At 36.0% G+C, this 277,560-nt stretch overlaps 37 protein-coding genes, 7 long non-coding RNA genes, 4 other non-coding genes and 7 pseudogenes across 67 annotated transcripts; 33 read left to right on the forward strand and 22 right to left on the reverse strand.

Moving 5' to 3' along the window:
- Nucleotides 1–10,209: 10,209 nt before the first annotated feature.
- On the reverse strand, nucleotides 10,210–10,921 carry LOC104780524 (uncharacterized). The gene has a single exon (XM_010505027.2). The coding sequence runs from the start codon at nucleotides 10,898–10,900 to the stop codon at nucleotides 10,259–10,261; it is 642 nt and encodes a 213-aa protein (XP_010503329.1). The 5' UTR covers nucleotides 10,901–10,921; the 3' UTR covers nucleotides 10,210–10,258.
- Nucleotides 10,922–11,377: 456 nt separating this feature from the next.
- Nucleotides 11,378–13,764, reverse strand: LOC147945946 (uncharacterized). Its single transcript, XM_087509423.1, has 3 exons — nucleotides 13,385–13,764; nucleotides 11,740–13,278; nucleotides 11,378–11,636 (listed from the first exon to the last, which is right to left on the reverse strand). The coding sequence occupies exons 1-3, from the start codon at nucleotides 13,762–13,764 to the stop codon at nucleotides 11,378–11,380; spliced, it is 2,178 nt and encodes a 725-aa protein (XP_087365549.1).
- A 342-nt stretch (nucleotides 13,765–14,106) lies between these two features.
- LOC104783871 (spermidine coumaroyl-CoA acyltransferase pseudogene) lies at nucleotides 14,107–19,921 on the reverse strand (annotated as a pseudogene).
- Nucleotides 17,374–19,053, forward strand: LOC147945947 (uncharacterized). Its single transcript, XM_087511327.1, has 5 exons — nucleotides 17,374–17,720; nucleotides 17,808–17,934; nucleotides 18,037–18,342; nucleotides 18,428–18,649; nucleotides 18,727–19,053. The coding sequence occupies exons 1-5, from the start codon at nucleotides 17,374–17,376 to the stop codon at nucleotides 19,051–19,053; spliced, it is 1,329 nt and encodes a 442-aa protein (XP_087367453.1).
- Nucleotides 19,922–24,688: 4,767 nt separating the features above from the next.
- LOC104780525 (UPF0481 protein At3g47200 pseudogene) lies at nucleotides 24,689–26,451 on the reverse strand (annotated as a pseudogene). The gene has a single exon (XR_015596829.1). The product of XR_015596829.1 is annotated as a UPF0481 protein At3g47200 pseudogene (transcript).
- Nucleotides 26,452–28,896: 2,445 nt separating this feature from the next.
- Nucleotides 28,897–30,753, forward strand: LOC104780526 (UPF0481 protein At3g47200 pseudogene; annotated as a pseudogene). The gene is made up of 2 exons (XR_015596830.1): nucleotides 28,897–29,016; nucleotides 29,093–30,753. The product of XR_015596830.1 is annotated as a UPF0481 protein At3g47200 pseudogene (transcript).
- Nucleotides 30,754–33,706: 2,953 nt separating this feature from the next.
- On the reverse strand, nucleotides 33,707–34,501 carry LOC147945948 (uncharacterized). The gene has a single exon (XM_087509424.1). It carries the CDS (start codon nucleotides 34,499–34,501, stop codon nucleotides 33,707–33,709), a length of 795 nt encoding a protein of 264 aa, XP_087365550.1.
- Nucleotides 34,502–43,666: 9,165 nt separating this feature from the next.
- On the forward strand, nucleotides 43,667–46,830 carry LOC104780527 (phosphoinositide phospholipase C 9-like). The gene is made up of 8 exons (XM_010505030.3): nucleotides 43,667–44,142; nucleotides 44,508–44,698; nucleotides 44,810–44,948; nucleotides 45,055–45,344; nucleotides 45,477–45,594; nucleotides 45,833–45,982; nucleotides 46,073–46,156; nucleotides 46,243–46,830. Exons 1-8 carry the CDS (start codon nucleotides 43,840–43,842, stop codon nucleotides 46,534–46,536), a joined length of 1,569 nt encoding a protein of 522 aa, XP_010503332.1. The 5' UTR covers nucleotides 43,667–43,839; the 3' UTR covers nucleotides 46,537–46,830.
- Nucleotides 46,831–47,235: 405 nt separating this feature from the next.
- On the forward strand, nucleotides 47,236–47,865 carry LOC104780529 (protein PSY2). Its single transcript, XM_019244652.2, has 2 exons — nucleotides 47,236–47,495; nucleotides 47,602–47,865. Exons 1-2 carry the CDS (start codon nucleotides 47,408–47,410, stop codon nucleotides 47,727–47,729), a joined length of 216 nt encoding a protein of 71 aa, XP_019100197.1. The 5' UTR covers nucleotides 47,236–47,407; the 3' UTR covers nucleotides 47,730–47,865.
- On the reverse strand, nucleotides 47,858–49,382 carry LOC104780530 (selT-like protein; annotated as a pseudogene). Its single transcript, XR_015596831.1, has 4 exons — nucleotides 49,122–49,382; nucleotides 48,971–49,029; nucleotides 48,530–48,827; nucleotides 47,858–48,123 (listed from the first exon to the last, which is right to left on the reverse strand). The product of XR_015596831.1 is annotated as a selT-like protein (transcript).
- A 304-nt stretch (nucleotides 49,383–49,686) lies between these two features.
- On the reverse strand, nucleotides 49,687–53,262 carry LOC104780531 (asparagine synthetase [glutamine-hydrolyzing] 1). Its single transcript, XM_010505031.3, has 10 exons — nucleotides 52,750–53,262; nucleotides 52,177–52,315; nucleotides 51,976–52,071; nucleotides 51,552–51,884; nucleotides 51,294–51,455; nucleotides 50,875–51,177; nucleotides 50,654–50,788; nucleotides 50,403–50,570; nucleotides 50,200–50,307; nucleotides 49,687–50,119 (listed from the first exon to the last, which is right to left on the reverse strand). The coding sequence occupies exons 1-10, from the start codon at nucleotides 52,827–52,829 to the stop codon at nucleotides 49,886–49,888; spliced, it is 1,758 nt and encodes a 585-aa protein (XP_010503333.1). The 5' UTR covers nucleotides 52,830–53,262; the 3' UTR covers nucleotides 49,687–49,885.
- A 7,403-nt stretch (nucleotides 53,263–60,665) lies between these two features.
- Nucleotides 60,666–64,216, forward strand: LOC104780532 (11-beta-hydroxysteroid dehydrogenase-like 2). Its single transcript, XM_010505033.2, has 6 exons — nucleotides 60,666–62,468; nucleotides 62,592–62,784; nucleotides 62,886–62,971; nucleotides 63,324–63,455; nucleotides 63,549–63,677; nucleotides 63,779–64,216. Exons 1-6 carry the CDS (start codon nucleotides 62,208–62,210, stop codon nucleotides 63,983–63,985), a joined length of 1,008 nt encoding a protein of 335 aa, XP_010503335.2. The 5' UTR covers nucleotides 60,666–62,207; the 3' UTR covers nucleotides 63,986–64,216.
- On the forward strand, nucleotides 61,014–61,098 carry LOC147945949 (small nucleolar RNA SNORD25). Its single transcript, XR_015597941.1, has one exon. It is a non-coding gene; the product is annotated as a small nucleolar RNA SNORD25 (small nucleolar RNA).
- Nucleotides 61,136–61,295, forward strand: LOC147945950 (small nucleolar RNA snoR136). Its single transcript, XR_015597989.1, has one exon. It is a non-coding gene; the product is annotated as a small nucleolar RNA snoR136 (small nucleolar RNA).
- On the forward strand, nucleotides 61,345–61,419 carry LOC147945951 (small nucleolar RNA snoR64a). Its single transcript, XR_015597896.1, has one exon. It is a non-coding gene; the product is annotated as a small nucleolar RNA snoR64a (small nucleolar RNA).
- LOC147945952 (small nucleolar RNA R38) lies at nucleotides 61,604–61,697 on the forward strand. The gene has a single exon (XR_015597956.1). It is a non-coding gene; the product is annotated as a small nucleolar RNA R38 (small nucleolar RNA).
- Nucleotides 64,217–67,514: 3,298 nt separating the features above from the next.
- On the forward strand, nucleotides 67,515–73,323 carry LOC104780533 (11-beta-hydroxysteroid dehydrogenase-like 2; annotated as a pseudogene). Its single transcript, XR_015596165.1, has 6 exons — nucleotides 67,515–67,815; nucleotides 71,816–72,014; nucleotides 72,121–72,206; nucleotides 72,490–72,621; nucleotides 72,713–72,840; nucleotides 72,934–73,323. The product of XR_015596165.1 is annotated as an 11-beta-hydroxysteroid dehydrogenase-like 2 (transcript).
- Nucleotides 73,324–74,033: 710 nt separating this feature from the next.
- LOC104780534 (11-beta-hydroxysteroid dehydrogenase-like 3) lies at nucleotides 74,034–76,373 on the forward strand. 2 transcript variants are annotated; one of them, XR_015596832.1, is made up of 6 exons: nucleotides 74,034–74,439; nucleotides 75,098–75,290; nucleotides 75,443–75,528; nucleotides 75,653–75,743; nucleotides 75,863–75,991; nucleotides 76,088–76,373. XR_015596832.1 is itself a non-coding variant. In XM_010505034.2 (6 exons), the coding sequence occupies exons 1-6, from the start codon at nucleotides 74,257–74,259 to the stop codon at nucleotides 76,292–76,294; spliced, it is 930 nt and encodes a 309-aa protein (XP_010503336.1). In that variant the 5' UTR covers nucleotides 74,034–74,256; the 3' UTR covers nucleotides 76,295–76,373. The 2 variants fall into 2 exon arrangements, 1 of the variants encoding a protein (XP_010503336.1); XM_010505034.2 differs by having other exon boundaries at nucleotides 75,653–75,784.
- Nucleotides 76,374–77,027: 654 nt separating this feature from the next.
- Nucleotides 77,028–78,263, reverse strand: LOC104780535 (small ribosomal subunit protein uS10y). Its single transcript, XM_010505035.2, has 4 exons — nucleotides 78,119–78,263; nucleotides 77,833–77,962; nucleotides 77,492–77,605; nucleotides 77,028–77,336 (listed from the first exon to the last, which is right to left on the reverse strand). Exons 2-4 carry the CDS (start codon nucleotides 77,942–77,944, stop codon nucleotides 77,194–77,196), a joined length of 369 nt encoding a protein of 122 aa, XP_010503337.1. The 5' UTR covers nucleotides 77,945–77,962; nucleotides 78,119–78,263; the 3' UTR covers nucleotides 77,028–77,193.
- A 2,761-nt stretch (nucleotides 78,264–81,024) lies between these two features.
- On the forward strand, nucleotides 81,025–81,861 carry LOC104780536 (pectinesterase inhibitor 11). The gene has a single exon (XM_010505036.3). It carries the CDS (start codon nucleotides 81,112–81,114, stop codon nucleotides 81,715–81,717), a length of 606 nt encoding a protein of 201 aa, XP_010503338.2. The 5' UTR covers nucleotides 81,025–81,111; the 3' UTR covers nucleotides 81,718–81,861.
- Nucleotides 81,862–83,595: 1,734 nt separating this feature from the next.
- On the forward strand, nucleotides 83,596–84,504 carry LOC147945953 (uncharacterized). Its single transcript, XR_015597419.1, has 2 exons — nucleotides 83,596–83,810; nucleotides 84,144–84,504. It is a non-coding gene; the product is annotated as an uncharacterized LOC147945953 (long non-coding RNA).
- Nucleotides 84,505–85,328: 824 nt separating this feature from the next.
- Nucleotides 85,329–86,464, forward strand: LOC109132579 (uncharacterized). The gene is made up of 2 exons (XR_002037605.2): nucleotides 85,329–85,458; nucleotides 86,172–86,464. It is a non-coding gene; the product is annotated as an uncharacterized LOC109132579 (long non-coding RNA).
- Nucleotides 86,465–88,828: 2,364 nt separating this feature from the next.
- LOC147945954 (uncharacterized) lies at nucleotides 88,829–89,850 on the forward strand. The gene is made up of 2 exons (XR_015597421.1): nucleotides 88,829–88,941; nucleotides 89,484–89,850. It is a non-coding gene; the product is annotated as an uncharacterized LOC147945954 (long non-coding RNA).
- Nucleotides 89,851–89,878: 28 nt separating this feature from the next.
- Nucleotides 89,879–91,003, forward strand: LOC147945955 (uncharacterized). The gene is made up of 2 exons (XR_015597420.1): nucleotides 89,879–90,377; nucleotides 90,604–91,003. It is a non-coding gene; the product is annotated as an uncharacterized LOC147945955 (long non-coding RNA).
- A 981-nt stretch (nucleotides 91,004–91,984) lies between these two features.
- On the forward strand, nucleotides 91,985–95,214 carry LOC104780538 (riboflavin biosynthesis protein PYRR, chloroplastic). Of its 3 annotated transcripts, none has more exons than XM_087511357.1 (10): nucleotides 91,985–92,254; nucleotides 92,471–92,846; nucleotides 92,938–93,077; nucleotides 93,158–93,257; nucleotides 93,345–93,470; nucleotides 93,560–93,873; nucleotides 94,005–94,124; nucleotides 94,216–94,467; nucleotides 94,551–94,676; nucleotides 94,760–95,214. In XM_087511357.1, the coding sequence occupies exons 4-10, from the start codon at nucleotides 93,245–93,247 to the stop codon at nucleotides 95,018–95,020; spliced, it is 1,212 nt and encodes a 403-aa protein (XP_087367483.1). In that variant the 5' UTR covers nucleotides 91,985–92,254; nucleotides 92,471–92,846; nucleotides 92,938–93,077; nucleotides 93,158–93,244; the 3' UTR covers nucleotides 95,021–95,214. The 3 variants fall into 3 exon arrangements, with proteins under 3 accessions (XP_087367483.1, XP_010503339.1, XP_019100198.1); XM_010505037.3 differs by having other exon boundaries at nucleotides 92,943–93,077; XM_019244653.2 differs by lacking the exon at nucleotides 91,985–92,254 and having other exon boundaries at nucleotides 92,267–92,846; nucleotides 92,943–93,077.
- Nucleotides 95,215–95,955: 741 nt separating this feature from the next.
- LOC104780540 (putative pectinesterase/pectinesterase inhibitor 33) lies at nucleotides 95,956–98,419 on the forward strand. The gene is made up of 3 exons (XM_010505038.2): nucleotides 95,956–96,751; nucleotides 97,147–97,482; nucleotides 97,569–98,419. Exons 1-3 carry the CDS (start codon nucleotides 96,007–96,009, stop codon nucleotides 98,264–98,266), a joined length of 1,779 nt encoding a protein of 592 aa, XP_010503340.1. The 5' UTR covers nucleotides 95,956–96,006; the 3' UTR covers nucleotides 98,267–98,419.
- A 590-nt stretch (nucleotides 98,420–99,009) lies between these two features.
- Nucleotides 99,010–99,820, reverse strand: LOC104783872 (uncharacterized). The gene has a single exon (XM_010508975.2). It carries the CDS (start codon nucleotides 99,741–99,743, stop codon nucleotides 99,102–99,104), a length of 642 nt encoding a protein of 213 aa, XP_010507277.2. The 5' UTR covers nucleotides 99,744–99,820; the 3' UTR covers nucleotides 99,010–99,101.
- A 1,645-nt stretch (nucleotides 99,821–101,465) lies between these two features.
- LOC104780541 (putative glycerol-3-phosphate transporter 1) lies at nucleotides 101,466–104,593 on the reverse strand. The gene is made up of 3 exons (XM_087510333.1): nucleotides 104,171–104,593; nucleotides 102,322–103,357; nucleotides 101,466–102,219 (listed from the first exon to the last, which is right to left on the reverse strand). Exons 2-3 carry the CDS (start codon nucleotides 103,319–103,321, stop codon nucleotides 101,642–101,644), a joined length of 1,578 nt encoding a protein of 525 aa, XP_087366459.1. The 5' UTR covers nucleotides 103,322–103,357; nucleotides 104,171–104,593; the 3' UTR covers nucleotides 101,466–101,641.
- A 5,827-nt stretch (nucleotides 104,594–110,420) lies between these two features.
- On the reverse strand, nucleotides 110,421–113,597 carry LOC147945956 (uncharacterized). Its single transcript, XM_087509425.1, has 2 exons — nucleotides 113,199–113,597; nucleotides 110,421–110,525 (listed from the first exon to the last, which is right to left on the reverse strand). The coding sequence occupies exons 1-2, from the start codon at nucleotides 113,595–113,597 to the stop codon at nucleotides 110,421–110,423; spliced, it is 504 nt and encodes a 167-aa protein (XP_087365551.1).
- Nucleotides 113,598–114,622: 1,025 nt separating this feature from the next.
- On the reverse strand, nucleotides 114,623–115,171 carry LOC147945957 (glutathione S-transferase T2-like). The gene has a single exon (XM_087509426.1). The coding sequence runs from the start codon at nucleotides 115,169–115,171 to the stop codon at nucleotides 114,623–114,625; it is 549 nt and encodes a 182-aa protein (XP_087365552.1).
- Nucleotides 115,172–121,662: 6,491 nt separating this feature from the next.
- LOC104780542 (peroxisomal membrane protein 11B) lies at nucleotides 121,663–122,948 on the forward strand. Its single transcript, XM_010505041.3, has 2 exons — nucleotides 121,663–122,095; nucleotides 122,345–122,948. The coding sequence occupies exons 1-2, from the start codon at nucleotides 121,908–121,910 to the stop codon at nucleotides 122,841–122,843; spliced, it is 687 nt and encodes a 228-aa protein (XP_010503343.1). The 5' UTR covers nucleotides 121,663–121,907; the 3' UTR covers nucleotides 122,844–122,948.
- Nucleotides 122,949–123,108: 160 nt separating this feature from the next.
- Nucleotides 123,109–124,345, forward strand: LOC104783876 (putative aquaporin TIP5-1). Of its 2 annotated transcripts, none has more exons than XM_087511359.1 (3): nucleotides 123,109–123,400; nucleotides 123,485–123,735; nucleotides 123,840–124,345. In XM_087511359.1, the coding sequence occupies exons 1-3, from the start codon at nucleotides 123,262–123,264 to the stop codon at nucleotides 123,897–123,899; spliced, it is 450 nt and encodes a 149-aa protein (XP_087367485.1). In that variant the 5' UTR covers nucleotides 123,109–123,261; the 3' UTR covers nucleotides 123,900–124,345. The 2 variants fall into 2 exon arrangements, with proteins under 2 accessions (XP_087367485.1, XP_010507281.2); XM_010508979.3 differs by having other exon boundaries at nucleotides 123,216–123,400; nucleotides 123,485–123,738; nucleotides 123,847–124,345.
- Nucleotides 124,276–127,590, reverse strand: LOC104780543 (NO-associated protein 1, chloroplastic/mitochondrial). The gene is made up of 13 exons (XM_010505043.3): nucleotides 127,078–127,590; nucleotides 126,795–126,980; nucleotides 126,612–126,698; nucleotides 126,452–126,531; nucleotides 126,274–126,355; nucleotides 126,136–126,156; nucleotides 125,843–125,888; nucleotides 125,538–125,656; nucleotides 125,335–125,448; nucleotides 125,147–125,251; nucleotides 124,966–125,055; nucleotides 124,762–124,871; nucleotides 124,276–124,679 (listed from the first exon to the last, which is right to left on the reverse strand). The coding sequence occupies exons 1-13, from the start codon at nucleotides 127,471–127,473 to the stop codon at nucleotides 124,430–124,432; spliced, it is 1,686 nt and encodes a 561-aa protein (XP_010503345.1). The 5' UTR covers nucleotides 127,474–127,590; the 3' UTR covers nucleotides 124,276–124,429.
- A 108-nt stretch (nucleotides 127,591–127,698) lies between these two features.
- Nucleotides 127,699–134,558, forward strand: LOC104780545 (structural maintenance of chromosomes protein 2-2). Of its 5 annotated transcripts, none has more exons than XM_010505045.3 (21): nucleotides 127,699–127,809; nucleotides 127,893–128,262; nucleotides 128,348–129,028; nucleotides 129,106–129,249; nucleotides 129,331–129,621; nucleotides 129,711–129,896; nucleotides 129,968–130,132; nucleotides 130,213–130,272; nucleotides 130,366–130,428; nucleotides 130,881–130,972; nucleotides 131,089–131,185; nucleotides 131,621–131,737; nucleotides 131,873–132,091; nucleotides 132,244–132,384; nucleotides 132,462–132,629; nucleotides 132,895–133,079; nucleotides 133,231–133,324; nucleotides 133,404–133,492; nucleotides 133,626–133,851; nucleotides 134,027–134,101; nucleotides 134,224–134,558. In XM_010505045.3, the coding sequence occupies exons 2-21, from the start codon at nucleotides 127,945–127,947 to the stop codon at nucleotides 134,335–134,337; spliced, it is 3,525 nt and encodes a 1,174-aa protein (XP_010503347.2). In that variant the 5' UTR covers nucleotides 127,699–127,809; nucleotides 127,893–127,944; the 3' UTR covers nucleotides 134,338–134,558. The 5 variants fall into 5 exon arrangements, with proteins under 5 accessions (XP_010503347.2, XP_087367486.1, XP_087367487.1 ...); XM_087511361.1 differs by having other exon boundaries at nucleotides 127,701–127,809; nucleotides 127,893–128,250; XM_010505046.3 differs by having other exon boundaries at nucleotides 127,714–127,809; nucleotides 127,922–128,262.
- Nucleotides 134,559–134,580: 22 nt separating this feature from the next.
- LOC104780544 (chlorophyll a-b binding protein 4, chloroplastic) lies at nucleotides 134,581–136,413 on the reverse strand. Its single transcript, XM_010505044.3, has 4 exons — nucleotides 135,739–136,413; nucleotides 135,359–135,507; nucleotides 135,007–135,273; nucleotides 134,581–134,916 (listed from the first exon to the last, which is right to left on the reverse strand). The coding sequence occupies exons 1-4, from the start codon at nucleotides 135,948–135,950 to the stop codon at nucleotides 134,783–134,785; spliced, it is 762 nt and encodes a 253-aa protein (XP_010503346.1). The 5' UTR covers nucleotides 135,951–136,413; the 3' UTR covers nucleotides 134,581–134,782.
- A 495-nt stretch (nucleotides 136,414–136,908) lies between these two features.
- On the reverse strand, nucleotides 136,909–137,733 carry LOC104780546 (putative calcium-binding protein CML47). Its single transcript, XM_010505047.3, has one exon. It carries the CDS (start codon nucleotides 137,624–137,626, stop codon nucleotides 137,075–137,077), a length of 552 nt encoding a protein of 183 aa, XP_010503349.1. The 5' UTR covers nucleotides 137,627–137,733; the 3' UTR covers nucleotides 136,909–137,074.
- Nucleotides 137,734–140,443: 2,710 nt separating this feature from the next.
- Nucleotides 140,444–143,102, forward strand: LOC104780547 (uncharacterized). 2 transcript variants are annotated; one of them, XM_010505048.3, is made up of 4 exons: nucleotides 140,444–141,050; nucleotides 142,199–142,237; nucleotides 142,575–142,659; nucleotides 142,766–143,102. In XM_010505048.3, the coding sequence occupies exons 1-4, from the start codon at nucleotides 140,568–140,570 to the stop codon at nucleotides 142,846–142,848; spliced, it is 690 nt and encodes a 229-aa protein (XP_010503350.1). In that variant the 5' UTR covers nucleotides 140,444–140,567; the 3' UTR covers nucleotides 142,849–143,102. The 2 variants fall into 2 exon arrangements, with proteins under 2 accessions (XP_010503350.1, XP_087367489.1); XM_087511363.1 differs by lacking the exon at nucleotides 142,199–142,237 and having other exon boundaries at nucleotides 140,528–141,050.
- A 3,399-nt stretch (nucleotides 143,103–146,501) lies between these two features.
- On the reverse strand, nucleotides 146,502–148,510 carry LOC104780548 (cyclic dof factor 3). Its single transcript, XM_010505049.3, has 2 exons — nucleotides 148,143–148,510; nucleotides 146,502–147,818 (listed from the first exon to the last, which is right to left on the reverse strand). Exons 1-2 carry the CDS (start codon nucleotides 148,296–148,298, stop codon nucleotides 146,598–146,600), a joined length of 1,377 nt encoding a protein of 458 aa, XP_010503351.1. The 5' UTR covers nucleotides 148,299–148,510; the 3' UTR covers nucleotides 146,502–146,597.
- Nucleotides 148,511–154,182: 5,672 nt separating this feature from the next.
- On the forward strand, nucleotides 154,183–155,687 carry LOC147945958 (uncharacterized). Of its 2 annotated transcripts, none has more exons than XR_015597423.1 (3): nucleotides 154,183–154,573; nucleotides 154,957–155,107; nucleotides 155,358–155,687. It is a non-coding gene; the product is annotated as an uncharacterized LOC147945958 (long non-coding RNA). The 2 variants fall into 2 exon arrangements; XR_015597422.1 differs by having other exon boundaries at nucleotides 154,231–154,573; nucleotides 154,946–155,107.
- LOC147945959 (uncharacterized) lies at nucleotides 155,494–157,254 on the reverse strand. Of its 2 annotated transcripts, XR_015597424.1 has the most exons (3): nucleotides 156,558–157,254; nucleotides 156,036–156,089; nucleotides 155,494–155,875 (listed from the first exon to the last, which is right to left on the reverse strand). It is a non-coding gene; the product is annotated as an uncharacterized LOC147945959 (long non-coding RNA). The 2 variants fall into 2 exon arrangements; XR_015597425.1 differs by lacking the exon at nucleotides 156,036–156,089 and having other exon boundaries at nucleotides 156,558–157,247.
- A 4,285-nt stretch (nucleotides 157,255–161,539) lies between these two features.
- Nucleotides 161,540–162,558, forward strand: LOC147945960 (uncharacterized). Its single transcript, XM_087510334.1, has 3 exons — nucleotides 161,540–161,876; nucleotides 161,975–162,033; nucleotides 162,138–162,558. Exons 1-3 carry the CDS (start codon nucleotides 161,792–161,794, stop codon nucleotides 162,249–162,251), a joined length of 258 nt encoding a protein of 85 aa, XP_087366460.1. The 5' UTR covers nucleotides 161,540–161,791; the 3' UTR covers nucleotides 162,252–162,558.
- Nucleotides 162,559–180,618: 18,060 nt separating this feature from the next.
- Nucleotides 180,619–182,796, forward strand: LOC104780551 (malate dehydrogenase, chloroplastic). The gene is made up of 2 exons (XM_010505050.3): nucleotides 180,619–180,971; nucleotides 181,247–182,796. The coding sequence occupies exon 2, from the start codon at nucleotides 181,266–181,268 to the stop codon at nucleotides 182,487–182,489; it is 1,224 nt and encodes a 407-aa protein (XP_010503352.1). The 5' UTR covers nucleotides 180,619–180,971; nucleotides 181,247–181,265; the 3' UTR covers nucleotides 182,490–182,796.
- LOC104780552 (uncharacterized) lies at nucleotides 182,612–183,353 on the reverse strand. Its single transcript, XR_766774.2, has 2 exons — nucleotides 183,242–183,353; nucleotides 182,612–183,096 (listed from the first exon to the last, which is right to left on the reverse strand). It is a non-coding gene; the product is annotated as an uncharacterized LOC104780552 (long non-coding RNA).
- Nucleotides 183,354–183,936: 583 nt separating this feature from the next.
- On the reverse strand, nucleotides 183,937–185,789 carry LOC104780553 (pentatricopeptide repeat-containing protein At3g47530). Its single transcript, XM_010505051.3, has one exon. The coding sequence runs from the start codon at nucleotides 185,731–185,733 to the stop codon at nucleotides 183,964–183,966; it is 1,770 nt and encodes a 589-aa protein (XP_010503353.1). The 5' UTR covers nucleotides 185,734–185,789; the 3' UTR covers nucleotides 183,937–183,963.
- Nucleotides 185,790–189,950: 4,161 nt separating this feature from the next.
- Nucleotides 189,951–192,843, forward strand: LOC104780554 (WD-40 repeat-containing protein MSI4-like). 3 transcript variants are annotated; one of them, XM_087511364.1, is made up of 12 exons: nucleotides 189,951–190,300; nucleotides 190,496–190,613; nucleotides 190,766–190,837; nucleotides 190,910–191,096; nucleotides 191,209–191,290; nucleotides 191,368–191,441; nucleotides 191,527–191,638; nucleotides 191,724–191,798; nucleotides 191,908–191,975; nucleotides 192,061–192,160; nucleotides 192,256–192,372; nucleotides 192,611–192,843. In XM_087511364.1, the coding sequence occupies exons 3-11, from the start codon at nucleotides 190,804–190,806 to the stop codon at nucleotides 192,355–192,357; spliced, it is 834 nt and encodes a 277-aa protein (XP_087367490.1). In that variant the 5' UTR covers nucleotides 189,951–190,300; nucleotides 190,496–190,613; nucleotides 190,766–190,803; the 3' UTR covers nucleotides 192,358–192,372; nucleotides 192,611–192,843. The 3 variants fall into 3 exon arrangements, with proteins under 3 accessions (XP_087367490.1, XP_087367491.1, XP_087367492.1); XM_087511365.1 differs by having other exon boundaries at nucleotides 192,614–192,843; XM_087511366.1 differs by having other exon boundaries at nucleotides 189,973–190,300; nucleotides 190,496–190,550; nucleotides 192,256–192,843.
- A 6,120-nt stretch (nucleotides 192,844–198,963) lies between these two features.
- On the reverse strand, nucleotides 198,964–200,429 carry LOC109132503 (uncharacterized). The gene is made up of 4 exons (XM_087509427.1): nucleotides 200,296–200,429; nucleotides 199,662–200,238; nucleotides 199,398–199,586; nucleotides 198,964–199,323 (listed from the first exon to the last, which is right to left on the reverse strand). The coding sequence occupies exons 1-4, from the start codon at nucleotides 200,427–200,429 to the stop codon at nucleotides 198,964–198,966; spliced, it is 1,260 nt and encodes a 419-aa protein (XP_087365553.1).
- Nucleotides 200,430–202,038: 1,609 nt separating this feature from the next.
- LOC104780555 (uncharacterized) lies at nucleotides 202,039–204,764 on the forward strand (annotated as a pseudogene). Its single transcript, XR_015596305.1, has 7 exons — nucleotides 202,039–202,366; nucleotides 203,329–203,394; nucleotides 203,632–203,696; nucleotides 203,801–203,891; nucleotides 204,102–204,163; nucleotides 204,247–204,347; nucleotides 204,442–204,764. The product of XR_015596305.1 is annotated as an uncharacterized LOC104780555 (transcript).
- Nucleotides 204,765–205,685: 921 nt separating this feature from the next.
- On the forward strand, nucleotides 205,686–208,412 carry LOC104780556 (uncharacterized). The gene is made up of 8 exons (XM_010505055.3): nucleotides 205,686–205,953; nucleotides 206,188–206,470; nucleotides 206,563–206,634; nucleotides 206,852–206,916; nucleotides 207,376–207,529; nucleotides 207,645–207,728; nucleotides 207,839–207,928; nucleotides 208,033–208,412. The coding sequence occupies exons 2-8, from the start codon at nucleotides 206,216–206,218 to the stop codon at nucleotides 208,156–208,158; spliced, it is 846 nt and encodes a 281-aa protein (XP_010503357.2). The 5' UTR covers nucleotides 205,686–205,953; nucleotides 206,188–206,215; the 3' UTR covers nucleotides 208,159–208,412.
- A 966-nt stretch (nucleotides 208,413–209,378) lies between these two features.
- On the forward strand, nucleotides 209,379–212,746 carry LOC104780557 (putative LRR receptor-like serine/threonine-protein kinase At3g47570). 2 transcript variants are annotated; one of them, XM_010505056.3, is made up of 2 exons: nucleotides 209,379–209,775; nucleotides 210,959–212,746. In XM_010505056.3, exon 2 carries the CDS (start codon nucleotides 211,486–211,488, stop codon nucleotides 212,113–212,115), a length of 630 nt encoding a protein of 209 aa, XP_010503358.1. In that variant the 5' UTR covers nucleotides 209,379–209,775; nucleotides 210,959–211,485; the 3' UTR covers nucleotides 212,116–212,746. The 2 variants fall into 2 exon arrangements, with proteins under 2 accessions (XP_010503358.1, XP_087367493.1); XM_087511367.1 differs by having other exon boundaries at nucleotides 209,511–212,083; nucleotides 212,175–212,746.
- Nucleotides 209,511–210,612, forward strand: LOC147945961 (uncharacterized; annotated as a pseudogene).
- A 6,542-nt stretch (nucleotides 212,747–219,288) lies between the features above and the next one.
- On the forward strand, nucleotides 219,289–220,851 carry LOC104780559 (endochitinase At2g43590). The gene is made up of 2 exons (XM_010505057.3): nucleotides 219,289–219,669; nucleotides 220,052–220,851. Exons 1-2 carry the CDS (start codon nucleotides 219,387–219,389, stop codon nucleotides 220,594–220,596), a joined length of 828 nt encoding a protein of 275 aa, XP_010503359.2. The 5' UTR covers nucleotides 219,289–219,386; the 3' UTR covers nucleotides 220,597–220,851.
- Nucleotides 220,852–221,249: 398 nt separating this feature from the next.
- LOC147945962 (uncharacterized) lies at nucleotides 221,250–225,243 on the reverse strand. The gene is made up of 11 exons (XM_087509429.1): nucleotides 224,844–225,243; nucleotides 224,582–224,796; nucleotides 224,453–224,503; nucleotides 223,849–224,212; nucleotides 223,647–223,752; nucleotides 223,397–223,485; nucleotides 222,416–222,934; nucleotides 222,108–222,204; nucleotides 221,767–221,812; nucleotides 221,656–221,718; nucleotides 221,250–221,507 (listed from the first exon to the last, which is right to left on the reverse strand). The coding sequence occupies exons 1-11, from the start codon at nucleotides 225,241–225,243 to the stop codon at nucleotides 221,250–221,252; spliced, it is 2,208 nt and encodes a 735-aa protein (XP_087365555.1).
- Nucleotides 225,244–225,338: 95 nt separating this feature from the next.
- On the reverse strand, nucleotides 225,339–225,728 carry LOC147945963 (uncharacterized). Its single transcript, XM_087509430.1, has one exon. The coding sequence runs from the start codon at nucleotides 225,726–225,728 to the stop codon at nucleotides 225,339–225,341; it is 390 nt and encodes a 129-aa protein (XP_087365556.1).
- A 3,400-nt stretch (nucleotides 225,729–229,128) lies between these two features.
- Nucleotides 229,129–232,860, forward strand: LOC104780560 (putative LRR receptor-like serine/threonine-protein kinase At3g47570). Its single transcript, XM_010505058.3, has 2 exons — nucleotides 229,129–232,217; nucleotides 232,320–232,860. Exons 1-2 carry the CDS (start codon nucleotides 229,529–229,531, stop codon nucleotides 232,679–232,681), a joined length of 3,051 nt encoding a protein of 1,016 aa, XP_010503360.2. The 5' UTR covers nucleotides 229,129–229,528; the 3' UTR covers nucleotides 232,682–232,860.
- A 37,002-nt stretch (nucleotides 232,861–269,862) lies between these two features.
- Nucleotides 269,863–270,863, forward strand: LOC104780561 (glycine-rich protein 3). The gene is made up of 2 exons (XM_010505059.3): nucleotides 269,863–269,997; nucleotides 270,461–270,863. The coding sequence occupies exons 1-2, from the start codon at nucleotides 269,910–269,912 to the stop codon at nucleotides 270,643–270,645; spliced, it is 273 nt and encodes a 90-aa protein (XP_010503361.1). The 5' UTR covers nucleotides 269,863–269,909; the 3' UTR covers nucleotides 270,646–270,863.
- The last annotated feature ends 6,697 nt before the right edge of the window (nucleotides 270,864–277,560 follow it).

Consider the following 277,560-nt stretch of genomic DNA (forward strand, 5'->3'; position numbering starts at 1 on the left):
CTTCTTGCCGGATCTTCGTTCCTACAACCACAAAACTCGATCCCAAGCCACAAGAAAGATTCCTAACGTCCAAAATAACGATCTAACGAGTCTAATAACACATAGCAAGCAAATTAGAGAGTTCTCTAGCTTAGATAAGCCATGGTCCTGGACTTACCTTTGCCAAGACGAATCTGAACCTTAAACCAACAAGAAAACACTTCCAGGAATCTCCTACAACGATCCCAGCTACAGATCTCTACAGGAACAGCTTCCAATCTCCAGAAATCACCAAGAACACTCAAGAACACTTAGAGAAATTTTCTCTTTCTTTTTCTCTCGAAAGCGGCCAAAACCCGACTAATGAGACAAAACTCGTGTTAAGGATTTTTCCTAACCCAAAACGCAGTGTTTAACTTACCTCGTCCGCAGAAAATTGAACCTGTATCGACCGATGCACTATATGCATCGACCGATGCAATCCCCTAAACCGGGATTTGGGTTTGCGGATGTTACAATTCTCCCCCACCAAACTAAATTCGTCCTCGAATCTCGAACAACCATCAGCCAAGGACTCCCGTGCAACCATCTCCACGGCCCGCACTCCTCCGACCGATCTACGAAAGGTCATCTCTAGGCGATAGACTCACGCTCCAGGCATTATTTGCTCTCGACTTTTGGACTTTCCTTTACTCATAGGCCTAAACCTTGAGTTTTTTTTTTTTTGGCTCCTCATCAGACCTAAGTCTGCATGCCATAATGTTGGCTCCTCATCGGGCATAAGTCCGCATGCCATAATATATAAGGAAGTCTAATATTCGTCTCTCGGGTTGCCATCCTACAGCGCGCCCCCGGATCGTCATCCGAAGTCGATATACCAACCATACTCCCAAGCCACAAAGTCTCAAAATATGGCAGTACTAGGAGAACCTAAGTCCCCCAAGAGTCGCGAGCAAACAATTCTGAACACGTCTGAGTCCTATCCCTAACCAGGTTTCCTTCCCGTGGCTGGCGTAAGACATCAATATGTCCTACCAACCACATATCCCCTCACTGGGATACCTCACTGCCACAAGGGCCGCCACAAAGGCCAAACAAATGTCCTAAACAGGACCGCCACCAAGGCCAAACAAATGTCCTAAACAGGACCGCCACCAAGGCCAAACAAATGTCCTAAACAGGACCGTCACAAAGACCATCTGTCCCGAAGGACCGCCTAAACAGGCACTCTGGCTAAACAGCCCGCCACAAAGGCCACACATCTGACTAAACAGCCCGCCACAAAAGCCACACATCTGGCTAAACAGCCCGCCACAAAAGCCACACATCTGGCTAAACAGCCCGACACAAAGGCCACACATCTGGCTAAACAGCCCGCCACAAAGGCCACACAACTGGCTAAATAGCCCGCCACAAAGGTCACACATCTGGCTAAACAGCCCGCCACAAAGGCCACACGTCTGGCTAAACAGCACGCCACAAAGGCTACACAATGTCTCAAAAGACCGCCACTAAGGCCACACAATGACTAAAAAGTCCGCCACCAAGGCCACACAAGCCCCTCCACGGCTTCTTCCACTAAAATGGACAAATTTTAACTCACATAAAACTTTCCACTTTTACCACTTTCCACTTTTGGAAACTTTCCACTTTTGAAAACTTCTAATTCAGGAAACTTTCCTCCAAAAAAACCCCGCCTCACGGAAATTTTGTACCCCGAACACCACCTCATCTTGTTACTTAGTCGCACAACCAACCACCCCAAGCGACCTAATAAACAAGAGAGATGGGCTGGAATACTACATTCCCGCTCCAGCCACAGATTACAGATGGGACCAGGCTAGACAAGCTCAAGTCGCGGCTTGCTTCTCATACCACTTCTTAAACCTTGCCTTCATCCTCGCCTCAGGCTCCCAAGTCTGCTCCTCAACACCATCACAGTCCCAAAGGACTCGAAAAGGAATCTTCTTCTTCCGAAGTTCCTTGATCCTCCTCTCAAGAACCCTCACTAGTCTCGCCTCCAAAGTCATGTTAGGCTGAAGATCCTCAGGAATCTTAGCTAACAGCTGATCATCCTCACGGAGACTATTTCTCAACATAGAAACATGGAAAACCTTATGGAATGCACGCATAACGTCAGGTAACTCCAGTCTTTAAGCCACTGGTCCAACACGCTCAATCACTCTGAACGGACCCATGTACCTCGGGCTCAACTTAGTCTCAGTCAATGACCTGTTCGGACCCCGCAACATGGCCATCTTGAGGTACACTATGTCTCCTACCTGAAACTCAAGATCTCTCCTCCTCCTATCGGCATAACTCCTCTGTCGATCATGAGTCTCCTTCATGTTCAGCTTGAGAACCCGTACCTTCTCTAAGGTCTCCTGAACAAAATTTGCCCCGTAAATGCTCCTCTCCCCCACCTAAGTCCAGCATAACGGTGTACGACACGGCCTCCCATACAAAGCCTCATAAGGAGTCATCTTAATACTCGCCTGATAATTGTTGTTGTAAGCAAACTCTACCAAGCTCAAATGATCTGCCCAATCCAACACACACATCCTCAGCAAATCCTCCAGCGTCTGGATCGTCCTCTCTGACTGTCCATCTGTCTGGGGATAATAAGCTGTACTCATATGCACCTTAGTGCCCATCACTGCCTGAAAAGCTCTCCAGAACACCGAAGTGAACTTAGAATCCCTATCAGACACAATGCTCGCTGGCACCCCATGCAACCTGACTATCTCCTTCACCTACTTCTTATCCAAGACCGTTGCTTCATCAGTCTTCTTAATGGACAGAAAATGTGCTGACTTAGTCAACCGGTCAACAATGACCCAAATAGAATCAAACGTCCTAGACACTGGCAAACCTACCAAGAAGTCCATAGTAATCATATCCCACTTCCACTCTGGAATGGGATGACTCTTCAGTAACCCTCCTGGAACCTGATGCTCAGCCTTCACTAGCTGGCACACATCGCACCTCGCGACCCAACTAGCTACATCCCTCTTCATCTCGACCCAATGATAGTACCTCTTGAGATCACGGTACATCTTAGTCGCTCTTGGATGAATATAAAACTTGCTCCTATGAGCCTCTCTCAGGATCTCCTGCCTCAACTCCTCATCCTTGGGCACACAAACCCGACCGTGCACCAAGATAGTACCATTATCTGAGACCTGATACTCTGAATTCACATCCTTTGAGGCATTCACCAGCCCCAAATCCTTCTCCTGAGCCAACCGCACCCTGCCCAGAAGATCAGCTCTATCAACTGCTTCCAAACCCAACGGTTCCTGAGACACAACACACAAACTCAACGCACCGATCTCTCCTACCACAGACTCCATCTCCTGCTTCTGAGCCGAAGCTACCCTCTTCCGACTTAGAGCATCTGCAACCAAGTTAGCCTTACCAGGATGATAGGCTATCTCCAAATCATAGTCTGCTACAAGCTCCATCCACCGCCTCTGCCTCAAATTCAGCTCAGGCTGAGTGAATATATACTTCAGACTCTTATGATCTGTAAACACTTGTACCTTTGCACCATAAAAATAAGATCTCCAAATCTTCAGGGCAAAAACTACAGCACCCATCTCCAAGTCATGAGTAGGATAGTTATCTTCATGGTTCCACAACTGCCGCATAACATAGGCAATCACCTTCCCATGCTGCATCAACACACACCCCAAACCAACTCTGCATGCATCTGTATAAACCACATAGGGTTCTCCCTGCTCAGGCATAGCCAACACTGAAGCGGTAGTCAACATCTCCTTCAGGCTTGCAAAGCCTTCCTCACACTCCTGTGACCAAACAAAAGGAACATCCTTCCCTGTCAACTTAGTCAACGGACGTGCTCTGCTTGCAAATCCTGCACAAACCTCCTGTAGTAACCTGCCAAACCAAGGAAACTGATGATCTCTGTGGCATTCTGCGGTCTAGGCCAATCTCTGATAGCCTGAATCTTCTTCGGATCTACAGAAACCCCATCTGCAGACACAATATGACCCAGAAAACCCATCTCACGCTGCCAAAAACTGCACTTGCTCAACTTAGCAAACAACTTCTGCTCCCGCAACTTCTCCAGAACTGCCCTCAAATGCACTTCATGCTCTTCAGGACTCTTAGAATAAATCAGGATGTCGTCGATGAAAATGATGACAGACACGTCCAGAAACTCCTGAAACACGCTGTTCATCAATCTCATAAACGCTGCTGGTGCATTTTTCAACCCAAATGGCATCGCCACGAACTCATAAACCCATACCTCGTCCTTCTACTTGACAAACAACACCGACGCTCCCCACAGTGAAGTGATAAGACGTAAGAATCCCCTATTTTCTTCCTCAGCTCTACCACCCGAGTATCAACACCTCTTGTCCATCCAAGAACCTCTAGTAACTTGTCTCTCAAGGAAACTTCAACAAGATAGCTTATTACAAAATTAGCTTCCCGCTTAGCAATTCTCCACAACAAATCATCAATACGAGCGTAATAAAACAAAAAAGTACCATACGTTCGCATATTCCGATTCGCCGTATCAAATACATCAAATGCTTTGTATGCCGCCAACTCAACCCACTGGACTTATTCGCTCCAACAAGCTTACCAAAACCATGACTCTAGCAACCCTGTCCATCTCCAATGAACTTCTTCCAACATCGTCGCAACGATTAGTTTACCCTGCCATGAAGGCTTCTCGTGAACTTATGTATCTCGCAAACATGCCCATTTCCGGCTCATACCTGCTGCAACTCCCCTTTCCGGGACTCCAGCACCACCGGCCACACAATCCTGGCGCAATAGCCACACATTCATGACCGCTCCAGTCATAAAACCCTGGCCCACTGGTCAACACATCCAAAACCCAAGATTAAACCACCATCACTCTCTCAGGGTCTACATTCAGTCGTTATGTTTATACTCACGTCCTAGGCATTGATTGCTCCTAACTTTCCACCCTTAGGTTGCAACCTTCGAGCCATACCGATCTCCTACCTTCTCACTACTTGGACCATAATCCTCAAGATCTCGGTATCAGAGGAACTAATCATCCCCTCAGGAGAACATCATCCCCTCTGCCACTCTCGGAGCCCACAGCCCCTCGAGCTATCGGTATTATGGGAAAATAACCATCCCTTCAGGAGCAACAATCCTTAACGACTACAAACATCTTCTGACCAAAAGTACCTCCTGTGGTCCGAGTACAACATTGCAATGTTACACCTGCCCACTCAACTTCTAACATCCAACTGGATTAACCACCAAACAGCAAAAATATATGCTCCAAAACATATGTCCACCTATCCGCCTCTCTAGGCTTGATACCTCTCACGAAGAATCTCGCACCGGTCATTCACAACTGCTCTGTTCTCCTAACATTAGATGGAAAAATTCTCAACCTCCGCAGCCCTCGGCTGCACCCCGCCACATGCGGTACAACATGAGCCTGCACTGGTACCCCTCACGGTCACCACTCCAACAGCACCTCAATAGATCCGCCAAGCGATCATCTCGACCCTGGGCTTCACCCGCTACAACCCCACACCTGGGTTCCCAGCACATCCGGCACGCTCACCGGCTGAAACCCTCTCTGGTCCCTCCTGATACGCTTGCGACCCTCTGACATACCTCCTCGTGGAACTCTGGACCACACACTCGCTGGCCTCGGGAACTCGCCCGAACACGGCCACGACAACGCCCACGTCCACGACCAGCAACTCAACCACCTTTAAGCACTGATCTTCCAAGAACAGAGGCTAACAAGCATAGAACTAATCAAAACCACACAAAGAAACATAACAATAACTCACCGTGGAATCTCATTGAAGGCTCGAAGAGGATATTCTAGGACTCCATTCCACACACAATTGACAGACTCACATAATGAATCAAGACATGCAATCCCAAACATCACAACAGAAACCTAGTGAACCCAAACCTAGAACCGTAAGGGCTCTGATACCAAACTGAAACGACCCGAACCGTTTTTTTTTTTAAATGATAAATAACAAATATAATATAATAATAATAAACTACAACTAGTGGTCCCATACCCACTAGCTACCGAGTCACAATCACAATCAACAGCGGAAATAACGAATAATAATTCAATATCCAACATTAATTCCAAATCATAAACTAATGATCCAAACAACATAAACCAGAGAACCAACAATCCTGAACAACATTCTAGGACTCAACTCTAGCAACCTAATAGAAGCCAGACAACCAAGCGAACCACTAGAATATCCTCCTCTTCATTGCCTTGATTCCATGATCACACTTTGCCTTTACCTACACCACAAACACATATTGCAATGCATGAGTATTTAATTAACACTCAGTAAGGCAATCCTCCTATCTAATGGGCTATACACACAAGCAATAGAGTCATCTCTAACCATCAAACAACATTCAACACACAACAAATAACAAACCAGGACTCTGCATCGACCGACACCAACATGCATCGACCGACACACGGTTGCATTGATTGATGCTCGATGCACTTGCATCGACCGACACTCGCTCTGCATCGACCGACGCATGCTCGACATAACACGAAAACCCTAGGGTTTTACGCGTCGTCCTCGCACTTGCATCGACCGACGCAAGATATGCATCGACCGATGCAATGCCGAGCATTGTGTTTTCCCCGAAGCTTCTCGCCGGATCTTCGTTCCTACAACCACAAAACTCGATCCCAAGCCACAAGAAAGCTTCCTAACGTCCAAAATAACGATCTAACGAGTCTAATAACACATTGCAAGCAAATTAGAGAGTTCTCTAGCTTAGATAAGCCATGGTACTGCACTTACCTTTGCCAAGACGAATCTGAACCTTAAACCAACAAAAAAACACTTCCAGGAAGCTCCTACAACGATCCCAACTACAGATCTCTACAGTAACAGCTTCCAATCTCCAGAAATCACCAAGAACACTCATGAACACTTAGGGAACTTTTCTCTTTCTTTTTCTCTCAAAAGCGGCCAAAACCCGACTAATGAGACAAAACTCGTGTTAAGGGTTTTCCCTAACCCAAAATGCAGCGTTTAACTTAACTCGTCCGCAGAAAACTGAACCTGCATCGATCGATGCACTATACGCATCGACCGATGCAATCCCCTAAACCGGGATTTCAGTTCGCGGATGTTACAACGGGTTTACAAAAATAGAACCTATTGGGTATTTTTAGATATATGGGTTCGGTTCGATTTGGGTATTATCGGGTTCGGGTCGGTTCGGGTTACAAATTTTAGAACCCGATTAGCACCCAAACTACCGGTTACCCGAAAAAACATCTTTTAAATTATTTAAATTTAAATAAATTTTGACTTATATGAAAAAATATTTTAGATATTTAAAATATTTTTTGATATTTAAGAATAAAACTAAATGAAATATGTAAAATTATAATCATATTTTTGGATAATTACATTATATTAATGCTAAATATTATAAATATGTTTATATGTTCGGGTTTGATGGGTACCCAAATGGGTATTGGGTATTACCCGACCCTAACCCGAACCCACGGGTATTGGAAAATAGAACCCAATAGGGTTTATAGGCAAACCCATATCCAACCCGAACCCGGTTTTTCGGGTCGGGTTCCGGATTGGGTATTCGGGTACGGTTTTTATGTCCAGGCCTAGTCTAAAAACTAGAATTCCAAATCTCTTTACAAATCCTATAGATGAAACCAGCAATAAATTCTTTGATAAATTTACAAAATCTCTAAATCAAATCTCTTTGTGAATAGGTATTTTAATTTGCTCATCTAAACTTATTTCAGTCAATCATAACACTCATGTCTACTTAATTAACTTAAGATCAGATTATATGTTGCTCTCACCACTCTATAATAATCAATAAGCACAATCTAGATGAATAACTCTATAGATATTGTTCTAACAATCTGATAACTTAACAATTCATGAATTCCTTTGGAAATCTGAAACCTAACTGGGAATCTACTCAAACATTGTGAATGAAACAAACAATAAAAAAGATTGCATATAAAAATTAATAAAATGAGTAAAAGAGTTTTGAATCTTCTAGGAAGGAGTTTATGATTCTTCTCTCCAAGCTCTCTACAAATCTCAACATTGTCATATTATCATCATCATCATCATACCTTCATAATAATATTAACATCACCACCATCATATCAATATATATCATAGTCAACAACATGATGTCATCATCATCATCTTATAATTTTCCCGCCAAAATTCCAAACCCGCAATTTCCCGCCAAAATTTTGAACTTATAATTTTTCCGCCAAAAATGCAAATCCGCAGTTTTCTCGCCAAAACATAAATTCCTGCCAAAACGTAAATCGGCAATTTTCCCGCCAAAAACGCAAACCCATAAATTTCCCGCGAAAACGCAAACCCACAATTTTTCTACTAAAATGCAAATCCGTAATTTTTTTTTGCCAAAAATCGCAAACTCGTAAATTTCCCGCCAAAAACACAAACCCGTAATTACCTGCCAAAAACGTTAACCGTAATTTTCCGCTAAAAACCAGAAAATTTCCGTCAAAATTCCAAACCTACAATTTTCCAGTCAAAATGCAAAACCGGATTTTTCCTTCATAATTTTCTACTAAAAGTTATGTGATGGTGATAAGGATGATATAGTAAAAATGATAATAAAGATTAATTATAATTATTTTATATTTAATATTAATTAATTTATATTGTAGTGTGTTAACCCAATTATTTATCTAACTCATTTAACTAAATGTATTCATGATCCAACTCAAATGTTAATTGAGTTGAGTTAACTCATAAACTCATTTAACTTTTAACTCATTGGATAATGAGTTGAGTTGAGTTGGGTTAACCATTTTGACAACCTTATCTCTCCTAGCTCTCTACATATCTCTCTCACAAATAAAGCTTAAGTCTAAATAATGACTTTAAATCCTATAAATAGTCATATTTCTCCAAATAGTTCTAAAATACTCCGATTGATCCCAAATCGCATCTGAACCTGAAATGGCTCTAAAAACTCAATAAATAAATAAAAACTATTTAAAAAAGGCACCTATCATGAAACCATGATGATATCATATTTTATAACACAGTAAAGAAAATCCGACGTGAGAGTGATTTTCTTATTTTATATTTTTAAACATTTTTTATTAAAAATAAGATACGTTTATTATAATTTATATTTTTTTTATAAATTGTTTAATTTACAATTTCGGCTATCGTAATGTAATGGATGTTAAATAGTTTAATAAATTATCCATGTGAAAAATGATAAAGTTTTAGAAGATCGGAGTTTAGAAGAAATTGATGTTACTAGCCTTCACGATGAAGTCCAAGAAGATATTCCGCTCCACAATTTTTGGATGCAATGTGAGAAAACAACACAAAAAAAAACAAAAATTGATGCAATGAGAAAAATTATAGATTCAGCAATAATGCAATTTCAAGAATAGGCAAACAACAATAGAGTCATATTTCACTAATTTTTTTAAGATATATATATATATAGAGAGAGAGAGAGTTTCTATCATTATTAATTTATGATATTTATGGGGCCATATATTTACATAGGATTTCAAAAAAAAAATTATCTATTATTTTATCAAATTGTGTCATTTTTTACATTGGTTTAACTCGGCGCCGAAAAAAAATTATTAATTTATAGCGAGCATTAATTTAAAGAATATTAATAGAGTTAAAGATTGATTTGAGATTATAGTGGAGGTTATTGGTTTGAGATTTGAATAGAGTTTTATAGATTTTAAATGTTACGTAGAATCTGTTGTTATTAGATGAAGATTTTGTTAAACTCTGTTAAAATTTAGTGTTATTAGTTTGTGATTTGTAAAAAATCATTTAAAATCTTAACAAATTTGGGTTATTAGATTCAAAATTTTATAAAGTCATTAAAAGTTTTGTGTTATTCAATTTAAACAAAAGAATTTAGGATTGTTAATGAGTTCAATTATTATGTTATTGGTTCATCATTTTAGACATTTTCTTTACAAAATAAAGTCATGGAAAGTCTCACAAAAATACATGGATTGTTTGGAGGACTTTACAAGATTTTAGAAAACTAATCAATAAAACTCTTTATCAATCTTTAACAATCATTCACTTATCGACTTTTAATGATTTGTTTAACACTTCAAAAATCTTCATAAATTAGAATCCAATACCAGATGTTTCTACTGTATAGACATTTATTCTAGGGTTTTAATTTTCGTTTAAAAACATTAAAAATCGATAATTTTATTTCTTTCGACATTTCACTTGACAGATGGTTCAGAGCAACAAATGGGACAAGTCTTCTTCGTCTCAAGCCATTTGGTTATACAATCAGAGTGGTATGGATGGTCACAAGGTCGGAGAACGACCAAAGATTCTCTTTCTTCAAACTCCATTTGGCAAACCACACAACGATCAATCTCGTTTTTGTTATTTGAAAATACGTATGTCGATGCGTTCAAACATGTGGAGATTTCGGTAGGAGTCAGCCCACGTTTTTCGACTCCGATGAAATCACCAAGTGCAATCAGTTCCTCGTAAGACAACTGGTCGGGATCAATCTCATCTTCTTCCTCCAAAAAATCATCCTCCTCAGGGTTGGAGTTGCTACTTTCTTGATCTTCAAGAAACTCATTGATTTCGTCTTCATCTTCTCCATATCCATTGCTGTCGAAATACTCGTAGTAGTTCTCATTGGTCTCTTCTTCTTCATCTTCATCTTCAGATTCTTCGCCACTTTCCATCATCGAAAGCATTGAAGAGACCGAATCATGCATAACAGGGGCAAAATGGGAATTAGCTTGGGAGGCAGCAAGAGCAACTTCAGAATTTGCTCGCTCGAAGAGGGTTAGATCGGGAAGTTTGTTTGGAGGTTGCTTAGACTCTTCTTCTTGGTTATCCATTGGAGAAGAAGAAGCAGTTCGGGTTGTGGTTTAGGAAGCCGTGCTTTAGGATTTTATATGAAAATGGCTTTCATGTCAAACAGGTTACTTAAGCAACAAGTAATGAATAATGTAGAAACTTTCGTACAAAGTGATACAAAAGAAATATGGGGAAGTCAGGGGTATCCTTTTTCGCTGTTAGAAGCAAATATAATGCATTAAATCTTAATTTACTGCATTTCCCCTTAACTTTTTTTTTTTTGAATGAATGTGAAAATATATTCAAAACAAAAAAAGTTCCTTTTTACAATAAATGTATTCTTGAATCAAAAGAATTATGCAAAATGCCTAGAAGTTTTTAAAAAATTGGAATAAAGTACAAGAGGAGAATGAGTCAATGTCGAGTTGCAAGCCATAGTTGCAGGCCATCAGCATACTTGGTCGTGTGTTGCTGCAGCGAAAGGAGCTTGTTACGGACCAGTCTATCCAAGAACTTGGTTAATTGCGCAGAGGTGGTAGACTTATCCCCATGACGTCGCCGGTTACGCTCCAACCAAATCGAGTGAACAGCGGCTTGGAAGATAAGGCGTAGAAGGAAACACGTTGTACCTGTGATCGTGGCACTCGAAAGGAGAGACAGAATCTGAGTGAAACAGGTTGAGTAGCAGTGGCAAAAGAGTTGGCGGGTGAGGTTTTCCCATACTCGAACCGAATAAGGGCAAGCAAAGAAAAGATGACCAAGGGTCTCGACTGGCGCCTGACAGAACACACACGAGGGATTCAAACCGTGGTTCCAGGATAGCATGCGTTCTCCGGTAGTAAGTCGGTGTCGTGCAGCAAGCTAGAGCATGAAAGAATACTTTGGAACAGAGTCAGCAAACCAAACACATGGATACCAACCCACTGTTGAAACCACTCGCCTTAGTTGTAGACATGTCTCTGAAGTTGAAAACCGAGGCATGTATGTCCCGTTAGACTGTCGCCACAGAGCATTGTCACCTTGGGCACGCTGTCCCCGACCTCTGAGCTCACCAATCTCCAACTCAATATTATTAAGCAAAGCAAAGCGGTGACGGCGACCCCGGTGAGACTGAAGAACTAACGCAACTGTAGCAGTGGAAAGAATGCCAAGAGTAATGAACCCCTGGTCCCCTAGGAGATCGTAAAGACAACCAAAAGAGCACCAAGTGTCATACCAAAACGATGTGTGAAGACCGTTCTGAACGTCCATCATGTGAAAAGGCTTTGCCAAGGGTCTGTACTTGAGTAATTTCTTCCATATCCACGAGCCCAAGGTTGTGGATTCCATGACTGACCAAAAGGAAGATGAACGCAGGAGCTCCCTCTTGATCCAGTTGACCCAAAGATAGTTCGAAGCTGAGATTATCCGCCAAATTAATTTAAAACAGCTAACCTTGTTGACCTCAACAATAGACTTCAAACCCAGACCACCTTCAGACTTAGGCTTACACACATCCTCCCAAGCAAGTTTATTTTTTCTTCCATTGAGATCCGGTCCAGACCAAAGAAATGTTGCACAAAGGCGTTCAATCTCATGAACACAAGCACTGGGCAGCCTGAAAGCTGAAATCCAAAAATTAGTGAGACTCGCAATCACCGAGCTGAGCAACTGTAACCATCCTGCAAAGGATAAAAATCTATGCTTCCAAGAACCAATGCATGCCTTTATCTTTTCTATCAATGGAAGGCAATCATGAATAGTCATTCGCCTTGTTAAAAGTGGTAAGCCCAAGTAACGAACAGGTAGAGAGCCAAATGCGAAGGGAAACTGAGCCAGGAGCTCTGCACGAGAGGAATTTGAGACTCCGACCAGGAACAAAGTCGACTTCTCTAGACTAATAGTAAGCCCGGACATCGCCGCAAAATCTTTCAAAACCTCGAGTATGCCTGCTAAGGAGGAAGCTTGCCCATCTGAGAAAACCATGATGTCGTCCGCAAAGCAAATATGTGTAAGTTGCAGGTGCTTACAACGAGGATGATAACCAAACTGACGATTCACAGTGGCCTGGTCAAGAAGAGAGGACAAGACATTCATGCAAATCACGAAGAGGTAAGGCGAGAGAGAACAACCTTGCCGTAAACCCCTCTCACTATTGAAATAACCAGCCAGTTCACCATTGATTTGGACCGAAAAAGAAGCCGTGGATACGCACAAACGAATCCAATGAATGAACTGTTCCGGGAGATTTAAAGCCTCCAACACATTGAACAGGAAAGGCCATTGCACTGAATCGAAAGCTTTTGAAATATCAATCTCCATGGCACATCGAGGAGAGAGGTCATCCCGGTGATAGTCCTTAACTATTTCTGTTGCAAGAAGCAGGTTCTCCATTAACAACCGGTCCTTGATGAAGGCAGATTGGTTTGGGGCAAAAATTCTGGGAAAAACGTTCCTTTAGAGCATTGTAAAACACTCTATTGTTTTTGTCCCCTACATTTAACCAATGCAACTTAGACCGCTGTTTGAGGAAACGTTCCTCCAACCCTGCAACTCTCTCCCATCGTGTATGGGCTGAAGATTCAGCAGCAACATCCTGAGGAGAAGGGTGGGAAAAAGAGGCAAGCTGTTTTGCACAAAGATCCGCATAGGCTTCTGAGGACTGGCGGGAAATGTCAGAGAGCGTATTTCGACTTATCTCACGAATCAAAGGTTTTAGCTGTTTCATCTTTTTACTCAAAAAGAACAGTGAAGAGGTGGAATGATATAGACTAGGAGTTTCATGCCAAAACCGTTCAACACGCGGCAAGAACTCTGACTGGGAAGACATCAGGTTAGTGAACTTGAAAGGCCCTCGCCTTCGCTGAATGTCAGATGATAAGTTTATCTTGCCCCGGAGGTGGTCATAGCATCCACCCGCTTCCATCACATAGTAAGAGGTTTGATGCTTTGGGTTTCCAAGAAAGAAATAAAAGTCATTTCTTGTTGAAGCAATCTATCTACTTAAAATTCAAGAATGTCTACATAAAGCAATCTACTTAAAATTCCAATATAAATGTATCTCGTTTTACATAATTGCAGGTTTTAATTTTAAAACATAATAGAAAAGTTAGTCTCAACAACAAAAATAAATATTCACTACAGGTCAAAAAAACATTTCACACGATTCGAGGGTTTATTCAATACGTAATTGTTCACAATAAAATCAAAAGCAATATATACTTGAAACATTAATCAAGCTCCTGCAAGACCGTACGCCGTTTAATAGTTAAGAAACATTCATCTCCTCTTTGAACTTAGCCATTGCAGCCTTCGGTAGCGTAACTAACACTCGAACGCCACCTTGCATCCCTGGAACTGCCTTTGACGCTGGCAAAAAAGCACAGAGATGGGGAAATTTCACTGAAAACAACGGTATTATGTTCACTAAACCTCCCCAGCCATTATAATGCAGACCGATTTGTCGCCAATCCGAGAGCATCATGGACCCTGCGTTGATGCCCTCAAACGATGCCTTCATCTTTAAAGTTCCCTCAATCTTGCTAAGTTCCCCCAATACATACTGCTTGCGTATCGCAGCTGTCTTCATGTTCTTTATGAGCCTCACGATATGAGACAATGATGATTCGCTTAGCTCGCTAGCTGTCAATGACACATATGCATTGACAAAGGCATTGCCGTAGTAGCCTTCTGGTAATGCCGGCTCCATAATGCTACGGATACCAATGGCTAACCCTAGAACCGTAGTTCCCTCTGGATTCAGTTTCAGGGCGCGGCATCGTGCTCTCCAGACGTGGGCGGCAAGAATCTCTAGAGTCGTGACAACCATCTTCTCTTTGTCATTCGTCATTTGCTCGTCCTCTCCAACTAACTTTTTGAGTTTTGTAATATCTTCGGAAGTAATGTCCAGGATCTCACGGACCATGTCCTCAGTCAGTGTATAAGGCGAAGTAGCAATAGACGTAAAAGCCTTCGGCAAATCAACAACTTCCGGATTTTGGTTGAAGTCTCCGAGTTCAGCTACAATATTTTTGTTACCATAGTTCAAAGTTATTTAACCAAAAAAAAAAGAAACAATTGTTACTATTTACGCAAACAAAAAAATTTCAGATTGCGTTTTGCGTTTACAGATATAGATTATAAAAATAAAAATGTAAAACAAACAAGGGTACTTTTTTAACATTTAAAAATGTAAAAAATTAACCTTTCAACATGTAAAAAAAAATTTATATATTAAAACATCAAAGTTTGGTTGCATACCGTTAATGTTGTTAAAGGTGAGCCTCTCTCTCTGCCATACGGAGATGACGGTGGGTTGGGTCTTTCCGGAGGCAAGCTCGATCATCGTTCGGAAAAACTGAGCCACTCCAACACCATCACAGACTGAGTGAGAGTGAGACATTCCAATAGTGATTCCTCCACATGCAAACTTAGTGACCTGTAAAGCCAGAGGATCGTATCCCTCACAACCCTTCACTGGTTCGTAACAAGGCACGAGTTGGTAGGCTCCGGCCAAGTGATCAGCATTGTCCATGTAACTGAGAGAAGAGAGAGTGCATCTGGCAGTTGCCCTTATAAAGGGCACTACAAGAAAACAAGCCTTTTGCGAGGACACATTGCGACGGAGTACAGCTCTCGCAAATTTGCGATAGATTTGCGAGGGATTTACTAGGAAATAAAAAACCGTAGCACATCCCTCGCAAATTTTCGAGGAACTAATCCGTCGCAAATCCGCTGCTCATTTGTGACAAATTCGCTGGGAAAGTCCCTTTCCTCGCAAATCCATCGCAATATTGCGACGATTTTGCGAGAACAAACTCCATAGCAAATTTGCTATGGAATTGCGAGTGATTTGCGAAAGCCATAGCAAATTTGCTATTACAAAACTTAATAGAATTATTCTGAAATACATCTGAGTGTGTTCATAAGGTGAATTTACTAACTTTTAACATTATTTTGATGGTTTTTACAAATTAGATATTCAAGGATTGCGACAAATTTGCGACTGATTTGCTAGAGCCATAGCAAATTCGTCGCAAATCCATTGCAAAGGACTCAAAACATAGCAATTCCCTCGCAAAAAAAACTTTAAACCCTTAACCCTAAACCCTAAACCCTAAAGACTTATTACATTACTATTAATGATTAAAAAAGATGAATCCAAAATTGTTAATCAAAGATAGCAGTGCAACACAAAATTGTTAGAGAATTGGACAATTTGGTAAATATTTGTCTCAATGTATTGAACATATATGTGATATAGTGTAGAACATCATCATGTTTAGAGTAAGATGCAAAATTGGACAATTTTGGAAAGTTTGATGATAGAAAAGAGTATGATGACACCATTGGACCTTATAATATACTTGAAAGTTAATTTGACTAATTTGTTACAATTATTTTGATGGTTTTTGCAAATTAGATATTCAAGGTTTGCGACAAATTTCCGACTGATTTGCTAGAGCCATAGCAAATTCGTCGCAAATCCATTGCAAAGGACTCAATACATAGCAATTCCCTCGCAAATGACAACCCTAAACCGTTGAACCTTGACCTTTAAGACTAATTACATTACTAATAATTATTAAATTGATATAATTCAATATTTATAATATAAGATAGGGCACTAATGACAATTGCAAATCCTAAACCCTAAAGATTTTGCGAGGGATTTGCTACGTTCCCTCGCAATTTGGTCGCAAAAAACTGTAAATAAGAAAATTTATATTAATTATTGTTTGCGATGCTTTTGCGAGGGACTCTAGTAAATCTCTCGCAAATTTTGCGTTGGAATTGCGACGCCATTAATTTCTTATATAAGTAAAAAACCTAGTTTGAGCGAAGCTCAAACCAACACCCGCAGCCGACAAACCCTAAAAACTTATCTTCTTCTTCCGATTTCATTCTTCTCCGGTTGTATACTCCTCATCTCATCCTTTCTCCGGTTGTCTACTCCTCCTCTCATCTCTTCTCCGGTGTCTACTCCTCCTCCCATCCCTTCTCAGGTTAGTCTACTCCTCCTCTCATCCCTTCTCCGACTAATCTCCTCCTCCTCTCTCTTCTTCTGTTGTTTTTTAGATGGGTTTCGATTTAGGGTTTGTCGATTTAGGGTTTTTATTACAATTTTTGGGTTTCGATTTAGGGTTTTTCGATTAGGGTTTCGATTCGATTAGGGTTTCGATTAGGGTTTCTATTCGATTTTAGGGGTTTTAATTCGATTCGATTCGGATTAGGGTTTCGATTGGGATTAGGGGTTTTAATTCGATTTGATTGGGATTAGGGGTTTTAATTCGATTCGATTAGGGTTTCGATTAGGGTTTCGATTCGATTTTAGGGGTTTTAATTCGATTCGATTGGGATTAGGGTTTTTAATTCGATTCGATTGGGATTAGGGGTTTTAATTCAATTCGATTGGGATTAGGGGTTTTAATTCGATTCGATTGGGATTAGGGTTTCGATTCGATTTTAGGGGTTTTAATTTTTGTTTTTAATTTAGGGTAATGATTAATTTTACATGTTCTCCTTCTCTTCTCAGATGTCTTCTCGAGACCAAAACGGATCTGTCAACCAAAACCATTACTCAAGGTTCATATCTTCACAAGGATTATCTCCTCTCGTCCCTTCTCGAGGGGTACGCTCTACTGGCTCTGCTCAAAGGCTACATTCTACCGCCTCTTCTCAAGGTACCTCACCGGTGCAAAATGATCTTCCTCCTCTGCAAAATGATCCTCCTCAGCAAAATGATCCTCCTCAGCAATCAACGTCATGTGTCAACGGTGCAAGTGCCTCTCAAGTGTTTTTCACTTTGGAAAAGTTACATGCAAGTCCCGGGCGTGCTGGCTTACCAAAACTGGATCCTAAGCGACCTCCGGGTACTATTTGGTGAGAATGTTATGTATCTAACATATAGTTTATCTTTATGTTTTGTATTTTCAATGATCCTAATTCCTTTTATCTTATGTTTTGTAGGTTTGACCAGGATTCTTCGGTTGCTGCTACTGTCCGGGCCATTTTTGAAAGAGATTTCAAGTCAGCTCATGCCAATTGGACCCAAACACCAGGTCCGGTTGTAAACCGGTGGTTTGAAACTTTTGCGGTAAGTTACAAATTGTTGTTGTGTTTAAATTACAGATTTTGTGTGTTTATCATTCGAATTTGGTTCTGATTCTGTTTCTGATTCATTTTATGTCTTTACAAGCAAACATACAATTGGGATGCGTCCATCAATGGAAGAGTTAGAGCTGAGTTTCAAAAGAAGTTGAAGACCCGGATGAGTGATCAAGTGTCTCGGTGGAAGGGTAAGTGGAGGAAGAAAGGTAATGACGCAATGCCGCGGTGGCTTGATCCTACTGTATGGGATGGCTTGGTCAACTTTTGTTGTGAACCAAAATCAGAAGCAAAGAGTATCAATAGCCGTAATGCTCGCTATAGTGATCCTGATGGCACCGAAATACATAAGCACCGTTCTGGTCAGACCTCTTTTAAAGCCCGAGCACGAAAGCTTGTAAGTATCTATGTTTAACACAAGTTCATTAATCATATCATATATACAATATAGTAATATAGTTGTTTGATTTCTCTGTTTTTAGTCTGAGAGTACTGGTGAGCCACTACCTGATTTCCTGCGAGTACTAGAAGATACTCATAGGAAACCTGATGGGTCGTTTGTTGATGGACTGTCTGAGAAGGTGTTCAATGAAGTGTCGTCAAAGATAGCTGAAGCTGAGTCTTCCCTAATATCAGCGGATAACATGGAGAGTAGTGCTTCTGGTGGGTTATCACTAATTGTGAAGAACCAAATTTATGCCGAGGTAAAACATGCTTCATTGTTTATGTTAATGTTTGTGTTTGTGTAAACACTTATGGTGTCCATATGTTTTGTTGGCAGGTTGCTCCGAAGAAAAAGAACCGGATATATGGTGTTGGTAACATGCAAGCAGAAGCATCTTCAGCTCATATTGTTCAACCGCCTCCTCCTTCTGAAGATCTACTTGTTCTAGCTGCGAAGCTTGCTGCTGCCGAAGCTGTTCTTGAAACTCAGGCAACTCAACTACAGGCCAATGCACAAAAGATGCAAGAAAATTCAGAGAAGATGCATAGTTATGATGCATACTTTGATTATCTTGCATCTAAAGATCCAGAGTTTGCTGCTAGATTTCGCCGAGAAGATTCACCGGCCAGACCTGCCACCGGAGATGGAACCACCGGACAGTAAACAATGATGAACTTGTTTTGTAAACTTAGTACTCTTTATCCTCTCATATCTATTTTTTGTGTACAACAAAATCGGTTATTATGTTTTGTTATTGTAAACTTAGTACTTCTAATTATAGCATTAATTTGCTTAAGTATAAAGTTTAATTATAATTCCAGGTTTAATTTTAATTACAGGTTTAATTTAATTACCAAAATGAAAATTCTAATTTTTTTTACAATTTGCACCGTTATTAAAATTTGCAACGGAAATTTTAATTGCAAAAGCATCGCAAATTTGCGAGGGATTTAATTGCTAGGATTTTGCTAGAATAATAGTTCCTCGCAAAATGCGTGGGATTTGCGAGGGACAACGTTTCCTCGCAAAAGTTACGAGGGAATTGCAACGTTGACCGATTTGCGAGACGCGATTTGCGAGGAACGGACTTTCCTCGCAAATTTCTCGCTTTTGTCGATTTGCGAGGGATTCGCGATAGATTTGTCCATCGCAAAAGACGTGTTTTCTTGTAGTGGGACTCCATCTCCGGCTTTGCAATTCAACTGAAGTCTATTGTCATCGGACTTCCGGTGAAGTTTTCCTGCAAGAGGGTAGTAATGGACAAGGGCATTAGAGAGAGCATATTGGAGAAGAGAAGCTGGATCATGGCTGGGTTGATCTTTAAGATAAGGTTTGGGAGCGAAGACCCAAATGGTTTTGAGGATGGCTTCGATGTAAGGATTATTGTCAATGGTGGAGAGAGACAGAGAGACATCAGGTGTTGGCTTTGATGGTTTCACTAGAACCACTTCTGATTTCTCAACGACCAAGGGACTTGAGTTATCTTCATTTTCCATGTCTGTCTTTTTTTGTAATTAGTATATAGGAATAGGACGTGTGTTTTGTGTGTGTATAATTTCTTTCGTACATGGGAAGATGGTTCTTATATAGACAATTGTGTAACCATAAATAAATAAAGTTGAAATAGTTTTGTAACCATTCTCATTTTCCGTGTGTGGATCTATTTAAAAATACACACAGCTAAGTGGGGGACTTTAAAGATGGAAGATCGAAGGTTTTTAGAAATAAATAATGTCGATGTATTTATAAGTGAGGGTCACGATTACAATTAACAAAAAAATATGTTGCTTTTTAATTCGGCTTTTCTTAAATTTATGTTGCTGTCAATGCTTTTTTTTTTTTTTTTTTTGGTATTTGGCAACAACGGTTACCTGATTTCCTAACAACCTGTCAAATTATTTAAACAAACAAAAATGTCGAATTAAAAAGCATTTGTAAAGAGTGGTTGCGATGTCTGAGATTCATAGAGATGTGGTGTTATGTAGTCATTTTATCCACATAAGTCCCTTACTCTTCGACCATCTTCCACTTCAGTTGCTAGCTACAGGCAGCGTCAACGCCTCCTACGATGGCCAACGACATGCATGCTGGTAACATATAATCTAAGATTTAATTTTCTTTGCATCTATCAATAAACTTGAAATTAATAGTTTACCCTGAAAGACAAAACTTTGCGAATAAAAAGGTTTTCGGTACATTTACTTAGACAACTAGATACTAACCCGCGGAAAACCGCGGGCTGAACTTTTTATTTGATGAAAATTTTTAATTATGTTATTTATAAAGATTTGTGATTAAAATTTTGGTTTGTCTATATTTAAAATTTTTTATTTTAGAAATTTTTATTGAAAACTTGTTAGTAAGACATTTGCATGTAATGAACTTCAGATTTTATTCGATTAGATTTTTAAAATCTTAGCTGTTAATTTTTTTTTAAAGTACGAACTAGTTTTGATTCTAGTAGATTTTTTTTTACTTTTCTACAACTTATTTTATTTTATGTATCCCCAATTTTCGTTTTTTAATTAATTATATTTATTTAATTAATTAATTAATTAATCTTAATTAAGTTTTTCTAATGGCAATTGAATGTAATTTTTTACACATTTTAAGGTTAGTTTCATATTTGTACTTCTCAATTAATATAGTAGGATATGAATGTTTTCAGAAAAAAAAAATCAAGCTATTAATAATATAGATATTTGGGGAACAAGATACGAGGATACAACACTAGGGGTTGCTGAGGATTGGAATCTAGAAAATCCGATTTTGCTTCCATGGGTCTCAAGCTTAACCGCCCGCACAGCTGTGGTCCAGTGGTAAGGGAGAATTAGCAAAAGGTTGAAAGGAACTAACCTACGTTATCTATCCTGGAAACAAAAATCATAGTTGGGTGGGATGTCTATCAGAAATACAGGCGGGAAAAAAAAAAAACATCAAGCTTAACCTAAGATTCAAAATCTGCAAATGTGAATGACCTATAGCGACTCGATTTAGCCACACAGTCTTTCTAGGGGAACCAAAGTAGACAATCGAGTGTCTCTTTCTTTTTCAGCCTCTTTCCCACTTTATGCAACACACTCTTGTACTCGTCATCACTTAACACCTACGTTACACCAATTTAATTACATTCGAGATTAATAATTCATCTCATATGCAATTTATTTAGCATGCATGCAAGGTTAGTTTAGAAAATTAACTACCTGCATCATATCTCTGAGTCCGACGACAAAAGAATTGGCAAGAGGCGTGACACTGAACCATTCCCCATCTTTCATGAATCTAGCCCAACGTTGATGTCTCTGTGTTCTATAGAGTTTTAACAATGGTTTTTACATTTGTTTTGAGTCTTTTATTAAGTCAAAATGTGCTTTTAAAATCTTTTTAGTCCTTTATAAGTCTTTACAGGTGTTAGGTAGTTTTGGAGGGAAACTGGACGTTTTAAAATGAAAATATGTATGTGGAGCTAAAGGGCCAGTTGAAACGTTAGCAGTTTGGACACAAGTTTCATGAAGATGTTATCTATAATTTCCAAGTGGTTTGAAGAAGATCCAACGGTAAAATCGAAAGTTATGTTCAATAAAGTATACAGATCAATCTGGCGAGCATATGAAACAGGCTCAGAATCAAGACACAGGATCAACCGGTCCATTTAGGAGACCGACCGGTCCCGTCTCTGACTCAAGTTTTTCTTTTTTTGTTTTAAACTGATTTTTAGGGTTTTATTTTGATATTTAAGTTAGAGGTTCGGTCTCCAGAAACATAAGTTTATACTACGCAGCTCTTGAGCACTTGTAAGTTTGGGGAGATTTATTCCTACTCTTGATCTTGATTTGGAGACAAATTCTGAACCCTTTTTAATCTATTCCTTCGCAATTCCATTATATTTTTATCATCATTGATTTGCTGTTTATGTTCTATGTCTGAGTAGTTTCTCAATTAGGTTTAGGATTTCAGAAGGGTTTCTATGATTAATTGATGTTAGGTTTGTTAGATTTGGGATTGATCTTATCGTTCTAAATCTATTGTTGTTCTTAATGCTTAAACTAGATTGATCACCTAAATTAAGATCTTAGGTTAAATTCATTGAGGCACCAAAAGTGTTGTTGAGTTGCTTGAAAAGAACATAGGTGAGAAATTGATCCTTAGCCAACGAGAGTTGAAGTTAATGCACTTTGTGAACAAATCAACTTTGATCTCTGATCATTAAAACTGACACGTGTCACGATTTGGCGAGTTACTAACTTTGAGAACCAAGCTTTATATAATAAGATAGATCGTCTCATATTTTTCACCTAACAAAATAATTTATTCAAAAATATTGCTTGCAACTGTGTTCTATTTGTAAAACTTTTTTAATGGAAAAGTACAATTTTCTTATTTTTTAAAACCAAAATTTTCTCCTACTTTCTCCTTTTTCAGTTTGGAATATGTAAGATTAATATGTTGACCAAAAAAAAAGATTAATATATTTGTCTTCTTTTTCTAATATACTGTATTTTAAAATTTAATGTAGTATTTTTAGATTGTTCAATTTAATTTATCTTTTCACCTCTGAATTATTTGGGATATTATCTTGTTTATAATTTTCTATTATTTCTATATTTATGCCAAATTGATTTTCTTCTAATTTCTCAACTTTAATTGGTGGTTGGTCATAGACCTTTTTTATGCAAACATAATTGTTACCTGTGTTATAATTGTCAATAAAATTTGTTTTAGTACTAGTTTAAGATTTATTTCTAATTTAAAATCGGTCAGTTTGATTAATATTAGTGATTCACGATGGTTTTATCCATCATGCATATTTATTTAATTTTTATGAGCATATATCATGTTATTAAAATAACATCGACGAAAAATATACTCTAACGCAAAGTTTTAGTACACAACGCAAAGTCAAATATATTTCATCAAAGGAAAGGTAAAACAAACTTTTATTTCGTGCAATGTAACAAGAATAACAAATTACATAAATATACATACAAGACAAAATCATAAAACCAATTGTAGGTAGCAATAACACAACATAAATCAATTATAACTAGATTTTAACCCGCGGTGTACCGCGGACGAGTTTTTTAAAACTATTTTAAAAATTCAAGTTATATTTATTTGTTAATTCTATTTGTTTTATGTAGAGTTTAAGATTGTATGAATGTATTTTGATTGTTAGTTTTAGCACTTAACCCACGGTATATTACAGAATAAATTATTTTTTACTTAACCGTAATTTAATCAACTTAATTAAATATGTTTAATATTTTATTATTTATAGTGATAACACAATAATGAACTTATGATTCAAGGTTTAGTAACAGTTAATGATAATTTTAAATTAATATTAATATTAACCCAAACTCGTTCTGCCATATAAGTATATAACTATGTATGTGATATTTTTTTAAATAAATGTAAATATTTATAATATTTTGAACTTTTTGAAATTTAAAATTTATTATATCTAAAATAACTAAATGTTCATCTAAAGAAGCGAGACAAATAACCAAATAAAATCTTGCTTGTTAAGTTAAACTTACTTCTCATTCAGATTTATATTCATTTTGTTCTCATTTATGATATGATATGACTTTAATTTGTCAGATTTATATTCATTTTTGTTCTCGTTTAGATGTGAGAGGTTAAATACAATTTTTCTTATTTACTTGCGTAAGACATGCCCGTTTTTTCAAAATTCAAATAACAACAAATGCAGAAAAAAAAATAGTGTTACATTAATGTTATGTATGTTTCAATGCAACATCAGAAAAGAGCAGAAGAATCATAATTTAAAATCTTAACAAAGTGTTTTAAATATCTAAACTATTACTTATTAAAAGCTATATAAAAAAACTATATTTCGTAATAATAAATAAAGCATGTTTGGTTATACTGTAGTTAGTAGATTGTATAGACTGTTTAGTTACATGTATATAAGTATTGTTCATATTTCGTTACCTTTAAAAAACTGCCTTACCAAACCCGATTAGGTAAGAATATTCTTTTATGGGTGGTGAGTTGATTTAGGCAATGTTCTAATATGTTGTGGAATATATGGAGAATATGTCATTAATTTGTTTGTTACATAACGATTCAACCATGGAAATATTTTCATATACATTGTTAATATCAAAGATTTACTTTTGATATATTAATTATTGTTAGCATTTTTTATTTTTTTTTGGATAATAAATGTTAATGGCATTAGTTGTAAATACCTTCAAACTTCAAGACAACTTTGACAAAACTGCTCCAAAAAATGTTAATATAGATAGATACTTTACACAATCAAACCAAATTGTAGGTAGCAATAACATTAACATAAATCAAATAAAATATACACAATAAAACCAAATTGTAGGTCGTAATAACACAACATAAATCAAATAGAATATACACAACTGAAAACAAATGTAACAATGACTATCCGTTGTAAGCTCGAGCATGTTTGGTTTGCCTCTGGACGTCACAAAAGAGTAGCTGGGTTTCCATCATTGGGTTTGGCTGTTAATGTTACTGTCGTTAAGGTAGTAGACAATGGCAGCAATGGTCTGGAGCACGGAAGAAATAAAACTAAAAGAAAATGACATAACCTTCCATGGTGACCGTAGATAACCTCGATACTCTGAGTACCATATTGAGGTGTTAATCTTGTTAACTTCCGCAAACACATTCCGTAGATAACTTCTATTTATGTCAAACACAACATCTTTACATATAGTTTTGAAGAACTGTGATACCTCAATCTCGCTGCCAAAGTAATTCTCTAAGATCCTGTTGTCGTCGGTCAAGAATGTGGCATCTTTCTCGCCGTTTAGAAGGCATCCCATGAAAACTACATAGCTTGTTATGTCATTCCTACTCTTGGTGTAAAATTGTTCAAAGGCCACGCAGTTGAGCAAGACTGAGCTAATGAACGCATCCAATCTTAACAGTGGTATTTGAAGCTTGTTCTTCTTTAGTCTTATATCTATCATCGAATCTGCATCACTCCTTAACCTGAAATCTATCCCTTGGAGAGAAAGTCTTGTAGCCGACAGAATCAGTGTACAGTCTAAGGATGATTTCTTTCCAGATTCACCCTTAATGAGTTGATAATCTTCCTCTTCATCCATAGATCCCATGTTAGGTATGAAGCTCATACGCATGAGGTCAAGAAGATGGGTTGCCTTGAGGTTTCTGTGCTTCACCCAATACCTTTCTGGTTTATCCATTGAGAGGTTGAAGAAGCTAAACGCCATCCTGTTTATGTCACCAGAGAGACCAATCTCGGATTCTACAAATAAAGTTCGAAGAACAAAGTAAGGGACCTGGTTTTCCAAGAGGAGAAGATCACTCCCGATAGACGGGAGAATCCAGGGGATCGTGAAGATTGGATCATCACTATCATCCAGTTCAATGTGTCTTGACACGATAAGTAACAAAATGAGAATGAAGCAGCCATCTAGAATCATCATATACGCTAGCTCCTCTGATGTTTCACAAAGATGCTCAGAGTACGATATCCTTATCTCTTCTTCCAAATGAATTACAGCCTTAAACAAGACATTTATATCTACTCCATTCTTTCTTGCCTTGTCTAAGAAAAGGTGGAGAAATCGAAGCTTGTGCTGTTGAATCATCTCGAGGTGCTTTTCTCCGTAATGGTAAGGACCAATGGAAACAACTTTGGGCTTATAGGCTTCAGGATTCATTTCTGCGAAGCTTTGAGGGACTCTGAAGACGCAACAAGATTCCTTACCAGCTGATTCCAAGAGAAGCACTGGTTTCTTGCGTCTAACTGTGTCTACATCTACCTTCGAATTGATATAATGTAAGATATTATTTTCATACTCTGCTAGTGAAGGACGTGGGAAAGGAGTTGATATGGATTGTAATACACACTGAGGCTGAGAAGAAGAAGAGGCTGAAAATTTTCCAGTCTTATCTGCCATGATTTCCTAGATTCAGGGAAAAATTAAGAATAAATCTTACTGTGAGCCGTGAGGGAAGGATTAGTTGAACCGTACGTGAGTTATGTTCCCTTCACTTTACTCTTGATATGAAGGTGAAGGTTGACTCTTGACTCTACTTGAGAGGTGAGAGAGAGACGTGTAAACTAGAGTCAAGAGCAATTAAAATTATACGTATTTTGTTTTCTTCAGAAAAAAAGTTTTGATCAAATCCATAGCCGAATAAGCTCTATCACGCGGACTCGCGGAGTACTGTAGATAGATGCCCGGAGTCACTTCATTCTTTTTCTCTGTCTTTTTTGTTTTTTCTACAATACATAATTAAAACAGTTATACTAATACACAAGGTGCAATTATTTGGTATAAATGTTAAGTATTTATACCAATTTCAATTTACAAAAAGTCAGACAACCCGAAATTTAGAACAAAGCAATCTACGAATATAAGAGAGACACACAACAATGAAAGCATATATGATTTTATGCAAGAGGAAACACAAGGTGCAGTTTTATTATACTTCCTCCGTTTCAATTGTCGTTATAGGTTTGTTTTCTTGTTTTACAATACTTGTCGTTTACACTTTTCAATGTAAATTTTGTAAAAGAATCTCAACTATAACCTCAGGTCTAAAAATATCTCAAGAGTCACTTTTTAAATTGAAGTTATTTGTAAGGTTAAAATAGTCAATTTACTCAATTTTTTAATCTATTCAAAATAACCTAGAACGACAATTAAATAAATGCAAAGGGAATATGTTTTAAGTAAAAGCACATATATTAATAAATGACCATTTTAAAAAAGTTCAACAAATCATGAACAAGACTGTATAATAGAAAATATTAAACTCATCTAAAGCTTTAAACGTAGAAACTTGAAAACATCTTATATTATAAAATAACAAAACTTTTCTAAAACATCTTATATTATGAAACAGAGGGAGTTAATACTAGATGATTTTCTGCGCTTTGCATTAAAATTTATTTCTAATTAACATTGTACTTATGACCATGCTTGGGCCATTGTTATAACTGATACTAGGAGAGTTGACTCATCGTTGACTCATCGGACCCGAATTAAAATCCGATCGGACTTACTAATCAGAACCCAAGAACCTGACCCGGTTGAGTTTTAGGGTAATTATTGGACCGTTTAGTGGGCCTAGAGATTAAACAAAAAAAAAATTCAGGCCCAATAACTTATTACCTCCTAACATCGATTTCATCGTAAAAACAAAATTCTTCTCCTTCTTCGAGTTAACCCTAGGTGAAAAGTAGATCGAATTCTTACACACTGAATTCTAAGTTATTGTGCCTGAAATTTTTTTTGTTTAATCTCTAGGCCTATTAAACGGTCCAATAATTACCCTAAAACTCAACTGGGTCATGTTCTCGGATTCTGATTAGTAAGTTTGATCGGATTTTAATTTGGGTCCGATGAGTCAACGATGAGTCAACACCGTCGCAAATCGTCCGGTTTGTCGAGATTTGATGTGTATGGTGTTCCGCACATAACACCTTAAACTTCAGACATGTAGCCATGTATTATATATAGGTCATGTAGTTGGATGTCCTTTACCGTAGTTCGCATGTGTGGCCATACATTCTGCCATACTTGAGGTAGCTGACTACCTTTTTTCCTTTTTAATAATCAATGATTCCCCGTTATCCTGCCAAACCTAACATTTGGTATAACATCCGTTATAACTTTTGGTATAACTTTTTTAGAATATGTAAACATCGGCCCTTTGTTACCAAACGATGTGACCAAGCTAGAGGTAAACTGGGTAAGTGGTTTTACGAGCAGGGAACAAATCAACAGAGAATTGGATGCACAACTCGGGTTTACTTATCATAAAATGAATTTTCATTTGTAATAACGTGAATTCATATGTTCTAAGTTCTAACATAGCTAAATGAATCTTATTGGTCAAGTGGTTAAAACTTTTAATCTTACCCATGTAATAGGTGAAATCTAATCTATGGTCCAAAGAACAAAATAATGAGATTCCAAGGAGAGTTTGGGTGTTTGATTCTATACGACCATGACGTACGTCAGTCTGAGTCTCAAGACGAATATGTCGGGTCTCAAGACGAATATGTCGGCAAACTGGCAATTAAACCAAAGCGACAAGTGAAAAGCACTCGAGTGTTTCAAAATGATTCACGACCCGACTTCGTACGCATGACATGATATCATGGGCCCTAGCACATGACTAGTTTGTCGGATAACTGGCAATTAAACCAAAGCGACAAGTGAAAAGCACTCGAGTGTTTCGAAATGATCCAAACACGACACGACCCGACTTCGTCCGCATGACATGATAGCCTAGCACAGGATAGGTAAAGTTTTGTACAGTATATATTACCCTCTTTAGAACAAGGAAAGTGTTTACTTTTTACTTTTTTGAGCATTTTCAAAATTTCTCAAAACAGTTAACTTTTTGTTGCTCTCGAGACTTTGTCTCATTACCTTAGCGACTACTTCCCGGTCATTATCATTCTGACTGTTTTTGGTCAAATTGCCAACAACTTTGAGTCATTTTTCCTTCAAAACAACTATTTTCTACTTCTGCCACTTAATCATCGCGAATCAACTTTTACCGAATAGATGTCACAATATCATCGTTAATGAAGACGCTCTAGACGAGCTCACGGTTCAACTAACCCTCACAACAGTAAACTTTTCGCTTTAACGTTTTCGAATCAAAATATCGATTTGATTTTGAATCTAACCCTTGTCTCTGAACTCAGGAAAGCAGGATCCTGTAGTGGAACTAAATCATGGCGGAAGTAATTTCATCACTTTCTGATAAAGCTTCCCTTCCTCTATCACCACTACCTACAGAAAGTTGTATTATATCTGAGCTCAGAAACTACTTATCTCCAAGATGTAAGGAACCAGTGCTTCTCTTGGAATCAGCTGGTAAGGAATCTTGTTGCATCTTCAGAGTCCCTGAAAGCTTCGTAGCAGTGAATCCCCAAGCCTATAAGCCCAAAGTTGTTTCCATTGGTCCTTATCACTACGGAGAAAAGCACCTGCAAATGATTCAACAGCACAAGCTTCGATTTCTGCAGCTTTTCCTAGACGAGGCAAGAAAGAATGGAGTGGATGAAAATGTCTTGGTGAAGACTGTAACTGATTCGGAAGAAAAGATAAGGAAATCTTTTTCTGAGGAGCTTAGGGTTGACGACTTGGAACCCAAGGAACAACACAGTTTAATGTTTCTAATGGTTTTGGATGGGTGCTTCATTCTCATGTTGTTTCTTATCGTGTCTAGCAAGATAAGATTGAACGAGGAAAATGATCCCATTTTTACGATCCCCTGGATTCTGCTGTCCATTCAGAGTGATCTTCTACTGTTGGAAAATCAGGTCCCTTTTTTTGTTCTTCAAACTTTGTATGTAAAATCCAAGATTGGTCTCCCTGGTGATCTAAACAGGATAGCGTTTGAGTTCTTCAAACGTTCAATAGATAAACAAGGCAGTTATTGGGAGAAACACAGAAACTTTCAGGCAAAACATCTTCTTGACCTCATCCGAAAGACCTTCTTACCTAACATGAGATCTGTGGGTGAATCTGAAACAACATCATCATCCCAAGATGTTCAACTCCATGAGGGTAGTTCTGGAAAAGTATCCTCCTCAGATTCTACAGGGGTAGTGCGGTTGATATTGTCGGCAAAAAGACTTCGCCTCCAAGGGATAAAGTTCAGGCTAAGAAGGATTGAAGAAGAAGATTCAATATTAGATATAAAATTAGAGAAAAACAGGCTTCAGATACCACTGTTAAGATTTGATGGGTTCATCAGCTCCTTCTTCCTCAACTGTGTTGCCTTTGAACAGTTTTACACAGACACTTCCAACGACATAACAAGCTACGTAGTTTTCATGGGATGCCTTCTAGATGGCGAGGAAGATGTAACTTTCTTGAGAAACGACAAGCTGATCATAGAGAATCACTTTGGTAGCAATAGTGAGGTATCCGAGTTCTTCAAAACTATCAGTAAAGATGTTATATTTGAAATACATACAAGTTACCTAAAGAATGTATTTAAGGGAGTGAACGAGTACACCAAAATATGGTACAATGGATTATGGGCAGGCTTTAAGCACACACACTTTGAGTCACCATGGACTTGTCTGTCATCGTTTGCTGTTGCTTTCGTTATATTTCTTACCATGCTTCAGGCCATTGTTGCGATTCTTTCCTTCCTACACGACAATAAAATATGATGGAAACGCAGTTCCTCCATCGGGTCTTCCTTAGTAAAAAATCAAATATGCTCGAGTTTATGAAGAAACAACGCAAACAAAATGCAGTCTTCTCTTCTGCATACAGCACACCTCACTGTTTTCCCACGTCTATATGTTTAACCATCAGTTTGAGGTTAATTGTATATTTCTATTATATATTTTGTGGATTTATCCTGTGTACCAGTACTACTGCTATACTGTATAAGTGTATGGTTTTATGAATTTTTCATATATGCGTGTGTAGTTGTATCTGTTATACTCTCGTTACTTTGCAGAAATTATCTTATCATTTCCTTTTCATAAACTTAATCTTTCTCTCTCTCAAATATTTTTAATAATACAGTATTGTATAATAGACTATATATGAAATAGCAATAGTTATTATTAAAACAAATAAAAATTACAAACAACTTAACCACCATTTCCATCTATGGTCACTAGCAATATCTTAAGAGTTGCTTAAGGTTTAAAAATAAATAATAATAATGAAAACAACAAAACTTTGTTCCTAAAATTAGATGTTTAAGGATCACTAAGGATGAGGTTCTGTGGACATCTGGTTGGCTGGGAAAAATTGTTTTTTTTTTTAATTCTTTGCATCTTCCATGTCTGGTCTCTCTCACTTTCGCCATTCACCGTCGAACATCTAAAACGTCGATGAAAAACCCTTGTCTCCCCCCTCAATTCATCTCAGACAACACTCTTCGCTGAATTTTCCCACACACAAAGAAGAAAGATGAAATGGATTGGATTGGAACCCGATACCTGTATCCAAACTAACCTGAACATATACAAACATTAGCCTTAAGCCAGTACAAAATAGATACTAGTTTGATTCGATTTCATCATCTAAAGCATTTAGTATGTGCATTGTAACCATTTTACCATTTTAATCTCTTTGGCTAATACTAAAACCTCAAATATTTATATAACTAGGTGCCACTGCCCCCACAATTTATATTGTAGGTTCGTCCCTTTTATCGATACTAGTTATACTTCAATTTTTTTGAATTTTAGATACGAGAGGTTTTACTTATTTTGTAGAGACATATTTGCATTTTTTTTTCACTCATGAACTCTAGATACAAAATTATTATTTACATATTAAAAAATACAAAGAAGAAAAAATGCAAAACAAATAGAATATTTTCAACGAGAAACGTGTTTGTCTAACTTTTCTTCACCTTTAATATCAGAGTCAAAGAGATTTGAATTCAGATTTGTTTGAAATTCAGATTAAATTCAAGTATTTTGTTAAGTTTAAGATGTAATTAATCAAACGGAACCCAAATCTGAAGTATATCTCGGGTATTGAGTAAAACCCAAACTCGAACCAAACCTGACGAGTTTTTATCCGAAACCCGACCCGAATAATAGAAATACCTGAATGTGTCTAGGACCCCTTTATCAAAATACCCAAAAATCTAAAATATCAGACCCCAACTTGAATGGGTATCCGAACACCCAGACCTATTTCGCAAGATTCTCTTTAAAATCCACCAGAAATTGGAGACTAGGAAGACTATCGCTGCTCTTGATTAATTGAAAAGCTTGCCCTCTCTTATGTTCTTTTGTAAACTCTAATTTTTTTGTTTTGTTTGACAATACTTCCATGTAAGTCAATATACAAATAAATATTTTTACTTTAGTTTGGTTTTGTGTTATTCTTGGTTAATCTTGATTTATATTATATTTGTATTATATTTATATTTCTAATATGATAATTATGTTGAATTGATTGTATTATTATACTTGATTAACATTAGTATATTTTTTTAAGTTATAAATAATTTATTGATTTATTTTAAATTTAAGCTATAATTTAAAACCTTTGTTTTTTGGGAAATATTTATACGACATATAATGATTAATATAATTGGTTAATATTATTATATTTTTAAAATTTGTAAATAATGATTTATTAATATATCCTTTTGAAAAATATTAATATGATGTGTCCAATTTCTTAAATTTTGATTGGTTACCCAATTTACATGATGTGTTGTTCCTTCAAAAATGCTGATGTGAAACATAGAATAATTAATATTGGCTTAGAGAAATTAGGTGTATTGATCGAAATGTTTTTATTGGATGTCAATTTTAATGATGTATCACTTCTAGAACACCCCAAAAAGCTGAGATGTCAACACTGGAGAAACACTTTGAGTTTTTATTGTGTTTGGCAATTAGTTTTATGAATAATAAGAATAAGTCCTATATAGAATAAAATGTGTTTGGTAAGAAAGATAGTATAAAGATACTAATGTCACAGCCAAAGACGTCAAGCAAGGTCTTGAGAGGTACTCATGACTGCCATGGTTCTGACTCTTGACTCAAAATCACATTTCATGCTTTTTCAGGTGGCTTTAATAAGTAAATTGTGAACTTAACCAAACCTGCAATTATTATTGTCTGTAGCATCGAAGTTGGTAGGGTTACACTTACCCCGGCCCCAAAATTTGTCATAATTGATGATGGATGAGACTAGTTTAGAATTTCACGCTGATAATTATGCCAAGTAAGTAATTAAGCTCTCGATTCTCAAGTATACACGTTAGCACCTGTGAGTGGTTTCGCTATTGCAAACATTTCTTGTATAGTATTGTAGTTTTGTCATGATCTGATCTTTCTTTTAGCTATAATAACCACTATGTTTCTATCTTTCGTGTTTTTGCTTCAGTTTTGCAAACAGGTTACAAGAGAAGTGATCTCCTAAGCTTGGAGTGATCTTAATGCTCACCAAACTCCGGATTACCACCACATGATGTGCCTGCTACTTTGTCTGCAGAGACACTTCCTATTGTTGTGTCTTTGTAAAACAAGAAGAAGTGTTTTACTACCAACTTTATTAAGACATAAACTCATCTTCTACTTCTCATCTTCTAACACTTCTTCTTATTTTACAAAGACAATATTTTCAAAATGTTAATTTTTTTTTTAACTTAATTTTTTATATATATGAAATTTACCGTTACAGAGCTATGACAAAAGTCACACAGTTTTTAAACAATAAAAGCAAAACAGTTATAGCCTTATAGGCTAGTATTACAAGTAGAGCAAGATGGTAACTGAATCTTCCGCTCCGGTTGGCTTCTTAGAAAAAGAGGACATCTAGCCACGTCCGCGATTCCCGCGTCCACAGCCACGGCCACGGGACATACGTCCACGGTTTCCTCTTCCTCTAGCATTAAAGGACTCTTGTATCTCCTTAGATTTGAGGGATGGTTGAACCCGTCTCTCACGCAATAGCCTTTGTCCTGAAGGAGTCATATGATCCATCACTTCAGATTCACTGTCTGAATCCTCTGGCTCAACAAAATCTCCATCGAAAGGAAGTGAATCCCCATATGAAAAAGAGGAGACTATAAGGCTAAACCTGTTTTTAGCAAGGACACTTACCTCATGGTCATTTAGAACGTCACTATCTTTTATGACTGCAACTTCATTAACTGTTTCAACTGTGCAAATAGCCCCAATTGCAACTTTAACTTCCATATTTGTCTGGCAATCTGCCACTCTAGTGCATATATTTGTGACTTGGATTGGGGCAGCCTCATTGTCTAGGGCTGTATTAACTTGGACTTCTAACTCTTTTTGAATGACAACAATCGGGGATTCCTCTTGAAGATTGATTGGAGATACCAGAGCTAGGGCGGTAGATAAGCTAACAATGGCAGGAGCATTGACCTCATTCAAGACAATTTTGGTGACTTTTTGATGTGGCAATTTTTGGTTCATGCAACAGGAAGCTTTATGTCCTAACTGTCCACAATCTCCACATTTAACTGGAACCCAAACGTATTCAACATCAACCATAGATATGTTTCCCTTTTTATCCACAGCTGCAATCTTAGGAGGGAATGCTTTACTCAACTCCACTTTCACCAAAATTTTGGCCTCACCCATTAAAGAAGGGTCAAGTCTTGGTTTGTGAAATGACCTGACCCGTTTTTAAAAAATAAAATTAATAGATAATAAATATATAAATATAATATAATAATAAACATCTAAGCTAGTGGTCCCATACCCACTAGCCACCTAACCATGATCATACCAAACAGCGGAAATAATAAAACCAATAAATAACCAATAAACCAATAACCAATATCAAATAAACCGTAATAATTCCAAAACCATAAACTAAAGATCCAATCAACATAAACTAGAAAACCAGCAATCCTAAACAACATTCTAGGATTCAACTCTAGCAATCTAAAAAAATCTAGACAACAACCAAGCGAGCCACTAGAACATCATCCTCTTCATTGCCATGATCCCACGGTCACACTTTGCCTTTACCTGCACCACAAACACAATGAGATGCATGAGTATTACCAGAAATATCCAGTGAGGCGATCCTCCCATCTAAGAGCTATACACACAAGCAAATCAAGAGTACAAATCCAAATAAAATATAACAACCAACCATTAAACAGAACAACCAATAACACTTTCACCACACCTACACATCATCACACAAAACAAGTCATACAACCCAATCGCTTAGATAAGCTCATGGTCATGCACTCACCTTAACAAGTGATTCACGAAAATAACAACAACCAAATGAGAGGCTCTCCAATATCCAAGAACAACCAAACTCGCTCCTACAACCGATCACAACAATAAACAAACATTGAAAATAAACTGCCAGAAAAATCAGAAAAGAGCAACCTCACAAGTGAAACCACAAAATCAAAACAAACCGTTAACTTTCTAATCCCTCCGGTGTACGCAAGGTATGTACGTCCGGAATCGTGCCACAAAATTTCAGCACGATCAAATCTCAGATGAAACCGCAATCGATCCCGAAACACCCGCTGATCTCAATCCGCGACTGAGACGAAACGCCCCACGAAACTGCCAATATCTCCTAGAATATTAATTAAAATTCACTTCTGTTTTAAGGAGAGTCTACGAAAATATCTTAGCTACAACCCTACCAAAAATCAATACCTTTCGAAACGATTTGACCAGTCGGATCCTCCTTCTCCCAAACCCTAACAGCTCTGTTTCTCTCTTTGCTCTAAAGAAAAAACTTGATCTACTTCTCTTCTTCTTTTACACCATGAAACCAAGGGTTCTCACACTTTCTCTCCCTCTCTCTCAATGTCAATGTCGACAAAATCACAAAAGAAGAGAGGAGGCGTGACATGAGAGAAATTAGAGATTTTTTTGGTTTAATTAGATTAAACCAAAATCAATTAAAATCTACCTCTCTGGTTTATTCAACACATCCCAAACTCTAATCCCGGAACACGGATGTTACAATTCTCCTCCACCAACATGGATTCGTCCTCGAATAACGAACAACCATCAGCCAAGGACTCCCGTGCAACCGTCTCCACAGCCTGCACTCCTCCGACCGATCTACGAAGGTGACCTCTAGGCGATAGACTCACGCTCCAGGCATTATTTGCTCTCGACTTTTGGACTTTCCTTTACTCATAGGCCTAACCCTTGAGTTTTTTATTGGCTCCTCATCAGACCTAAGTCTGCATGCCATAATGTTGGCTCCTCATCGGGCCTAAGCTCGCATGCCAAAATATCTAAGGAAGTCCAATATTCTGTCTCTCGGGTTGCCACCCTACAGCGCGCCCCCGGATCGTCATCCAAAGTCGATATACCAACCATACTCCCAAGCCACAAAATCTCAGAATATGGCAGTACTAGGAGAACCAAAGTCCCCCAAGAGTCGCGAGCAAATAATTCTGAACACGTCTGAGTCCTATCCCTATCCAGGTTTCCTTCCCGTGGCTCGCGTATGACAACACAATGTCCTACCAACCACATATCTCCTCACTGGGATACCTCATGACCACACAAGGATCATCTCACTGCCCCACGGGCCACCACAAAGGCCAAACAAATGTCCTAAACAGGACCGCCACAAAGGCCAAACAAATGTCCCAAACAGGACCGCCACCAAGGCCACTTGTCCCGAAAGACCGTCACAAAGACCACTCGTCCCGAATGACCGCCTAAACAGGCAACTCTCGCTAAACAGCCCGCCACAAAGGCCACACATCTGGCTAAACAGTCCGCCACAAAGTCCACACATCTGGCTAAACAGCCCGCCACAAAGGCCACACATCTGGCTAAACAGTCCGCCACAAGGCCACACAATGGCTAAACAGCCTGCCATAAAGGCCACACAATTGGTTTAACAGCCCGCCACAAAGGCCACACAATATCTCAAAAGACCGCCACACACGGGCCCAATGACTCAGAAGTCCGCCACGAAGGCCACACTAGCCCTCCAAGGCTCACAACCACTAAAAATGGACAATTCTAACTCCCATAAAACTTTCCATTTTTAGAACTTTCCACTTTTGAAATCTTTCCTCTAATAGAAACTTATATTTCAGGAAACTTTCCCTCAACACCATCATAATCCCAAAAGACTCTCATCAAAGGAATCTTCTTCTTCCGAAGTTCCTTGATCCTCCTCTCGAGAACCCTCACTGGTCTCGCCTCCAAAGTCATGTTAGGCTGAAGATCTTTAGGAATCTTAGCCAACAACTGATCATCCTCACGGAGACACTTCCTCAACATAGAAACATGGAAAACCTTGTGGAACGCACCTCACGCAACTCCAGCCTATATGCTGTCGGTCCCACCCGTTCAATCACTCTGAACGGACCCATATACCTCGAACTCAACTTACTGTCTGTCAATGACCTGTTTGGACCCTGCAACATGGCCATCTTGAGGTACACTCTGTCTCCTACCTGAAACTCAAGATCTCCTCTCCTCTTATAGCATAACTCCTCTGCCTATCCTGAGCCTCCTTCATGTTCAGCTTGATAACCTGAATCTTCTCTGTGTTCTCCTGAACAAAATCTGCCCCGAACATGCTCCTCTCCCCCACCTAAGTCCAGCATAACGGTGTACGGCATGGCCTTCCATACAAAGCCTCATAATGAGCCATCTTAGTACTCGCCTGGTAGCTGTTGTTGTAAGTAAACTCTACCAGGTTCAGGTGATCTACCCAATGGCCACCCCAATCCAACACACACATCCTCAGCATATCCTCTAGCGTCTGGATCGTCCTCTCCAACTGTCCATCTGTCTAGGATGATAAGTTGTACTCATATGCACCTTAGTGCCCATCTCTGCCTGAAATGCTCTCCAGAACACCGAAGTGAACTTAGAATTCCTATCAGACACAATGCTCGCTGGCACCCTATGTAACCTGACTATCTCCTTCACATACGTTTTAGCCAAGACCGCTGCTCCATCAGTCTTCTTAATGGCCAGAAAATGTGCCGACTTAGTCAACCAGTCCACAATGACCCAAATAGTATCAAACGTCTGGACACTGGCAAACCTACCACGAAGTCCATAGTCATCATATCCCACATCCACTCTGGAATGGGAAGACTCTTCAGAAATCCACCTGGTACCTGATGCTCAGCCTTCACTAGCTGACACACATCGCACCTCGCAACCCAACTAGCCACGTCCTTCTTCATCCCGACCCAGTGATAGTACCTCTTGAGATCACGGTACATCTTAGTCGCTCCTGGATGAATAGAGAACATACTCGCATGACCCTCTCTTAGGATCTCCTACCTCAACTCCTCATCCTTAGGCACACAAATCTGCCCATGCACCAAAATAGTACCATTAGCCGAAACCTGATACTCTGAATCAACATCTTTTGAGGCAGTCAACAGCCCCAAATCCTTCTCCTGAGCCAACCGCACTCTGCTCAACAAATCTGCTCTATCAGCTGCAACCAAACCCAACGGCTCCTAAGAAACCGCACACAAGCTCGACGCACTAATCTCCCCTACCAGAGACTCTATATCCTGCTCCTGAGCCGAAGCCGCCCGCTTCCGACTCAAAGCATCAACAACCAAGTTAGCCTTACCAGGGTGATAGGCTATCCCCAAATCATAATCAGCCACCAGCTCCATCCACCGGCTCTGCCTCAAATTCAGCTCGGGCTGAGCGAATATATACTTCAGGCTCTTATGATCTGTAAACACCTGTACCTTTGCACCATAAAGATAAAATCTTCAAATCTTCAGGGAAAAACTACATCACCCATCTCCAAGTCATGAGTAGGATAGCTGTCCTCATGCTTCCGCAACTGCCGCGAAGCATAGGCAATCACCTTCCCATGCTGCATCAACACACACCCCAAACCAACTCTGGATGCATATGTATAAACCACATAGGGTTCTCCCTGCTCAGGAAAAGCCAACACTGGAGCGGTAGTCAACATCTCCTTCAGGCTTGCAAAGCCTTCCTCACACTCTTGTGACCAAACAAAAGGAACATCCTTCCCTGTCAACTTAGTCAACGGACGTGCTCTGCTCGCAAATCCCTGCACAAACCTCCTGTAGTAACCTGCCAAACCAAGGAAACTCCTGATCTCTGTGGCATTCTGCGGTCTAGGCCATTCTTTGATAGCCTGAATCTTCTCCGGATCTACAGAAACCCCATCTGCAGACACAATATGACCCAGAAAACCCATCTCACGCTGCCAAAAACTGCACTTGCTCAACTTAGCAAACAACTTCTGCTCCCGCAGCTTCTCCAGAACTGCCCTCAAATGCATTGCATGCTCTTTAGGACTCTTAGAATAAACCAGGATGTCGTAGATGAAAATGATGACAGACACGTCCAGAAACTCCTGAAACACGCTGTTCAACAATCTCATAAGCGTTGCTGGTGCATTTTTCAACCCAAACGCCATCGCCACGAACTCATAAACCCATACCTCGTCCTTCTACTTGACGAACAACACCGACGCTCCCCACGGTGAAGTGATAAGACGTAAAAATCCCCTATTTTCTTCCTCAGCTCTACTAGACTAAAAATCAAGTATACTGACATCAACTCACCACCACCCGGATATCAACACCTCTTGTCCATCCAAGAACCTCTAGTAACTTGTCTCTTAAGGAAACTTCAACAAGATAGCTTATTACAAAATTAGCTTCCGGCTTAGCAATTCTCCACAGCAAATCATCAATTTTAGCGTAATAAAACAAACAAGTACCATACGTTCGCATATTCTGATTCACCGCATCAAATGCCTTGCAGGCCGCTAACTCAAACCACTTGAATCTAGAAACCCTATCCATCTCCAATGAACTTCATCCAACATCGTCGCAACGATTAATTTATCCTGCCATGAAGGCTTCTCGTGAATTTATGTATCTGGCAAACATGCCTTTCCCGGCTCATACCTGCTGCAACTCCCCTTCCCGGGACTCCAGCACCACCGGCCGCACAATCCTGACGCAACAGCCACACATTCATGACCGCTCCGGTCATAAAACCCTGACTCATTGGACAACACCTCCAAAACCCGAGATTAAACCACCAACACTCTCTCGAGGTCTACATTCAGTCATTATGTTTATACTCACGTCCTAGGCATTGTTTGCTCCCAACTCTTCCATCCTTAGGTCGCAACCTTCGAGCCATACCGATCTCACTGTCAGACCACCGTTTTCGATTTATACCGTCTTACTCTTGGACCATAATCCTCAAGATCTCGGTATTAGGGAAACTAATCATCCCCTCGGGGGAACATCATCCCCTCTGCCACTCTCGGAGCCCACAGCCCCTCGAGCTATCAGTGTTCTGGAAAAAACCACCATCCCCTCACGAGCAACAATCCTTAAAGGCAATAGTCCTCCATCCTCCTAACATAAGATGTAAAAATCCTCAACATCCGCAGCCCTAGGCTGCACCCCGCCATATGCGGTACAACTGGAGCCTGCACTGGTACCCCTCACGGTAACCGCTCCAACAGCACGTCAACAGATCCGCCAAGCGATCATCTCGACCCTGGACTTCACCCGCTGCAACCGGAATAGTCGAGATATCTATGATATCAAATGTATCTGCAGTAGACCAAGGAGCTACAAACATAAGACAATCATCCACATGTCATAATCCTCTTTGAAGAACCCAAGCTCTTGTTGAAGAATCAGGAATGTGGAACAGAAACTTAGAGTCATCTAGTTTGCGGATAAAGATTCTACACTTCCCTCCCCAAATTCTATTGACTACCGCATGAACTAAGCCACCTGGAGAAGGATTGCATCTATAGAACTGGCCTAATATATATATTCCTTTTGGTTCTCTAGACCTTGCAACAAGACATGACTTGGAATCGTTACCTTTGGAGTTCCGTCTTCCATGTAATCCGGTGAAGTAGCTCTGTAGAGATTCCTTGCTACCATATTCATTTTAGCAGTCCAAGGGAACCTAATAGCATCCTCATGGCCCGTTTCAAGAAATTTACTTGAATCCAAAGTTGTTGTCTTCACTGAAAAATTAAGACCATTTGAATCATCTTTTACCATTTTGAGTGGTATAGTCCATGTTCCCTTAAGGGGTGCAGTGGGGAGAGGATGACGAGGGAGGAGAAACTTTTGTGGATTGTGTAGCAGGGTTTTGTGTGTCAGGGAGAGACGATGGAGCAGAAACGAACTCACCACCGCAATTGACTCCCTGAGACGCATCTTGTACGACAGTGTTATTCAACGGTCAAATTGTCGACTTGGTTGTAACAGGAATTGTGGGCTTCGATCTCAAAAAATAATTTGTAATCACCCGAGAAGAATAACCGAACAAAGCTGGTGAAGAACCAAGTTTTGATTTCGCCACCGTGTCTGGTGAAATCGAATCCACCAGAGAAGATGAAGATCTAGCACTATCCAGTAAAGGTTCATCCATCAAGGGATTCACCACCGCTTGAGGAAGAGGTTTCACCGATGAAGAAGAAATCTTCTGCGTCAAATGATGCAGGTGAGGCCACCGGGGATCTGGAGGATCGACGATGACTCCTCCTCCTCCAGAAACATCCTTTGCTCCGTTGCCGTGAAATAAACCCGAGACTGATTTCATGTAGGTAGGTACTGGGGATCGATTTAATGGAGCTAATCTTGCTGATGAAGAGCAGGAGAAGCAGCCGACGACGATTCCGCAACGATTGCGGTTTCGCCAGAGAAAGCAAGTGTGAAAAGTAGTTTTCACCTTACGAGAGAGAAACTTTAGGCGCGTGTACTTCATAGTTATGTTTTTTTCTCATTTATTTTTATTTTTCTAAAGAGTTTTACCTCCGGGGTTCTACTATTGGAGGTGTAAAAAGTTAAAGTATCCTAATAAAGTTCTTAACTTTGAATGATGTAAAATTTACAATAAAAATATTGTAAAGAACTCCATGAGTGATTTTCCCATTAAAAATATATAATATTAGATTTTTATTAATAAAAATAAAATAGTGTTTTTGCCCCTAAGATAAAAAAATAAAATAGTGTATGAAAATAAAGTGTCTGGTAACAAAGATAATGGTATTAAATAAATGAAAAAAAAAAAAAAAACTGAACATCAATGATTCTCTATTAATATATAGAGGAAATGTGTGGAAGTTCTCTTGATCTAATAATTGACCAATGATTTACTAATACTCCCTTAATACTTTTACATCATGTTTAGGGTTTTATTTATAGTAAATGCAGATTCTTGCAGATAATGGTCCAAAAATTATCGAGTAGTCCATAATGTCGCATGTATATATAGGCGTTCGTCGTGTCGTGGTCTAGTGTGTTGTGGGGAGAATTTGTCCGTCATAGAAATGTCGTAAATGCAAAACCGAATGTTGTAGATCCGAGTATTGTGGAGAGAACTACACCGTGTAATTATTGTTTATTTATGCATCATATTTGTATATAATGTATGAAGTAGTTGAATATCATCATAATTATATACTAAATTAAGAGAGTACGGGTTAAAATTCATTTTATTTATATTGTAATTTTTAGATAAACTATAATTTTTGTGATTATTTTTAAAATTTTTTTGGATAAACATTATGCAATAAAATCATATGTTAAATATGATGGCTTGAAAAAAAACACATATTTTGTAAGTTTTATATTGTTAATGATTCTAGATAAGTATCTGTGTTATAAAACTGGTTAAATTTTATTTTATACAAAATTTGGTATATTTTATATTATAAAATAAAATTTTAATATGTTGTATTAGGTTATACATGTGAAGTTATTTCAACAATGTATATTCTACATCATGACTTGAATGTCATTATAAGACATAATTTTGTAAATTTGGTTTTTAAAAAGCGAGTTATTATATTATGAATAATTTAATATATTATTATACTTTTTGTTTTCATATACTTGGTTTCTTGAAATTCTTTCATATTATAGTGACATATTATTGACATTGCTATAACAAATCAATTTAGAGTGTTTATAGTTTCTAACTTTTATATCAAGTTTCAATATATTAAAAATATTTCAACAAAAAAATATGAAATTGAAAATTCAACAAAAAAATATGAAATTGAATTTCAATATTCAAATTTTGCCCCTTACTCAGTAAATTTTTTTTAATTCAATAGATATTATTTTTAAAGAATAATATTACTAAAACTTGAATATTTTATAGATTGAACAATTTATATTTGATTTTTAAAATTCAACTTATGGTATATTCGGAAATAAAACTATTTTAAAATTATAATAAATAATATGATAATTTATTTGTTTCACAAAATATACTCGTATATAAAAATGAGAGGTGAAGTCTAATGATAATTAACAAATTAATATGTTAAGTAAGATATCAAAAAAAAATATTTGATGAACAATTTAATAAAGGAAATTAATATGGTAAGTTAGATGATATGATTCTTTAGAATATTCTCTTTAAGATTTTCGGTATAACCTATTTGTAACCAATTAATCTATCAATTAATATTTAATGTATAATCTATTTGTAACCAACTTATTAAAATTATATAGTATACAAAACAATGTTATGTACTTCCGTTTTATTATAAAGGGGATATATATATATATATATATATATATATATATATGTGAGTGTGAAATTAACAATAGTTATTATTAAAACAAGTAAAAATTACAAACAACTTGAAATATAAATAATTAACCTCATAACAAACATGGGTCGGCCCACCTACCTACTTTTCATTATGCCTCAGAAGAATTTTGGGTCGGAAGGAGCAAGATCCTTCCCAAAAACAAAAACCCTAAGATTCTATCAACAACAAAAAAACAAAAACATGGTGTTACCAAAAACAAAAAACCTGGATGCAGCAATGAAAACAGAAATCTAAAATAGTAACATGTAGTAGTGGAGTCCTATGGGACAAATAAATAAATCCACTTGGTTTCAGACTTGGTACAACCCAAAGTCGAAAGAAGTTTGGTTTCGTCCATTTTAACATGGTGAAAATAAGAGTGAAGTTTGAGCCGAAACAGGTCAATAGGCGGGATCGCGTCCCAACTTATTTCAAGAATGAATTCCATGGCTACGATGACGATATGCCGAAGTCGTTACAAAGGTTCGCGAAGTTGCTGGATAAAGAGAAGGACGAAGATGGTGCCGGATTGAAGGCCGCAGAGGATATCGTGGCGGCGTTGCGCCGACAATATGGCATTCCCAAGTTCTGCAACTTGACTCTCGAGCTTCCTCAGTTAAAAGAGTTTCTGTTTTCTACGGAACTCAATCCGCCGATCAGTGACCAGGTGAACATTTTCTTTTGCTTCTTCTTGTCAGATAGGTTTGCTTCAAGAGCGGACCCAAGTGAGAGAGTATGGAGTCAGTTGACCCCCATTAATTAAAAAAAAAAGTTTAATAATGAACCCATATAAACCATAAACCATTTGCGTTAGTCTCAATATATTTTCAGAGTTATGTTTCGACCCGGTAAAAAAAGTTTCTAGGTCCTGCTGCCATACATTGAATCTTAGCTTTTTATTTCACCTGAAGCTGATTCCATTGTTGTTCTCTATGTATTGGTTGTTTCCTGCTTGCAATGGAACCCAACTTCTGAGTTGATTTTTGAAAGTAAGGACACACTTTGTAAGAATTTGGTTTATGTTTTCTTCAGGTTCATCATGACATGAATGCTCCACTATCGCATTACTTCATTCACACTAGCCTCAAATCCTACTATACGGGAAATGTGTTTGGGAGATACAGCATTTTGCCCATCATTGATGCACTTAAACAGGGTGTAAGAGTGGTTGAACTAGATCTGTTTCCGTGTGGTAAAGACAGCATTTGCGTTAGGCGAAGATGGTATTCGGTTTCGCACTCTTTTACTTCATGAATTGAAATTTTTTTTTGAGTCAGATTAATTCTTGTTTTGCTTTTGCTATGAACTTTTGCTTTAATTATTGCACTTGATAGGAAATTTGAGAAGCCTCTGGAATTGCAAGAGTGTTTGGATGCTATTAAAGAACATGCCTTTACTCTCACGAGGAGTTATCCAGTGATAATTACATTCAAGGACGACCTGAAACCGGATCTTCAGTCCAAAGCTATTCAGGTTTAGAATGTTCTTTTTTTTCCTCACTATCATAATATATGATCATATAGATGTATGTGATTATCTTGACCTGATGGTATGAATATGTTGTTGCATGCATATGTAGATGATAGATCAGACATTTGATAATATGGTGTATCACCATGATCCTCATAGTTTGGAGGAGTTTCCTTCACCAGCACAACTGCAAAATAAGATACTAATATCACGAAGACCCCCAAAAGAGTTGTTATATGCTAATCACGAAGAGAATGGTGTTGAAATACGAGAAGAGCCCACAGATGAGAATTTCCAGAGTCTAGTTGGCTTTCATGCTGTGGAACCAAGAGGCATACTACAAAAAGCTTTAACAGGCAACATCCAACAACCAGGATGGTACGAAAAAGACGTTATAAGGTATTGTGGAGCAAAATAAGTTTATATTTATATACATACCAAAACCCTTACTCAAGCCTCGACATGTTGAGAGTAGTTGGCTCGTAAAATACTAAAAAGCTAACTGATTAGGCAATACTTGATAATAAACAGCTTCACTCAAAATAGATTCCTGCGGACACGTCCAAATCGCAATTTTTTTAGCAATGCCCCCTATAAACCTCAGAGGGCTTGGATGCACGGTGCACAAATGATTGCACTAAGCAGGCAGGTGTGTGCCTCAAAATGTTTCTTTCTCGCTATTTTTTTTCCTGGTTTCTCTTGCTCATTAATAGTAGTTGCACAAGCATGTAGTATACTCACTATGTGGAATCAGGGCCGGCACATAGTAAAAAAAAAAGAAAATTTGCTTATAAATATAAACGGGTCATGTCTACTCTTTGTTTTGTTTCGGGCTTAATTACCTATTGGCCTCCGTGGATACAACATGTTTTATCGCATAACTACAGGAGGACAAAGAAAAACTTTGGTTGATGCAAGGGATGTTTAGAGCGAATGGAGGGTGCGGTTACGTCAAGAAGCCGAGTTTCCTTTTGAATCCAGATTCTAGTGGAGTTTTCTATCCAACAGAGAATCCAGTGGTGGTGAAGACATTAAAGGTTTGTCATCCTACAACAATTACATTATATGCTTCTATTTTTCTCACGTAATTAGATAGGGGATGGAGGACATTATATTATATCTTGCAGGTCAAAATATATATGGGTGATGGATGGAACGTGGACTTCAAGAAGCGCATAGGTCGACTGTCTAAGCCGGATTTATACGTTAGGGTAAAATAATATCGGGAGATGGTATACATAACTTTCTTGGTCTGAAATGAGTTTGATTTTGGTTCTTTCAAAACGCAAATGCACAGATTAGTATCGCCGGTGTGTCCCATGATGAGAAGATTATGAAAACGACGGAGAAAAACAACGAATGGACTCCTACTTGGGGAGAAGAATTCACATTCCCCTTGACCTACCCTGATCTTGCTTTGCTTAGTATTGAAGTCTATGACCATGAAGTATCGACTGCAGATGTTTTTGGTGGTCAGACATGTCTACCGGTTTCGGAACTAATAGAAGGAATTCGAGCTGTTCCACTCTATGATGAAAAAGGTGAGGCATGCAGCTCGACAATGCTGCTCATCCGTTTTAGGTGGTGCTAGCCTACAAGTTTCTTCTCGGTCGAGTGGAGTTTCTTAGAACCTTTCAAAGCTTACGCTTTCTAGAACCCCTATAGTTCATCAAGATCCACTTGGAAGGGGGAAGGGGTTTAGGCAAGGCTTAGACTCCAAGACTGAGATAAGGTCTTACTCCAGAACTCCTTGGTATTATCATTATTCAAGTTTCTTTCACTTGTATTGTTGAATTTCGTTTACTATCCTTTTTTTTTTTTCTATTTCCTTTTATTTGTTGGTTTTGAAGACTGACTTTTTTAAGAAAGGAAGGATTAGTTACAAGTGTTCTTTCTTTACTTGGGGGACTTCAAAAACTATTTTTCATTCTTCTCCAAGTTCTTATCGAGATTGGTTCAAAACAATAAGTTTTTTCTTGGGGTCATATATACTTCTTTAGGTTCAGCCGTTCCGGGTAACAACTGCTGATGAAACGGAAACCTAGTGATGAAGTAAATCACCCATTCTTCATTTGTGGTCTTATTATACATATACAATTTGTAAAAGTTCAGATGAGAGTTCAAGTATTAATTTTTCATAGCAGATCTAATTAGGTGTAGAATTTTTGAAATTTTGCCCCTCTAGATGTGACAAATGTGGCGACAATGCTAAGCCACATGTCACTATTTACTTGGTCATCTTCTGACCATTAATACACCATCTCCCAAACCAACACTTTTCTTTAAGACACACACAGAAAACAAAAACAGGCTTTAATGTTTGGTCTCTTGTTCACGTGAAAAAAAAAACAAAAAAAAAAACAGATTGCATTTGGATAACCACAAGCAAAATCGATTTTGATATCATCAAATCTATAAATATATATACGACGTATACATATTACCTCTCAAACCAAACTGAGATGAGTTTTGGATCTCGTCTTCTTTTGTTTCTCATACTAACTCTTCCACTCGTTACATCTTCATCCCGAAACACTCTTTCTGTTTCAGGTTTCATCTCTTTTTTGTTGATTCTTATTGCTTTATGTTCTGATTCTTTAAAATGTTATATTCTGATTGTGTTTTTCTTTGGGTTTGAAGTGGTTTCATTTGTTAGGAATTGGGCAGACAAGGCCAGATCATAGAATGTTGATGGTGAGCATCGAGGATTATGGTGATCCCTCTGCAAACACTAGACACGATCCCAGCGTTCCAACCAATGCAAAGGCTAACACAACACCTTAAGACTCTTTTGAGTTTACTTGTTTAGTCTTTGTTTAATAATTTCTATTATTTACTTCTGAATTAGTTGACTCTCCCCACTCTATGTAATCTGTAATATATTTAACTGAGTAACAAAGCAAAAAAAAAAATTTAGAAACCTTGTGGCTATGTATAAACCAGACAATTTGGCAAAATCGAGACATGGTGCTGGTGCTAAGACAAAACATGCACAATTTCTTCAGCTGTCAAAATATAAACACTATTGGTGCTATGTTGTGGAGCTTGATGCAAGGGTTTCAGAACCTTCTAGTGGAAGACTACTTAGTAGCTTCCAGTGATGAATGGTTTAGTTAGGGTTCTGATCTCTCAACTCGATCTCCCCCAGAAATCTACCTTCTTTCAATTTAGAGAACACCTGTGCAAAAGACCAAACATTGGATTGGGTTAGCTTTTACTAATGGCACAGTAGCAGCAGAAGCCTCTGTCTAACTCACTCCCAAAAGCTAGTTCAAGAGAGGAGGATTGCCTCATACTATATATATTGTCCAAAGAATTATGTTTCTTCCGATGTGGGATATATTCTAACACACCCCCTCACGCTCAGGATTGGATATCTGTAGCGTGAAGTTTGTGGGACTGGACATCCACGGGTGGTAGTCCACACAATCGAGAAGAATAGGTCTTGGCTCTGATACCATATTAGTAATGGGCCTAACTCACTCCCAAAAGCTAGCTCAAAAGAGGAGGATTGCCTCATACTATATATATTGCCCAAGGAATTATGTTTCTTCCGATGTGGGATATATTCTAACAGAACTGACCAATTCCCCATTGCAACTAACTTCAAAGGCGCCTGAACTTTGCAGGGAAGACTGTAAGAAGTTACCAAGAAGCCAAGTGGAGGCCATGGCCCCGAATCTATTCGCTCTCAAAGAGTGGTACCAAGCAGGAGACTGTTCAATTCCAATCATAGGAAATATATGTTCACCTCCCATTATAAGACCAATAACTCCCATCTGAGCAACTGGCACACCCTTAGCTAAAAGCCGCTTCGCCGCTGGTGCAGGGTAATCCAGGAAAGCTGTTTGTGGCATCTTCTTCACGGATACTGCAGTTCGCCTACAATAAAAACGAATTTGCATCCAACAAGAAATGAGAATCTTGATGCATCTAAAGAATAAATTAAAAAGTGATGAGTTTCACCGTTTTATACATAAAAGTGGTGAAAAAGCCAATGACTTGTAAAAGAAGTCAAAACTTACTTGTAAGAGCAGGAGCGCAGAAGTTCTACGGTGTTTCCAAATCCAACACCACTCGACTTCTGCAAAATTGAGGAATGGTTATTAAAACATAAGTGGTGTGAGACATTTAGTGGGAAACAAAGAGAGAAACTAACGATGAATTCGAATTCACCTGTGAGAGGAAATCTAGGGTTGCTGGGGCGATCACAGCCTGACGTTGCGGTTGAGAGATGGATGGTGCTGAGATTTCGGCGGTGGAGGAGTGAATAGATTGAGGAGATCGGTGAAGAAGCGGTAGTCCTAGAAAGATCAGTTGTGTTTTGTCCATGGTTGAAATTGAAATCTCAGAGAGGGAATGAATGAAGTTGAATTTTGAAGGAGTGATCGATCGGGTTAAACCTTTGCGGTCCAACCTTTGGTGTTGAAATTGAAATCTCAGAGAGTGGGATGCAAGCTGATCTTTATCCTAGTTAACACTGGTTTACATTGATGACAACGTCCAATATTTCTGTTTTATTATACTTTTACAACCCCATGTTTTGAAAATGCAATTAGCAACCCCACCATTGTGATTAGATTCATTACGATTACCAAACAAATTTTTAGTTATGTTTTACAAAACTTTGAAAGAGAGGTACACTGATGATACAATTCCCTCTAACACAATATCATGAAAAGTTTGGTGAGACAAGAACAAGTGTTCTTTTAGGCTAAATAATACAATACAGTATTATATATAATTGATAAAAAGATTGAATTTCATAGAAGCGGTACATACGAATCTCACCCATAAACAAATTTTTACAAGATAATTAATACATTCAAATCTGCATAGGAAAAAAGAAAATAGCACAATCCTATTATTAAATCATACAAAATACTTTACCCATTGGGAAGATAAACAAACACACAGTTCCTCCATTTCCCCCTTCAAACCTATGTCTGAATCACAACTCCTTGACCCATCATCATCGGCATGTTGTCGATTGCCTTAAGTGGCGGTGGCATGGGTAATGCCACGTTGCTGCCATCATAGGCCGAGAGGTGAACTCCGATGGCGGCTCTTCCTGATGGATCCATATTGTTGGACCAGCTTGCATCCCACTCCACTGCCTTTGCGGTCGAACAAGCCACGGTTGCACCTCCTGGAACAGTTAGTCTTGCAGAGTTCTGCCAAAAAACAAACGTAACACAAAATTAAAACAAAAAAATAAATATAAGATTCTGCTACATCATGGAGTCTATCTCACCTGTGGGAAGAACCTCTCAAAGATCATTCTGTAGTAGTAAGCTTCTTTAGTGTTTGGAGTGTTGTAAGGGAAGATATGCGCAGCGTTTGACATCATCTTGTCATTAACCTTAAAACAGAACATAAGATTATCAGCCCTGAACCTGAATCCACATGTTGTGTATTTAGCTAACTAGAGGAGATATGAGATCTATTTGTGTGTACATTTCGAGCAGCATGAGCTTTGAGGCCATCAATCCAACTATAGCCGACACCATCACTAAATTGCTCTTTCTGTCTGTAGAGAATGTGTTTTGGCAGATAAGGACGTTCTTCATCGTCAAAGGCTCTCCTTAGAACCCATTTCTCAATCCTCCCTTCCTCTGGCTTGATCTAAATGACCCATACAAAAATTTTGTTCAACATGTGTATTTTAAATTGTGAAGCTGAGTTTGTGGTTTAAGTTTTGTAGTTACCATTTTGCATTCAGGGTCTAGAGACATGGCCGTATTGATGAATTCTTTGTCAAGAAAAGGAACACGCGCCTCTAGACCAAAGGCAGAGGTAGATTTGTTGGCTCTTAAACAATCATACTTGTGAAGAGCCTTGATCTGCAAGGCATCGCCCAAGAATAGTAAGTTAAAGACCTCTGTTTTGGATGATATCATTTTGTGATTAAACTAAATAGATAGTTTACCTTTCGACAGGTTTCTTGGTGAAACTCTTTCTTGTTAGGTGCCTTGTGGAAGTAGAGATACCCTCCAAATATCTCATCGGATCCTTCACCGGAGAGAACCATCTTAACTCCTAGAGACTTTATTTTCCTGGACATCAAGAACATCGGCGTGCTCGCTCTGATTGTAGTCACATCATAGGTCTCAACATGGTAAATCACATCCTCTATCGCATCGATCCCGTCCTGCACCGTGAAATGGAACTCATGGTGCACCGTCCCCAAATATTCAGCCACCTCTTTCCCCGCCTTCAAGTCCGGTGAGCCCTAACAGAACAACAACCACAAAATGATTCTAAGTTTGAGTTTCAAATTTTTAAAAAGACTTTATATCTCATCCAACCTCCGTCTTCAAAACAGAGCAACTCTGTTCAATATCATACCTCAAGACCGACGCAAAATGAATGGAGCTGAGGACCCCATTGCTTAGCAGCCTTAGTACCAGCAAAGTGACGGGCAGTGATGGAAGCCACAAGGGAAGAATCAAGACCACCGGAGAGCAAAACTCCAAATGGAACATCAGTCATCAATCGCTTAATCACAGCCTGTAGATAAAAAAAAACAAACACATTCTCACACCACAAACTTCAAAAAAAAAGTAAGAGAGACCTTTTAATTTGTTCAAGGGTATGTTTTCATACGTTTTCAAAGGCGCGTCTAATCGCGAGAGGCTCATAAGGCGTTGAAGGAACAGACTCGTTGAACCAAGGAGGATTGTACCATTGCTTAAACCCTCCTAGTTTGCTTGAATAAAAATGACCTGGAGGAAACGCTTCGAAATGCTCACAATCATCGTTTAAGCCTTTCATCTCTGAAGATATCCACACAGATCCGTCTAATCCCCAACCAATGTAGAGCGAAGTAACACCAACCGCATCACGAGCCACCATGAAGGAATTATCTCGTGTGTCAAGCAACACAAAGGAGAAGATTCCATCCAACATATCAACAAAATCCACACCATACTCCTCGTACTACAATCCCACAAAACACATCAAACTCAAATCAAAACTTGATAAACCAGTTTAGCAAAAGCAAACATAAAGTTATCACACACGAACATACCAGGTGAGCAATGACGTCACAATCACTACCAGTACGGAACTTGTGATTCTTCAGACGTCTTCTCAGCTCCTCATGGTTATAAATCTCTCCATTCACCTTCAAAACAGTCAACAACAGAATAAAGTTTCAGTTTCAAAAAATATTAAAATGAGTTATAACTATAAACTATGACTCTCTACTGATACAGATTTAGAAGCGTACGGTGACAACAATGGTCTTGTCCTCGTTGTAGAGAGGTTGATCACCGGAGGCAGGATCGATGACAGCAAGACGCTGATGAGCCAGGTAATTGTCTCCGTTCTGATATAACCCACTCCAGTCAGGTCCTCTGTGCCTCAACCTATAACGAAAAAAATTAAACAAAACGATTACATTTATTGAAATTCAAACCATATATTATACCATTTCTGATGCCAAAATTTGATATTTTCTTGGGAATATTCCACCAACAAACAAAGGTTAGAATTTTTTGCACACATAAAAACTGAAAGGGTGACGTACTGACGTTTGATTCGATCAACCATCACTGTTCATGTCACGTTCGCCAAAAAGGTCCCAAGGAAAAAAATGTTGATTATATACTACTGTACAAAGTTATCATGGTCACATAAATCTTGGTGAGATTTAAAAGGAAACAAACATACGATTTCTTACGTCAAACATCAAACTAAATAACTAATCATAACGTTGATTTGCAGAATTCAGAATGTTTTAACGTGACAAAAACCCAAAAGAAATTGAAAAGAAAAAAACAGAGGAAAAAAAATGTCTTGCCTGCGAGAAAGCTCAAGAACACGAACTCTCTTGGCCTGAGAATCATCGGAACATCCTAAAACGGCAAGTATTCCACACATGTTTCCTTTTTTATCTTTTTGTTAGATGAAGAAAATGAAAGATCACAAAGGATGAGGAAAAAGAAAACAGGATATTCCGAAACTTTAGGGAGGACGGGATATCAAAACCCAAGAAAAAATTAGAACAACAAAACAGACAGATGTCGAGGAAGAGAAAGGAGAAAATTGCACGTAGTGAGAGTGTTTTATCGATATTTGAGTTTTCTGATGTCTTGTTTCTCTACAACCGAGTGCTCTATTTATAGACACTATACGGCGCCGTGATGTCGCGTTTTGGTTCTGAATGAGTCGTGCCTTGGGGGACCAAACTTTTGTATTACCTGAAACCGGATAAGTTACCGGATAACTCTGACCAGCTGTTTCCACGTGTTAATTAACCCTTCTTACGAGTTCTCCGATGTGTGTTCTTTAATTTTTTACGTTCTCGATCGGTTTTCTCCAATTTTTTTCACGGTGGGGTAAACTCCGGTTTAGGTTTATCCGGGCTGAGTCAGCAAGTGGATATGTACTTTTTTTTTTTTTTTTTGACATCAAGTGGATATGTACTTATCTGACGGTGTATGAATAGTCCAATGGAACTGTTCTGATTTTTCTGGAGCCGTACACGTGTTATCACAGTAGTGGTGGGGTCACTTGTATTTTGATTATTATAGATAAAACTGTTTTTATCATAATGTTTGTTTCAAAGAGTAAATACATTTTCACATGCAAATGAAAAATTGATAAGTAACGTTAAGACTTAAGAGATAAAAAACTATAACAAGTAAATTACTTATTGATGAGGTTTAATACTCAATATTGTTTCACAAATTACTAATATGTATATGGTCTATAATAGTGCACACATATTATCAAGTTTGGGATTGAGTTAATAATAACATTATACAAAATGTGAATTGAAACAAGACCCTATATGATAAAAAAAACTATGAAACTAAGATGTGGTTGTTTACTAACCATATTGAAAATACATTTACTAATGATATAAACAAATGTCTTTGTGATAAGTATAATATACTGATAAATTTAGAATTATAATATGCAAGGGTGAGAAGATGATTCTATTTAAAATTTGAAAATACATTTACTAACAACATAAACAAAGGTCTTTGTTATCTATTTTATAATTAAGCCTGCTTTGGACATGTGTTACGTGGTTGGTCGCCATTCGATACCGAAACTTGAGAACGAGATATAACAATTTATATAAGAGATATTGTATCATATGATACTTCCGGAAATGAACAAAGGAGACCTATTCCGTATTCGAGTGTATCCATAAACGTAATATTATAAATTAAATCACATGTTAATTCTATGTATAGGCATCGCACATGCCTCACACGTTGCTACAATGTGCAAGGGTTAGAGCCGAGAGGATGAATCTCACTTTACAACCTTCGAATTTGGATAATGCTAAATCAGAAAAATATATCATAATTATTGAGAAAAATAAAAACGGATCGACATATTTTTTCTTGATTGGCCAAAACGAAAAAGATCGGGATTGCTTTATTCTTGAGGTAGCAAGCCCCAATCGCGAGATACTACATTTTGACCCTAGTTCTTTTACCAAGACTGTAAAATACATCTCCAACTAGTTGGGGATTCTAACGAAGAAAATATATAACAATAGTAAAAATGTTATATGCTGATGATTTAATTAGGGATGTTGACTATTATTATTGTTTCATCATTACAAGCTTGAATGACGCTAATAATTGGAAGACCCATGGCGTGTGTATAAGCAAGTTTTGTTATCAAATAAACAAAAATAATGAAAGAAGATTCTTATATTTTAGAAAGAAGATAAAAAGAGATGACGTATAAATTGTTTGTTTGGTGAATCTTCCCACACTTTGATCTTATGTTAATGTAACTAGGCTCCAAACGGTGACATGCATATACAATATTATTACAATCCGTTAGGCTACATGGAGAATAGAATATATATGTGTGCATGAGCCCTTTTTATATGTTTTTTTTTTTTAATTACCAAGAGGTTAATTATGCTTTTCATCCGAAAGAGTAAGGATTTAAATTACTCGTATGCATTTTTGGGATTGATATAATTGAGTACAATCGTTGGATTTTTTAAAATAAATTATAATAATTTTATCATTTATATATTTTTAGTTAATTATGCTCAATGGGGATCCATTGATCATAGCGAAATAATCCCTATATAATAAAATTGAAGTACACAACATTTTTTTTTAGACAATATAATTTTTATAAATTGGTTACAAAATAGGTTATATATTAAATATAGGTTGATTACATAAAAATGATATAGATTAGTTGGTCAATCTGTGGGCTATATGAATACACTTATTGGAATATTTTTTTAAAAAAATATTCCAATGATTTATACAATTTCAAAAATAAAATTTTTAGTATTCCATTTATTGTTACAAAATATGTACTGTTAAACATAAAAATATATTGTTAGATGTAAAAATAAATAAAATTTTAGCAATTTATCACACTTAATCGTGATTTTCGAGATCTTATTGTGCAATTAAAAGTAAAATCTTACCTAAGCATGGGTCGTATTAAAAAACTTTTACCAAACATGTTCAAAAATTAAAATAAAAACAAACTACAAACATAACCATTTCTCATACATAAAATTACAAAATTAACAATATAAACTTACAAAATAATTGTTTTTCAAGTCATCATATTTAGCATATGATTTTATTGCATGATGTTTTATCCAAAAAAATTTTAAAAAACAATCATATAAATTATATTTTATTCTAAAATTATAATATAAATAAAAAGATTTCAATTTGTGCTCTAGCACGGTCCTAATCTAGTTATTTTTATAACACTATCGTGTTGTGTATTTTATACTATCCTCTAGTCAAATATTATAATGTAAAATGTAAAAAATAAAACGCGAATATTGTGTATATTTTTCTAAAAAAGAAAAAATTAGTTAAAAAGGTACCGTACAGTGTTAACCAAAAGTCATTTTGAAAGTAAAGACTTTTTAAACACCTCATTGTTCTCACAAAGCGTCATCAATAGTTTAAATATGTAAATTAGGTCAATAAGTAATTAAAGTAAGTGGGATTGTGAGAGAGAAGATCACGTTAGTTAAAAAATACTGTAAAGAAAGGAGATTAGCACGTTTATAATAAGGTTGGACATAATTAGAAAACGACTCGTCACTCGTCATTCATGTGGTGACGATTCTAGTCTGGCAAATCATTTATCTACGAGCTCTCTGGCTAGTAAGAAATAGACGCTATGACATTGACACGGCCGTGCCATGCTAATTTAATTTCCGTAACTTGCTTTTCTAGAACGGGGACTCCTCTTCGGACACAAAACTAGTTAATTAGCTGTTTTTTTTGTTCTCTCCTTGAAGTTCAATATAATTGTTTCTTTGTGAGTTAAATTGTTGCAAAAAAAAAAAGTATTCTTCCTTATCAATTAAGAAATTCAATATAAAAGTTAATTTCAAAGATTACAAATTTATTTTTTAGAAAAGGACCAAATGGTGATAAAACTTGGTCGTCGCACGGTTGCGTAGTCCATTAATTCGATCACACTACTATATTGAAGATTAATTTCTGTTACTTTGATAGAAGCAACTGTAAAATACTTTTCCCTTAGTGGCGTGCGGCGACACGGCCAAGTTTCAGATCTCTCATCTCTTCTTGATATATGATACTATGTCATACAGTCATATGAGTCATATCCATTTATTTATGCTTTATAAAAGTCAAACTAATGCCTCTTTTATCAAACAGATATTTTATCCATTCAAACTGTTGAATTAATTTTTATTTTTCCTCAAAAATTAGGAACGTAGAATTGTATTTATAATTTTACAATGGAAACAAATGTTGGTAGAATATGGCCCGGATTTACATAACACCATATTCAGTAATATTTGGTATATACTTTAAATCATTTGATACAAATAATCTTATATAATAAGAGAAGATTTTTTCTAACTTTGCCTAATAATGTGACATTTGGCACTCTACTTCTGTGACACATGCCTTTCTCATTAATTTTAAATTTAACATTCTATTTTTTATTTAACTTTATTTAATTTGTATCTTATATGGTGTATAGTTTATTAAAAAAAAAAGATAATTGGTGTATAGTTTGTTTTTTGAATTTCAACATTGTTACAAAAATATCCTCCTTCCATTTTTTAGTTTTAGCTTATAATATATTTTATAATAAAATCATACACCATAGAACCTAAAAAAATTATTGGTCATCCCAACTAAAAAATATAAACAAATTGAAACCAAATAAAAATCAATCGTTTCATACTTTGAAAGTAAAAACTGAAACCAAATTAATTTATGATAGACTAAATTAAAAATATAAAATATTTTCAAATATATATATATAATTATATTATATTCAATAATCATATATAATGTATTAAAGATACAACTCAAATTTGTATTTAATAGTATTCTATAATTTACAGTTTGACTGTTTTTAAAACATATGTACTAAAAAAAATGGTATCATATTATAACTGCTTTATCTCTCCCAAGAAATAATAGAAAGCAATAGTTTCAAAATTAATTTATTGTTAATTATACCGTTTATTTTAAAATGATTAGAAATAGAGACAATTTATAGAAGATAAAAATATGTATATTAAATTTGACACACTTTTATTTTCATGAATTATTATTAAAAAAATAGTTCGACTTAGATAATAAGATATATGTTTTGTGATATAGTTTTAATAAATTATTTTAAAATGGACTTATCATATTATAAAATTATTTGTTGTTAACTATTACTTTTAGATATGAATAAAATTAATATATAGGACAACACAATTTATCTATCAAAGTAAGGTATTACACTTTTTTTTTCTTAGATACTTACCAGTTTTTTTTTTCCAAAAAAACTAAACTATAAATAAATTAGTTTATCATAATTATTTAATGAACATAAAAATAATAATTAACTTTGCTGTAACTAATTGTCCTATTACTATAAAATGGTTTCATACATGTCAAAGTAAAAAAAACTGAAACCAAACTAATTTATGGTAGACTAATTCAATGTAAAAGATTTTCTAATATATAAAAACTCACATTATATTCAATAATCATATATATTGTATAAAAGACACAACTCAAATTTTTATTTAATAGTAATTTGTAAGTTACATTTTGATTGTGTTTAAATTATATGTACTAAAAAAACATAATTGCTTTATCACCCTATGATATAACAGAAAACAATAATTTCAAAATTTATTTTATTGTTAATCATACTATTTATATTAAAAATAATTAGAAATAGAGACAATATATAGAAAATAAAAAATATATTAAATTTCACACACTTTTATTTTCATGAATTTTTATAAAAACTGGTTAAACTTATAGTATAAGATATTCGTTTTGTAATATCGTTTAAATAAATTATTTTAAAATTGATTTATCATATATAAAACTATTTTTTCTTAACTATTACTTTTAGATGACGACAAGAAAATTAATATATAGTACGACATAAAATTATCTTAATTATTTAACGAAAATATCATATATAGTTGACTTTACTATAAGTAATGGTCGTATTACTATAGTAACATACTGTTTAAATAATTTCAACAATACATTGTAATCAAAAATATTTACTAATATTTAAAAAAATTTGAAAACTAATTTAACATATTGTTATTGTCTATAAGATGACAAAAATGAAAATGTTCAAAAAAAAAAGTATTTTTGAAAAAGGTATCTCAAAAAGAGTGTTTCTAACAAATTCTCTAATTACTTTAACTTTCCTTTTTTCATGGGGAAAAATGTCATTAAAATCCCCAAGTCTACATTTTCGTTGATTTAAAACCCAAACTCTGCTTTTGGAGGAAAAAAACACAAATTATTTGTTGACTTTTAAATAAATCGCAAACTCTCGTTGACCTAACCTTTCGAGGCAAAACATTAAGTGGTCAAGCGGGGAAATTAAACGTGGTTAATTATCCATTAACGAGATCCGTTGATAGCAAAACGACAATGTTTACAACACCCTAAAATCCCTAAATTAAGAAATCGATTCCCAATTTCCCCAATTCACAAACCCTAATCGATCTCAATTTATCTTTTCTTTATCCTTTCTTCTTCTTCTTCGAGTTGACGAGATGAGTTCTAGCTCAAAGACATTGGTGGTAGCCTCGTTTGACCGTGGAGTGCCATTGAAGTGTGTTTGTGGAGCCGGTGTAATGATCTTTACATCGAGAACTGAAGAGAATCTTGGTCAACCGTTCTTCCGGTGTATAACAAAAAGAGATCTGGAATCTTCTCGTCATCGAAGATATCATGTTCGATTAGGGTTTGTGAATTGGGGAAATTGAGAATCGATTTCTCAATTTGGGGGGTTTTAAGGTGTTATAAACAGCGTCGTTTTGCTATTAACGAATCTCGTTAACGGATAATTAACCCCGTTTAATTTCTCCGTTTGACCACTTAATGTTGTGCCTCAAAAGGCTAAGTCAACGATAGTTTGCGATTTATTTGGAAGTCAACAAATAATTGGTGTTTTTTCCCTCCAAAATCAGAGTTCAGGTTTTAAATCAACGAAAATGTAGACTTGGGGATTTTAATGACATTTTTCCCTTTTTTCATGACCCTTCTATTAAACAATATTTAACATATATAAATTATAAATTGTAGTTGAATCGTAGTGTTAAGAATATTATTTTTTAAGATATATATTAACAATTACATCTGTAAATTTCATATATAATTGATTAAAACCTTTATTTTATATTTCAAGTTAATAATGCGTACATAAACCACGCATCGTGTGGACTACTTTCTAGTAGTCTTACATGATTATGTATTTGTATTTCATCTCGATCAGAATATTCCGTTCTTCAAATTAAATGGGGGATGTATACTCAGGTCCACTGAATAATTACGACAAGCACTTGATTCGGAATCTGCAGCTAAAGTCTTGCAACGAGATGGTACGTTCTGCAAAACATCACGTTTCCATGAATATGGTGACTAGACAATGAGTCGAGATCTACTTTGATCGTTCAACAGATATGTTACACGGAAACTCACATAGTTTGAAAATTTCATATTTTCCCAAATTTAAGAAAATTGACAGCGGGATAATGACATTGACATGTTCACCAATGTAAACTTCCAAAAGTTGGCACAAGTGAACCAAACAAAATTAACAACAAAGTGTCGACGGTTTAAACAAAATTGATTAGCAATTTAGATTAGTGGTGCATGGCACTCTTAACAAAATTACAAGTGAAATTGTTTCTTTCATGGTTGATGAAAAATGGCTTTCGCTCTCATACACAATTGTTGTTTGAATTTGATTCAATAACTTGTCATTGTACGTATAAAATAGTTGGTCACACCGTCCGTGTAAAAATAACAATCACACATCGATGTATATATAGCTAAGGGTAACCATGTAACAGAGTATGTCATCGGAGAGATATAATAACATGTTTTTTTTTTTTTTTTTTTCCAAAGCACCCTAAAATCTTTATTTTGTGGGTTAAAGTCGTAATCACACCTCAAAAATATTACGCAATTATTTTTTCTAAAAACTTAAAAATTAATATTGTCCAAAATTCCAAATAACTTCCTAAAATTTGGCTATCTAATTCAAACCGTACCTTCAAAAAAAAACACCAATTTCAATATAATACTGGGCCGTCACAAATACCACAAAAGAGGATTTAACACAACTTCAGCCCAAGGCTATTTTCGTCATTTGATCGCCACCTTAAAAAAACCCTAATCTCCAATACCGACTTATAAACCTATATAAACACTTCCCACACACCAAACCTAATTCATCTCACACTTCTTCAGCCGATTCATCCTCTAGGGTTTATTATTATAGCTTAGCCTTCGAATCATTACCTCTGTTAGCTTTGTTCTTGATGTGATTTTAGTTTTTAGATCTGGAATAGTTTTTATATATGGCTTCATCAGATAGTCGATGTGGATTTGTCCGTTCCCATATGATTCGTTCCCTTGAAGCAATATGAATCGTGTTGCTCTTAGTTCTATATAATCGCTCTCTAGTCACTTTAGTAATCATTACTGTTAATTCTAGTATTGATACTACTGATTAGGAAGCATTACTTGAGCAGCTACATCTCTCTTTATTAGGTTTTGTCTTAAATCTTTGTATTTTGTGTTTGGGAAGAACAGTGATGAGTCAGTTTACAGACCTGTAATGATTGCGGTAATGATCGCATTATTATGAACATCTAAGGGACTGAGTTCTTCCTTGTTTAGATTTTGATTGTGTCTTAGGGTTTAGGTGTGGCTTTTACATTGATATAAAGATTCATGCTTTGAATATTTTTTTGGATATGTGAAGCTTGTTGTGAAGTGTATTAGCCTACAGCAAATTTAGTTTCCCTCGCTATCCTGTTCTTCAAATTTTTAATGATGTTTCTTAGGACGTCGGGGAACAATATTTTGTGTGTGTTTTGATGGTTTTTTTCATTGCAATGGGATTCAAATGATGAACACTTTGCCAAGTTGTTGAATGCTTAGAGATTTCTGAGTATTATGAATAACTCTTGTATAGGAAGATCTGATGATTTCCTCTGTTTTTTTAAAAGTTTTTGTGTGGTTTTGGTTGGGAAGCCTGTGATGATTAGATTGAATGGTTGCTGAAACTTGAGTGTTGAAAAGCATCTTACTTGACTAGGACGGTCTGAGGCTTATTTGATTGTTTTATATTTTCTGAAGTTTGTTTTTGTGGATTGACAATGTTTGTGTGGTGGTTGTGAATGATGAGAAACAAAAATCAAAATACAGTTATCCCTGGCTTAGGCTTTTAAAGTCGTTGCTGAGTCTTTTGTAATCTGACACACACCACAACGTTTTTCCTATCTTAAATCCGTTTAATGTTTTTTGTTTGTAGTAGTTTTATAATTTTATTGTTTTGTTCTCAAGGTTCGTTTTACAATTGAAATATTATCAATTTGTTGTTTTTGACTTTATAAATTTGTTTGCTTGGTATGAATTGCAAGGCAAAGGGCTTCGTGTACCAGTTCCATTTCAGGTCAACTATGTTCCTTGAAAGGCAATCGTTTCAAAGTAGTCCCGTTGTTACAAAGATTTCTAGACGTGCTAATGTTACCTACACTTCTGGAGCTGTCGAGAGGAATGCTAAATTCTTTTGTACTTTAGCATTAGTGAGATGTTTGTACTTGAAGTCATGGAATGTGATAATTTAAATGTATTACTTCTTGTATCACTATTCAATTAAATCATGTTGTCAATTAGAATGTCGTGCTGTTATACTTTGCACATTACTCTTCAACACTATGTCATTACAATATGATCGGTTTTAATAAATAACGTAAATGGAGGCTCATTACTGATGAACGTTATTTCAATAGGCTACAACTACTTAATGGGGTCGAACCATCTCTGGATTTACATCATCTACTCGGCAACCATGGATTTGATTCACACCATTCTCAATCTTCTTCTCCCTCCTCTTACCATTAGCTTTCTCGTTCTATTTTACCCATTATATCTTTTTATCAAACTCGTGAGCTGTCTTTACAAGCACCTTTGGTTTGAAAATGTTGCCGGAAAAGTAGTTTTAATTACCGGAGCTTCTTCCGGCATTGGAGAGGTTGTTAGCTTGTTTTGGATGCTATATGCTTTTATTATTATCATCTTTAATTATTGTTATTACTATAGTCTTTTATGTCCAAATATTATTTGAATTGTTTTGTTGGGTTCCAAAAACTAAAAGCATGTGGCATACGAGTACGCAAAGAAAGGAGCATGTTTAGCTCTTGTTGCTCGAAGAAAGGATCGTCTAGAGATAGTAGCAGAAACATCACGTCAATTAGGATCGGGTGATGTCATTATCATACCTGGTGATGTTTCTAACGTTGAGGACTGCAAGAAGTTTATCGATGAGACAATTCTTCATTTCGGAAAATGTAAGTACTAAATATTGTTATGATTGTGAAATTCTAGCTTCTTATGATTTTTTAGTCAAATTGTAACTCATTATGCTAATCAAGTTATTATATCTAAACAGTGGACCACCTTATCAACAATGCTGGGGTACCTCAAACTATTCTTTTCGAAAATTTCACCCAAATTCAAGACGCTAATCATATAATGGTGAGTTTCTTTTTAAGTATCCATTTACAATTATATTATTAATCCCTATATTAAGAAAAATGCTTAGCTGTTGTCGAACATGATTTTGATTGCTTCATAAAAATACAACTTTTTCGATAAATTCTAGTTTTCTATACAAAAACATTTCATCTCCTGTTTCTCATTAGCGTTCACAACTTTACTGAATCAAAGCACCAAAATAATTTGGTTACATACTTACATTTAAAAATTAACATAATCTTTAGACATTTAGTTAATGTTATAATCTGAAACATAATATTTGTTTGGATCAAGAAACAAACCCTACATAGATTGACTAGTTGTATCTAATTTGTGTGTAATGTATATTAAGGATATCAACTTTTGGGGCTCCACATACATAACTTATTTTGCCATTCCTCATCTTCGAAAAAGCAAAGGAAAAATCGTTGTGACTACTTCTGCTTCAGCAGTTATACCTTTGCCATCGGCAAGCGTCTATTCAGTAAAATTTTCTTTACAGAATCTTTTTCATACTTCTCATATACAGAAATGTTTTATATAATATTGATATTTCTTTGGTATGGTGCATATATAGGCAAGTAAAGCAGCTTTATTAAAATTCTTTGAAACGTTAAGAGTTGAGATCAGTCCAGATATCAAAATAACAATTGTTATCCCTGGATTCATATCTACTAATATGACCACTCCTCTATTTATAGATATGGTCAGTAGTAACATTTGTACATAACATTTTTTTTTCGCCTCATTTGTAATACCTTATATATATTTGACATTAACTAATATATGTGCTTTATGGAAATATAGTATGGTTCAGATTTAATCCTCTCAGAATCAGTGAGTAAATGCGCAAAATCGATCTTCAAAGGTATTGCTAGAGGAGAGACATACATAGCAGAGCCATCTTGGATAAAATGGATCTTTATGATACAAAAAGTTTGTCCTGAAATTGTTGACTACGTACTCAACTACATATTTGTTCGCTATGGCAAACCTTACCTCAAGCGTGATTGATCATAACGGTCTATCCAAGATCTCAGGTCTTCAACTATGGCTGTGTTACGTTGTCAATTTGTTCATTATGGACATGAAGCATACACTTTGTGTTATATTACGTTATTGCATATAAGTCTTTTACTTTCTCCTTTTCTCTTTCTTCATATTTGTTTTTTTTTTTTTTGAATTTAATGTTAAATTATATTCAAAAGAAAAATAAATGTTTTACAAAGTTTATGTTCGAAAAAACTTTGACCAGTTTGATATAAATTCATTCAGTAGAATCTTGCTGCAAACCAAGTGCTCTGGCCGCATGGTAGTGTGCTGAGTCGGTTTCGAACATTCTTGTCTATTAGGGTGATCAAGTGCTCTGGCGTTAAAGAACTTTCTCCATGCCGTCGTCCGTTTCTTTCTCTCCAAAGCGAGTAGATGGTAGTTTGGAGAGCATAACCCAAGATGAACTTGTGTGTTTTATCCAGAGCATTACCGGTAAGAAGAGTGATGACTTCTCTCCAATGGCTTGTGTATTTGTCAGCAAGTAACTTTTGTACTAACCCTTCCCACACCAGCTCTGAATATGAACATTTGAAAAAAAGATGCTCTGTTGTTTCTTGCGGATGATTGCAAAGGATGCAGCTTGCGTTTACCTGAGGATTCCATTTCTGCAGTTTGTCACCTGTTGCGACTCTGTTTTTTACTACCAACCAGGTGAGGAAAGCGTACTTTGGAGTGGCATGTGTGAACCAGATTGCTTTGTAGGCAGTCAGTTGTGGATGAGCTGCATGTATATGGGTCCATGTATCTTTGGTTGAGAAGCTACTTCGGTAGCAGTCGTTTTTACCCTTCCATAAAGGTATATCATGAGCGTCGTCAGAACGACTTAATTGCTGCTTCTGTATTTCCTCCTCGATAGCAATAAACAAAGGGAACCGATGCCTATGTCTCCTCTACATATTCATAACATCCGCCATAGTGCTTGGTTTTGTGATACCAAGGTCTATAAAACCTCGTGTATCGTGTAAATAACCTAGCGGACTCCAGTTGTCGTACCAGAAGGATGTTGATGCACCATTGTGCACTTCCATCTTAAAAAACTGCTTTGCAAGGTACCTATATTTCAGTAGCTTTCTCCAAATCCAAGAGCCAGAGGTTGTGTTTTCTTTTTCAGCCCAGAAAGAACCAGTTCGAATGAGGGACCGTTTCACCCAATCAACCCAGAGAGAGCTCCTAGCTGAACAGATTCGCCAAATCAGTTTGAGCATACTAACCTTATTTGCTTCCTCGAGTGATCTTAACCCCAATCCACCTTCACTCTTTGGTAAGCAGACCTCTGACCAAGCGACTTTAGCTTTCTTTGCGTTCAGGGAAGGTCCAGACCACAAGAAAGCGGAGCATAATCGATCAATCTCTTGGATACACGCTTTAGGGAGTCTATAAGCTGATATCCAGAAATTTGTCAGATTAAAGAGCACCGAAATTTGTCAGACACATATCGTCCTGCAAAAGATAGCATTCTAGCTGTCCAGGAAGCTATTCGCATGCATATTTTTTCGATAAGAGGGAGGTAGTCCCCTGAGGTCATCCTGCTTGACAAAAGCGGCAAGCCCAAATACCGTACTGGCAATGATCCAGACGCAAACGGGAAATCATGGAGAATCTCTTCTCTCTGGGTCGCGGAGACGCCAGCAGTGTATAGCAGCGTATTTTTTCGATAAAAGGGAGGTAGTCCCCTGAGGTCATATTTGTTTCAATTTGTTTTACTATTGTTTATGTTTTTCAAATAAAACTAAATTGTATTATTATATTTTATGTATCGCATCTAGTATTAAAATGTTACCCATAAGTAGTAGTTGTGCAAAAGAACACGGATATTAAACATGAAGTTCGGGAAAGAGTTCTTGTCTCAGTTGGTGCCAAAGAAATCATCAGATTCAACCAACAATGCACATCTTCCTCATGGTGGTGCCAAGAACAGCGGAGGATTAAACCCGAAAATGACTCTGTACATTGCGTTTAGCGGTTTAGTCTCGACCCTGGAAGACATAAACGCGGTCATACTCATGATGTCTAAGAAGGTGTACAGTTGACAGCAACGTCGGCAATGCCGGTCGGGCCCGATTCTTGTTAACACAACCTCGAGTCACGGTTGCGAGACAATCTATGGCGAACGAGGAAGGAGGAGAGTACTAAAATATGCTCGCTAACAAGTGAGACGAGTTGTGATCTTCAATAAATTATTTTATTTGTCCACTTGAATATGAGTATTTCACATATACTTCCCACTGAACTGTTTTTTTTTTCCTAATACGGTTGGATTTAAATGAAATCCTCATTTAAGTTAATGATTCTATTACTCCTAAGCAATCGGGTCTCGGGTAAATCGATATAAGATCTAGAGATCCTATTCGGTAATTTACAAAAAATTCGGTTCGGTATGGTTAGTAACTGGCCGGGTTCGGAGCAGTTTTCTACTCCAATACAAAATCCGAAATAACCCGAAATTTTTCCGGGTTATAATCGGTTCGGTTATTTTCAGTAACCAAAATACTCAAATAACTGACTAAAACCCGAGATAACCGATTAAAATTATAAATACCTATGTAAATAACCAAAATAACCGATTAAACCATAGCCCATTCGGTAATTCTGCTTAACCCGAACCCTACCCGATACCGCTTTTATTGGTTCGGTTCCGGTACGGTTCTTCGATACCGGATATGATGCCCATGGCTAGCCTTAGTGGGTCAAGGCCTTATTAGGCCTTTAGGTTAAACAGATCTAAAACGGTGGCCCAATATACTTAAGTTACAACCCGAACCCGCACCGAAGTCCATTTTACCAAGGCCTCTTAGTCCATTCGGTAATTCTGCTTAACCTGAACCCTACCCGATACCGTTTTTATTGGTTCGGTTCCGGTACGGTTCTTCGGTACCGGATATTATGCCCAGGGCTAGATTCTATAGTATAAACTTTAAAGTAAAAGAGTGTGCCTTTATGGTGATGATATTCACCACAAGGTGCCTTTCTAGTGGTGCTTTTGTGTTTGATTGTGTGTTATTGTAAGGCAAATGATATGATGACGCTTTAAGAGATCTAATATTGTCTATGTGTAGCTGTTCCATTTCAGGCTTTGAACCAACAAGAACTGGATTAGCAATTCTCCCTTGAGAATTCCAAAAATTGCAAAGTAATCCCAATATTAATGACTTCCGGATGTGAGTTGACAAATTTATTTGTACTATTCTTTTTTTTGACGGAAATTTTTTGTGTAACGTTTTGTTTACCACCCATCAATTATTTTGATTATCAAAATGGCGTACGTACGTTTTGTATTTGCACATTGCTATCAAACTTTTAAGTCTTTTCAGTGAAGGTTCTAACTTCTAACTGCCTCCATTATGTCAAACGCATGATAGTCACACACATGAAGGCATATAGATTAACTTCTCATCACTTGATATTTTTTTATAAAAAGATATCGATGAAGGTCTCACTATATGAGGTCCAAATACTTATTGAGGTCCAACAAACACCTTTTCATTTATGACTCGGCAATAACTAAAATTCCTCCTTCGTTTCTACTAATAGACTTCTATTGTCAAGTACAAGTTTGAGGGATCGAAAAAACAAGTAGAGGAGTAGGTTGTGTAAATCAACAATAATAACATGGATATGCTTCACATTATTCTCAATCTTCTTCTTCCTCCTCTTACCATCAGTTTTCTCGTCCTGTTTTACTCATTTTATCTTTTGATTAAACTCGTGAGTTGTCCTACAAGCACCTTTGCTCTGATAATGTTGCAGGAAAAGTAGTTCTAATTACCGGAGCTTCCTCCGGTATTGGAGAGGTTAGCTTGTTTTGGCTGATATGCTTCTTTTATATATATATAACTAGAAAGTTATCCACGCGATACGTAGGTTATAAAATCAAATATTTTGTATGTAAAATAAAATTTTCATTAAATTATATATGAAATGTACATGATATTATTTATATATGCCTTGAAAAGAATTTAAAAATATACATTTATAATTATGAAGTGTGTTAATAGAGGGACAATTTTCACAAATTGCATAAAAATAAGTTTTGGTTTTAAATTTAGCACATTATTTCTAAAATTCTAAAAATACTAAAATAGTATAATGCTTTTAATCTTATACTCTAAATACTAAATCATATATCTTCAAAATTATACCCTAAATGGTGTAAGCTTTTTTCGGCATAATGACGGATGTAATAAGGGTTACAGAAAAATAGACATGAGGTATGATTGGTAACTCAAACAATACCAATGCGATATAAAAGTAGTCTTGCTTTTGTACAGGTTAATCTACTTGTTAATTTATACCACTTTTAACGATTGAAATATATCTATGATGAAATTATTGATGTTACAATATGTAGTTATGTACATATATATATATATATATCGAATATTTTACAATAGATCTCTGTAATGTTTTTTCGTATAATGCGAAAGTATATTGTAAAGTTTGGGAAGTGATTCCAAAGAGGCATAAAGAAGTACATGATCTTTTGACCATGTACATATGCATTACACGGTAAAATTAGGCTCAAATTTTTATCAATATGCAAAGTAAAATATATTTTTGTAATGGAGATAAAGAGCTTTTAAAAATAGAAAACAAAGCAAATTTACGAAACATAAACCAAGAAATATATTGTAGTTGAAGATCAGACGACTTGAGAGGTATAATATTATGAGTGAATGTTCAAAGCCAAAGAAATTGTGCTTTAGGAGTCGAGCATTGGGTTCATCTTTATCACTAAAGACTTCCAACTATAATTTGAAAGTTAAAAAATACATTACAAAACAATGCAAAAACGTTAAAATTATGACTATCATAAAACATAATCCTTTGAAAGAGGCTAATAAATATTGACAAGACTCTGATACCAAAATAAATAAATAAATAAATACCATGGGAAATGATGGGAAAAGAAAGATATATAGTGCGTGATCGTTTTCTTCATTATTAATCATGTGAGCATTGGATCTTATATAATATACTAAACATTTTATGAAGTTTGTAAGAAATTGTTTTGATACATTATTCTGAGTAAACACATTCATGGCAATAAATACAGTTATAAAACATATTAATTGTAATTAATTCTGTCATATGCATTATTGCAACATGAACCGTTTGAACAAAAGAAAACGTCCACCGATAATGTCTTGATGGTAATTGATTGAGCGAAGTAAATGTAACCTAAATAAACTGAACATATAAAATTTCTCAAATTAAAAAATGTGTGTAGACAATTTAGTTTTAGATTAGCAATAATGTGTCTTTTATTTCATTAAAATTGAAAAAAACAAAATGGCACGTGTTAAAGAAATAGAGTGGTGACAAATGACAATTCCTCATAATTGTACTTTATTATAGTTTAATATATATAATAAAGATTGACATGTGAAACCGATAAAAATAGTTAAGTAAAGTTACGGTTGTGATAAAAAATTTAGTGAAGAATTTATAAATCGTAAAAAAAATAGAATAATTATATATTCTTGTAAAATATATTATTATTTTTATTTAACAAAAGTAAACTATATAGATATTTTGCTATGAAATAATACTAAATAAAAAAACCAAAAATAATTAAAGATTTGGTAGACGAAGAGTGAAACGACATGATCCGTTTTTTTAAAAATAATAAATAATAAATAATACTAAAATAATAAACAACAACTAGTGGTCTCATACACACTAGCCACCTAACCACAATCACAACCAACAGCGAAAATAACAGATACCAATATCCAAACAATAATCCAATAACTAATAACCAATAATCAAATATAACAATACTCCAATATCAAACAACAGGAAACAAGGAACCAACAACCTAGCAAGTTCTAAAGACCCAACTCTAGCAACCTACCAATGCGAGACAACATCCAATCGAGTCCCTAGAACATCCTCCTCTTCATTGCCTTGATTCCACGATCACACTTTGCCTTTACCTGCACCACAAACACATATTGTAATGCATGAGTATTTTATAAACACTTAGCATGCATCGACCGACGCATGCTCGATATAGCACAAAAACCCTAGAGTTTAAGTGTCGTCCTCGCATTTGAATCGACCGACGCACAGAGTGCATCGACCGATGCAATGCCGAGCATCGTTTTCCCCCGAAGCTTCTCGCCGGATTTTTGTTCCTGTAACCACAAAACACAATCCCAAGCCACAAGAAAGCTTCCAATCGTCCCAAATACCAATCTATCAAGTCTAACAACACATAACACGCAAATTAGAGAGATCTCTAGCTTAGATAAGTCATGGTCCTGCACTTACCTTTGCCAAGACGAATCTGAACCTCAAATAAGCAAAACAACGCTCCTAGGAAGCTCCTACAACGATCCCAGCTACAGATCTCTACATGAACAGCCTCAAATCTCCAGGAAAACTCCAAGAACACCAAAAACACTCTTTATCTCTTTTCTCTCTCTCAAAAGCGGTCAAAACAACTAATGAGACCAAATATACGACTTAAGGGTTTTTCCCCTTTTCCCTTTGCCCAAAACGCAGCGTTTCACTTAAACTCGTCCGCAGAAACAACCTTGCATCGACCGATGCAATCTCTAAACCGGGATTTCGGTTCGCGGATGTTACAAAGAGTAAAGAAATTTAAAGAAAAATTAGTGAGGAATTTACAGATTGTATAAAGTAAAATAGATATATTCTTGTAAAATGGATTACTTTTTTTTTCCAAAGTAAACTATATAGATTTTTGTTATGAAATAATACTAAATAATACAAACCCAAAATAATTAAAGATTTGGTAGTGGAAGATAAAAGAAATAAATACTTTTCTAAGTAAATAAATTTAAAGGATCAAAATTCTAATTAATGCACAGGATGAAATAATACTAAATAATACAGACCCAAAATAATTAAAGATTGAGAATTTGTTAAAAATACCCTTTTTGGGATACTCCTTTTCAAAAATACCCTTCTTTTTGAACATTTTCATTTTTACTCTCTTTTACATAATTTCAATATGTTAAATTAATTTTAAGAATTTTTTTTTTTAGGTTTGGGTTCTCATTTTACATTTTGGATATAGTTTTGAGGGGTTAGAGTTTTGTATTTGGAGTTTAGAGTTTAGAATTTAGTAATTTTATTCATAGAAAAGGTGTATTTTTGAAAATGATCAACATGAAAGGGTATTTTTAAAAAGTGATATAGGAAAAAAAGGTATTTTTGAAAATCTCCATTTGGTAGAGAAAGATAAAAGAAATAAATATTTTTCTAAGTAAATAAATTTAAAGGATCAAACTTCAAATTAATGCAAATGATACATGTCGCAAAAAATAAAACACCAAATATCGCATCGATAAACAAAGTTAAAAAAAACCTTGTCATATTATATAAAATTATTATCATGTTTAATCATTGTTATTAGTCTTACGTAAAAGTTTATCAACGGATGCTTAAGTAATTATTATTGACTAGTAATTCTAGTCGTTACATTTTTGTTCACTATATAATTTGAGGATAATTAGATTTATTATTTTAAACGATATATAATATACAAATTATTATTGATTTAAACACAATTAAGAAATTTATTATTTATATATCACATGAGATGATTTAGATTTGGTTTATATATATATATATATATAGATAGATATATTGTTTCTTGAGGTTCTAACGTGTTATGGATTGAGTTGTTTCTTTATTTATTTGATGATAGCTAGACGACTATGCGTTGTGATATTGTTTTTTTTTTTTTTTTTGGTAACAATTTTGTAAAGCATGATCCTATTATTGATGTTTCATTGTTTTGTTGGGTTCCAAAAACTAAAGCATGTGGCATACGAGTACGCAAAGAAAGGAGCATGTTTAGCTCTTGTTGCTCGAAGAAAGGATCGTCTAGAGATAGTAGCAGAAACACTACGCCAATTAGGAATAGGATCGGGTGATGTCATCATTATACCTGGTGATGTTTCTAATGTTGATGACTGCAAGTAGTTTATCGATGAGACAATTCTTCATTTCGGGAAACGTACGTACTCGAATAAAAGGATTATTATCTATATTACTGTTATGATTATGAACTTCTAACTTTTTGTGATTTTTTGGTCAAATTGGTTACCATTATGCTAATCAAGTGGACCACCTTATCAACAATGCTGGGATACCTCAAGCTGTTCTTTTCGAACATTTCACCCAAATTCAAGACGCTAATCATATAATGGTGAGTATCTTTTAAATTTTCCATTTACAATTTTATTAGTAGTCTCTATATTAAGAAAAATGCTTAGCTGTTGTTGAACATAATTTGGATTGCTTCAAACACAAGTATTAGTTTTGTCCGATGTAGCGCATTAGCTAAATTTCTCTTTGAAAGTATTGGTTTGCTTTTGCGATTACTCTTAAAATGTAAGTTCATTGAAAAAACAACTTTTCAAAATTCTAGTTTTCTATACAAAAACATTTCACCTCAATTTTTATATAATTTGTGTTTAATGTATATTAAGGATATCAACTTTTGGGGCTCAACATACATAACTTATTTTGCCATTCCTCATCTTCGAAAAAGCAAAGGAAAAATCGTTGTGACTACTTCTGCTTCGGCAAATATACCTTTGCCATTGTCAAGCGTCTATTCAGTAATTTTTTCCTTACAAAATCTTTTACATACTTCTCATATACAGAAATATTTTATATGATATATTGATATTTCTTTGGTATGATGTATAGGCAAGCAAAGCAGCTTTATTAAAATTCTTTGAAACGTAAGAGTTGAGATCAGTCCGGATATCAAAATAACAATTGTGATGCCAGGATATATATCTACGGATATGGGCACTCCTCGATTTATAGAAATGGTCAGTAATAACATTTGTACAATATTTTTAGACCTTAATTATATATATGACAATATATATTTTATGTGTGTTAATGCTTTATATAAAATATAGATTGGTTCAGATTTCATCCTTTCGGAATCAGTGAGTAAATGCGCAAAAGCGATCTTCAAAGGTATTGGTAGAGGAGAGACATACATAGCAGAGCCATCTTGGATAAAATGGATTTTTTTGATACGAAATGTTTGTCCTGAAATCGTTGACTACGTAGTCAACTATTTATTTGTTCGTTATGCCAAACCTTTCTGCAAGCGTGATTGATTCTATCGATCTATCCAAGATCTCTAGTCTTCAACTACGGCTGTGTTGTCATTATGGACATGAAACTTTTACTTTGTTACATCTAAGTCTTTTACTTTCTCTTTTTCCCTTTCTTCATATTTGTTTCAGTTTGTTTTAGAATCGAACATTCCGTATAAATAAAGTCGATTCAATTGGATATAATTGTTCTAGAATTGGTATGTATCATTATAAGATCTTTGTACCTACATTAATATTAGCTTCAAAATGTGTCGCAAATTCTTTCGAGTCGACTTAAACTCGAAATCCCACTTCGTCCTAACGATATTGTGTTCTCCGTGCAGTCATGTGATTATTTTTTCTTTTTTGAGTTGAGCACTTGAGCTACAATGACAAATCTCTTGTCGTCCCAAAAACGTTTTGACCGGTGTCAAAGTTTCACGTGTCTTTTGGTTCCCAGAGTTGGAAACATGGAGTCGATACGTCATCAACCCCAAAACTCTTGCCTCGAACACGTGCATAGTTAAATATGCTATTGACTAATGGATTATTGCGATACATGAGCACTAATCGTAATGTTTAATTCATGAATGTCACTTTCACATGTGTTCATAAACAAAATCTCAAGTGTTGACAAATATATTTTATGTTGTCTATTCTCAACATTAACTTTTCGAGCGGAAACTATAAGATTTTAGTAGCGCATCAAAAAAATTCGTTTTACGTTGAACAAAACTCGTATGTTTCAAAAACAAAAAAATCACTAAACTAAATCTCCTACGTTATATGTTAATGGGATTTAAAAATATATATATTTCTCTTAATTAATATTTTAGAAAATAACTAAACATTACAGTCCTAAGTCCTAACTCCTAACAATACTAATTTATATGATTAAGTTTTGATATACTTTCAAATCGCTCAACACTTTAAAATCTCATAAACGTAATTAAAAGTTTAAGTAGGTAGGTGCACCAGCCAATTCCACTTGCATCTATCTCGTCTCCTTTTGTGTCTATTTAAATATAATAATATATAGACTATTTTTGTAAAGTGAAAGATTGAACATTTATAATACCCATAAACAAGTAGAGAGGTAAGTAAGTAGTGGTATTGGTTCTGCTGCCAAAGAACAACATGGATATGCTTACCACCATTCTCAATCTTCTTGTTCCTCCTCTTACTATCATCTTTCTCTTCCTTTTTTATCCATTTTATCTTTTGGTCAAACTTGTGCGTTGTCTTCATAAGTACCTTCGCTTCGAAAACGTAGGCGGAAAAGTAGTTCTCATCACCGGAGCTTCTTCTGGCATCGGAGAGGTTAGTTAGCTTTGAATGCTATATGGCCTTTTGTTAACATATGTTCAATTCGTTTTCTTTTATTTTTGCGTTAAGTGAGTTTCTATTTATTTTTATTGACCAATACCAAGTCATTTACGATTAGTAGTCGAGAAGACATAATTTTGTAGAACTTTTGCAAAAAATTCTACATGTATGCGGATTTAATTACTAATCTTTCGTAATCATGTGTGCTGTTGGATAATCATCTATTTGAACTCCATGAATACGGATATAACAATATTTTATTTTTTTCTAAAAAAACTAATCCATATCTTATGAACGATATATTGCTATTTCAATTATATGTGTATATATGTGTGTATATGTATAATAAAGAATCCCACGTGAATTGGTGAATATGTTCATGGTTTTGTTTTCGAGGTCCTATATTGTCGTGGAGTCTCTTGAAACTATATGTGTACTAAAAGACATAGATAATTTATTTGATTATATAGCTAGATTATCAGTAGTGAGCTGTCAGTCGCTACATGTGATAATTCTAAAGCATCATATATTATAAATTTATAATACATTTGAATACAGTAAATTCATTCCACATAAATTGATATGATATATATTAGTTGAGATTATTTATGTTTGTTTTGTTGGTTGGTAAAAAAAAAAAAAAAAACTAAAGCATGTGGCATACGAGTACGCAAAGAAAGGAGCATGTTTAGCTCTTGTTGCTCGAAGAAAGGATCGTCTAGAGATAGTAGCAGAAACATCACGCCAATTAGGATCGGGTGATGTCATTATCATACCTGGTGATGTTGCTAAGGTTGAGGACTGCAAGAAGTTCATCGATGAGACGGTTCATCACTTCGGAAAACGTACGTATACTTTAGTTCCACTTTGTTACATACAAATCCAAACTAAGTTATAATTAACTTTTAATATGTATACAACATAAATAATAATGAAACTGTATATATATATATATATATATATATATTCTTCTAATCAAGTTATCATATTTGGACAGTTGACCACCTGATCAACAATGCTGGTGTATTTCAAACTGTTCTTTTCGAAGATTTCACTCAAATTCAAGATGCTAATCCTATAATGGTAAGTTTCCTAACAAAACTTATATTGATGGGTAATCCATAGATTATCAATTTCTTTAAACACAAAATCAATAATCAAACTCTATATTGACTACTTTATCTAATTTGTGTGTATACACACTAAGGACATCAACTTTTGGGGCACAACACATATCACTTATTTTGCAATTCCTCATCTCCGAAAGAGCAAAGGAAAAATCATTGTGATTGCCTCAGGTTCAGCAAATATACCTTTGCCATTGGCAAGCATCTATTCAGTAAGATGCTCTTTAAATAGCACAAACGATTTTTTTTTTTTTTAACTTAGTATTGATGTTACTTGGTTACTTTCGTAGGCAAGCAAAGCAGCCTTATTAAGATTCTTTGAGACATTAAGAATAGAGCTCAGTCCGGATATCAAAATAACAATTGTTCTTCCAGGAGTTGTATCAACAGATATGACCACTCCTCACTGTTTAGAAAAGGTAAGTAAGAAAACACTTGTACATGAATCTATACCATAATATACATGTGATACTTTATTAATTATGTCTTTTTGTTTGCTTTCTTGAAAAATATAGTATGGTTCAGATTTTCTTCTATCAGAATCAGTGAGTAAATGCGCAAAATCAATCTTCCGAGGCATTGGCAGAGGAGAGACATACATAGAGGAGCCATCTTGGATGAAATGGGTGTTTGTAATGAAAAATGTATGTCCAGAAATCGTTGACTACGTACTCAACTATCTATTTGTTAGTTATCTCAAACCTTATTTCAAGCGTGATTGATCATACTTCCAAATCTCTAGTCTTAAATTATGTGTTGCAATGATTGTTATTATTCAATAAAACGTGTCACTTTGAGTCATTTTGATATAAAATTGCATTCAAATTTATTGACGAACGAACAACTTTACACTGCCATACACAACTGCCCGATGTAAAAACTGGTTCAAAAGTTGATCATATAGATGATGCATCTGAATGTTGAATCTAAATGAAGAAACGAACATGACCTCATTTCGATAGGTGAAGCTTGTAGTTCCTTGTTTTAATCCACCAATCATAGATAATAACCAAAAAAATGTATGAAACTGTGAGTGGTCACTCTGTGATGTAGAGTGGCCAGCTGAATCCAGAACCAAGTGAAGGTAAAATAAAGATCTAATCCTACTGCTACTTAAAATTAACAGTCTTATATCTGGTTCTTTATACTACCATCATATATCTATCTACTTCAGTTGATTCTTTCCTGTAGATAGGTGTTCAGTGCTGATCATATTGACACTCTTGAGGAGGAAACTCCTAAACGGTGTAGCAATTATCATGTCCTGTAGTAGAAGAAGGATAACAAAATAGCGTGTTGTGATCTTGTACGACTCAAAATCTATTTGCGCAGTACATTGTCAACAAACCTTCAACTCAAAACAATCTTAGTTCTACTTCCGTTTACCTCATTGAAGATAATCTTTACTCTTTAATGTAACAAAACGAAATTATGTATGAAATCAAGATCTTGAAATGGTTCATTAAGGTCTCTTAATAGATGAAAATAATATGATTGACAAAACCACCTCAGAACTATCAAAAGCCAAGACATATGGTTGCGCTAACCAGAAACAAAAATGTAGGACCAGAAACGACGAGATACATTCTTTCTTGAAGCGGTTTTTAGAACAAGTAATCGTCTAAGAGTCAGCAATAGTGACCTCGACCTCGACACCAGGTTCAATTGTGATCGAAGTGATTTGCTTAACCACGTCAGGGGAGCTGAAGAGGTCTATCACCCTCTTGTGAACCCTAAGTTCAAACCTGTCCCAAGTGTTGGTTCCTGATACAAAAACCCACCATGAATCAGTTCCAAGATTTTCAAAAATTAGAAAACGGCAAATAGCTCTATAGCATTTCCCTAAGAGCTAAGACCAGCTATCATCAAGCCAATCATGTAGCAGTAGAGGTCAGGTCATGATGTGAGAGTTTGTTTACCTTCACCACAAGGTGCCTTTCTGGTGGTGATCTTAAGAACCTTAGTGGGCATTCTCACTGGTCCCTTAACTCTAAGTCTCTTGTCCTTAGCTCCACGGACCAAGTCAGTGCACACTAATCAAACAAACGCAACAGAGACTAATTCAATCAAACAAATGCATCAGAGAGACTATTCAGTATTAGATCCTCTTAAAGCTCTTTGAATCTTGCAACATTTTGGGATCGATTTATCTACATTTCTAAACACTGAACCAAAAAAACGAATCTATATACCAAAACTCAAAATTCTCTAGGACTAGAGACAGCTCAAAGGATGCATAAGGAAGCGAAAAAGATGAAACCTTTCTCCAAGTTCTTGACATTCTTGGAAGAGAGAGTGATTCTGATCTTATGAACCTGCTCGAGGGGTTCCTCCAAACCAGCTTTCGTGGGTTTCATCGCTTGATACGCCATGTTTTTGTTACAATCACTCTGCAGAACCCACAGATATATATATATATATATATATATATATATAAGTAACAGATTCAATCAACACAGAACTAAAACAAATCTCCCAACATCTTATGTTCTGTGAACGGATTCAGATAGATAGAAAGATGAAGTAGAAGAACTATGAAATTTTACCGTTTTGGCCGGAGAGGATTTTGTTTTTCGCCGTTCAGTTTAATCTGCAACTGCTGCGGAGGGGCGTTGAGAGAGAAGAGAAGACCTTTATTATCTAGGGTTTTTATTTCAATGTTTTCATTTTTTTTCTCCAATGTTCTGAAACGCTGTCGTTTTGTTGCCGGACCAAAATTGTTTTGTTTGGTTTTTTGAATCTAGGCCTGTCCAAACATGCTAAACCTGTTCTGTTCGGCCCGCTCTTCATTTTTTTTAATACCTTTATACAGTTAATAACAACTCCAAAAATGTTTGGTACAAATGATTTCTTCATACAAAGGGGAATGGTTATATTCAGAATATATTAGTGGGATTGATTTGTGTTTATGATAGCAAACGTTTCAAAGTTGTGAAACTAGAGTATTCTCGATGTTTTGGCGGTGATACGAATGAGTAGGAAATGGGTCGTGTTTGCGTCGTGCCAAGCAGTTTATTTACAAGGAAGAGTTGTAGCGGATCGAGAGGGTGCAACATGAAGCTTGAAAATGTTTCCATAGCAAGTGGATCATGGCTTGGAATAGAAATTTGATGAATGTGAGTTTTCACATGCTAAGAAGAAAGTGAATGAGAGTAGACCCACCCTCGATAATCATAAGGAGGACTATATGTGAGGAAAATATATGCCACGATTTTAAGACAAGGACTTGAGTAAAATGTGGCGACCAAGGAGATTCGATAAAATTGAAGTCATTGTCTGTCTAATTATCATACCCAAAAAAAAAAAAAAAAAAAAAAAGTAAACGAATCCCCATCTCAAATCCAACAAAAATCCGAGCTAAAGCTCAAAGCTTCAACTACCTTTCACATCCAAACTTAAATCCTAGAAATTATTGGCATGGTCGGTATGAAGTTATCTGATGCCTAAACCGTACCAAAAAAAAAGATGTAGTCCCCTATTAATAGCTAATTTTCTCTAAGAGATTAGCTTTTATTCTCTACAAAGTTTAAAATGAATTTATTCTACTTCCTACATGACGTATGTAATTACCTAGTTTAACATTGACAATTTGACATGCATGTGATAAATAATGCGATCAAACTTCCTAGTCCAAAAACATAAAAATAAAATAATGCGATCAATACTCACGACCACGTGAACATGTGGCAGTGGCCTCCATATGTACCGTTCGAGTTATGTCAAATATGAAAAAACACAATATTTATGCAGAAAAAGGGTACTAAAGTGATATTTATTTTGTTGTCGACTGAATATAAAAAAAAATGAGATAGATAAGATAAGAATTGAGTTTTTGATATATCAGTTTCGAATCTATATAGCCGGGTATGGTATGGGCAGTATGGAAGTTAGTAACCCCAGAACTTTATGGATCGCATTTACGCATCACACTCATATAAAACAATGTTATTTTCCTCTCACTAATCTCTGAGGGAAGGGTATTCAATGGATAGAGTCGCAATGGTTTCAGGATAAAGCTAAACAATTCTGCGCTTTGAAAGAATTGATCCCTGACTTAGACCAACAAGGCGGCTCTTCCACTATGGCTAGAACCACTAACCCACCATCTCGTGGTTAATGTCGAGTATAATGTTAAGAGTTGAGTTTTTTATATATCAACAACAAAGTGATATATGTCGGCCGTATGGTAATTTCGTGACCTAAAAAACTTATGGATCACAATTGACGCATCACGTGCATATAACTATCGTTGTCTTCTCCTAATTTTGACGTGCCTTTGGTACGAAAAGCGAACCAAGAAATTTTAAGAGACGTTTGTTTAATAAAGCAACGTTAAATTGCTAATACCATGAAAAAACATTCTTCCAATTTTTAAACGGAATGTGAAACTCCAAAATTTTGACAATTGAAAGAGAGTATTGAGACAAGTGTGAAAGATCTTAATTGAAAGAGGATTGAAAGGAAGTGTGAGTTGACCAAAAAATGGGTAAGTGTGAAACTCTTTAAAATTTTGAAAAAAGAGCACTGAGATATCAGATAAGTGCATGTGAAACCAAGTCCCAGCTCCCAAACTTAGTTTATTTAATTTGGTATATGTATAGTGTGTGTATATTTAACAAATTTTGAAGAAGTTCATATCTTTGGCCGACAGTCTTTGTGAGAGCCCACCCGAAGCAATAGTTATCTTATGTAGTTTACCTTAAAAAAAGATTGTATAGTAATAATGAGATACATTTAATTAGTCGCCAAATGAACATTATTCTTATATGTGAATTTGTTAACATCGCCTCTATGATTCTATGTTATTTTATAATTTAATTTGTGCATCTTTTTGTGAATAATGGATACATTAGTCGTCTAATTTGGTTACATAGCATCTATTTGGACGTGGACCAGACTAATTAGAATTGTACCCTATTGTTGCAATTAGAATGTTCAGGTTCAAATCCACTCTCCATTTCTTATGTATTAGTATATTATTAGTCGCCCAATCCAATTTCTCTCTTTCTTGTTAGTTGCCTAATGAATATAAAATACTTTGATATATTGAAGTAAAGGAGAAAGATAAACGTACTTTGCGTGATAGTACCATTAATATATCGCCTTACATGGGATCCCATCATCCTTACATATTTGTGACTAATGATGATAATGTTATTCATATATTTACAATAACAAACAACAATACAAAATATAAAACTATGTTCACACGACAAGTCCATTCTGATGAAATTTTACGGAAAGGCCTATAAATTGTTTTGTTCATTCGCATGTTACTTTTGGTACTGAGAAAATATATAAATATAATTGCCATAGTACATATTCTGGTTAATTCCAACTAATAATCGACCCCAGTTGGAAAAAAATAACCGAACCAAGAGTCAAGGTCAAGCCTATTAATTATACTAATATTATAAACCCTACGAAAAACCAAACGTACACCAAAGAGTACGAACTAATAAACCTCTATAAAATCTCAAAACCAACTCCCTTACTTCTCCACAATCAAATTATCTAAATCAAAAACACTTCAAACACAATGGCAAAACAAATATTCCACGCTCTCTTTCTAACCCTCTTATCCACGACAATGCTCACCGCGTCCTCAGCCCCCGTAGCCGCAGGAGCTTCGAAACGCGCAATAAACTTCGTACAAGCCTCTTGCAAAGCCACCACATACCCAACCGTATGCGTCAACTCTCTCTCCGTTTACGCCAACTCCATACAAACAAGCCCTCGACGTCTAGCTGAAACCGCACTCACCGTGACCGTGAGCCAGGCCCAATCCACAAAGCTCTTCGTCTCCCGCTTGGCCCGTTTCAAGGGTCTCAAGAAACGAGAGGTTCAAGCCATTAGGGACTGCCTTGAGGAGATCAATGACACCGTTGACCGTTTGACCAAGTCGATCCAAGAAATGAAGATGTGTGGTAGTGCTAAAGGTCGTGACCAGTTCTGGTTCCACATGAGCAATGCTCAGACTTGGACCAGCGCTGCTTTGACTAATGCCAACACTTGCTCCGATGGGTTCGCGGGTCGAATCATGGATGGCCGGATCAAGAACTCGGTCCGGTCCAGGATCGTGAATTTGGGTAGAGGAACTAGCAACGCCTTAGCCTTGATCAATGCCTTTGCTCAAAAATACTAAATAAATTACTACTTTTTTTCTTTGTTTCTTAATTATGTAATTTGAGCTACGAATATATGTGGAAGCTTGAGGGAATCTTGATTCTTGAATTGTTTCGTGCAAATCCTTAGTTTTTCTGGATATATAAACTTTTGATTTTTGTTATGTCGTTTGATATTTTAGCGTCCAGCGATCTAAAACTGCGTTTTAGCTGACATTTCTAGTGGTTGAAGAACAATTTACGTTGATCTTAAATTACCATTCACGTTAAAGTGAGTCGTTGACGCCGACACATTCGTTGAAGTTTGGGACGGTGTTGCGTTTTTGAGTGTAGATCTCACTCTATTAGAATATTTCAACTACTATTATACCCTTCTATATTAGAAAAACTACTCATCAACCTGTCTTTAAATCCTCTCACATATATTCACATGTTTCTACTGGACCATCGCAACCATATAACGTCATCTCCGCCGCTTATTTTCTCAGAACTTTTTTTTTCTTTCCTTTTTTAATCTCAGAATTATCTTCCCATTTGACAAACAAAAGATTTATAGTGAAGATGGATCATAATTAAATTGCACGATGTGTTTATGAGTTTGTAGAATGTCAATAGGTTTATATTAATATAGTCAAAATAATTTTATGTGAGAAAATTTTGTTAAGGTATAGAGAACAACACACGAATAAACCACTTCGAACGTGGCATGGCAAGCAAACACTTTTATTCAATTTTATATAAAACTTTCGTTTCTTACAAGACTAGAAATTAAGCTCACTCTCATATTTATCTAACACAAAACCATGTGTAAATCTAAAAGAGTTAAACATACTCATCTTCTAAGCTTTTTATGATTGTTTGAAGGTTACAAATCTCACAACTTTTATCCCACGAGTACTAGCTCTTTTTGCGGCTAGCCCTAGTCTATTTATGCCCACACAAACAATCTCTAACCTAAATCTTTGTGCATCCTAACAAAAAGGAAATATTCTTTATTCCAAGAATATTTCTCTCCTTATCTTCTCTAATCAAATATATTTTAAATATATTCGAGTATATCTTGATCTCTTCTTTCTTCCTTATCACGCATCTTGTCATCGCGTCCCACAATCCTTCTCCACATCAGCACTTTATGTCACATCATCATATCAGAACTCTGAGATCCTTTCACAGCGGCTTGTCACATTCAGAGCTCTGATACACTTTCAAATTTGTTTATATATTATGGTAAATTTTACTTCCCCTTTAATTTTTTTTATTAAAAAGAAAAACTCTATTAAAAATGGAATTTGTTTAAATTTCGAGTGTTTTACGACTTAAGATCAAACATGATTTTTTAACCAACATAGTCATTATATATCATGATTCCAATTTTATCAGAAATAATAACGACACAACATATGAACATTTTCTTTTGAATCAATGACTATTGCCCATTCTTCGCCCTTATATATTATTAAGTTAAACAGAATGGCCAATCAATTTATAGTGTTTTACACTAAATATTTTTTTCGTATCATATATGTTGCCGCCTCACCGGTAAAAGCCGCACGACCCTTAAAAGAACATGACACAAAGATAAACAAAACACAAAAAAATGACCACAAAAAAAAAAAAACTTTCGCTAAAATTTTTAAAATATTGTAGATGGATAATAATCATTGAAAGTAATTAAACTTAAATAAGTTAAGAATAAGAGATATACAATAAATAAAATAATTTATGAAAGTACAATAAACTGGAACAAGATACGGTATTAAATTCATGGCCAATCATTTTCTAGTGTTTTACAATAATGGAGAAAAAAATCAAAGGTTTTTAAATACAGAATGAGCAAAGAATCTGGATTAGTGTAAAACAATATCCTATTAAATCAGAAATAAATTTGGAATAATATTGATATTAATAAAATCATTTCAAATGGAATTGAATCAATTTTGGTTGAATATGATACGAATATTGAATACATACAACTATATATATTTATATGTATACATGTTCTTTGCAAATTTTAGAACATCTCATTATATTTCAAGTCCTGTATTATCACAGATGAAGAAATTCTTTCAAGTCTTGTTTGCCATTCTCACTATTTACATCCTTCTTGTGCAAGGTACATTTGTATAATTATTTAGAATCAATTACAAATATCATATTATATCTTAATAGTACGAAACTATCTTATGTAAAATATATTACATAATCTCGCTGGAAACACATGATGGAATATGTCGAAATTTATGGGTAAAAAATATGATGTAATCGCATATCAAAAAAAATGTAAAATAACTCATAAAAACAGTAGTCAATCCACTTATTGTTAATCACTTATGAGTTGTAAGTGCTTAATCTAACTATACTTTTCATTTAAGAATAGTTAATGAATCAAATTATATTATTTTTAAATGTACATAAATACTAAGATTCTATGGTTTTTATATTACAGGGAAAGGAGCATCACTGAATGCGATGACACATTGTCATAAGATTTTTTCAAATAAACAAGGGACATGTCCTATTGAAGAATGTAAGTCTGTGTGTACAAGAACGTGGAAAGGAACCGGTATTTGTGAGCAAGTAAATACAAAAGGAGACATGAAATGTTATTGCATATACCTTTGCCCTGAAAAACCAATGCTTTAGCATTGTATAATATTGGCACAGTTATGGTGGACCTAAAATTTGAAAAGTCTTAACAGTTAATAATATTTTAATTTTTCTAGTGTTTAGATGTTATTATATATTTTTATAATTTAAACATTCATAATATTTTATAAATTTTAAAATATTTTTTATATTCGATAAAATTATTAGTTCAACTAAAGAACTAAAAAAAATGTTTTTGAACGCCTGATAAATCAAGCTGTTTGCTCACCCAGATCTGAAATCCTTTTAGTCATGTTTTGAGTAGACTCGCAAGCGTTGGCCAAATTTTAAACCAATGTGGAACATTGAAGACATTTTGTTTCGCTCATCTATTTTGTGTAATATAATTTTGTTTACAAAAATTTGAATAACAATATATGCAGAAAATTAAAATATTTTTATTAATTATATGTATATGTATGATAATTCAAAATACTTAAAACATAAAATCCAACAAAGATGATAGAAGAATATAAATTTTAATCTTATCCAAATCTTTCAAATATAATAACTAAAAAATTAATGCACGCATAAGTAAATTGACTATTTTTCTCTAACTGGATATTTTTTTGCTCTTTTCAATACAATAATATCAATATAGCATCATATGTAATATTTTACATTTTAAAGATTATTTATTTTTTGTTTATTCAAAAAAGGTTATTTATTTTTTAAAATTTTCCTAATTAGTATATATATGTGAAAAAATCTGGATTAATTTAAAACAACATAACTATTTTATATCTACATCAGAGGAAAGGATTAAGTGACTGTGGTCATACAAAAGGTAAAGGTGGTGGAATACTCAGCTGATGACATGGGACTAGGGAAAACCCTTCAGATAACTAAATCTGCACTTTTTTACTTTTTTTGTTTTTCTTATCTTTTTAAATCAGAATAAAATCTGGATTATTTGAAACAAGATCTCTTTAAATTAAATTTGGTTGAATTAGATATCCATGATTGTTGAATAGATAAAAAATAAAACTATATATAAAAGTAACATGTTCTTTGTAAAATTTTAAACAACTCCAATTCATTTATAGTGTCGAAGATGAAGAAACTTTTTCAAGTCTTCTTGACCGTACTAACTATCTACATCCTTCTTGTGCAAGGTTTGTATAAACATTCAAAATAAATTTATTATATATAATCATTATAAAAGAAATTGATTATGATTATCATGTTTTTGTTTAAAATATCAATTAAATTATCTCATATATAATATGTATCAAAATTATCAATTAAATTATCTCATATAAAATATGTATCAAAGTTATTATTTTTAGTATAAAATTCTATGATACTGATTTACTTCTTTTCTGTCAAATCGATACCAAAACTAAAGAAATTTCAGTTTTTTCACTAATAAGCGAGGTGACTAATACTTTTTTATGTGTTAGCTGATTAAAGGGAAACTTGTCTTCGAACTATGATATTATGTTAGGAATATGGATTTTCAACTCAAAATTGTTGACAATAAATAAATTGGCTTATGTCCTTTAATAATAGTAAAATCACTTCAATATGGTATTCGTGTTAGGGAGAGAGAGTTGATGGGTTTTTTCCATATTAATAGCTAAAAGTGCTATTATCTCGAAAGAGAGTGTATGAAAATCTTACATCAACTATATGCGAAAATATATAACTAGTATAAAAGTATATTGACCACTTCATGCATTGCCTATTAGTATTGAGTTTAAAACTTATAATCTAACTAGCTACTAGTATACATTTTTTTAAACATAATCACTCAAGCAAAGATAATATATTTGATTTATAAAAAATAATATTGAGAATTTAAGATTTTATGTTTTATATGTTACAGTAATAGGAGCGTCACCAAATGACACAACATATTCAAATAAAAAATTGACATGCTCGCTCGAAAAATGTAATACTATGTGTACCAAAACGTGGAAAGGATCAGTCGGTCTTTGCGAGAAAGTAAGCGCAAAAGGAGACATGAAGTGCTACTGCATATATAAGACCAATGCCTGAGAAATATGTTATATAGGAATAACTGTGGTTAAATATATTATTATTTAAAATAAAACTCAAATAGTAATGCATTATAATAAAAAGATCCATGCTGATGCTAGTGTGAGTGTCGTTAACAAATTATAAGTGTAACGTCTCCATCATTTTTAAAGCCGAAATCGGACTTCATATGTTGCTTATGGTTTTATGATATTCTTAGAGTCTTGAAGGGTTTTGTTTACAACTCTTGCCTTATTCCATTCCAATGTCTAGAGTAGAGATGTCAAAATAGTTCCACATTTGTGAGTCAACTCAACCAAACCTAAACCATGAACGTATTGAGTTAGGAATTTGGGTTTTAATGAGTTAACGGAACAAGAAAGGTTGATGATTTTAATGAGTTTGGTTAAAAAGAACTGATGACTGATGAGTTCACAAAACCAAAGCAGCACAAATTAATCAATTGTTAAAAGTTAAAACTTAAAACCATACCAAACCGAAAATAATCTCAACTGAATGTGTGTAAACCGATATTAACAAATCCAAACGGGCTGAAATGTCAGCTGCACTTACTTCACCTCACCCTAATTTTGGCTGTGTAATCACTACTTCCTCTGGTAAAGTAGATGGAGAAGGATATCTCTACGCTCAAGGCACTAAACCGGGAGAAGCGTTGGCCGTTGAAGCTGTTGGAGAGTTTTGTAGAGGCTCCACGGCTTATTTAAACATGGAGCCTGGTGATTGTCATGGCGACCATGCTGCTTTATCTGCTCTTGTTCAGGTTTTGCTTTTGATGAGTATAATTCCAATGATATGTAATAACTGATAAGTGATGAGCTTGTGAACCCTTGGAATCAGAATGCGGTGAGCAAAATTTCTCATGGATGCAAGTTGTCGTATACTTTGCGGGCAAGAAAAAATTTGGGAGTGAGAAGAATCCCAGTCAAACGAAGACATAAAGATTTCCACCAAGTATAAACCACGACCTGATTTGGTGCAAGCTTGTCAAAGATATGGTATGTTTCTCAATTCTCCAAGTTTCAGAGTTTGTAAAGATATTAGTCGTCTCCGACTAGGAAAAGAATCAATTGTTGACCAAGGCGTGAAGCGAGGGACTCATCTCGTTAGTTATGCTTTTCAACCACATGATCATATTACCTATCGTAGTCATGATGATCAGATTGTGTTGGAAGATCTGAGAACTTCAAATGAGTTTACTAAAGCTGCTAAGGAGTTGGAACATGACTACATGAGAGTAGTACAGGTTGGGTTCCAAGGAACAAGTGATGGCGTAGATAAGGACAGATTCGTTGCTCCACAGTTGGAATGTTCTGTGTTTTCGTGGGGTTCATATAGATGCCTGGGAAATGGGTCATGTTATCATGAGGAATTCGCTCCTCATTTTGAGTTGTATGTGTGGGATGGATCTGGGCCAGGTTGCGATCTACAAGAATTCGGACATATCAATAAAGTCAAAGGAAGGTCAAGGTACTTTACTTTTTCATGATTACACTATGTTGCTCGCAAAAGCTGATGATGTTAATCAAATATTGGTGGAAGTTAGTACAAGTGAGAAACAAAGTAGTTCGTCTTGGATTGGTTGTGTGTGGGATCCAGGTGGGACGTGGTTTGTGAAAGTTCAAGTAAGTTGGTTAGGAACTTATTTTCTTGAGTATAAGAAAAAAATGGGGCTAGTCGTAAGTCATGGTTTAGAAGTGCAAGGCTGGTCTTGTTTGCCGAAACAAGGATTGTTATGACAAGAAGATATAGTGAGAGCACTTAAAAGACTTATGAACGACTTAGTATGAGTCAGTTCCATGGAATTGCAGAACCCATGAGGAAGTTAAAAAAGCTAGATAGTGAGAATAAATGGAAGTCTTAGCCTCACTGCTACATAACAAACATCGTTTGTCACTTTATCTTGAGGACAAGATTGAACTTTCAGGGGCGAGTAGTAGAAGGTGTGGATGGTTGGTCTTTGATAGAGGGAAATAGGATAGAATCTCAGATGGTATTAGGGTGTTGAGCTTAATACAGAATAATCATATATTAGATGGATATTACAGAAATGATAAAGATCCTAAGCTAACGGGGAGGAATCACAAGATCAGTTTTCAGATAGCAAGTAAAAGATGAAAAGAGAATCAAATTTAAATTTTAAACAAATATTGCCTTTAATTGTTTTTTATAATCTTAAATAGAATCATGAATTAAATATATTAATAATGGTTTTAACAATAAATGTGATGGTATGCCGGTAAATAAATCTAATTTGAGGATTTATTTTATAAAACTGCTGCAATTATGCTAGTATATATTACTCCAAATTTTTTTCACATTTATACTATTAATTGGAAAACTTTTAAAAAATAAAATAATCTTTAATCGAAATAAAATCTGGAGTAATTTAAAACAAGATCTCTTTAAATGAAAAGATTTATTAAATTGGATTGAATTAGATACCCATGACTGTTGAATAGATATAGCTATATATATAAGTAAATCGTTCTTTGTAAATTTTAAAACAACTCCAATTCATTTATGGTATCTAGATGAAGAAACATTTTCAATTCTTGTTAACCATACTAAGTACTGTATCTACATCCTTCTTGTGCAAGGTTTGTATAAACATTCATAATTATTCTATTATATTTATAATCATTATAAAAGAAACTGATTATGATTACCATATTATTTGATTAACATATCAATTAAATTTTCTCATATAAAATATGTATCAAAATTATTATTTTTAGTCTAAATTCTGTATATTGATTTTACTTCTTTTCTGTCATATCGATACCAAAATAAAAGATTATTTCCGTTTTTTCACCTAACATTCTCCACTTTATGTTATAGAGAGATAAGTGAGGTGATTAATACATTTTTAATGTGTTAGCTAAAGGGCAATTTGTCTTCTAAGTTCTAACTATGATACTATATTAGGAATATGAATTTCCAACTCAAAATAGTTGACAATAAATAAATTGGCTCATGTCCTTTATATAATAGTGACCACTTCATGCATTGCCTATTAGTATTGAGTTAAAACTTAAAATCTAACTCGTATACATTTTTAAAAACATAATCAATGAAGCAAAGATAATATATTTGATTTATAAAAACAGAATATTGAGATTCTATATTTTGTATGTTACAGTAATAGGAGCGTCACTGAATGACACAACATATTGTTATAAAATCTTTTCAAATAAAGACTTGACATGTTCTATCGAAGAATGTAAATCTGTTTGTACTAAGACGTGGAAAGGAGTTGGTATTTGCGAGAAAGTAAGCGCAAAAGGAGACATGAAGTGCTACTGCCTGTATAATTGCCCTAGAAGACCAGTGCCTTAGCAATATGTTATGTAGGAGCAAATGTGATCTCATAGACCTAATGAGTACAGATACCTTTATGACTTTATCACTAGTCGTTAAATTTATTATTATTCAATATAAAACTCAAAATAATAATGCATTATAATAAAATGATCCATGCTAGTGTGAGTGTCATTAACAAATTATAAGTGTAACGTCTCCACCATTTTCAAAGCCGAAATCGGACTTCATATGTTGCTTATGGTTTGATGATATTCTTAGAGTCTTGAAGGTAGTCCTGGGCAATCGGCAGAATCCGATTAAACCAAACCGGACAAACCGATTGTTTCGGTTATCGGCGCCCGATTTGTAAAGAGAGAGAAACCGATCGGCAAAATTAATTTGAGAATTCGGTTAATGGTTCGGTTCGGTTCGGCAAAGCATAACCGATTGGTTTTACATAAACCGAAATATATATAGGATTAAATTTTCATTAACCTTAATCTCCTTCATTTTTTCTTCCTGCGGCTGCTTCTTTACCGAGCAAAGAGTTCTCTCTACGAAAAAATGGTGAAAGCTAAGCCTTTGAATCCGAGAAGACTCAATCACTAATCATCATCATTACGTATCTCATCCATCATCATCTTCTACAACTCGTCTCTTGTTGTCAATCACACTCATAAGAAGAATCCCTTTTGTCTGACTTCGTTAAACTCTAATGGCTAATTTCCTACTGGTAAGCTGTTCTTTTTTCTTCTTCTTTCAAAGTCAAAACCTGGCCCTAACTTTGTTCAAGTCGATTGCTTTGTTGTTCTTCTTCTGTTTTTTATCTCTTTTCTTTATTCTTCTGGATTTTTGCGGATGTATTAGTTCAAATCTTAATCCTAATTAGATTCGTTTTGTTTTGTTTATTTCTGCATCTGTTTACCTTGATCTAATGATAAAATTGCTGAGTTTTGTAGATGGCTTCTGACGATAACAATGAGACAGAGAGTGAAGAACTTGAAAGCACAGACTTACGGCAGTTCACACGGCGGAACCAGCTAGAAACGATCGCTGGTTGCTAACAAAAAAAAACCCTAGATTTAGATGGATTTGGGCTTTGTTAGTGTAATTTGGTTTGGGCTTGGGATTTTATTAGGTTTGGCCTTTTAATTTTGTCAATTGGGTTGTTGTAATTGGGTTTTTGCCATGCAAATATTTTTTGGTATAAGAAGTAAACCTAACAAAAAACCGAATAAACTGAATAAGATAAAATCCGGTTCATCTTCGGAACATAAATTTTTGTCGATAACCGACCCGAACCGAAATTTATTTTGGCTCTATTCGGTGAGATTTTTTAGAAACCGAACTTTTGCAAAACCGAATAACCCCACCCAAATAAACCGTTTAAACCGAACGCCCAGGACTACTTGAAGGGTTTGTTTACAATTTTTGCGTTAATAATCCATTCCAATGTTTAGATATGTCAAAATAGTTCCAAATTTGGGAGTCAACTCAACCAAACCCAAACCAAGAACTTATTGAGTTATGAATCTGGTTTTAATGAGTTAACAGACCAAAAAGGTTGATGATTTTAATGAGTTTGGTTAAAAAGAACTATGACTGAACCGATGAGTTCACAAAAACCAAACCACCACAAATTAATCGATTAAAGTTAAAACATAAAACCATATCAAACCGATAATAATCTCAAATGAATGTGTAACCCGAGATTAACAAAACCAAACTCTCTCTCACGCATCTTACTTATCCCTAATCTTCGATCCAACGTAATCGATTTGCATCCCTCATCGTCGATCTCTCATCTTTGATCACTCTATCTAGCCCTGAGACTTCGGTTATTTCGGTGAATTCGGTTCAATTTTTTTCAATTTTTATGAGTTTTGAAAATCTTTCCGAATTTAAGTTATTTTGATTTGTTGGTTAATTCAGTTTAAAAATTGAAAACAGAAAATTAACCAATTTTATTAAACAATCTTGTTTTCGGTTTATTTAGGGATAATTTTGGTTTTTTCTTTTTCGGTTTTATTTCAAATTTTTCGGGTTTTTTTATTCGGTTAGTTCGATTATTTTAGGGATAAATTTCCGTTTTGTAGATTTAAAAAAAAAATTGGTTAGTCGATAACCGAACTGAAATAACCGAAATATTTTGTTTTTTTTTTTACTTTTTATTTTTTCTACCGATCTTTTCAGCTGCTATAACTGAAACCGAACCAAACACCCAAAATATCGGTTCGGTTTATCGCACTCACGGAGATGTGTAAAATGAACAGAATTTTGGCTATTGAGCCTAAGTGGGCTTCTTCCTTATGTGTCGTGAGCCCAAGTGACTACACCTCTGCTTCAGCTTTCTTTCTCTATCTCTGAAGTCTCAAGCCTCTCAACACTTCGTCCCTTCTCCCTTGTTTTGAATTTTCTTAGTTATGGAGATGAGGAAATGGATTTTCTAATGTGATTTCGTGTGAATCAGTCTCTGCATTTGGATTGATGTCACTCTAATGGTTTGAGGATCTCGCTCTCTCTCTCTCTCTCTCTCTCTCTCTCTCTCTCTCTCTCTCTCTCTCCCCGCCGACTTCGATTTCTTCAGTTTCTTATACCCTTTTTTCTCAGGTCAGCGAATTTGATAGATTTCGAGAATAGGGTTTATACGGGTTTCTGTTTTGATTCAGAGAACACGAGTAAAGTTTTGATCTTTTGTTTCTGGGTTTTACTTACGCTTTAGGGAACAAGACGAAAGATTTGATTTTGTTTAGAGCTCTGAGTGAGTTACATGATTTTGACATTTGGGACATTGCATATCTTTAAACCCTTCTCTTCTTTTCACAGATTAGGCCGATTGATTCCAATTATGGCTCTTTCATTACGAATTAGTTCGTCTCCCTTAATCTGCAGAGCCACTCTAGCTAACGGAGACAATGGTCGTAATCACCACGCGAAAGACGCCGCCTTTATCCGACGTGCTGCTGATTTGGCTGAAATGTCAGCTGGACTTACTTCACCTCACCCTAATTTCGGATGTGTAATCGCTACTTCCTCTGGTAAAGTCGCTGGAGAAGGATATCTCTACGCTCAAGGCACTAAACCGGCTGAAGCGTTGGCTGTTGAAGCTGCTGGAGAGTTTTGTAGAGGCTCCACGGCTTATTTAAACATGGAGCCTGGTGATTGTCACGGCGACCACGCTGCTGTATCTGCTCTTGTTCAGGTTTTGCTTCTGTGCATAAATCCAATGATATGTGATAAATGATGAACAATTTGATAAAGTTGTGTTTGAGTCGAAGAAATGCATTGTATAGATTAGGCAGGAATTGAACGAGTTGTTGTTGGAATAAGGCATCCTCTACAACATCTAAGAGGCTCTGCGATTCGTGAACTAAGGAGCCAAGGGATTGAAGTGAATGTTCTTGGAGAGGACTTTGAGAGTAAAGTTCTTGAGGTAATAATGTATATCTTTTTACTCTTCGATTTGAAGTAAATTGTTTTTATTTTGGTAACTAAATGTGAATATTCTTACAGGATGCTCGGAAAGCGTGTCTTCTTGTGAATGCTCCTTTGATTCATAGAGCTTGTTCTCGTGTTCCATTCTCTGTTCTTAAGTATGCCATGACTCTTGATGGTAATTATATCAACCTGCATTTTATATGTTAGTACTAGAATAGATGGAAGTTGGAGGGAGCTTAAGGTTTTTTTGGTGTATTGACAGGTAAGATTGCAGCAAGTAGTGGACATGCAGCATGGATAAGTAGTAAACTCTCTAGAACCCGAGTGTTTGAGTTGCGAGGAAGAAGTGATGCCGTGATAGTTGGAGGAAACACTGTACGCCAAGATGGTAGATATTTTTACCTCAAATCTTGAATCTTTATAGATGCCTAAAGCTGAATAAATAACAACAGAGTTGTACAATTTTTTTAACTGCAGATCCTCGATTGACTGCAAGACATGGACAGGGTCACACCCCTACGCGAATTGTGATGACTCAGAGTCTTGATCTTCCTGAGAAAGCCAATCTCTGGGATGTCTCGGAAGTGCCTACCATAATTGTTACACAAAGAGGTGCGAGAAGGAGTTTCCAGAAATTTCTTGCCTCCAAAGGTGTTGAAGTTGTGGAGTTTGACATGTTGAATCCAAGAGAAGTTATGGAGTATTTCCATCTTCGTGGGTATCTCTCGATTCTATGGGAGTGTGGAGGAACATTAGCTGCATCTGCTATATCATCCAGCGTCATCCACAAGGTACCCATTTTACTATCTTATGCTGTTCCTTGGCCAAATCTAATCTTCGACCTGTGAGATTTGTATTTATAGCTTGCTACTTATGAAGGTGTAACACTGTTATTCTTCTCTCAATGTAATTCGTTTTTCAGGTTGTAGCTTTCGTTGCCCCAAAAATTATCGGTGGGAGGAATGCGCCTTCTCCTGTTGGTGAACTTGGGATGGTAGAGATGACACAAGCATTGAATCTAATGGATGTTTGCTACGAGCAGGTAATATACTAATATTTACACTTCTTGACTTAACGTTAACCAATCTAGCCTCTTAGTACTATGGGTTAATTTAAATCCTTGAAAACTACAGGTTGGCCCCGACATGCTTGTCACCGGGTTTCTTCAACCCATACCAGACCTTATACCTGTTATCCCATCAGAGGACGCAACTGTTGAGATTGACCCCAGTGTTAACCCCTTTGAATCTAGTATCATATTCTTTTACAAAACATGGGACCTTTATGGAAGTTTCTCAAACTTTTCTCCGCATCCAATACGAATGCCCTGTGGCGAGGACAATGATGATTACATGACCTGGCCCAGTGTGGAGCATTACTATCAGGTACTACACAACGGTCCATGTGAAATAATATCTTGCTCTTTCATAATAACATAATCTCTAAATCCTTGTCCAAAAACCTGAAGGCAAACAAGTTTGTTGGGGTCGAAAATCCGATGGCACATGACTGCGTTGAGAAAATTAGAACAGCTAGAAGTCCAGAGGAGGCAGCTCTGATAGGCAGATCAACGCTGAGACAGAAACCTGAACTGGTATGAATATAAGTTGGTTGTCCAGTTTCGAGCATCAAAGCAGTTTTCACTCTTTCGTTGATCTCTTTAATGATTGTTTTTAGGTTCGGAATGACTGGGAAGATGTGAAGATAGAAGTAATGTACATGGCTCTAAAATGCAAGTTCTCGACTTATCCTCACTTGAAATCAATGCTGCTCTCAACTGCTGGTTCGGTTCTTGTGGAGTCTTCACCGCACGATCTATTCTGGGGAGGTGGCCGAGAAGGAGAAGGGCTCAACTATCTTGGTCGACTACTTATGCAACTTCGTTCAGAGTTTTTCGACGATTCCTCTGTTTCAGCTGAAAACACTTTTTTAGCCTGATGGATGATGATAGTCTTTCATATTTACTCCCAAAATGTCATCAATAAAAGTTTCAGTTTTGACATTTACATTGTTGTAATTTTTTAACGTATACAAACATCATTGTAAGTTTGTAACATTATGATAGTTTCTCTAGGCCGTTTGATTCACATTAACTCATATCGAGTATTTATAATGGTAACGGTGAATTTTTATTTGCTTTGTTTGGCTTTGAAACAAATCCAAATATTCAACAAGACCATTCAAACGTTAGTATTTGGTTCGGTTCGGACCGTATCAGTAACTCCAAGGCTTATATGAACACCTTCCCTAAAGAAGACACTAGGTGGTCACGACGCTTTGAGAAAAAACGGACACTAGGTGGTCAACAAAGACACTAGCTGGTGACAACGTCGGAACATAAAAGTAAACTCTAAAAGTTACATACTCACCGGAGATATTTAATATAAATATAAAACTATGTATAATAAATAATCATTTAGGAACATATAAACCAAGATTATTGTAAGAGTTTGCGTATGCTTGAAACTACAGGAGTAGAAACTGAGCTAAAAGCACATGGAAAGGTTACTTTAACATTGGAAAAACACATCTTCTTCTTCTTCCTTTTAAGTCACTTTTCCTCCTCTTTATTCATTTTGACATTTTTTTTCTAAACTATTTTTATAATTATGTAATGGAATCAATTATGGACATCTATATAGGTGTTTCATATTATATGATTTTATAATCATATGTTGCTAAATATAAGAATATGAGTCATGATATCATATGAGTACAATCCCAAGCAAAGACAACACACATCATCATGTTCTCCCCTCAATAACAATCACTTGCAAAGTACATACACACAAACTCAATAATAAGAATAATTCCTCATTAAAATAATTTAATTTACGAAACTAAAATCCCTTTAATTAGTTAAGACATCACACCATGACATTTCCCAATTCCCCATACAAACTGATAGCCAAGAACTTCAAAGAATGCTTAGAGGCATCTTTCACATTTGCCTCTTGGCCTCATTTCTTCTTCTACCGTTCTCCTCCGCCGTACACCATAGTGGCTTCACTGGTGGAACCGATGCTCCTCCTCCGTGGGATCATAATGTTACCCCACCACCAGAAACCGCACCATCCCCAACCCCCACCTCGAGTTCCCCTACCGCTTCACCGCCATCTCCCGGACCGGTGGCTCCACCGGCTCCTTCTAATAACGGCTCTGTCTCCGGCGACATGACATGGTGGTGCAACAAGACTCCACACGCTGAGACATGCAATTACTACTTCAGGAAGAGCTCACAGAATAACATCAACCGACCACCAAGGTTCCGGTCCGAGTTCTTACGAATGCTTGTCAAGATAGCACTTGACCAAGCCGTGATTACACACAGTCAAACTGTTAAGTTCGGACCAAGCTGCACCAACAACCAAAGGAAGGCCGCTTGGTCAGACTGCGTACACCTCTTCCAAAACACAGTGGCTCAGCTGAACCGAACGCTCAAGGGACTTAACCCGGCGGCGTTAAATGATGTCAAGTGTACGGACTTCGACGCACAAACATGGCTCAGCACGGCTCAGACCAACATCGAGACATGCCGTTCCGGATCCGAGGATCTTAACGTCTCAGATTTCGTCATGCCGGCGATCTCCAACAAGAACTTGTCAGATTTAATTGGAAACTGCTTGGCCGTCAATGGAGTTCTCATGAAGCAACATAATCATACGACTGGTACGTTCTATTATACTGTATTAGTATTATAATTACTTTAGTCAAAGGAAAAAATATTATAGTTACATACTTACTTCAACTGGATAATTAGATTTTCCTCATTTAATTACGAATACACCAATTTGTTCCACAAATCATCTTTTGCTGCTTATAAGTTTTCTCGGCAAAAAGTATTAAAAAGTGTTACGTTCATCGTAATCTTTGTTCACACGTGATCAGATTAATTATGAATACTAATTAACATCTTAGGTTATGTACCCTTTTTTTTTTCCTGCAAAACACACCTAGCTTTTTCATCTTAGACGGTAATTTTTTTTTTTTTTAAATAAGGTCATTATGTAACATGACTTTATGTAACACAGTCAAATTAATTCCAATCTGTTTGGTTTGTGAAGCAAACCACAAAGAATACTTCCCAAGCTGGGTCTCAAGACACGAGAGACGTTTGATCGTATCAGCCTCTTTAGCGAAATCGAGGCCACACCTAGTGGTATCACTAGACAGGTCCGGCCATTTCCGGTCAATACAAGCTGCCATAAACTTCGCAGCAAGAAGGAGATACAAGTCAAGATTTGTCATATATGTGAAGAAAGGTGTTTACAGAGAGAACATCGATGTTGGCAACGATAACCACAACATCATGCTCGTCGGCGACGGTGAGAGAAAAACAATCGTCACCAGTGGCCGAAGCGTCCAGCACGGTTACACCACCTATAACTCTGCAACCGCCGGTTCAAACTCTAATCTTAAAACCTTAGTTAAATTCGACTTACGACTTCTAATGGTACTAATAAGTCTTTTTCAACTCTTTTTGAAGGCTTTGGAGGCCAAAGGTTTGTAGCAAAAGACATGACATTCATCAACACGGCAGGGCCATTACGCGGCCAAGCTGTGGCGGTTCGATCATCCTCTGACCTCTCTGTTTTCTACCGAGTCGGTATCCATGGATTCCAAGACACTCTCTACATCCACTCACAACGTCAGTTCTTTAGAGAGTGTTACATCTCAGGCACCATCGACTTCATCTTTGGAAATGCAGCTGTTGTGTTTCAAAACTGCATGATTGTTGTCCGAAGACCCCTCCATGGCCAAGCCAACATTATAACCGCTCAAGGTCGGGGTGACCCTTTCCAGAACACAGGCATAACCATCCATAGCTCAAGGATAATCGCGGCTTCTGATTTGAGGCCTGTGATTCGATCGTACAAGACTTATTTAGGCCGACCGTGGCAAGCTTATTCGCGCGTCACAATCATGAAGACCTACATAGATAACTCGATCAGTCCCTTGGGATGGTCTCCTTGGTTAAGAGGATCCAATTTTGCTCTCAATACTGTTTTCTATGGAGAGTACAAAAATTTTGGGCCGGGGTCTTCCACAAGATGGCGGGTCCGTTGGAAAGGATTCCACGCCATAACGAGCACCGCAGTTGCTTCTCGGTTTACCGTCGGAAGCCTTATCGCCGGCGGTTCATGGTTGCCAGCCACTGGCGTGCCTTTCAAGTCAGGGTTGTGAGGAGAGTCACCTTGTCCTGTATACCAAAGACTAAACAATGTGTTGTGTGAATGTGATCTTTGTTTATTTATTACTGATTTATTTATCTCTTTTTTTTTATTACATTATTTTCAACCAAAAACATTCTAATTATAGAGACATTGGTCTACAACATATCTGATTTACGCTACATTTAGTTTATATTTTTCTCATATATGTTAGGAAGCCGAATACGTTTCTTCTTATCTTGCTATGAATATTTCTTATCTTTTAAGAACAAAATTCGAGATTATGCTCTGTTTTCGTTTAACCAATTAGGGTTATTGTACCCTGGGTGGTCAGTTCTGATCAAAGCTTTTTAATATGCTCAGCCTCAGCCCCTAAAATTGGGTGTCTATTGTCCAATTAATATCACACGCATTTAAGGGGAATTACTTGAAGATTAGTTCGATGTGTGAGCATCTTCCTACAAGGCACTCACTTAGTCGTCAGTGATTGGTTGCAATAGATGATCCTCTAGTAAATAAGCTATATATAGTACCTGTTGAGTCAAAAGGTCTATGATTGTGGTGTAAGAACAAAAATGGATCATAACAAAATTTATTTTGTCCTCTTATATAGTTCAGTTTGATACAAGAAATCGTCTTGTCTGTTTTAATACCACAATCATTTCTCTAAATCATACGTCACACCTATATATCAAAAAACACCATACATCATTCAATAGCGATTAACAAGTTAACTTTAATTTTCTAGTATCAAAGTGAAAAGAAGGCACAACTGAACTTTAAATTTCTAGTATCAAAGTGAAAAGAAGGCAACCAATTAGTACAGTTAAGACGATACAAAATGTCATCTAAGTAGGGGTAAGAAACAAATTAGCATTGCTATCACCAATATAACCAACTAAACTGATCATACCACCAACTAAACCAATCAAACGGAAATAAACCAAAGCCCTAAAACACACCCGCCCATTCCCTTTCACTTCTCTATCCATCACCTCTTCCTTAACCGTGCCCGCCACCGGAAACTTAACCTCTTCCATCTCCTCCGATGACGCATCTTGAAACATTGGCCACTGCTCAGCCTCTACTTCTTCCTCCTCCTCTTCTGCTTTACTAGACTCGTTCAGACAAGATCCGACGGACGAGTAATCCGCACCGGTTTCATCGCCATCATTAGTTCCCAAAGTTTCCATTTCTGATTTGATCAGTGAACCATTATCATGATGACCGGGCCATTGATTAATGATAGAAGCCTCTATTTCGGTTAACCTCTTTGCTAAGCAATGAAACCTTTCGTCAACGTCTTCTTCTCCTTCCACATGCATCCGTCGAGACGAAATCTCAGCCGTTAAAAGGGTCCTCACAAATAAAATTCCAAGTTGTATTTTCCGAAGATTGGGATCATCATCGTCGGTAAAAGTGACTACTTCAAGTAAAGACTCGAGTTCTTCAAGTTTCTTCTCCAAGACTGAGTTTATCTTTGCCTTCATTCTCTCTCTCTCTCAGTCTCGATCCTCTTATTCCCAACCAATGGTTTTTTTTTCTCCTCTCCTCTCCTCTCCTCTCCTCTATCAACCGATTTTACAATGTTGAAATAGTAGAATTTAAAAACTTACTAATGTAGTTGGTTGCGAATGCGACGGTTACCATGAGATTACGTAGGTGCCTTTTCGTACAACGTACACATATAGTACGTTTACCTAAATATATGTTCCGTAGTTGAATTAATGTTCTGTCCAAATTTATCATATTATGTGTAGTTGAGGCTCAAGTATGTGGGCTTGAAGTAATGGCTCTCTATTCCACTATGTATGTAATTAAGGTCCATTAGCTATTATGTTACTCTTCACCAATAATTAGCTATTATGTTACTCTTTACCAATAATTATCGTCTCTACGGTGATCTCGTGATAAGATATGCTTTTCGTATATATGAAAACTGATGCCATGTCAATGTGTCATATTCCACGAAGTGGTTCTCTTATATATATTCAGTCGTACTCGTTCGTTCGAACGAGTAAATTATTTCTTTAACAAGTTAGTTTTAGTTTTATGATTCAAGTTTTCGTAGGAATTTAATATGTAGCCTCAAATGAGTAAATTATATTGAAAAAATGTTATTAGTAGTACACCACAAAAGAAATAGGTAGAAATTAAAATAACAATTTATCGAAATAATGTGAGGAACAAAAAAAAAACACAAAACCGCTAGAGTTTGCGGATTAATTGGCTTTAATTAACGAAGCAGTTTAACTCTTCGTATAAACATATTGTTCAAATAAAATATTAAGCTTTCTCAATCGAGAAAATTCGTACGTCATGTGTATAATTACGCAGCTTCTAGTGGGATCCGATTACTTAATTTGATTGATTATAACCTAACCTATCATTATCAATTACACGGTTGTGTGTCTGTGTGCATTTAATTGTTTTTGGATTTTCAAAAATGTGGTCCATGCATATGTAGAAAACACTATACAACTATAGTCTTATACGTTTTATGCTATTATTAAACAAATCAATAACCAAAAGTAGTGGTCAAAAACCACGATCAAAATACTGGAAATCAGAAGCTGTGGTCCTTAATCTTAGTGGTACGTAGATTTCCACATTAGTTAATGTCCTTAATTTATGTTTATTTTATATTATAAAGAAGGTAAAATTTATACACATGACATGATGACAATGTAATATATTAATGTTTTGGTTCGTATCAATATATACATTTATATAGGTTCCACTTTGTTTGTTCAAACGTCCACGCGTAGACATATTTGATGAGAACCCTTTGCCGAGTGGCGTACCAATTTATTTTTTGAACTAATTAAAAAGATCTCCCATTTGACTCTGATTTGCTAACAAAAAGTGGACCAAATAATCAATAGACTAGACCATTTGATTTATAGATTTGACAATAATTGGTAGCGGATCAATTTATTATTGGTCCATGGCAGTTTCTTTTCTCTCTTTTTTGGTTGGTCCATACGAACTAATTTATTAATGGTAAATAAAAAACAGTTCCATTCCACAAATGATTTTGTTCACCTCATCGGCTGCAAACATAAATGAATTTGTTAGTATTAACAGATTGTTAACCGTTGAACTACTATCACTTTCACTTACATATTGTTAATAAATTTTGGCATAATTTTTTGTGCCATTTTGCAGAACCAAGTTAACCTTCTCGGAGCCACGGCAATTTTGGAGATTCATTTCTTGAGAAATTAATCAAATCAAGATCGGTAATATATATTAAATTATTTACATCACAATACAGATTACATGTTTACAAATTCCCACAGACCTGAACTCCGGTCCGAGATCTCCCCTAAGAAAATTACACACAACTTAAAACGCAACCAAAAAAATGGCGATCATAAGTTGATGATCACACTTCCATCACGTGACCCTGCTCGTTGTCCACGGGAGTTCTACATTCCTCCGATGGCCTAGACTCGGCTATCTTCTCGGCTACTTCGGCCATAACCAGCCTCGTCAACAATAGTCCAGCCACAAACGCAGCTCCCATCAACATTGTGAAAACCGCGGTCCAGCTACTCCTAGACGATATGTAACCCGTTAGCAACGGTCCAACCGCAGCGCCTACTGATCCCGTTCCGTCAATTATAGCCGTGACCGTAGCCAAAGCTCTCGAGTTTCCTTTCAACGAGCTATGTGTTCCAAGATCGGCTGAAACGGCCGTTGTAATCAAAGCGTAAGGTCCGTTTACCAACATCCCGGTTAGGAACATGAGTGACGCGTTGGCTAATAACGATACATGTCCGTAGCTACGGTAGAAGAACAAAGCTGGGATTGAGCAGTACATGAAACTAGCAGCTGTAATCGCTCTTGCTCCAATTCTGTCTGAAATGTAACCAGCCATGATTCCTCCAACCACACCTCCTACATCGAACATTGTCGAAAGATTCCCCGCTGTTTCGTCCGATAAATACTCACCTTCAATAGCTGCAAATCATCATATACAAAAAAAATCTAATCAGTTACATGAACATAACAAGTAGTCTAGCTAGTGGTTTTGTACTAACTCAGTAATATGCACAAAATTACCTGTATGGCTAACGTAAAAAGGTAGCCAGTAGAGGAAAGTGTAAGCAACCAACTTAGCAAAGAATAAACAGAGCGCGAAAGGCGCAACTCCAGGAATCTTCCAGGCTTCAATGAATCCAACAGCTCGTTTCTTGTCATCGGTTTCCGAATCCGACGAGCTCAATAGTAACGGCTCGTTAACCGAGTTTCCAATCTTCTCAGACGACGAAACAATATCCTCATCTCGCTCTGCTCCAACAATCTCTGGACTAACAGGCAAGAAAGCGAAGTTCACCAAACCGATCAACACGATGACCACACCAGGAACCACAAAAGACCATCCCCAACCATATCTCAACATAGCAGCAGCGATCAAGGAGCCAGTAATGTTACCAACAGAAGTATGAGCATTCCATATTCCCATGATTAATCCTCTCTTCTTCTTGTTAAACCAGTTTCCAACCACAGCAACAACAGATGGCCAACCCGAAGATTGAAACAATCCAGCTAACATTTGCATAATCAAGAAATAGTAAAAGCTATGAATGTTCGCCCAGTAACCAACTCCAAACAGAGAAGTAAACAATCCTGTCCCAACCATTCCAACCGTCAAGAAGATTCTTAGATTCATCCTGTCTCCTAAATGACCAGCGAAATACATCCCGAAAGCGTAAACCGCAAGAAACGCAACATCGATCTCACCGAGCAATACCGTGCCATTTGGTCCATTAAACGGAGCCCAACCACCACCTTCTAATTTACCAGAGGAGGATCCAAACGAAGTGAATCTCAATAGAATTGAGTTAAGCCCTGTATCTGGAGACTGAGGATCAAGAGCACTCTTCACAATGCTTGTTGTTTTTCTCGCAGCGTGGTAGCTAGCGTAAGCGAGAAACGTAACGATCAACACTACGGCTTGGTAAGCATTGTAAGAAAGCTTTGAGCCTTTGATACGTTCCAAGAATCGAATCCCTACTGGTTTCTTCTCCATCTCTGGCTCAGATTGCATCAAAGAACCCATGAATACTCTGTTCTTCAATTCTCAAATCTCAAATCTCTGAAAGGTTAGATAAATAAATATTAGTATTAGATGAAAATCTCAAAAAGAGAGTATATTCCATATTTTTCATAGAGAATTATACTTTTAGAACTCTTGGCGTTACGCAAAGGTTACATCTAGCGAGGAATCTCTAGAAACGTGTCGGAACTAGTGACAGATCATTGATTGTACTTATACTGTCTCTATAAATCTCTCAAGAGGAAACTGTAATTGAAGTGTTTTGGATTTACTTAAATAATTAATCAGTTTGTTACCTTAATTATTAACTTTTACTCTAGATTTTCCTTACCTTTAATAATGAATGAGTTATGACTTATCTCTAAATTGGTATATTTTAAGGAATATTCTTTAGAGTGCAAATTGCATAGCTTGAAAATTCCTCAAAACTATATCGTGAGATTTACAAGTTTATCTATGTTGATAATTATTACTTTTTAGTAATGCAACAAAAACAAAAATATCCTTGAAATATTCAAATTAAGTTTTATTAGTACAGAATACAGATTAAAAAAAAAAAATAGAACAGAATCAATTGAGATTCGAATCTAGAAAAAAAAAATGCTAAAAACATAAAAAAGAACCCTCGAGGACGATGAAGAAAGAGATCTAAACGACGAATACGCACGTATATTACGATTTGAAGAATTCTTCATAATCTGTAACAATCTTTAGAATATACCATATTGACCATCGGACGAGAAAATAGAAGAAAACTTCAAGACTCTTTTTTATAATTACAAAAAAAAAACAACTTTGTATAACAAAAAAAAAAAAAATATATATATATATATATATATATATATGAATTACCTTAATATGTTCGTCAAGCTCAGAAGCAAGAAAGTAACGTCCGATGAGCTTTGTGTACGGATCTCTCAAGACTTCTTCACAGTTCACACGAGCTTTATATATATATGTAACCAAATCTACTGACTAGTGTGGCTATAGAGAAGATAATGAAAAATATGGAAACTGAGGATTTGGTATTGAAGAAGATGCAAAGAAAGAGTTGAGAGACTTGGACACGCCTTGGAGCTTGAAGCAAAGGCGACGAGTTTATAGCATTTTGAGTTCAATAGTCGATCCGATTAAACAATTGCTTCTTTTTTTAGTTTCTTGAAATTACAATCTCATCCTTTTGTCAACAAATCATATGACTCGAAGCTGGAATGACGAGTCTAACCTTGCTAGTTGCGATGGTTATTTCCTACGTAATATACCTACAGCCTCCCTAGTCCCTACGTTGTTATTATTATTATATAGATATATTTTGGTAGATTTTATTATTATTTTAATTTAATAAATATATTTACATTTAGTTCTAGATTTACATATACAAGTAGATATAGCACAAATCAACATTTTTCCAAAGTTATAACGTAATAATAAAGATTATTGTTATATTTCTTTTAAAAGGTTATTTTGTTTGAGATAGTATTTATTCTTAATATTGAAATTTTTAGGTAAGTTTACATATATCTTTTTGAATACTAATTATTTTACAATTTTATGGTATTTTAATTTGTTTGATGTATATTATAGTTGTATATTGTTTGTTTGTTTGTATTTACATCATTATTTTGTAAAATATTTTAAATTAGTAATTATAATATCATAATTATGAGCAAATAAATTTTATTAATCATAAATATTATATGACAATGCAGAAAAAAATAAATAAAATAAAATAAAAAGATGATAGGAGAATCATAATTTAAAATCTTAATAAAATTTTCCAAATATAGTTATTAAAAATAATTATATTGTATACTTATATAAAAAATCTGAGTTCTTAAAAGTTATAATTTTAAAAAAATTATTAGTAACTTTCGTCCACAATTAATTAGAGAGAAAAAATAATTTTTTTTTTAGAAACTAATAATTATTTAAAAGATTTTATTAGTTTAATATTAAAATTATAATTTTACTTTTATTGAAAAGTTAAACATTTGCTTAAAGACCAATGACATGACAATGTAATTTTTTTACACTTTATAAGGTTACTTTCTCAATTAATATATTAGGATGATCATACATTTAAAGAATTATACATACTAAATCCTTCTTAAGCTCATTGGATACTAATTTTTAGTTTTTGTAAGAGTATAACTAAAACTGATTTTTTTTTCTTATATACTCTATAAAATTTGAGGCTGAAAATAAATATTACATTATACAATATTTTTCAAAATTTAATTCTTCTATATTTTGTAACCAAAACTTTGTTTTCGTTCCTACTTGTGTTTTGTCGTCATCTTACTTTTAGTTCAGAAGTTAGAACTGTACTTTAAAATTGTTGAGAATTGGTTTAGTGATCCAAAAAATTCGATTGGTGTACTAATATTTCTAGGTCAAGCTTTTTTTTTTTGTTTTTTTTAAATGATTAAAGGTGAGGATTTATATGTGGTCTACATTGAAACTACTATTTCAATGGATGAAAAAAAAAAAGAAGAGGTAATAGTTATGCCGGTTTTTATCATGATGTCAGAAACAATTTCAATACAGTAAAACATTTGGTTGGCCGCTTTCTATGCAAAATACTTTAACACGAATGCATAATTTATAGATTTTTCTGTCTTTTTTTTTTTTAAATTGTGTAGTGTATACAATTAAGAATATATGATGCGTGGTCCTCACCTCAACCTCGGCGACATCTACTGCTTCTTTGTACTCTATTCATTGTTTTTTGTATATTATATAGTTATTCCTAGGGATTGTTATCTTAAAGACTAAACAATAAAATTGTTTTCGGAACTTAAGGACATAGCACATAGTACAAGTGGGTCGGAACAAAAAAACTTTTGTAAATTCAGTCGTACTGGATTGGCCAGAACTAAGGTGTTAATTTGGATTGAAATCAGTGAACCCAATATGTGTTGTTTTACTATTAAGTTCGGATTAATCTGAGTTCCGGGGCATGGAGAATTCTTTTGGCCATATAAATGTTTTTTGTTAATCTCCTAAGAGGAGGATACAAGTCCAACAAAACTATTAGAATATGAAAAACAGTGTGTTAACAAATTATATATGTATATATATTTCCAACAAAATATACATACTGACATACTTTACCGGATTTGAATTTGAATAGTACCACGAAACAATGTTATAAAATATAGGCTACGTGTAATATGGTCATATATATTTCTTATATATCTATCATTTAGTAAATTAGGTAAGTAAGCGATGAACTAAGGAAAAAACTTCCGATTTTATTTTCATCTGAATAATAAAATGTAAAGGCAGCCTCTAGAATTATGATATGGTTAGTCATCGCCGAACATGGCAGTGTTTTCCTCCTTGGTTTTCGCCGATGCGCAAGTTCTATTACTATATTCAAAAACTAGTGTTAAAGTTTTCAATTGAAGCGAACACAAGCAACAGTGCGCATATATACATACTTTATTGTACGGAATGTTGTTATGTGCACGTATAAGATTTAAACCCAAAAAAAAAAAGCAAACTGATATAAGTTGACAATAAAAGAAAAAAGGAGCTTCAAACTGTGTCAGCGAAATGGAGAACCAGATTACAACCAGTGGCTCCAAGACGGAGTGATACCTATACTGAGACAAACATACACTTAAACAAGAAACATACAACATGGTTAATGAAAAACATGAAACCATGTAACCAAGAGAGTATCAGACGGATTAGAGATCCTTTGCTTGAGTGTTAGCGGACCCAGATGAGACCTGAGGACGTTTTTTGTTTCCATGAGAACTGCTGAGGCTGGTCGAAATGAGGCGGTGTGAATACGCGAATTGTGTTCTTTCCAAATAGAGTAGACCGAAGCTTGCTAGGCTAGTCGAAGAATCCAAGCAATGTTCTTGTCCCTGCAAGGATTCTTCAACCATCTAACTCCAGCTTCAAAATTTGCAGGGGAGAGAGATGGACTTTGCTAGTGAAATAGTGCCAAACTTCCTTAGCATAAGAACAATAAAAAAAAACAGGTATTGGCGAGATTCATCGAGAGAATTACATAGTAAACAAGTAGTAGGGACCGAGAAACCCCATCTCACAAAACGATCCCTGGTAAAGTCTATGACGAGAGTTAAGCCAGGAAATGAAAGGATGTTTCGGGATTCTACCCTTACACCATACTAATTCAAACCAATCCACTTTATCACTTGCAGGGTGTAAGTGATTCCAAGTAGCGGCTGTAGAGAAATTATGAGAAGGAGAGGCGTCTCCAATCTTCCAAAGATATCGATCATCCGGAGAATCAACTTGCAGGTTAACAATTGAGGGAGAGGGGATACAAGCCCTAACTAGCTGACATATGGGGTTCTGACTTCTACTATTACCAAATACCATTGACCCTAACTTATAGCATTCGCAACTACTGCATTAATAGGCAGGCCAATGATCCTAGACCCTAGCTCTCCTGTTAAATCCAGTAAGAGGCCTAGAGAAGTCCAATTATCCGTCCAAAACCTACACGTAATTCCAGACCCCACTTCGCAGACTATGTAAGGTCTTGCAAACGGTCTTAACTTACATAGATTCCTCCAAATCCAACTGCCCGAACCAGAGTCATTTAGATCCCAGAAGCATTGATTGCCAATTAGGTGTCTCCTCACCCATGAAACCCAAAGAGAACCCCCAGCAGAAAAAATCAGCCAGATTAATTTCAAACCAAGGACTTTGTTCCAACGAACCAGTCGTTTTAAGCCCAAACCACCACTCTCCTTTGGTGTACAAACTGATTTCCAACTAACTTTGGCTCCCCTAGCAGAATTTGGAACTCCTTTCCAAAGGAAGGCACTACACATACTCTCAATTTCTTCCAAGCAGCTTTTGGGGAGAATGAATATTGAGACCCATAAAGTAATAGTAGAGTATATGACAGATTGAATTAACTGGAGTCTGCCAGCAAAGGAAAGGTGCCTAGCTGTCCAAGAGTTAAACCTGACTAGAACTCTGTCCAAGAGTGGCTGGAAGTCCTGTCTTGTCATTTTCTTTGTCGATAAAGGGACTCCCAAATATCTGACTGGAAAGGAGCCTTGAACCAATCCTACATTCTCAGCTATACTATGGTTTTGTTGCAAGTTGTCACCATCGAGGAACAAAACAGTTTTTTATCTCTATTAATGCCCAAACTTGAACCAATTTTGAACTCCTCAAGAATGTCCAAGATACCCTCCAAAGAGGACTGTGCTTCATCAAAAAAGATGAGAATGTCGTCCGCGAAGCTTAATTGAGTGATAATGGGAGCTAAACACAGCGGGTGCGATCCAAATCTCTGATCCAACACTCCTCTGTAAAGCTTCTTTGAAAGCACATACATAGCAAGTACAAACAGCAGGGAAGATATGGGATCACCTTGACGGAGCCCTTTCTTACCCGGAAAAAATCCAATGAGCTCTCCATTAAAATCTATGCTGAACGATGGAGTAGTGAAACACTCCCTGATCCAACCAATGAATTGAGCCGATAGGTCTAAGGCAAGAAGAACATTCGTGAGGAACTGCCAATTAAGATTGTCATACGCCTTTGCTAGGTCTACTTGCAAGCAACTCCTAGAGGCATGGCCTGTTGCATGAAAATTGTTGACTAGTTCTGAGGCAAGAAGAACATTTTCACACAGCTGACGCCCCTGAACAAACCCCACCTGATTCCCGTGGACTGCATCATCAATAAATAGTTTAATCTTCTGCTTTAGCAACCTAGCAATGACTTTATACACCGTGGTACAACAAGAAATGGGTCTAAGTTGAGTAATTCTATCTCCAGGGATCTTGGGGATGAGAGTTATGACAGTTGTATTATAAGATCTTGGTAGATGACCAGAAGAAAAGAACTGCTGAATTGCTTCTACAATATTATGTCCCACTATATCTCAAGCCTCTTTAAGAAACTCCATCGGAAATTCATCCAGACCAAGGGCCTTTGATTTTGGCATAGTTATAATGGCTCATCGAATTTATGCTTTGGAGAGAATTTGGAGAACTGTTATAATGGCTCTCCAAAGAGTTCTTTGCAGGTAATTATAATTAGAACAAACACAATTATACAAGGTGAAAATTATATATATGAATTTTAATTATCAAAAATAGATATGATTTATAAGGGGGGTTTTTGTAGGCGCCATTTTGGTGATGGTAAATATTTTTGCCTAGAACAAAAAAAGCTAACACTTGAGAATTATAGCGCCGACCAAATAGATAGTGGAAAAGATTTATACGTAACTCCTCCGGTCCTGTATTAAATATCTGTGATAACAACGTAACATTGACATATATAATCATACAAAGACTTAATACAGTATTTTAGTTTTTCTATAATCGTATATCTACGTTGACCTTAGAGGCTAATTATGCACTATCCACGTTGAGAAATATTTTATGAACCTAATAGTATGAATTATATTGATGACAAAATGTAGAATTAGCGATTTACTAATAATTTTAGGACAATTTCAAATTCAGATTTATAAGTCTTCGTCAAAATTTATAGTAATTAGTTTTCTTTGTGAAAGAATGTGGCGTTGTATCACATTTAACATTGAAAACATCAGTTAATAACGTAATTAGATCTTAGTTTAAAGCACAAACTGTTGAATTCTATCGAATAAAATACCATATAATCGTACAAACAAGGGGCCATACTACAACTAAATTATATAAATTTTCAACATAATAAACTCATGCATAGCTTAATGGTTGAAAGATCCGTAATAAACTACGAGAACTAGGATTTTAATTTTCTTACTACGATTTCCATCAAGATTGTCCATTGATAGACGAAGACTATGTGATAGTGGCAGACGTAGACATAAAAAGAAAGCCGAGCAAACCTATCTTGAAGAGAACCTTTGATAGATCATATAAAAGAAGAGAAACTTATTAAGATGTAAAAAATAGTTTCCCCTATATATGTCATACTACTTTCTTTATAAGTTAATTTTAGAATATTGGTTATGGTGGGATGTGATAATCTGATGATGTAACGAGAGCTCCCAAACGCAGTCCATCCAACACTCGTGGGCATGGCCGCCCACATGGCACGCCGTTCTTTCAACTCTGACGACTCTCTGAAACTTTCTCAAAATCTGGACTCACGCACCCAAAAGGGCATTTTCGTCAAACACATACGAATTCACAGCTTGGCCCACCCACCTCACCTCAGAAGTTGCAAAAACATGAGAAGGGTACTTACGTAACTGGTAGGTCAATATGGAGAGGCAATGGCATATTCGCATATACCCAGAGAATGATACTTAACGTGCAGTGGATATTCTATCAACATGTCAGGGCCCATATCAGGCCCCATTTGGTGCCACGTCTTTTGTATGGAACCTCCCGACGTGGTAATATAATAGCTGTGGTGTGGATCTTTGTTGTTTCTCACCCTTTCATGATGACTCGGCGAGGCGACCAAATATGTCTTGAATTGATTCTAGCCTTGGGTTCGAACCGACGTGCTGTTATTTCCATTATTATAATTCGTTTTAGACAATTTAGTTGTCATACACTCGACACGAGTTTCCACTTATAGATTTTAAATAACAAATCTTAGTTAGGTCATATTAGTCTAGGGGGGTCTAGCTAATTACAACAATGCCAGCAGAATTAAATTGCGATAGAAAGAGAAACTATAATATATATGAGATTTTTTAAACCTAATGAAAGCAAAACTTTGTACGCAATTATTAGAGTTAAGTTATATTTTTTATATTTTCATTTATGTAATTTAAACATTTTGAGTGACTACTGATACGCTCAATCGTGTTTGTATAAATTTACCTGAAAGATATGGAAACTTTGATGTCGACAGGAAAAAATATGATAGTTTTGGCTTTTACATTCTTTGTAATTCAGAATCTTGACATCCACATATATATGGCTGTGGCTTCATTAATTAGTCTCATTACAATATTAATTAGTCTATCTGAAAATTTCATGACCACATGAAAACTATTTCTTCCATTTTCAAGATGTTCAGTAAGAAACAAAAATAGAATAATGTATGATATACATCACTAACTTCTACGTGTGGATTGTGACCTAGACAAATGACTGTATAAGAAGTCCAGCTCGTAAGGATTTCGAATTTTATATGTCTAGGGCTGATATGATATGACAAAAACAAAAATAATGTGACAAAGTATTACTTTACAATTCAGAATCAAATGGGAAATATTTTTACGGCCGTATAACAAAAACATTTAGATTCCATGCGAACATGTTTTACAAATACTGTATATTTTTATCTCTCAAAATAAATTGTTACGCCTTTCGGTTCGGCAAAGGACTCTCCTCAAATATGTCTACGCGTGGAAGTATAAATGTGGCACTCATATAAATGTACATATATTGACAAATAATTTATACATTCTTTGTGTATAAAATTTATACTTTACCTTATATTAGAACGTGTGTAAACCTAATATGAACATTAACTAATGTGAAAATCTACGTACCCACCAAGATTAAGGACCACAGCTTCTGATTTCTAGTATTTGATCTCGTGGTTTTAGACCACTACATTTGATTAGTGATTTGTTTAGTAATAGAATAAAATGTATAAGACTAACTTAGCGTTTTCTACATATGCATGGGCCACATTCTTAAAATTCAATAACAATTAAATGCACACATAACCGAGTAACTGATAATGATAGGTTTGGGTTGTATAATCAATCGAATTAAGTAATCGGATCCCAGTAGCAGCTGCATAATTATACACATGACGTACGAATTTTTCTCGATTGGGAAAACTTGTAATTTATTTTGTAAATCGCTTCTATTGTCCTTTAACACTTAAAAACTTGCTTAAGTCTCTAAAGCCAACAGAAACTTCAGACACATTTTTTTTGTCAAACCGGAAACCTCAAAGTCTAATGGTTCGTGTTTGTTGTGGGTTCATTAGTCTTTTTAAATTTTCATGACCACATGAAAACTATTTCTTCCATTTTAAGATATTCAGTAAGAGCATGCACATCGGTTTGGGGACATTTTTTTGTCCCTCACATTTAATAATATTATTTTGAAAGTTTTTTTATTTTTAGTATGAGCATTGGTGTCTATTTATAATTGGTCCCCCGAATAAAATAATAATATTTTGAAAGTTTAAACATTAATTATTTAAAATTGAAAAAACAAAAACATACAATTAAGAAATTAATAACAGAAAACATAAAACATAAAAACATCAAAACAAAAACAAACATTTTATTCAACTCATAAAAATTTTAAAATCAATCTTCATTATCCGGGAGATGTCCAAAGTTAGTCCAAATATGCTCAATCAAATCATGTTTTAGTTGGTCATGGGCTTGTTTATCCCGAAGTCTTGTTTGACGAGTAATCGTACTGCTGATATTTGAACCCACACCGGCGGCACCAACAGTATATGTTTGATCCACATGTTCTCCGTGTTGAAATTCAGAAACAATGTTTCGGTAACTGTATGTATGTCGTTCATCTTCGACAATCATATTATGGAGTATTATGCATGTTCTTATTACATTTGCCATTCTGTTTTTATCCCATAAACGAGACGGATTTTTAATAACGGCGAATCTAGCTTGCAAGACTCCAAAGGCACGCTCAACATCTTTCCTCACAGCTTCTTGTTTTTTAGAAAAGAGAGATTTTTTCCTACCTTGTGGAAGTCGGATTGATTGAATAAAAGTTGCCCAATTTGGATAAATACCATCAGTGAGATAGTACGCCAAATTGTACTCCCTTCCGTTGACAACGAAGTTGACTTCCGGAGCTTGACCGGTTATTATGTCATCAAAAACATTAGATCGATTAAGAATATTAAGATCGTTCATAGTACCTGGAGCTCCAAAAAAGGCATGCCATATCCAGAGGTCATACGAAGCTACCGCTTCCAACACAATTGTAGGTTTTCCGGTTGATCGTGAATACATGCCTTTCCATGCCTTCCACTCCCAATGCATACAGTCAATGCTACCAATCATCCCGAGAAATCCACGCTGTTCATTCTGATAGAGTAGTCTTTGTAGATCCTCCTGTGTAGGACGTCTTAGGTATTCATCTCCAAACACTTGGATGATGCCGGCGGTAAACTCGTGCAAACATTTCTGAGCTGTCGAAGCACCAATTCGTACATACTCGTCAACACTGTCAGACGAAGTACCATATGCCAATTGACGAATTGCTGCAGTACATTTTTGTATAGGTGAAAGACCAGCCCGTCTGGTTGCATCTTGGGTTTGGCGGAAATATTCGATTTCGGTAGAGAGACGTTGCACAATTCGCATGAACAATGGCTTGTGCATGCGAAACCGTCACCGGAATAAATATTCTGGATATGTTGGAGTGTCACTAAAATAATCATTCCAAAGATTATTGTGGCCTTCTTCCCGGTTTCGCTCGATAAAAATCCTATCGTTTGGCTGGTTTGGTTCCGGAATAATATGCGAAACATCATAAATGTTTTCTAAATAGCCCTCAAAATGATCATTATCATCGGCTTGGTAGTGATAATGATTATCATCGGCTTGGTAGTGATAATGGTTTGAAGATGATCCCATTTCAAGAGAAAAGAAAAGAAATGAAGAAATAACTTGTATTAAAGAGAAAGGAAGAGAAAGGAAGATAGAGGAAGAAATAACTTGTGAATATGTTGTTGCTTTGATCTTGTTTGGTGTGAGTATTTTGTTGTTTTGATGGTGTTTGAGGAGAATGTTTTGTTGCTTTAGTCTTGTTTGGTGTGAGTGAAGAGTTATCATATATATAATGGAAGACTAGTGTCCGTAACCCGTGAGCCTCAACAAAACAAAACAAGGTACAAGGCAAAACAAAACAAAAGTACCCGTGGGATAGCAAAACAAAACAACGTACATAGTCAAAAATTGTAACCCGTGAGCCTCAACAAAACAAAACAAGGTACAAGGCAAAACAAACAAAAGTACCTGTGAGATAGCAAGTTATTACAAAGTTACAAAGTTATTACACCATTACACCAACAATAGCTGAGAGTAGCTATAGTCCTGGCCCATTTCTTACTTAACCTGAAGATAAACAAGAAGAAGCAGATTAGACTTAGTACAACAATTGTTTTAAAGAACTAACAATCTGATTAAGTTAGTTAATACAATAGCCGAGTTACTAGAAATTAAAATAGACTTATATTGATTTAGTTTGAAACAGGAAATACAAATTAAACAGAAAATTCTAAAATAGGAAATACAAATCAAACAAACAGGAAATACAAATCACATACATAAGCCGAGTTACTAGAAATTTAAGCAAGAAAAACAAACAACAAACACATGCTCTAATATCAGAAATACTGGGACACTATCTTGTTCATGATAACTTCTTCACTCGCATTCAAGGGTTCTTTTTTGGCTAAGAGAGTGTCTAGGATGGCCAGCTTCTGTAGTTTCTCCTTTTCAGCCAATTCCTCTTTCTTGACATCCCACATGCTCTTATACTCAGCAAGAGTCTTCATGTTTGTGGACTGAGCATTGTTCCTCTTCGCCTTCGCAGCCTTGATCCCTTCTGGCCTTTTCTCATACTCCTCAACATTGCAGCTTGATGATTGTGAACCTTCAGTAGCTTGTTTCCTCTTCGTTGCAGGCTGAGATGGAGGCGTGTTAATAGTGTTAAGGGATAGAAATTTCTGCTCAAACCTTAACCGAAACCAACAATGTTCAAGGTTAAATCTCTTCTTATGGTCAGCGAAGTAGATATCATGTGCATTCTTTAAGATATCATTTTCAGAATGACCAGAGCTGTTCAGTCTCTCTGCAGCTGTGAATGCCGCACAGAACTTGTTAGTTTGGTCATTTATCTTGTGCCAACGCTGCTTGCAATGTGTCACCAGCATCTGTTCACCACCATTTCTAGCATGAGGAGTGTCAACATAGTATTTTTGAATCCTTTGTCAGTAGCTTCCTCCCTTTTGTTGATTTGCAACGATGGCATCTTTTGAAATGTTGAGCCATGCGGAGATCAAGACTTCATCATCAGCAGGTGTCCATGTCTTTCTCTTCATCATCAGCAGGTGTCAATGAAAACTTGAGAGAGAGTTGGCGCCTCAGAAGGTTGGGAGCTGTGAGGAGAAGGTTGTGAGCTGCTCTGTCCAGAAGGTGGATAACTTTCCCAACGAAAGTTTTCATTTAAACCACCTTCTTCTTGACTGCTAAGCAGGTTTAAGTAAGAAGAAGACTGAAAGAAGGGATTCGTAGAATCCATATGAAGAAGCGAGTAGAGAAGAGAAGGAATGAGAAGAGAAGCGAGTATAGAAGAGAAGTGATAAGCGAGTACAAGTGAAAAGGGGTTACTAAATGAAAGAGATTTATGATGGAAATAGGAAGAAGATGGTTGGGGTTTAATAGGTTAAAAGGTAACTTGCAATAAGTAACAAAACATAAAGACCAAACAACCAATGTCTAATCACAATTTATGACAAGTACACATTACAACTACCAAATTAAACAAGAAACTATGAACAAACCACACCAAAATAAATACAATCAACTACACAACAATCACAATTTATTAGAAGTACACATTACAACTACCAAATGAAAAACCTAATGTAAAAAATCAATGTAAAAAACATTTTAGCAACCATACGAGTACTTATCACACCTAGTTCGTATACATGTCGAAGCAACCATATCAATTACACAACAATCACCAAATTTAAAACCTATAATAGAGTTTCTGTATACCAATGATCCTTTAACAATTAAGACAAAAAAACCAAATTTTTACCAAAATCAATGTTAAAAACAATTTTAGCAACCATAAGATTTGGTAAACTATCAACAGCAAACGACACAGACACAAAGACGTTGATAAGATGAACTTCGACATACTTAACTTCGAAGTTCATCTTACCAACGTCTTTGACAATAGAACAAATGTTATACTCATGTTATACAGAAACAAATCGACTTTTAGACAGAGACAAATCGATCTTTACACAGAGACAAATCGATCTTTACACATGAAAAAACAGAACGAGACCGATAACCCTAATTCAATAACCCTAATTCAATAACCCTAATTCAATAACCGTAATTCGATAACCCTAATTCAATAACCCTAATTCGATAACCCTAATTCTCTAACCCTAATTCGATAACCCTAATTCTCTAACCCTTATTCGATAATCAGTGATAATGAGAGAAATCTCATATTGGAGGAAGAAGACAAACCTTAATTAGCACGATTGAACCGCCAGACAAGCTTCGGGAGACAAAGAAGATCGCTTCGGGAGAGAAGATCGGACCGCCGGACAAGCTTCGGGACAGAAGATCAGACTGGCTTCAGGAGAAACAGAAGATCGGCTTTGGTAATTCGTCAAGAAATTCCGGTGAGAAGAACGGAACGGCTGCGTGAAATCGTCGAGGATGTGTATCGCGTTTGTCGTCGCCGTCGAGAGAAAAGAAAGAAGTCGAAGAAACTTTGTCTCGAATTTTTTTTTCATTTAACCCTAAAGAATTCGACACCCAATCAGAATGGAGCACGTGACGAAGAAGACGGACGAAAAACATTCCCAAATAAGAAGCGTTTTTTCGATGTTGGGCCTTTCTGAATTAAATTTAAAAAAAAACAAAGGACAGCCCGAATCATCGCCGTTGCACATGGTCTAAGAAACAAAATAGAATAATCGATGTACATCACCAAACTTCTACATGGATTGTGACCAAGACAAATGACTGTATATATATAAAGAAGATCCAGCTCGTAATGAATACAATTATTATATTTCCAGGGCTGATATTTGACATGACAAAATCAGAACAAAAAGAAAAGAAACTGATGTGGCAAAATATTACGTTTTTCTTAACAGTAGAATATATATAATACCGAATTTAGAACGGTGTTTAGTATTTGCAAGCCGTACTTAAATTTGCAGAGCCAAAAAAATGACGATGAGTCGATGACCACAAAAGTTTAGCAAAATTTTAACTGACCCCTTAGTGACTTATGCTCTTAATAGGTCTGTCATTGTGTTAGTGTGTGCATGTAGAATTTGACTAACTTCTACGTGTGGATTGTAACCAAGACAAAATGACTGTATGAAGAAGTCCAGCTCGTAAGCGATTCAAATTTTATATTTCTAGGGCTGATATTTGATATGACAAAATCAACAAAATAAAATAAAAATGATGTGACAAAAATATTACATCTTTTCTAACCGTAGAATATAATTAATTATTACCGAATTAGTATTTGCAAGCGGTACTTAACTTTGTAGAGCCAAACAAAGCTAGGGGAAAAAATTGACTATGACGATGACTACAAAAGTTAAGCATTATTAAAAATATACTTATCTTTGCAATTTATTCAAAAAATATATGCATGTAGATTTTGACATTTTCGAAAACCCGGTTCTTTCAAAATTAGGAGTTTTTTTTCTATGCATCGAAATAATTGTACAAATAATTTCGAATTGCAAAAAAATATTTTTTTAAATAAGAATAAGAAGACTCAAAATGTTATTTTAAAAACATTATTGGTAAATATTGTTGGTCACGATAGGATGTAGAACATACAAGAAAAAAATATAAGTGGCATCAAATATATATATATATATATATATATATATATATTTTTGTGAAAAATTATGATGTTTTTTTGGTTGTTTTATCATATGGGCCAAGATGTGAGCTGCTAAATGTTGGAAGAGTCTCTCCATTTCCAAAATACAGACACAACCGAAGAAATAAAGGATAAGGAGTATATACAGTCTTGGTTTTATATGAACAAAATCGACTATTGAGAAAACGAAACAACCATTAGAAATATTTATTTTATCCATCTTCAATTATTTTGCCTAACTTGATGTGTCCTTTTAAGTGACATATCAATGAACGATGTATATATAGCCTCTTGTTGTTTTATAAAGACTGATCGATTTTGGATTATCCGATCTCTATCGACACTTTTTTTGTTTGTTTAAAAATGCCAAAAGTTTGGGTATCTAGGAGGATGGATGAGCGTCGGACGTGTGTATGTGGTGATGTATTTCATCGTCGAAAATCGCTGGATCTCTGTCCAGTTATAGAGAATTGAAGTTTTAATACCAAAGCTAGGTTTTTTTTTTTGTTTCCATTAATACAAAAGCACATATATTTATGTTTGTGTAACACTGATTGAGAATTAAATTATTACGTTCATATTATAAGAAAACATATAGTATAGTCTTTATGTTTGCAAATATAGCTTCCAGAAGAGTTGATAAAGACACTATAAATATTATTTTTTAAGTAAATATAATAATTTAGCAAATAAAGGCTGCAAATGGTTGTAGTTTTCAACCAGGTTGAATGAGTTGAACGTACTTTTCAACCTTGTTCAGCCAAAAATTCACCATTTAACATAAATATGTTTTCAACCTACATTTATTGGGTCCCACCCTGTGGCGGGAAAATAACACTTTTTGGCTGAAAATTGTTCAACTACAAAATAGGAGATATACAGATTGAACCGGATGGAAACTAAAAAAAAATTATATTTATTCAATTTATATATTTGAATTAATATTTTTGGCTTTTAAAAAAATCATTTAAAAAACAATTATGGAATCCAGATTGTTATTTCGATAATCTAGAGGAAAGTCAAAGATTGTGAGTTTAAAAAACTGTTTTTAAATTATATTTAATTATTATATATATATATATTTGTAATATATATATATATATATATATATATATATATATTTTGAAATATGTAACAAACGAATCGTTCACTTATATTTTTTTGTTTGCAAATTTTTCACATTATTTAATGTTCAATATTAAAATAAATAATTTAAATTAGCATTATTTGTTACAAATAAAAGATATTCTAGTACACAAAATCAGCTGAATTTTAAACCCTTTTGAATAATTTCTATTTTTATTGATTAAAATTGAAACTAAAATCAGATCCTATATATACATCACTCATCACGATCTATCTTTAGAAAAAAATAATTATAAGCTAAACACCTTTTTTCATAAACAATCATAGCCATGAATAACTATATGAAGATCGTCCGCGATCAAATTACTGAGCAAATATGGTGTGCAGTCGACGTAGTTTTCGTCAGCAACTTTAGATTTTATTTTATGGAATATTTTGTGGTAAAATATTTATTTCCAAATAAAAATTAATAATATATTAATCATAAAAAAAATATTTTTTATATTTAAATATATATAATTTCAGAAACTATTATAGATATATTATTAATATTATATTTTTATATTCAGCTATTCAACTTAATGGTCACCATTTAGCATACTAATTTATTTCTCTGCAGTTTATTCAGCTCATTTTGTTTCTTCGGCTCATTTTGATGGTTTAGCTCATTTTTATTCAGCCCATCATTATTAACCTATTCAGCTGGTTCAGTTTGTTAATCACCATTTGCAGCCAAAATATGAACGCTAACTAGTAATAGGAGTAGAAAAATTAAACCGTTAATTCAAACTTGGACTTTGTTAAACCGTAGTCAGCCCAAATTTATCTACCAATAAAATTAGATTACAAATTTGGCTATCATTTATTTCTTGTTTATGCATGCACTCATCAATCTTAAGAGATAGGCACATTTATTTGCGGTAATCATGCACGAGCCCATGTTTCAAAATTTCATGATTCATGTGTAATCTGTCATGCTCCTGCGACCTGTTGCATGTTGTGTATGTGATGTTGCACTTCGTCTAGATATCTAGATCTAGGTACGTCCAATATCTAACCTAGTCCCTACCTTGACCTTTTTTTCTTTGATTTAAATGAGCTAATCTTTAGTACTTTTCATTTGAATCTTATGTAAAAAGTAACTAAGATATTTTTAATTAATTATGCTTTAACCTTCCATAGTCTTCGACTCTGCACAGAAGTCAGATTGGTAAGTAATCATCAACTTAGGGTCTGACTGGTTCTCCAACTACCACCGGCAAACGCTGTGTTTGTGGTGGCAGCGGTTGCTAGCGATTGGTACCAATCACACAAACCGCTTCCAATCGCTCCAAACCACTGAATTCTAAAAGCTGCTTCCTGCAAGCGTTTGCGGTTGCGGGCGATTGCGGTTAGAATTTTTTTTTTTCAAACTTAAAACAAATCAATGATAATGAAATATTATATATATATATATATATATATATATATATATATATATATATATATATATTATCTAACTATTTTATTCATTAAGGATTGGAGAAAATGAAGTACGAATACGATTGAGAATATTAGATTTCAATTAACAATAACCCAGAAAACTTGATGTAAATTTAATGGCACATCACACATATGTTCAAAAAAATCTAAATAAATATAACTTTTCATCAGAAATTTTTAAAAATAAGATTATTTTTTGAAAAATATAAAAACAAATCACGAGTCTTCTCATCTTTCGTTTGATCATTACTATCGATGCAACTACTGCCCTACGAAACTTATTGAGTGTGTGAAATTTAAAAAGAAGATCTACGATCTAAAACATATGTTTTGTCATTTATCAAATTACTTGATTAAATTTTTGGTAAAAAGTCAAATGCATAAAGTAATAAGTATTTTAATATGAAATTTATTTGTTTTTAAATAATTATTTTAGTATTTTTTTAATGAATTTTAATTATAAATCAAGTTTAATAAAAAATTTGGTATTTTTAAACATTTATATAATTATATATTATATTTATTATATTTTAACCGTTATTGCACTCGCTGGTCAACCAGTCGTAAACTCCCGCAAACGCATCCATTTTAAAACGCTAAACCAATCATTCAAAACACTTAATAACACTTGAAACCGCAAAAACTTGTTTCCGCAATTTCTCGTAAACGCAACCGCAAACACTGCGGTTGAACCAGTCGGGCCCTTATAAGTTATATTTGGTGTTTCTGGATGTAGATGTGCGTGGTGCATATAATCGTATCCACAACATTAGAAAATCCGATACTGTAATGAAGATTAGAAAAATGGATATTAGAAAAATAGGTGGTTCATGTAAATCATTTAGCGTATAAGATTGTTATTAATTAGCTCTTCTTATATGGTATCACTTTTGTGCATATAACATTTCTCTGTTCACACAATGAAATAATTTCTCAAAGTACAAGGATTCTGGCTATATTTGTTTCCAATTTGGAGCTAGAGGCCCAAGCTCCAACCTAAAATCAAGCCCATTTGTATAAACAATCACACTTGTGTACACAGTCACAGATTATCCAACTGACAAATAAATTTGTAAAATAGAGAATCATTATCCAACTGACAAATAAATTTGTAAAATAGAGAATTATCTTTAGTCTCGTTTTACGAAACCCAAAATATATAAAAATATATATATTTGTGAATATTTCTTCCACACATATCAAAGAGAAATATTTTTATTTATCCCAAACCTTTGATATCAAAACATGAGACAACAAGCGCAAGTATTAGCAACCACAAAGCAATCATCTCAAACTCAAACCTCTTAAAACAAACAAAAGACAAAACCTCGATTATTTCGAGTACAAACGTCACTTGTGGTTTATATCTTCTTCTTCATCATCTCCATAACTTCTCTCTCTCTCCCTCCTCTTCTCCTTCCTTTCGCCACCGTTAGGCGATGGCTTCGGACACGTTGGACAAGCTGGTTGTTTTCTTGGCCAAAAGAGACGGAATAGACAAGCTCGTTAAGACATTCCAATATGTGGCCAAGCTCGCGTGCTGGCACGTTGAAGCCACACGACCCGAAGCTGCCGATAGGTTCAAGAAGTGGGAGGTCGCCTCCGGTCTCAGCCGCAAAGCCTTCAGGTCCCACATCTTTCTAATATCTATCACTTTATCTACACAGTGGCATCATCGTAAATATAGTCTAATAGATGAATTGAAATGAAATGTTTGCTTTATTTCACTTCTTGATTAATATCTTATCTCATCTACCAAATTTGAATAGTGCGACTAATGCTAATACACTTTATATTAAATGACAACAAGTAAAAAGTGAATATATTTACAATAACAACCGTTGTTAATTTATGGTCGGGGAATTATGCAAAACAGGACAGGAAGATCTCTCACGGGGTTTAATGCGCTGAGACGAAACCCTGGGGCAACCCCGGTGATCCGACTCTTGGCAGTCCTAGCCAATTCAGGAGAAATGGTTTACTTCTTCTTCGATCATTTTCTTTGGTTATCAAGAATTGGATCATTAGACGCCAAGCTCGCCAAGAAAATGAGTTTCATCTCCGCTTTTGGCGAATCTTTCGGCTACACTTTCTTCATCATCATTGACTGCATCTTCATAAGGCAGAGACTCGACTCCTTGAAAAAACTTCGGTATCCGTCCGATGAAACAAAAGATGAAATCAATGCGAAAATTAGCGAAATCCGGGGAGATATAGTGATGAGACTGATGGGAATTTCAGCCAACGTTGCGGATTTAATTATCGCATTGGCGGAAATTCAACCGAACCCGTTTTGTAACCACACGGTTACACTCGGTATAAGCGGTTTAGTGTCGGCTTGGGCCGGTTGGTATAGGAATTGGCCTACCTCGTGAGATGTATAATCAAAAATCTAAGGAATGTTGTATGTTGTTGTTTTGGAATGAACATATCAAACGTGTATAACTTTCTTGAAATATATGAATACGTCTATTTTTACATTGTTTTATGTGTCAAATATACATCAAACAAAAACTAAGGTTATACACGTTTGATATGTTTGATTTGTAACACTTGTGATTTATCCACGTAAGGGCATTTCTGAAAATTATGAATCGTGATAACTGTAAATAATAACTTCCCACTTCTCTCACTCTCATTGAGGAGACGGTTAACTAAAATGTTTTTTTTTTTTTTTAACTCATTTTTATCAAAAACTCGTTACCTTCTCGTAATATTTATAGTTTTTACTTACGTTCATTCAACAACAAAAATAGAGAAAACAAGAACAAAAAAAAAACTTGAACGTAACTGATGAGAAGAATGATTCCAACATCGTTTTCAAGTAAGTGTCAAGGAGTGATAAGTATGAATGCGTTGAGATGTTACGTGTCGGAGTTTATCTCTACCTTCTTCTTCGTCCTCGCTGCCGTTGGTTCCGTCATGGCTTCAAGTAATTTTACTCTTTTTCTAAATAAGTTTGATCCTTCTTGGTAATAAGAAGAAATTGTTAACCGTGTTTTTTTTTTCCCATCAGGGAAGTTGATGGCGGGTGATGTGTCGGGTCCGTTTAGTGTATTAATACCGGCGATTGCGAATGCGTTTGCGTTGTCTTCGTCTGTTTACATCTCTTGGAACGTCTCTGGTGGCCATGTGAATCCAGCGGTTACGTTTGGGATGGCGGTTGCTGGTCGGATTAGTGTTCCGACCGCTATGTTCTATTGGACTTCTCAGATGATTGCCTCTGTTATGGCTTGTCTTGTCCTTAAAGTAACTGTCGTCGAACAGGTTATTAAACATCTTGTCTTGCAATGTTTGGTTTACTTTTTTTTGCTGATTTGTATTCTTTGTTTTGTTTGGTTTTTCTGATTTGTGTTTTTATTTTTTATCAGCACGTACCCGATCTACAAGATTGCCGGAGAAATGACGGGATTTGGAGCATCGGTTCTTGAAGGTGTTTTAGCGTTCGTCCTAGTCTATACTGTGTTCACGGCTAACGATCCGAGACGTGGTCTACCTTTAGCCGTAGGACCTATATTCATAGGGTTTGTTGCGGGAGCCAATGTTCTAGCCGCTGGTCCGTTCTCTGGAGGGTCCATGAACCCAGCGTGTGCCTTTGGGTCGGCGATGATTTATGGAAGCTTCAAGAACCAAGCTGTGTATTGGGTTGGGCCTCTGCTTGGAGGAGCCACAGCAGCGCTAGTGTATGACAACGTGGTGGTTCCGGCAGAAGATGATCGTGGCTCATCTACTGGAGATGCCGTCGATGTGTAATGACTTGTTTTTTTACTGTTTTATATGTTGTTGTAGAGCTTTTCTAGTTTTCAGTTTCTGAAATGTTGTTCACTTGATGTTTAATTTATTGAATACTACTTTAGTAAAGTTTCATTACAAACAATTTTCTATTTTACCATTATGTTACTGTATATATGAACTCTGGTTTGAGAAAACTTAGCCGATACTTTTGCATCCAAACAAAAATTTAGAAGTGCCATTTGGGTCTTACTTCTTCTTCCTCATCGGTTAAATCACGGTACTGATACCATTCAGCACCTGAGGCACCAATTGGCAATGTTGGTCGGAGAAATACTTCAACCGGTTTTGGCACACTGACACAAAGACGTATCTGATGCTCTGAGTCATTGAGATCTCTCGGTTCTGTTCCTCGTGTTCTGCGGATTGGTTCAATTGAAATCCATCCTAACCCAGAAATTGCCACATCACTAGCCGGTCTGATCAAGAAGTGTGTCAACGTGAAATGATGAGCATTCGTTTTACCAAAGATAGATAAGGAATATAGTATAGATATATCACCTTTTTGCATCGATGATCTCGATTTGGAGTAAACGGTGAGATTGTAATCCTTTCCACTCTTGCATCTGATCTTTCCCTGATGGAGGTTTCAGAAGCACACCCACTTCTTTCTGCAGAACAAAAGGTTGTCAAGTAAGGTAATAAGAAAATTGAATTTGTCTTCATATTAGCTACAAAGTTGATAATTATGGTGAAAGAACTTGCCTGGTAAAAGTCAGTCGCTGTTTTGGTTGGTACTACAAGAATATCAAGAGCCTTTGGTCCATAGAATGTGATACATGTTTCTGGTAGAGCCTGCAATATGTCAAGTATGTAATGGTTTGAAAAAACTCTGATACCCACTGTAAAACATAATTCAGCTGTCATTCCGGGTCTAATATTTTACCTTCAAGATGTCGATCCTGACGAGACCTCCCCAGAAAAATGTATAACCATTTAAGCTCTCCTCACCCTTGGGACTACTTGACAATTGAGTTGGCAAAGTTGAAATCTGTAAGGAACAAAAGGATAGTAAAATCATCATACTATGTTACATAAATCAATCTTTACCTGGCTATAATATAGAAGACTTACATCGAAAGACTGGCCTCTGAGCCGATTTTGAGGAGCAAGGGCGGGTAAATCATCTGAATGAACAACAGCTGCTTGCCTATGGTGTAGGTGCACACCCGGTGTATCATACAACTTCTGCGGTAATAAGGTATTCTTTAGCAGATGTCTACTGGTGGCAGAATTTCGGAAATTTCTACGAAAATGGTGGTGGTTTAAGTTTATACCTCTCCTCCAAGGAAGGCGTTGATCTGAATTGGACCCAAGGTGGTTCCAGGGACAGCAGATTGAATTGGTTTGTACTTTTGAGCCGCTGCGGCAACAGGGTCCCTTTCGGCCATTGTTTCTGTATAATGAAGTACATATAGAACCATTCAAACTCGATTTATAGATGCAACCTAAATTGTAAAAAAATTAGCCCTACTAGAATAAAACAGCACGTATTCTTAAACAAGAAGAAAGGAAGTATTCAAGCAGATACAAACTGTAACGACAATTGACATATAGCAAATAGAGAACAAAATTGACTTACTCAGCAACGCATTGATGAATGCAGACTTCCCTACGTTTGCTGCACCCTGTGAAAGCATGAGGAAATGATGAATGAATATTTATCAGACTGTCAAAGAAGTTTCTGTAAAATTGCACAGCCTCTATCTCCTGTATGAATTGGTGAATCCGATAGAAGTATAGAACAGGGTAGTGTAGACTTAGTTGTTCTATTGGTCATAAAAGAAAATCAGCTTTGCCTAAGATACGTTAAGGTAAAACAATAAATTTCCTCAGTCCGCTAAAATCTTTGTAAAAAATTGAGAATGCACATACCAGAATGTAGACATCTCGTCCCTGAAATAAAAACAGGGATGGAGAGGTTAAGTTACAGGAGATAAATGACTAGAAGTTTATATTATCCCATATTGAGCCAGAAAGGAAACAAGATGTAAGCCTATTCATGGTATATACCTTTTTCTCCTTCTGGATTTCTGATGCAACTCCGCTAACTCCATCAAGAGATTTTGAACTTGTGAGATGGACGCTCAACACACTGTTAAAGTTACATCCATCCAAATCAGTCATTAGCTCCAGAAACAATAAGTCACCTTATGATAACAAACCTAGTTAATAAGCACTTGATACCTACTTAAGCTTTTTCCTCGTGGTCATTTCTACGACCCAATCCCCAATACAGTTCATATCTGTTCCTTTCGGAAGAAGATCAATCTAACAGTACAAAACACAGTTCTTTATCAGACAAATTTTGAAAAGGATTGAAGAAGTAGCCTGGTTGTAAAAAACCTTACCTTAGTTATAACTAGTATAATCGGATTAGCTCCAACTAAGTCACGAACACGAGCTAAAAAGCTTCCATTAAAATCCACAATGTCAACCTGTGACACCACACAAATGCATCAAACCGTTACATCATATTATTGATGACTGACTTCTTGGAACATGAAACAAAATAAGAGAAGTTGAATTCTAACCAATTTGACAATCAAAGCCTTCTCATGGCGCAAATGAGAAAGCTTCTCCCTAAGTTCATCAGCTGAAACAAACTGTTTCCCACCAGGGTATCCTCCGTTACCACCAACTGCTGTAATCATATGTCCATGTGACAAAAGCTGACACCGTCCACATAGTATAGTTCTTAACTGATGATGCTTCTTCTTCTACAATAATAATTAACAAAACATTTCAAAAGAACTCACTTCAATTGCATCAAATCAACTAACTATAAACTGAGATTCCAAAAGCTCGAATTCGTACCAAATCGTAAGTGATCAGATCGACAAATCCAGGAGAATCGACTTCGGAAGTCTGTAACGGAGCTCCGCAGCCGTAACAACACGAGACCGAAGTATCAACAACCTTCCGCACAATCTCTTCCTTTATCTTCTTCTTCTTCTTCTCCTTTTTAATCTCTCTCTTCACCACTTTCTTAGCTTCATGAGCTCGTTGATTCTCCAAGAACCTTTCTCCAGGAGTCGGAGCAGCCGCAGCGAATCCATCTCGTTCTGAGACCAAAACCGGAGTCTCGGAATTAGCAATGGATTTACATAAGATTGGCACCGCCGGAGTTCGGTAAAACACGGTGAGATTTGGTTCGCGTCTCGTGAGACGACGAGGAAGAGAAGGGAACGTTGAGAGTGTTCGTAGCGCCATTGCTGAGATTTTTTTCCCCACCAAGCTCTTGAAGAAGATAGAACCCAAGAGAGTTAAAGGAAAACCGAACCGAACCAAACCAAAACCAAAATGGGTTTATTGTTAAACCTCTATTTCGATCTAGGGGGAACCTTCTAGATGAGTTAAAAGGTTTAGGGTAGGGTTTAGAAATTCACTTTCCCGCTGTTTTCCTACCAAATCCGAAAAAACCCAATTTTTTAAAATGACAAAATTCCCCTTTTTAATTTGTTTTCGTAAAATTGAAAAAAAATTCCAAAAAAAATTCGAATTCGCTCTCTCAATTTTGAAGATTCGTCTCTGCTTTCTCCTGCAACGGTTAGATTTTGTATATGCGAGTTTCAATTTCGGAATTAAGCTTCTCGTTGTGATATACTTTTAATCTGGGTTTCCGTTTCTAGGGTTTATGGGATTTTAGTTTCTAAATTAGGGTAAAATTTGGGGGAAGGAGAGATGCATATAAAGGAGATATGCTTGGAGGGTTTCAAATCATACGCGACGAGGACGGTGGTTCCGGGTTTTGACCCGCATTTCAACGCGATTACGGGTCTAAACGGGTCCGGGAAATCAAACATCCTCGATTCAATCTGCTTCGTTCTGGGTATCACTAATCTCCAGCATGTTCGAGCTTCTAATCTTCAAGAACTCGTTTACAAACAAGGACAAGCTGGGATTACTAAAGCCACTGTCTCGATTACTTTCGATAACTCCGAGAGAAATCGAAGTCCTTTAGGTTATGAAGATCATTCAGAGATTACCGTAACTAGACAAGTAACTACTTATTTCACTTAAGGTTTCGTTTTTTTATAAGTGTTTGTTTAGAGTGAATCTTTTTGTGTTTGTGTGTGTTTTGAAGATTGTGGTTGGAGGAAGGAACAAGTATTTGATAAATGGGAAGCTTGCACAACCAAGTCAAGTTCAGAACCTTTTCCACTCGGTGCAGCTTAATGTTAATAATCCTCATTTTCTCATTATGCAAGGGCGTATTACTAAAGTTTTGAACATGAAACCTATGGAGATTTTATCGATGCTTGAAGAAGCTGCGGGGACAAGAATGTATGAGAATAAGAAAGAGGCTGCGTTAAAGACGTTAGAGAAAAAGCAAACCAAGGTTGATGAGATTAATAAGCTTCTCGAGCATGATATATTGCCAGCTTTGGAGAAGCTTAGGAGAGAGAAAGCGCAGTATATGCAGTGGGCTAATGGTAATGCAGAACTAGAACGAGTAAAGAGGTTCTGTATCGCTTTTGAGTATGTTCAAGCAGAGAAAGTTAGAGACAATTCTCTCCATGGGGTTGAACAAATGAAGACAAAGATGACAAGTATTGACGAAGAGGCAGAAAAGACACAGGGAGAAATATCGGAACTAGAGAACCAAGTTAAAGCTTTGACTCAGGCAAGAGAAGCCAGCATGGGAGGAGAAGTTAAAAATTTGTCTGACAAAGTGGATTCACTGTCTAATGAAGTTACACGTGAATTATCCAAGCTTCATAATATGGAGGACACCCTTCAGGGCGAAGTGAAGAATGCTGAACAGGTTAGCTGACAGTTACTTCCTTGGTGTGAAATTGTTATATATTCGCAGCTGTTTCTGACAACTTTTGGTGTTGCCAGATTTTTCATAATATAGAAGATTTGAAGAAATCTGTTGAAGAGAGAGCTACAGCTCTCAAGAAGTGCGACGAAGGAGCAGCAGATCTAAAACGAAAATTCCAGGAATTTTCCACCACACTGGAAGAGTGTGAAAGAGAACACCAGGTACAGTTGTACACTAAGAAGAATCTTTAGTTACTGAATCAATCATGTATGTTAATTGGATGTATGTCCCTTGATAATTAGGGTGTGATAGCTGGTAAGAGTAGTGGAGATGAAGAGAAATGTCTTGAAGATCAACTACGTGATGCTAAGATTTCTGTTGGATCAGCTGAAACGGAGTTGAAGCAGCTGAATACCAAAATTAGCCACTGCGAAAAGGAGCTAAAAGAGAAAAAGTCCCAGTTAATGTCAAAACAAGAAGAAGCTGTTGCTGTGGAAAACGAACTCGATGCTAGAAAAAATGATGTTGATAGTGTAAAAAGGGCACTTGATTCTCTTCCTTATAAAGAGGGTCAGATGGAAGCATTGGAGAATGTTAGCATTTAGCATGCTTTTTCTAGATTATTTTATTTTCTTCTTTTGTTTGCATAAAGAATACATCCGTGACTGATTTTTACTCTCAGGATCGAGGATTGGAACTTGAAGTTGGGCGAAGGCTGAAAGACAAAGTGAGCGATCTTTCAGCTCAATTAGCAAATGTACAGTTTACATACCGTGATCCTGTGAAGAACTTTGATCGATCAAAGGTGAAAGGTGTGGTTGCAAAACTGATAAAAGTGAATGATAGGTCCTCAATGACAGCTTTGGAAGTAAGTAGGGAATTATCATGTCATTATACTTATTCGGATCATAGGAGTTCTAAGGTGACTATTTTTTTCAGGTTACTGCTGGTGGGAAGTTGTTTAATGTTGTTGTAGACACAGAAGATACTGGAAAAGAGCTCCTTCAAAAGGGTGATCTTCGGAGGAGAGTTACAATAGTTCCTCTCAACAAAATTCAATCTCACCTAGTTCCACCTAGAGTGCAGCAAGCCACTGTTAGATTGGTATGTGGATCTTTTTTTTTATTCCTGTCAAATTCAACTCCCTTTTCTTTGTTCCTTGCTGATTCTCTACTAATTTTTAGGTTGGAAAGGGAAATGCGGAATTGGCACTTTCTTTAGTTGGTTATAGCGAAGAATTAAAGGTGGGTTGGTTGCCTGCTCACGGTAACAAAATTAGCTGATACCATGAGTTCATGACTATTTATTTTCGTTTGACATGTTCTAATTTTTTGCAGAATGCTATGGAATATGTTTTTGGTTCCACTTTTGTTTGCAAAACTACTGATGCGGCAAAGGAAGTAAGAATTTTTCCAGACATTAGAGTGCATGTGTGCTGACTCTGTGTTTGTTAAGGATGTATGTAGTAGAGATGTAGTTTGATTTCTAAGCTGTTTGTATAACAACCTTACTTGACATGTATATTCAGCTGGGCCTTTGGTTATGTTGTCATAGCCTCAATCTTCTTTTAAAATTTCAAATGACGATTTCCCTCTTTATATTGGTGGATGGGATATGACTCTGGCAAAATCTAAATCCTATCAATAATATATAGTTGTCTACCAGATAGAAAGGGTTCTTATGTTTATAGTTTCTCAAAACTTGATTGCTTTGCTGGGTTGTAAATGCATTTATCAGACATAACTTATTTTCGTTACTGTCTTCTCTGACTATTAGATACCTATATTTTGATGGCAAGACAACTCAATTTTCTTTAGATCTTTAATTTGTCTCTCAAATGCTTGTTCGGCAGGTAGCATTTAATAGGGAAATTCGAACTCCAAGTGTTACACTTGAAGGTGATGTATTTCAGCCAAGTGGTCTTCTTACTGGTGGAAGTCGCAAGTATGTCAATTTTTCTATTAGACCTGTAAATATCTTCTGGGTTTCAGACAGATATGGTTCAGCAATGCCTATAACTTGACCAAAAACATTGTATATTTCGTATTCCTCTGTTGTAGGGGTGGAGGTGATCTGCTAAGACAACTTCATGATCTGGCAGAAGCTGAAGCAAAATTTCACGTACATCAGAAAAGGTTGTCGGAAATTGAAGCGAAGGTATATTCCTTCAACTATATATATGCTATTGCAGCTGAACTAGGCATCATATAATTCGTTTGAAGTACATACCCATATCTTGTACATGTACTTCAGGTTAGAATTAGATCTGGATCATTGGAATCGAGGCTCATGTTTGTTCATTGGTGATCTAAAAGAAAATATAATCTGAGCTGCTGAAACTGACACTTTGAACCGTATTTAGATGTCTCGTCATCTCAGATAGTTGATCAGTTTGGTTGTTTCTGGCTCAAATGAAACAATGTTTAGTTGCAGCATATTTATATCTAATGTTTGATTTTCTAGGATTTATTGGTACCTCACATATGGTTGTGAAGGCTCCCACAGAATGCTGCTATCGGCTGTCTCTTTGGGTTTCTTGGTAAAATTAAGTTTTATGGTTGTGTTAAACCCTACTGGTTCTTTAAACTGCAGATCAATGAGCTTCAGCCTCTTCAAAAGAAGTTCACAGACATGAAAGCACAGTTGGAGCTGAAAATGTATGACATGTCCTTGTTTCTAAAAAGGGCTGAACAGAACGAGCACCACAAGGTTTTTGTATCTCCATTTGGCATCTTTTTTTTTTGTTAACGTATCTCCCATTATCTACATCCTTCTAGCTTAAATTTCCGAATTCGAATTTTTGCCTTCTATCGTAGCTAATAGGCATATCGCTTCCTTATATAGCTTGCTGAGGCGGTGAAGAAACTTGAGGAAGAGGTTGGAGAAGTGAGATCCCAAATCACAGAGAAGGAAAATCTTTACAAAAGTTGTGCTGATACTGTCTCTACGCTGGAGAAATCCATCAAAGATCATGATAAGAACAGAGAGGGAAGACTTAAGGACTTAGAAAAAAATATCAAAACTATCAAAGCTCGTATTCAGGCATCCTCAAAAGATCTAAAGGTATTCCAGATTTTTCATCAAAGACTTTGACTCTGCCATTGAACTGTTTCAAACTTTCAATCTTTTTCTTTGACCTGGTTTACCAACTTTTTTGCCTTTTATATTTCTAAAATGGCTTCGTAGCTTATGCTATATGTTTCTCTTGCTCATAGGATCATGAAAATGAAAGGGAGAGGCTTGTGATGGAGCAAGAAGCAGTGTTGCAGGAACAGTCATCTTTAGAGAGCCAGCTAGCTTCATTGAAGACGCAAAGTAGCACTCTGGCTTCAGATGTGGGTAATCAACGATCCAAGGTACTGCAATTATTTTTATTCGTGTCTTTTAAAATTAAAAAATATATGAGTAACGTGTGGATGTGATACCCCTGCAGGTGGATGGCATACAGAAGAATCATGATCAGTCTCTCTCTGAGCTCAAGTTGATACATGCAAAGATGAAGGAATGTGATACACAGATTAGTGGTTCCATCGCAGACCAGGAAAAATGTCTGCAGAAGATTAGTGACTTGAAGCTTGACAGAAAGAAGTTAGAAAATGAGGTATATTCTCTCTTCAATTCTTGCGGCGTCCTCCCTATTTAATGACAGATGTCCTGGGGTTACTTAATTGCTTTGACATTAATATTGAAGTAGGACTGGATGTTGGATGATAGAGGTGGATATAAGTGTTAGGAGTTCCTGGTAATTCGACTGTAATCAAAATTGAAGATGTTGTATACTCTATTAGTTGATAAGTAGTATTTACTGAAATTCTACATCTTAAGAAATGCACACTGTTCATGGGCGAACATTGTACTCTGCATAGGTAACAAGGATGGAGATGGATCAGAAGAATTGTTCTGTGAAGGTAGACAAACTTGTTGAGAAGCATACATGGATAACGTCTGAGAAGCAGCTTTTTGGTAAAGAAGGGACGAACTATGATTTTGAATCCCGTGATCCTTATAAAGCAAGAGAAGAACTTGAAAGGCTCCAGACAGAACAATCGAGGTATGTTTCTGAGGATTATAATATTTATATACCTATACAATGCAATATCAATGGAATGTGCTTTCTTTAACTAATTGAGAAATCACTCTATTTAACTAATTGAGAAATCACTCCTTTTCCCTTTTCCTGGCTATTCATTTCTCTTATAAAGTCTTGAGAAAAGAGTAAACAAGAAAGTCATGGCTATGTTTGAGAAAGCAGAAGACGAATATAATGCTCTTATGACCAAGAAAAATATAATCGAGGTTAGTGTTGGAGGGTCTGTGCGACTTAGTTTAACAGCTTTACACGCAGTTATTAACTATGGTTTTTCATTTTTCATAGACTGATAAATCCAAAATCAAGAAAGTGATCGAGGAGCTTGATGAGAAGAAAAAAGAAACACTGAAAGTTACATGGGTTAAAGTTAATCAGTGAGTCGCTTATTTAGTTTTCTTTGCTTGTTTCTTTGCTTGTTTTGTTTGCTTGTTCAACCATGTGATTCACTTCTTTTAACTTCATCGCGAGATCGATTTACGATATTTACACTTGGATCCTTATCTTCAGGGATTTTGGTTCCATCTTTTCAAGTCTACTACCTGGCACCATGGCAAAACTAGAACCTCCAGAAGGAGGTAATTTCCTTGATGGCCTTGAGGTCCGTGTTGCGTTTGGAAGTGTTTGGAAACAGTCTTTATCTGAGCTAAGTGGAGGGCAGAGATCTCTTCTTGCACTATCTTTAATCCTAGCATTGCTTCTCTTCAAGCCAGCTCCTCTTTATATCTTAGATGAGGTACATCTCGATTTTACATTTCTATGAATCATTGCTCTCCCTTTACATTTTCAATACGTAACGACTAAGTTCATGTTTTCAGTGATCTTGACAATGTTCACGATAACAGGACCTTTTTTAAGTTTGATGACATTCTTAAAAGACATAAGAGGATTCATGACTTTAATTTTATCAGGTTGATGCAGCTCTTGATCTCAGCCACACGCAGAACATAGGAAAAATGATAAAAGCCCATTTCCCACATTCACAGGTCACATAATTTTGCGGGTTTCTTTGATTTTGTATTCACTAGCTATACCCGTGATTCAGAAAGCTCTACTTATCCATTGATATCTCAAACATTGATGCTCTCTGATATGACTTCTCTTTCAGTTCATCGTGGTTTCACTGAAAGAAGGAATGTTCAACAATGCCAATGTTCTCTTCCGAACCAAATTCGTGGATGGTGTTTCAACAGTCCAGAGGACAGTAACAAAACAGAGCTAGTAAATTGCTTATATCCTTAACAGCACTAATGATGTATATACTCTTCTCTCTTCAACGGCTTCTATGTGTGTACTACGTGTCTTTTAAGATCTGTAGCCAATGATTTGTTGGTACCTGTTGTCTAAGTCTAGAAACCGAAGCTTACCGAAACTTAAGGTTTTTTTTGTTTGTTGTTGCAAATGTATTAAGAGATTGGGATTCTAAGTTATGGTGTGCTTAAATCACTGTTACCACATGAAGATATAAATATGAAGGAGTACGACAATGTTGATTAACTTAGTTCCTCTGTACATTGAAGATTTTAAATTTAATCATGTAGCGACAATGATTCAACACCAATTCAGGCTCAAAATCCAAGAACTCTAAGATGAAATACACTCGCTGACAGACATGAAAATGATGGAAGATAGAGAGAGATGAGATTCATAAGTCTTGACTTAGATCTTTAGCCGCTGAGGGTTTGGACAATAGTGTTGTGCCATGGATCAGACAAGTGCTGCAACAGATTCTCAAATGGTCCCTTTCCAGTCACATTGTGTTGAATCACAAACCCCAAGAATGCCAACATAGCCAACCTCCCTGCAAAACAAACAAACTGGTCTTTAGTCTTTTAACTCTAAGCTATTCTTGCCTGACAAGATAACGAATTTAGCTTTTTCGTAAGCTTACCGTTTGCGAGCTCTTTTTCCTTGGCCTCGAGCGTAGGAGCAAAGTTAAGCGGGTTAAAGATACCACCAGGGTAACCGACTTCACCCTTAGGTAAGCTGTATTGCTTAAAGATAGGGTCTTGGTTCACACTTCCTGGGTTCTTGATGTCTTGCCACCGTCTGATCTCAACGTAATGAAACAATATGAACTCGATCACGAACAATGTGGACGACGATGCAAAGTACTGCTCTTTCCCAGCATCGTACCACTCCGGAACGTTTATGATTCCTACCAACAGTTTTGACAATAACTGTGTTAAGTTCTTGAAAAAATATTACAAATTGTTTTTAGGTCATGTCAACTGGTGACTCACCGATCTTGGTGAAAACTTCCGGCAAAAGCATCCCTGCGACACCGAGCATGGCCCATCGTCCGTTGACAAGCTCTGCCTGGATGAACCATTTCAAGTTCTCTGGATCCTCTGCTAGACCCAACGGGTCAAACCCATTGTCTCCGGCAAGACTGCAATACGGGTAATATAAGAGTGAGTGAGCAATTTACCATACCATTCAACATCAACTAAACTGGTACCGAACCAACTCGGTCTAACCTAACGAAGCCTAACTAAGCTAGGCCTAGGCCTAGTACATTAACTAAACCGGTACAGGATTGATCTAACGTAACAAATCGATTACAAAGGTGGTTACGGTTATTTGAAACCGATATTTGAATGAAGTAGTTTGCAAAATTTACCTGCCGGTGAGATAGTCAGGTGATGCCAAACCGGGCAACCATTCTCCTTTCTTAGCTTCAACCTTAAACGACGACGTTTTTGAGGATGAACCGATGGATTTAAACGACAAGTCGCGGTTCAACTTACCGGAAGAACCAGTGAGGAATCTTGGCTTTGAAGTAGTGCAAGGTCGGAAAATCGAGGCCGAGGCATGAGTAGTGACAGTCGCCATTATCACTAGTCTCAGAAGATCCGACCAGAGAACCCTTTACTGTAATAAGAAGAATGGGATTGGTAGGAATCAAGAGAGATTGAAAGATGAGTTCAGAGATGATTGTGAAGAAAGAAGGGGGATTTGTAACTTTGCTGAAGATGAGTTTTGTGGCTGTGGATTAATGACGAAGTATGTACCGTTGGATTATATGACGTGGTTGATGGAACGGACGAGATGGAATTGAGGTGAGATATAGGCTTATCAGTTTATCTTCAAAGCGTATCTTAAAGAGGATTTTTATGTTCTTTGAGATTGGTCGGAACAAGATAGTGTCGGGTCCATTGATGTACACGTGTCAATGGTTCAGATTAAAATATAAGACTGAAGTGAGGATTCACGTCAACCAATCAAATGCAACTGAATTGGCAATATGGGAAACCAAAAAATCCAGTCTGATTTTTTCCTAATCATCAAAAGTGATAGGAAAGAGTGTCACAAATCACGATATCAATACTTTTTCTGAAGTCGAGTAAAAATATTTTAAATTGACTTTTTTAAAAACATCAGATTTGTCTAAAGTCTATGGGCTTGTCAAGGTTGATATCAGGTCCGTTTTAGGCCCAAGAAGAAGAGAAGAAGTAGGAGAATGTGGAAGAAATTAACTTCGATCCTTCTTGTTCTTCAACCTCTCTTCCTGAGTTCCTTCAAGATCGTGTTCATATATATATTTCTTGTAAATTTGAAAGAGACATTATAGATTACCTTTTCATTAAGTTATAGCAAAAATAAGACTATATCCAAACCAAACTGGACACCAGCATGCAGAAGTCATCACAAAGTTTTTATTTGTGTTATTACATGTTGAATATTCTCGTTAATATTTACTCCTTTTCTTCTACTACTCTTTATATTCTTAACTCCTGTATAGTTGGACTGGTAGAGGATACTTTTCCTTGTATTATCAGTTTCTCCGAAATTCACAGAAGCATGACTATATTATATACATCAACATAAACAAGTTTATTAGAGGACGACCAACAAAAAAAAAAAAAGAAAAAAAGAAGAAAAAGTATTTTAGACAAGTCACCAATTAGAATTTAGAACATAGTTAATTTTTATTATTATTCCAATCTAGCTCTACTTCACGAAAAGCTCTTCTCTATGAGCTTCACAAACTCATAAAAATCAATGTTCCCATCTCCATTCTCATCAAAAACCTTAATCATCTTCCTACATTCCATCTTTGTACACTCATCGTATCCTAACAAACCCAACACATGTTTCAACTCATTTTCATCTATAAACCCGTCTTGATTCTCATCAAATAACCTAAACGCCTCTTTCACTAACTCCTTACTCATCATCTCATTCTTCTCAAACAAGTACTCTTCTCCTTCTTCTATCAAACGTTCGTATAAAGCTTCCGAGTCGTTTATCATGGCCTTGACTTCTTCCACGGACGTCTTGTTTTCTACTCGGTTCGGGACAAAGGCTTTCTTTTTTATTGGGAGCTCGGTCTTCTGCTTATTGTTTCTTGTTGAGGCGAAGAGAATGTAGGCATTAGATAAGAAGAGATGGAAACGATAGGGAAAATAAGAAGAGAAGTCTTGAATAATCATCATGAGATTGAGAATGAACAAGAAGATGACAATGGTGAAGAGAGAGATTGGGCTAAGAAGAGACGAATCCTCCATATTAATCTAAATTTATGTGTGTGGAATACCATAAACAAATATCTGTGAAGCTTTTCTATTCTTGTCTTTGGTTTCAAATGTTGGATAATGAATGTATTGAGTTGGTCCTATTTTTATAAGCGGTGTTGCATTAATTCTTACTTAAGTACGAAGACCAAACACATATCTTACTCGCAAAGTCTGCGGATAGAGTCTCCATGGAAATTGTTGAGAAACTTACCAAAATTCTTTAAAAGAGAAAGAAAAATGCTACTTTAAAATTCACCGCTATTGATCAAAAGTATTTTATTTATAATTTTAAACCAACAGAGAAAAACTAAGAAAATACCATCAAATCAAAGTTTGACTAAAATTATATATATTATTATGCTTGACTGCTTGTAACTAATAACTAGTTTGTATTTTCCTTTCAAAATTATTTTGTATGCATATATAATGCTTGTGATTCAAAATATTAGGAGTAAACTACACACAAAATTAATATTTCTATATATCTCAAAATCAAATTGAACTTTTGGACTGAACCAAATGGAAAACATGGTAGATAAATCTTGTCGTATAAGAAAAAACAAATGTTTATGTATATGTATATCTTGGTCACTGAATAATATAAAATGTAATCAACTTGTCATCATACCCCAACAACACAAAACAATAGAGTGAGAGCATCTTTCATTATCTTGGATTCCAATTCATGGAAATTTCCATGCAATTTCCTTGTAACGTTTTCCTTTAAATTTATTTGTTATCATGTTGCTTTCACCGACCCCAAGTTCCCTTTTGGCTTTTTGATATGTGGAATGTTGAGACTCTTCGGGTTCGGGGTAGTTTAGTTTCAAACCCATGATCAGGTTTTGGTTTAGAATAACAATTATTATTATAGTAGAATAATTCGAAGAGCTATATTTATATAAAGTTCAGGTTGTAGTTTTCTTAATCGTTTGTTATGAAGTTGTTCATTAAAACAAAGTATGTATTTACTTTGAGAAAATCTTAAAAATGTTGATTTTCGTATCAAATGTCATTTCTTTAAAATTTTATAAAAATGCTCGTAAAAGTTTGAGATATATTCAAATAAGTATTTAATTTTATAAAAACATTACTCCCTCCGTTTTTTATTAATTGTCGTTCTAAAGGGAAAATTTTGTGTTATAATAGTTGTCGTTTTAGATTTCCAACGCAAATATTTGATAAATATTCCAATTTTATCCAACTGTTTTAATGTTTTAACCAATCAAAAAATTAGAAAATATATTAAAAGGAATAAAACAAAAATAATAATAATTTTCTTAATCTGTGTGAAACAACCTTAAACGATAACTAATAAAAAACAGAGGAAATATTAATTACTTCTATAAGTGTTTAAAGTCTTGTAAATAATTTTATAAATACTTTATAAAAAAGGATCTTATAAATATTTTGTAAAAACCTTTTAAAATAACTTGTAAAACCTTATAGAAACATTATTAAGCCTTACAAACACTTGAGTCTCCAAGTAATCAGTTATCAAAATATTAATAGAAGGCAAACAAATTAAACTAAACAGAAATAAGTTTGAAAAGAAATTAAATCTACCTCTAACCAGAGCTATCATTTGCTATAGATTTAGTTTATTAAATTAGTAACTAATCTTATTATTAGTTTTATATATCTTAACATTTTTGAAGTACATTTTTGTGTCATCCTCTCTTATCTTTGTATCCAAACAAGTCTCAACTAAATTCTCTACAATCCTTACAACCAAACACAATAATTTTCTTATTAGATAATATTAATTTCCTAAAATATATATATATCTAATTTAAGTCAATATGTTAGATTAAAATATAATTCTCCTTTCATTTTTATTTAATAGTATATTTAATTATTTTAATTACTATTTAATACATAAAGTTAATAAAGTTTTAGATTTTTTTCAGCATATAATGTGATTTGAATTTTTATAAACGAATATATATTAAAAATTGTCTTAGGATATTTGTAACCAAACAAGTATATCCACATATAGAGCTCAAATTACATTTTTGGAGTACAATAGGGTGTCATCACTTTTTGCCAACTTCGGGTCGGGTTTTTAACTAAAATTATAACTGATTCAATTATCCGGATCCTAATTAAGATTGCTGAATATTTTGGGCCGGTTTTTAATCCATAGCGTACTTTTTTACATTCAATTAATGTCAATTAATGTCCATTGTATCTTAGGAAATATCTAATCTGCATGCCGAATTTTTAGGGCCGAATTTGACAAAAAAGAATTGATAACCAAAATTATGTAATCACATCCTCTTAATCACATCTCTATAATATAACAACTAATTCAAGATGAATACATCTTAGGAAATATCTAATTTGCGTTTAATAAACGATTACATATTTGGTAAGATCTTATTAGCTTTAAATGTACACTATTAATCCAATAATATCAATTGAGAATCATAATAAGAATATGCTAGATCATTCATTCCTAAATTATAACTAACAAATCGTAAAATGTATATTCTCAACTTGTTAATCAAGATTTTCTACAAAATTCTACCTGCAACCGTTAACAGTATATATATCAATAAAATAATAGATCCGTGGTGTACTACGGGTAAAACCTAGATAACCTACAAAATAACTACGAACAAAGTTCTAATTGACAAAAAAAAAAAAAAAAGTTGTAGATTACTAAAACATTGTGCAATACCAAAATGGTTGAAACAAGAACATTTCAACTTAATTTACAACAAAATGAAAAAAAAAAAAAAAAAAAAAAAAACATGAGGCTTGACTTGTAAAAATATCTTAATCCAAAGAACAATGACAAAGTTTGTTGTACCTTTAATTTCATCTCAACTTATTATATTATCTTGTAGATAAGAAAATTACGAAACATCTTCAAAATACTCTGTACGTACGAGAGCCCATAAATATAAATTGATTTGTATTTATTTTTATGGGCCTAAAGAGAAAAACAGAGAGAATGGATTGGCCAACGACGACACTCATCTCCCGAAGAATCTGTAATCTTTTGGTTTTCTTCGTCAAACTAAACCACAAAAACCTCTCTACCGATTCGGATCACTCGGCGATGAGACCCGACCCGACCAGACGCAGAAACAGAGCCTTATCTTCTTCTTCTTCTTCCCCATCAAAGACCCGACCCGGCTCCGGTGGAAAGGTGAAAACTTCGGCCACTGTAATCGACCGGGAGGAGATGGGTCTTTTCCCCGGGTCGGGTTACGATGACCCGAATCCAGAACCAAGGAGCTTTCCTTACAGTGTGAAGCAGCAATGCTGGGAGAAAGCAGAGAAGATTAAAGGGAGAGATCCTGAGCGTTGGAGGAGAGATCATTTAGGGAATATTGTGTTTAGGAAACTCGTTGGTTGTCCTGGTTGCTTGTGCCATGATTATGATCACATTGTTCCTTACTCCAAGGTTTGTCCTTTACAACTCTCTCTCTTCATGATTCATTGATAATCTTTTGTTCTCTAGCCTATGTATTCTGGTTGTTTAGTTTAGGATTGAGCTCAAAAAGCTTCTAACTTTGTGAAATATATGAGGGAAGTTTTGCTTTTGGGTGATGTCAATATAGTTTATAATTTGTGATTGATCATTGTGAGATTGAGTATCTACTTATTCTAAGGTCTCACTTAATGAGACTCTGTTTTGCCTATGAATTTTTGTTATTAAGGGTTTAGGATTGAGCTGAAAATGAGTATTTTGGGCTCTTTCCATTGTGAAATGTATAGGGGATTTTGGTGTAGGACTTTGATGGTTCTGTGATCTCAGGAAATTTTGCTCCTAGGCCATTTTAATATAGTTTCTGAAAGGCTTTTGATCACTGTGAAATAAATCTTTTGAATTTGTGTTATTTATATTCTTGATTTGGGGTCTGAGGGATAAGGGGATGAGTTCTTCTCTTGTGCTCTCTGGAAGATGTAACTTGAGGACTTAACAGTTTTTATATATTGCTGGTTTGGATTTAAGAATTTAGTGCACCAATTAAGTTGAAGAATGAGAGTAAAAAGGGTATCATGTTCTGCAGCATGGTCTAATAGGAACTATTGTTTGTTTTCTGAAGTTTTTTTCCGTTGCATTTTATGGGGCATGTATCCATAAGAACACTCGTTTGATGAATCAACACGAATTCTTGTATCTGAAAGTTTTCAGCATTCACTTCGAGATAGGATTGTTGGTGCTTGGTAGGGTTTCACATTTATCGTTTAAATCTACAGTTAAAACTTACAAGATTCCATCTTCAGAATCAGGACCGTGTCAGTGTTACAATTAATACTGATAAGCTATAACTAACAATAGTAGAGTTTATGAAACTTCTCGGAAGGGAAAAAATAGTGTGTAAAATATTTTATTGTCATGCTTCCTGCTTTCAGTTTGATTGATCTGATTATGACCCTAATTTTCCAAACTGAGATTTATTTGAATTGATGATGAATCTATCTTCTTTGTTCTCGCTCAAACGCATAATGTAACTGGAAGATATCGTCATCTACATGTAACATTAGTCATTTAGTGCTCATGCTTCTTCTAAAGTATCTGACTGAATTCATTTTCCAATTTTTTAGGGCGGTAAGAGCACTCTGGAAAACTGCCAGGTTCTGCAGGTACGCTGTGGAAATTTAAACTAAACTTATAAATACCTCTTAAGGTTTTAGATGTCTACTACATATATCTGTGTTTTAAACCAACCTATAGTCACTATTGTCTTGTATTCTGAGTTTGTGACTTATGACTGGTATCCTGCTTAGTGGAGGAAACTCTTAGACAACCTATCTTCCACAAAACAGTCTCTTGCAAATTCTCTTTAGGTTTACTTATTAACCTCAATCCCAAACTACAAACTAAACATACACTTTTAGGCTTCTTAGCTTCTTTCTGTTCCTTGGAATCAATAGGGCAAAGCTCTTGGGTCGCTAATTTTGTTTTGTTTCTACGTTTTAGGCAAAGGTAAATCGATCAAAGGGAAATAAAACCGATATTTCTAGAGCCGAGCTTATCCAGAGGAGTTCTTATTGCCGAGTTGCTGGTAAGTCTGCAGCATCTTTCAATTCCACATGCTTGTCAGTCGTCACTCTATATATTAAACTATAACCGAGTTTGATACTAAACTGTTATTTGCGAAAATTTCGTAGGCAGGGATATGGATCTCCTTGAGCTAACAGCTTACGGGAATGTACAGCGCGCACCTGAGTCTAGTGGATGCAGGATTCAATGATCTATTAATGGAAAACGAAGATGATAAAGTTTATCAATATAATTTACCCGGACAAGATTCTGCAGATTTTGTCAGTTCTGATCTGAGTTAGTTGTACTCGTTATCTCTCAAATATTGTGTACAATGTAACATTAGTTCATTTATGTAACATACGGACACAAACAACAAAAGTGCTCATGCTTCTTTCTATTTAGCTAGCTCTACTCTTTTTCTGTTGTATTTTTATAACATAGAAAAGAATGCCTTCTCTACTACTTGTAATTTTGTAATTCTCTGTAGGTTATATTGCTACATCCATGATCAAATATTCAAATGAAAATGTTAAAACTAAAAGTAATCTTTTTATCTTCTAGAATCTCACTTTTTCTCCCTTTCTTTTTATTAATCTAGAAAATCAATTCTACTTTTTTGCCCAACTTGTGGTTGTTTTTACTTTCAGGTTCGGATGATAGTGCATTGTTTCTTCTTTCCTATTCGGTAAAATAAAAAATCTGAGCAACAAATAAATTAAAATAAACTCATATAACGATAAGTACATTTACATGTCACTTTTTTAACCTGAAACATTAAAAATAAAAGAAAAAAAGAAAAAGACAAAAGTCAAAAAAGACATCTCTTTTTGTTGTCCTTTTTTATTTGCTTATCTTTAGGGAGGCGTGTCAGGTCCTTTGGTCAGGGAATCTAAAGTTGATTACACGTGTCAAGATCATAGAAGATGCCTTCCTTTGTGGGAAAGTCCTTTTTTATTTATTTTTTTCTTGTGTTGGAAAATCTACTCACAAAAGTTTTCTTGCCACTCATTGTCTCTTGCTCGATTTTTCATTTTTCCCTTTTTATGTGTGTTGTTGTTAAATTACAATAATAATAACAAAAATTACATTTCTAAACTAATAGTGAATTTTGTGTAGGGATATATATCATGGAAAACAACAAGTACTTTTGATCGGAATATTATTATTGGATAGTATCATCTAATATGTGTATAAAAACATATGATTATGTTCGTAGATATTTGTGGTTTGAGTTGTCTTGAATGGGTGGGTATACAATATTTTGTTGTTTTGTTTGCAATCATTTTTTTTTTTTTTTTGGATTGACTCAAAAGTATATTTCGAATTAAAAGCATAGCTAACGGATAATTTGATTTTGTGGTGAGAGCAGTATTCGTTTTGGTATACCACAAACTTTAATGGTCCAAACCTTTTGGCAAGAGTAACTTTTCACATTTTTTCTGGTGGACCAGCGTGTCAATTAAATGATTTAACTAACAAATATTACCAAATTAAATTCGACCGTAAATTAACCAAAAAATTATAAGATACATACATGTTTGACGAAAAACTGAACATATTTTCTTACATAAAATTCAGCTGTAAATTTTAATTTACAAAGAAAAGTCAAAAGAAAAGGACGTAAATAATTAAAATTTACAAATTATGCGAATGTGTATATATAGGAAAGTGCAGTGTCTTTCTTTTGAAGTGGATTCATTAAGAGATGAGCTTTAATATAAAAAAAAAGTTCTAGTGGAGGGTTGACTCCAACTCCAAATTCTTGAAGTGGTTTACTTTGATCATTATCAAAAGTCAAAACTATATCATTTTTCCAATGAAACCATCCTATTTCTTAGTGTGTATAAAACCTTATTGGTTGATCTCAATATTTTCTTGAATTTTTTTTCTATCAGTGCATTTTCACTTTATCCTCCCCACCCTCTCTATCACAGTCTCTCCTCAAAAAATTCATTATGATGAGGGGGAAAAATCCATATTCTGTAAGAAGTGTTTATGTTCTTCTTATATATTTTATGTCCTATCGAATTTGGTTATACGGTAATGATACAGTCATACAAGATGATGATGGCTGTTCACATTACAAATCTAATGTACAAATCCAATAAAAAAATGCCTTTAGTTTATAGCTATTTTACATATATGCTTACTTATAAAGAAAGCAAGAGGCATCATATCTTCATTTTCTTTCCAAAATTTAGCATATCATAGTAACTAATGTTAGATAGCCAAACAAAGTAGTTGAGTAAGGGCCAAACTAGTAAAATAGCGTTTACACTAAGATGATTAAATGACTAATATAAAGGCGAAAGCAGTTCAGAAGATTTAACTAGGCCTAATTTTTAGTTAGTTGTTTCCTTTTACTTGAAATACTTTCATTTTATTTTATTTTATGAGAAAACAACAGAAAACAGAAAGGACTTCCTAATTCTTTTGTTATATTGGTGTAAACATATTAACGACGTAGTTGTCTCATATTTGGAACCATTTGAGAAACGGAAGTAGATATTTTGTATCAGTCTTCTATTAATTTTCCAAACCCTCTAACTTTTGGTAGGCCAATATCTTAGTGTCTTCAATCAATGATAGTAGTGCGTTTGCGGTTGAAACGCGTTTGGCATGAGTCAATGTTTAATTTGGTGTCAAACTTATTTCTTCAACTTTTTGAAAAGGCCTTTGTGTGATGGAAAAGAAACACAAGAAGAAAAATCTCACTCAATTCATAATATACTTTACATATTGTATAACAAAAAAAAGCAATTAATGTTAATGCAAGGTAGGGGGAAAAACATGAAAAAGGAACAAAATAGCTTTGCCACAAAATGAAAAAAGGCAGAAAAGAACAGTATTATAAAAAAAAGGAAAAAAGCAACTTGACATACTTTTTAATGTAATTGTGTGCAATGGTGTAAAATAGAAAGAACGAATAAAATAAATAAAATGTGTGGCTAATAACTGTTTAGGCACTCTAAAATATCTAAGTTGCTTTCGAAGACACAGACCAAAATAATAAAGTATAAACTGGAAAAACATATAGTGGCCAATCTTTTTCGGCATCAATATAAAAAAAAGCATACAAATAAAAAGAACTTTTTCAACACATTAAAGAACTTTTTTTGCCAAGTTTCTTCATAATACTGTATTTTTTCATCTAAAAATCTGAAGGGATTTATATATATCTTTGTAGAAAAAAATTAGAAATCAAACTTTTTAACCTTAATGGATTTCTTTATCTTTTTTTTAAAAAAAACGAACAGAATAATTTTGATTATTATTATTTTTTGCATAAAATGAACAGAATAAAATGATCATAAATTTTAATAGTACAATATTAATTAAATATAATACAAAATTATTTCTTAGTTGATTAAGATATAAGTTATTAGATTCAATATTTATAAATTATACTTAAGAGATTTTAAAATGTATCTCTATTAAAAACCAAAGCAAATTAAGAACTTTTCTTAGTTTTATATACTTTTGAGATTTGAGAATGTGCCATAAAAATAATTACTAGATAAACAGAAACTATAACACAAAGATTTTAATCATCAACATATGTAATGACACAGAAGAGATAACTATTAACTTTTTCTTAAATCAGTCATTAGAGCATTATTTATTTTACCATCAACTATTTTTTTTTTTTTTTGGAGTATTGATTGAAGGACTTCACAAGACAAGAAGTTGTAAAGAAGAGTCAGAAGAGTGTCGGTTGAAATGCCAACGCAACAACGGCCAACACCAACTTTTTTTGCCATTACTGTTATCTTTCTTACACTTTTGACAAATGAAAGATAGAAAGCAAATAAATAGTGTACATTGTTGTACAAGAACATCTGAAGGAACAATAAGGTCACGAGGAAGAAGAAAAGAGTTTGATTCTCAAAAACTCCCCAATATCTATACATTACAATCAATCATACATATATACATACATACATACATGTATAAACTCTAGTTCCGTTCATGGAAATTATGTGATCTTGACAGAGCAGCAGGGTTAGCAGAACGAACAGGGGAGTTCTCAACTTTGTTGTCGTTGTTTTTATTCATCTTAGCCTTATGATCAAACCCTTCGAACATACCACCGCCTTTGCTCATCCTCTCGTTCTTGATTCCCAATGTTGTCCATATCGAGCTCTTTGCTGCTTCGTTAGGATCGTCTATTCTCAACGTTTTCGGGACCAGAACGCACCCGTTCCTCTGTTTTCGCTCTGTTTCGTTGTCCAATCTTGCGGATTCTTCATCTCTCGGATGCTTTCCGAGAGTAGGAGAGTTTGTATTTGAACCCTTTTGGCTCATAGGGGATGAGGTTTGATGCGGTGAAAGCATTGGGATGGTCCAGTAAGGGTAAAACGGCATTGGATACCCTGGAGGCGGGTAAAAACCTGGTGGAGGCATCGCTGGGTTCCACGTGTAAGGCCATGGTACACCTGGGATGCAAGCATAACCATTCATACTATTATTGTTGTTGTTGTTCATTTGTGGCTCAACAACTCTGCAGCTTTGTGCTCTTGATTCATCCACTGAGTGATTGTTAGAGGTGGTCACAGAAGAGCCACTTGAGCAATCATCTCCATTCTCTACCCGACGAGCCACGAGCCGCTGATCCGGTACACCATGAAACCCGTTTTGAGCTCCGTTTAATACCTTCTGGTTTCCTTGTAGCTTCATCACGGGCGTCATAGGAGCAGCATGTTGTTGACGAGCATCTAAACCAAAACTCAAGACCCTTGTGTTTGCCTGCAAGCCCGGATCAAGCCTCGTAGCTTCAAGAGCCTCGGTGATAGTGATGTGACGGTAATGAGACGACGAGGAGCTTTTGTTCTTACGACGACCTGCACCCACGGGAACATTCCTCATAGTCCCACCAGCTGTCCAGTATCTCTGACAGGCCTTGCAGAAATGACGAGGCTGGTTTATGTTGTAGTTGTTGTAATAACAGAATTTGGTCTCCATGCTTTTGCATCTCGGACAGGGGAGAATCTTGGTAGGTTTCTTCAGGGTTTTACCGTCAGCGGTGGTCTGCTCCTCAGGCGAGTCGCTGTTCTCTATCTGATCCGTTGAAGTCTCCTCCTCTTTGTCCCCTGTTTCGGGTTTGGATTCATTCGAACTGTTTAGACTTCTGTCGTTACAGTTCTTGTTCTTCTTATTATCTGATAACTCTGGAGTTACCTGAGATGCAATAAAACACTAAATTAAGAACTAAAAATAATCTTAATCAAACAATTAATCTTCATCAGTACCAAAGAATCAATAATAATTAAATGAACTAGTGATATGTCTTAAAGACAAAACAAGACTAGAACTTTGCTTTTTAGATTCGTAGATCCGAAGATCATTATTTAAAAACACAACACAAAGAGTTGTTAGTTGTCTGTGATTAAGGTGTCAGTTACGAATTCAATCACTAGTTAAGTAAGTTACTGCTACAAAACCAATTAAATCGCATTTATTTTCTTAGGTCAACAAAACTCCAATTTTCTCAATCAATAATACCTTATTATATACTGACTTATCCTCTCCACCATCACCGCCGCTCCAATCATCTTCTTCCTCCTCCTCATCCACAGTCACCGGCAACTGAACAACCGCCGGAAAAGGGATTTTTGTACCGAAGAGCTTAATAGCTGGATCTCTACTCTCCATCATCATTTTTTTTTTTTTTTCTCAACCAAAAAGCAAAGGCGCGAGAAAGCTTCGTGTAGTCACTAGTCAATCTTTTTTTTTGTTGTTGTTGGGGAAGATTTAGTTTGGGAGGAGTGTGAATAGATATGAAAATTAGGGATTAAGGGGAGAATCCGTATAAAAGAGAAGGAGGGTAACACGTCAGCATCACATTTGTATTCTCAGCCACAAGTTTATGTGGCCTCTGATATTTTCCTTTTCCCTCATTACTACCGGATCGGGTTGTCGGGTTCTTTTTTCTAAAATATATTTATTGTATTATAATAATAATAATAAGTCCCTAGTAATAATTTCTAACTTTATTCGTATCAATAATAGTAGTTTTTTTTAATCCAAAAGTGTTTCTGATATAAATGGGATTACAAATATACAAGATAAACTTTTTTTTTAATTAAGTAATCTTATTATATAAATTAATTTTTTTTGAAAACCCATAACACAAAATCATAAATATGGTTTTTTAAACATAACGACAAAAGAATATTTTGAATACAAGCTCTCTAATAGATAACAACTGAATCTTCTACTTCATTTGATTTACACATGATCATCATATATTTAGATGCAAGATTTTTTCAACAATGGAGAAAACTTTTTAGGGAGACATTATATCTAATAGAAAATAAAAATAAAAGCATTTCAACATGGCAAAACAGAGTTCAAAAGTATGTTAAAAATTTTATTTTGAAAGCTTCACAATCATACATCTTTTGTACAAATGTTATAACATCAAAGAATTCAAAAACATAGATTTGGAGAATTGGTATTGTATTTTAGTGCATTACTTATCTCTCCCTTCATCAGGTCCCATGTAATCTCATTTGTTAGCTTGTTATAGTTTGTGATTTGTTGATATTTTGTTCTTTTTAAACCAATGAATGCAGTTGATATAAGAAAAAGAAAAATTTGAGCAATACATCAACATCATACAAAGAACAGTATTCAGATAATTAAGTTAAGTTTATCCATTTATTAATATAAATCATACAAAGATCAGTAATAAATTAAAATAACATACTAGTATCACAAACCTAATTGTGATGGTACTAATAGTAGAGTTGTTATTGGAGAAATGATTTCTAAACCCATATAGAATTGTAAATTATGAAAATCAAAACACATGGATTTTGAAATAACATGTTTTATCCTTAGATTTGAATTCTTTTATATTACACTTTCAAATCCATTTAAAACACAATGTGGATTTTGAAATCCAAAAACAAATAATTAAATGAATAATCTAGAATTTTAACAAGTATATTTAAATCATAATACCAATAATATATGATTTTTATTTGGATTTCCAAATCTATTAAATTCATAAAATTAATAACCTTCTCTAAAATTACATCTCTTAGAGTCACATCTATCGAATACTTTACTTTTTAAAAATAAATTATTTCTATATATCTAAATTCAGTTTTATAGAAAATATAATATAGAAATCTCTTTACACATAATTTCGAGTTCCAGAATGGAAAACAAAATCCTCAAATAAAGAGATTGAAGGAATGATTTGGTACGTTTGGTTGGATAAGGGCAAAAGCAAAGAAAGGTAAGATTTAGTGACGTGTCGATAGAGAATTGGTTGTTAACAAAAAGGTTATGTAGGTATGTCTCACTGCCACATTGTACAAATTTAACCAAGTTGAGGTATTTGGACTATGGAGGATCTAAATCAAAGTCTGTGCTTTGCCACGTTGGATTCTGTCACACCTGCTCATGGATTTCATCAACCCAAAAAGATCGATGGATGCATGTCTTTTTCTCTTGCTCAAGTCTCAAGATCTAACCACAACCCTTCACGTGTTCCTCTCACATCACCCTTTTTTTGGTTCATTTTACAGTTTATTAGGAAAAGAGAAAAAAAAAAAAACTATAAAATGGATGTGTTTATAAAATACAAGTGTTTTTGTTTTCATTGGTCAACACAGAAATCTGTTGAAACCCTGTAAAATATTTAAATCTTTGTACCATGAATAAATGTTAGTTATTTGAAAAACTGTTTAAATAAGATCACAATTATTTTTATTTTGTTTTGAAAAAAGAGCACAATTATTTGAAACAAATGTAACATACTTGTTTTCTCAGTTAACCCAGTAGAATTATCTGATTAAGCAAGATACAAGAAGAAAATGAAAAGCTAGATAGAAAAGGTGTTGTTTTTAATGTAACTCCCAAAGAGACGCAGCGTCCACATCTCGCCAGTCGTGCTGTGTAAAGGGCAAGGGTTAAACACAAAGATGGGCTTATCTTCACATATATTATTATCTTGTATATATATATTTATATAAACAATTTTATTTTATTTAATAAATAGAAAATGCTATAAATGGAGAAGTATAAATGTGTACACTTAGATCAGAAAACAAGTATGTTACATTTGTTTCATCAACCCAAAAAGATAAGATTGACATGTATACTAATTCACTTACTGATGAACATGTATCTCTTAAAAATTTTAACCAAAAAAAAAATGTATCTCTTAAAAATGTTTTATATCAATATCGCGAGTTGCGGCCAAGTGTTAGGAGAAAGGTTGCAACCATCTCTTTAAACGCTTATGCATTTTATCAAGCACACCTTCTTACAGTGTTATGTCAACATTGCAAATTTAAATATACGTAGAAAAGCCTATATGTATAAAAAGGTTTTATTTGTATATAGGATCTAACTTTTCATTGTTAAAAAGCACACGAGACAAAAAAAAAAACAAAACAAAAAATAAGAACCCCTAACTTTCTATCAAAAGACAGAAGGTTGAATCCTGAAAACCACCTCTCATAGTTTCAGCGAATAACAAAAATTGTCATGTGAGATCAATTACTCCAAATCCCGCATTAAGCATAGTATATAGAACTCGACTACATTTCTTCCTTAAAGCCCATTAAAGGTCCAGGTTTTGGCCCATTTAAAGCCACAAACATTTTTTTTTCTTTGACATCTTTCAAGTTTCAACTTTCAAGCCTACTACTCCATATTACGCTCACTGTTTGGGTGATTTGGTGAAAATGGCACCAGTCCAAACCCCCTATATAGAACCATTCTTAAAGAAAAACTGACGTGTTGTCGCCGGAGATCTCTATGCCCAATTTATTACTTATCATTAATATTCTATAATATTACATAAAACTGTTATTGCTATTCAATTTATTTATATATATATAATATGTTGTTTCTATAAATTCTAAAATTGGTAAATCTATATTATCTATATTAACATTTTTGAAGTACATTTTGTTTTATACCCTTTAAGTTTTACTTATTTAATTTTTTTTTACAACATTAACCCTTAAAACAATTCCAAAAATAACATTGCAGAGAAACTCAAATACTAAACTTTCTTAAATTGACCAATATTTGTTACATTTATTGCCATAAAATCTTAACAACATCTATACATTCTGACTTTTCCAAAAACAACTCTACCCATTTATGTTTTAACCCATTAAATCTCCAAAACTATTTTTTATAGATGCTAGAATCTCTCAAATTTAAATGATATACAACAGATTTTCCATAACAAAAGTTTACAATATCCATAATTATATTAACATTAATAAATTTTCTAAACCGAAAATCCAATTATAAAATGTCACATTAAATATGTTGAAAACCCCCATATAATTTGGTTTTTTTTTTGAGGAATTACCAAAAAAATTAAAATTCTATTAATTATCATAAACTATATATATTGACGTGGAAAAATTATAAACTAGAAAAATATGTTAATGGGATATTTAACATTTTTGAAGTACATTTTGTTTTATAACGTATAAATTATCGTGTATAATTATAAACTATATAAATTATAATGTATCTATATTAACATTTTTGAAGTACATTTTGTTTTATGTCCTTTAAGTTTTACTTATTTAATTATTTTTTTTACAACATTAACCCCTAAAACAATTCCAAAAATAACATTGCAGAGAAACTCAAATACTATATAATTTGGTTTATTTGTTTTTTTTTGAGGAATTACCAAAAAAAATTAAATTCTATTAATTATCATAAACTATATATATTGACATGGAAAAATTATAAACTATAAAAATATGCTAATTTGGTAAAACAATTAACATAATTAAACTTGATAAAAAAACCTTATTTTGATTTTTTTTTTATGCAAAAACTTATTTTGATTTTGGTGAGACGGGTTGGCATTAATCTCATATAGGGAGTTAAGTGGAATTGTTTTTTTTTAAAACACTTTTAGATGTGTACCAGGAGATGAATGTATTACTAGATTATACATATACCACACGGGTTAAAACTTTGGAAACACTACAAAAATCGTATACTTTGAATACTTATATCAAATACATGTAAAATTTTATATTTTTAAAATTAATAAAACAATAATAAAATAACAAATAAATACAATATAAATTTTAAAATTTTAAATTAAAAATATTGTCCCGCAGTGTACCGCGGATTAAATCCTATTATTATTTAAATATTAATAAATATTATCCCCTACATATTTTCAAAACCTATGTATTATAATATAATAAAAATTATAACATGAGATGTAAAAATATATATTTAAATCATATTTTCAAAAATATAAAAAGTATTATTTCTTATTGTTTAAAACTTTTTGACCAAAAAAATTGAAATTAATTTTGAATAATAGATATTGTAAAATCTTAAAAAAAACAATTTGACGGCATCTTAAATTTATTTTAAACTTATGCAAATCCTAATTTTCAGTTTTCCATATAGAAAATTTATGATATATAAGACTAACATATATTAAAGATTCCTTAATTTGAAAATTAACATATTAAAAAATATTAAATCTTATATATATTTTAATATTATTTCTTAAAGATTTCGAGGGACAGGTTTTTATAGATAAAAAAATATTATACCCCTTATGGAGTATGGCTACCGGGACGGGTTTGACTCGCTTAAGAATTTAGGTTATTCGTTTCGAGAAGTTTTAATCTTTTTGATGGTTTTTATCCGTTTCATAATTTACAAGTTTTATACAATTCTGATTAATCACTAATTCGGTAAACGTTAGATTTGGGTATGTTGTTTTGTGAATCTTAATTTTATGCTGAAACAAACTGAATGAAACCAAACTAATATAAGTTTGAACTGTAAATGATTTAATAAATAATTATATCTATAAATGTAACTCTATGTGTGCATAATATATTACAAATCTTATAGTAAACATAGTTTTTGAAATCAATCACGCACGTACGTGCGGGTCCATACCTAGTATTTTTTTAACTCAAAACGGATATACTTTCAAATTTCTACTAGTTACTGTACTATGTAATAATAATAACTAGGATATATCTCGTGCTTAAAGCACGGGTCAACATTTTTTCAAAAAATTATAATATAATTATAAAAATTATTGTTTTATTTTTTTTAAAAAGTTATTTTGTTTGAGATAGTATTTATTTTAAATTGTTATGTAAATCTATTAGTCTATTTGAATACTAATTATTTTAGAATATTATAGTATTTTATTTTTGATATATTATTGCAGTTTTATATTGTTTGTTTGTTGTATTTGCATCATTATTTTGTGAAATATAAAATAGTAATTTTAATATTATAATTATGAGCAAATAAAAATTATAAATTTATCATTTATATAAATTTAGTTTTATCAACCTGCCAATGTGAAAATAAAACACACATTTTCATACAATGAGTAATATATTTTCGTTTTAAAAAATTCAAATCACAACATATGCAAAAAAAAATTAGGAAATTCTCAAAAATAGCACTAATTTAAGTTTTTATTCCAAACTTAGCACACACATTTAAAAAATGACAAACATAGCACAAACTTATATATGACTAATAACAAATTTAAGGGATTAAAAATAAAATGTTTAAATTGGGAGAACCCGAAACTCCGTGTTCTTCCGGCGAGAGTATACGGTGAGAGAGAATCGAAGAAATATGAATTTGGCGAACCCAATCGAATCTGAAGCAGAAGTGAAACATAATTTGAAATCAAGGAATCAGAGGTGGATCATTAGTGAAAAAAATGCGTTGGCGACATCAGAGGCGAACGACGAGCTCTGGTTCAGATCTCGTCGAAGATCTTCGAGCTCTGGTTCACAAAGATGATCAAGCCAAAGCTTCGTTTTCATCTGGTTTTGAGATCATGCTTCTTCAAGTGTTTTAAGGATGATGATAGTTTTGTGTACTGATCAGTAGAATGGGATCCAATTTGGTTCGATTTCTATGATTCTAAGGCTGCCAAGGTTGTTTAGATTTTTCATTTCATAGTTCCCAATAGAAATGATAGTTCTGCTGTAAGATTCTCCGAGAATTTGATGTTGAAAGTAATGTTAGCTTGATCACAGTCACATTACAATTTTTTTTTTTCATCTACGTTTGCTTTAATCACTAGTTGTGGTTGAATCTGGTCACATTGGTAGATGGGTTGCAGAAGTCTACTAGATAATTTATATTTTTGGTTTCTTCCTTACTGTTGGTAAGAGGATCCTCCAAGGTGAACTTTTAGTTTAAAGAATCATGGGCACATGAATATTCTAAACTCTACCATGGAAAATTATTGTTGAATGCTTCATTCTTCGGGACCTTATTTCATCATGAGTATCTCACATTTGCAGGTTTTTGACAGGAACGTAAAAGTAGTTACACCAGGAGATGTGGGCGCTAATGCAAGGGATGGGACAAGTCTAGAAGATGGGATCCAAGCCATAAGAAGGAAGCCAAGCTGGATTTATTTGGTTTTGATTCTCTTGTGAAGGACATAATCTTGGTTTGAAGAGGTACTTTCGATCTTATTTTGTTATTAATAATTTTGTGTTGTTCTTTACTAGTGTTAGTGTCTCTCATTATTAATAAAAGAGTAAGGAATCCTCTTTTACCTAGCTACGTGGAAATGACATCTTTTACCTTAAACCACGCTTTACACTTCATCAATTCAACAGTTTAATTTTTCGATAATGTTGATTTTTTCTTGTACATTATATATGTCATTTGCTTTGGGAAGCACATTTTCTCTTACTTGCCTTACAGGTTCATCTTATGATGTGATGCTTGTTAACGAAATTGAAACCTGTAAGTTAAGATAGATGGCCAGCAGCAACTATTGCATCAAGAAAATGTATGATGTGTAGTGATACTGGTGAAATTCAGAAAGGATTACAAGAAATTCAGGAAGGATTCTTTAAATTCATGATGAGCTTCATAACAAGTTTAGATTTCATGATGACTTTCATAAAAATTCTGGATATTGCTAAACACCATGATAGCATAAAAATGAAACTATTACCCTGTACTAATGATTTTTTTTTTTTGTATTTTACAATTATTTTTAGTAATGCTGAGATTTTATGTTGATTCAAATATATTTTCATAACATCATTATTTATAGATGCTTCCTTGCTCCATTCAAACTTTTGTTGATAGCTCCTAAAGTCCCTTCTCCTATTCTTGTAACTTGAAAAATCAACACCGAGCATCCATCATTACTATGAAATGTTGAAAACTCAGCATCCATCGTTTAGGAAGGACATCTCATATTTCAGGAAGGCCTACATCATAATAAAATAAAATGAAAACAAAGAAAACAAAGCATACATGCCCTATAAGGACTCGAAGCGGGATCTCTGAGTATTTTACTAGCATGTAACCAGTAAGACAAGTTTTTCATTCAAATATAATATAAAAATAAATGTATATATGTGGATAAACCCGGATAGGTGATTCTTTGAAATTTAGGAAAGTTTCATTAAACTTCATGATGACCTTCATAAAAATTTATAAAGACACAAAATCAAATCATTAGTCATATATATGTATATATATATAATATCATGATGTGCACAAAAAAAATTCAATATCCCTCACTAAATGGAGTAGTTTGTAATATATCAGCAAAACATAAATTAAAAAGGGGTCAAAACTCATTTCTTTAAATTTAGGAAAGATTTCACATTATTTAGGATGATATCTTTGAGTTTTATGAAGGTCTCCCTAAATGTCTGATGGTCAACTTTGTATCTGCAGTTTGTATCTCTCTCAAAAATTGTAGCAACTATTGACGAATATAAGCATTAGCTATAAGTTCTACAAGTTGCTAATATGATTGACCCCTTAAGCTGAGATCCGACATCACAATTAGTAGGAAGATCATAATACATTCAAGTTTAAAACTTGTAAATGTGCTATAACACCAAACCTGCAAACTACAAGCTGAACCAAACCAAACCAAACCTTGTGGTTGAGACGTGTTTTTGATCTTGAACTTCCACGATTTGGACAGTTTCTCTTCCATCATCTGTTGATGTAAATAGTGGTCTCTAGGAAGCATTATGTCGAACACTTGGTGTGCAAAATGATTAGTCGTGAACTTTGTTTACTGCTTACCACTCTTTAACCATTTCATAGACATTTAGAACTTCTACTTTCTCTTCTTGAGGAGTTGACGAGATATTAATACCAAAACCAGAGTGGAAATCCTCCTCACAAACTGTTGGAAATGCATTGTGAAATCAAAGGCATGGCTCCATATAAGAGATAGTTACATGATGTTGAGATGCATCCTTTTGTGAGATAAATTGATTATAGCCAATCGATTATTTGAGATGGACCTTTTCACCATAGGCGAGAGAAAGCTCATGAAACACATCGAAGAGAGAAGCGTCGAGGGACTCAACATGCGACTGTCTTTCTCGGCGAGAAGTTCACGGAGATCCGACGACTTCGATTCAAGAGCAAAGAGATCCGTCGAGAGAGGGAAATATGTGATTGGCAAGCTACATCGAGTTGTTCAAATGGACTGCAAGGTAGAACTCGTCAGGAGATCGAAGCTTCTCGAACCACCTGTAATTGATGCAGTTGTTGTTAGTGTTCTTGTTCCTTAGAGAGGAGGAGCTCGTGAATATCGATGACGAGAACCGAAGCAATTTCTAAAAAGATTATAATTAATTTTATTATTTTATCATTAAATTAATAATGCTAGTTTTGGAATATTTTATAATGTGTGTTAATTTTTGAAGAAAAACATAGAAATATGCTATTTGAGGGTATTTCTCAAAAAAAATATGCATTTTAAATTATAAGTATTATATGAAAATTCTAAACAATTTATAAATAAAATAAAATAGATATGATAGGAGAATCATAATTTGAAAACTTAACAAAATCTTCGAATTTAGTTATTAAAAATAATTGTATTGTATACTTGGATATAAAATCTTAGTTTTTAAAATTCTGATTGGTTTATATATTTTTTTTAAAAAATAATTAGTAATTTCATCCATAATTTATTAGAGAAAGAAAATATTTTTTTACATTTTTTTTAATATTTGATATGTGAGTGTTTTTTATTTTTAATTAATTATATTTATTTAAATTAGTTAATTAAGTTTAATTAATTTTTTCTAATGGCAATTGAATGTAATTTTTTACACATTTTAATGTTAGTTTCATATTTGTACTTCTCACCCAAAAAAAGGAAAAAAAAAATTGAAGGTTTCTTATTTATTTACATTCGAAACATTTATAAACATCATCCTAAAATGCTTGAATAATTTTTTAGTAATTCTTAAGGTTAAAGATTAATTTATCTCATACTAATTTGAACAGATATGAATTATTTGAACTGCAATTTAACCAAATTCTGACCAAAAGCAGTTGATTTTTTCAGAAATTGTTAATGAAAGTAGAACCATTCGTCCACTTAAGACGATCCAATTTTCTAAAGTGTTGTCTCTAAAGATCGAGGAGCTTTCCTCAAGACTCAAAAAGTAAAAAATATCCCTTTCTAGTGGTTTCTTAAAATGCATTTCCTGCGCTAATGTCAATTAAGAAAAGGATATGAAATGATTAGTAATATTATATGGGTGATCAGTGATCACATTGAGATGGTGTGAAGTTTCCCACTAGTGTATTTTTATAATTTTCTTGTTGACTTAAAATACAAAAAGGGAAACCTTCCAAGAACACAAACACAAACGCATTGCAATTGTGCTTATAAACTTTTCGATATGGTGATGTATATATATATTTTTGACATTTTGCAGAAAAAGCAGTGCATGCATATGGCCATAAAGCTAGGCTTGATTTAGTGGATTGCGAAATATATGAATATCTAAGGTATGATTTTGTAAAAAGATGTTAAAAATAAAAAAGTTGTCTCTCTAATGGTACCGTATATATTAAGGTACTTAAGAATAAGCGGTATGATGTATTAGCCACTACAGAAGCCAAATTCGTGAAGTGATCAGAAAAAACATCATTAAGAGTTAGTGCCATGACTTTGACAAGCATGTATCACATCTGCACTTACATATATTATTTAAATGGACTACTAAAATACATGAGTATCAAAAAAGTTGTAAAAAAGAAATATATATATATATATATATATATATACATGAGTATCTATACTTTGTAAACATGTCTAAACATGACAATAAGTTGTAAATACTTTTTTTTTTTTTTTTAATACTGTTTGTGCTTAGCTATTTTCCATTATAGTGATTGCCATTTAATTTAGCGTGAACTTGTAAAGCAGAAGAATCAAGCTTCCCGTGGACTCTCGACCCATTTTGTCAATGACTAAGGCCATCTTTATCGGCACAACTTATTAGGTGTTCTTAGCCTAAAAATATGTTTAATAAATTGAACAGTGGCTTTAGAACAGATTTTTAATTCTTGAATTAGAACAATTTTAAGCTTAGTTCTTTGTTTACGTGGCTTTACGGGAATGGTTGAGAATTTTTTGCAATCGAGATAATTTTTATTTCTCTTCCTCTTCCAAAACGCAACTAGGTTTTCTTCGAGAAAGAGAGAAAACGGCGAAAGCTTCGACCCGCTTTGCAGAACCGAGTCAACCCGACCAGACTTTGTTTCGTTCCCTCTCGTTTGATCGATCGGCCGGTGCCTGATTGCGTTTTGACTCCCGAAATCTCCAGCCAAAGTTCAATCTAGGTTTGTCATTTCATATTCCTAGTTACAATTCTGTTATCTCATAAAAGATCCTCTCTTTTTCATTTCTGGGGTTGTGTGTTGCGATCCGGTTCGATTCTATTGATCTGGTGGCAATGATAGATCTTTTTGTCTCTCTCTCTCCCTCTCTTCTGATTTCTCTGTATCTAGGTTTAGAAATGGAGTCACTGAAGTCTAGTATTGTGGAGTGAGTTTTGAAATTTGATTACTGCTTTTGGGGTTTCTAGGGCTAATTAGTCTCAAAGTCTCATGCTTTCTGTAAAAATGTGGGGTGATATTGTATTTTTCGGTCTTGATTGATTTGAAGATGTGTGTAAGTTGTTATGTGATGAATCTTGAATTTGGATTTTCGTTTTTGTGTACTTGCAGAGTATTGAATTTCATATATGGTCCCATATTTGAATTTGTTCAATTGTCGTCTTTTCTATTTGTAGCTTGGTTTTAATCTACTTGACTTGGTCGTTTTGTGTTGCAAGGACCAGTTTAGTATAAGTGTTTTTGTGATGAGTCTTGAAATTGGATGTTCTTGTTGCTTATTGAGATAATTCTGGAGTTTGAATTAGGCCATGACTAATGAAGCCTAGCATTCACCATCTATTAAGCTTCTGTATATGTGTTGTTAGATTTAGATGTTATCTAATGATAAATTCTGAAGCATGTTTGCTGTAGGATTTGAACCTTGCCCTTGCCCATATACAACCTTCTTTCAAGAACTCGGTTGTCTTCTGATAAATCAGTTTGGTATTTACTTATATAGAGTTGTCCATTTCTGCAAATTTTTTGATCTATTTTCTGATTTGCGGCTTGTCCTGTTTTATATTGGATCTATTATCTCGAAATTGACCTTCACATGTTTCTTATCTCTTCGTTGTCTCTTAAGTTCAGCTTCTATGTTAGCCACTAAAGTGAATCTTAGCGTCCCATTTGTCTAACGACATGTTGCAGCTGATTTAGAAAAACTAAACTCATCATACAAATTTTCTCATATGTCTTACATTTTCAGGACTTCGATTCAGCCTACGGCCCGGCATGGCACTGCATTGTTGGAACAAGCTCTGGTTCATACGTGACTCATTCCATTGGAGGATTCATATATTTTCAGATCGACAAAGTTTACGTTCTTCTCTTCAAAACCGCAGTGGAGCCGTTAGATCAAAAATGAGACAAAAGCTGATGACCCCTCTCCTTCCCTTTCAATTTCTCTGTCATTCTAGTAGTATTCACCACTCTCTGTAATTTTCCCTGCCTAGACGAAAAAATCTTTGTGACTCGGCTCCCTATTGTGTAATTAGAATTGACTATTTTTCTTGTGAATTATTGTTTCCACTTCGCAACAATGCAACAACGTATTCTTCTTCTTCTTCTAACAAGTTCTCTTTAGTGGATTGAGTTTTAAAATAGTTTTAAGATAAATTAACAACCATAATTTGACTTACTATCTGACGGATGACGAACAAGAATTCCAACAAGATAATTTTTATAATTTATAAGTTTATAAGTTTAGGAATATGTTTAAGAATATTATATAATTGTAATAAGTTTAATTGTAATATTATATACCAAATTTATTAGATTTTATAAATGTAATATGTTTAAGAATATTATATTATTAAATCTTAAGATCTTAAATATGTTCTCCCTATAACTAACTTTTTAGCAAAAGATCTTAAATACTGATCTTAGAATATTTTTCTAATATATTTAATCTAAGAACACAAAAAAAAATTATGCCTATAAAGATGCCCTAATGTAACTAGACACGCGTAATTAAGTAGTTATGCCCATTGGCTCCCACAATTCCACCACTTTAATCAACATCGATCATTTCTCGACGACTACAAAGTTTCTTATCGATCATATACACATGAAAAATGGTTTTTACTTCGAAGACGAGGAGAAAATTCTACAAAAAAAACCCAAAAATATCAACATTGACTAAATCAATTCTGTATGTTTTATGTAGGAACATTTAAAATTCCTAGCTACGGATAAAATTAAAACTATGAAATATCCATCTGATGTGAGCATCTGAATGAACATTTAAAACAATAAAATTAGTGTATTGCTTATGAAAGATCTGAGTGCACACACAGATTTTTCATTCTGTAATTTTATAATTAGTATTTTATGTTTCGAACAATTAACAAATTAAACAGCACTAGACGTAAAGTGAAACCGCGTCGATAGCTTGTTTCTTCGTATTTGTTCCTTTTTAAAGAGTTTAGAAGACATTTTGGTTCTTTGATACAAAAGACTTAGCACTCTAAATTAGATTAAAAAACGGTTCATACTTAGTTTAATTTAGTTATTAACACCCCACTATGATAGTAGTATAAAATGTGCACAAATTGGAAGAATAGAAATATAGAACTATATAAGAGAGGCCACCACAAACACAACTGAAAACAAGTTCGGGGGAAAACGAGAGACAGAAGTACACACAACAATACTTACGGTTTTATTCTATACATTTTGTCTTAAATCATCGTCTTCAAATGGCCAACAAAGCTCTCTTCCATCTCCTGGTGATCTTCTTCTTGTCTCTATCTCACATCTTCATCTTGCCTTCCCATGCTTCAAGTAAGATCATCATCTCTCTTAGATCTTATTTTCCGTAATTAATATTGCCATCATATTTCTTGTAACTTATATTATCTATATTTTTCGTATGCATATAGGACCTTGGAGTTTTATGGAAAAACCCACTCATCATATTGATCTCCCTCAACATGATGTGGTTAGTTCTAAAGTTATGTATATACATAAGAGAGTATATATGTGTTCTTGAAAACTTATAATTAGGTTTATTAAAGATTCTAAATTTCAAAATAATGTTATTAGAACGTGAAGGAGGAGGTAGAAGAAAGGATGGTGATGGAGTTAAACGATTATCCAGGTTCCGGTGCCAACAACCGCCACTTGCCGCGTCAGCGAGGCTGTGTCATCGATTGCTGATCGATAAAGATGAAGAAAAATAAATTAATAGAATTATAGTATCGATAAGGTTACTATTATGTATAAGTAACTTAACATATTTACCCAAAAAAAAAAGGGACTATGAATTGAGTTAGTTAACATTGGAGTCTATATATAGACGATTAGACAATATACTCTAGGGATAAAAGCATAGTTTTTAAGTAGTTCAGTTGTTAAATCCAGTTATACACTACTGTTAATAAACTATATATGATATATGTGGATGATATATATGTACAAGCCTTTAATTTCAATTTGGTAATTTCAATATATAGTCTGATATATACATAATCCTTGTCAAAATCAAGCAATTCGATCTAAAGCACAATAGAATTCTAAAAAAAACAAACTCTATCATACTAAGTAACATTTCTGAGCGATTAGAGAAAAAGAGAATGGGAGATGAAGAAAACCAGAAATCAAGTTGAGATATGATTCTACGTCATTGGATCTGAACCTTGAGGAATGGAGATGTTGAGCCGGAGCGATGAAGAATCTGAGGTGAACTATCGTGATTTGTATTTTTAGTCTTGGACAATGTTTTCCAAAAAAGGGGATAAGCTCACATAGTCACATGAATACACACATTAGGGATTCTAACGTTTCAAATCGGCTCCAAAAATGAGGTCACAAAATATTGATGTATCATATACCGTTTTTGTTGTAGTATTGTCTTTATTATCTCTTCGTCTTCCATCAATATTTTCACATGTTCTGGGAACTCAGCCACCAAAAAATGTGGCAATAGACTTGTGAATGCGGAATGCATACAACCACGTACCACTCCTAACTCATAAACGTCTATTTATTAAACCAGAAAATAATAGTTTCACTTATGAGCAAATGAACGTAGATTTCAGCTCACAAATTAATTTATCCATGACATACATTTTTTTTTTGTTTTGCGTGACGAGCATCCTAAAAAAGTTTATGCCTACATTATTTACTTGTTGAATAATTACTTTTGTCAAAACCTAGTCAAAACATAAATGATTTTTTATTTTATTTAATTGAGAATACTATTAGGAAAAGCTAGCTGAGAATGACAAGTTGGCAACTATGTGATAGATATTAGCTACTCAAACTTGTAAGAACAGATTGTAATGAACACTTCTTCATTAAAGAGATATCGGAATACAATATTGTGAGAGAACTTACGGATTCTCTCCCTCTCCCTTCAAAACAAGATCCAGAATCTAGATATCTCTCTCTCTCCCTCACCTTCTACTTTATATTACTTTGTCTTATTAGCTCTAGTAACCGTTGTGACGCAATACAGTAATCACGCCAGCTAGCATTTCTTAACTACAATTACTTTATTACTAACCAAGGTAGACAGTCCTCTTGATCCTTTCAGTCAACAAGACACCTCACTGCTTCTAGGTTCTTCCTCACTTGTTGGATTCTTCTTGGGCCTTGAGCCTTGTTCGATACTGGAACAGAACCGGCGGGTGCCTTGCCTCATACGTATCATTACCCTCCCTTTCAACTACAACCTTGTCCTCAAGGTTGAACTTTGGAAATTGTCCCTTGATAGTGGAGACCCATTCCCAGGAATTTTCACACTCGGGCATTCCCTTCCATTTGATAAGTACTTCCGCTTGTCCAGATGAAGGGTTCTTACGATTGCCTGCTACTGCTTCTAGCTCCGCATGGAGGTACCCGTCTTCTGTTAGTTGAGTAGGGATTGCGGTTGCTGTGGGTTGCTCACCTATAGCTCGTTTCAACTGCGACACATGGAACGTGGGATGTATCTTAGCCTCTGCGGGAAGCTTCAACCGATAAGCGACCCTTCCGACCTTTGCCTCCATGAGGTAAGGTCCATAGTAGCGAGCGGACAGTTTCTCATTGACTCGCCTAGCCAGGGAACGACGCCTGTAAGGTCTCATTTTCAAGTAAACCCGTTCCCCAATCTCGAACTCCACTTCTTTTTTGTGTGCATCAGCTCGCTTCTTCATCTGTTGTTGAGCTTTGTGAAGTTGAGCCTTGATCACTGCTAGTACTGCATCTCTTTCCAGCATTTGTTTTTCGAAGTCCGCGTTAGCTGTCGATCCGTTCTCATATTTGACAACTGAAGGAGGTTCGCGACCATACACAGCTTGGAAAGGAGTCATACCGATGGAGGAATGGAATGATGATTTGTAACAGTACTCAGCCCATGCCAGATATTGAGCCAATGTACGAGGCTGATCTCCCGCAAAACACCGGAGGTAGGTTTCTAAGCTGTGATTTGTTACTTCCGTTTGTCCATCAGACTGGGAATGGTAAGCTGTACTAAAGCATAGCTTAGTTCATGCTAGTTTGAACAACTCCTTCCAAAACTGGCTAGTGAACACCTTGTCCCTATCAGAGACAATGGACCGAGGGAACCCGTGTAACTTGATGACCTCTTGCACGAACAGGTTTGCTACGTCTGTGACTGTGAATGGGTGCTTCAACCGTAAGAAATGTGCATATTTGGACAACCGGTCCAACACCACTAAGATCGCGTTATTTCCTCCTGACTTGGGAAGCCCTTCGACAAAATCCATGGTCACGTCTTCCCATATTTTTTTTGGAATAGCCAAGGGTTGTAGTAGTCCTCCCGGGGCGAAGGTTGAGTACTTGTACCTCTGGCAAACCTGACATGCAGCAACGTACTGTCTGATGTCCTGCATCATACCTGACCAGTAAAACATGTCACCAATCCTTTTCTGCGTCTTGAGTACCCCTCCATGTCCACCCATTTTCCCATCATGGAACTCTTGCAGAATCAACCCAATGACTGCAGAGGATTTGGGAATAACCAGTCTACCTTGCCTAAGCAAACGCTCGTTCACCAGCGAAAACTCCGGGTGCGAGTCAGCATTGGTAGAGATCTCCCTTATAATCTTCTGAAGCTCTTCGTCTCTGTCCACCTCCGAGCAAATCTCTTCTAGCTGTATTGCTGCAGGTACCGACATTGCAAACAGGGTTGGAACCACTTCCTTGTGAGAGAGAGTGTCAGCGGTCTTGTTCTCGAGCCCAGGTTTGTATTGAATATCGAAGTCAAACCCCAGTAACTTGGAAAGCCAACGCTGATAGTCCATGTTAATCTCCCTCTGCTCCAACAGGAACTTCAGACTCTTCTGGTCCGTTCTCACCACGAACTTCCTCCCTAGTAGATATTGTCTCCATTTTTGAACGGCAAAGACGATGACCATCAATTCTCTCTCGTATACTGACTTGAGGTGTTGCCTATCTGTTAGAGAGTGACTGTAGTAGGCCAGGGGTTTCACTTTCTGCAGCAATACTGCCCCCAGACCTACACCCGAGGCATCAGACTCCACCACAAACATCTCTTTAAAGTCCAGAAGTGCCAAGACCAGAACCGTTGTCATGGCTGTCTTAAGCTTGTTGAAAGCCTCTCTTGCTCTCTCCGTCCATATGAACTTGTCCTTTCGCAACATCTCCGTTAGGAGTCGTGCAATGTCCCCATACCCCATTACAAACTTGCGATAGTAACGTGTTAACCCCAGAAACCCTCTCAGGGTCTTGATGTTGTTTGGTTCTTCCCACTCTGTCATTGCTCGGAGCTTGCTTGGATCGGCAGCCACCCCCTTTGCAGAGATAACATGCCCCAAATACTCGACTTGCTGGCTACCAAACTGACATTTCTTTCTGTTGGCGAACAGTTGGTGCTGTTGTAATACACTCAACACAATTTTCAGATGCTTCTGGTGCTCCAATACGGATTTGCTGTAGATTAGTATATCGTCGAAGAATACCAAAACAAACTTCCGCAGAAAGGGTCTGAAGACATCATTCATAAGGGACTGGAATGTGGTTGGAGCGTTGGTGAGCCCAAACGGCATCACGAGGAACTCGTAGTGTCCATCGTGTGAACGGAACACGTTTTGTGCACATCCTCTACCTTGACCAGGATCTGATGGTATCCTGACCTTAGGTCTAGCTTAGAGAAGATGAATGCACCCTGAAACTCGTCCAACAGTTGATCGATCATCGGTATAGGGTAGCTATCCGGAATGGTCGCCTTGTTGAGAGACCTATAATCTACGCAGAACCTCCAGCTTCCATCTTTCTTTTTGACCAGTAAAACCGGGCTAGAGAAAAGGCTCCTACTTTCTCTAATGATCTCTGCTGTCAGCATGATGGAGATTTGTTTCTCGATCTCTTCCTTCTGAGCATGCGGGTACCTAAATGGTCGCACACTCACGGGTTCTGCGTCCGTTTTAAGCTTGATGGAGTTCTCCTTGCCTCTTGAGGGAGGTAATCCCCTTGGCTCGTCGAATACATCTTGAAACTCCTTTAGGAGCTGCCTGAACTCGCTTGAACAGTCCCCCTCCTTGTCTTCCTTGTCTAGTTCATTATATTCAACCATCAACCCTTCTCCTTCCTCCTTAAGTATCCTCCACAATGCCATGAGAGATATGGCCGCGTTTGAGAGATTGTGGTCTCCTTTCAAGATTACTGGTCGTTCGTTAGCCCAAAATGACATCACCTGCTCCTTCCAGTTAACCCGTGTTTCCCCTAGGGTTACTAACCACTGCATTCCTAGGATTACATCCACACCACCTAGATCTATGGGCAAGAAACTCGTAATCAGACTGTATCCAGGGAGTACGACCTTACGGCCTGACAGATTCCTGTTCCGTGGACCATTATCCCTGTTCCCATTCGAATTCCGTATTCCTGGGTCCCCCGAAACACGATTCCCAGTCGATGAACCAAGCGAGTAGAGATGAAGTTGTGGGAGGCTCCGCTGTCTATCAAAATAGTCACCTCCTCTGTCTGAATGACTCCTCGTAACTTCATGGTTCGTGGCGATGATATTCCGGCCGCTGAGCCCAATGAGAGAACCGCGCATTCCGCCACTTCCCCTGTGACTGCGTCAAATGTTTCTTCTTCCACATCGTAGAAACATTCCGCGTCTCCTGTCTCATCACTTACAACCATCACGGTGACCCACGTGGAAGCGTTCGTCGCATCTGAAGCATAGCCCCTTGGCCCTTCTCTCGTTCGCCTCTGAGTCAGTCAATCGCCGGTAAGGGAATCGCTTGTTCTCATTTGACTTGGGTTGACTAGGTTTAGTGTTCTCCCCTTGTCGAGACGACGACGTTTGTTTGTTGGGAAGATTATTAGTTTTGTGCACGGACAAAATTACCCCGTCGTAGTACTGTTGACTAGCACCCGAGTGTTGACCGCCTCGCGGTGTCACCTTCTCACCACCAGATCTTGTCACCGTACCTCTTCTATTCTCCCTCGATCTTTCCGGTGAGGTCTCGTCGGACCACCCTTCTACCTTCCTGGGCAGGCTCATTATCCACTTCAAGTTTCGAGGCTCTAGCATCTTCACTCCAGCTCGAATTTTTGGTTTAAGCCCAATCATAAACGCCAGTTCCAACACCTTCTCCGATACCTCTGGAGCGTTGGTGGCGAAGGCAATGAAGTCCTTACAGTATTGTCCAGTGGACTCCTCCTGACGCAACAGCAACAAGCGTTTCCCTGCCGTTAAGTCGTGCGGAACAGAGAAATTATCCAATACCTTTTCCTTCATCTGCTCCCAACTCGTAAATGGGTTCCGGTCGCGTTCCCATCGATACCATGTCAGAGCTTCGCCGTCGAAACACATACGAACTGCTCTGAGTTTCTCGCCTTCTGAATATTCCTCCATTTCGAAGTATTGTTCCACGCGTTGAACCCACACTTCGTTCTCACCATCAAACAGCGGAATCTCAATCTTTCTGGTCAAAGGTTCGCCCTTTTCCTGAATGTCGCTCTTTGCTTCTTGAGGAACAAGGGTTGGAGTGGGTGTAAAGAGGCATTGAACCACGTCTGTTGTGTTGGGGTTAACGTCGGTAGGTTGGTTGTCTCCGGTTACCCACGTCGGCTGTCCCTCTCCAAACAAACGTTTCTGGATTATCTCCTACGCGTCTAACTTCCCCATCTGCTTCTCCATAACGTCAAGCTTCTCCATTTTTTTTCTCATTTCCTTAACTTCGGTTTCCAGGTCAGAGATTTTCTTAACGTCGTGTTGAAGGTGCTCGACTGCTTTTTCTAGCTCCTCCATCTTCTTCGTCATCTCTCGCTTGCTTTCCCAAGATTGACTGCTCTGATACCAATTTGATAGATATTAGCTACTCAAACTTGTAAGAACAGATTGTAATGAACACTTCTTTATTAAAGAGATATCGGAATACAATATTGTGAGAGAACTTACGGATTCTCTCCCTCCCCCTTCAAAACAAGATCCAGAATCTAGATATCCCTCTCTCTCCCTCACCTTCTACTTTATACTACTTTGTCTTATTAGCTCTAGTAACCGTTGTGACTCAATACAGTAATCACGCCAGCTAGCATTTCTTAACTACAATTACTTTATTACTAACCAAGGTAGACAGTCCTCCTGATCCTTTCAGTCAACAGGACACCTCACTGCTTCTAGGTTCTTCCTCACTTGTTGGATTCTTCTTGGGCCTTGAGCCTTGTTCGATACTGGAACAGAACCGGTGGGTGCCTTGCCTCATACGTATCACTATGTTGCATATCTGAAACAAGATTTATGTTGTGGTGTGAATGATGATGTATGCAATGGTGAGATATGAATGGAATGATGGATGGGTGTTTCAATTCCCCTTATGCTATTGCAGTACAAGAGGTATCAATCCTAAATGAGTGTTTGTGAACAATTAAGATATGCATATGAATCTAAGTTAAGACAAATGTAAAGATTGTTTGTCACTAACAATCCTAGGAAGAAAATGTAAAATGCAGAAAATAAACTACAAGAACTAACAACTAGATGCAAATGAAACTGAATGATTGAAACAGTGATAAAGCAAGAACAGAAACAGAGACTACTACTAATGAACTAATGCAAGATAAGTATTGAACTGAAAACTAAATGTATGCAACTGGAATGAAACATGAATGAAACAAGACAAACACAAATCATAGACACAGAGTTCTGGGGATGAACTCGAGCAGCACTCGACCGAGTGTAGGTCGAGTGGGTGGTCGAGCTAGACTAGACGCAGAAACAGAGCAATGTAATAAAAACAGAGTAATGCTAAATCCAATCAAACAACAAGCAAGCAACAGGATTAAGACTAAGATTTCAATAAACAAAGAAGGTCCTGAGGATGGATTCATGGGATGGACTAATCATTGTGGTTATCTAACTTGGTCAACAAATCTCAAGCAAACTTTGAGCTAACCTCTAGACATATTAATCTAAGACAAGTTTCTCCCACTCTCATGGTCAAGAAACAATCAAACCTATGCAATTCTAGACTTGTTCTCACACAGTAAAGAATCTACACAAGCAGGCATTAAGCAATACATCTCAAACCAAACAAGACCTCTAATCTCTTAGCAAGCCTAATGGTAAGCTCTAGATCTAGCCTTATCTATGCTTCCTAAACATTGGTGTGATGCTAAGAAGCTTGAAATCAGACTCTACCCTCTCAGATATAGAATCAGCATTAAGATCATCTACCCTAGAAGAGATCTACAACAATCAAGCTTGACCAAGTCACACAAACCACAAGATCAATCCATCCTAACCCATCCTCAAGATCCTAAGGAAACTACTCACAACAATACATGATGATCAAAGTCAAAAACCCAGAAAATATTGAAACTTGCATTATTAGAAAGATTAAACAAAGATCTTCAATATTGATGAAAGGATGAAACTCAAATTCTCAATATCTTGAAAGTTATAGAACCAACAAAATATAAGAATCTAGTCTTCTTTTTTTAGGAAGTACAAGATCTTGAAAATAAAAATGCAAAAGGAATAAAACTAAAAAAGGTAAAAACTAGGTTTAGGGAATATCTAAAAAGTTGCACACTTTGGTGGCTGCAGGTACAAGGCCTTATATAGGTGAGGAGGTGGAAGCCCTAAAAATAGAAAAAGTCAAAGTAGTCAACGGCTCGGTCAACTCGACCAGTGCTCGGTCGAGTCCATGGTCGAGCTGGCTTCTCTCGTGCACACTCCACTCGGTCGAGTCCATCTACCCACTCGGTCGAGTGCTTGGTCGAGTTGGACTCTAGACCTTGGTTCTTCAGCCTTAACTCTCTTGCTTTCCCTTCAAGATTGCTTCACTTCTCCTCAGGATTGTTTCCATGCTCCTTAAGCTCCAAAATCACCTGTTTATGCATGAAAAGATGCAAATGCAATGCAACTAAACTCTAATGCATGATTAGTCCTAAAGCTACACAATAATGATGAAAATGGCTAGCAAACGATGCAAAAGATGTGAATAAACTAAGGGAAAACATGGTAAAATATATGAACATCAACACCCCCAAACTTAGTCTTTGCTTGCCCTCAAGCAAATAAACAAGACATAAGAAGGTAGATGAGGTTTGAAAGTGGGATCTCAGCTCCTAAAGCTTGCAAATAGACTATCTAGAATCAATGTCCAAGTTACTAGTACTATGATGCAAGTTGAATGAGCTATACCTAAAAACTTTAGACAAGCATATCACAACCTTCACTGATTTGAGCTTTAGACATCCACATGCATTCAAATCAACCATTTCCTTTAACATTCATTAATCAAGAACATGAATCAATTCTATGCAATGCTTAAACTCATTTGGCTTGGCAGTAAAAGGTTTAGAGATAATGATGGTCTCTTTTTAGAGTAGGGCTTATCAATATCAAGGTTCTCTCATAAAAAAAAATGGATTGAGCTTTAGAAGAATGCTAAAGGTAAGAACACTTAGACACATACAAGAATAAAGCCTTGTCTACCCAAAGGTACCCAAAGTGTTTATCCTATCAATCTAAACCCAAATGATCCTAGTGCTACCCTTTAACTTCTTTTCTTCTTTTTCACCCTTTTCTCTTTTGGTTTTAAAGTCTTAGGAGAGGTTTCTTAATTGATCTTTCTAGTGGAATGGGAATTTTTTTTTTTTTTTTTTTTTTTTTTTTTTTTTTTTTTATTGTTATGGTTCTCTTTTCTTTTTATTCTTAAGACATATAAGCTTTTTGCTAAACTTCACTTTGCTTGCTTTTCTTTTCTTTAACTAGAACCATCTTAGATAACCTTATTCTTCCCATTCTTTCACTAGACTTTAAATTTACTTAAACACATCCCCCTCCTAAAGACTCTAACCTTTTCTTTCTCTTTTTCCTCTTTTCTTTTCATGACAGCCAAGTCCCAAACCCAACAAGTGAACCACCTAGTCCTATCTAGTTTGAAAAATGCAAACTAGAACTACACAAGGTTTTACTCTTGTCAGTTCAAACCTAACACTTTCTACCAAGCTCAATCCCAAAAATAGGCCTCACACACACAAGAATAAACATGGCTTGAAAGAAGGTTTGGTTAGGGGTAGGGAAACTGATTTAAAAGTGAAATCAGCTACTTGGATCAACAAGAGTGGTAAAAAGGAAGAAGATGATCCAAATATGTATATGTTATCCATGAGTTTAAAGCAATGCACACATTGATAATTGAAAGTCAATATTAGGTTCTTATAGATAGGAAATGACATCAAATCACAACATGCTTCAATTTAGACCAAATACAATTCAGGAATTCAAGGGTTGGTTCAATCTTATGCTTCTAACCACTCAACTAGCATCAAAGTACTATTAACTTGGGCATTGATCCTAGTCTAGTGAATTAAGCAAGCTAACAAGGAAAAACTCATCATAGATCCCTAATGCAAACAGTCCTATATGATAAACAAAATACTTAATTATGCAATGCAAACTACATGAACACTCTTTTTTTTATAAAGATTTTTGCAAAAAATTTTCAAATTTTTATGGTTTTCCTATGCCTTAGATGATTATGCAAGTGCTAACATGATGATGATAAAAATTTGAAATAAGAAAACAAAACACAACATCAAATGCTATCTCAAACCCTCCCCCAAACTTAAATCACACAGTCCCTTGTGTGAAAGAAATTTGCTTGAGGATTCAAGAGTTAAAACAAAACACAACATATGAAATGCTATGGTATGTACAATGGTAAGGTGATAATGTTACCTCAAGGATTGGAGAAGAAGCTGTCCACATCCTCCTGCATACTATCAAAGTTGTAGCTGGGGTCCTGCTGGTGACTGGAGGAAGGTGATTCGGGCAGCTCGACAATGCCAATCGACCGTGACTCGGTCGAGTGCATGTCCGAGTGGGGGGGTCGAGCTGGACCGCGAGTCTCCATATCTTGAGTCTGGTACTGCTGGTACTGATGGTATTGTGCTGGATCCATAAAGTAGTGGGGTGGTATGGGGGTGTAACCTGGATAGCCTGGATAAGCAGCTGGAGGTGGGAAGCCAAATGGTGGTCTAGGCTGGAACTCGGTCGAGTGTCTCCAAGGTGCTCGGTCGAGTGGGTGCTCGAGTGACCCGGTCGAGTGCCTCAAAAACTGTTGTTCTCGGGTACTTGAGCTCCTCTTCCTCTGATTTGGCTCATACATTGAAGCCCTAGCTGGTTCCACAGGGTTTGCAACTCTTGAAAGTGCTCTAGTTGAGCCACTCCTCCTCAAAGGGCTTGATGGAGTTGGTGAAGAGTTTCCACTCTTCAAGTCAGCAACTTCCTTCTTCAGGCCTCTAATGGACTTAGCCATGTTGGTCACCTTCTTCTTGAGCTTGTCAAACCTCTTCCCATGCCATTTGTTCCACTTTTGCAGCAATGTCAACCTCTTGCTATGCTCTCTCACTCCTCTACTATCCCTTGGATTGGGCTCATAGTTCTCAAAGTAGAACTGCTCCTCTCCATCACCCATTTCTACATCTCCAGCTGCATCAACTCTAGGCTGTACTACTCCATCAAATAAGTACTCATCAGCTGGCCAAAAATCAATGTTGGCTCCTTCTTGAATGGTAGTAAGCTCTTTGTTCGGTAGGATCACTTGTTTCTTCCCAACTGTTGGCAGCTCAAAGTTAAAGATATGGTTTCCTTGATGCATCTCCTTGGCTAGGATGAGTGTAGAGGTTAGGTAGCTGGAATCAATCCATCTTGGTGAGACCCCTTCTCCTCTAAGTGGAATGTTAGCAGCTTGAAGAATTGGAGTAATGATGCCTCCAATGGTAAGTGCTCCTCTTGAACCCTTGTTCTCAAGCTTGCCTACCCAACTTCTCAAATATATCATATGGTCTATCAGCACCATTGCAAGATCAGTCTCCACAGTGCTACCAAGGATGATGGTTCCATTCCTTGCTTGAAGAAGAACTCCATTGAGAGCCAAGTCAATTATCTTTAGCTCTCCCTCATTGATGTTTCCAGTTTCCTTCCTAGCAAAGAAGGTGTTGGCAAGAGCTTTGTGGTAGTACCTCAAGACTGGGCTCCTAATCCTTGAGCTCTTGGAGTTGGAGGATGAGTAGAGCTTGTATCCCCAATGGTTTCCCACACAGCATACAGTTCTTCTCTTGGAACCATCAAGCTCCTATTGCTCCCAACCTCAAAACCAAACACATCAGCCAGCTTCTTCATTGAGAGCTCATGCTTCTTTCCTTTGATTGTGAAAGAAATGTGACCAGCTCCTACTACAGCATCCTTCCTCACATATGTGTGCAGCTTGACAGTGGCTAGGAACTCACAGCTTTCCTCTCTATACCCCTCCATACAAAGCCCCATGAACTTGGTAAGGCTGCTCTTCTCAAAGAGACACTCCACATCTTCATCAATGGCAAGCTTCTCCATGGTCTCCTTATGTGGATATCTTTTTCCCAAGAACTCCATCCTCATGAAAGCATCATAAAGCTGCTTCTTTGACAATCCACAAGACTCAGCTTCTCCATCATCCATTAGTTCTTCTTCCTCACTTTCTTCTTCCTCACTCTCACTTTCACTCCCCTCTTGTTCAACCTCAACAGCTGGCCTCTTTCCTTTGGCCCTTGCTCTCCTCATAAACTCATTGAGTGTTGGCTCCCTTTCCTCCTCTGATTCAGTTCTCTCAGGATCTTCCTCAACAGCTGGGTTTCTGGAACTCGCACGCTGGCTCGGTCGATCACTCGGACGGCCACTCGGTCGAGTACATGCTCGAGTGGGACGTCGAGTGGACCTTCCAGCACCCTCTCTTGATTCTAAATCAACATCATGACGACCCTTAGAGATTGCAGCTGCTTGCTTGGACTTCTTAGTGATCTTGGAAGACATTTTTGAACAAAAACTGAGAGGAATAAACTCAAAGCTTAAGGTTAATAGGTTAGTGACCCAAAAACTAGAAAGAACTAAGCTTTGAGCCAAAGATGAACTTGAGAGAGACTTTAAAGCTTGAATTTAGATATTTTGAGCAAATGAGAGAGTGTGAGAGGTGTGATCTCGTGCTAGGAGTATATAAAGAAGCTAAGGGGACAAGGAGACAAGGGTGGAGCGTCCATACCATTCAAATTTGAAATGGGAATCTTTGACCTGCTTTTTGGCTACCACTCGACCCCACACTCGACCAGCACGTGGTCGAGCTCCTTGACCAATTTGAAGTTTCAAAATTTTTCTTCCTTTTCTCCCTCCACTCGATCGTCCTAGAGGCTTTGAAAACCAAATGGGCCTTAATCCTTACCCAGCTCGATCGAGTACTTCTCGTGGCCTGGTCGAGTGGGCTTGCGAACCTCTTGCCCAAGTCCAAATCTCTTCTTACCCAACTACATTCTTAATAAAAAGCCTGTCCAACAAAAACATAAAAGAAAACACATCAAAACTACTAACAAATTAAACCATATTTACAAAGGATACCTTAGGGACTTCCTCCCTAGTGAGCTTGTTTAAAGTCACTAAGCTTGACTTTGATTTCCTTCTTAGACTTGATCTAGATACCAAGGAGGTGATGAAATCCTCCCTGGAACCTCTTGGTCACTGTGAAGTTGATCCTTGATCACCTCACCCTTAGCACACAAACCATATTTCTTCTTGATTTTGAGCCTTGGTCTTGCTTTCCTCAAAGACCTCTTGTTCAGCTTTACTTGAAGATCCTCAACCATAATAGTCAACTCTTGAACTGACCTCTTAAGCTTTTCCACAGAATCCTCTTGAAGTGGGAGCTCAGCTTTTGGAGTTGCCTTATCACTTAACCCTTCTTGACCACCTTTGTCCTTGATAGTAAAAGGCTGGTCATCAATGGTGGGAAGTTTGGTTGGATTGTAGATATTGAACTTCATAACTACATCTTCAGCAATGTTCAAGGTCACAAGACCTTCCTTGACATCAATAACTGCTCCAACAGTAGCTAAGAATGGCCTCCCTAGTAAGATTGGATCTTCAGGCTCCTTGTCCATCTCTATCACCACAAAGTCAGTGTGGATCCTTGCTCTTCCTATCTTGATTGGGACATTCTCTAACCTCCCAACTACCTCTCTATTTGTCCCATCAGCTAGGCACACATGGAGTCTAGTAGATTTGAAGTCAGTTCTCCCAAGCTTTTGAGCTATGGAATATGGCATGACACTTGTTGAAGCTCCCAAATCACAAAGGCATTGGTTGTAGTGAAGATAGCTAAGTGTGCAAGGCAGATAAAATGGACATGGATCCTTAAGCTTGATTGGAATGATAACTCCTCCAAGGTCCTCAAGATCCTTCTCATCTTGAGCTTCAGCCTTCTTATTTGACAAGTCAAGCAAAAAGTCTTTGTAGAGAGGATATGGATCATACTGTTCCAAGGCAGGTCCTCTCTCTTCTTCTTGGTAAGAAATGGTGATCTCTTGTATGGCCAACACTTCCTCAACCACAGCTTCTTCCTTTGAAACCCTCTCTTCTTCTTGTTGCCTAGCCATCATCTCCTTTCTCTCAATGATTTCCCTAAGCTCCTTAATCTTTTGTGCTTTGAAACATCCTGGGAAAGGTAGTGGAGGCTTGTAGGCAGGAGGAATGTACTTGGCAGGTTTGTCAGCCTCGGACTGTCCAGCTCGATCGACCACTCGAGCACGCACTCGGTCGAGTGGCTGCTCGAGTCCATGGTCGAGCTCAGGTGCGAGCTCCAATTGCTTGTTACAAACATCACTTGGGGCTTCAGTAACTAATGAATTCCCCCAAACTTGAACTGCACTGTCCTCAGTGGCTTCTTCCTCATGAACCTGAATGGCTTTGGCTGTGAACTCCCTTGGATTTTGGACAGCTTTTCCAGGGAGTTGGTTGGTTGGTTGGACAGAACCATAAGGTCATCCTCAACTGATCAAGAAGACAAGTACAAGAAGGATCTGAAAATGGTGAATGAAAAGCTTGATAGGATCTTGCTAAGTCAGCAAAAGTCTATTCACTTTGTTAGTGAAGAGGAGCCTCCAGCTCAAGAGGGAGAGAATGAGTTTACTGAGTTATGCTATATGCAAAACCAAGGAGGTTTCAAGGGTTATAACCAAGGAGGGTTTAGGAACAATAATCTGTCCTATAGGAGCACAAATGTGGCCAACCCACAAGATCAAGTCTACCCTCCTCAACAACCTCAACAGCACCAAAACTATGTCCCCAAACAACAGCAACAGGTGTTCCAGCCCCAGTTGTGTCCCCCACCAGGGTTTCAGACTAACCAAGGCCAGGAACAAAAGGGAACAACCTCAGCTTGAAACCATCTTCACTTACTCCATTGATCTTGGTAAGACCACAGATTCTGTCAAACTCATCAAGATGATCTAGTGGATCCTCCATAGGCAATCCATGGAATTTATTGGCCTGAATCATTGAGATCAATCCACTCTTGATCTCAAAGTTGTTGTTGGCAACAGTTGGTGGCACAATGCCAGCTCTTTGGTTGTGAGTGTTGGGTGCATCTCCAGCACCAATGTTCCTTGGTCTCTGAATCTGATCCTGGTGATCCATAACTACTATAACCTCTTGTTGTTGCTGAACAACTCTCCTTTGCTTAGCTCCTAAACTCTTGGTCTTGTTGTTGATGTTGTCAAAAAGCCTAAGAAGATTAAGAAGATTGTCCTTTCCTTTAGACCTTGTGTGCATTAACAGACACAAACGATTTTTGCTAGGCAAGCGACTGAGCACAGGCTCAAGTAGGAGGTCAAGTCGACTGGAAAATGATGGTTATAGAGATCCGGCTTCTGGCTCGAGCAGGTGCTCGATCACGACTCGGTCGAGTGGTGGTCGAGTGACTGGTCGAGTGGTACCTGAAATGGAACTTCAACCCAGAAACAGAAGATTCGAGTACAGCAACCTCACAAGCGTATAAAAGAACTTAATCTTAGACAAATATGGATCCTAAATGTCACAAAAACACACTCAAATGGGCAACGACGCCAAATTGAAACAAGATTTATGTTGTGGTGTGAATGATGATGTATGCAATGGTGAGATATGAATGGAATGATGGATGGGTGTTTCAATTCCCCTTATGCTATTGCAGTACAAGAGGTATCAATCCTAAATGAGTGTTTGTGAACAATTAAGATATGCATATGAATCTAAGTTAAGACAAATGTAAAGATTGTTTGTCACTAACAATCCTAGGAAGAAAATGTAAAATGCAGAAAATAAACTACAAGAACTAACAACTAGATGCAAATGAAACTGAATGATTGAAACAGTGATAAAGCAAGAACAGAAACAGAGACTACTACTAATGAACTAATGCAAGATAAGTATTGAACTGAAAACTAAATGTATGCAACTGGAATGAAACATGAATGAAACAAGACAAACACAAATCATAGACACAGAGTTCTGGGGATGAACTCGAGCAGCACTCGACCGAGTGTAGGTCGAGTGGGTGGTCGAGCTAGACTAGACGCAGAAACAGAGCAATGTAATAAAAACAGAGTAATGCTAAATCCAATCAAACAACAAGCAAGCAACAGGATTAAGACTAAGATTTCAATAAACAAAGAAGGTCCTGAGGATGGATTCATGGGATGGACTAATCATTGTGGTTATCTAACTTGGTCAACAAATCTCAAGCAAACTTTGAGCTAACCTCTAGACATATTAATCTAAGACAAGTTTCTCCCACTCTCATGGTCAAGAAACAATCAAACCTATGCAATTCTAGACTTGTTCTCACACAGTAAAGAATCTACACAAGCAGGCATTAAGCAATACATCTCAAACCAAACAAGACCTCTAATCTCTTAGCAAGCCTAATGGTAAGCTCTAGATCTAGCCTTATCTATGCTTTCTAAACATTGGTGTGATGCTAAGAAGCTTGAAATCAGACTCTACCCTCTCAGATATAGAATCAGCATTAAGATCATCTACCCTAGAAGAGATCTACAACAATCAAGCTTGACCAAGTCACACAAACCACAAGATCAATCCATCCTAACCCATCCTCAAGATCCTAAGGAAACTACTCACAACAATACATGATGATCAAAGTCAAAAACCCAGAAAATATTGAAACTTGCATTATTAGAAAGATTAAACAAAGATCTTCAATATTGATGAAAGGATGAAACTCAAATTCTCAATATCTTGAAAGTTATAGAACCAACAAAATATAAGAATCTAGTCTTCTTTTTTTAGGAAGTACAAGATCTTGAAAATAAAAATGCAAAAGGAATAAAACTAAAAAAGGTAAAAACTAGGTTTAGGGAATATCTAAAAAGTTGCACACTTTGGTGGCTGCAGGTACAAGGCCTTATATAGGTGAGGAGGTGGAAGCCCTAAAAATAGAAAAAGTCAAAGTAGTCAACGGCTCGGTCAACTCGACCAGTGCTCGGTCGAGTCCATGGTCGAGCTGGCTTCTCTCGTGCACACTCCACTCGGTCGAGTCCATCTACCCACTCGGTCGAGTGCTTGGTCGAGTTGGACTCTAGACCTTGGTTCTTCAGCCTTAACTCTCTTGCTTTCCCTTCAAGATTGCTTCACTTCTCCTCAGGATTGTTTCCATGCTCCTTAAGCTCCAAAATCACCTGTTTATGCATGAAAAGATGCAAATGCAATGCAACTAAACTCTAATGCATGATTAGTCCTAAAGCTACACAATAATGATGAAAATGGCTAGCAAAAGATGCAAAAGATGTGAATAAACTAAGGGAAAACATGGTAAAATATATGAACATCAATATCGCATAGAAAAAGTTGTGACTTGTAAAGACTGTGTAGTGTTCCTCAGGTTTATCCTCCCATCGGTTTTAAGTTTTACATCATTTTGTAAGAAGCAACCCAGATATACGACTTGAAGCTATATATATATATATATTTTTTTTTTCAACAATTAAAACCGTTTTATTTATGGCCTTCTCAAATGGGCATTTGGCCTGAAATTACAAACCATCAACAGCTACAAAATACAAAGAAAATTTTGGCAAACAAGAGTAGAAAAACAAGTTAGATTCAGACGGTTAAACAGAGGCAGACAACCAGATCTACTAGCACCGACAAATACAATGCCCACAGCTTTATGATATTTTCGCCGGATCAGATTCTTTAACCGGAGTATTTGAATCCCGTCTCAGAGCCGTCACCAACGACAAGTCAGACCCGTCAAATGCTTTTCGGAATAGATTAATTATCTAACTCTCTGCCACCCAATGAATATCGAATCCCCTACCTAGCAAAACGAAATACTCAGATCCAAGCCCTTGATCTCTAAAAGCCATGAACTGGAAAACCTTCCCAAACAAAGCAATGTTCAGATCCAGTCCAGTAGAAGCAATAACACGGAAGCTAGAGAGAGGTGCAGAGTCAAAAAAACTTTTCAACAGCCATATTCCATGAAAGGCATCTAATATATCTTGAAAAAGATCTACCGTTAACCACCAAAACACTCATCAGGAAATCCACCAATGCGCAATTGTCTTCCATCGCTGCCGCAGCCTCCAACCAGGCGGTTGAGCCGTGAAAGACTTCTCTGCATTTCCAATAGCATCTTCCAACCCGGAAAAACTAGAACCAAAGTCTTTCGTCTGCCGAAAAAAGAGCCACAACCGCAACGTCTGCCGGATAATCCACACCACGCCGATGACGGAGAAGAAAACTTGCCTCACTCCTATTTCAGTTTGTAATCCAGACCCACGATGAAGATCTAAGCCAAACTAAAAAGTAGATCTAAAACTAAAGAAAAAAGTTTTGAAAAAGAAAAAGAAAACGGTCACGGAAAAACTAATCAGTAAATCTACTCCTGTTTCAGTTTGTAATCCAAACTTTTTAGACTTCAAGCTATCTTGCTAAGAATCAACTCTTGTTACCATCCTATTCCTATCCAAATTCCCCAAAGATATATAGTTATTACTTATTTGACTCCAACCCCATTGCTCCTACGTGGGATAGTGGACTGGCCTAGTTATATACTGTACTATATAGTGGCATACTTGTGAATAATAATCAATTAACCAAAATCACCAACAACGATAGTGAGTCGACCGACACCATTGACGTCCAAAGTATCATCACACTAGGAAAAAAAGTAGTTGAGAGAAAAAGAGCACGTGGGGATAATAATAAGGTTAACGCAGCGTTTTGGCTGTCAGTCGTCCGAACTCTACTAAAGGACACAGTCAAGTGACTCAATATCGTATATTCGTATCACGGAGACACCTCTTGGCGGATCCAACGAGACATCCAAAACAAAGATCTACAATTTTGTTTAATTACATTATATTTTTCTTTTTCTTTTTAATTTCCTTTTTAAAAAAATAAATAAAAGATTGTTTCCTGATTCCTCCATCGTGTCACCTAATCCCATTTCTCTTCTTCTTCTTCACTGAGCTCTACAGCGAACAGAGCAAATTCTTTAATCCTTCTCTCTCTCTCTCTCTCTCTCTCTCTCTCTCTCTCTCTCGCGTTTTGGTTTTTCAGGTCAAGAAGCTTTCTCCAAGGTTAGTTTATTTCTCAATTCGTTTTCGTTTTTAATAAAAAGATTTGATTTTTAGAACTGGGTTAATCCATTCTTTGATTCTTACGATTTGCTCCTCTGAATCTTTTGTTCTTATAAGTAGCTGAGTTCTCCTTTAGAGATGTTTCAATCTGGTTCACGTCTCTCTTCGATTAGGGTTTCGATTTATTTGCTTGAATTCGCTTATAGATAGATCTGTCTCCCCTGTAAATATGTTAATTAGGTATGAACAAGTTTTTTTTTTTTTTGTGAAAACAGATAAAACAGAACAAAAACAATGGCAGCAGCAACAGCAACATCAGCTTCTTTGTTTTCTATTGGATCTTCTTACTCCTCTAAAGCCAGCTCCTTTACACCACAGTCTAGGGCACAAGCTGTGAACTTTAACTCAGTCCCTAGTTTCACCGGTCTTAGATCAACCTCACTCATCTCTGGATCTGATTCTTCTTCTTCCTTGACCAAGACTCTTCGCGGTTCTGTAACCAAAGCTCAAACCTCTGACAAGAAGCCTTACGGATTCAAGATCAATGCTTCTTACAAAGTAGCTGTTCTTGGTGCTGCTGGTGGTATTGGTCAGCCTTTGTCACTACTCATCAAGATGTCTCCGTTGGTATCTACCCTTCATCTTTACGATATCGCTAATGTTAAAGGTGTTGCTGCTGATTTGAGTCACTGTAATACTCCTTCTCAAGTTCGTGATTTCACTGGTCCTTCTGAGTTAGCTGATTGTTTGAAAGATGTCAACGTTGTGGTTATCCCTGCTGGTGTACCTAGGAAACCTGGTATGACCCGTGATGATCTTTTCAACATCAATGCTGGTATTGTGAAATCTCTGGTTGAGGCTGTTGCTGATAACTGTCCTAATGCTTTCATCCATATTATTAGTAACCCTGTTAACTCTACTGTACCCATTGCTGCTGAAGTCTTGAAAAAGAAAGGTGTTTATGATCCTAAGAAACTCTTTGGTGTCACTACCTTGGATGTTGTGAGGGCTAACACTTTTGTTTCTCAGAAAAAGAACCTTAAGCTTATAGATGTGGATGTTCCTGTTATCGGTGGACATGCTGGAATCACCATTTTGCCTCTTCTTTCAAAAACCAAGCCCTCTGCCAACTTTACCGATGAAGAAATCCAGCAGCTGACTGTTAGGATTCAGAACGCTGGAACTGAGGTCGTGGATGCTAAGGCAGGTGCAGGTTCGGCTACTTTGTCAATGGCATATGCTGCTGCAAGATTTGTTGAGTCGTCTCTCCGTGCTCTTGATGGAGACGGGGATGTCTACGAGTGTTCGTATGTGGAGTCGACTCTTACTGATCTTCCTTTCTTTGCATCACGTATCAAGCTTGGGAAGAATGGACTTGAAGCTGTGATTGAGTCAGACCTTCAGGGATTGACTGAGTACGAGCAGAAAGCACTAGAAGCTCTTAAACCAGAACTGAAAGCTAGCATTGAGAAGGGTGTCGCATTTGCAAACAAACCAGCTGCCGCTGCAGCTAACTAGATCTGTTGTGATTTCATTGGAAAAAAAAAAGAAAACATTCTTCAAAGAAGCTGATAAAACATTGGTCTTCTGATCATTTCGAGTTTTGTTTTGTTTTTCATATTTCTTGCATCGGCGAGACATTTTCTTGTTGTAGAATAAAGAATGTATTAGCTTCATTTTGAGGATTTTGATACATGGCACTGAAGCAGATTTTTATGAATTTATCTATCACCAAAAAATCATTACAGGAGCAAGGCTCACTTTTAAATGATACTACAGACATAAAATATAGAGTAAATAAAAGAGTTTAAAAGTTACGAAGCAATACTAAGGTGTATGTATAATTTTGTTTAGTGTAGTAACATGATTATTTACTATTTATATATTAAAGAAAAAAATTGGTGTTTAAAATGGTCTTCAAATTTTATAAATCCTTGAAAAGGAGGTGTTGGGTCAAATTAGCTTTTTGGGCAAAGGAGCCAACAGCTTCTGACATCTTCTAGATAATCAATGTTTGCATTGTAAGTGCAGACAAAATAGTTTTTTTTTCCTGGTTTGCATGGTGGTTTTCCTGTCCTTTCTCCTGTGAACGGATTGGTCAATGGCTTGTCACTTTTAAATAAACCTATATATAAAGATAAAAATTACACATTTAAAAAATACTATGGAGGATAATATATATATTGGTAACTAACTAGTTATGATTAATGATGGGCACAACAAATAATGATGGGCAAAATGTAAACTATATATATATACAAATGACTTACTACATTCATGAAGATTAGCAAGTGAAACGAGGATGATACAAACTATGACAATTTTGGATGATGACATTGTAATTTTTTTTTCTTTTAAAGAAACGTTTTATTGTGTTATAGTAGAAAACTTTACATGTAAAGTACACATATATATAGAAGTCTCCAACTATTTTTGTAGGGTGGTCCCAAAAAATCTGTTTTTAACTGGCTAGTTTTGTTTCCTTCATCATATTCTATAAAATTGATGTTGAAGAGAAATATACTCGCTCGTTTGCACAAAAAAAAAAAAAAAAAAAATTAGTTACTCATTCTCGAGAATCTCCAAATGATCGATATTTGAAAACTTACCACTTTTCGGCATTTTTAACCATTCGTTTTGATTTACGGTCGTTATATTCTATATAAGTTATGTAAATATTATCATTTTGTTAGAGGAAGCTTGTAACATTTTGACATTCTGAGCTTCATTCCAGAAAAAAGACAGATGCATTAAGCAAGACCACGTGCTCTCTCATAAAAAGCTTTTGACAAGAACTTTGCACAAATAAGCAAATACATGTTTGACAAAAAAAAAAGCAAATAGATTAAGCGTACGTAAAACACATCATCACCATACAAAATGTGTGACATTATTTCAATCAACATATAAGTTATGAGCTTGTTTCATAACATAAAGAATGTATTAAGCCTGAAGATCTGAGACATGACATTGAAACAAACCTTTTGAATCATCACCAAAATTCATTACAAGAGCAAGAGCCGCTTTTAAAATGATGAAATCGGGAACGGTCTCTAACGATCACGACACGATCATAAACATCAGATACAAACTTTGCAAAATTATGGCAATCTACACAAGTTCTAAGATTCTTGGTCACTCTAATGGTTGTTCCTGGTGGAGTCACCAGGATTCCAAAGGCAATAGCTAGCTTCTCGCTATGGTATGTCAAAGCGTATCCCTTTGCTTCTTCTGAATCAAGATTGTGCAGTTCCGATGTGATCTCCGCCACGTAACCCGCAATCTTCAGCTGCTGATTGATTTCCGCAAGCTTTTTATATATTTCTTCCTTGCGCGGATGCGAAACATCGTCTACTATAAACTCATGAACGGTTCCTTGTAGCTCGATCGCGCTGCATCCTGGTTTGGTCTGGATTCTTTTCTCCTTCATCAACGACCTCAACTCAGTCACTCTCTCCCATTTCCCAACCGAAGAGTATGTGTTGAGTAACAGAACGTAATCTCCAGCTTCTTCGGCTTTGAGTTCGATAAGATGAGAGATCACACGTTCCCCAAGTTCCACATTTCCATGTACTCTACAAGCCCCGAGCAGCGTACGCCAGATGGTGGAGTCAGGTTTCACCTCCATTGACTTTATGAGACTGTAGGCTTTATCAAGTAGACGAGCACGTCCCAAGAGGTCAACAATACAACCATAGTGATGTACATTTGGCTTTACCTTAAACTCACCACTCTTCATTCTATCGAAAAACATCATTCCTTCATCGACCAAACCGGAGTGGCTACACGCAGACAACAAACCCGTGAGTGTCTGTTCCTCTGGAGAGATTCCAAACTTTAACATTTCGTTGAACACTTCAATAGCTTCTTTTCCAAATCCGTTCATGGCTAAACCCGAGATCATAGCTGTCCACGAGACAACGTTTCTTTCACGCATTCGATTAAAGACTTCGTAAGCCTTATCCATAGACCCGCAACGTGAGTACATCGAAACCAGAGTGTTGCTCAGGTTCAAAGCACGGCCAAGTCCGTTTTCATCGATAAAAGCATGAACTTGTTTACCAAAATCCAACGCGCCTAAGTTAGCGCAAGCTTGTAAAGCCAATAAGCATGTTACACCGTCGGGTTTTACACAGCCATCGACCTCGTTCTTCATCTTATCAAACAAAACAAGAACGTCTCGTGTACGTTTGTTCCGTAGATAACACGAAACCAACACGTTCCAAGAAACGGTATCTCTCTGGGGAATTTCGTCGAACACTTTACATGCATCAGTGCTGTTTTCAGAAATTGAGTAAAGATCCATCAGAGTCGTCAAGAGAAGACTATCCGAGAGAAACCCATCACTGTAAATCTTCCCGTGAATCTGCAAACCGCCGGTTAAGTCATTTGATTTGATGCAACACTTGAGAGCAAAAGACGACGAGAGTGGGTTAGCTGGGAGAGAGCTGTTTCGTCTGAGAGCTCTGAACAAGCGGAACCCTTCGCTTGGTGTTTGGCTGAGAGAGAAAGCTCTGATCATGGTGTTGCTGTGTGAGAGAGTTGGGTTCAATCTCTGGGAGTAAACTCGGCATGAGTAATTGATGTCACGAGGAACGAGAGAGAGAGCGAGACGAGAGAGAAAATGGTGGAAAACGTCGGAGTTTCTGATTAGGGAAGTGCGGAGTAAGAAGGCGTGAATCTGCCGGAGATGGAGTTTTCCGGTGGAAGATCCGATCAGAGAGATAAGGTGATCGTCGCTGCTACTTATAGACTTCAACATAGTCGATATGTGTTTGAGGTATACCCAAACGAGTGAAGAAGAATCAGATTTGTGTTTGAGGTAACCATTTTAAATTAACTATAAATTATTTATGATGATTTAATTTTTACAGAGAAACTATGGTTTAATTTGAGAAAATTTTGTTTTTAAAAGAAACTATAACAAATTGTTTTGATAGCTTTTGGTTTTATATGATAATTATGTTTGGTAAAATAAATAAATAATTTAACTTCAATTTTTTGGGGAAATCCATCCTTAATTTTTTTTGTATCACTTTAATAATTACTACATAATTAATCTATTGTTATTACATCAACTGATATTTCAATATATATTGTATGCCGTCACAAAACAAAATGTATATATCTAATTTTGTGACAGTTAATATATATCTATAAGTTTACAAAAAGCTGAAGTTATGGATATGCAAATTAGATCATTTTTGCTGATGTATATAATTACAAAATGCAAGCTTCATCTAAAAACCCACAAATCTATACTAAATAAAAGGAAGCATCTAAGCTATCCACATAGGATTTAAAACAGCCAATAAGGATTATCTAACTCACTTATTAATATTTATTAAAATTTTAGGAATTGTCTATATTAAGATTTTTAAATGACCAATCAAGATCAGTTATCTCAATATTTAACATTATTGAAATTATGTAAAATTTCTATATTATAATATTAATAAATAAGTGTATGTATAACGTCCCACATCGTCTAGAAAAGTTAAGACATGGATGAAAACCATTATAAATAAGACTAATATCCTTGCAACTACGAATGAACAGGAAGCTTGATTTATCAAGCGTCCAAATTTAAAAGTTTTATTTGGTTTATTATAGCAAATTAAAACTTTGTAAAAGTTTCAAATATTATAATATTTTAAAAAGGTTAAATTATTAACAATATTGAAACTTTAGATGTAGTTGAAATGTTTAAAATATTAAAATTATTAAAACTTTTAAAAGATTCAAATATTATAAATATTCAAACTTAATAGAATGTTTAAAAATACTATAAATACTTCCATCAAAAGTTTAAAATATTATAAAAAGTTTAAGTATCATTAATATTTAACTCTAAAAAAAAAGTAAAAATTTTATAAATATTTAAACTACATCTAAAGTTTAAAATATTATAAATAGCTAAACTCTATTAAAAATTTAAAAGTTTAAGTATTATTAAATATTATACATGATATTCTTTTAGATTTGATGTTGTTTGAGTCAAGTTTTGGGGTTTAAAGAAGAATGATCGACGACAAACACACATGTTTTGTTAGCTATACATTTGTTCATATTACTTTCTTTCCAAGTAATTTATAATTTTGTAGAATGAAAGATTTTGGTTTGAGAATTTACAATTTTGTAGTATTAAGAATTTTGATTTGAGAAGTTTCAATACGTGTGAATCTAAAACCGAGTAAGTATACGGTGAAACTATCAATAATTGAGTGCATGTGGTGACTATGTTAGTTTTCATGAATTGCACAAATTTAACGAGAAAAGAGGCAATGATGTTGGTCATGGAGTGTGATTGGTTAACAAGTTGTGTGGTAGTCTAAAAACAAAAATTTGAATGACTATTCAGTGGAAAAATGTGAGGAAGCTGACGAAGAAGAGAAAGAAAATAGTATAACGTTTAAGTATAAATTCATGAATTTTTATCAGATTTGAATTTTAAAAAGAGTATAACGTTATATATTTTATATTTTTAAAAATTGTGTGTATGAAATAAAAACTGTGTCTTAATAGTAATTTAAAAGTTTTTATAAAATAATATTTCATAACTACCATCAATCATATATAATATTTACCAAAATATATTAAATAAACCCACACGTAGCGTGGGTTCAAAACCTAGATGTAGAAACGAGAAAGACCACAATTGCCAATTTTCAACAATGCTTATATTTTTCAATAGTCTAAAAAAAAGGTTTTTCGGTGGAAGAATGTGAAGAAGTTGACGAGGAAGAAGAAGAAAAAGAGTATAACGAAGAACCATACGGTAAAAGTAAAGATGACAATTACCACAAAATTTGACAATGAAAATAACAAGAAAGAATATGAAGAATAAGAAAACATTGAATAAAAAACAAGATAACATAAGTGGTAGCGATCAATTAAATATGAAAACGAGTTAAATTTATGATGTTAAAATTGTTTCGTTTTTCTAGTGGTCAAAGAAATGGTTTAGGATATTTTAAAAAATTGTGTATCTGAAATTTTTTTTTTTTCCTTAATACTAATTTAAATTTTTTTATAAGATGATATTTTATTACTGTCATCAATCATTTAAAACCTAGGCAAGTGAAAGCCAAACTTGAAGGTCCAATAGGAAACGTGGGGAGCTCCAAACCACGAAGTAACAAGTCACACATGTGTCATGCACTCAGGCTTGTGAAAGCGTCGGCCTGAACCAGAGACATCTAATTTCATCCTTTTAATCTCTCTTCAACCACCTCACGCCAAAACCTGTGTTGACTCTCATCACATACTTTAACTATATCTCCTCGTTATAGCTTTCCGACGGCGTTCATACTCTTACCTTTCATTATCTTTCTATTGCCGGAGATAATTCCAATCTGTGAAGCTGTGTGGTTTACCGTACCTCTTACCAGATTCAAAGTGCGTTTCCGAAGAAATACAAAGCAACATTGTCATTTTGGCTGATTACTTTGTTATCTCCAATGAACATCCAATATTCTAATCTTTTCTATTGTCTCTGTTAAGATAAAGTATTTTGGAGTAGAAAATGGAAAGTGATGTAGAGGGAAAGGAACAACAGACTTCACCGTATGACAATTTTTCGTATTCGATCTCCATAATCATCAGGTCAACAATGAAAATTAGGATCTCTGCTTTTCGATCTCAGAATTCAGGTTTGCTGAGTAATTGAACGACAACCATTTCTTCACCTATTTATCTTTCTACAATTTGGGCTTTTTACTTGGCTTTTAATTATGAGTATAATTAGGTTTTTATATAATGGTATTTTACTATTAGCCTATTAGGCTTGAGCCATTTTTTTTAAAATGCAGCAAATTAACTAAAAATTTGATATAGAAAAAGATATGAATATTATTGGATATGAGCTGTATTAATTTTTATAATTTGATTGCTATCTGTTTTATCTAATGTGTCAGCTCTAGGATTTTCCAAAATGTTGAGGTGTCAACAGTGAAGCATATCCTGTTTTTATTGTATTGATTAATACGAAGAGTCTTACAATCCTTTATACTATAAATCACAAGTCACTCCACCAATAATTCTTTGACACATCAGCAGAAAAACATTATTTCTACAAACAATAGTTAAACAAAAAAAAGATCGTGTAGAAAAACAGCAAAAAAGCAAAATTACATAATTAAAACAAATTCCTGAAATCCAGTTAATGTGAAAACAAATTATTATCCAAAAATATAAAATAAATAAAAGTGAAATCGTGGTAAAGAAAGAAAACCAAATTACATATTTAGTCAACTAAATATAAGTTAGCTGATCAATTAAATACTGACAAGTGGGTAACTTTATCAAAATTAAGCAGAAAATAAATTAAGAAAAAGAAGTTAATTAATAAAACAAAAATGTTAGTTGTCCTTTTTGTGCTACGTTCTATGGGAGAAAAAAAAACCATTCTCACTATTCTGTTTTTATCTCTTTTCCTCTCCAATATCATTTCTCTATTCCATTTTTTTTCATTGATCCTTCTCCAAATATCACTAAAAACTAGAGAGAAAAGCCAATTTTAAGAAAGTCAAATCTTTATCTTTGAGGCGTTGTGAAAGTAGAACATCAATTCCAAAGATTTGCTGTCAAATGATCATGTTTTGGATAAGAAACATTTTCCTTCTTTTATTATAGGTAAATTGTTTTTATGTTACAACCAAATAAAAAGTAAATTTTATATCTTTTTATCTCTAATTTATCTTCTTTACCTTAACAACATATATTTACAACAATTTATGGCATCTTTAAGATATTTCTTTTGCTATCACTAATCTTTGTGTACTATAACTTTGTTTGTGACATATTATAAATTAGTTAATGTGTGTCATGTAATTGTAAATTGGGTTTGTTAACCATAAAAATAAAAATTTCCTACATTTTTTTTATTTTCGTAAAATTTGTAATGTAATTAAGATAATATGATATAATTTCGGTGCATAGCACCGGGTATAATACTACTAGTTAGGGATATAGTATACTACCATTGGACTTTGGTCTGAGAGAGATACAGACAACACTGCAGAAAAGACAAAAAGAAAACGAAAGAAGAGAGAGAGAGAAATGGAGAGCGAGGAAGCAGCAGCAGCGACGACACCGAGCAGAGGAACCGTAGCTTCTGGGCCGAAGAAGAGAGGTCGGAAACCTAAAAACAAGGACGATTCTCAGACGCCGTCGTGTCAGCAAGGTGGCAAAATGAAAGAAAGCGGAAAGAAAACGTCGCAGCAGCAGCCGAGTGTGGACGAGAAGTCCTCTCAGTGGAAAGCTCTCGTCCCCATTCTCTACGACGGGCTCGCCAACCACAAACTCGTCTGGCCTTCACTCTCTTGCAGGTCTCCTCCGCTTTTTTTTTTTTTTTCTCTTTTCCCTTCTAGGGTTTCGCTTAAAATCGTCATCTTCCGCTTAATTTGTGTTCCTGGGTTATCTGTGAACATTATGATGTGTGGATTGAGTTGCATTTCTGCTTAATTTTTGAAGAAAAAAGCCAAAAAATTGCTGAGAGATACATTTTCTCGATTTTTTAACAGATGGGGTCCTCAAGTGACCTGCAAGAATCGCCAGCGTCTGTATCTATCAGAGCAAGTATGTTCTTCACGTTCTTGTCTCTTCTTCTTAGTCCCTCTAACATTTCAGCGACCGGATTTGGTATGACCACTTTCCAGAACTGTTGTTGCAAATTATTGCTTGCGATTCATTTTGTGTGTCCTAGTCTCATCAATGGAAGTGATATATCTTTTTGATATCTTCTTAGATAGTGCTAGTTGTTTGCATCATCTGAGCCATCATCTTTCTTGCAGATACTAACTGGACACCAAGATAATAATTTTCTCTGGCAATGTGCCCAACTGAACCTTTTGTGCTCTCTGGAGGTTTGTGTTTCTGTGGTTTGTAATGTCCAATCCTCTGTTTGCCAGTTTCTCATACAAACTTTGTTCTCTTAGGCAAGGACAAGTCAGTTGTTTTGTGGAGTATCCAGGACCACATCACAACTGCTGGGACAGCTTCTGGATCTATCATCAAACAGACTGGTGAAGGTAGTGATAAGAATAAGAGTTCTTCTGTTGCCCCCCGAGGTGTATATCATGGCCATGACGATACAGTTGAACATGTGGCATTAAGCCCGACGAGGTCACTTCTTAGAACAGACTCCTCCTTTTGATCTCGTATTTTTTGATGCAACAAACACATAATTTTTCATGCTTTTCTAATGATGCTACTGGCAAACTTTTATGTCGTGAAGTGCACAAGAATTCTGCAGTGTTGGTGATGATTCTTGCCTTATACTATGGGATGCAAGAACTGGCACAAACCCTGTCACCAAGGTACTCTATCTTCTTAATCTTATCTAAAATTTGAAAATTTATCTTCTTTCATCTTTATTTTGCTTTGTGCTAACCAGGTTGCAAAGGCGCATGATGCTGATCTTCATTGTGTCGATTGGAATCCTCATGACGACAATCTGATCCTGACAGGGTATGGAGATGATTAATACACACGTAATATCTGAAGTAAGAGAACGTTATGTTTACCTATACTAATTAATAGTTGAATGTTTCAGGTCAGCAGACAACACTGTCCGGTTGTTTGATCGTAGGAGCCTTACCTCAAATGGAGTCGGTTCGCCTATCTACAAATTTGAGGGCCACAAAGCTGCTGTTCTTTGTGTTCAGGTTTCAACAAATGCTATATTTTTATCCTTCTACGTATGATTATATATCTATTAACCTACTGACACCATCTTGTTAACCATTTTAGTGGTCTCCTGATAAGTCATCTGTTTTTGGAAGTTCTGCAGAAGATGGTCTTTTGAACATCTGGGATTATGACATGGTGTGTACATATAATTCACTCAGATATGTCTGAAGTTAATCTTTCTTCACTTTCATCACAGAAAGACAATTCATTGTACTCATGTTTGTTTTGTTTGATTATTTATCAGGTCAGTAAGAAGTCTGGTCGTGCAGCTAAAAGCCCTGCTGGACTCTTCTTCCAGCATGCTGGTCACAGGTTTTTAATGACTTCAGCATAATTCCCTTGTTTGCTTTTCTCATTAACTTACTTCTAAGTTCCTTTTATTTGTATACATTCTTAGGGACAAAGTTGTTGATTTCCACTGGAATGCGTCGGACCCTTGGACTATTGTCAGTGTTTCTGATGACTGTGAGACGACTGGTGGAGGTGGAACATTGCAGGTAACCTTCAAGCACCGTCGTGGTAACTCAACAAGTCGATATGCAATTATTTTCGATAAAGCTGATAATGTTGTTTATACGTTCTTCTTTGGCAGATATGGAGGATGAGTGAATTGATTTTCAGACCAGAAGACGAAGTCCTGCAAGAATTGGAGAAGTTCGTGTCGCATGTAATGACTTGTGCCTCCAAGCCTTGAGAGTAAATAAATAAAGTACCGTTGTCTATCTATCTATCGTCTATGGTAGTAAACTAATGCGGTTTAGATATCGGTTTAGTGAGGAATCTTGGGTTTTTGAAACTCTGGTTGTCTTTTGAGATATTGGTAGCTTTTAGGACGTTTCAAAACCATTTAGGGGTACATAGTTTTGGTTTCATCAGACTCTTAGTGCTGCTTTTGTCCAACTGAGATGTTAATCGAATCGGACCAACTTTTTGTGTGTTTGTGTTAGAAGTTTCCAATGCTTCATGCTTGGCCTGAACCCAATGAGCCAGCCAGACCAACCCCACTACGAAAGTTTGAGTTGCATTGAGCTTCCGGAAGTAATAAGATAGCCGTAGTCTCTCTTTGAAACAAACATGTAAAGTACAGTACAAGCATTGCAAATTTGGAAACTGGGGTTCATGACTCCCAACATCTTAAATAATGTTTGAATTGTATTCATAAAAGAACAATTAAGTACTATTTTTTTCTCTCGGAGTTGTCGTCACATCTAGCAGGACGTAGGACTTGGTACTAATCATATGTAAAACCCTACACAGCTTTCACTAAAATCTGGTAATAAATTTCCTTGACCAAAGAAAACAGAATCTGATAATAGCAAATTGCAATCAATCACAAACACTTGGTCATATAATTTAGTGACCATGATATACAATAAAAATAAGATAAGTGTTCATGAAATATTTGCTTTTACTTTTATAGGCTTTACGTTAATGGTCCCGGCTTAATAGGCTTAATCAAGAAGTCTCTTGATTAGCTAGAAACTTTCAAAACCCAATCGCAGGCAGAATCATACATGATACAGTCCGTCAGATCAGTCAGAGAAGAAAAAGATCAAGGCAAAGAATATTGGAATATATATTTACATATTTATGTTATATTGTTATATACTCTAATATAGTTTAGGAAGTTATAAAACTTGGTCCTCAAGTCTAGTATATTTGGGTTTCTCTTTGTATATATACGAGATGTAATTGTTCAAGATCAATAACACAAATATTCTGAATACCTAGCAATCTCAAGTTTGACATGGTATCAGAGCCAAACACCTAAATCTAGTTTACTCGTTTTCGTGTTCTTGTTCTCTCGTCTCTGTTTTTGTTTCCAAGTTCTGTTTTTCGTTTCTCTCCTGTTTTCTCCTTTCGTTTAATCGTTGTCTTCGGTTTATCACGATGACTGAAGAAAAAGGAATTGTTTCAAAGGTCTCTGACTCCACCATAGTCACACCTTATACTTTTTCCTCTGCTGATAACCCCGGATCTATAATATCTTTGGTCATGTTGACTGGAGATAATTATTTTGAGTGGGCTACAGAGATGTTTAATGCTCTACGAGCCAAGAGGAAGATTGATTTTATTGATGGATCAATCAGTAAACCGCGTGAGAGTAGTTATGAGTTGGAGTCATGGACGAGTGTGAATTCGATGGTTGTTGTCTGGTTGCGCACATCGATCACTCCGCGTGTGAGATCTACGGTGTCTTTTATTGATGATGCAGCAGAGTTGTGGGAAAATTTGAAGATCCGTTTCTCGGTTGGAAACAAGGTTCGGATATATCAACTTGTGTGTCAGCTTGCATCATGCAAACAAGAAGGACAGTCCGTCATGGACTACTACGGTCGTCTTGTGAATCTGTGGGATGAGCTTCAAAGGTATCGCCAGCTCCCGGTGTGTACATGTGGTGCGGCTGCAAAGATTGCGAAAGATCGTGAAGAGGAGAGAGTTCAACCAGCTTCGGGTTCAGTTTCTGTTGGTAACGAGGCAGTGGAAGTTTCCAGTTTTGTAACTCGTTCCGGTTCCTCAAATTTCTCTCAAGAAAACAACAGGAACAGAGAATGTTCGCTGCTCTGTTCTCACTCACTGTGGACGATCAGGGCATGAAAAAGACTTTTGTTGGGAAATCGTTGGATATCCTGAATGGTGGTCAGATCGAAACAAAGGAAATCGTCCGTTGGGTCGTGGTGGTCGAGGTTCGACCTTCGGAGGAGCAGATCGTAGTAACAATTTTTCTGGCCGTGGGCGTGGTTATGCGACGGTTGCGCATGCTACAAGTCCACATGCTTCATCTTATCCCAGTTTTACACCAGAATAGTGGCAAGTAATAAGCAAGATGGCATCGGAGAAATCCATCTCTAGTTCGGACAAACTTTCTGGTAAGTTATTTTCCGGTAAGATACACGAGCAACTCATCCTTGATACCGGAGCATCACATCATATGACCGGGAATCTTAAGTTGCTCCTCGACGTAACGTCAACTCCGGTGTGCTCCGTTGGCTTTGCCGATGGAAGTAAAACAATTTCGAAAAGCATGGGCGTGTATCATGTTTCAGATCGGATTACTCTCCATGATGTTTTATATGTTCCGAATCTAAATTGTTCACTGATCTTTGTTTCGAAGTTGCTAAAGCAGATTGGTGGCATTGCATTGTTTACTAATACATTGTGTATTGTGCAGGACCGTTTTTCGAAGACTCTGATTGGAGTCGGGGAAGAACGTGATGGGGTTTACTTTGTTACGGATGTGAATGTTGTGCGTGTGAACAAGGTTGAAGCAAAGTGTGATTCTACATTGTGGCATCGTCGGCTAAGGCATCCTGCATTTTCAGTTTTATCTACATTACCTCTAAGTTCTGGTGTTTTAAATGTGGCTAGTTCTGGTCTTTGTGACGTTTGTTTTAGAGCTCAACAGACAAGAGAAAATTTCTATACTAAATAAAAGTACAGCTATAAGCATAAGCTCATAAAACTGTCTACATAGGATTTAAAATAACCAATAGGGATTCAACATCTCACTGATTAATATTTTTAAATTTTTTCAAAATTGTCTATATTAAGATTTTTTAAATGACTAATCGGGATCAGCCATCTCAATATTTAACATTTTTGAAATTATGTAAAATTTCTATATTATAATACTTATAAATAAGTGTATGTACAACGTCCCACATCGACTAGAAAAGTTTAGACGATGGCTGGAAACCATTATAAAATAAGACTAATATTTTTCCAACTAAGAATGAACAGAAAGCTTGATTTATCATACGTCCAAATTTAAAAGTTTTATTTGGTTTATTAAAGCAAATTAAAGCTTCTAAAAATATTCAAAATATTATAATATTTCAAAAAGTTTAAAGTATTAACAATATTGAAACTTTAGATGTAGTTGAAAAGTTTAAAATTTTATAATTATTAAAATTTTTAAAAGATTCAAATATAAATATTTAAACTTAATAGAATGTATAAAAATACTATAAATACTTCCATATTAAGTTTAAAATATTATAAAAAGTTTAAGTATCATTAATATTTAACTCTAAAACAAAAATGTTATAAATATTTAAACTACATCTAAAGGTTGAAATATTTTAAATATTTAAACTCTATTAAAATTTTAAAAGTTTAAGTATTATTAAATATTATATATTCAATTTTCAAATATCTTAAAAATATTTATTTATCTTCGTTTGTGCTTTTTATATCTTATGAGCGTTAATACATGTTTTTGTGTATACCTTTATAAATGAGTTGATATTCTTTCAGTATTTCTGGGTCTAAGAAAGAATGATTGACGTTGCAAGACCTAGACTTGATGTTGTTTGATTCAAGTTTTGGGTTTAAAGAAGAAGGATCGATGACAAGGACACATGTTTTATTAGCTATACATTTGTTCATGTTACTTTCTTTCCAAATAATTTATAATTTTGTAGTATTAAAGATTTTGGTTGAGAATTTTCAATTTTGTAGTATTAAGGATTTTGATTTGAGAAGTTTCAATACATGTGAATCTAAAACCGAGTAAGTATACAGTGAAAGTATCAATAATTGAGTGCATGTGCTGACTATGTTGGTTTTCATGAATTGCACAAATTTAACGAGATAAGAGGCAATGATTTTGGTCGTGGAGTTTGATTGGTTAACAAGTTGTGTAGTAGTCTAAAAAAAAGATTTTGAATGATTATTCAGTGGAAGAATGTGAAGAAGCTGACGAAGAAGAGAAAGAAAAATAGTATAACGTTTAAGCATAAATTCATGATTTTTTTATCAGGATTTGAATTTTTAAAATAGTATAACGTTTCTATTTTATATTTTTAAAAATTGTGTGTTTGAAATAAAAAGTTTGTCTTAATAGTAATTTAAAAGGTTTTTATAAGATAATATTTCATAAATATCATCAATTATATATAATATTCACCAAAATATATTTAAATAAACCCATGCAGCGTGGGTTTAACACCTAGTACAAGAATAAAGATTGCTTTCATAAAACTTATAATAACAAAATTTTCACCATATAGTGTAATCAAGTACATTGGTTTATACCATAATAATGTTTTAAATGCTTTTTATTTAACAGAAAAATAAAGAATATATGTTTTAAAATTGTTGGGTGATTTAAAATTTTAAATAGTCTAACCATAGAAAATAAACATATCATCCGTGAAGAGAACGTAACACAACTCCTAAGATTACGTAGCAGATCAATGCACTATTCAAATTTTCTTTTATCTTTAAAGGATCGTGTTGGGTTTAGTTTGGTTCTTAGGGCATGTCCAGTGGAGTTTCTATTGGGGTTGCTTGGCATTTTTTATGGTCAAAAAAAAAAAAAAAAATTATAAGCCCACATGAACAGAATCGTTTCTCGTCGAGGGACCGACATACTATTTCCCCCCAGAACTATCGTATCGTTCCAGTTCCCCATCGATCTTTGACTTTTTACTAGTTCTCCTTCGGACTTATATCCTCCGTCTATTTCTCCCCGAATCCATACTTTTCCGCCTATTTCCCCATCTAACTGGGTTTACACGGTTTTGGGACTAAACCCGATAGAAACTCATGTTAAACCGGTAATAAACCAATTTATAACACGAGTAATATATCCAACCCGACCTGCCTTCTTCTTCTTCTATTTTAAAACGATAACCCCTAAATTTCCTACTAAGAACCCTAAAAATCGAAATTGAAAAGGAAATCCCTCTCTCTTTCTCTCAAAATCATGAGCAATGTCTCTGGATCTTCGAGCTGTTCGACAAATGTCCGCGAAAGAGGTAGACTTGTTGGTGTACCTAAGAGATGTTGGTGTGGAGAAGCAATTGTGGCCAAAACTTCCAAATCCGACCATAACCCAAATCGACGATACTTTCGTTGTGTGTATGCAGCTGGAAACAAGGTAATACGAAGTTAAAGTTATTATTTGGGTTATGAATTTTGATAAGGTTCTAAACGATAACCAAATCAATTATCTATGGTCTAGCTTATGAATGACAATCACGTTTTCAAGTGGATCGATGAGGCTTTGTTAGATGAGGTGGAGACAATGAAAGAGTTCTTATCAGAGACAATGAAGGTTGAGAAGAAGATGCAGATGGAGCTTGAGAAGAATATGGAAATGGAGCTTGAGAAAGAGATATTTGAGAGGATTGAAGATGTAAAAGCTGAATTCAAATCCAGGATGAATAGGATGATAATTTTTTTAGTAGTTGGTTGTATGATATCTTTGGTCTAGTTAAGCTAATATGATGAAGTTGTTTTCTATGTTGGTTTTTATGAGACATAATATTTTAAAAATGAGAGATGTTAAAATGGTTCAAAAGATACCATACATTCATGTTCAAAGGAGTAGATCCAAAACCAACAACTGAAACCGAGTTAAAATTGTTTAAAAGAGACATAGACCACACTAAGACAGAACGACATATGTTCTGAAAAAGGTCATAATACCCAAAAAAAAAAACAGTCCTACTTGTGCTATCCATACTTCTCCATCCCACCTTACTTCCTCCATTCCACATTAGTTCTCTTGATTCATACAACCTTGAGAAGATTCTACTTGAGTTCCAGCCTACAAATTTAAACAAATATTAGAATCAATTTAATGAAACAAAGAACAAATATTAGAATAAATTTAATGAAACAAATATGAAAAACTAACTTGTGTTGTATTCTTTTTTTTCTTCTTCTGGTGATACCTACAGTTATGATCAGCTGCACCACAAATCCCACAATGCATGCTTATTTTCTTTTGTTTTGGTTGCTTATTGGTAGGTGACTCATGAACACCTTTCTTCCTCTTCTTGTCTACATTTTCATCATCCGGCCTTGGTGGTGGGTACACAGTTTCTCCTCCAGTGCAAGGCCAATACCGTGAACCCCTTTGTGGAACATTCCCATCCGTATAATTCTCCCTCCACTTAAAAGTTTGGAACCATTCACAAACGTAGTCTTCAGCTTCCAATGTCTTCTTGAGTATCAGTCCATAAGCATGTTCGCAAGGGATTCCACATATCTGAAACTTCATGCAGGTACAAGTTCTTTCATTCAAACAGACTCTATGTTTGTCATATCCCAGGTAAACTTCATAAGCTCCATTTGTGCTGGGATATACAAAGCACAGAGAAGCTGCCTTATGCTCTTCAGCCAAGAAACGTTTCACATATGGAGTGCATATCCCTGACAAATACATGAAAACATATTAAACTGTTAAATTCAGTACATATAAATGAAATATAAAAGAAGTGTAGTGTTACTAACCTTCGTGTGAATGAGATAGTGCAGACCGTTTAGCAATCCGAACCATGGCAAGCCTTCATACAACTTCCAACATGGCCACAACTGGTTTCTCTCTTGCCTTGTTGATTGTATTATTGAAGGACTCCACAGAGTTGTTTTCAACATCCTCACAGTAGCTGCCAATCTTGTGGAACGCCCTACACCAAGTCTTTGGTTTAGTCTTCATAACATCTTCATATAATTTACTATCGTATGCATGGATCCTCTCCAAGCTCTCTTCGTAATCTTTACTATTGTAGCACCAAGCCAGATCCCAGAGGAGTTTCTTCAGCCAGTTCTTATTCGGATGATTCTTCTTTAGGTTACCATAAATGTGCCTAACACATTTTCGATGCTCTATCTTTGGTAACTCCAACTCAACAGCCTTAATCAACCCCTGAAACAAAGAAAACATGATTAGAAACTGATCCACTCTTTATCAAAACATAAAACATATCCAATCACACATACCTTTTGTCGATCAGACACCATAATGTAACCATCCCCATCACCTAACTCCAAGTCAATCTTCAGCCTATTCACAAACCATGACCAATTATCTGTGTTCTCAACTTGAACAACACACCAAGCTGTTGAGTAAATAGCATTGTCAGCATCTCTTCCTAAAGCAACCAGCAACTGTCCCTTGATCTTTTCTTTCTAGAAACAACCATCAACTCCTATCAGTGGTCTGCATAATTTTTTCCATGTTCTTTTAAGAACATCAAAGCAGACATAGAATCGCTTAAACACATCCTGTCCAGCATCGTTCTTCACCGTATCAATCTCTACAACAGAACCTTGATTTGCTTCCAATTTCTCAGCCCCATAGTCTCTGAGCCGTTCAAATAGAGTGTCATATTCAAGCTCTATCCATCCCAAAGCCTTTCTCCTAGCAGCTTGACATTGACCCCTAGTAACTGATATCTTCCACTTCTCCATTATAGTCTGCTCCATCTTCAAAGGCATGTAATATTCTGGTTCTTCTCTTATCTTATCAAGAAACAACCTAGCTATGACTGGGGCCTTAAACATATCACACTCTCCATTAGGTACACAAATATGTTTGTTCGTGTAGAGGGTAATCATCCACATTGAGTCATTGTGAAGAGATGCGGCATACACTTTCCACATACATTTCCCCTTAGCACTAATACACTTAAAACCGATTCTATCCCTATCGTACCTATATTGCTTCAGGTTACACCCGCTTACCAGTGCGTAGTCGAGAACACACTCCTTAAAAACGATTCCATTGTAGAAGCTTTGCCCTTTGTACATTGAACCATCACCACGAACGATTCCACACCCCCTTCTCACAGCACCACTATGAACACGTTCCTCAGCCTCATCGTCACTTTATGGGTACACGTTATGGCGAATCGATTCCTCTGCATCCGTAAAATCTGTTGCCAACTTGTCAATATGAAATTCATCCCGATCCTCAGCTTCTGCGTCGAAATCTACTGCAATAGGCGGATTAGTAACGGGAATTAACGCCATCGCAAGCGCCAAGAGAGAAGAAACGAGAAGAAGAAATCACAAAAAAATCTTAGGGTTTGTCGAGAGAGAAAGGGGAAAAATCGATTTGGGGATTTTTTTATTTTTAGGTTAAGTTAGGTTTAGTTATGTAATCGGGTTGTAATCCGGTTTAATAGGGTTTACTTTGGTTAATAAAGTTCGTTGCTGGTTAATCAAAACAATAAACCGTTAAAACCAAGACGGTGGGAAATTAGATGAGAAGTTTAAGTTCGATGGGGAAATAGGCGGAGAAGTATGGATTCATGAGTAAATAGGCGGAAGATATAAGTCCGAAGGAGAACTGGTAAGAAGTAAAAGATCGATGGGGAACTGGCACGATACGATAGTTTCGAGGGAGAAATAGTACGTCGGTCCCTCGTGGAGGAAGCGGAAGCACCCTATAAAACACGCCACATGTCAATTTGTTTTGATGAATAAATAGAAAAGAAATTTTTTTTATTGACCATTTATCCTCTTTCCTTTCTCTCTCTCTTTTCTCTCTTGCGACGAAATTGCCTCCGGCGATTTTGCGAAACCCTAACTTTGAATTACCATAAATCTGTTGAAATCAATCAAATCAATATCAATTTCTCTTTTTTTTTACTTCTCTATAATTTCATTAAGGAAGAACTAAAAGCGGATGAAGACATCAGAGTCTCGATATGCTTACACAGGAAAAGAGTATGCAATGCAAGCAAAAAGACGAGTGGTAATCTTAAGAGGAAAGATAAGGTTGAAACGTATGCGTACTAGCCACTTGATCGCAAGATGATGAGCCGTAGACCAGAGCAGCGGGCAGTTGCAGCCAGAGGTATGTCAAGTGTGGTGAAGATGGCAAAGAGAATGGAAGGCAAGATGTCACACCGGTTACTTAACGTTTGCAAGACTCCAATGTCTAGCTTAGTCCAAATTGTCCAACTAAATTACCAATGGATATTTAATCTAAGTTATCATGTATTAAATATTTCATGATTTTATCTGATTTCATTTTATTTATTAAAAATATACTTCTGTGTATTTGATTCATATAATAGTTTCAACAAAATGAAGAAGTTGAAAATTTTGAAATATTAAAAATAAAAATAGAAATAGTAGTTTCTACGGGAAAACGAACTATTTCTCCCCGATATCTATCATATCTAGCCAGATAGAACCCGAACTTTGACCTCGATCTATATATCCATCAAAAAAACGTTCTACACCTATTTCTCCCCAAAATAAAAGTTTTATATTTAAATCTCTCCAAATCTCGGTTACATCAGTTTACACTTCAAAACCCGAATTAAACCAAATATTAAACCACTAAGAGTTGATTCTGAATTAAAATCCGACCAATCATTAATTGATCAGATATTTCTTCTTGGCCCGATTCTTCCATCAACCAATGATATTGATAAATTTGATTTTCAATTTCAATTACAAAAGGATTTTCATTACAAAAACTGATTGGATAAATTCATTGTAATTAAATCGATTGTAATTAACCATAATTGTTAGAGTAGGAAGATTGATGATAAAGATGAGTGGAAGTGATAGCCGAGAGTCGCGTCGCAAGAGCTGACGGAGATGGTGGAGAGGAAGGAACAGAGCCATGGATTATTGCGACGGCGCTGTTTGGTGGACTACCCAGAACGCCTTCACCTTCTCCGACCACCACCGCCTTCACCTTCTCGACATGTCTCTCTCCCGTGAAGACTCGCTTTTCCTCGACTCCTCTTTCTCTCCTCAACCGTCTCCACTCTCCACCTCGCTGAGTCCACTCGGTTGGAACAGCTCTTCACTTACCAGATCTCAAATCCATGGAGCGACGACGATGAAGCTGTGTCCATCTCTCTCCCCTCCTCCTCCTCCTCTTCACTCGTCTTCTTCTTCAACAACCTATGGATCCCCAACAACGCCTTCATCCCACACCAACGACGGTGGTGTCAACAAAATTATGAAGACTTCAAATTCATATACGATTATAGTAGTGTCGTGGACATGGAATATGCTCTCCTTCATTTTTTCCATTAAAAAAAATTGTTTTTATTGTAAGAACAAAGAATTTGCTCTAGGTGCCAATAGAGTGTTTTGGTTTTGTTTTCATCGATCAGGTGTTTTGGTTTTAGGTTCCAATCGGGTTCTAATCTAATATAAATATGGTTTTCTTTGGTTTTAATTGGTTTTATTTGTCTAGTAATTAGTTAAGTGAACAATAAACCGATGAAACCCAAATTTATGGGGTAATAGAACTCAAACTATCAATTCGAGGAGGTTTAAATATAAAACTTTTATTTTGGGGAGAAATAGGTGTAGAACGTTTGTTTGATGGATATATAGATCGAGGTTAAAGTTTGGGTTCTATCTGACTAGGTATGATAGTTATATCTATACTGGACAGTGCTCTATGAGTTACTCTTCATTTTATGGCCCAAAAAAAAATAAAAAATCCATAAAATAATCCAATAATTTGAGAATCGTTACTTCAGGAAAGAGCTGAAGCAACCCTATAAACCCATAAGCAACGCATACGTGTCATGTTTATATTGGTTGTAGGATAAAAAAATATATATATATTTTTTTTTCTTTCCCGACCCTTTCTCTCTTTTCTCTCTCGATGGATTCGCCGATTCACCTCAAGTCCGGAAAAATCGTCGGCGGATATTGCTTCTGATGGCCTAGAGGTCCACCGGCTAGCGATTAGGTTCGAATTCCACTTGAATTCCACTTTGATTAGTCTTTGTATCTGCTCAATTTCCTCTGATGTTTGGATGATAGATGAGTCTTAATGTTTCGTAAAATTCATGTTACTACTACTGTGATTTTTGATTGATTTACGATATTTGCCAATTATGGTGTGTAATAGAATCTATGGATGATGTTCTGGTTTATAAAATGACAGGGAATGCCGCTGGTGTTTGTATAATGAGCAAGGCATGTAAAGATGAACAAGAACCTTCACTGATCTGTAATCTTCACCAGGTGTTTGTTTTTATTCCTTACTCACAATTTAAATTCGTAGCTTTGGATGTTAGTCTGAATTGAAGGTTTGATGTTAGTCTGAACTGAAGGTTGTTCTGTTCTTCTTGACTATTTAGTTCTTCTGAAGAGGATTTTGAAACTTTGTTACGTGGTTTTCCTAATCCGTTCTTGTGTTACTGTGCTATGTTCCAAACTTCTGAGCATGCCTGATTTTTCTTCCAAGTAGAAAACGTTCTATATGTTTATTTGCTCTTCAGGAAAGCATATGAATATGGCATTATTATACAGGTAAAACTGTTTGGCCAAACGTTTCTTCTTGCTCCTGTCTTAAAAAAATGTGTTGGCTGCTATTTTTTGGAAATCAAATTCAATCAACCTCTTCGTTTTTGCAGTGCAGATCAGTTAGTATCCATGAGATTTCTTGTTTGCTACTGTCGGGGAACTATATATTGCCATTGCGTTAGTCGACCAGGACTAGCTAAGGTTGGTATCTCTTTTTCCTCATATATTCCCTATAGTTAGATCCATTCATCGACAAAGTTTGGATGTGTGCACTAACATATCTGGGCATTTTTGCTAGAATATTATACTCCCTTGATTAAGTGTTTATGTGCCTTTCTTGTTTCAAGTGTTTGTGCAAGAAGTATGATAAATTAATTGCATAGTGTTCATGCTAGTTTTTGACTGTTGCAGCAAGTCTTGGTTGGAGGAAATGATTGTCGCTGGTCTTCACACTAGCAATTCCTGCTACACTGGTGAGAATTCAAAAACTAGCATGACTTTGAGACTGCAGAAAACTCTTTGATCCAAACTAGCAGAAAACTGCAGAAAACTGCAGAGAACTGCAGAGAACTCTTTGATCCAAAAATAGACCTTCTAAGTGGTGATGACTTTGAGACTGCAGAAAACTTGCATTTGCAGCTCGTTACTTCTCAAGAAGTAAGTTTTATCTCTCCAGCTCGTCACATACAGTTTTGATTTTAATAGTTTTTGTCTTGTGATTTTTTTTGTTTTTTTCTGGCCATTCTCACAGATGAAGAATTATCAGCTGATGGGGTTAGTGATGGCCATGGACGCAAACAAGATTCTTAAATTCAGACAGCTGTTGAACTCTCTCATTGATTAACAATGATGAACATCTTCTTCTTCTTCATTAAAGATTCAGTTGTATCGATTCCCGCTAGTTATGATTCGGTTAACATTGTACTGTGTGTATTTCCTGCAAAATTGTGAGGCTCTGTTTTGTGGGAAACAGTGTCTCTGTTTTCTTTTTGGTTGTTTTATTTTTGGTGTGGAGTATAGTTTGTCATTGTGGATATAGACCAATACAAGCTACAATAATATTGATTTCAATGATTTGATTAGGATTTTCAATTTGTGAAACATGAAATATGTTGCAACCCAACAATAAAACTTATTTCGAATTTTGTAAAATATGTTTAATATTTCGAATCTTGTAAAATTTTATTGTTTTCTATTTTATGTAATAGAAATAATTTAAATAATTGTTTTCTCATTTTAAATTATTAAATTTTGATAATAAATAAACAATAAATTAAAAAATTATTATTTAAATGATCGAGCAACCTTTTTAGGTTCTCTATTGGAAGGATGATTTTATTTAAATATTAAATGAGTTGCTTTAATTAGTTTAATATTAATTATATAATTAGTTTATATTTGAGCAACTTAAAAGAGTGGAGATGGTTTTATAATCCATAGTGGAGACCATTGATAATCCGACTCTGGTTTGTACACAAAGTATCAATTATCAATGGTTCATTCCCACGACATTTCAATTCCTCTAAACCAGTATAAGAACCATATGAAAATCAAATCAGACAATCAATTATTATTATCCGTACTGGTTAATTCAATCATGCCAACATTAGAAGGCGGTTTCATTTAATTACTGAGTTTTTTTTAACAAAGAGCAAAAAAAGTCAAACTAAATTAGGATGAAATAAAGGAACCTCTAGAAGAATTTTCAACTTATTAAAAAGGCTGTATGCAACTTGGTCCAATTTTGCCTACTCTATTGAAGAAAAAAGAAGCAAATAATGTTATTTTTATATGTCACATAAATTCTCTTTCAACCAAAGTTCAATAAATTAATTACTATATGGACCAATTAATTAATTCTTCGATCTGATTTAGGTGAAAAAAAAAACTAAAGTAACATTTAAAAGTAAAACCAAAAAGAAATCGTAACCAAAATTGACTATAGACAAGACAAGCGCTTTTCCCGACTAGCCGTTTAACAGACGTTAATCTCACCAAGCTCCAATGCTCCGGTTCGTACTGATGCCGAAGCTAATTCCATACCTATACAATTTTTTTATTATTATAGATATTTTTATTAAAAAAACGCGCTCCCAAAAACATTTAATAATGTTTATCTGATTACATTCATTCAGACCGAACACGGAGAGACAAAAACAAACACAAATTGTAAGAGTTTTCTCGCTTTTGAGCTTAAATAAAAGGTTCCAGATTTCGTAAAAAATTACCATTTTTTCCCTTCGAATTCAAGAATAATTTCAAGGTAATGTTAATTTCCATAGATTATTATTACTCTTCTATGGTTAAAATTGATTCAATTTTGAAGTTACATCTGTAGAATATTAGGGTTTGATCCTGGAGATCAAATCGAATTTGTCTATGTTCTTTGTTTGTTTATTGCATTTGGGGCTATTTTTTCGATTATGGTTTGTTTTTTTCCTGTGAGATTTTATCAAATGTTCCTCAATTTAATGTAATTTGAGCTTCTTGGTTACAGATATCAATTTGGTGCTAAGTTTGTAAACATGGCTGATCATTTGAGTTTATGTACCGATCGTCTCATTACTTCTGAGATGAAGAAAGATTCTGAGTCTTCAGATTCTTCTGGAGAATGCTCTTCAAAGCCTCAAGGAACGGATTTGGCTTCTTCTTCTTCATCTGTGGATGAAGCTGATGAAGAAGAACCACTTCTCCTCCAATCTGTTGAGTGCCGTATTTGCCAGGAGGAAGATACCACTAAGAACCTTAAGGCTCCTTGTGCTTGTAATGGTAGTTTGAAGGTAATATATTGTGTGATCTCATTTGTTGTTTGTTTTTGATGGTATTATTGGTTTGAGAGTTTTTCTTATTGAGTTTTTTGATTTTACGGCAGTATGCTCATCGCAAGTGTGTTCAGCGTTGGTGTAATGAGAAAGGCGACATAACCTGTGAGATATGCCACCAGGTAAACTCATCAGTTTCTCAGATTCTGATGCTAAATGTTGTATATTTATGTCAATTTACCTATCTAAAGTTCATAGCATTGTGAGGATAATTAGATTTAACTTGTTCATCTTGTTATCGCTGCTCAATTGTTTAGCTATCTAACTGCTATTAACTACAAGAGGAATGTCGATTACAACTTATAAAACGTTCTTTGTTTTATCCCTGATGATGATCAGCCTTATCAACCTGGATATACAGCACCTCCGCCTCCTCCTCCTGATGAAACGATCATTCACATCGGGTAAATTTTCTAAAAATCTTATGTTTCTCGGTTTACTGACTTAAACAGCAAACTGATATTCCAGTAGTAAAATAGTTTGTCCTAAACAAAGAGAATTATGACTTGTTGAATTGTTATACAAAGTGGATTATATGTAACCATTTATTACAAATCAATATCTTCTAAGAACCCATCAGTATACTAAAGTCATGAACTGTCTTTCGCATCTATTTGCTAAGTCTAATATACATTCAATTATATCTTGCTTTGACATGGTATGAATCTGGTATGGTACAGAGAATTCAAGATGCACTCTCATCTTTAAGATATCGATAACTAACATTATCTATGCATTTAAGTGTAAACTTTTGAAAAGTTTTCATATCCATGTACATTTCCTTTCCCCCATTGTAACTCTCTTTTTATTTATTTTTTGTAATCATCTCTTTTATGCTGGAGCCTCATTGTTCTTGCCTGCAGTGATGATTGGGAGAACGGAGTGCCATTGGACTTGACCGACCCGCGCATTCTGGCAATGGCTGCAGCAGAACGCCATTTCTTGGAAGCTGACTATGACGAGTATTCTGAGTCTAACTCAAGCGGAGCTGCCTTTTGTCGCTCTGCTGCTCTCATCGTAAGCTTGCAGTTTTCTTTCAATAATCTTGTCGAGAATATGATTTCTTACCATGTGAACTGAATGTTCTTTTTTTTTTCATTCCAACTGTAACTCAATACTTCTGTGATGGCAGCTCATGGCACTTTTACTGTTACGAGATGCGCTAAATCTCACTACTAACTCAGAAGACGAGGACGACCCAACTGCCTTCTTCTCTGTATGCACATCTTTCCCTACGTCTTTATACCATCTCTGTATACACTTCTATTAGTTTCTTGATGATTTTTATTGATTCGTTCTTTGCTTTTTACTCTCTGGTTTCAATAGCTTTTCCTTCTTCGTGCTGCTGGCTTCCTCCTCCCATGTTACATCATGGCATGGGCCATCGGTATACTACAACGACGTAGACAAAGACAGGTGTGTACACGAAAAAAAACTCTCTGTATCAAACCCTGTTAAATTGTAAAAATGCTCAATCTAACATATAAGACAATGTACCATTTTTGTTTCTATGAAATCAGGAAGCAGCAGCTCTAGCTGCCGCAGAAGTTGCTTTCATGATACACGGTGGTGGTCCTCAACGCAGGGGACTGCACTTTGCTGTAGCGCCGGAGCCACCAATATCCAACGTCCCAACACCTGTCTGAACTTTCCTGGTAATGATTCTCCGGTAAGGCTATTATAGTTTGTAGTATATCCTTCTATCTTATATCCTTCCTTGAACTTGGTTGTAAGAACTTCCAAACCTTCTATGCTTTTACACATGTTATTATCTTCATCGTATGTTTATGTTATTTGAATCTGTTAAATGTATACTTTGGCTCTCAAATGTTTTGAGACAGAGAGCTTTCACGGCACTATGTATAGTCTTATTATATATTATGATTTTTATAATTTTAAATCATCTTTCGTTACTTCTTCGATATGTTTTTGGTCAATTAAGTGATATGACTTAAGAGAGAACTCGGCTAATCCCACGTGCATTCTTTGCCAATCTTGAGGCAAGCTTCATGCATAGCAGTGCTTAGCATTTCCATTAAGCTCTCCTAAGTAACACAGTACTCGTATTTTCTTGTAAAAGACCAGCACATGGATCAAGACACTACAGTGACAATGCAGACAAATCGAAGAGCCATAGCGATACCTTCTTTAACATCCATGAATTGTCGTTGCTTTAACTCTTTCCATAAAATCTTCCCCAAGGCGCTCTCCTATGTCTCATTTCAGATCATAACATCCCCGAGACATTGATTATTATGATACATCAACTTCTATGTATTTAAAAGTTAAGCAGTCAAGATAAGTTGAGAGTATCATGCAATGTCGGACTCGGATTCATGATACTCTAAAGCGTTCCAACTGAGATGTGGGTGGAATCGTGAGCTCTCTTCTTCTCACCCTATATATGTTGCAACTGAGAGAATAAAAATGGTTAAAGTAAGCTTCTTACTAAGCAAAAACTTGTAATACTTGCATTGTGTTCTTGCCAATGATTACAATATACTTTATTTTAAAGTATAGTTTATAATAAAATATTTAAAATCTAAATGGATGGTTCCATGATTAGTGGGTTCTTACTTCTTACTATTATACTGAATCAAACACATTGCAAGATATTCTATGCAAAATGTGAAAATACCAAATAAAAGTTTGTAAGATATGCTTAACAACCGAAAATTAGTGAACACGAATACCTCACCTAATTTTGCAATAGTAAAAGACTAAACTTGGTCTATTTGGTCGATGTCTAATATTAAATGCACAGTCAATTTTTGTGGTTGGGAGTTCTACAGAGACATGGTTTAAATGCTCTGTGTGAACTTGAAATATGAAACTACAATGTCGTCCCCAGAAATACTGCCGGTCCAGGAAATCAAACTGTGAGTCAATGTCAATGTGAATCAAACTTTACTTCATTTTTGAAAAAGTCTTGCATTTTCCGCTATAAGTTGCATAACCACCAATTTCCTCAATACTCACTTTCTTGCAAGATAGAAATATGAGACTCTTTCTTTTGCTTTCTTTCATTGCTCCCATGTTACTTGGAGCATATGGTTTTACTGATGATGAAACCGATAGGCAAGCGTTGTTGGACTTCAAGTCTCAAGTTTCTGAAGACAAAAGAGCTGTCTTGTCCTCATGGAATACCTCATCCCCTTGTCTCTACAACTGGAAGGGGGTCACATGTGGCCGCAAACACAAGAGAGTAACACATTTGCACTTAGGAGGCTTGCAATTGGGGGGAGTGATATCACCATCAATTGGTAATCTTTCATTTCTCATATTACAGTTAATATCTCTGATAACTCTTTTGGTGGAACTATCCCTCAAGAGATGGGAAACTTGTTTCCACTTGAACACTTGGATATGAGCTTTAATTTTCTCAGAGGAGGGATTCCAACCAGTGTGTCTAACTGCTCCAGGTTGTTGGACCTTGTGTTTTCTTCAAATCCTCTTAGAGGAGGTGTTCCTTCAGAACTAGGGTTATTGACGAAGCTTGTTACTTTATACCTTGATAGAACCAAACTGAAAGGAAAGCTCCCTCCATCTCTAGGAAACTTAACATCCCTTAGAGAACTTGGCTTAGACATAAACAGTTTAAAAGGAGAAATTCCTGAAGATATAGCTAGGTTGACTCAACTGGTCTATCTTGAAGTAACAATGAACAATTTCTCTGGTGTTTTTACTCCTGCTATCTACAACTTGTCCTCACTTGAGTATTTATCCATGTTTGGTAATGGTTTTTGGGGTAATCTAAGGCCTGATATTGGTTATTTGTTACCAAATCTTCAAGATTTATCTATGGGATAGAGTTATTTAACTGGAGCCACTCCAACAACACTTACTAATATCTCTAGTCACTCTGTTGGAGATCTTGCATTTCTTGATGCATTGACTAATTGCACCCAACTACAAGAGTTAGATGTTGGTTATAATAGGCTTGGCGGTTTCTTGCCTGCTTCAATTTCCAATATGTCCACCAACCTTATCTATTTAAGCCTTCAAGAAAATCTCATCTCAGGAAGCATTCCTCATGACATTGGGAATCTCATAAACCTACAAATACTTGGGTTGGGCAAATAATACGTTAACAGGACCACTCCCAGCATCTCTTGGAAAGCTTTCAGGATTTGGGGTATTAGATGTGGCTTTAAATAGAATGTCAGGAGAGATACCATCGTCTTTAGGAAACATCACTCTATTAGAAAAACTCAATTTGTTCCACAATAGTTTTCACGGAACCGTTCCTTCGAGTCTTGGAAAATGTAATCACCTACTACATTTGTATATTGGGTCTAATAAGTTAAATGGGACTATACCTCAGGAAATTATGAAAATCCGATCCCTTCTCTTTCTAAGCATGTCAAATAATTCTTTGACCGGCTCTCTACCAAAAGATGTTGGGAGACTTCAAAATCTTATTGGGTTAGATGTTTCTCATAACAGATTATCAGGGCACCTACCACATGATTTAGGAAAGCGTCTTTCTATGAAACAACTTTATCTCCAAGGAAACTTTTTTGATGGAGCCATTCCAGATATAAGTGGGTTAGTCGGTGTTACGAAGGTTGATTTCTCAAACAATAATATCTCTGGAAGTATACCTGGATATCTTGCAAACTTCACCTCGTTGCAATATCTCAATCTATCGTTTAACAAATTTGAAGGAAGGGTGCCTACAAAAGGAATATTTAAGAACCCTTCTATCGTTTTGGTATCTGGTAACAAAAATCTTTGTGGAGGCATCAAGGAACTAAAGCTCAAGCCATGCCTCGCGCAAGAACCACTTATGGAGAAAAAAAATTCTTCTCATTTAAAGAAAGTTGTTGTTGGAGTAAGCGTAGGAATGACTTTTCTTTTGCTGTTGTTCATAGCTTCAGTTTCTTTGATTTGGTTCAAAAAAAGAAAGAAGAACAAGCAGACAATTGATCCAACTCCTTCTAGTTTGGAAGTCTTGCATGAGAAAATAAGTTATGGAGATCTCCGTAATGCGACAAATGGCTTCTCTGCGAGTAATATATATGATCGTGTCAGGCAGTTTTGGTACTGTGTTTAAGGCATTGCTCCCAAAGGAGAGAAAGATGGTTGCAGTGAAAGTTCTGAACCTGCAGAGACGTGGAGTTATGAAGAGCTTTATGGCAGAATGTGAATCTTTGAAGGAAATTAGGCATCGTAATCTTGTGAAACTATTGACAGCTTGTGCTAGTATTGATTTCCAAGGAAACGAATTTAGAGCTCTCGTCTATGAGTTCATGCCGAATGGAAGCTTGGATATGTGGCTGCATCCAGGGGAGGTGGAAGAGATTCGTAGGCCCTCAAGACCCTTGACACTGCTTGAAAGGCTTAATATTGCCATAGACGTGGCTTCTGCTTTAGTTTATCTTCATGTTCATTGTCATGAGCCTATAGCTCATTGCGATATTAAGCCAAGCAACATCCTTTTGGACGATGATCTAACCGCCCATGTTAGTGACTTTGGTCTGGCTCGTCTTCTCCTCAAATTCGATCAGGAGTCCTTCAACCAATTAAGCTCGGCTGGAGTCAGAGGAACCATCGGCTATGCCGCACCAGGTATATTATCATATATTTGTAGCATTCTATGAAGAATATTAGTATATCATTTAGTCTTGTTAACGTTTGTTTCTGTGAATTCCTGGTGCAAAATACGGAATGGGAGGACAACCATCAATCAATGGTGATGTGTATAGCTTTGGGGTTCTCCTTTTGGAAATGTTCACTGGAAAAAGACCAACCAATGAGTTATTTGGGGGAAACTTTACCTTACACAGCTATACCAAGTCGGCGTTGCCCGAAAGAGTATTAGACATTGCAGACGAATCGATTCTTCACATTGGTCTCAGAGTTGGTTTCCCTATTGCTGAGTGCTTGACACTTATTTTGGAGATGGGGCTTAGGTGTTGTGAGGAATCTCCCACGAACCGTTTGGCAACGAGTGAAGCTGCAAAGGAGTTGATCTCAATCAGAGAGAGGTTCTTTAAAACAAGAAGAACAACCAGAGGTTGAAGAGTATATGCTTTTCTCTACAAACTTCGTAACTTTACACATTTAAAAGTTTAAACTGAGGCCTGTGCGACATCATTTTGTTTTTTCATAAGCTGTGGTTTTGTTTTATACTCTGTTCATTCTCTGTTTTGTTTTCTTACAAGATTGAATACTTGTGTTACCAGGCAGCAGGCTAATAATAAAAATGACGTTGTAGCTGTGGTTTATCAATTTCTGTTGAGCACAGATCACCGTTTTTGTTAACACTCAACTCGTCAACAGAGCGTTGTTGTGTATCTGGATTTTTGTGTTTTGTTTTGTGTTTTTCACCAAAGAATTTCTTTAACTTTGGTCTCGTGAATCTTACTTCTTTTTTTCTTCTACCCTTCGTTTTCGACGCAAATGAACAGAGTTTTATAGTGTTAACCGGTGGTGGAATACGTTTGCAACGGAACGTTCAGACAATGTAACCACTCAACCAATAATTGTGATGGTTAGTGAATAACCACTCATTAGTTAACTTAAATAACCAACACTTCCTACGTGGCTAGGTAACTTAACATCAATGAGATATCTTGGCTTTGGAGATAACAGTATCCAAGGAGTTCCAGAGAGTATGGCTAGATTGAATGATGCATCTTGAATTGTCCATCAACAATTTCTCAGGTGTTTTTCCTCCCGCAATCTACAATATATATATATCCACACTTGAATGGTCAAAATATCTATCAAAATGGTTAATTTCTCGGGTAGCTTGAGGCCTGACTTTGGTGACTTGTTACCAAAACTTCATGAGATATACATGGGAAATAATTATTTCACAGGTGCTATTCCAACATCACTTCCTAATGTATATACCTCAAATCTTCAAAATTTGCAAATGGAGTATAATATCTGGCGGGAAGTGTTCCTACGAGCTTTTCTTAATATGACTTTATAGATTCCAATGAACATTGTTTCATATGCTAAATCAGTACACCTACGATATACACAATATTTTATATACTACTTTAGTCGTTTGGGGGAAAAGCTTGTTGATCTTATCTTAGTATGCAAACGCGAGTTAGGTTCTACCGCGCGAACTATCCATAAATACTACAATGTGTAGAGGTTCAACAGCTTTTTTTTTTCTGTCTAATAAGTCAGAGACTCACAGTCATCTAACAAGTCAGTCGTCTAATAAGCCAACTGAGTATTAACATCTTCAATTGATTGTGTAAGAAATATGGACCACGCGTACTACCAAATAAATACGTAAGAATCTAATTTGGGCATTTTTGTGAAAACAAAAACCTCAATGGTTATCTATTACATATGTATTATTGAGAAGATAAATGAAATGATTTACATTTATGTGAATGAATTTATATATAAATATGAGCGTAAATATTAAGTATATGGCAAACACTAAGATAATTTTTGAATCATACATTTAAAATAGCCTACCTTTTACCAGCATTGTTTACAAATCATGATACCATGAAATTTTGTCCTTTTGCCATCTCATTATTGTGGACACTTGCATTGTACAATGATATAATTGGTGGGATGAATCTGGAATAAAAATGGGTCTACACTAATTTTGGAAACTACTGACTCGTTGATTTTTTAAGTCAATCGTAAGAGTATTTTTTTTTTTTAGTCTATGCATGTTTACAATTACAGTTTCGGGGGTTTTCGGAAACAGCCACGGTTGCAATTTCAAACTTCAAACATTATTATGCATTTTGAACGAATGATTTAGCGATTGAAAACAAGAGTTTATGCGGAAGCTTTATAATTAATTGATTAGCGGATTTAATAGCGATTAAAGAAAAATTACATAAATCTATATATAATAGCAATCTGAATAAATGCTACCAAAAGTTATGTCTTTTCAATCGTACATTTTGGATAATTGTTCAAAAAAAACTGTAGAAAATTTAAAAAATCTATAGAAAATTTAAATTGTGTGTTTTACGAAAAGTTGCGATTGTTCATTATAACGGTTTTTTTTTGTAAAGTTGCAACTGTTCATTGTAGAGTTGTGTTTATTCGAATATTCGTATCTTTTGAAATCTATATATATATTTGTTTGTTTGAACTGTTTTCATTTTTTTGTTATGACACAAAATAATATAAAATTTCAATCTCAACGGTTTTTATAGCTTTCTAAATTATTCTCTAGAATTCATTCTTTTCAAAGTAAAGAAATTCCTCTAATTTTTGATTTAACAAAAGATTTTTAGAATGATGAATCTAATTTACAACTTTTAGTTAATTTTAAATATAAAAATTTAATGAAAATACCTAGAGTTTTTTTCCAAGAGTTAGATGGATTATATAGTGAGTTTTTTTATTTGACTTTTCAATATGGTAATAAAGATGTCTTCTATTTAAAAGCAGTTTATATGAGTTATTAGGTATAATCAAGTGCAGACACAACAATTACAATTTTTCGTAGTACCTTTTCGTAAATTTTTTGCTTTTATTTTTGTTTTTCTCTAATTCAAACGGTTGTACAACAATTACAATTTTTCGTAGTACCTTTTCGTAAATTTTTTGCTTTTATTTTTGTTTTTCTCTAATTCAAACGGTTGTATCTGTTCATTGTAGAGTTGTGTATTTTCACTATATTTTATGTTTTTTCATCACAACTTTTTGTTCTAGTAGTTGTATCTATTTAAATAACCATGTCTTTTGTGGCATACTTGCTACTTCATCAATTAAAAATGACGTCGGATGAATCATTTCATGTCATTATCATTAAAGGAAATACAAAACTCCTTTTTTTTTCTATTCGTCTTGTTCTTCACCTTTTTTAAAAAGATTTACATGTTCTTCACCTTGTTCTTCACATCAACAAAGACATCCAAAACTTAATTTATGAACATCCAATTCGTCATCGTCTTCCTCATTATTCTTTATTTTCGTTCATCATGTTCTGATATTTGATGGATCCGGTTCCGATAATTGTTTTTTATATAATTGGGTAAAAACACAAATATGTATTTAACACCGACGATAGTGGATGTAGAGTTGTGTAGATAGATGCAAAAAACTTGTCTGATATAGTAATGTTGTAATACATTTGTTTACGTTTAGTTTATTTCTTGTAATAACTCAACCGATAAGCAATATAAATCTTTTGTTTACGTTTATTTCTTTATTGTAATAAGTCAGCCGCAAACAATATAAATCAGCCGTCATATGAATTTACGCAGTTTTTGTCTCATGTGAAGTATTATAACTCAGCCGAAAAGCAATATAAATCAGCCATCATATGAATCTACGCAACGTTTTGTCTTCCATGAAGTATTATAACTCAGCTGCAAAGCAATGTAAATCATTCGTCATATGAATCTACACAACCTTTCGTCTTCCATGAAGTATTATAACTCAGCAGCAAAAACAATATAAATCAGCCGTCATATGAATCTACGCAATCTTTCGTCTTCCGTGAAGTATTATAACTCAGCCGCGAAGCAATATAAATCAGACGTTATATGAATCTACGCAATCTTTCATCTTTCGTGAAGTATTATAACTCAGTCGTGAAGCAATATAAATCAGTCTTCATATGAATCTACACAACCTTTCTTCTTTCGTGAAATATTATAACTCAGCCGCAAAGCAATATATATCAGTCGTCATATGAATCTAAGCAACCTTTTGTCTTCCTAAAGTATTATAACTTAGCCGCAAAGCAATATAAATCAGCCGTCATATGAATCTACACAATCTTTCATCTTCCGTGAAGTATTATAACTCAGCCATCGAATCAAATAGATCTAACAAATCGGTCACCATATGTAAATCAACGGCGGCGACAATCAGTCGTAAAACATCGATAAAAACCCTCAATCAGCCGGGAAAATGGTTTAAATCACTATTGTTGGAAAACTAAAAATAAAGATTTGATACATACCGGAACACGAAAATACAAACACGAGTGTAGACGAAATGCGACAGCGATGACGAGAGAGAGATTGATATATATATATATATATATAGAGAGAGAGAGAGAGATAATGACTGATAAGCAGCAAGAAGAGAGAGAAGATAATTAGGGTTCCTCGTCGAAATCTCTGAGAGAGAGTTTTTTTGTTTGTGAACATTAATACAACGCTACAGTTTCTTTCTCTTTCTTTTGAGACAGAGAAAACAGTCAATAATGTTGTGGAAGTGTTTAACGACGTGGATTTTTTAAAATATTTTCAAAATTAAAATGAAAAATTAACCCAGAGTGTTAATTGTAGTTACACCCAGGACACTAAATATATAAATAATTTTTAGAAAATGTATAATATACTAGCAATATTCCCACTTTTCTATAACACCACAGTAATTTTTTTTTACAATATATTTTTAATTTGTTGTCTATGTGATTTTTTTCCTTTCCTTCTTTTAACCACCCGCTAAAACCTGCAAACACAAACCCTTGCGGGAAAGAGCTTTAAAATTTAACTATTCACGGCTACTCTAAAAGTGATTTCTTTGATTGGTTATAATCGCTACCAACTGTAACCAACCGAAAATGATGTGTTGTCGCATAATAGCGAGAGAACCAATCTATAATCAACATAGTTAAACATTGGAGCATTTACAAAAATACCTCTTTTCAAAAATACTCTCTTCTGTTGTCCATTTTCAAAAATACTTATTTTCATACAAAATGACTAAATTACATTTCTTTCAATGAGAATAGAAAATGAAAATATGATCTTTCTCGCTAAATCTTTTTTATCAACACTTTTTCAGTGAAAAAATATTTTGAAAATCTTATAAAACCTTTTAAAACCTTATAAAATCTTCTAAATTTTTTAATAAACGTTATAAAAACTTTATAAAGTCTTTTAAAACCCTTATATAACCCTTTAAAGATCTTGTAAAACTTGTTTAAAACCTTAGTAAAGCTTTTAAAAAACCTTTTAAAAACGAGAAATGGTTAAAATTACCTTTATGTATATACCAATTTTCATAAATACTCCTGTTTTGGCAATTTCATTGTTTCCCTCTTTTAACACAATTATAATATATTAAGTTAGATTTGGGTTCTCTATTTTGTTTTAGGTTTGGGTTCTCTATTTACATGTAGGATAAATTTTTGAGAGATTAGGATTTAGTATCTAGAAATTATAGTTTAGGATTTAGTATTTTGTACATAGAAGAGAGTATTATTGAAAATAGACAACCAAAGAGAGTATTTTTACAAAATGTATAGAAAAAAGTATTTTTGCAAATGCATCTTTAAAAATTTTATAATAACTTAGTTAGAAGTTTTCAAGAGATGATATGTCTTGCCAAAAGTATTTTTTTTGGCGTGAAAATTTCAACGAAATTTTTGTTGGGGAGAATTTTTAGTTTTTTGCAGGAAAAATTAAAATTTGATTTTGTTGAGTAATTTATTTTTCAAATAAAGATAAAATATTCATTAACAATAAAGAGAGTAAAATTGAAAATAGATAGAATAAGAATATCTAGAAAGAAGCATTTCTAACAATTTCTATTCAACTTTTCACTAACATATTTTCATTACAATTAAAAGTGAACTATACTTTATTCTCGTTATCATGTACATTTTCATCATACTAGCCGAAAATTTGAGGTCTTTTATTGTTTCTGCCACCACTGAAAATTTGAGGACATAATTCTCTTAAAGACGTAAAATGAGGACACAATAATTTTAATCTCTATTTGAAACATATTAAAACATTTCTGTAGAGAATTAACATAACTTTTCCTCTGGAAAAAGGAAAACAGTGAAAACACAATGCACTCAATGGCGACACCAAAGTGGTTATCCATATATAATAAATAAGTTTTTATAATAAAAAAAAATCATTTCTTTACATCCACCTATGTTTTAAAAATTCTTGTCTACCACTACTGATTACATCTCACAAAATTGCTAGTCCCACTTTGTTCGCCTTAATTATTAACTAGTCCCTTCAAAAATTTTGTTATCTGATTATTCCCTATCTAATCTGATTATTTCTTGTTTAATATTGTGTACACCTCTGTTTCAGAAATCGTTAGGTGCTAGTCGGGCTGTGAGTGAAGGCTTAGCGATTAATCGGAAAATCGGATTTAAATCGGGGATTAGTCGGGGACTAGTTTTAGGGGTTTTATCTATATACATCTATAATATAGTAAAATTGTAACATGCTGTTAGGATTCGTCGGTGGTACAGTGGTTTGCAGTGGCACATAAAATCCAGGGTTCACGGGTTTGAGCCTCACCAACTTCTTTTTTGGTTTTTTTCTCGATTTTTCATTAATGAATACAAAATGACGAAAATGTCTTCATCTTCTTCCTCATCGAAATCGATCTGAAAACCCTAATTTAAGCTGAGTTTTCATTTTCTTGGCAATTATTCTTCATTCTACTTTGTTATTCTTATAGTTTTAGTCTTTATATGATATATCTACAACAAAATCATAGTTAGAACATCAAAAACCTCAATTTTTTTGATAATTAATATTTTACAATAACTAAACTCTAAACTTTTAATGAAAATCATAAAATTTTGTTATGTAAATACATTTTTATGTGTTTAATGTAATTTTGAAAATAATACTATAGTTTTATATTTTAGTTGATATTTTTTTTAATATAGATATAACTATACATATATTTAATACATATATTTTATTTTATTATTAGTTTAAAATTAGTTTTTAAAAATCTCAGTTGAATCTCTAATTTTCTTGCTATGCGATAGGCCTACCCTAATTTTATGACTAGCGCATACCAATTTTTTAACTAAAGGCATCTAACCCCTATAGATAGATATCCCAAAAAAGCAAATGACCAAACTATCCAACGCTCTCCCTATATATATGTATAACACACAACCTTGTCCGTCTCATCAACAAACAACAACCAAAACATGGCTTTCACAGAAATTTCCTTAGTCCTTTTCCTTTGCCTCTTAGGTCCTTGTAGAGGTGCTAGAACCCCAACCCCAAGCGGTGACGGATGGGTCCGTAACACTGTGACACAAGAGTTCTTTAACAACATTATAAACCAAGCGGACAATGGCTGCACAGGGAAAAAGTTCTACACCCGCAACTCTTTCATTGCTGCTGCTGATAGTTTCCCCGACTTTACTACTTCTGTTACAAAACGTGAAATTGCTGCCATGTTTGCTCATTTCACTCACGAGACCGGACGTAATATATTTTTTCTTTTCTTTTTATCTAATATATATATATATATATATATATAATATATTATAGACAAACTAATTAATATTTTTGTTTGTACATCTACTCCATTCATGACCGACTCTAAATTTTAGTTAACTCAACCTAAGGGTTGGGTGCTTGTGCTTCTAAACGTTTGCAACTTTGCATAATTTGAATATAGGCAAGGGTGATTATTACAATATTATAATTACACGTTAAGTATTTGAAACAGTCTTGGTTTAAGACATATAAGATTAAATTAACCTGTGTTAAAAATGAACATCTGACTTCATCCCAATTAGTTGAGCTGATTATAAATCACTTTTTTTTTTCTTCTTCTTTTAACGTGCAACTCTATTTTGTATAGACTTCTGCTACATAAAAAGAAGATACCGACAGTCACGGCCTTACTGCAACCATCCTGCAGAACAAATAGATTGTATAACGCCGCCGCCGGGAAAAGGCTACTGCAAACATCCAGAAGATTATCCAGACTGTGCATCGCCGCCGGCGGGAAAAGGCTACTTCGGTGGTGGTCAGAGTCTTAGGTCCGCATACAGAAGATTTCCACCGAGAAGGCCCTACTGCAACCATCCCGCAGAGCAAAGAGACTGTATACCGCCGCCGGAGGGCAAAGGCTACTTCCGTCTTGGTCAGAGTTTCAGTCTTCACTTTCTACGCCAGTCTGAGCTTGTGGCTAGCAACCCAACTGTAACTTTCCGGACGGGCTTGCGGCTTTGGATCAAGAACGTAAGGCCGGTGCTGAACCAAGGGTTTGGAGCCACCATAAGAGCCATCAGTGGAGTGGAATGTAACGGTGGGAATTCACGTGCGGTCGACGCAAGGATTGGCTACTACAGAGCATATTGTGGACAGCTTGGTGTGGATCCTGGTCCTAACCTTAGTTGCTAAAAAGTACTTCAAAACGCAAACACGCATACACGTGACGTGGTACGTGATAACGCTGATTGCGAAGTGTGATATATATATAATAATAATGTTAAATTGCATAAGAAGAGAATTGGTCTTCCTTGTGTCTACGGATGGACCATCTTTTCCATTTCCTATTTTCCCATGTTTGTATGAGCTACGTCTCCACTCTTTGCTTCTTGTTGCAATAAGTGTATTTATTTTAAACCAATGAAAAAAAATAGCTATGATACAAAATTAAACGAAAATACTAACAATTTTCGATATCAATGTTGCAAAATTCATCATTTGGACCCACATAGGTAAAAAGACCCGAATTCCACTGGTTTTTCCTAATCAAGCTCGCCAATCACGCTACTATGGCTCACATGCAACCCATCCGCCGTTGGCATCTTCTTTCGAGCATAGTTGATTCAATTAAATTCCGATTAACCGGAAAAGATGAAGAACGATCGGAGGAGAGCAAAGGTGGGAAACACCGTTTTATTAATTTGATCCAAAAATTTGTTACAAGACGTTAACCCAATTAATGTCAATCCTCAAGTCTATATACTTAACACTAAACCAGAATCTAATCTTGGTTTACTAAGTTAACCGATTTGAACCATCTATCTTAATACACCCTCCTCAAGTCTTTAGCTTTGAACTGTCTGGTTTGGAAGATAAAGACTTGATAGTGACATGAGCTTGAGTAGATGATGGAAAGGACCGGGTTGTAGAGGCTTCGTGAGTATATCAGCATGTTGGTTCTCGGTTGGAACGTGTAATGTCTGCAATGTACCTGCTTTGACCTGGTCACGAACAGTGTGGCAATCAATCTCTATGTGTTTGGTGCGTTCATGGAACACCGGGTTCATAGCAATATGAAGATCAGACTTGTTATCGCAGAACAACTTCGCAGGACATGTAACTTTGACGCGGAGGTTTTTTGTAACCAGATGATCTCACAAGTAGCATGTGACATAGCTCGATATTCTAACTCTGTACTACTCCGACTTGTGACAGCTTGTTTCTTTGACTTCCAAGAGATAAGAGAAGTACCAAGACAGATGCAATAGCCTGTAATTGATCGTCTAGTATCCTTTCAAGTACCCCAGTCAGCATCTGCAAAACCATTTAAGCACAACTCTGTATCTACAGAATACATCAAACCTTGTCCAGGATTAGCCTTGATATAGCGTAGATCTTTATGTGCAACCTGCAAATGGACATCGGAGGGAGCTGATATGAACTGACTCAGTTGGTTTACTGCAAAGGTAATATCAGGTCTTGTGATTGTTAAATATAACAATCGACCTATTTGTTATCTGTAAGCTTCCGGACTTGGAAGAAGTGTGCCCATGTCTTTAGTGAGATGCACTTTAGGATCCATAGGAACAGAGCTTGGCTTGCAATCTAGGAATCCAACATCAGTCAACAAATTCTAGGCATACTTTCTCTCACAGGCAGAAATTCCTTTATCAGATCAAGCTATCTCCAAGCCTAAAAAGAACCTAGCAGGACCTAAGTCTTTAATCTTGAATTCAGACTTTAATAGATCCTTTAAGTCCTCCACTGCCTTATCATTATCACTTGATATCATGATGTCATCTACATAGACAAGCACAAAAAAAAAAAACACCAGTTCCCTCTTTGACAAATAGTGTATTATAACCTGGGGACTGGATATAATTCACACCAAGTAAGACAGAGGAGAGTCGTGTGTACCATTGGTGAGAGGCTTATTTAAGTCTATATAAAGACTTAAGGAGGTGACAAACTGGATTTGGAGGCAATGTAGTGTTCAGCAGAGGTGTATAACCAGGAGGCAAGCGCATGTAAATCTCCTCTTCAAGATCTCCATGGAGGAAAGCATTCGAAACATCCATTTGTGTGAGACTCCAACCCTGTTTAGCAGCGAGACCAAGTATAAACTTCACACTAGTCAACTTAGCCACATGTGAGAAGGTATCCAAGTAATCTACACCCTCCTGTTGAGTAAAACCCTGTGCCACCAAGCGAGCCTTGTAGCCCTCTACACTGCCATCAGAATTGTATTTTATGGTGAAGATCCATGTGCAACCTACGACATTCTTACCCGCAGGTAGCGTTTGAACCTCAAAAGTCTTGTTCAGTTCAAGAGCCTGTAACTCGTCATTAGCTGCATTAGTCCATTTCTTCGATTTTATAGCCTCAGCAAACGACTTTGGTTCTGTTTCAAGACTATAGGAAAATATATAGGATTGAAATTCTGGAGAAAGTTTATCATAAGATATAGTAGAAGTAATAGGAAATGGAGTAGTAAGTGTAGTAGTAGGGGGTAAAGTAGAAGTGAAAGGTACTAAAGAACAGTGATACTCAGACAAATAACTAGGGGGCTTAGTAGTTTGTTTAGGCCTAGTAACTATCAGAGAATCACTCTTAGTGTTATGTCAGTTGCAGTATCGATGGTGCTAGAATTCAAATGCCTATTAGATGTAGTAGATGTTAATGCAGATGAATGATCAATCAAAGAGTTTTCAAAATCACTAGCAGACTCAGAATCAACAAAATGTAAAGGTGGTGGTAAAGGCAAAATATGATTAGGAAACATATCAACAGAGGAGGAAAGAAGATCACTTGTTTTAAAAGGGAATTGGTTTTCTTGGAAAAAAACATTTATGGAAATGGAAATTGAATTAGACTCTAAATCAAGAACTTCATACCCTTTAAAACCAACAGGATAACCAAGAAAAACACAAGGTTTAGCTCTAGGAGAAAACTTATGTCTATCCTTTGAGTAAGTTGATGCATTAACACAAACAACCAAAAGACTTTAATAGACTATAATCTGGTAATTTCTTAAGAAGAAGCTCAAAAGGAGATTTATTGTCAAGTAAAGGAGATGGTATCCTATTGATTAAGAACACAGCTGTTAAAACACAATCACTATAATGTTGTAAAGGAATATTAGACTGAAAAATTAAAGAACGAGCCACATTTAGCAAATGTTGATATTTACGTTCGACTACTGAATTTTGTTGTGGTGTGTAGGCACACGAGAAATAATGCACCATTCCATTTTCTTTAACAATTCATTGAAAGCTACCTCAGGGGCATTGTCAGAGCGTATAGCTTTAATCTTTGAGTCATATTGAGTAGAAATGAGTTTAATAAAAGCTGGAAAAATATTAGAAACATCACTTTTATTTTTGAGCATATAAACCCAAGTGACTCTAGTACAATCATCAACCAAGGTTAAAAAATATCTAAAACCTTCAACAGACTCAAGACTAAAAGGACCCCAAATGTCAAGATGAACAAGATCAAAAGGTTTTTCAGCTAGATGATTATGTGAAATAAACGCTAATCTCTTTTGTTTTGCTAAGGGACAGATTTTAAATTGCATGACATCTAATGATTTTTGTTTCAAAGAAGGAATATGACTAACAAGTTTATGTAAAGCAGATAGAGATGGATGCCCTAAACGTTGGTGCCAAAGAACTCCATCTCCCAAGACAGAACCAGCAAAAGAACAAACCGCAGGAGTAGATGGTGAGAGGGATAGTTGCTCTGTTTCCATAATGTATGAGTTGTTAAACAATTTACCCCTCTCAATCATCAAGCCTTGAGAAAGTTCCTGAATGAAACAACAGGAAGGAAAGAAATGAGCAGATCACAACAATGTTTGCACTAAACAGCTAACACTAATTAAATTGAACTTAAAATCAGGAACATGTAAAACATTATGCAATATCAATGTCGATGTGATGCATATTGTACCTATATGACTTATAGCAACCCTAGCACCATTCGGTAGTGTAACCGTAGTATTAGACACAAGAGTTAACTCACTAAACATTGCTAGTTCCGAACAAACATGACTAGAAGCCCCACTATCTATTATCCAAGCATCTTGAGGAAGAATTTTCTAAAGAGATGAAAGGGTGTGTTCTTGAAAGATTAGAGTATTATCTCTATATTTAAGACTAGTAGAAGGAAATGAAACGGTACCAGAAGACGAATTCCGAGTCATTAAACGAAAGTCAGAGATAGTTGCAGCCGCAGTATGAGGCATAATAGACGTAGTCACATTCTCTGAAACTTGTGCTTGACTCTTAAGGTGAGATATAAGTTGTTGTATTTGTTGTGGTGTGAAATCTTGAACCTTCAGATTAGGACCATCACTCACTCCATAAGAAACCCCTTGCGAAGGCATATAAGCTGCATTAGCAGTAGCATCATTGGAAGGTAGACCATAACCGAGTAACCAATATTCTCTGAATAGACATTAGCAATAGCATTAGCCTTCTGCATTGCATCATAGGGAGCCATTGGCATCCGAGGCTGAGTTTGCATCATGCGAGGTTGAAATTGAGAGACTGGCATACGCGGTTGAAACTGGTTCTGACCATTTCCTTTATAGTTGTAACCCATATAATTATTTTTATATCCTGGAGGAAAGTCATGTAGCTTGAAACACTTTTGTATGGTATGTCCTGTCTTTCCACAATTGGTGCAAACAGGCTTCTGATAAGACTTCATCGTATTATAAGCTGCGACATACGCACTCTCCATATCTCCATCTGTTTGAGAAACATTCTGAAAGGCAACATTATCAACCCTAGTAAGAGGCTTAACATGATTCTGTCGCTCATCTTGAGTAACCATGTTAAAAGCTTACTCAATCGTAGGTATAGGCTTTAACATCAATATGTGACGCCTGGTTTGATCATAACTCTCATTTAGACCCATAAGAAATTTTGTCACTTTACTACAGCATCACACTGACATCTCCCACAAGTGCAGACTAGAAGATCAATATAATTCTTGTGTTCCTCCCACACTGTAAGCAAATCAGTATAGTAAGTGGAGACATCATTCGAACCCTGTTCAATCTTGCTAAGTCTTTGCTCAATAGCAAATACTTGTGGTGCATCATCTTGCTTGAAACGAGAGACCAAATTGTTCCAAATACCTTTAGCAATAGGTATAAAAAGCAAGCTCTGACCTATCTTCTTATCAACCGAATCCATCAACCAAGTGGACACTAAATCATTGCATCTAGTCCAAGCATCATAGTCTCTATAATTTTCCGGAGGTCTTGTAATCATACCATTGATAAAACCCAGCTTGTTCCTTATATTTAGACCCATCTACATCGAGCGACGCCAAGAATGAAAATCCGAAGCCGTAGATAAACGATCTGAGACAAGAACCAAGCCGGCATGATCAATACTCTGCAAAGAATAAGGATTAGCATATTTATCTGTTGCACAACGTGATTGCTCAGTTGTAATCGGCGGCGGCGGTGGTCGATTGTTCGGAGCAAGCGGCGGAGGAGCTGATGAACTAATTATATGAGATGATTAAAGAAATTTCAAAGAAAAAAATGAAATCGGAATCGAAATTGAAGCAAGATCCGTTCACCCAAAGATCAATCAAAGAGAAGTCAAAAGAATCAAGATCAGAAACAAGTTCCGAAAACACAAATCACAAATCGTGATAACAAGAAGCTGAATAAAATGAGAAATCGATGGAAGTGGAAGACTCATCTCCGATCAATGGATGCAGAAGCAAAAGAAACTCAAAAGAAGAGCTCTGCTACCATATTAAATTCCGATTAACCGGAAAAGATGAAGAACGATCGGAGGAGAGCAAAGGTGGGAAACACTGTTTTATTAATCTGATCCAAAAGTTTGTTCCAAGACGTTAACCCAATTAATGTCAATCCTCAAGTCTATATACTTAACACTAAACCAGAATCTAATCTTGGTGTATTGAGTTAACCGGTTTGAACCATCTATCCTAATAAATTCCTCGTGTGGTCTTCACGGCTATCTTCTCCAGCCATGGTTGGCATAGTATTCCTTATGTTCAGTAAATCTATTTGACCAAATCTAGTAGCACGTAGCTTTTCAAACTGAGATTGACGATCAAGAACAATATGTTATTCAGAAGGGGTACACAGAGCTGTTACTGTTATGGACATGCAAATTACTTCATTTATTGATTTACAATATGAAAGCCCAAGCATCATCTCTAGAAGCACAGACGATGCAAGAATCAAGATGGCACTCACAACTTATAACAAGATATTTTTGCACAATCAAATACATTAGCCTACCCAACCGGTTAAAACCATAACAGAAACATATTATCCCAAAGACTAGAGGTCGTCGGTTCGTGTAACATTTGTTTTTGTTTTTTTTTTTGGACAAAATGTTGTGATCTCCATTATGAGAAAATGTAAGAGCCTAGGTCGAGCACCTTTTAGTTATTCAAAATAAAAACATTTGCTCCTTGAAATACATAATACAACTCCTAAAAGTTCATTCAAACCGTATTTTTAAATTCTTCTAAACTAGTTAGAACCATATGAACCATAAAACTTAATTTTGAATCATGGTGCTATTTTTAGAATTTTGGATATGATTTGCTAAATTTGAAAACAAAACTTATTTTGTGTGCTATTTGTGAGAATTACCATTTTTTTAATAAGTTTTGTGCAATTTTCACAAATAGCACACAAACAAGTTTTGTTTCCATGTTAGCACATCATCTCTAAAGTTCTAAACCTAGTTACATTTTTCTAAATTAATTTTTCAAATTTTAACAATAAACTATAAATACTAAAACCTACACCCTTGAAACTATACCCTAAATGTAAAATAGAGAATCCAAACCTAAAAAATTTCCTAAAAAAAATTTAAAATATTGTAATTATGTCAAATAGTGTTATTTTTGAAATTTTGTAGAGTGTTTGCTAGAATAGTCCATAAAGCTTGTTTTAGTATTATTTAAGGTTATTTCTCATTATTTAATGGTTATGTTTGCAAATTAGTACATTCTCAAAATCAGGGTATAGTCTTGAGGGGATCGCGTTTAGCGTTTAATATTTAGAGTTGAAGTTTAATTTTATATTTTTAATTTGAAACATAGTGATTTTTGAAAATTTAGAAATAATGTGTCAAATTTGGAAATAAAACTTATTTTAGTGCTATTCATAAGAATTATCCTATATTTTTATACATTTGTGTACGATTACAATTATGTATATTTTTATACAGCATACACTTAGGGGGGGGGGTGTATCAAACTAGTAATTTAAGTGATTTGTGAAAAATTACAAATCTTATATTATTTAATCATGGATTTTAAAAGCTCCAATGAAATCCAGTGTTAATTAAAGTAATAATTAGAAAAAGTAGTTTAAAATCTACTGTTATTCAAAACAGTTTGTGAGTTTGGTTTTTAATAGTTTTGATTTTTGAAGGTTTTTATGTGAGATTTGAAAGGATTTTACAATAAATCAAATTAAGTTCATTAAAATCATCCAAATCATATAAAACTCAAATCACCTAAAATACTAGTTTGAATACACCCTCTTAATGAGTTGTATGGACAACAATGACATCATAAAATAAAATGCATATCAAAATTATAGTGAAAAATATATAAATTTGTGTATATAAAAAAGTTTAGAATTTTTTAATATAGACTAGTATTTTAGTTATTAGATTGAAGGGAAATGTAGTAAAGAAGAAAAATGTATTTAATTTTAATGGCATATTTGAAATAGTACGATTTGTTGAGGGTGTAAAAGTTACTCAAATATTAGTAAACAGTGAGAAATCTTTATTTTACTAATTATAAATAGTTAATATTCTGTTTTTTTTTAATTATAATTAAAATTTACTATTTTGCAACTTATCTCTTAATTAGTTTATAAATCTGATTTAGGTGAAAAAAATATTCATCAATGGTTTTTCATTAATCAATAATATTCAAATGACAAAAAAACATTCAAAGTCTAACCCAAAAATTTCCGTTAAGTTTATGAGAGGAACATAACCAAACCTATACATTTTTAAAAAATATTAATAGAATAAACAAAATAACACTCTCTCAAATTATATAGAAAAAATTGCCTCTTTTTTGTTCTCTTTTAATTAATGTTTGATTTAGAAAAAAAAAAAAAAGACAATTTTTACATATAGCATAAAAATAAGTTTTATTGACAGAAAAAACAAAGTAACACTCTCTCAAATTTTATAGATCCGGTCCACTGTTGAAACCAATCGACTTTTGTAGAATTAACTCCTTCCATAATCTCCAGCTTTTTGGTTTGGTATGATCTTTGGCAAAGATTTTTTGCGGACTCCTTACATCTTCCACGGGTACCGCCTCGTAATCCAATCCATTACATCAGATATTCCTGGCTTTTCTGTATATATCTCAAACAAATCTCACCTTCAATCGTTGTCAACCTTGAGGCAAGCCTTAATGGTTAACAGTGTTAAGTTGGTCCATCAAGCTCTCCTTGGAGACACGGTAACAAGACTCATAGTCGTAAGCGACCCCACAGTGTTTAATTTTTTCCTTTTTTTTGGTCTGTTTAGGCAGTTGACAACTAACTTGACTTGGAAAAGTCTAGCAGTTTATTAATTCCTATTTTACACTGATTGGGTCAAGTAACTTTGGCGCTGTGTTTCAATTTTTACACGTAGTGATATTTCAAACTTTTAGTCATGTAAACTGTAAACAAGTCTTGTCGTCTGAAGCTATTGGATCAAATCATAGAGAAGCAGAGGCTGAAGTGGCTTTCGGTTTCCTCTACAAAGTTTACTGAACTTCATCAACTAATGTTGTGTGTGCTTTCAGACAAAGTTTACTGTCCCGATTCCAGACCCATCATATAGGACAGATAATCCAGCCACCACATGATTATCTATAGAAAAGTCATGTGAAATATCTTTTTTTGTTATTGTGGTCTCTCTGTATGGAAAAGTCTAGCAGTTTATTATTACAATTTTGTTTCAAGTTGCATTATCTTTTTTCAACCCAAGTTAAAAGGCATTTTGCAATTGCTTGGTCTCTTATACATATATACACTTTCCTGCAAAACATCAGAAGCACCACAAAAGCTTTTAACAAACCTTGAAAAAAAAAAAAAATGAGAAGCATGAGACTATTTGTTTTACTTGCTTTCAATGCTCTCATGCTACTTGAAACACATGGTTTTACTTTTACCGATGAAGCTGATAGGAGAGCGTTGCTCGAGTTCAAGTCTCACGTTTCTGACGACAAAAGAGCTCTCTTGTCCTCATGGAATCACTCTTTCCCTCTCTGCAACTGGAAAGGGGTTAGATGTGGCCGCAAACACAAGAGAGTTACTGGTTTGGAGCTGGGAGGATTGCAATTAGGCGGAGTGATATCACCATCAATTGGTAATCTTTCTTTTCTCACAACACTTAATCTCTCTGAAAACTCTTTTGGTGGTACTATTCCTCAAGAGGTGGGAAACTTGTTTAGACTTAAATACTTGGATATGAGCAAAAATTTTCTGGGGGGAGGGATTCCAATCGATTTGTACAACTGCTCTAGATTGTTCAACCTTGTTCTAGGTTCAAATAATCTAGGAGAAGGTATTTCTTCAGAAATAGGGTCATTAACGAAGCTTGGTCATTTAGATGTTTATGAAAATAATCTGAGAGGAAAGCTACCTGCATCTCTAGGAAACTTGACATCTCTACAACGACTTTTATTGCCACTAAACAACCTGGAAGGAGAAATTCCGAGTGATGTAGCAAAACTGACTCAAGTTTATAGTCTTAGTATATATGGAAACAATTTCTCAGGTGTTTTCCCTCCTGCTTTCTACAATTTGTCCTCACTTGAGTCCTTAACTCTCTCTTTTAATCAGTTCTCGGGTCGCCTGAGACCTGATTTTGGTATTTTGCTACCAAACCTTGTCTCGTGTATTATGGGAAGGAATTATCTCACAGGAGCCATTCCAACAACACTCTCCAATATCTCTAGTCTTGATAGATTGGAAATGTTTGAGAACTTATTGACAGGAAGTATTCCTACCTTTGGAAAAATACCAAATCTGAAAACGTTAAATCTTAGAAGCAATTTTTTGGGAAATTACTCTTCTTCTGGATATCTTGATTTCCTCAGTTCTTTGACAAACTGCACCCAACTAAAGTTTTTATGGATTGGTCAGAATAGGCTTGGGGGTGACTTCCCTATTTCCATCACCAATCTGTCCACAAAACTCCTCAGTTTAGGCTTTCAAAGTAATCACTTCTCTGGAAGAATTCCTCATGACATTGGGAATCTTGTAAGCCTACAAACACTTCTATTGCATGAAAATATGTTGATTGGACCACTCCCAGCCTCTCTTGGCAAGCTTTTACAGTTGAGGGAGTTAAGTCTATCTTCAAATAGACTATCAAGAGAGATACCGGCTTTTATAGGCAACATCACTCCGTTAGAAACACTTGATTTGGCTAACAACAATTTTGAAGGCAATGTTCCTCCAAGTCTTGGTAAATGTACCAATTTGCTACGTTTATATGTTGAGTCTAATGAGTTAAATGGGACTATACCTGGGGAAATAATGCACATTCAGGGTCTTATCCACCTAAAAATGTCAGATAATTCTTTGAACGGCTCTTTGCCAGACGATATTGGAAAACTTCAAAATCTTGTTGCACTATCACTCGGGAATAATAAATTGTCTGGGAAACTTCCACAAACCTTGGGGAAGTGTCTCAACCTGGAAAATCTTTATCTGGAAGGAAATTCGTTTGATGGAGTTATTCCAGATATAAAAGGGTTGGTGGGTGTTAAAGAAGTTGATTTGGCCAACAATAATCTCTCTGGAAATATACCTGAATATCTTGCAAAATTTTCCAAGTTGAAGTATCTCAATTTATCTTTTAACAATTTTGAGGGAAATGTGCCAATGGAAGGAATATTTCAGAATACTACTATAGTTTCCATATATGGAAATAATGAACTATGTGGAGGCATTAGGGGATTTCAACTAAAGCCATGCCTCCCGCAAGCACCACCAATGAAGACGAAGCTTTCATCTCGTTCAAAGAAAGTTGTAATTGGAGTAAGCGCAGGCATAAGTTTGCTTTCGCTGTTGGTCATAGCTTCAGTTTCTTTGATTTGGTTCCGCAAAAGAAAGAAGAACAAGCAGACCAATACTCCACCTCCTTCTAGTTTGGAAGTCTTCCATGAGAAGATAAGTTATGGAGATCTCCGTAATGCTACAAATGGCTTCTCTTCAAGCAATATGGTCGGTTTAGGCAGTTTTGGTACTGTCTTTAAGGCAATTTTCCCGACGGAGGAAAAGGTTGTTGCAGTGAAAGTTCTAAACATGCAGAGACGTGGAGCCATGAAGAGCTTTATGGCAGAATGTGAATCTTTGAAGGACATAAGGCATCGTAATCTTGTGAAACTATTGACAGCTTGCGCTAGTATTGATTTCCAAGGAAATGAATTCAGAGCTCTCATATATGAGTTCATGCCGAACGGAAGCTTGGATAAGTGGCTGCATCCAAAGGAAGTGGAAGAGATCCGTAGACCCTCTAGAACCTTGACACTGCTAGAAAGGCTTAACATTGCCATAGACGTGGCTTCTGTTTTGGATTATCTTCATGTTCATTCTCATGAGCCTATAGCTCACTGTGATCTTAAGCCAAGCAACGTCCTTTTAGACGATGATCTAACCGCCCATGTTAGCGATTTTGGTCTTGCTCGTCTTCTCCTCAAATTCGACCAGGGGTCCTTCTTCAACCAACTTAGCTCTGCCGGTGTCAGAGGAACCATCGGCTATGCCGCACCAGGTAAAATTATCACAAACATAATGTTCTATGAAGAAAATCAATATATTTTTCTTGTCATTACAATTTTTTTGTTCTTGTTGTTTCTGTGAATTCATGGTGCAGAATATGGAATAGGTGGGCAGCCGTCAATACACGGAGATGTTTATAGCTTTGGGGTTCTTCTTTTGGAAATGTTCACTGGAAAAAGACCAACCAATGAGTTATTTGGTGGGAACTTTACTTTACACAAGTACACCAAGTCGGCGTTGCCGGAAAGAGTATTGGAAATTGCAGACGAATGGATTCTTCACATCGGTCTTAGAGTCGGCTTCCCTATTGCTGAGTGCTTGACACTGGTTTTTGGGGTGGGACTTAGGTGTTGTGAGGAATCTCCGATGAACCGTTTGGTAACAAGTGAAGCAGTAAAGGAGTTAATCTCAATCAGAGAGAAGTTCTTCAAAACCAAAAGAACACCCGGGCGTTGAAGTGTTCATGCTTTGCTCTACAAACTTTGCAACCCACTTAAAATTTTAATTTGTGTTATAAGATAATCTGTTGTTTGTTTTTTCCTCGGTCTCTGTTTCGTTTTTAGACAAGATTGAAGACTTGTGTTACATTTTGTTTTTTGGATAACAATAAAAATGACGTAGTAGTTGTTTATCCATTGCTGTCGATCACATATATATCACCGTTTTTGTTAACAAACAACTCGTCAACACTGAGCTTTGACTAATCAGATTTTGGCTAACATTGTCCCCTGAATTTCATTTTTTGTTTCTATTACTCTTGAACCCAGAATATTGTTTATTCATTAGTAACGTCTTACAAGTTACAAGAGCAGCGTTCAAAATTGTTGTACAAAGTAACAAAGTAGTCCGTAATCTTTTTTCAAATTGTAGCGTTCATTTGTTCTGCTGCAGAATGAAAGTTGTATCATCCAAATACTTTAGAAAGTTTAGAAAAGTATATATATTTTATATGTAAACGATATGATTTTGTGATGAGGTTTACGCATGCAAAACAATACAACTTTTAAAACTTGATGAAAAAGATCATGTAATGTAAAAAGTATTTTTTTAAAACGTATTAAATTTCTTGATATATAGTTTATTTGCCGCAAAGATTCTTTTTATTTTATTATTGGGATATTGACAAAACTAACACACAAAAAAATTATATTTAATTTGGTAACCATTATAACCATCAAAAAGTTATATAGGGTATATTTTGTGTATTATTGATAATTGTATCCTTCTTATCATCACCCTTACACCACCATCACCAGCCACTGCTCACCACTCCAACAACCGCTCCGGCCAGCCACCGCCCACCACTCCGACAACCGCTCCGTCCAGCCACCGCCGGTCAACCACTTCTGGCCAGCCACCGCCGGCCAACCACCTCTGGCCAGCTACCTCCGGTCAGCTACCTCCGGCCAACCACTGCCGATCAGCTACCTCCGGCCAGCTACCTCCGACCAGCCACCGCCAGCCAACCACCGCCGGCCAACCACCTCCGGCCAGCCACCACTGTTCACCACTACCTCCACCACCATTGGTAATTTTGCACTGCCTTCATCCTAATCTTCTAATTTTTTTAAATTAATGTTATTTACTACTATAGTTTTTTTATTTTGGTTACTAGGCTAATTCACCCTTTATTATTTGTATAAACCCAATTGAAATCTAGAGAATAACAGACGAGCTTAATGATATATGTTGATATGAGTAGGCAAGATCCATCTGTTTTTTTTTTGTTCAAACTGCAAAACCCATTTAGGCCCTGAATGTTTTGTAGTTTTAAAATGGTTTTTAGTTTGTAATTTTTAGTTTTCGGTTTTTAGTTTTTGAGTTTTTGTTTTTTTGTGTAGATTTTAGTTTTTACAAAAACTTGAATGGTAACTTGATTAGTTTTTGGTTTTTGTATATAATTATTTTTTAAAAAAGGTTTTCCTAAATTTATTATAGTTTTTATATTAGAAAAAAAGTAAAAAAGAAAAAAAAGTTACTTAATATTTTCCTAAAAACCCACAAAATGTGGTTTTTGGATTCTACGAAGGAATTAGTAAAATCCACCAAAATCTAACTTCCCTGATATTTAGGAAATCTATTTTTTTTTTAAAAATCATGAATGGCTGAAAAAGTGGATTTTGCATAATCAAAAGCCAAATCTGATATAAAATCTGATGTTATTCAATACCTTAATAAATGGATATGGAGTTAACTGGGTTTCCATTCAGTCCCAGTACATGAATTTTAGCACAAATAAATGGATATTCCATGACTCATTTATATTGAAATTCTTATTAGATATTCTTAACACAAAATGATTTTCCTGCGAAAATCACTAAACCGATTTCTCTGCCAAAAATACAAAATTGCATTGTTATATATATACTAGATTTTAACTTGTGGTACACTGCTGGACAATTTTTTAAAAAATAATAACATTTAATTTTTTTTTGTTTTTTATATTTAGTTTGTTTTGTTTAATTAAATAATAATTTTGTTTGGATTGTCAATTATCAGAACAATAATAGGAGAAATAAATACATAAATATATAATTTATAAGCTATTGTCGGATTAAGTCACAATTTTACCAATGATTTAATTGTTTTACAAAATTTTAGTTAAATTACCCTGATTTAATATGTCTAATATTCTTATATTAGTGGTATTGACCAAATAATTACAGGAAGATTTAACCCGTGTTTCAAAACCGAATTAATAATATTTTATATTTATACTAATGTTAATTCAAACCGTCATGTTAATAACATGTCCTGCTATATAACAACAAACCGTCATATTAGTGGTTTAACCCATGTTCAAAACGGTCATATTAGTGGTTTTGGTTGTGTGTTATGTTTTGTTTGTGAAGTTGATAATTATACATGGAAAATGTTTGATGAGCAAGGAGTTTACGATCTGTAGTAATAAAAGAGAGATTTTAGTGTTTTCCTATTTGAGTTGATAACATTATCCCAGAATAATATTCAGTTTCTTAACACGGTATATATTATATTAAATATTTTTCTTGATGCTAAAGTTAAATATACCCGATTATTGAGTTTCTAAAGTTGAGTTCTCGTATTTATGAACTTTATTAACGTTATAATAATTATTGCGATTGTAATCATTTGTTACTCAAGCTCGGCTGTGTCATTTAAATTTAAGAGATCATACAATCTCTAAAGATCTATTAAAATAGGTTTGGAGATTTTTATGGGATTAAAAATTTAATGCGTAGAGTTGTTTTTGGAAAAATCGAAATGTATAGATGTTTTCAAGCTATTTATGGAAATAAATGTATCAAATTAGGTCGATTTAAATAGTTCCATTAAATGAGTTTCCAGGAATTGTTATTTTAGGAAAATAATTAGGGGTTAATGTTGTAAATAAAACAAATTAAATAACCAAAACTTCAAGCGCATAACACAAAATATACTTCAAAAATAATATATATATATTGTAAACAGCTATAATAGATCAACTCAAAGAGAACCAATTTGAAGGAAAATTGTTTACATAAATAGTATAGCGCGGTTCAATATGAATCTTTTGTGTCAAGAAATCCGCTTTAGCTTTTGCACTACGAGAGATGAGAGAAAGAGTAAAGGTATAGAACTATTCCTTGTTGGACTTGATCCCGTCGAGATAAACTGAAAAGGCCAGCTATTCTGAAGGAGAAGACACCATGTTCACAAAATATGAGCAGCCAATGAGAAAAGCTACATCACTAATGTCAACACCAATCATACACCTCATCGCCCAAACTAAATCTTCGACCTCTGCATGTAACGGAGATAAACTACGGCATAGGTTCGCTGCTCCCATAGTAGGTGGGTCACCATTTGAAGCCGAGCAGTAACATCCTAATCCGGAAAACATATCACCCATTTTTCAAGAGCCATCTACATAACACCATATACGTGAAACCCCTACAACCATTGATGCAACCCACGGTGGGACAAAAGCATCCCCGCAGCAGCACCCCCTGCTGCTCCGTAACAGTCTCTAGCAGGGCTAACTGCCACGCTTTTTTCTCCGCTTCTGCCACCCTTAGCACCTCTAAAACATTGAAATCCACATTCTTGAAAACTTTATCATTCCGAGCTTTCCAAATATACCACAACCTCCAAGTCTCCATCGTTAATCACCCACACTCTCCCAGTCGGGAAACCAAATCGGGACTCAACCGCACCCCCCCCCCCCCCAACTGCTGCTTCTTCCCCCGCCGTACTCCTTTAATAGATCCAAACACCACCATATTCGCACAAAATCGTAGAGACCCATCGATACCGCGAAAATCCCATCGCGACAAACCCCACACTCCGACAATAATCATAACACAACCTGAATTGTGACAAAAAAATCTCGCTCATTGCTGGGTTCAAATCCCTAGAGTCTCAATCGCCATCGACTTTCATTTGAGAGAGTGAATCTATGTCTTTGTAGTCATGGAAGATATATAATCAATCATCTCTTCGAAATTTCTAAGCAATACTTATAAAAAGAAAGAAAACATATAGATATATAGCAAAAACATGTTTTTCCGCCAAAACCGTAAAGTTGCCTTTTGTTATCAAAATTTTTTTCTCTCAAAACTGTGTTATCCTGCCAAAACTGTCCCCCTCTCCCCCAACAACAAATACCTGTTTTCCGCTTGTCAGCAAAGAAAAATTCTAACAAATCAGTGTTTTCCACAAAAAAACCACGTTTTCCGCTAAAATTATTAAACGACAAAGTTTCATGTTATCACCAAAAATGTATACTTAAACGCGTTTGATGGATTTTTGTCACATCCCGGTTTGGAGAGAGTTTTAAAAGAATTGATTTGTCCATCTATGTCACCAAAGTGCACTTATCTTTTCGGTCAAAGGTATTGAGAGAACTCCATAGTTAAGCGTGTTTATGTTGGAGTAGTTTCAAGATGGGTGACCATCTGAGAAATGATTGTCGGAACTGTGCGAGTGTGGACAAGACAGAGGAAAAGATCATGTGGTGATTTGTATGGTCTGTAAACAAGTTATTAAAACCTCTCGAACATAGCAAACCAACAATCAGATATGGATGGGCCTATGGACTGGGAATGGACATGAGACCCACTAAATGAGTTGGTGGTCAGGACGTCACAGATGTAAATGGGTTAGACAATAGGATTCTTGTTAAAAATGCCACTATTTTAAGAAATCTTTTGGATATACCATTTTTTGAAATTTTTGTGGATTTTACCACTTTTGAGAAGAAAAAAAATACGTAATTATAATTTTTTTTACACAATACATACTTAATACCAAATACTAAACCCTAAGAACAAATAGAACCGACTAAACCCAAACATAACAAATCAAACGCATGTTAAATCAAATTTTTGTAACTTAGAAAGTGGTAAAATCAACAAATACCATTCCAAAAAATGGGTTTCTCATAATTGATTTTTAGACAATGCATATGTTTAAATGGGCGAAGTTAAACAAGTTTCAAATCTAAATGACTTTGCCATACATTTTTACTAAAACTTAAACTTATTTGTGGAGTCCTAATTTTTACTTTTTTTTTCTTCTATAGAAGTTTATATTAAAATATCTGAAAGGACTGAAATTATCTGAATATACAAGAAAACATGATGAATTGCTAAGAAAACTCCTATGAAATATTTGGTAGAAAATATTTCATACCATAAACCTACCATTTTTTAATGAAAATTTTGAATTAGTAGAAAAATGGTAAAAAATTCTCTACAAAAAACGATAATGAGAATTTGACATCAGAAGGATGAATAATTTTTAAGGAAAATATTAACAAACTCGACATAAGAAAAAGTGGAATTTATGCTATGAAAAGTGGCAGTTCAGTATACGACTAACCATGCCTGTTATCTACACTTTTGCATGTTCTCTTTGTGCTTTTTGGCATCTCTAAGATATTACAGTTTGTGGCCTTCAACCCTTTTTGAAATAACCAAAATAGAAGTGTCCGAGAAAGTGGAAGAGGAATTATTGAAGTGTATGAAAACTCCCGAACCCGAAATGACATCCTTTACTAACCTCCTTAATGTAATGAAGAGAGTTAATCAAACAAGTTGTGAACAAGAGTGCATACATACAAACTTTATCTAATATTTTTTAAACCTAGGCATGCATGCATATCCCAATTGCATTATCTTTAACAAAGCAGTGCATTCTTAAAACGAAATTAACAAGATCCTTACAATTTTTTTCAATCTAACTTTACAGAAAAAAACATATTTCCAATAAATTTTGTTTCATATGGTCAGAGATTCACAGTCTCACATTCATCTAACAAGTCAGTCGTCTAATAAACCAATTGTGTAAGAAAATGGACCACACGTACTACCAATTAAATGTAGGAATCTAATTTACGCATTTATGTGAACACAAAAACCTCAACAGCTAGTCTCTTACATTTGAAAATGGACCTTGCATGTGGATGGGCTTCCTTGAAGTTAGGCGCAGGAATCAAAGTTCGTCTTAGCCCTCCCACTGGCGAGATAATTTAGCAGTCATTTCTCCTAGGTTTCAATGCATCTAACAACAAAGCCAAGTATAAATCATTTTTGGCGGGACTCCACCTTCTTATCGGGATCGGTGTCAGAAAACTCCGAGCTTTTTACGATTCGTAGTTGGTCGCTAATCAATTTTGAGGGATGGGCGTATGGAAGCTTATCTAGCGGCAGCTCGGGGATTAGCAGCCAAGGTCGATGACTTCAAGATTACCAAGATCGTGGGAGGCGAGAACTCTGCTGCAGACGCGTTAGCGTCACTAGCCTCGAATTCGGATCCCACTACGACACGAATCATTTCGGTAGAAGTCATCGAGTATCCAAGCATACGTCTAGAGAACTCAAGTGTAGTAACTCGAGCAATGAAGAAAAAACTAGCAGCCGAGGAGGTGGCACAGAACCTGAAACGATCCAACCCGTTTTTTTTTAATAAATAATAATAATAATAATAATAAATACTCTAAAATTAGTGGTCCCATATCCACTAGCCACCTAACCATAATCACACCAAACAGAGGAAAAGACAGAGGAAAAGAGAGAGGAAAATATCATGTGGTGATTTGTATGGTCTGTAAACAAGTTATTAAAACCTCTCGAACATAGCAAACCGACAATCAGATATGGATGGGCCTATGGACTGGGAATGGACATGAGACAAACTAAATGAGTTGGTGGTCAGGACGTCACAGATGTAAATGGGTTAGACAATAGGATTCTTGTTAAAAATGCCACTTTTATAAGAAATCTTTTGGATATAACATTTTTTGAAAATTTTGTGGATTTTACCACTTTTGAGAAGGAAAAAAATACGTATTTTTAATTTTTTTTTTACACAATACGTACTTAATACCAAATACTAAACCCTAAGAACAAATAGAACCGACTAAACCCAAACATAACAAATCAAACGCATGTTAAATCAAATTTTTGTAACTTAGAAAGTGGTAAAATCAACAAATACCATTCCAAAAAATGGTTTTCTCATAATTGATTTTTAGACAATGCATATGTTTAAATGGGCGAAGTTAAACAAGTTTCAAATCTAAATGACTTTGCCATACATTTTTACTAAAACTTAAACTTATTTATGGAGTCCTAATTTTTACTTTTTTTTTTCTTCTATAGAAGTTTATATTAAAATATCTGAAAGGACTGAAATTATCTGAATATACAAGAAAACATGATGAATTGCTAAGAAAACTCCTATGAAATATTTGGTAGAAAATATTTCATACCATAAACCTACCATTTTTTTATGAAAATTTTGAATTAGTAGAAAAATGGTAAAAAATTCTCTACAAAAAACGATAATGAGAATTTGACATCAGAAGGATGAATAATTTTTAAGGAAAATATTAACAAACTCGACATAAGAAAAAGTGGAATTTATGCTATGAAAAGTGGCAGTTCAGTATACGACTAACCATGCCTGTTATCTACACTTTTGCATGTTCTGTTTGTGCTTTTTGGCATCTCTAAGATATTACAGTTTGTGGCCTTCAACCCTTCTTGAAATAACCAAAATAGAAGTGTCCGAGAAAGTGGAAGAGGAATTATTGAAGTGTATGAAAACTCCCGAACCCGAAATGACATCCTTTACTAACCTCCTTAATGTAATGAAGAGAGTTAATCAAACAAGTTGTGAACAAGAGTGCATACATACAAACTTTATCTAATATTTTTTAAACCTAGGCATGCATGCATTATCTTTAACAAAGCAGTGCATTCTTAAAACGAAATTAACAAGATCCTTACAATTTTTTTCAATCTAACTTTACAGAAAAAAACATATTTCCAATAAATTTTGTTTCATATGGTCAGAGATTCACAGTCTCACATTCATCTAACAAGTCAGTCGTCTAATAAACCAATTGTGTAAGAAAAATGGACCACACGTACTACCAATTAAATGTAGGAATCTAATTTACGCATTTATGTGAACACAAAAACCTCAACAGCTAGTCTCTTACATTTGCATTATTGTAGAGAAAACATGAATGATTTACATTTCTATGAATGAATTATACATACATATGACCATAAATATTATATGGCACTAAAACTAAGATAATTTTTGAATCATATGTATAAAATTGTCATCCTTATACATAATATATTTTATATATCATATGTATAAAATATCATGGTGCATTGTTTCAAATCATGGCACCATGATATATATATTTTTTTCTTTTGCCATCTCAATGTTGTAGGGTACTTGAATAATCCTTTTATGAGTTTTATCGTGAACAACAATATACAATTGGTGAGCTGAATATGGAATAAAAAGGGGTCTACACTAATTTTGGATACTTCTGACTCGTTGATTTTTTAAGTCAATCATGAGAGTATTTTCTTTTGGTCTTTGCATCAAATTACTCAAAGATCCGAAAAACCAAACAACCAAGTATTATTGATTAAACCGGATTGTGTTTGAAAATAATGATCCAATTTTCCTATTTTTTAGAATAATTGTTAAATAATATAGAGAATTTGTTAGAAATATCCTTTTTAGGATACCTCTTTTCAAAAATATCCTTTTTTTGAACATTTTTATTTTTACTCTCTTTTATACAATTACAATATGCTAAATTAATTTCTAGTTTTTTTTTTAATTTTGGGTTCTCTATTTTACATTTAAAATATAGTTTTGAGGGATTAGGGTTTAGTATTTTGAGCTTAGCAATTATAATTTAATTGTTTTATACATTGAAAAGGGGTTTTTTGAAAATGGATAACATCAAAGAGTATTTTTAAAAAGTGACATAGGAAAAAGGGTATTTTTGATAAAATATGTTATTTATCATCCCTTATATTTGATGAAAAAACTATGTTGCTTAAAGAAAAGAAGAAAAAATAGTGATGAAAATAACTAATTTTTTTTGATGATACATTATTAGTTTATTCAATCATTGACTATTTACATATTTCTTGTTCAATTTTGATCTTTAATCATTTCATGATTATTGCTTGACATCAAAAAATTCAAAATAATTTTTTTTTTAATTTTTATATTTATAATATATAATCATATAAATTGTTAATTACTTTATTGACCCACAATCAATCTGGTTAACTCGTTGACCCAGAAGGTAGTTCGGTTTGCAATCCGGTTCGGGTTTAAAAACATTGATTCTATGAGGAGTTTTTCTTTTGTAAATATTTTGGTTTTGATATGCCGCTTTTATTTTAATTTTCATTATTCCATACTTTATTATTTTTTAACTAAAAAATATTGATAAAAAAGAACACCTAATGGAAAACAAAAATATTTACTTAAGTTTCAAATTATTTACACAATGATGAAATTTAATATAAGGTTTCTTTATAATTTGTTTGAGAAGTCAAAATATTTTACATGCTAAATTTTTTTTATCGTACTATAGTTTGTATCGTAGTCGTATTATAGTTTGTATCAAAATTCAAAATACGCTAGTTAAAAGCCCTGAGGAAGCGAGGTGATTGAAATAATCTTAACTAAGGTACTAACCCGCGAAAACCGCAGGCTGAACTTTTTTTTGATGAAAATTTTTAATAATTTATTTTGTTATTATATTATTTATAAAGGTTTGTGATTAAAAATTCAGTTTGTTTATATTAAAATTTTTGTATTTTAAAAATGTTTAGTGAAAACCTGTCAATAAAACTTTTGCATGCAATGAATAAAATTATTTAAACATTTGTCAATTAAATGCAATCCTTGCTATAGTTGTGAAGTAAGTAAAAAGATATAACTAACATGTAAAAAGAGTAACTAAATATAACTAGCGAAGGTTCTGAAAAACCACTTAAAAAAACAGAAAACAACATTCATTATTTTTTCTGTGGCTTTTCTTACTCGTCTGTAATAAGCACTTTCAAGCATTAACTATATTCAAATCTCAACTTAGTTTTATTTTCCTAAAGAACGGTGGCTAAAAGAAATATATAAATTTTTTAAATAGATAAGATAGCATTTTTTATTTATTAATTTTTAAAATCTAAGAGAACCGTTATATATTTTATTACATTTGATTTTTGATAAATTTTTTAACCGGTGCTGGAAATTTTTTTTGATAATATTTGTAGTCATATAGATTTTATTCGATTAGATTTTCAAAATCTTAGCTGTTAATTTTCTTTTAAAGTACAAATTAGTTTTGATTCTAATAGATTTTTAATTTATTTTATTTTATGTGTCCCCAATTCTCATTTTTAATTAATTATATTTATTTAATTAATTAATTAATTTTAATTAAGTTTTTCTAGTGATAATTAAATGTAATTTTTTACACATTTTAAGGTTAGTTTCATATTTGTACTTCCCAATTAATATAGTAAGATCACCTCGTTTTTGACAAGCTTATTCTTTTTAATTGACCTAAAAATGGATTACCTTTACGGGGCGATGGTTTAAAAGAGTCTACATAGAAAACAAAAATGGCGGTTAATAAAGCACCTTGGACTTCTTCTATTTCTACGAATAATCTTAAAATCGAAATCTATTTTGAAGAGGTATATAAACATAGACTTTAAAACAAGATTTGGCTGGTAACAATTATAGGAGGCAAGTGTAAAATTGTAGAAGTCAGATCCTTAGTATCTCAACAAATATCTGCTTTCCAAACTATTCCTTAGACTTCAAATTTGAAACCGAACTGGTGCACTTGAAATAGTAACAAAATATCCGCATATATATGTGCACATTATTATTACTATTAGAACTGCACCATACTTTATACGCAGTTTTCACGTACATCATTGTTGATACCACGATTAATCACCTCGCTTCAAGAAGTGTTCCCGAGATGAACATATCAGGCTGGTACGAAAGGGCGGCCCGGTCCATTGGAACGAGGAGACCGACATGAGCTGGAACCAGGTCGAACTAGGGAAGAGTGCTCAAATCATCTCGGAGTTCAGGGATATGGTCAAAGATTCCATCGGGCTGTCAGCCATAAATGATACGCGTGATTGGCAGAGTAAATTGATTTCGCATTAATAGACTTGTAATAGTATAAGTAAAGAAAAGAAAAAGATTGTGAGGGATCAAAATATTTCTGGGCAATAAGAACTTTTAATCATTTCTCACACTGTAACAAGAATAGCAAAGTTTGACAGCTCGGAACTAAGACAGTGATAAACTCCTCCGTCTCAAAATCACTTTGATAAGACAAAATCTTTTTTTTTTATCTCACATTTGGCGCTAGAAAGGAGGGCGTTATCGCCTAAACTCTCGATAGTTCCAACGTTTTTCTCGTTTCTACGTCGTCCCTATGGTCCATGAATCTTCAAACCAGGTAAGTTTGGAATCAATCCAAAAACTTTTGCAGGATTTAGCGGAGCAGTCAGATCGTCAGCAAACAGAGATTGCCGCCTTGTCAGAACGTTTTGATAGGCTGAAAGGGCATATCTCCACTCGATTAGCGGTTATCTCTAGTTCTGTGACCGATCTGTCAGCATCCCACTATGCATATGCCGATCAGGTCGACCTCCTTTCTTACGAGCAAACCACACAGCGGCACGCTTTGGACTTTGACGGGGTTATCCCACCATTCACCTCGCAGCAAGCATCAACTCAACAAACAATGGTGCCAGCGTCCAGGACCGTGCTTTCACCCCAAGCTACTCCCCAGGTCGCAGTTCCATTGACTGGCAAAAATCTCACTCCGATGGGAGTTGAAGTTACGGCTACTCTGCCTGTCCCAGTTCGACTTCCTCCCCCGGTGGAAGGAGCCATCCTCCAGGAGAGCATCGCTCCAGGATTCTCCTCCCGCCCCAAGATCCATCGAATGCAGGACGAGATCCGAGCAATGCGATCTAGAGTGCATAGTGCAACCACTTCGGTGCCTGACATCTCACAAGTAACTGAGAAATCCAAGCGGACACCATTCTCGATTAGGATAGCAGGAGTCCATGTTAAGGACACTGGAAAAATTAAATTTAAAAGTTATGAAGGCAAAGGAGATCCGACAACGCATCTCAAGACCTTCTTGCTAACAACAATTCAAGTGGACCTTAAGCCTCATGAGGCTAATGCCGGGTATTGCAAGCTGTTCGCAGAAACCCTCTATGGACCAGCATTGCTGTGGTTCACAAACTTGACAGCAGGCTCGATCGACAACTTAACGAGCTGTAAACTTCTTTTATAAAACAATATTTGAGTCTAATTGAAACAGCGGTTACCGACGCCCAGCTTTGAAACCTGAGTCAAACAGCAGGAGAATCACTTCGTTCCTATATTACAAAGTTGAAAGAGATCCAGGTCCAAATACCAGGGTTGTCGGACTCAACCGCCTTGGCGGCTTTGAAAAATGGGATGATATGATCGTGGCCAGCAAGGAGACAGAAGCTGCAGAGAAACCGGAGATCGTGGGAAGGATCACTCATTCAAGAGCTAAGGAGATGGCCAAGGAAGCTCATGCACTCATAGCTGACGGGTCATTCAATCTACCGAGGATCCAAGTCTTCAACATATCCACCCTGAAGACTTCACCCGGTAATGATAACTAGATAACTTAGGTGTGAAGTTTGTACTCTTTTTCCCATAGCTGAGTTTTGTCCCAATAGGTTTTCTCGGTATGGTTTTTAATGAGGCAAATGGATCACTAGGTCGAGTTATGTAGAAGTCATTACCAATGGGGATAATGTACAAGTCACCATGACTTATGTGCTAATACAAGTGACTTCTGTACTACTACAGATCACCTAGACGCTTCGTTGTTTTCTTATTTCCTTTACACGCCTTGTTGTTTTATTTTGAACTTCCTGTTGTTTGGAGTGTCGAACCCTAGGGTTGATTATAAAACCCAAAAGCGACGCCTCCTTGTTTGGGAGCGAAGAAGTTTTATGTAACAAGTATTGTTGAATCTTTCTTCTCTCAATCCGAACTCGTGAATGCGTTCATGATTCCGAGTTTCTAAACACTTTGTGATTAAGAAACTCTTCACTTTATTTTTGAATCCATATAACCATCTAACACTTCTCACCATCGAATCATTGCTTTTCTCTCTCGAACATCACCTGCCGTCACTCGCCATCCACTTGTGCATCATCACCATCAATTCACGTCGCCTCTTACCTGTAATCAGCCTCCATCAGAGTTTCATCCTAGGGAGTTTGTATTATGTGGTATCAGAGCCAACTCTGTGCCAAAGGCTGAGCGATTCTAAACCCTAATCTCGTTTTGTGTTGTTTTGATTTTGTTCACTTGTTTAATTCTTTGTTGTGTTAGTCTCTGCTGTTTTAGCTTTCGTTGTGAGTCTTGTTTAGTTTTAGGATTTGTTTTTTGTTGTTGTTCGTTTGTGTCTAGATTACGAGTCTTAGAGTTTATTTTGTCCTTTCACCCAAGGAACGTTTTACTTCGAGTTTTCTTCTTTATTTTGCAGGTACAATGGAGCTTTCTCCAGAAGCTATGGAAGCTTTGAACCAAGCCATGGCTAAGCAAATAACAGAAGCAAACAAGACAATGTCTACTCAGTTCCAGCAACAGATGGAGCAGCTCAGTAACAAGTTTGAGAAGCAGATCAAAGATATAGCTCAAGCAACTAGCGCTTCAGATCAGAGTTCTTCAGAACCGCCTAGTCCTAATGAGGCTCTCCGCTTAGCTAAAGGAAAGGCACACGTGGGAGCTTCTTCCAAACATACACGGATCATAACAGCTAAGTCACCTACTGGGGGAAGAGAGACTTGTTTCAATCAGAGAAGAAACACTCAAAGCACAGAAAGAGAGCACCGAAGAACTAGTAGAGATCCTACACGCCCACGACGAGCTGAACAAGTAGCTGGGCATCGAATATACTTTGATACAGATAGAGAGTATTCAGAAGAAGAGGAAGCCTCAGATCATAGCCAAGAGACAATGAGGAGAAACAGAAACAGAGGTCACGGCAGGGATTATGATCCTTTGAGGCAGCAGCTGAATCATCTCAAGATTCAGTATCCTTCGTTCCATGGTACCAATGATCCAGAGACTTATCTAGACTGGGAAAGGAAGATGGAGTCGAACTTTCAAGTTCAAGGTACCTTTGAGTTGAACAAGGTGAAGATAGCCATATCTGAATTCAATGGCTATGCTTTGTTGTGGTGGGAGCAGTTGGGACTCACTAGACATCGACAGAGAAAGCCTGCTATCACTACATGGGAACAGTTAGTCACACAGATGAGAAAGAAGTTTGTGCCTACACACTACCAGAGAGAGACTCTTAACAAGCTGAGGCGTCTCACTCAAGGCATTAAGTCTGTAAGAGACTACTATCAGGAGCTGGAAACGCTTATGATCAGGGCTGATCTGAGAGAAAGTGAAGACATGGTTATGTCTAGGTTTCTTAGAGGTTTGAACAGAGAGATTCAAGACAAGATAGAGCTGCAGAACTATGAAGATGTGCAAGAAATGGTACATAAGGCAGAGCTAATTGAATCACAGATCAAGAGAAAGGGAGTGAGGTCAACGTTTACGCCTAACATTCCCAAGCCAAGAGAGTTCAGTAAACCCGCTTTCACCAAGGACAGCAAACCCGCGACAGCCACAATCAAAGAGGAAGTTAAGATCGATTTCAAGCCCAAGAGTAGCACCTCTACAAGTCATATCAGGTGTTTCAAATGCCAAGGGATGGGGCATTATTCCAGAGACTGTCCTAACAAGAAGATGTTTCTTCTTCAAGAAGGAGGAGAGATTGTGCCTGTAGACAGTTCAGAGAGTGAACCAGAGTCTGATTTAGGTGAAGAAGGTGAACCAGCAGTCATGGGAGAGATGTTAGTAGCACGCATAGCTTTAAGTGTTCAGACTCATCCAGATGATCGAGGGCAGCGTGAGAATCTCTTCCACACCCGGTGTATGGTTCAAGACAAGGTCTGCACCTTGATCGTTGATGGTGGTAGCTGTACTAATGCTGCTAGTGAAGAGATGGTACAGAATCTTAATCTCAAGACCACTTCACATCCAAGACCTTATCAGCTACAGTGGTTGAATAACAAAGGAGCTTTAACAGTTTCGCAGCAAGTGGTAGTGAAACTCACAATTGGGAAGTATGAAGATGAGCTGCTTTGTGATGTGATTCCGATGAAGTCCAGTCATATTCTTTTGGGAAGACCATGGCAGTTTGACAGAAGAGTGTTTCATGATGGCTACACCAACAAGCAGTCATTTGAGTTCAAAGGACGCAAGGTCACTCTTCTACCACTTACACCCAGCGAGATCTACAAGGATCAGCTTCACATGAACCGCAAGGATACAGAGAAAGTGTCTTACAGCCTGTACATCAATCACAGCGAGTTCAATAAGCTATTTGACCCAGAGATGACCACATTCATGTTTGTCTACAAAGAGACACTCGCTAGTGCCAAGCCAGCAGAAGAGCTTCCACGCGAGATGATAGAGATTATAGAGGAGTACAAGAATGTATTTCCAGAAGAGATACCTCCAGGCTTGCCTCCAATACGTGGGATAGAGCATCAGATCGATTTGGTACCAGGTTCAGCTCTACCGATTAGACCAGCTTACAGAACCAATCCTGTAGAGACTAAAGAGCTGCATAAACAAGTAGAAGAGTTGATGAACAAGGGACACATCAGAGAGAGCCTCAGTCCATGCGCAGTACCAGTCTTGCTCGTACCAAAGAAAGATGGTTCATGGAGGATGTGTGTTGACTGCAGAGCTATTAACAATATCACAGTGAAGTACAGACATCCGATTCAGCGATTAGATGACATGCTGGACGAGCTATGTGGGTCAACAGTCTTCTCAAAGACCGATTTGAAGAGTGGGTATCATCAGATCAGAATGAAGGAAGGAGATGAATGGAAAACAGCTTTCAAGACTAAGCAAGGGCTCTACGAATGGCTAGTCATACCGTTTGGTCTCACCAATGCTCCTAGCAGCTTCATGCGTTTAATGAATCATGCTCTCAGACCTTTCATTGGCGTCTTTGTGGTTGTGTACTTCGACGACATCCTCATCTACAGCAAAGGTCTAGAAGAACACTTAGAACACATCCGCCAAGTTCTAAATGTTCTTCGTTCTCAATCCCTCTTTGCTAATTTTTCTAAATGTTCGTTCTGTACTACTGAGATTGTCTTTCTAGGCTTTGTTGTCAGTGTAGAAGGAGTTAGAGTGGACGATGAGAAGGTCAAGACTATAAAGGAGTGGCCAACACCCAAAAATGTGGCAGAAGTCAGGAGCTTTCATGGACTAGCAGGATTTTACAGGCAATTTGTCCAAGACTTCAGTACTATTGCAGCGCCACTTACAGAAGTTATCAAGAAGGATGTAGGATTCAGATGGGAGGAAGCACAAGAGAAGGTGTTTTCAGCCTTAAAAGAGAAGCTTATCACTGCCCTTATTCTCTTACTTCCTGATTTTATGAAAACTTTTGAGATTGAATGTGATGCCTCCGGAGTGGGTATAGGTGCTGTTTTGATGCAGGATAGGAAGCCAGTAGCTTACTTCAGTGAGAAGCTAGGAGGATCGACGCTAAACTATCCTACATATGACAAGGAGCTGTGCGCCTTGGTTCGGGCTCTTCAAACGTGGCAGCATTACCTGTGGCCAAAGGAGTTCGTTAATCATACTGATCATGAGTCCTTGAAGCATCTCAAAGGACAACAGAAGCTCAACAAGAGACATGCCAGATGGATGGAGTTCATAGAGACTTTTCCCTACACGGTTAAATACAAGAAAGGTAAGGATAATGTAGTCGCAGATGCATTATCCAGGAGGTACACTCTCGTTTCTACCTTGTCTTCTAAGCTTGAAGGTTTTGATAAACTAGTAGAACTTTATGAAACTGACATCGATTTTGCTGAGAGCTATGGCAAATGCCATAAGTTTGCTTTTGAAAACTACTATAGGCAGAATGGATATCTATTTTATAAGGATCGATTGTGCATACCAAGAGGATCTATAAGGGAACTATTGATTAGAGAAGCTCACGGAGGTGGACTAGCTGGACATTTCGGAGTGTCAAAGACTCTACTTGGACTGCAATAACACTTCTATTGGCCTCAAATGAAGAAAGACGTTGAGAAAGTCTGTTCTAGGTGCCATATCTGCAAAATGGCCAAGGGTAAAGTACAGCCCAACGGCTTGTACACTCCTCTCCCTATCCCTTCTCAACCTTGGACTCATATTTCTATGGATTTTGTTCTTGGCTTACCTCGAACCAGAAATGGTAGAGATTCAATTTTCGTTGTGGTTGACAGGTTTAGCAAAATGGCTCACTTCATTGCCAGTCACAAGACGGATGATGCTGTTATTATAGCTAACTTGTTTTTCAGGGAAGTAGTACGTCTGCATGGAATACCTCAAGTAATCATTTCAGACCGAGATACTAAGTTTCTAGGACACTTCTGGAGAACGCTATGGGCTAAACTCAGAACCAAGCTATCATTCTCAACCACATGTCATCCGCAAACAGATGGGCAAACCGAAGTGGTGAACAGGACGCTATCTACACTCCTCAGGACCTTAGTGAAAAGCAATCTCAAGTCATGGGAAGAATGTTTACCACACGTAGAGTTCGTATATAATCACGCTAAGCATTCTGCTACTCTATTCTCTCCTTTTGAAATTGTTTATGGTTTTAATCCACAATCACCTCTAGACTTGATTCCTTTACCTTTAAGTGTGAAGTGTAGCTTTGATGGCAAAGAAAAGGCTGAACAGGTCAGGATGATACATGCTAAAGCTAAGGAGAACATAGAGAAAAGAACCAAGCAGTACGAGAAACATGCGAACAAGGGCAGAAAGGAGATCGTTTTCGAAGAAGGAGACTTGGTGTGGATTCATCTACGCAAGGATAGGTTCCCAGAAGAGAGGAAAAGCAAGCTTCTACCACGAGCTGATGGTCCATTTGAAGTCATCAAGAAGATCAACGACAACGCCTACCAGATTGATCTTCAAGGTAAGTATAATATATCTTCAACCTTCAATGTTTCTGACTTGCTTCCTTATTATGCAGATCCCGATTTCAGGACAAATCCTTTTGAAGAGGGGGAGGATGATAATACAAGTGACTTCTGTACTACTACAGATCACCTAGACGCTTCGTTGTTTTCTTATTTCCTTTACACGCCTTGCTGTTTTATTTTGAACTTCCTGTTGTTTGGAGTGTCGAACCCTAGGGTTGATTATAAAACCCAAAAGCGACGCCTCCTTGTTTGGGAGCGAAGAAGTTTTATGTAACAAGTATTGTTGAATCTTTCTTCTCTCAATCCGAACTCGTGAATGCGTTCATGATTCCGAGTTTCTAAACACTTTGTGATTAAGAAACTCTTCACTTTATTTTCGAATCCATATAACCATCTAACACTTCTCACCATCGAATCATTGCTTTTCTCTCTCGAACATCACCTGCCTTCACTCGCAATCCACTTGTGCATCATCACCATCAATTCACGTTGCCTCTTACCTGTCATCAGCCTCCATCAGAGTTTCATCCTAGGAAGTTCGTATTAATGGGCTTTGGCACGAGTCTCGTTTTCAAGAGGAACTGACTGTTAACCAATTCCCTACAATCCAGGACGTGTTGCCCTGAGCTACGAACTGGATAGTTGCGGAAGAGGAAAAGGCCGCTACTACTGAAAAGTATAAGGTGGCCTCGAAGCCACGGTTCGAAGCACCAACCGAAAGGACACCTCCCCCAAAGTTCGGGCTGGGAACGTTCGCAGTGGATAAGTCTCCACAGAAGAGTTCCCCCATAGGCTCTCCATCTAAAATTACCATTTTCACCATGCTCAAAGAGCGGAGTTCTTCCGAGCAACAAGTGGATTCAAGATGATAACGCATATTGCGAGCTACATCAAGTCCATGGTCATTCAACCAGAGACTGCAAAAAGCTGATGCATCTCCTCGCTGAAAACTTCGTATCCGGCAAAATGCCGGACATAACTATCAATGAGTTCGAAAAAAAACCAGCGACTACTCCCAATGTCGACGACGATTCTCCACCTTCCAAAAAACCGAAGCAGTTAGACGGAAATGCCAGGCCAGAAAAGAGAATAGATGTCATCATGTGAGGATCGCGTATATTTTGCAACTCGATAATAGTGATTAATGATCACCAACGGAAGCTCGTAAGCTCGGGCCCTAAACGTATGAAGATCACCAGTAGTGACCTACCCGAGATCACCTTCTAGGAGAAACAAACGGAGAATTTGGATTGTCCACATGATGACGCTCTAGTCATATCGCTAGACGTTGCGAACCATGAAGTATGTTGGATCTTGATAGACACCGGAAGCTCAATGGATATAATTTTCCTGGAAACCCACACGAGGATGGGTATTGGAAGAGAGCACATCGCAGGTTCCCCTTCGCCTCTAGTCTCATTTGCAAGCGAGACGTCAATGTCTTTAAGGACGATTGCACTACCAGTGTCCACCCAAGGGGTGATCAAGATGGTAGAGTTCACGGTCTTTGACCGACCCACGACTTACAATGCAATAATAGGAACACCATGGTTATATCAAATGAAGGCGGTTCTTTCAATGTACCATCAGTACATTAAATTCCTAACCCCATAAGGAGTTCAGGAGATTTTGGGAAGCCAAAGAGTAGCTAGGAGCTATAAACTCGCGAGTCACAAGCTCTTGATCCAATAGCAACCATAGCTCGAGGTCGCAAAGAACCCAGTCCGAAAGCAACTCTGGGGCTACCTCACAAAAGCCATATTCATTAATGCGAAGTTTCCGGATTAGGAAATCAAGATAGAAGCTGGTTTGGGAGCGAACTTCGGGTTGATCTAATTTCTTTCCTCAAGGAAAACATGACTACCTTTGCATTGTCAGTTGACGAGATGATGGGCATCAACCCGGACATTATTTCACAGGAACAGAATGTAGACGCGACGTTCAAACCGGTGAAACATAAACGGCAAAAGTTTGGCCTTGAACGAGCCAAGATCGTCAACAAGGAGGAAAATTGACTACTAAGTGTCGGACAGATACGCAAAGTGAAGTACCCAGAGTGGCTTGCAAATATTGTAGTCGTAAAAAAGAAAACTGGGAAGTCGCGAGTGTGCGTCGACTTTACTGACCTAAACAAAGCGTGCCCAAAGGATAGTTTCCCGCTTCCGCACATCGATCGACTAGTCGAATCGAACTCGGGACACGAGTTGATGTCTTTTATGAATGCCTTCTCTGGCTATAACCAAATTCTCATGAATCTATACAACCAGGAGAAAATAGCATTCATTACGGACAAGGTACTTACTGCTATAATGTAATGCCTTTCAGACTGAAAAATGCTAGAGCAACCTACCAGCATCTAGTAAATGGGATGTTCGAAAAGCAGCTCAGGAAAACAATAGAAGTGTATATCGATGATATGCTAGTGAAGTCCATGGAAGCAAGTTCGCACCTCGCAGATCTGAAGGATTGTTTTGGAATCCAAAATCAGTTTGGGATGGAAACTCAATCCAACAAAGTGCACTTTCACAGTACCGTCGGGAGAGTTCTTGGGTTTTATCGTTACTGAATGACGGATTAAAGCTAACTGTCCATGAGTTCTCCCAAGACTCTGAGAGAAATACATCGTTTGAATGGACAAATTGCAGCACTCAATCGCTTCATTTCTCGGTCAACGGATAAATGCCTCTCATTCTACCAGCTACTAAAAAAAGGAGGAAAGCACTTCGCATGGGACGAGAAGTGTGAGGAAGTATTATCTCAGCTGAAAGCATATTTTTCCGAGCCGCCAGTATTGGAAAAGCCAGAGCTCGGTGAACCACTCTATTTGTACGTAGCTGTGTATTGGAGTGCGGTGAGCGGAGTCTTAGTTCGCGAGGAAAGGGGCAAACAAAGGCCAATTTTTTATGTCAGTAAGTTCTTTACGAGGGCTGAATCTAGGTATCCAATGATGGAAAAATTGGCCCTGGTCGTAGTCACCTCGGCAAGAAAGTTGCGGCCATACTTTCAGTCCCATTCAATCATAGTACTTACAACGCTCGTACAGTTCTCCACAGTCCGAACCAGTCTGGCAGGTTAGCCAAATGGTCCGTCGAATTGAGTGAGTAAGACATCGAGTTTCGGACACGAACTTGGGCTAAGGCACATGTTTTAGCGGACTTCCTCATAGAGCTACCACTCTCCGGTTCGGCTGAAGACAATACAGAGGTTCCCTGGACCTTGCATGTGGATGGGCTTCCTTGAAGTTAGGCGCAGGAATCAAAGTTCGTCTTAGCCCTCCCACTGGCGAGATAATTTAGCAGTCATTTCTCCTAGGTTTCAATGCATCTAACAACAAAGCCAAGTATAAATCATTTTTGGCGGGACTCCACCTTCTTATCGGGATCGGTGTCAGAAAACTCCGAGCTTTTTACGATTCGTAGTTGGTCGCTAATCAATTTTGAGGGATGGGCGTATGGAAGCTTATCTAGCGGCAGCTCGGGGATTAGCAGCCAAGGTCGATGACTTCAAGATTACCAAGATCGTGGGAGGCGAGAACTCTGCTGCAGACGCGTTAGCGTCACTAGCCTCGAATTCGGATCCCACTACGACACGAATCATTTCGGTAGAAGTCATCGAGTATCCAAGCATACGTCTAGAGAACTCAAGTGTAGTAACTCGAGCAATGAAGAAAAAACTAGCAGCCGAGGAGGTGGCACAGAACCTGAAACGATCCAACCCGTTTTTTTTTAATAAATAATAATAATAATAATAATAAATACTCTAAAATTAGTGGTCCCATATCCACTAGCCACCTAACCATAATCACACCAAACAGAGGAAAAGACAGAGGAAAAGAGAGAGGAAAATATCATGTGGTGATTTGTATGGTCTGTAAACAAGTTATTAAAACCTCTCGAACATAGCAAACCGACAATCAGATATGGATGGGCCTATGGACTGGGAATGGACATGAGACAAACTAAATGAGTTGGTGGTCAGGACGTCACAGATGTAAATGGGTTAGACAATAGGATTCTTGTTAAAAATGCCACTTTTATAAGAAATCTTTTGGATATAACATTTTTTGAAAATTTTGTGGATTTTACCACTTTTGAGAAGGAAAAAAATACGTATTTTTAATTTTTTTTTTACACAATACGTACTTAATACCAAATACTAAACCCTAAGAACAAATAGAACCGACTAAACCCAAACATAACAAATCAAACGCATGTTAAATCAAATTTTTATAACTTAGAAAGTGGTAAAATCAACAAATACCATTCCAAAAAATGGTTTTCTCATAATTGATTTTTAGACAATGCATATGTTTAAATGGGCGAAGTTAAACAAGTTTCAAATCTAAATGACTTTGCCATACATTTTTACTAAAACTTAAACTTATTTATGGAGTCCTAATTTTTACTTTTTTTTTTCTTCTATAGAAGTTTATATTAAAATATCTGAAAGGACTGAAATTATCTGAATATACAAGAAAACATGATGAATTGCTAAGAAAACTCCTATGAAATATTTGGTAGAAAATATTTCATACCATAAACCTACCATTTTTTTATGAAAATTTTGAATTAGTAGAAAAATGGTAAAAAATTCTCTACAAAAAACGATAATGAGAATTTGACATCAGAAGGATGAATAATTTTTAAGGAAAATATTAACAAACTCGACATAAGAAAAAGTGGAATTTATGCTATGAAAAGTGGCAGTTCAGTATACGACTAACCATGCCTGTTATCTACACTTTTGCATGTTCTGTTTGTGCTTTTTGGCATCTCTAAGATATTACAGTTTGTGGCCTTCAACCCTTCTTGAAATAACCAAAATAGAAGTGTCCGAGAAAGTGGAAGAGGAATTATTGAAGTGTATGAAAACTCCCGAACCCGAAATGACATCCTTTACTAACCTCCTTAATGTAATGAAGAGAGTTAATCAAACAAGTTGTGAACAAGAGTGCATACATACAAACTTTATCTAATATTTTTTAAACCTAGGCATGCATGCATTATCTTTAACAAAGCAGTGCATTCTTAAAACGAAATTAACAAGATCCTTACAATTTTTTTCAATCTAACTTTACAGAAAAAAACATATTTCCAATAAATTTTGTTTCATATGGTCAGAGATTCACAGTCTCACATTCATCTAACAAGTCAGTCGTCTAATAAACCAATTGTGTAAGAAAAATGGACCACACGTACTACCAATTAAATGTAGGAATCTAATTTACGCATTTATGTGAACACAAAAACCTCAACAGCTAGTCTCTTACATTTGCATTATTGTAGAGAAAACATGAATGATTTACATTTCTATGAATGAATTATACATACATATGACCATAAATATTATATGGCACTAAAACTAAGATAATTTTTGAATCATATGTATAAAATTGTCATCCTTATACATAATATATTTTATATATCATATGTATAAAATATCATGGTGCATTGTTTCAAATCATGGCACCATGATATATATATTTTTTTCTTTTGCCATCTCAATGTTGTAGGGTACTTGAATAATCCTTTTATGAGTTTTATCGTGAACAACAATATACAATTGGTGAGCTGAATATGGAATAAAAAGGGGTCTACACTAATTTTGGATACTTCTGACTCGTTGATTTTTTAAGTCAATCATGAGAGTATTTTCTTTTGGTCTTTGCATCAAATTACTCAAAGATCCGAAAAACCAAACAACCAAGTATTATTGATTAAACCGGATTGTGTTTGAAAATAATGATCCAATTTTCCTATTTTTTAGAATAATTGTTAAATAATATAGAGAATTTGTTAGAAATATCCTTTTTAGGATACCTCTTTTCAAAAATATCCTTTTTTTGAACATTTTTATTTTTACTCTCTTTTATACAATTACAATATGCTAAATTAATTTCTAGTTTTTTTTTTAATTTTGGGTTCTCTATTTTACATTTAAAATATAGTTTTGAGGGATTAGGGTTTAGTATTTTGAGCTTAGCAATTATAATTTAATTGTTTTATACATTGAAAAGGGGTTTTTTGAAAATGGATAACATCAAAGAGTATTTTTAAAAAGTGACATAGGAAAAAGGGTATTTTTGATAAAATATGTTATTTATCATCCCTTATATTTGATGAAAAAACTATGTTGCTTAAAGAAAAGAAGAAAAAATAGTGATGAAAATAACTAATTTTTTTTGATGATACATTATTAGTTTATTCAATCATTGACTATTTACATATTTCTTGTTCAATTTTGATCTTTAATCATTTCATGATTATTGCTTGACATCAAAAAATTCAAAATAATTTTTTTTTTTTTTAATTTTTATATTTATAATATATAATCATATAAATTGTTAATTACTTTATTGACCCACAATCAATCTGGTTAACTCGTTGACCCAGAAGGTAGTTCGGTTCGCAATCCGGTTCGGGTTTAAAAACATTGATTCTATGAGGAGTTTTTCTTTTGTAAATATTTTGGTTTTGATATGCCGCTTTTATTTTAATTTTCATTATTCCATACTTTATTATTTTTTAACTAAAAAATATTGATAAAAAAGAACACCTAATGGAAAACAAAAATATTTACTTAAGTTTCAAATTATTTACACAATGATGAAATTTAATATAAGGTTTCTTTATAATTTGTTTGAGAAGTCAAAATATTTTACATGCTAAATTTTTTTTATCGTACTATAGTTTGTATCGTAGTCGTATTATAGTTTGTATCAAAATTCAAAATAAGCTAGTTAAAAGCCCTGAGGAAGCGAGGTGATTGAAATAATCTTAACTAAGGTACTAACCCGCGAAAACCGCAGGCTGAACTTTTTTTTGATGAAAAATTTTAATAATTTATTTTGTTATTATATTATTTATAAAGGTTTGTGATTAAAAATTCAGTTTGTTTGTATTAATTTTTGTATTTTAAAAATGTTTAGTGAAAACCTGTCAATAAAACTTTTGCATGCAATGAATAAAATTATTTAAACATTTGTCAATTAAATACAATCCTTGCTATAGTTGTGAAGTAAGTAAAAAGATATAACTAACATGTAAAAAGATCAACTAAATATAACTAGTGAAGGTTCTGAAAAACCACTTAAAAAAACAGAAAACAACATTCATTATTTTTTCTGTGGCTTTCCTTACTCGTCTGTAATAAGCACTTTCAAGCATTAACTATATTCAAATCTCAACTTAGTTTTATTTTCCTAAAAAACGGTGGCTAAAAGAAATATATAAATTTTTTAATTAGATAAGATAGCATTTTTTATTTATTAATTTTTAAAATCTAAGAGAACCGTTATATATTTTATTACATTTGATTTTTGATAAAATTTTAAACCGTTGCTGGAAAAGTTTTTTGATAATATTTGTAGTCATATAGAATTTATTCGATTAGATTTTCAAAATCTTAGCTGTTAATTTTTTTTTAAGTACAAATTAGTTTTGATTCTAATAGATTTTTTTTTACTTTTCTACATGTATTTTATTTTATGTGTCCCCAATTCTCATTTTTAATTAATTATATTTAATTAATTAATTAATTAATTTTAATTAAGTTTTTCTAGTGACAATTAAATATAATTTTTTACACATTTTATGGTTAGTTTCATATTTGTACTTCCCAATTAATATAGTTTTTGACAAGCTTATTCTTTTTAATTGACCTAAAAATGGATTACCTTTACGGCGATGGTTTAAAAGAGTCTACATAGAAAACAAAAATGGCGGTTAATTAAGCTCGGAGACAAAAATATTTAATTTCCGTCGGAGTCATATACCATCACGAAAGTTATCATCTCGAGTGGCATCCAAGGCGGGATCGAGATTAAAGAGGTATATAAACATCGACTTTATAAGAGGCAAGTGTAAAATTGTAGAAGTTAGATCCTTAGTATCTCAACAAATATCTGCTTTCCAAACTATTCCTTAGACTTCAAATTTGAAACCTATATATGTGCACATTATTATTACTATTAGAACTGCACCATACTTTATACGCAGTTTTCACGTACATCACTGTTGATACCACGATTAATCACCTCGCTTCCAGAAGTGTTCCCGAGATGAACATATCAGGCTGGTACGAAAGGGCGGCCCGGTCCATTGGAACGAGGAGGTCCACACGAGCTGGAACCAGGTCGAACTAGGGAAGAGTGCTTAAATCATCTCGGAGTTCAGGGATATGGTCAAAGATCCCATCGGGCTGTCAGCCATAAATGATACACGTGATTGGCAGAGTAAATTGATTTCGCATTAATAGACTTGTAATAGTATAAGTAAAGAGGAGAAAAAGATTGTGAGGGATCTAAATATTTCTGGGCAATAAGAACTTTTAATCATTTCTCACACTGTAACAAGAATAGCAAAGTTTGACAGCTCGGAACTAAGACAGTGATAAACTCTTCCGTCTCAAAATCACTTCGGTAAGACAAAATCTTTTTTTTTACCTCACATTTGGCGCTAGAAAGGAGGGCGTTATCGCCTAAACTCTCTATAGTTCCAAGGTTTTTCTCGTTTCTACGTTGTCCCTATGGTCCATGAATCTTCAAACCAGTTAAGTTTTGAATCAATCCAAAAACTTTTGCAGGATTTAGCGGAGCAGTCAGATCGTCAGCAAACAGCGACTGCCGCCTTGTCAGAATGTTTTGATAGGCTGAAAGGACACGTCTCCACTCGATTAGAGGTTATCTCTAGTTCTGTGACCGATCTGTCAGCATCCCACTGTGCATATGCCGATCAGGTCGACCTCCTTTCTTACGAGCAAACCACACAGCGGCACGCTTTGGACTTTGGCGGGGTTATCCCACCATTCACCTCGCAGCAAGCATCAACTCAAACAACAATGGCGCCAGCGTCCGGGACCGTGCTTTCACCCCAAGCTACTCCCCAGGTCGCAGTTCCATTGACTGACAAAAATCTCACTCCGATGGGAGTTGAAGTTACGGCTACTCTGCCTGTCCCAGTTCAACTTCCTCCCCCGGTGGAAGGAGCCATCCTCCAAGAGAGCATCGCTCCAGGATTTGCCTCCAGCCCCAAGATCCATCGAATGCAGGACAAGATCCGCGCAATGCGATCTAGAGTGCATAGTGCAACCACTTCGGTGCCTGACATCTCGATCGACAACTTAACGAGCTGTAAACTTCTTTTATAAAACAATATTTGAGTCTAATTGAAACAGCGGTTATCGACGCCCATCTTTGAAACCTGAGTCAAACAGCAGGAGAATCACTTCGTTCCTATATTACAAAGTTGAAAGAGATCCAGGTCCAAATACTAGGGTTTTCGGACTCAACCGCCTTGGCGGCTTTGAAAAATGGACTTTGACACGAGTCTCGTTTTCGAGAGGAACTGACTGTTAACCAATTCCCTACAATCCAGGACATGTTGCACTGAGCTACGAACTGGATAGTTGCGGAAGAGGAAAAAGCTGCTACTACTCAAAAGTATAAGGCGGCCTCAAAGCCACGGTTTGAAGCGCCGACCAAAAGGACACCTCCCCCAAAGTTTGGGCTGGGAACTTTCGCAGTGGATAAGTCTCCACAGAAGAGTTCCCCCATAGGCTCTCCATCTAAATTACAATTTTCACCATGCTAAAAGAGCGGAGTTCTTCCGAGCAACAAGTGGATTCAAGATGATAACGCATATTGCGAGCTACATCAAGTCAACGGTCATTCAACCAGAGACTGCAAAAAGCTGATGCATCTCCTCGCTGAAAAGTTTGTATCCGGCGAAATGCCGAACATAACTATCAATGAGTTCGAAAAAAAACCAGCGACTGCTCCTAAAGTCGACGACGATGCTCCACCTTCCAAAAAACCAAAGCAGTCGGACGGAAATGCCAGGCCAAAAAAGAGAATAGATGTCATCATGTGAGGATCGCGTATATTTTGCAACTCGATAACAGTGATTAATGATCACCAACAGGAAGCTCGTAAGCTCGGGCCCTAAGCGTATGAAGATCACCAGCAGTGACCTACCTGAGATCACCTTCTCGGAGAAACAAACGGAGAATTTGGATTGTCCACATGATGACGCTCTAGTCATATCGCTAGACGTTGCGAACCACAAAGTATGTTGGATCTTGATAGACACCGGAAGTTCAGTGGATATAATTTTCCTGGAAACCGTCACGAGGTTGGGTATTGGAAGAGAGCACATCGCAGGTTCCCCTTCGCCTCTAGTCTCATTTACAAGCGAGACGTCAATGTCTTTAGGGACGATCGCACTACCAGTGTCCCCCAAGGGGTGATCAAGATGGTAGAATTCACGGTCTTTGACCGACCCACGACTTACAATGCAATAATAGGAACACCATGGTTATATCAAATGAAGGAGGTTCCTTCAACGTACCATCGGTGCTTTAAATTCCAAACCCCATAAGGAGTTCAGGAGATTTTGGGAAGCCAAAGAGTAGCTAGGAGCTGTAAACTCGCGAGTCACAAGCTCTTGATCCAATAGCAACCATAGCTCGAGGTCGCAAAGAACCCAGTCCGAAAGCAAGTCCGGGGCAACCTCACCAAAGCCATATTCATTAATGCGAAGTTTCCGGCTTAGGAAATGAAGATAGAAGCTGGTTTGGGAGCGAACTTCGGGTTTGATCTAATTTCTTTCCTCAAGGAAAACATGATTACCTTTGCATTGTCAGTTGACGAGATGATGGCCATCAACCCAGACATTATTTCACAGGAACAGAATGTAGACCCGACGTTCAAACCGGTGAAACAGAAACGGCAAAAGTTTGGCCCTGAACGAGCCAAGATCGTCAACAAGGAGGAAAATTGACTACTAAGTGTCGGAAAGATACACGAAGTGAAGTACCCAGAGTGGCTTGCAAATATTGTAGTTGTAAAAAAGAAAACTGGGAAGTCGCGAGTGTGCGTCGACTTTACTGGCCTAAACAAAGCGTGCCCAAAGAATAGTTTCCCGCTTCCGCACATCGATCGACTAGTCGAATCGACCTCGGGCACGAGTTGATGTCTTTTATGGATGCCTTCTCTGGCTATAACCAAATTCTCATGAATCTATACAACCAGGAGAAAATAGCATTCATTACGGACAAGGTACTTACTGCTATAAGGTAATGCCTTTCAGACTGAAAAATGCTAGAGCAACCTACGAGCATCTAGTAAATAGGATGTTCGAAAAGCAGCTTAGGAAAACAATAGAAGTGTATATCGATGATATGCTAGTGAAGTCCATGGAAGCAAGTTCGCACCTCGCAGATCTGAAGGATTGTTTTGGAATCCTAAATAAGTTTGGGATGGAAACTCAATCCAACAAAGTGCACTTTCACAGTACCGTCAGGAGAGTTCTGGGTTATATCGTTACTGAATGACGGATTAAAGCTAACTGTCCATGAGTTCTCCCAAGACTCTGAGAGAAGTACATCGTCTGAATGGACAAATTGCAGCACTCAATCGCTTTATTTCTCGGTCAACGGATAAATGTCTGTCCTTCTACCAGCTACTAAAAAAAGGAGGAAAGCACTTCGCATGGGACGAGAAGTGTAAGCAAGCATTATCTCAGCTGAAAGCATATTTGTCTGAGCCGCCAGTATTGGAAAAGTCAGAGCTCGGTGAACCAATCTTTTTGTACGTAGCTGTCTCTAGGAGTGCAGTGAGCGGAGTCTTAGTTCGCGAGGAAAGGGGCAAACAGAGGCCAATTTTTTATGTCAGTAAGTTCTTTATGGGGGCTGAATCTAGGTATCCAATGATGGAAAAATTGGCCCTGGTCGTAGTCACCTCGGCAAGAATGTTGCGGCCATACTTTCAGTCCCATTCAATCATAGTACTTACAACGCTCGTACAGTTCTCCACAGTCCGAACCAGTCTGGCAGGTTAGCCAAATGGTCCGTCGAATTGAGTGAGTACGACATCGAGTTTCGGACTCGAACTTGTGCTAAGGCACATGTTTTAGCGGACTTCCTCATAGAGCTACCACTCTTCGGTTCGGCTGAAGAAAATACAGAGGTTCCCTGGACCTTGCATGTGGATTGGCTTCCTTGAAGTTAGGCGCAGGAATCAAAGTTCGTCTTAGCCCTCCCATGGGCGAGATAATTTAGCAGTTATTTCGCCTAGGTTTCAATGCATCTAACAACAAAGCCAAGTATAAATCATTTTTGGCGGGACTCCACCTTCTTATCGGGATCGGTGTCAAAAAACTCCGAGCTTTTTACGATTCGTAGTTGGTCGCTAATCAATTTTCGAGGGATGGGCGTATGGAAGCTTATCTAGCGGCAGCTCGGGGATTAGCAGCCAAGGTCGATGACTTCAAGATTACCAAGATCCCGGGAGGCGAGAACTCTGCTACGGAAGCGTTACGTCACTAGCCTCGAATTTGGATCCCAATACGACACGAATCATTTTGGTAGAAGTCATCGAGTATCCAAGCATACGTCTAGAGAACGCAAGTGTAGTAACTCGAGCAAAGAAGAAAAAACTAGCAGTCGAGGAGGTGGCACGTAACCTGGAACGACCCGACCCATTTTTTTTAATAAATAATAATAATAATTAATACTCTAAAACTAGTGGTCCCATATCCACTAGTCACCTAAGCATAATCACACCAAACAGCAGAAATAACAATACCAATAAATAACCAATAATCCAATAACCAATAATAAAGAAACCGTATTAATTCCAATCATAAACTAATGATCCAATCAACATAAACCAGAGAACAAATAATCCTAAACAACATTCTAGGACTCAACTCTAGCAAACTAACAGAAGTCATACAACCAAGCGAGCCACTAGAACATCCTCCTCTTCATTTCTTTGATTCCACGATCACACTTTGCCTTTACATGCACCACAAACACAAATTGAGATGCATGAGTATTTAAAAAACACTCAGTGAGGCAATCCTCCCATCTACTCGGCTATACACACAAGCAACTGAGATACCAATGTCTAAAACAATCAACAAACAAAGCATACAAACAAGGAAGCAAACATAGTCTCACTGGAAGGGAGGTGTCGACCGACACCAGCCAAGTGTCGAATCTTGCTTCCCATCTCCTCTAATCCGTCCAATACTCATTCCCAAAGCCATATGATTCCGTAGGAACCCTATAGCAACCATAACAAGCAACAAAACACCACAAACAACACCAAACAAGCAAGACAAAGGAAATCTCAGACTTAGATAAGCCATGGTCATGCACTCACCTCTTTGCAGGAAGTTTCTGACCAACCACGACGAATCCAACCTTCCTAGCAAGCTTTAAACATGTTCCTAGCCTCAGATCTCTCAAGAAAAGACAATAAATCTCACCAATCTTCCCAAAAACTCAAGAACGCTTCTTTTCTCTCTTTTCTTTCAATAATCTCTAAAAGGCGACAGAAAAACACTTTCCAAAACTCTTCTGTTGACAATCCACTTTAATATCTCGGTTCAATGGTTTTCCTTAAACCAAACCGACCCAAATCGATAATTAAATCGAACTGGTCAAACCAGAAATCAATGGTGTCGATCGACACTACCCTTGGTGCCAGTCGACACCCATCCCCAAAATGCATATTTTTTGTTCGCGGATGTTACATAACCTTTTACTCGCAACGACTTCGCCACCAGCCGAGGCAAATCCGGAAATCATGCACCTACCTAATAACGAGCTGGAAGCCAATATGGAAATCCCCACACCGGACCAACCTAGCCCACTGAACGACCTAGCTATGCTCCCGTAGCAACCTCCGAGCAACACGCCCACTAACAGTAGGGGAGCATGAGACTGGCGACCCCCCGACCGACAAGTGGGCAGCTAGGAAAGTTAAAAATTTTAAGTGTGCGGTATTGCATATATAATAGAGCACTTTTGCGTCGGAGCGTAGCCAACCCGTACTTAACATGTGTGGCTGGCAAGCAATCCATTGCGCTAATGCAAGCTGTCCATAATGGCCCTAATGGTAATCATTCCGAAGGTCGTACTCTGACCTTCAAGATAAAGAGGCAAGGATATTTTTGGCCTACTATGCTCGCTGATTGTGAAGAGTATGCCCGAACTTGTGAGAAATGCCAAAAGCATGCCCCATCTATACATCAGCCCACCAAACTGTTATCCTTGGTGTCAGCACTTTATCCATTCATGAGGTGGTCGATGGATATTATTGGTCCCTTACATCGGGGGCCAGGAGGAGTTCAGTACGTGTTGGTTCTCACTGATTACTTTTCCAAATGGGTGGAAGCAGCAGCTTACGCAATCATAACACACAAGTAAGTAAAGCAATTCGGGCTGAAAAATATAATTTACCGGTACGGTGTTCTATACAAAATCGTTACGGATAACGGTCCACATTTTATCTCTTGGCAATTCGAGAGCTTTTGTGCGGAATGGAAGATATGTCTTAGTAAATCGACTATGCGTTACCCGCAAGGAAACAGACAGGCCGAAGCAAGCAATAAAGTTATCTATCTAACCTAACAAGAAGATACTCACAAAGGAAGATGGCCAGATGAGCTGCATGGCGTACTCTGGGCAATCCGAACCATGCCTCGGCAGACAACTAATGAAACGTTTTCGTTAGTGTATTGAGTCGACACCGTAGTCCTAGCTGATATAGAAGTCCCTAGAGTTTGTACAACGCTGAACCCAGCCCAGAAGGCGGAGAACAAAGAATTCCTACGAGATACCGTGGATGTCGTAAATGAGCGCCGAGATCAGACCTTAGCTCATATGCAAAATTACCAAAACGTTGTAGCTCGCTACTACAACTCCAAAGTTTGGGGAAGACCGTTAATTGTGGGAGACCTGGTTCTTCTGAAAGTTCACAAGAATACAGATAAGAAAAATGCAGGAAAACTTGGGATCAATTGGGAAGGTCCGTACAAAATCACCTGCGAAGTACGAAATGACTTTTATCGTTTAGAAGACTCCGAAGGAAATCCGGTCCCGAGATCATGGAACTCCCTGCACATTAAGCATTTCTACAATTAGTTAGCTACATTGATTAACGTTGTACTGAACTACGACTGGCTTGATCCCAAAAAAAGGTACGTAGGCAAACCACTTCGGGTTCAGCTACCAAATTTCCTAACCAGCGCATAACTTTGCAAGTTCTTTAAACCGAAGTCTTACTTCGTAAACTCTTTCATTCTGAAGTCTTACTTCGTAAACTCAGAAAACTAAATTACTTCGTGAATTCATTCAAACCAAAGTCTTACTTCGTACAGTCATTAAATCAAAGTTTTACTTCGTAAGTTTATCGAAGTCTTACTTAAGACCGAAGTCTAACTTCAGGAATTCATTCAAACTGAAGTTTTACTTCGTAAAAATCATTAAATCGATTTTTACATCTTAAATTCATTTAGACCGAAGTCTTACTTTGGAAGTTCATTGAGCGGAAATCTTTCTTCTAATTTTGTAATTTAACTTCTTTCCTTGCTCAGTTTTCAGGATTAGAATTTACTTAAAAGGTTTGATACTAAATGCGATAGTCAAGAAGTATAAAATCGAAAGCAGTAAAATTATTCCCAAAGATGTTTTTTGCTCGGGGTGGTCACCGCTACGAAAAACCCCAAACTAAGTCTAGAAGGAAGAAAAAACAAGAGGGGGGCCACTTGGAAAAAAAACAATCCCTGATTAAATTCATGAAGTAGAAGGATCTAGAATGGGGATGGGCTCAACTGTAGCTTCAGCTACTTCTGGTGGGATCACAGGAAAAAGCTCAGGCATAGTCGTTTCGGATGCGCCTACCTCCGAAGTGGTGTTAGCTCGGATAATTTTCAGTTCCTGGTTCAACATTTTCCCGAAGTTAGTCTTGGATTCATCAATTATGATACTCAGCCGAGGCTCATTGCATAGCAGATCTGAAGTAGTTTCCGCCAAGATATTGGAAAAAGCTGAAATATCAAAGTCTCAAGACTTTCTCGACCAGCATCCGGTTAGACTTAATCTCATTAGCTCGGATCAGTGCTGGAGCCAGTCATTCTCTCTCTTCGAAGTGCATTTTCTCATCCTCAATTAGGGGACAAAGAGTTCGTCTCAATGATTGTCGCTCCTCTCTTTGGACCCTCTCGATCTCGCAATTGTTCCCTGCCTGCAGAAGTTAGTTGCAAAGTTTGATCTCATGCAGCCTCGTAGTAGAGTTCACCCACATTCTTCAACTTCTCGCCTCAGATCTTCATTGGAAACCCTGAGGTCTATTACTTTGGCCTCAGCGTTTTTCATCTGAGATTGAATCTGCTCAACTTTCTCCACACTCTTGGCGTTGACAGACTCCAATCGAACATATTCTGCCACGTGACCCTCGAGTTCGGCTATTCTGCGTTGAAGCTTTGTCACCTCGAAAACCGAGGGGGAAACGAACAGTTGCTCTTCGTACGACGCAACCGAGTTTTTGCACTCAATCATCATTTATAAAAATAAGATTTTAGTAACACCTCTTTTTAAAAATATATATATAGCGAGCTAAATCACTTCGACACTGACCTCACCAACTTTATCCGAAAACCAGTTGGCTAGGGGAGCTACATCACATAAACTAGGTTATTCCACTTAATAAATAGTTAAATACTCATGATAATCTTACATAAGATTTTACTTACCACGAGGTGAGTGGCGCTACTCTTTTGGGGGAAGTTTGCCTCCCGACTCCTTAGTATGAGAGTCACCCGACTCCTTCTCTTTAGCTAGATTTATTTCGCTCATCACTTGAGGAGCTAGTTCGGACACGGGCCTTCTCACGGGAGGAGGAAGAGGACTCAGGTTCCTTCCTTTTCTTAGTTTGCTCGACTAGCTTTGAGCTACTTTCAGCTCAACCACGAGTAGCAGTCAGAATGGTAGCCTCTATCTCTAAGGATTCGTTAGTTGAATCTGGGATGACGATTAAGGGGGGCTCAGACAATTCAGAGGTCGGGGCAAGAGTGTTACTCACCTCGGGAGCTGGGGAGTCAACGCTCTTCTCCTTTGGAGGGATGCAAGCTTTATCTTTGGCAATAGCAATGGACAACAACCTTTTCGATTCTTTCTCCGCAGTCTCAAGCTCTTTCAAGAAAGCCCTTTCCTCCCTTTAACCAATCGAGGAGGTATCGGAAACTCGAGGGGGAGAAGAACGAACATAGGAACGATTTCTTAGCCTCACCCCGGACTCCCTGGTACGTTCGCACGAAAAAGAGTCCCATGCAATTTGACCGCTACAAAATCGAGAGAAGTACTCCGCAAAGGTAGGGGAGAGCATACCTCGCTTGAAGTGAGCTAAAACAGAACAGCAAAACAGTTAAAAACCAAGGAAAAAATAAACTAATATGTCATGCGAGATGCTCTACGCTACCAATTTTTGAAGTCTACTTCGACACAAACAAACTCGTGAGATGTCCAAAGGTGAGTTCATTAACTGGGAAATAGAAAAAGGATTTGTGCCACTTCTCACCTATTTTTGGGATGGTCATCGAAGACCTTGAGTCCCGAGAGTGGACTGACGTAGAGGGTCCCTTTGGTTCACCCGGTCTTCACGATATAAACGTGAAGGAAGTCAGAGAGAGACAAGAGATAATCGTGTTCCTCCACCAAAGTGCAAACAAAGTTCAGACACATCTGTGGAAGTGCGAACCCCAGTTCAAACATCATCCGCACAATGAGCTCCGGGAGCGGAAAGGACAACCCACACGCCGAGAAAAAAGTCTCGAACGCACAGCAGTAACCCGGAGGAGAGTTTTCGGGGATTCATGAGCTTTGGGGGATTGGATTTCAATCTCCGGAAGAATTTCGTAGGATCCTCTGATCTCAGCTGCGTCTTTCTCCGAAAGAATAGACGGTGGGTAGGGACCAAAAACACTGGGATTAAGCGGTTTAGCGGCTTTACTATGGGTAGACTTTGGAAGTGACATGATTCTCGAAGGAAAACGGTGGTAATCGACTTAGAAAAGCGTTTATTTCTCCGGCAATAACGAAAGATAACGAGAGCAAAAGAGAGAGACGAGAGCAAAGCAATTTAAAAAATGAGTTCTAAAGGAAAAACCGAAGGAACCCTACCTTTATAAGCCGGGGAGAAAGCAATGATGACCTAGGGAAGCGAAAGGTCGAGTTTCTCCCCCCTTCCCATCTTATAGCTGATTAGATTGATGGGTAGGATCCTTGCCCTGTTCGGGAAGGCAAATCTCATCAGTATCACGATCAAATCATGATATTTGAAAAAGATTTGGAATATATTTAGTTTCCCCATACAAGCACAAGAAGATCAAAAGTCCTCCGAACTATTCAGTTCGAGAGACTTGGGGGCAACTGTTGGTACCACGATTAATCACCTCGCTTTGAGGAGTGCTCCCGAGATGAACATATCAGGCTGGTACAAAAAGGGTGGCCCGGTCCATTGGAACGAGGAGACCCAAATAAGGGACACGAGCTGGAACCAGGTCGGACTTGGGAAGAGTGCTCAAATAACCTTGCACTGTAACAAGAATAGCAAAGTTTGACAGCTTGGAACTAAGACGGGGATAAACTCCTCCGTCTTAAAATCACTCCGGTAAAAGAAGATCTTTTTCCGATCTCACAATCACCATTCAGAATCTAAAGTTTTGATCACATTAGCCGCAAATTGCAACCCGCAATTTCGAGGTCTTTTTTATTATTGTTGCTGCCATTGAAAATTCCCCTACATTCAGAATTTATTGGTCTCGAAATTAAAATATCTATTGAAAAACTGAAATACTGAATGGGTACGAAACTCAAGATCCCAATTATCCAAAAATGAAGAGTCGAACCGATATACCAAACCGAATTTAGTTTTATCCTGAATAATGAGGTAGTTGCCTAGTTGATGAGCTGAAACTGGACCAAAAAATTGGTTCTACACTAATTTTGGGAGCTTCTGACGTTGATTTTTTAAGTTAATCATTAGAGTATTTTCGTTTGATCTATGCACTGAAATCTCAAGCAGGCGCTTTAATTACCCAAGGTTCTTTCATATGTTAGCTTACTATTTTGAATTTCTGGTTAACTATTACCCTTTTATGCTCCAACTTACTCTGTACCTTGGTTTAAATATCTGTCGATCTAAGATTGGAAAGAAGATGGACCCTTCACAAGTAGCAATAGTGAACGAGTTTTCTGTCCAAATAAAAATTCTTGTATAGATATGTGTGGTTGCCATTGGAGTTATTACATTATCCAACCATAAGAGGACGCGAGTCACACCCGACGCAGTTAACGCATACACACTTAGACTTTTCTACTTTGTTTTAATTGTGCTTAGGTATCCGACTGTTCTCATTCCTTCCTCATTTTGTATAAATAGAGGCCATATATGCAGTTTGACATTTTATCTATCACTTGTCTTTCCATAACAAGAGAGTTAGAAGTTCAAATATATGGCTTCCAAGTCTTTTGTTCTGTTGGGTCTCTTTGCAGTGCTTCTTGTCATCTCAGATGTGGCCGGGGCATCTGCTAGCAAACCCGGTACGTAGATAATTTAATGTATTACAGTCTATTTCTTACTTTAATTTCGAGGCGGTTTAATAAGGGAAACATATGTTCGTTAGGCGGCTAATTGGACCCGAGCTAACATAACATTTGATTATTCATGTTAAGATTTTGTCAGTTTTTAAGTCCGGACTGTTTTGGCTTGACAACGGTTAATATAATTATTTGGTGTTACTATAGTCCAAATCCTGAATACGACTTTTAGTGCTCACTATATTTACCAGACCATCTCAAAATACCTATATGTTTAGTGGAAACTATATCTTGAGCGTATTATATTTAACTATCTAAATTGTTTAAAAATAACTATAGATTCAAATTTATATACATATTTATTTCAAAAATATCTTTAAGCGAAAAGCTATTTTAACCGTGGAGAGGAATGCACAATATGCACGTGCTAAACAATATCTTTGAAATAATGTATTGTTTTGGACAGGCCCGGTGAAGAGTGAGGAAACTGTGCAACCTGATCATCAAGATGGTGGAGGTTATCACATCTCCGGAGGAGGAGGAGGAGGAGGTGGATACTGCCACTACGGCTGCTGCTATAAGGGTTTCCGTAGCTGCTCAAGGTGTTGCTCGTATGCCGGAGAAGCTGTTCAGACTCAGCCCGGTCACTGAAATAATATAATCTATTCAACACTACGCAAGATTTGCATTATGTGTGTATCACTTTTAAGTAAACCATGGTGCGTTTGTAATGAAGTGTACTTCAGTTTACAAAAGAGGCAAAATTGATTAAGAAGAAAAGTATTTGGGAATATAGTTTGATAATGTAATGTTTATGTGAGTTGTAATCTGTGTTGTTTGCATAATAAAGTTGTTTGTAGTTTATGTTATTCTCTTTTGGTTTTGTATAAAATAGCCACCTGACAAGTTCTAAACAAACTGAAATGCGCTTTTCGCATATTAGCTACATAAAAATTAATACTATGACAAAAGTGCATTTGGTCTAAGACCATTTCCATTAGACATAGTAAGAGAATGTCTTAATATATAATTAAAAATATATATTAATTTCCACAGCTCCCAATCCTAGTTGTCACGAGCAAACCAAATCCTAAATGAAGCCAGCCTTCAAAACTTCTAGATAAGGCATTTACAGCTTCTCCGCAAACTAACACAAAAACGCAATAACAACAGCGGACTAACTCACAAATCCGACGGTTACACGAGCATCTATGGGCAATTAGAGAAACCACCTCTGCTCACCATTCCTATTGCAAACAAGAGGAACCATCTCCCACGAGTAAGTGATGCCACATAGACCAAAGTGCCGCCTCTATTTTTCTCATGAGACTCCATTTGTGTATAACATGGACCTCCAAAAACTGTTTCACGAAATGAAAAACACCAACATCGAAATACCGAACTGAGAAAATGGAACCTAATGAAGAGCCACAAACTAGCAGCAACGGAAGACGAAACTGACACCAACGTCCTCCCACAAGATAGTTTGGCATCTCAGAATATGTGTTTTTTTCTTTCGATTGGGTTAATATTTTTCTCCGTTGCTGTTTTTATTGCCTGTTTATTCAGTAGATTTTTTTGTTTTCTCTGCTACTTGTGTTCATTGTAATTTCTGTTAAAACTCAAAAATGGTATAAATACACAATGATACCAAAATAAAAGAAAGTATATATGAATATTGTAAGACAATTTTTTTTTGGTAAATGTGAGACATCATGTCTATAAAAGCATCATTATCGGTTACCCACTAAAATGTCTTTAAAACCAAAAAAAAAATATTTTAATTTTAAAATAATATTCTAATTTTTTAATACAGTTGAGCCATTAATAGAAAGACCCATGTTGATTTTTTCTCATCCCGTGTCTCCAAATGCTTTGTAGAAGAAGACCTAAGTCTTTTCTCTTTCCTACTTTTTCTTTGTTTATTAATTTTTTTGTGGTTCAGATATTGATACAGACACTTCCGGTAGAAATGCCTTCATGTCTTTATGAAAACATTTTTATTGAATGTGTTACTCATAATATAAAATTAGTATCTTTATAATTAAATTTATGTTTAGACACTTGCAAAGGTTATGCAATGGAGATGTCTAAAGTAGATGCGACTGTTCTCGTTTACGATCTGGTTAGGATTAAACGACCAAATCCCAACTGAAATTATTAAAACTGAAAGAATTGACGCCGAATGGAACCGATCCGAAACCATCCTAAATACCAATTACAAAACCAGAGCTAGGCTACACTCTAATTTAATATTTTCATGTCAGACTAACAAAAGCCACATATTCACGGTCATTTAACAAGTCAGTCTTCTAAAGCCTTGACCGGAAGAGCAAATGAAAGAGTTTTTTTATATTTTTATTACAAGAGAGACTACACGAAAACATTTGTTAAGATAGCAAGGGAGCATTTGAGTGAGGTAATATCACCTTCTTTTGACTTAGATTGAGGCTCTTCAGTTATCATCTATCAAATTCTCATGCCGTTTTCCTCCCTCTATTTCAATGTAGATTAAGAAAACTCAACAAGTCTGCACCTCCTTATATAGAGAACACCTTGACCAAAACCTAAACACATTAAGAATATATCTAGATAACTCCTAGACATATATTTATATCTCTAGATAACTCCTAAAGATATTATTAGTCCTTATCTCTTTACTAAACCATAATTTGGTTGGCTTATGACTCAAGCCATGTCAAGCTTATCCAACATTCACTTCCTTAAACTTGAAATTGATCTTAGACAAATCATGAACTCTAACCAGGTCCCTCATCTCCATGAACTTGATCCTACCGAGAGCCTTAGTGAGTATGTCCACCTTTTGCTCACTTCCTGGAACATGTTCCAATTCTATAAAGCCACTTTCCACACACTCTCTTATGAAGTGGTACCTAGTGTGAACATGCTTACTCCTTTCATGAAACACAGGGTTTTTAGTGAGAGCGATGGCTGATCTATTGTCGACTTTAATGACAACCTTCTCACATTGCGACCCCATGATTTCTCCAAGCAACTCTTGGAGCCAAATGGCTTGTCGTGCAGCTTCGGTACCCGCCATGAACTCCACTTCACAAGAGGATAAGGCAACAATTTCCTGTTTTTTTGAACACCAAGATATCGGACTTTTTCCAAGATAGAACACATGTCCTATTGTGCTCTTACCATCGTCATGATCAACATTGTAGCTGCTATCACTATAGCCTATAAGTCTTGGAACTCTAGGGGCTGATCGCTCAAACACCAAACCATAAGTAGTTGTTCCTTTTAGATACCTTAAGCATTGCTTCATCGCAGCTCCGTGAGATATCTTTGGATCCTGCATGTAACGACTCAAAACTCCTACACAACAGGATAAGTCAGGTCTTGTATGCAACAAATAACGAAGACAACCAATGTTCTTCTTGTAACTTGTAGCATCAATACTTATTTCTCTTTCTGATTTAGCCAATTTCATACCAGACTCCATTGGTATGTGAGCTAAGTTGCAATCTTTCATCCCTGCATCTTCAAGTATCCTCAGAGCATACCGTCTCTGATTGAGCATTATTCCTTCACCATACTGACAAATTTCAATGCTGAGGTAGTAACTCAACCTTCCTAAGTCACTCATCTCAAAACTCGATGACATTCCCTTCTTGGACTCACTTATGATCTTCACATTCGTCCCAGTAACGAACAAATCGTCCACATAAACTGCGACAACTAATAAATCATTACTCACCATCTTATGATAGACCGAAGGCTCCTTAGAACATTTTTCAAATTTGAGGTCCTTGAGAATTTGGTTTAACTTATTGTTCCAAGCTCTAGGTGCTTGCCTCAAACCGTATAATGCTTTATTGAGCCTATAAACCATGTCATCACGCCCCTTTTCTTCAAATCCCTCTGGTTGTGTGACATAGACTGTTTCCTTTAGTTCGCCATGGAGGAAAACTGTTTTGACATCCAAATGATGGATCTCCCATCCGTTAGTTGCAGCAAGGTTAATAAGCATTTGAATTGTCTCAAGTCTTGCCACAGGTGCAAACACCTCATCAAAGTCTATCCCATGTTGTTGTACATAACCTTTCGCGACGAGTCTAGCCTTATGCTTGTTGATACTTCCATCGGAATTACGCTTAAGTTTAAATACCCACTTCAAACCAATCGGTTTTGCTCCAACCGGGAGATCTACAAGGTTCCATGTGTGATTCTTGATTATCGAACTTATCTCATCCTCGCATGCTGAAACCCAATGCTTTGACTCCTTAGCTTCACTAATATTTCTTGGTTCATCATTTAAACACATAAATAATCTTTCTCCTTCCTCTTTCGAAATCATAACCTAGTCTTCAAGATATTTAGGTATGAGCGATTCTCTTGATGATCTTCGCACAATAGGAGCTTCTAAAACTTCTGTTTCCTGCTCATGTAAGATTTTGGAACCGCTTCTTTCAGAGGTCTCGAAATCCTGCTCTGTTTCTACATGCTCTGTCTCGTCATTCTCTGTTTCAGTCTACTCTGTTTCTTCATTACAATACGATGACCGAATGCCATGGTTGCCATATTCTCCGAAAGTGATATTGAAACCTTCATCAGGTCTCTGCTCAGTGTTACTGCTCCAGTTCCATCCCTTTGTTTCGTCAAATACTACATCACGACTCACTATTATTTTCCGGTTTTGAGGATCTAATAGTCGATACGCCTTTGAGCCTGGTTCTATACCTAAATGAATAAGCATACATGACCTGTCATCAAGTTTCTTCAAATGTGGCCTTTCAACTTTTGCATATCCAATGCATCCGAACACTCGCAGATGGTCAATGTTGGGCTTCTTAAGTCGTAAGGCTTCATAAGGTGGTTTGTCCTTGACAGCTCTCGTAGGGATCCGGTTCAAAAGATAAGTGCAGTGTCTTATAGCTTCACCCCATAGATAGTTAGGCACACACATATGTTTCATAGTGCTTCTTGCCATCTCCATCATTGTTCTATTTATCCTCTCCACCACTCCATTTTTGCTGTGGAGTATAAGGAGCAGTAAGGTGTCTCTGGATTCCAGAGTTTTCACACAAATTGTTAAACTCTTGTGACACAAACTCGCCATCTCTATCCGTTCAAAAAACTTGTATCTCTCACCTGTCTCTTGCTCCACAGTGGTCTTGAACTTCTTGAATTTGAGGAGAGCATCACTCTTTTCTTTTAACAGGATGGTCCACATGTACCGAGAATGGTCATCAATAAGAACAAACACATACCTATTTTCTGCTGGTGTGCTTGGTGTTATAGGTCCGCAGAGATCTCCATGGATGAGCTCAAGTCTCTTAGACGCACGATACATGGTAGCTTTAGGGAACACATGTCGTGTTTGTTTGCCAAGTAAACATGATCGACAAATCTCTTTTTCCATTATTAAGTTACTTTATATTTCCATCATCATTGTTTGTCTCGTATTTACTCGGTATGCACTTGTCTTCATTCAAATACACTACTTCATGCATCAAAAGTTCATTTGCGTCTTGTGTGTCTTTGTTGTCTTCTTGTACTTCTTGAAGCTTAAACAAGAGATCTGGGCAGTTAGAGGCATAATGTCTAACCTTATCGCATCGATAACAAGTGATTCTCGACAAATATTTTGTCTCATTGAACCGTCCACGGCCTCTTCCCCTAGAAAAGAATCTTCCGCCACGTCCTCTGCCTCTGAAGTCACCTGAAAATTCTTGGTTGTTTGTCATCCTTGACGCAACATCCATGTTTGTATATAGTAGCTTACTTTGATCCTCTCTTATCTCTTCTTCTTCCTCCTTGATTTGTTCCTTGTAGGCTTTTAAACATCCAATGATGTCTTCAAAGCTTGTTGTATTGAGGTCCAATACCTGTTCAAGGGAAGCTACAATTTGTATGTACTTCTTCTGTGGAAGACACTTCCAAAATTTCTTGACCATCTTCGACTCCTCAAGAGTTATTCCCAAAGCTGCAGATTTTAAGGATATCGCTGATAACTTGCCAACGAAATCATCAATAGACTTAGTATCTTTCATCTTGAGGCGGTCAAACTCGGCCATTAGTGTTTGAAGTCTTGCCTCTCTAACCCATTCTGCACCCTTGCACTGATCGCTTCCCATACCTTTTTCGTTGTCTCTAACTCGCCTACTTGCAGAACAAGCGCTTCAGGTATGGATTGAAACAGCAAGGCTGTTGCCATGTTATTCTTCTCGCCATCTATTATACCTTCTTCTATGATGTCCCATACTTTGTGTACTTTAAGACAGATCCTCATCTTCATGGACAAAACTGTATAGTTTTTTGAAGTAAGCATCAGACATTGAATAGATGAGGGTCCTCCTCCTTCTTTAGGTTTTTCCGTCACTGATATGAGATCACCCATGATTTAGCAAACAAAGCTCTGATACCAATTCTAGAATTCAAACGTAGATTGAGAAAACTCAAGTAAAGAATATCTCTCTTTATTGCTTTAGAAAACTGACTCAAAAACTAAAGCTCTTAAGCTCTTAACCTCTCTTAAGTTATGCAACAAGTCTGCACCTCCTCATATAGAGAACACCTTGACCAAAACCTAAACACATTAGGAATATATCTAGATAACTCCTAGACATATATTTATATTTCTAGATAACTCCTAAAGATATTATTAGTCCTTATCTCTTTATTAAACCATAACTTGGTTGGCTTATGACTCAAGCCATGTCAAGCTTATCCAACATATGAAATGTAATAAGAAATAGAAGAATGAAGTTATCCTTTTGAGCCTCTCTTCTCTTGTTGTTTACTAGGTTATTAGCTCTAGCATTCAATTTGAGGGGAACTTTACCCTAGACAGCTACACCAAGTCGGCATTGCCAGAAAGAGTACTGGACATTGCAGAAAAATCGATTCTTCACATTGGTTTCAGAGTCGGTTTTCGTATTGCTGAATGCTTGACATTGTTTTTCGAGGTGAGACTTAGGTGTTGTGCAGATTCTCCAACGAACCGGTTGGTAGTGAATGAAGCCGCAAAGGAGTTGATCTCAATCAGAGAGAGGTTGTTCTTTAAAAGCTACAAGAACTGCCAGACGTTGAAGTGTTTATGGTTCTGTCTACAAACTTTGCAAACCACTTCGAAGGCTATATAGTATTTTCCTTCATAATTCGCGGTCTTTTTCTATATAAATATATTATGCTTGCAGAATATCCTCTATATATTAATAGGGAAGCACTTTGAGAAAAATGATGAGGTGTCATCGCTGGAGAGCTCTAGACACTTTTTAGCAATTTACCCCTATTTGGTAATACTATTGATGTGTGTGGTTTTTCACTGAAAATCTTTTACCTTAAAAAGACCACACAACGCTGAAAGTGCACAGCTAATCGGTAGTAGTATTTAAGGATCGATCCCACAGAGAGAGAGTTGTTGTTTAGAGAATCTGTAGGAAGAGATGTAAGGCTAGGACTTAATAAAATGGGGGTTTTGGTTGTCACGGTCGTAAGTAAGCAAATAAACGTAAATAAAAGCAAATAAAAATAAATAAAACAAGCGTTGGGCATCAAGGGGAATCGCAGGGGATCGATGATCTATCTATCTAGGAA

This window comes from Camelina sativa, chromosome 4 (assembly GCF_030686135.1).
Source record: "Camelina sativa cultivar CO46 ecotype springtype chromosome 4, ASM3068613v1".
Taxonomy (NCBI): Eukaryota; Viridiplantae; Streptophyta; class Magnoliopsida; order Brassicales; family Brassicaceae; genus Camelina; species Camelina sativa.

Coding starts and splice junctions, on each gene's coding strand:
- LOC104780554 (XM_087511364.1), top strand. CDS start 190,804: ATGTGCCCAACTGAACCTTTTGTGCTCTCTGGAG. Junction 191,097..191,208: donor GTGGCATTAAGCCCGACGAG/GTCACTTCTTAG, acceptor TATGTCGTGAAG/TGCACAAGAATTCTGCAGTG. Junction 192,161..192,255: donor GTGGAGGTGGAACATTGCAG/GTAACCTTCAAG, acceptor CTTCTTTGGCAG/ATATGGAGGATGAGTGAATT.
- LOC104780532 (XM_010505033.2), top strand. CDS start 62,208: ATGAACGTTATTTCAATAGGCTACAACTACTTAATGGGGTCGAACCAT. Junction 62,469..62,591: donor CTTCTTCCGGCATTGGAGAG/GTTGTTAGCTTG, acceptor AAAAACTAAAAG/CATGTGGCATACGAGTACGC. Junction 62,785..62,885: donor AATTCTTCATTTCGGAAAAT/GTAAGTACTAAA, acceptor ATATCTAAACAG/TGGACCACCTTATCAACAAT.
- LOC104780559 (XM_010505057.3), top strand. CDS start 219,387: ATGGCTTTCACAGAAATTTCCTTAGTCCTTTTCCTTTGCCTCTTAGGT. Junction 219,670..220,051: donor TTTCACTCACGAGACCGGAC/GTAATATATTTT, acceptor TATTTTGTATAG/ACTTCTGCTACATAAAAAGA.
- LOC104780561 (XM_010505059.3), top strand. CDS start 269,910: ATGGCTTCCAAGTCTTTTGTTCTGTTGGGTCTCTTTGCAGTGCTTCTT. Junction 269,998..270,460: donor GGCATCTGCTAGCAAACCCG/GTACGTAGATAA, acceptor TGTTTTGGACAG/GCCCGGTGAAGAGTGAGGAA.
- LOC104780536 (XM_010505036.3), top strand. CDS start 81,112: ATGGCAAAACAAATATTCCACGCTCTCTTTCTAACCCTCTTATCCACG.
- LOC104780556 (XM_010505055.3), top strand. CDS start 206,216: ATGGCTGATCATTTGAGTTTATGTACCGATCGTCTCATTACTTCTGAG. Junction 206,471..206,562: donor CTTGTAATGGTAGTTTGAAG/GTAATATATTGT, acceptor ATTTTACGGCAG/TATGCTCATCGCAAGTGTGT. Junction 207,530..207,644: donor GTCGCTCTGCTGCTCTCATC/GTAAGCTTGCAG, acceptor CTGTGATGGCAG/CTCATGGCACTTTTACTGTT.
- LOC104780535 (XM_010505035.2), bottom strand. CDS start 77,944: ATGGCGTATCAAGCGATGAAACCCACGAAAGCTGGTTTGGAGGAACCC. Junction 77,606..77,832: donor TGTCAAGAACTTGGAGAAAG/GTTTCATCTTTT, acceptor TTGTTTGATTAG/TGTGCACTGACTTGGTCCGT. Junction 77,337..77,491: donor AAAGGCACCTTGTGGTGAAG/GTAAACAAACTC, acceptor TTTTTGTATCAG/GAACCAACACTTGGGACAGG.
- LOC104780560 (XM_010505058.3), top strand. CDS start 229,529: ATGAGAAGCATGAGACTATTTGTTTTACTTGCTTTCAATGCTCTCATG. Junction 232,218..232,319: donor CATCGGCTATGCCGCACCAG/GTAAAATTATCA, acceptor TTCATGGTGCAG/AATATGGAATAGGTGGGCAG.
- LOC104780551 (XM_010505050.3), top strand. CDS start 181,266: ATGGCAGCAGCAACAGCAACATCAGCTTCTTTGTTTTCTATTGGATCT.
- LOC104780538 (XM_019244653.2), top strand. CDS start 92,415: ATGATTTTGACATTTGGGACATTGCATATCTTTAAACCCTTCTCTTCT. Junction 92,847..92,942: donor CTGTATCTGCTCTTGTTCAG/GTTTTGCTTCTG, acceptor TGTATAGATTAG/GCAGGAATTGAACGAGTTGT. Junction 94,125..94,215: donor TGGATGTTTGCTACGAGCAG/GTAATATACTAA, acceptor TGAAAACTACAG/GTTGGCCCCGACATGCTTGT.
- LOC104780524 (XM_010505027.2), bottom strand. CDS start 10,900: ATGGATAACCAAGAAGAAGAGTCTAAGCAACCTCCAAACAAACTTCCC.
- LOC104780544 (XM_010505044.3), bottom strand. CDS start 135,950: ATGGCGACTGTCACTACTCATGCCTCGGCCTCGATTTTCCGACCTTGC. Junction 135,508..135,738: donor CCTGACTATCTCACCGGCAG/GTAAATTTTGCA, acceptor CCCGTATTGCAG/TCTTGCCGGAGACAATGGGT. Junction 134,917..135,006: donor GGAAAAAGAGCTCGCAAACG/GTAAGCTTACGA, acceptor TTTGTTTTGCAG/GGAGGTTGGCTATGTTGGCA.
- LOC104780548 (XM_010505049.3), bottom strand. CDS start 148,298: ATGATGATGGAGAGTAGAGATCCAGCTATTAAGCTCTTCGGTACAAAA. Junction 147,819..148,142: donor ATAAGTCAGTATATAATAAG/GTATTATTGATT, acceptor ATTGCATCTCAG/GTAACTCCAGAGTTATCAGA.
- LOC147945956 (XM_087509425.1), bottom strand. CDS start 113,597: ATGCGAATTGTGCAACGTCTCTCTACCGAAATCGAATATTTCCGCCAA. Junction 110,526..113,198: donor CTACAATTGTGTTGGAAGCG/GTAGCTTCGTAT, acceptor TTGACCTACCAG/TTACGTAAGTACCCTTCTCA.
- LOC147945946 (XM_087509423.1), bottom strand. CDS start 13,764: ATGGAAGCGGGTGGATGCTATGACCACCTCCGGGGCAAGATAAACTTA. Junction 13,279..13,384: donor CGATGGGAGAGAGTTGCAGG/GTTGGAGGAACG, acceptor CGTTTTTCCCAG/AATTTTTGCCCCAAACCAAT. Junction 11,637..11,739: donor TTTGCTGACTCTGTTCCAAA/GTATTCTTTCAT, acceptor GTGTTCTGTCAG/GCGCCAGTCGAGACCCTTGG.
- LOC104780557 (XM_087511367.1), top strand. CDS start 211,486: ATGGAGATCTCCGTAATGCGACAAATGGCTTCTCTGCGAGTAATATAT. Junction 212,084..212,174: donor CATCGGCTATGCCGCACCAG/GTATATTATCAT, acceptor TTCCTGGTGCAA/AATACGGAATGGGAGGACAA.
- LOC147945948 (XM_087509424.1), bottom strand. CDS start 34,501: ATGGGTGAGGCCAAAATTTTGGTGAAAGTGGAGTTGAGTAAAGCATTC.
- LOC104780531 (XM_010505031.3), bottom strand. CDS start 52,829: ATGTGTGGAATACTTGCCGTTTTAGGATGTTCCGATGATTCTCAGGCC. Junction 52,072..52,176: donor ACAAGACCATTGTTGTCACC/GTACGCTTCTAA, acceptor ACTGTTTTGAAG/GTGAATGGAGAGATTTATAA. Junction 51,885..51,975: donor GTGACGTCATTGCTCACCTG/GTATGTTCGTGT, acceptor GTGGGATTGTAG/TACGAGGAGTATGGTGTGGA.
- LOC109132503 (XM_087509427.1), bottom strand. CDS start 200,429: ATGGCGTTAATTCCCGTTACTAATCCGCCTATTGCAGTAGATTTCGAC. Junction 199,587..199,661: donor ATGTGTTTAAGCGATTCTAT/GTCTGCTTTGAT, acceptor GGTTGTTTCTAG/AAAGAAAAGATCAAGGGACA. Junction 199,324..199,397: donor TGGTGTCTGATCGACAAAAG/GTATGTGTGATT, acceptor TCTTTGTTTCAG/GGGTTGATTAAGGCTGTTGA.
- LOC104780527 (XM_010505030.3), top strand. CDS start 43,840: ATGGTGAAAATAAGAGTGAAGTTTGAGCCGAAACAGGTCAATAGGCGG. Junction 44,949..45,054: donor TTCAGTCCAAAGCTATTCAG/GTTTAGAATGTT, acceptor ATGCATATGTAG/ATGATAGATCAGACATTTGA. Junction 45,345..45,476: donor TACGAAAAAGACGTTATAAG/GTATTGTGGAGC, acceptor GATAATAAACAG/CTTCACTCAAAATAGATTCC.
- LOC147945963 (XM_087509430.1), bottom strand. CDS start 225,728: ATGGGTCTAAATATAAGGAACAAGCTGGGTTTTATCAATGGTATGATT.
- LOC104780542 (XM_010505041.3), top strand. CDS start 121,908: ATGGCTTCGGACACGTTGGACAAGCTGGTTGTTTTCTTGGCCAAAAGA. Junction 122,096..122,344: donor CTCAGCCGCAAAGCCTTCAG/GTCCCACATCTT, acceptor TATGCAAAACAG/GACAGGAAGATCTCTCACGG.
- LOC104780543 (XM_010505043.3), bottom strand. CDS start 127,473: ATGGCGCTACGAACACTCTCAACGTTCCCTTCTCTTCCTCGTCGTCTC. Junction 125,889..126,135: donor GACGAGATGTCTACATTCTG/GTATGTGCATTC, acceptor ATGCTTTCACAG/GGTGCAGCAAACGTAGGGAA. Junction 125,449..125,537: donor ACGCCTTCCTTGGAGGAGAG/GTATAAACTTAA, acceptor TTATTACCGCAG/AAGTTGTATGATACACCGGG.
- LOC104780553 (XM_010505051.3), bottom strand. CDS start 185,733: ATGTTGAAGTCTATAAGTAGCAGCGACGATCACCTTATCTCTCTGATC.
- LOC104780545 (XM_087511360.1), top strand. CDS start 127,945: ATGCATATAAAGGAGATATGCTTGGAGGGTTTCAAATCATACGCGACG. Junction 130,133..130,212: donor AGCAAGCCACTGTTAGATTG/GTATGTGGATCT, acceptor ACTAATTTTTAG/GTTGGAAAGGGAAATGCGGA. Junction 131,738..131,872: donor AACAGAACGAGCACCACAAG/GTTTTTGTATCT, acceptor TTCCTTATATAG/CTTGCTGAGGCGGTGAAGAA.
- LOC104780546 (XM_010505047.3), bottom strand. CDS start 137,626: ATGGAGGATTCGTCTCTTCTTAGCCCAATCTCTCTCTTCACCATTGTC.
- LOC104783872 (XM_010508975.2), bottom strand. CDS start 99,743: ATGAAGGCAAAGATAAACTCAGTCTTGGAGAAGAAACTTGAAGAACTC.
- LOC104780534 (XM_010505034.2), top strand. CDS start 74,257: ATGGATATGCTTACCACCATTCTCAATCTTCTTGTTCCTCCTCTTACT. Junction 75,529..75,652: donor AAGATGCTAATCCTATAATG/GTAAGTTTCCTA, acceptor ATACACACTAAG/GACATCAACTTTTGGGGCAC. Junction 75,785..75,862: donor CATTGGCAAGCATCTATTCA/GTAAGATGCTCT, acceptor TTACTTTCGTAG/GCAAGCAAAGCAGCCTTATT.
- LOC104780541 (XM_087510333.1), bottom strand. CDS start 103,321: ATGGGTTCTTTGATGCAATCTGAGCCAGAGATGGAGAAGAAACCAGTA. Junction 102,220..102,321: donor TTTTTACGTTAGCCATACAG/GTAATTTTGTGC, acceptor GATGATTTGCAG/CTATTGAAGGTGAGTATTTA.
- LOC147945960 (XM_087510334.1), top strand. CDS start 161,792: ATGGCCAACAAAGCTCTCTTCCATCTCCTGGTGATCTTCTTCTTGTCT. Junction 161,877..161,974: donor CTTGCCTTCCCATGCTTCAA/GTAAGATCATCA, acceptor GTATGCATATAG/GACCTTGGAGTTTTATGGAA. Junction 162,034..162,137: donor ATCTCCCTCAACATGATGTG/GTTAGTTCTAAA, acceptor TAATGTTATTAG/AACGTGAAGGAGGAGGTAGA.
- LOC104780547 (XM_010505048.3), top strand. CDS start 140,568: ATGGGCCTAAAGAGAAAAACAGAGAGAATGGATTGGCCAACGACGACA. Junction 141,051..142,198: donor ACATTGTTCCTTACTCCAAG/GTTTGTCCTTTA, acceptor CCAATTTTTTAG/GGCGGTAAGAGCACTCTGGA. Junction 142,660..142,765: donor TTCTTATTGCCGAGTTGCTG/GTAAGTCTGCAG, acceptor AAAATTTCGTAG/GCAGGGATATGGATCTCCTT.
- LOC104780529 (XM_019244652.2), top strand. CDS start 47,408: ATGAGTTTTGGATCTCGTCTTCTTTTGTTTCTCATACTAACTCTTCCA. Junction 47,496..47,601: donor AAACACTCTTTCTGTTTCAG/GTTTCATCTCTT, acceptor TTCATTTGTTAG/GAATTGGGCAGACAAGGCCA.
- LOC104783876 (XM_010508979.3), top strand. CDS start 123,262: ATGAGAAGAATGATTCCAACATCGTTTTCAAGTAAGTGTCAAGGAGTG. Junction 123,401..123,484: donor TGGTTCCGTCATGGCTTCAA/GTAATTTTACTC, acceptor TTTTCCCATCAG/GGAAGTTGATGGCGGGTGAT. Junction 123,739..123,846: donor TAACTGTCGTCGAACAGGTT/ATTAAACATCTT, acceptor ATCAGCACGTAC/CCGATCTACAAGATTGCCGG.
- LOC104780540 (XM_010505038.2), top strand. CDS start 96,007: ATGCTTAGAGGCATCTTTCACATTTGCCTCTTGGCCTCATTTCTTCTT. Junction 96,752..97,146: donor GCAACATAATCATACGACTG/GTACGTTCTATT, acceptor TGGTTTGTGAAG/CAAACCACAAAGAATACTTC. Junction 97,483..97,568: donor CTATAACTCTGCAACCGCCG/GTTCAAACTCTA, acceptor CTCTTTTTGAAG/GCTTTGGAGGCCAAAGGTTT.
- LOC147945947 (XM_087511327.1), top strand. CDS start 17,374: ATGTCTTCTCGAGACCAAAACGGATCTGTCAACCAAAACCATTACTCA. Junction 18,343..18,427: donor AAGCCCGAGCACGAAAGCTT/GTAAGTATCTAT, acceptor CTCTGTTTTTAG/TCTGAGAGTACTGGTGAGCC. Junction 18,650..18,726: donor AGAACCAAATTTATGCCGAG/GTAAAACATGCT, acceptor TTTTGTTGGCAG/GTTGCTCCGAAGAAAAAGAA.
- LOC147945962 (XM_087509429.1), bottom strand. CDS start 225,243: ATGGTTACTCAAGATGAGCGACAGAATCATGTTAAGCCTCTTACTAGG. Junction 224,504..224,581: donor GGAATTCGTCTTCTGGTACC/GTTTCATTTCCT, acceptor TCATCTCTTTAG/AAAATTCTTCCTCAAGATGC. Junction 224,213..224,452: donor ATAGTGGGGCTTCTAGTCAT/GTTTGTTCGGAA, acceptor TGTTTCATTCAG/GAACTTTCTCAAGGCTTGAT.
- LOC147945957 (XM_087509426.1), bottom strand. CDS start 115,171: ATGCTGGTGACACATTGCAAGCAGCGTTGGCACAAGATAAATGACCAA.